At 37.5% G+C, this 280,129-nt stretch overlaps 6 protein-coding genes across 14 annotated transcripts; 5 read left to right on the top strand and 1 right to left on the bottom strand.

Moving 5' to 3' along the window:
- The first annotated feature begins 54,846 nt into the window (after nt 1-54,846).
- BDKRB2 (bradykinin receptor B2) lies at nt 54,847-79,811 on the top strand. Of its 2 annotated transcripts, XM_082762719.1 has the most exons (4): nt 54,876-54,913; nt 69,894-69,960; nt 73,631-73,717; nt 77,033-79,811. In XM_082762719.1, the coding sequence occupies exon 4, from the start codon at nt 77,035-77,037 to the stop codon at nt 78,175-78,177; it is 1,143 nt and encodes a 380-aa protein (XP_082618845.1). In that variant the 5' UTR covers nt 54,876-54,913; nt 69,894-69,960; nt 73,631-73,717; nt 77,033-77,034; the 3' UTR covers nt 78,178-79,811. The 2 variants fall into 2 exon arrangements, with proteins under 2 accessions (XP_082618844.1, XP_082618845.1); XM_082762718.1 differs by lacking the exon at nt 73,631-73,717 and having other exon boundaries at nt 54,847-54,913.
- Nucleotides 79,812-84,379: 4,568 nt separating this feature from the next.
- BDKRB1 (bradykinin receptor B1) lies at nt 84,380-88,952 on the top strand. Of its 2 annotated transcripts, XM_082760580.1 has the most exons (3): nt 84,414-84,495; nt 86,466-86,557; nt 87,230-88,952. In XM_082760580.1, exon 3 carries the CDS (start codon nt 87,241-87,243, stop codon nt 88,309-88,311), a length of 1,071 nt encoding a protein of 356 aa, XP_082616706.1. In that variant the 5' UTR covers nt 84,414-84,495; nt 86,466-86,557; nt 87,230-87,240; the 3' UTR covers nt 88,312-88,952. The 2 variants fall into 2 exon arrangements, with proteins under 2 accessions (XP_082616705.1, XP_082616706.1); XM_082760579.1 differs by lacking the exon at nt 86,466-86,557 and having other exon boundaries at nt 84,380-84,495.
- A 22,912-nt stretch (nt 88,953-111,864) lies between these two features.
- Nucleotides 111,865-156,261, bottom strand: ATG2B (autophagy related 2B). Of its 3 annotated transcripts, XM_082762310.1 has the most exons (42): nt 155,959-156,261; nt 152,237-152,399; nt 150,290-150,442; nt 149,241-149,343; nt 148,192-148,354; nt 147,530-147,709; nt 145,503-145,603; nt 144,449-144,627; nt 143,664-143,818; nt 142,751-142,862; nt 142,331-142,592; nt 141,243-141,393; nt 140,608-140,700; nt 140,247-140,435; nt 139,782-140,055; nt 138,924-139,026; nt 137,695-137,887; nt 137,425-137,567; nt 136,311-136,468; nt 135,893-136,065; nt 135,408-135,558; nt 134,463-134,662; nt 133,515-133,595; nt 132,069-132,175; nt 131,741-131,833; nt 130,727-130,797; nt 129,648-129,724; nt 129,256-129,426; nt 128,527-128,668; nt 127,447-127,649; nt 126,170-126,396; nt 125,415-125,523; nt 123,703-123,897; nt 123,016-123,117; nt 121,474-121,552; nt 120,409-120,613; nt 119,880-119,949; nt 118,823-118,905; nt 118,197-118,318; nt 117,827-117,981; nt 116,819-116,968; nt 111,865-116,363 (listed from the first exon to the last, which is right to left on the bottom strand). In XM_082762310.1, the coding sequence occupies exons 1-42, from the start codon at nt 156,118-156,120 to the stop codon at nt 116,133-116,135; spliced, it is 6,234 nt and encodes a 2,077-aa protein (XP_082618436.1). In that variant the 5' UTR covers nt 156,121-156,261; the 3' UTR covers nt 111,865-116,132. The 3 variants fall into 3 exon arrangements, with proteins under 3 accessions (XP_082618436.1, XP_082618434.1, XP_082618435.1); XM_082762308.1 differs by lacking the exons at nt 145,503-145,603; nt 147,530-147,709; nt 148,192-148,354; ... (2 more) ...; nt 152,237-152,399; nt 155,959-156,261 and having other exon boundaries at nt 125,415-125,520; XM_082762309.1 differs by lacking the exons at nt 145,503-145,603; nt 147,530-147,709; nt 148,192-148,354; ... (2 more) ...; nt 152,237-152,399; nt 155,959-156,261 and having other exon boundaries at nt 125,415-125,511.
- A 291-nt stretch (nt 156,262-156,552) lies between these two features.
- On the top strand, nt 156,553-160,310 carry GSKIP (GSK3B interacting protein). 2 transcript variants are annotated; one of them, XM_082762311.1, is made up of 3 exons: nt 156,553-156,677; nt 157,523-157,781; nt 158,417-160,310. In XM_082762311.1, the coding sequence occupies exons 2-3, from the start codon at nt 157,524-157,526 to the stop codon at nt 158,573-158,575; spliced, it is 417 nt and encodes a 138-aa protein (XP_082618437.1). In that variant the 5' UTR covers nt 156,553-156,677; nt 157,523; the 3' UTR covers nt 158,576-160,310. The 2 variants fall into 2 exon arrangements, with proteins under 2 accessions (XP_082618437.1, XP_082618438.1); XM_082762312.1 differs by lacking the exon at nt 156,553-156,677 and adding an exon at nt 156,749-157,424.
- A 1,463-nt stretch (nt 160,311-161,773) lies between these two features.
- AK7 (adenylate kinase 7) lies at nt 161,774-184,750 on the top strand (the record flags this gene model as incomplete). Its single annotated transcript, XM_082762781.1, has 18 exons — nt 161,774-161,857; nt 162,366-162,545; nt 163,645-163,753; nt 164,749-164,843; nt 165,282-165,392; nt 167,458-167,541; nt 168,336-168,424; nt 168,949-169,039; nt 170,989-171,066; nt 171,653-171,802; nt 173,333-173,461; nt 173,940-174,084; nt 174,982-175,110; nt 176,109-176,177; nt 177,742-177,939; nt 181,505-181,725; nt 183,468-183,626; nt 184,712-184,750. The coding sequence occupies 18 exons, from the start codon at nt 161,774-161,776 to the stop codon at nt 184,748-184,750; spliced, it is 2,160 nt and encodes a 719-aa protein (XP_082618907.1).
- A 1,824-nt stretch (nt 184,751-186,574) lies between these two features.
- Nucleotides 186,575-228,795, top strand: PAPOLA (poly(A) polymerase alpha). 4 transcript variants are annotated; one of them, XR_014317550.1, is made up of 23 exons: nt 186,577-186,882; nt 196,218-196,388; nt 196,991-197,057; nt 198,214-198,295; nt 198,771-198,880; nt 200,710-200,763; nt 202,813-202,924; nt 204,056-204,145; nt 204,241-204,379; nt 205,561-205,633; nt 207,079-207,199; nt 208,117-208,201; nt 212,870-212,923; nt 213,647-213,766; nt 215,355-215,464; nt 216,982-217,103; nt 218,022-218,164; nt 219,523-219,623; nt 221,154-221,374; nt 221,764-221,829; nt 224,460-224,531; nt 224,698-224,799; nt 226,640-228,795. XR_014317550.1 is itself a non-coding variant. In XM_082760873.1 (22 exons), exons 1-22 carry the CDS (start codon nt 186,875-186,877, stop codon nt 226,733-226,735), a joined length of 2,214 nt encoding a protein of 737 aa, XP_082616999.1. In that variant the 5' UTR covers nt 186,576-186,874; the 3' UTR covers nt 226,736-228,795. The 4 variants fall into 4 exon arrangements, 3 of the variants coding, with proteins under 3 accessions (XP_082617000.1, XP_082616999.1, XP_082616998.1); XM_082760873.1 differs by lacking the exon at nt 224,698-224,799 and having other exon boundaries at nt 186,576-186,882; nt 219,526-219,623; XM_082760872.1 differs by lacking the exon at nt 224,698-224,799 and having other exon boundaries at nt 186,579-186,882.
- The last annotated feature ends 51,334 nt before the right edge of the window (nt 228,796-280,129 follow it).

Here is a 280,129-nt window from a genome sequence, read left to right as displayed (position 1 = left end):
ATTATAAGTCACTTTTCCATTGTAACTATTGAGCTCTGGCTCCATATCAGAATTATACAAATCTCAAATCTGTTCATTTTAGAATTCTATAGAATAATTAGAAATGAGAATAATTTAGAAATGGAAGGGAATGTCCTGTTGAGCAGTCAAGGAGGAAAACATCAGCGTTAAGTATGTGTATTCATATCAATAAAACCTGCTCAGAATGTTGGAGCTATATATCTACATAAACACTAAGGTAAATTCTTTTGTAAAACTACTATAGGAGAACCAGTCTTTTAGCCCAAAGAGATCCTGCCCATTATATGGTTTCATCTGCCATATTTTGCTTTGTCAAAAGCTATGTTATGGTTTTATTAAGGCTAAAGAATAATTCATTTGGGAATAAATTTGTGACTTCACTGCAGCACATATACTGCTTTTACTGGGGCTAATGGAGTACATCTGTAAACAGCCTGCTTTCCATTTCATTGCCTGTCGTGATAAAGGAAACATTGCAATCAAATAGGAGCTTGAGTTTTGCTTTGTATATCTTGTAACAGCTTCAACTTGAGCTAAGAAAATCATTCACAAGGTTTGTATTACAGCTTACAAAGCTGCACTTTTTAATTTTCAGTATATTGGATCATCTGGATCTCATTTTTCCTTTACATATTCAGATAATCCATGCGTGTTAAAGGAAAGAAGGATGCTTGTTTTATGAAAAAGTTTATCCTGTAATTTCTATTTTGACTTACAAAGATTTTATGCTTATAAACGCTAGTTGGCTACAAATGCAAGGCTTACTGGTCTTAAGTGGCTCCTTAAAGCATAGGTAAAGTGACCTACTCCCTGGGCCTCCAATGCAGTGAGCAATTTTAAACAGAGCTCTTCTGTTTTCTTGGCAGATCAGCTCTTCTACCAAGCACCTCAGATTTTTTATTATTTTTTTTTAATCTTTCTACTCTATCATTTCCTACTCTGTGCTAATACTCAAACTCTTCTGATCTCTGGCAATATTCATTACTTGAAAAGCAAATGGTTTGGGTAAATATTCCTCAAAGTCCTCTGTGATAATAGCTAATACAAAGAAGGTACTTACTAAGTACTTATTTCTCTCACTTTCTGGGAAATCAAAGTACCCATTAATTCCTTTGAAAGCCTCACACTTTTGTTTGTGTTTCTTTTTTAATGGCCTGTATAACCACACAAGTTTCTTTTAGCCTTTTTAATTTCTATCATCTTTGCAAACTTCCCTTGTAGTTTCTGCTCACTATTTACTAGCTTGGTTTTGTTTCAGATGGGTCCCATCTTCTGAAATACATTTTGACTGAGGTCTCCTAGAGTCAAACTCAGACTTTGACCATATAAGAATTGTCCTTACCTTCCTGCTTCCTTTGTAGAGGAAGGTGTGAGAGCTCATTCTTAAGACTGTTGTCCAAGTTGCCTCTCCTCTGATTGTATGGTACTTGGGACGAAAGCTGATTTTTTTTTCATCTTCCAGTTACAGTCTAGACTTTCTATCCTTCAGGTAGTTTTGGAAAAAAGAAATCCATTCTAAATGTAAACAAAAAACAAACAACAACAACAACAAAAAAAAAAAAAAAAAAAAAAAAAGGAAAGGTCATAATGTTTTGTCCAATTTTAAAATGAAAAAACAATGAATGACAAGTCAAAGCATTTTTTGTATGGTATAACGTGGAAGGGTAATTGTAAACAACTTTAGACTTTCATATTCTAAAACTTGCAGTATACATGTAAACTTGTCATTGAAGCAACTTTTAAATATAACAATAAGCAAACAGCACACTGCATAAAAATCACACTGAAATTTTTCATAATTTAGTGTCTCTTCTGTGAGGAAAATGGGTTATTTTTATTTTTTTTTAAATATTTTAAAGTTCAGGGGTTATGAATGCCTCCCCCAGCAAAGCTGATTTGTGTTAGATGTGAGCCACCCATACTTTATCACTCAACAACCACCCCTGCTTCATTCAATGCTTGTGTCCTTATCATTTGTTAATTCATGCTGAGCAGGCAAGAGCTTCCTCAGAAGCCAACTGTGCAGAGAACAGATGACTTAGGAGTCTAAAAAGCTCTTCTTCAAACTGAAGAATTACTTGAGCACTGCAGGAAGTCATCATGAGCACTGCAGAAAACCGCAGAAGGGCTGCTCTGCTGAGAAACTTGTGCACTTCTGGTGAGAGTGAGCACAGCACTGGGCTGGGACCAAGGATGGCAAATGGGCTGAGTCCCTTCAACATGGGGCAAACACAGCTGACCTGGAAATTATTGCAGAGTAACCACAGCTTGTAGGCTACCTTCGCTTATCTGTGCAGATGAGCCCTATGACTCAGTCCAGGGACATAGGAAGCTCATCCTTCAAATTTGTGTGGTACAGGACCTCCATTGTAACACATCCAACAGGAAAGAATCACTGGAAGAAAATAATGTTAAATCAAGTGTTGAAGCATTGCTTTACAAAAAAGGCAGAGTAAATTTGGCATAGAAGTGAGCATAATGTCCCTCTTAATCTACTCGAGTATTTCCTCTCTGGCATAATACAAGCCAGGGAAAATGCCACCACACCATATTAGCCACATTAGATTTCCGGAATATAAAACCATTCAACAACTGGAAATAAATAAAACCCTAAACGTTCATTTTTCCTGCACTGCAGGTCTCAATTGCCTATTGTATGCACATGCCACATACAAAAGTGTACTGCAATACCAAGATTAAAAAAAAAAAAAAAACAAGCAAACAAAACCAAAAAACAAGTCCAGAGAGGCAAATTTTACCTAGAAGCTTTATTTATTTGTACTTTTTGTGGCCTGCTGGAAAGGCTACAAGTCTCTAGGAGCAATTCTGTGACTGGCACTTCAGTGACAAGAGTGACTGTAGAATAACTTATGCTTGGGATATGGACAGTGGAGTTCACTTTTCATTTCTCATGCACCTCCCTTGTAATGTTGCAAGCTTTTCATGACCAAGGGCTGCAAGACAGGACTTTATTTTCATATACAAAGTAGTATCTTGTCAGTGCAGTCATTTTCTTCTGCCACATTATGTAGTATACTTACAATCATGTTAATTTATTTCTAATGCATTCAGCTCTTGCCAGTGATAAGAACGTACTGAAAAGCTGCCAGAATTCATATCTCAAGTTTCTACTTTTCTGTGAAGAGTTTATAAATAGTCTTCAAAACTCTTCTCCCTCTCTAGAATTTTTAATATTTTATTTTATTCATTCCAAGCACAAGAATCCATAACCCTCAGCATAACATACAGCAATGAAAGGCTCCTTGTCCAACTCCTATGTGAAATCCCTTCTGGCCAAGCCTTGTTTCCATTGCCTAGCATAGATATACAAAGAATGCTTCTGGGCTGAGAAACACGTTACACCCAGGAGACTCCAGGCCCTCACCTGTCCAGATTGGAGAGCTCATTGAAGTACATCACAGTTACTTTTTAGCTTGGATGCCAGAGAACTGTTGGGTTAGGGAGAGAACAGTATGTTTCCTAGTCTTGCTTGACTACATGGTCAGGACTTCATCCTTTCCATCTTGAAACAGAACAGGGGAAGCACTGTTGTGCTTTAACCTGGCAGGTTGCTAAACACCACGAAGTCGTTCACTTACTTCCCCCCCCCCACACACACACCAGTAGGATGGGGGAGAGAAGTGAAAAGAGAAGTGCAAGAACTCATGGGCTGAGATAAGGTCAGTTTAACAGAAGAAGGAGAAGAGAAGAAAAAAAAAATAAAAATAAAAATAAAAAAGATAAAACCAAAACAAACAAGCAAAAACCCCAAAGCAAGTGATGTACAATGCAATTGCTCAGCACCAGCTGACCAAGACCCAGCCAGTTCACAAGCAACAGAGCAGCAGAAGGCTCCCCAGCCAACTCATCCCATTTTTATTCAGAATGACGCCATGTGGCATAGGATATCCCTTCAGCCAGCTTGGGCCAGCTGTCCTGGCTGCATCCCTTCCCAGCTCCTTGTGCACCCTCAGCTCCCTCTCATTGGCAGAGCAGCATAAGCAGTAGAAAAGTCTTTGGCTGTCTGTAACCACTGCTCAGCAACATCTAAAGCATCATTGTGTTTTCAGCATTATTTTCACCCTAAATCCAAAACATGGTTCCAAACCAGCTACTATGGAAGAAAATTAATTTTTGGTTATCCCAACCAAAACCAGGACAAGCACTCAAGGCTGACTATGCAATCCAAGGACTGATTATTACTGTATCACCTTGAAGTTTTCAGATGAGAATTTTGATAACATAACTCATACCCTGAGATTCAGCTAATGACAGGACCCACGTGGTTATCAGTTTGGGTTAAATTATAAATGTAGTCATTTCTGCCTTGCGTCTCAACACTTGATGACAAGGTGAGTCAGCTGGAGGGTTCTGCATATCATATCCGGTCTTATTGGTTCCTACTGTGTCATTTCAGGTTCCTCTTCTCCTAATTGACCTGAAAAATAGTTATTGCTTGTCTCTAGATATTTGAAGTGAATCATCGTTTTCATACAAAAATAAATGTCTCCCTCTTTAAATCTCACTTCAACTCAGGACAAGTGTCTAAAAGGTAGTATCCAGTCCACATCACTGATTGCTATAGGCAAAATTGACTAGAAGTCATAAATGCCTTTGAATTTTTTAGATGCATATTCTTCAGCTGGAAATCTGTGTAGTATTTACTGGGAATTTTGAAACAATTGAACTATGACTGAAAAGCTGCACATTGGTACTTTTCATCTTGTCCTTCTTTTCATCTTGTCCTTCTTAAAGTAGGAGATCATTGATTAGAGGAGCAGTGAAAGATTCAGCTTGTCTTCTCCCATCCGAGTGTCCTAACTGCTAGGCCACTTACATTCACTGTCTCTCACCCAGTTAATATTTAATTAGGACCGAATGCTAAAAAGGGACTACAGCAAATATCATTCCACAGCTTGGTTCATGCAGCTGTCACCTCAGAAGTGCAAGTTCATGGCCACACATGGAGCAGAGGAGCCTGAACTGTTCTCCTCTAGATTTAGGTAAGTGCTCCAATGAACACTGAATATTGAGGGGGAGGAGGAGAAGGAAAGAGTATGAAATTAGTCTATAAATATTAATTATTTCTGTCTAGCGATGCTCTGAACCTCACAGATGAACCTTGTGGTTCATAGAGCATGGGATGCCTTCCTGGGACCAACACACAATTCTTTGGGCAATGCCCCAAAACAAATTTAAGTCATCCCAGATTCTTGGTTAGACAACTTCCATGGCAGAGATACGAGAACTTACTTAAAAAGACGGAAACACTGAGGACGGAATTCAGAAACCTAACATCTTATGGAACCATCCAAGCATAAGTCTCATCTGAATGATGTATGTACTTAAACTTCATTAAAAATCTGTAAAACAACTACAGGATTGGTTTGTTTTCTGTCACTGTCAAGATCTAGCCTCATGTTTGTTCTTTCACATATTTTTTATAACTGGTTATGTGTGTTACCTTCTCCAGCTAGAAGCCTTTCTAATAACCAGATTCAAGAGAGCGTGTTTTTGAAGTAACAGATTTGTGTCTGTTACACAAACCATAGGGTTTGGTTGATTCATTTGGTTTAGTGCAATCTGTTAGGCTGTCAGAAGATGACATCATAGTTTCTTTGTTTGGACTTTCAGGGAAATAAAGGAGATTTCTGAAAGAAAGTTGTTCCAAATAGTTCTCAATATAACAAAATTCTGCTAAGTAATCCTGCTGTAATAGGTAGTCATTCACAAAATACCAGTATGTGTAAACCTTGCACAGCCAGTGCATTAGTTTATCTCCTTTAAGATGTACAAACAACATTTAACTTGGATTTGAGACATTCATAGGTATTAAGAAGTGTTCTTCCCTATGAAATCATTAGCAAAAGCCTTATCTACTTGCATGGAAAAACAGCCTCTAAGCCTCTACTGCTTAAGCTTCCAGCTGTGATGGATATTCCTGTTCTTTTTTCCCCTGACCTACGAATTCACCTCAACACATTACAATATCTGTGAATTTTTATTATATGCTGATTTGTTTCCCTGCCTCTTCTCTCCTACCTTCTTTAAATTATGTCAATGTGCACATGACTACAAGTACCTTGCATTCCTCAGATAATTTGACACTGGAAAAGTACATTGATTTCCTTGAACAGCTGTCAAGTTAAGACACAAGAAAGGTTATGGATGGTTTTTATCATCAATAATACTTCAAAGCTCACATGATAGCCTACAGTGATATTTCTCCTTTCTTGTTTTGGAGATGAGTAGCTCTGACATAACCATAACTATACTATTTTCCTTCCTTTTCCATCAGTAATAAATACTGTTTAATGCAACTTTATAACCCTGAGTTAGAAGTAAAATTCACCACTAGAATGCTAGTTTATCTACAATTAACTAATCATTATATCATATCACCATTACATTGAATGATGAATCCCTTTATTAATAGGTTATAAAAACAAAATTACTCATATTCCACCTGTCCATCAGTATATGAGAAATTCGAAGTAGCCACACAAGTACACACCACTCACTTACTTCTTTCTTTTTCCTAAGTAATAAAGGATACAGTTCTGTTAGTTGCTTAGAGATGAAACACAAAATTAAAACAGATATTAAAATTAAAATGTAGCTCATTTCTTCTCCTAGATATGACTTGCCACATAGTGTAGCTTTGAAAAAATATTCATCCTAAATATACGGAACTCAGTTACAGAAAAGATTCATAAAATGTAGGTGGTGAGAAAGATTGTTTGGAAATTTGTGGCCTCTTTATACACAAGTTCAAGTTAAATAATAGAAGTATCCTTTGGCTTTAGAATCCTTTTAAGAATTCCTGTCAAAGCTTTTTGAAGGTCTATAAAATACCACAACCTTGAAAGTTTCCTTTCTTTCATGCACCTTAATAAATAAATAAATAGAAAGAAACATGTAGGAAAGTTATTTCCAAGCCCTTCTATGTATTTTCACATAAACTGCTGAGAATCCTTGGAAACAAAGGCATTAAAATTTCATTTCCTTTACTTAAATAACATCATAATTTATCAATTTCACTAAATTGAGCAATATTTTCAGTAAACGTCCAAAAGATAATCTTACTCATCTATTTCACACACATTTTAAATGATTCTGCCTAATACAATATTGGCTCCAATAGCTTCCTTCTTGAATTAGACCACTAACGGCAAGCACAGTCAGACTCTATTTCACATATAGCCAAGAAAATGACCAGCAGGATGATGACTAAGTGCAAGCCTGGGAGAAAAACAATACAACAATTTCTAGTCACCCAAGTTACCATGCTTTAGCAAAGCCCAAAGCCAGGGGAGTTTGAAAATTCTAACCCCCCCAGTATTGGCATGATCCTTGTCAATATTTCCATTTGCAGAATGATGATTCAACTTTCCCTTTTTGAACCGGTACATTAAAGGAGTGAATCTCTTCCTCTGCTCCTTCTAGTACTTTTCCTCATTTGCTGTGGGAACCTGCATCCCTGAAGAAAACAAAGGGAAAGTTCCCTGCATAAGGGTATGAGAACTACTGCTTGGCTGATATATAAACATCTATTGTCCTTCTCTGGTTCTGGATTTTTAAAAGCAATACATCCCAGGAGCAGGGAACCTTAAAAATATTTGCTGGTTTTATGTTTCCTGTCACCACCCTTGGTCATTGCTTTTCCATGAGTGATATTGTGTCTCAGCAAGGTATACGTCAACAATAGAATGTTTCCACCTTCTGGTGTTTCACTTTAAAAATAATAATAAAGATAATAGAATACCTAAGTGGACATTCAATCTTTTTTTTTTTTTTTTCCTTTCCTTTTTATTTTGTCCCTAAATTATACATAGTGTTTTTTCTGTGTTGCCTCAAAGTGCAAATGCTTAACTCATCTCCTTGTAAGAAATAAAAGGGAGACAAATAAAATTGGTGGTTTTTTTGTTGTTGTTTATACATATATATATATAATTTAGAGTCCAATGTATATTATAGGATGTCTGCCACTCACCTAAACTGTCACAATTTTTCCCTTATACATGCAAACTTCTTGTTCTGTTCTCTGATAGGATATCTGAATAGGTTCAGCAAAGGGCAACAGGAGAGAGTAAAGAAAGTGCGTGCTTTCAAAAAGAAATCTGATAAAACTAAAGGTCTCTAGTTGAAGATCTGGGAAAAAAAAAAAAAAAGAATAAAAAGACAATTTATATTTGATAGTAAACTATAAAGTTATGACTGGCACAGAGAGATTTAGTAGGGATGAGCTGGTCACCATCTCTTCCAGCACAAAAATTAAGGACCAAAAAATGAAACTAGCGTAAAACAGGTTTCAAACAAATTAAAATACATGATTCTTCACACAGGAGGTGGTCTGCCTGAGGAATGTTGCAAAATCATACTAGTGTTTGGAGCACTCCTTAAGGAACTGAGAGACCAGGTTGAACCTCTACAGTTCCTATAGGTGTCAAACACAGGCACAACTTAGCCCAGGACCAAATCTCCCAGATCTAGAGAACTAGAGTGGTGTATTGGTAAAATAATACTAGTTTGAAAGTTAATGGAGCTATAACTGTTACTCTTCCAAAAAACAAACAAACAAACAAAAGAGTATCTAGAAATGCCCAACAACTGAAGTTTTTATGCATTACAGTATCAGTAGAAGATTGTGGTTAATTGAGCCACAAGATTTGCCTTCTCCCAAGTATTTAAGTCAGGAAAATAGCAGTTAACTAATAACATTCCAAAAAGTACAAGAAGACGGTATATACTTTGCAATCTTGTATGGTGTGTTTTTTTTTTTAAATCTTTTTCATAAAATTTACATAATAGGTCTCCTAAAAAAAGTGACTGTTTCCCTAACATGACCATAAGAATTTCAAGCGATGAGAGGAAAATTACTAATAATTAAATACATAAATAATCAGATTTCACAGAAGACTGTGATTTCTGCCCTCAATTTCTGCATACTTTTAAGGGTGACACAAGCAGAATGGAAGGCAAGTTTCTTCAGATAGACATTGACTGTAAGGAACTTGACTAAGCGGAAACATCTGAGTAAATTATTGTGAAAGAGGCAAAAAACTGTTAGGACAACAAAGCCACATGCTACAGCTCAGAATTAACTAAAAATAAATTAAGTCCACAACATAACAAATTATCAGAAAGACAGATGGCCAACAAGAGGAAAAGCATAATTGTTTCCTCTGGGGATGTATTTCTGAAAGTAAGCACTCAATCTAGTCCCGGCTTTGTAATGGAAAAAGAAATTCAATAGCATGGAGGAAACCCAGGAAAAATCATACAATGGTGTACTACAGTATTTAAAGATTTAGCCATATTAGAGAAAGGACCAGTGACGAAAATTATTCTTTAAGTGCTGAAAACAGACAGAGGAAGTTTGGTCTGCCAGAGGCAAGAATCTGGGTGCTTGGAGAACTTGGTTCTCATCCTGGCCCCCCCATACTACTGGTTCTCCTGTTTATTTGAGCTCTCTGAACAAGACATTGTCTCCCCTTGTTTATATGGTACTTCCAAAAGGATACTTCTGTCTGGGAAGGATCATGGCGTTCATCACCTTCTGAACCAGAAGTTGACAAAATTTTTTTCAAATATTATTACAAGAAGTCAACATAATGTTATAAAAAATTTGCTCTGAGAGACCGTTATAGGGCAATAGTATAGATTGTCGTTATCTATAATGATATAACGATATCGTTATATCGTTAAAGAACATGGTACATCTGTCAGCTTAATTTTTTTTTTTTAACACACCTAAAACATTTAATGAATTCTAAAATTTCATTAAAATCCTGCCTTTTTTTTTCCCAAAAAATTTCCTAGAAAGCCACTGCTCAATTTTCCTATGTTTGTAGAATTGACCTTTGATCAAGTTGATTGAGGGTTTTCCCAAATAAAGGAAATTTTTTGTTGGCATAGATGAGAATTTTCCTGGCAAAGACTCTAGCCCAAGCAATTTTGAGCATGGATAATTATATGATTGGAACTGCCCCAAGGATTAGTTAGGTGCCACACTAGTCTGGAGAAGTCTGTAGGTCTTTCCAAGCAGAAAGAATTTCATCTATGAAAGCTGAGATGCAAACACATTTTCTTAGAAACATCGTTTAAAAGCAGACAAATACCGAAAAAATACTGATGCCAGGAGGAACTAGGCTAAAAAGCATGCTACAGAATTCAAACTCATGCTAGTATTTCTCCATTATTTCCAATGCAAGTTCTGATGCTAATAAAATCTGTTCAGCTTTTCCGAACAATTAAATATTTCCTTAATAAATTGCTTGCCAGAAGTAATAAATTGCTGGCCAGAGTATCACTTAATTAAATTGGCCTCATATCTGGGGACAAATTCTGCTGGCTGTAAATAACTCACAAGCAGCCACATGCCACAGCATGACCCAATCTTATCATCTACGCTAAAGCTGGGCGAGGAAGAAGCAAGGGAGCTGGAAACCTCAACTATGTACCAAAAAGGTCTCTTTCTCAAGCAGAGAATTTCTCATCTGAGCAAATACATCTAGTCTCCACTATCCTTTATTCTTCCTAGATAGCCCAGGGATCTGACTGAGCAACTCTTTGCTCAATCAGATATTGACAGGACAAGGGGGAATGGTTTTAAACTAAAAGAGGGGAGATTTAGATTAGAGGTTAGAAGGAAATTTTTCACTCAGAGGGTGGTAAGGCACTGTAACAGGTTGCTCAGACAGGTTGTGGATGCCCTATCCCTGGAGGTGTTCAAGAACAGGTTAGATGAGATCCTGAGCAACCTGATCTAGTGGGTGCTGTCCCTGCCTATGGTGGGGGAGGTTGGAACTGGAGGACCTTTGAAGTCCCTTCCAACCCAGGCCATTCTATGATTCTGTGATCCCCCTGCTGCAATACCTCTTTTTCCAGAGGAAGTGCCCTGGGGCGGTATAAAAACTTGGGAACATGGGAGGTGGGGTCAGTCATTTCCTCTGCTTTTTGTCTGGCACCACTCATAACCAAGCACTGATATTTCCTGTCAGCAAGGAGAGCTCCGGACTTCATCATACTGGGAGAAACCTTGAGTGTTTGCTTCAGTGATAAATAACATACAGAATACTTGAAAATACAAGCTGATGAGATATTTAATCTCATTAAAATACAAAACCACATTGGGGGAAAACTGTTTTGTGCACTTCCTTGTACGTGCCATAAATACCCCAAGGCTCCTCAGAGCCTGGACAAGCAAGGGGAAGCGCATACCTTTCTCACAAGTGTACATCCCCTGGTCCACCATGCGACAAAACACCCTTCCTGCCAAGCTGTTTGCCTCAGCAGTTGGAATTTATCCCATGCTTTTAATTTGACCATAAACAAAGGCATTAAAATCACCTCTCTCATCTCTGGGTGTTGTTTATACTCCATCAGCTGTAGAGAAGGCTGGCTAGTCCATCTGGATTTCTTTCCCTGCCACTTTGAAGGCTAATTAATATACTCTGCTCTGTTTATTGGTGCCAGTACACACCTCAGAAACAGGGCGTTGTGGTGTACATGTTCATTAGTTCAAATACATGGCAGGGGGAGAGACAACCCCAAACAAACTGACATGCATTCTAGTACCTTTACTAAAGAGTTATAAAACAGCAGTGACTACCAGGAGTATCCAGCACCACCTCTCTGTGAATTCAGCAAGACCAACACAACAGTAAAACACACCCATGTCATTAGCAACGTGTAGGACACTGAAGAGAGCTCAGCTCACATTTAAGCACTTCAGACCAGGTGCTGAAAGCCCTTAGCAGTTCCAATAGAAATAGTTTTGTCTGAACATTTGAGAGGCCTTTGCATCCAGCAAGCTGAGCCATTGCAGAAGCCTGACCGCTTGTCCTGGAGCACTTGGCAGAGGCACAAAAAAGCCTCTTCTATTAGGAAGCTTGTATGAATCCCTGCACATACACAAATGTACATGCCAGGAATTGCTGCAAACAGTCGAACTGTGATACTTCTGAGCTTTATTTTGAGCTTTGTAAGGAGAAACAGAATTCAGCATGCAAATCACTATATTAGTATTAAAAACTGGTCCCACATGCCAGTGGCTGCTCCAAGGCACATCTGCTTCTATTTATTGTTGCAGACAATTTTGCAATAATTGTCATTTTCTAAGCATGAGAGAGCAGGAGAGCACTTTCTCTTTAGGGAATTTAGGAAATTACTTTCTAATTTCCTGGGAGAAATTCCCAAGCAAAGAGCTTTCTATCCACTAATGGACAGAGAGAATCTCCAGATCTCTGGGTAATTTTATATGTCAGAAACTAATCCTAGCACAGTTTAGGTATACTCAAAGACTTCCACAAGAGTACCACTGGCTAATTCATCCCAACAGTCTCTGTAAAAGTGGTTACCACAATACCTTCAGAGCATCCAGGCACAGCTGTACTGCACGTTGTCAGAGACAAACCAGAACTAAGACCACCTTGAGAACTGATCTATAGTATCTACCAATCTAGTACAACAGAGTAGCGTTTATTAAATCTTATTATTGTCGTCACAGAAACCTGCAAGATTATGCACTTGAGTGAAAGGATGTTTTCAAACTCGGCATCTGTTGGAGAGACCAGATGGAAACTACATCACTTCTGGTGCTAGCCTTTACAAAACTATCAACATCCAGTGGGAGCATGCCCACCCACATTGTGCCACAGTCATCGTTGCTTACCCAAATTCTCGTTCTTCATTCTAAAGTACAAAGACTGAGGGGAAGCTTCAAGTGGTGACAACACAGTCCATTGGGATGCAGTCATTTTAGCAGAGGGCTCTGAGGTTAACAATGTGACTTCATAAAAAGTCCCCTATTTCTATTGGGCCCAGATATGCATAACACATGACTTGCTGTTTTAATTTTAAATGGAAAATTTAAACATGGGTGTTTACATATGCAGTCCTCTAGCTGCATCTTGCCTGTTGCTCACTTTTACAAGAGCTTTTTATAATTCACAACATGCTTGAGGCTTTTGATTACTCAGGAATGCTTTCCATTGCAGCTGTCCTCAAGCTCTGTCCATCTGAACAGCTTCAGTAACCCTATGTGGGTTGTTGCTCTTACCCATTCCGTTCCTTGCTTCCTAGTCTGACTATATCCATGCTGCAGAAATAACCTTTAGTTTTCCAAAAGGCACTGGATAGTGTGGTCAAAACAATCTGGCAAGGGTCCTCAAACCAAGCCCCTGAACTGAGATTTCCAGGGTGTTTTCCAGCCCAGTCAGAGGTCACTTAACACCAAAATGCCCAGCACAAAAATATACACTTTCTTTGACAACAGAAAGCAACAGATGAAGCTTAAGAGGAATTGTTTTAGATTTGCCCACATAGAAAATAAAATATTTATCAAAATAAAAATGTTCCTTCTGTAACTTTTGGTTGCAGTAATTGTAAATGAAAAGTAAAAAAAAAGAACCCTAAAACCCTCTAGAGAGTTCTTAGAAACAAATTCAAGTCAAAAATATTTATAAAGTATGATTATTTTTTCCCCAGCTGCCTACTGTATTCATTCATGGGGTTGGATTTATTTGAAGCTATTTAGTAAGATGACACAGATATATAGCCCAATCTAGGAAATCCCTAAACTGCTGAAGTTGGGAAGAATTATCTACACATTTAATGTTTTTATTTTTTTCTCTACTTTAACATCACCAACCACTGCTGCACAAAGAATGAAGGTCTGGACAGACTTTTGATTGGAAGCCACATATCACTTATGCTCACAAGTACATCCCCTGCTCTGGCTGCTCCTGGGCACTCAGAAGCCACCCCAGTTCTGTGGGCACATGGCACCAGCCCTGGCTTCTCAGAAGGCATCAGCAACAATCAGGTACAGATGCTGCTTTTAGGTATCAGAAAGAGTAACATCACAGTGTTATGGGAAAACCTGACTATAGGGGGGTGCAGTCTAACAGCTCAATCAGTTAAACCATCTTAATGAAAACTGGCTTCTTTTCATCTCTCAAAATACCTGTTTATTTTTTTCTAGCAAGTCACCGTTACTAAACTCCATCCATTAATTCTTCTTACTTGGAGAAATCTCAGCTTTCCTTAATTTATGCTGAGATGATCATAAGTTGTCACTGGAACATTCTGGTAGCCAGAAACTGCCAGCTTAGAGGTGCCCTGCCTCGAATTTACATTTACATAAACATTACAGCACATAGGTTCCCTGCGTCTGACATGAATGGGCAGACTATACAGAGAAGACCCTGCAGGTTTTGGAGGATTTTTTTTCCAAATCACTCAGACTGGCTGAACTGCATAACCTTTCTTCACAGACAGAGCAACTTGCACTGGAGAATATCAAAACATTTTTAAAAACTCAAGTCTATAGGAGATGGCCAAGAACCGACAGTGCAAGGGAGTGGTGAGCAACTTTCCATCGCAGAATATCAAAACTGCCCATATGTGAAGTAACACAAGATTATACTGACACTATTAACTCTGAGCACACTCCAGCAACCCTCAGGAAAAATATTCTGTTTGGATGGAAAAGCAAAGAGTGGGAACATGGATCAGCAAAATAAACTAGGAGAATACAGGAGAAGGGAGAAGACAAACTTTGAAAAGCGGAATGGAAAGAAACAGTGCACAGTTTCTTCAACACTTTACTTATTCTACCCTGTTTCTCAGAAGGGACAGCCTTTACCTTCAGGTACTAAACTGAAGCGTAGAGTCATCCCAGGTTTATTAATTTTTATGGGTGGGAAATAGAAGAAAAAAAATGGTGCCTAACAATATCCCTCCAGTAGCAGCAACACTGAGGTGACATTACAAACTTACACATTATATTGAGAGGTCTGAAGTTAGTTAGGGGAACACTGACCTTCATGCTTTAAATCAAGATATCTGCATTGTCAAAGAGAGATGATAAATATTCTTATGATGGAGGGACTCAGTGCATTTAACATAGAATAAATGTACACCTCAGCTTACTGGGCAAACAAACACAGAGATGGATAGAAAAGCATAATAATAATGCTTTTTAAAAGTACCAAAACCACATCAGGAATCCTAATTTTTTGGGGGGGAAACATGGCAGAAGGAAAGACATACTTATTTTCTGATCATTCATAGTAAGACAGCAAAAGTGCCAGAGAAAGCTGTTTGGTTTTGTTTTGTTTGTTTGTTTTATAATCAAAAGGCACAAGTGGAGATGCAGCTACAATGGTAAATGTGCTTCTGATACAAGAATTTAATTTACTCAGACAAAATGATATCATAAAAAAAAAAAATGCTTTTTTGCTCCTGTGAAGTGAGTAAGAGCAGTAAGAGCAATTGCTAGCACAGATCTATTAACCAGTCTTTATTATCAGGCACCCAGCTGCAGATGTAACACAGATTTCTGTTTAGATGCAAAACATTTAGTTTGCTCTTAATCAGATTTTCCTTTAAAGAAAGAAATGAGTAAGTAACAAAAAAAAAAAAAAAAGTTCATGAACTCAAACTAATGGCACAAATGCAAAACCAAATTCACTTGAGCTTTGCTGAACTTCCAGATCTGAAGTTTATTGCATGATTTGTAGCACTGCTGAGTGCAGCCCTGACACTGATAGACCAGAACCAGATGGGTCTCAAGCATTAGCACTGGTGATTGCAAATACATTCAAAGTACAGCTACACACAAAGCAGTTTTTGCGGGAGCAGAAATAGATCTCTAGCGACTGTAATAAACAGGGCTTTGCTTCAGTTTTTCACTTCTAAGATTATTTATCATCTATTCAAAAGGCTACTTCTGCTTTCTGAGAACTGGATGTATATTGATCATATCCCAGATCACAGAGAATTGTTGCCTTAACTAGGTTCACTGAGTGTAACTTGATGTTGCAAGCTTTACAAACAAGCTCTGAAGGGAACCTGAGGCCTGCACACTGAAGTCCTTCCTTTTGCAACCCATAGAGACAAAAAGCTCTATGGTCCAGCCCAAATACACCAGATTTAGATAAAACCAGCAGATAGGAAAACAACTCCCTTGAAAAAGCTGTAACAGGCTCAGGTATCAGTGTAGCACATTTATCCGATACTGAAGTGCCTGAAAAACACTACTTTAAGCTGAAGGATAGATTGAAAATAAAAGGGCTACAACTAGCTAGACTATGCAGAAGGAATTTCCTTTCCCTCAGGCCTAGCTCTAGCATATCTGCAACTGTTATGAACTTTGAAGTTCTTTTCCATATTTTTTTACTGAAATAGGAAAATATTAATGACTTCATAGCTATCGATCGCATGTAGCATGATAAATTATTTCAATAGGGTTGTGTTGGTCTTTCCTGAGCATTGCTTTGGAATCAAATTGCTACACAATCCAAGTGACTGTATGTGATGATGATTCACCCATATAAATTTATATAATAATATATATATAATAAAATATATATGAATTTATATAATAAAGCAGAGAAGTGTTTGAGCTCCTACACCAGCCAGATTCACAGGAAGACACTTTTCTGTCCCTGCAGGCTCTGCAAGTGCTCTTTTTTGAAAATATTCTCTGGGAATTCATGAGAAAAATGGGCACTGGTCTACATCAAAGATGATGACTCCAGTGCAGCAGGTATCACTTGGCCTCCAGTGAGAAAGCCCAAGCAAAAACAACATCAGAAGGATAAGATACTTCTAACAGAAAAGCAACAGAAAGGAGTAACAGTCACAGATAGGACTTTATGCCAAGGATACACCAATACCCAGTATAAAGTTTTTCACTGATAATCTACAACAAAAACAGGTGAATGTGAATTCATCTGTAGCTGTAAACCTGTCCCAGTGTTCATCAGATGGAGCTGAACACATGCTGTGGAAGGATGAATCCTTCAAGGGAGATGGGAACCTGTATCTGCCTCTTGCATGGTGGGCATTCCTGTCACACTGTTAATTCCTACTGGTTACAGCAGGATTGCTGAGCACTATCAGCTCTGTGTGGCATAACACTGGCCATCAGAGAGATTTTTGAAGTGTTAAATTATCTAATGTTTTACCATATGGAAGAGACATAAGGAATATACAGAACACAGATGAACGATGAATGCTCTGCATGCAATTTGCTACCAAGTACAGACAGGGTGCATTGTCAGGATCAATACTTAGAAAACTGAAAGACTTCAGCTAAACTTGCACATTTCTTCCAGAACATGACATCCTCCAGAAAATCCAGCCTTTCCCTGTAGCTGTGCTATATTTACTAGAATATAGTATCCCAAAGCACTATAGAGGAGGTCACAAGTAAGTCTAACAGAATCTCTTCAGACTCTGAGGGTGTATTTGAACAAGATGGTACGGCCAGTTCTCCATGGCTGATGCCAAGATCTGGCCTACATTAACACAAGTTAAGCCAAGTATCCACAAACCAAGTCCTCAGAAAATGGAAGTTCTTCTAGCTGAATGCTGAATGTTACTGAATGCTGCTTTGTTGGCAAACATAACGAAGCAACATTCTGTACAGTAAGCAAATTTAGAAGCTAATAACTCTTTGGGCGGGTAACGGGTAAGGAATGTTTCTGTTCTAACTGTTGCTGATATGAGAAACCTTGCCCTACAGAAGAACTCCTCAGTGCAAAGAACACAAATAATCTTTAGCAATTAATCTAATAATAAATCATTTCATAAATATTCTTGTTCACATAGGAGACTGTTGCCTGAAAAATCTCAGTCAAAGACTGCATGCTTTCCAGTTGATACTGAACTTGTGAAAATAGCGAGTCTGTGGGTATTTATTCAAAGGATCATATTTTAATAATGTTGGAAGAAAACAACACCAGTTAGTTTCATAGTTTGTGTAAGCCACAAGGGCTGCACCAGTCTGGATGAGACTGTTGTTATACACACTTTATCGTGTTTTCATCACCTGTTTATGCCACTCAAAACTTGACACTAACTGTAAAACAAAACAAACATTTTCTGCTCAAGAACACTTTTGAATTGAGGAAAATAGAAAAAAAAAAAAATCACCAGAAGCTCTGGGACAGTTTCTGAACTGAATTGAACACTTTGTTTTTGGTGTTGCCAAACAACAACAAGAAAACTACACAAAGTAAGGTTGAAGAAAGAATCCAAGAAATATTGGTGGCGGGGGTGGTGGGATGGGGAACACATCATAAGACTGCCAAAATTAAAAACTAAATATCAAAATCCAGTTACCCTGAAGCAATATAATTTCAGGTAATCATTAAAAAAAAAAAAAAAAAAAAAAAGAAACTTTAAGGTGCAAGAATCCAAAACAACTTTTAATGTAAGCAGTAACTTAGAATTTTCTAGCATTTTGGAAAATTTCCCCTCCTATTTTTCTTCTTTTGTTCAAAGCAATTAATTCCTTGGAGATTGGATACTAACTTGGTTTTATTTTTAGTAACTTTGGCTTGACACTAAAAACTGCATGCATAGCCAGAATGAAACACAAACTCTTGTCACAGAAAACACAGGAACCCCTCAGATGACAGCAAGTGACCATTTTCATATTAAATAATAAAATATTCTTCCACAGACCAGTAAAGATATAAGCTGCTATAACTCAAAGCCATTATTCTCAAACTGGGAAATATTCCCAAGTGTCATAAGGATCCTCAAGAACATTTTCAAGTACAACTTGATTGAAAAGTGAGTAGAGGAGGAAGAGGAGAGAAAAAGCAAGAGCTGCAAAATATTTAACTACTTTTTTTTTTTCCTCCCCAGAAAATTGTGAGAGAGGAAGGGGCACACAAAAACATTTTTCTTGGTTTCTTTTTTTTTTCTTCCTCTTTTCTGGGATAGCCTAGCTGAAGTGCAGTGCTACAACATTATTATTTTACTTCTAAAGTCTCACATTACTAGCAAAACGTACTACCATGGTCAACACCTTAAAAAAAATAAAATAAAGGAATTCTGACAGATCAAAACTACTGTGATGCAAAAGAAACAACCATGGAGTAAGTTTACTGATGTTATATATACTAAGAAAGCTGTTCACGTTTGCTAGCTCTAAACAAATTAATTAAAAAGTCTGAAAACCTTCATTTAAAGGTTCCATGCTTTTTCCTTGTAAACGGAAAAGAACCAAGGAAGCTGGCATGACCTGTTGCTCAGACTCTTTCTTGAGAGGTTCTTCACCTCACTGATCCTTCTAGAACTTTCTGCTTTATCTGCAAAATTGCTCTGAGAGGACTTCCTAGGAGCATTCCTATAATTCAAAACCACATCCCAGATAAAGCCTGGTGTGCAGCAATGAACACCAAAAATGCGAACAAAGCACACAGCTCTTTCCCATTAGAGAAGGATTCAAGACTGAAATTGAAATCATAGCTCTGGCCTGTCTTTTATTAAGCAATGTTGTTGCAGTATCACCTATGGCATCTGATTTGGGGGATTTCTCCATATAGTGATGCTGAAACATCTGAGGTCTGACAACCAGTGAAGCAGAATATGGTCCATCCAGTTACAAGCTTCCAATACACAGAAGGAGGCACACTCTCAGACATCACTTGCTGCCTCTAGTAGCAGCAGAATTCCTGATGAAGAGCAGAGTTTCTCAAGCAGATAATTACTAGAGTTATATTTAAGCAAGCGTCTGTCCCTGTTGAATGCAGGAGTCCCAGAGCTTCTGGTGTTTATCTAAAGAAGCTTGTCTAGGATGTTCTCAAGGCCTGACAGACCTCCTAAAATGGCAGCCAGTGATCATGCCCACACAGGCTTTCACTCTTTCAATATTTATAATTTTAAAACACATAGACTTTGGCTTAGAAAAAATATTTAAAGGAGAAATTGGTAAGTAGGAAGAAAGGATGGCTTTTGTATCATCTCATTACAAAAAAAAAAAAAAAATAAAATAAAATCAGCTGAGTATTTGGTTCAGCTTTCAGCTTCAGATATAGTTGTAATGTATTTCTACAGATGGAAGACTTTTCATGACTTCAGTTCTTCAGTTGTAATCTATTCCTTTAAGCTTTCTTTTTGCAACAAAATTTACAACATGAAGATTTTTACTTAATATGAAAACAAGATGAGTAAAGCACTTGAAGTCATAAAGCAAAAGCAAACTGAACTTTTTTTTTTTTTTTTTAAATGAGCCAGTTATCTTCAGCTTCTTCACAAGTAACACAGAAGTCTTTGTCTCTCCAATTCTTCATCTTACTTAGATCAGAAAAGCAAGCAAACACCACACTGAACAGAACAAGAAACACTGCTGCATTAAAATAGCTGGAAGCTGATTTTTCAAGGTTGGCAATGAACACAAAATGCAGTTCTCAACTCTTATCAGCCTCCTGCAAGTAGGATCCTGAAACCCAGGTAAAATTTTTAAACGGGGTTACACACCTATTATCCCCAAGTTTCTTATAAACCAGAATGTGTACGTGCAACTAAAATTGACAATATTCTCTGTTCTCTGAGTTCTGTGAGTTCTGTGAGAAAATAGAAACAGATCCAATAGGACAAAAACTCTTCTGGAATTTTAATTTTTTATGAATAATTTTTTTCTATTTAATTTTTGTTCCCCTCCTAAAATCAGAATTAAACATTATCCTGAGATTACTGGAGCAGGGAAGAGATGTACAAAATGAGTGAAGGCTGCCACGAGATTTCTGTGACCTCTGGGTCCCCACCGCTCTACAGTTGTTTCCCCACTCCGTGTCTCAGGGCAGGTGGACCATAAACCATGACAGCTCTTCCTCACCATGTCACCTTACCCAGCAATGCTTCACAATTGTTTGTACTTCACACGTGTTGTGAGATTAAGATTATCTGAGAGATAAAGAGCAAATAAAACCCTATTTCTTTTTCCTTCTCTCTCCCTCATACCAACATACACAAACTCCCTTGGCTCTCTCCCTGCACACACCTTTCAGGGCTTTTAACCATAAATATTTTATATTCATAGGGAATTATAAGTAAAATCTTTTCATGAGGTTGCTAACCATCACTTAAATTCCTTTATGGCTTCATTCTGAAAAACAAATTTGATAAACGTACTGCAGACCACCATTAATTATTTAGAGGTGTGCATTTCCTCAACAAGTATCTTGAATAAACTCACCACCAAACAGGTTTATGAAAAGTTACGTTTCCATGCATAAGTTGTATTTTCTTTATAGTATTATTTACAGAGCAGTGATGGCTATAGACTTTCCATTACTCACTGAAGTAACAGAGTTAAAAGCAAACAAGCAAAACTTTAATGGAAAATACCCCCAATTTTTTTTTTACATCTAGCTCCCATAATATAATACTGGCAGAGAAAGGCAAGGAATCAGGGAGGCCCTGTGAAGAGAATCATGCATCTTTGAAAAGTTGGACTTTAAACACTGATTTTCCTTTGTTTGTGCCCTTGCTGGAAGGCCTACCTGTCCCCCCACTACAGACTCCTTTGAGCTATTTCAATTTTCAAAAATAGGAGAGGTGCCTACATAGGGAACAGTACATCACAAGTAGGGTATGGTCGAATAGAAAAAGGCAAGAAGAGTGGAAGCTGGGAGGGATGGAATTACAGCAGCAGAGGCATCACAGAATACAGAGGGAGGAAATGAGCACAGAACAATAGGACACGGGATGTGAACAGTTTAGAAAAGGAGCGGAGCCCAGGTGAGAAGATCAAGGCTGAGAGGAAAAAGAAAGGAAGTATCCTGTTCATCTTACAAACTATTACTCATGGGTTTTTCCCTTTGGTTTTCACTATGAACACCAATGCAAGAGCAAACAAAATAGTCTAGTTAGCAGTTCTGATTTTGAGTCTCCCTACTATTTTCTTCTTCTTCCCTTTCCTCCCTCTGTGGTTCTGTAGTTAAATCTGACAAACAATCCTGCCAATGCCAACTTCATCTTTGCATCAGCTTTCTGCTTCATTGGTTTCTTATCCCTCTAAAAGTATCACCTCACCAGCTCTTGAAGAAGTTCCCAAGGTGTCATCTTTCCTTTTCTCAGATGACATTCAGTCAGAACCCCTTGAGTTATTACAGTTGATACAGTTGATTTCACAAGAGATTAGAATAAAGATACTACTGCATTAATAGAGGTTTCTTTGCTGCAGTTACTGATGACCGTTGTGGCTGTTGAACACTTGCAATGTTTTATGGGCTTCAGGCATTGTGAAGTACACAGAAACAGGCTGAATTTGTTTCTCCATTAGAAATGAGCATAAGCAGTATTATTTTATCTTTGGGTTTTGAATATTGCTGAGAAGGGAGAAAAAAGATGAAGCAAGTTTCTTGCAGATGGATAGAATAAAATTTCTAAGCTTGGGACTCTTTATTGCTCAACACAACAGTCTGAGCTATGTGGTTATGGAGGTCAATGGACTATTACAAAAACACTGCTTCATGTAGAAGTACTACAAACATGGATGTTTTGCTAGATGAAAAGGACACCAGGGCTTTCATAGGCCACAAGGACTAGCATCTCCCTTTGCCTGTATTAGCGCCCTGTGCTTCCACACATCAGCTTATCCAGAGTAGAAACAGAAAAGTGAAACTTATCTTGAACAATGTCACTACAAGGCCTGAGTGTTACCTAAATTAGTATCAAGGTCCTCTCACCCTCAGCACTCTCTGCTGACCCATATCCTTATTCTGAAGAACAGCATCCTCTCATATCCAGTCCTCACTGGCAACTGAGGCCACCACAAGTGTGGTGCTCTTCTATCCCAGCGAGAGGAATACCATGCTAAGGCCAAATGTCACACTGCAGAGTATAAAAGTAGTATAAATAATATCTCCAATACAGCCCCTAATACACATTACTGGTCATAGTGGTTGAATAGGCAGTCCTGTAAGGACAGCAGCGTAGTGTCCAACATTAGTTATAACATTAGGTTTCAAAGCAACCTGTTACTTTCTTTTGACACAGATTCGCTGTCATGCTCTCTCACAACAGTGAAGTAATAATATTTCTCATTTTTATTTTTTTCATCTTGATCTCACTTGTGTTAGACGTTCAGAGCTCAAAAGACTTCCATAACATCGTCACAGACAGTAATAACAGTTTTGCTATGCACATACAGTAAGCATGGGTTAAATTTGTCTTTTACCCTTCTTAGCTAAAATCCAGGAGCAGGGAATGTTAAGATTTCTTTGGTGGAGACAGTTCTGCAAAGGCTAAACCTCCTTTCTGCTCTTGCTCTTCAGTGACCAGAGAGGCAGAGGGTCTAAATTCTGCATTGTTGCTACCTTTTCTTTTTCTCAGAGGGACACTCACTAGGGAAGTAACACAGAATCACCTATTTCCAACAAAATCCACTGTATGTTTCTCAAAATTAGCCAAGGATAAAGACTCAATTAGTGCAGCAAAGTTTTAAACTGTCAAGCCAGAAGCCATGTGCAAAACAGATTCCACACATTGGTCTTTTACACAGGCAATTCAGGCTGACACATCTATTAGGCTGTGCTGGAGGTGCAGACGTATGCATGGAAACTTAAGAGTTTACTCAAGGTCATCATTCCCTTATTAAAACAACAGAAAAAAGACCCAGCAACAAATTTCTAAATGGTGCCCAGCAGGGGTTTTGAGATGTGCTTCATAAATTATTGATTTCAATCTCTTGAGGAAAAGCAGAAGACAGCTTCATAGCAAAATTCAGAATTTTACTTTCATTTCCTGAATTTATTTCTACATTAAGAGAGAGAAAATGTTTTTTAAATGTACCATTTTTAAAGTTTGTTTGCAAATGCAGAACAGATACCAGATAACAAACAGCTTTGTTCCAGAGCACTCTAAATGCACTTTAAAAGATCACTTGCTATGGTCATCTGTTATTAAATAATGACTTCTGTTTAAGCTTTAAATTTCATCTACTTGAAAGAGCTTATTACTGGCACATGTTACCACAGTCCTTCTTTACTAATCATCTTTTTCCCTCTCATTATCTGATGATCAGTTTCAACCGTCTTTAGTGACAATGAATCATTTTCTAGGCAAGATGAAATGAGGCAGACAAACTTCTTAAAACAAACCACTAACCCAGTAGAATCATAGTTAATCCTCCATGTGACTTCCCACACAGCCCCTTTTGCTAAAACTCGTCGACCAACTATTATGCAAGCACATCACTTCAGGGGGATTTCCCAAGGAAATTCTGCCAAAATTTGAGTGAATAAATATTTTAATAAAAATGATAGTCAGCAACTATTCTGTCTCACATACACACACACTCTCTTTTATTTCCCATTCCCATTTCAAGTGTTGCCCATCTTTCTACAAGTTAACTTCTGGCAAAATGTGGCAATGATATATTTTCCAACCCCATGCCAGTATTTTCAAAATTGGAGAAGCACTGCATAGCTAGGAGATTAGTGTGAAGATTAGGTATACATTTGATTTTACTAGTCTGTAGTCTTACAGCATAAATGGGCTCCAGTGACCTCTGGGAAGCCAGAGAGTAGTGATGTACAGCAGCAAGTGAGCAGTCAGGTATGAGATTTGCATGGCACTATAATTGCCAAAGACTTCTTAATGTAAAGCCACAAAATGAAACAAAGAAAAACAAAGGACTGGAAGAAGTGGGAAAGCAGACAAGAGGATCATCAGTCTTTGCCAGCATTCTTATGACAGTAAGCTGTTAATGCATCATCAGTTCCATACAATAGAAACATGCAAAAGCAGGGAAACAACTGTGATATATTCTGTAAAGTACACTGAAGCCAATTTGATTGAATGTGGTCTACTCCTTTACCTCCTGGTTCTACAATTTGTTTAAATACACAATTTTTCATAATAATAATAATCTACACTTTGAAGACTGATCAATTCATCCCTTACTAACTGTTCTCCAATACAATGGAAAATCTTCGCCCAAAGTTATAACTGTACAGCACACTCTTCATTCAGTAGGCTCTGTGCTTTGAAGCCTGTTCCCTGCACAAGGCATATTGTCTGGTTTGCCTTATCATCCAGCACAGAAAGCCTGACCAGTCTGTAGGACATGACATCTTGTGGAAGTAAAATTCACGAGTTGTTTTAATTTTTTCTCTGGTGTTACAGATGTTTGTGATGCTTGTCCTGGGACTGCAGTCACACCATGTTTACTACCACATAAGCTTGCTGTACTATGAGGTCAATCCCCACCTCTTTTTTATCCTCACATTTGCTGTGGAAAACCTCAAGCCCAACGCTCAGTAGGAAGAAGACATTCCAACACAAGCAGCAGGTTTGTCCATCCCTCCCAGGGACACACACGGCCCTAGTCTGTGCTCACAAACACACAAGTGATCTCTGGTGATCATGGTTTTAGGCCTTATTCCTGTTTCTCATCTGATAGACAGACAGCCCACCCAGCTGAGGAAGAAACTGGTCTGCAGTATGCCTCCTTATTCACCACTGGTCAGATGAAGCCCAGCTCCAGGCACAAAGCAGGCTGTTGCCTAAGGCAGAATAGCGGCGATGCCTCTGACATTTGTTTGCCTCCAGCTGAACTGCAAAAAGACTGAACATTGCTTTTAGAAGCATAAAGAGAAGGATACTTCTAGGAGACCTAGCTCCTCCAGTCAGATTACCAGCTGCCACCCTCCCCTGACCAAGGTCATTGGTACAGCTCTATGTGCACTGCTGAGCCAGTTCTGGGGTCTGTCCATCTCTGAGATGGATACCAAACTTGAGTAGAGTTATACCTGCAAGCATCTGATGGCAGGACTTAATCAGGAACACCTGCTAATAAAAAAAACAGTGTTTGCTGTGGAGCAGAAGGTGTTACTAGGATTGTAACAAAATCCCTGAAAAGCCCAGAGCTGGGGCGTGTACTTCTACTCTACAAAAACAACCCAGTAAGTAGAGAGATAAATCAGCACCAGTAACTGAAAGCATCAGTTTCAGAAGAATGTTAATAACAACAGCCAGGGAGGAAAAAGAAGAAAGGAATGTCATTTGGATTTCTTTTAACTTGGCTCAGTTACTACCTTCTTTCTGGTTCCTCCGTAACTCAGAGAAGCAGCACTCCTCACCCAGCCTGGGAGCACCATCCAGCCTGGCTGGATGCTAACATCCAGGGACACCAAGTTCACAGAGGAACAGGACCCAGGAGGTTTGCAGAAGCTGCTTTCTTCAAATCTAGCCCTGCATCATAATTTCTTCATGCATGAGGTAGGGACAATACTTAACCACTGCATAGATAAGCGAGGAGGATAAATTAAATTGTGCTTACAGAGCTTCCTGGAATAGAAAGTAAGAGAGTGCATACAAATTAAAATATTATACAGTATTTGTTATTGTTTCTCCACTGTATAAATCCTTTTTATGCATTTTTCAAAAACACTCACTTAAAGCATACCAAGAGAATAAAAGGGGTGTTTTTTTTTTTTCTTTGTTTATTTGTTTATTTTTTAAATAAGACTCGATATCTTCCAGAGACAGCTACAGGGTTTTCAGAATAAATAAAGTCAAGGTGGGGGTGGTGGCAAGGCCCACACTGAACTACTTGCAGATAGCTTTTGGGTGAAACATAAGCTGATATTGCCTGAAGAGCAGCTTTACTCATTAACTTTGAGACTGTGTAATAAAATTGAGACATGAAGGGATTTCCAGTGTTTAGAAATATTCCAATTCTTTTGCCAAAACAAAGATAAAAATAATGGAACCAAGAGTCCAGCATATGTAATAAGCCTTAACTTTGCCAGGATCTGTTATTTGAAAAGAAGATCATGACAAGAAGATTACCAAGGCATATGCCAAACTTTCCTTAAGAAAATTAGTGAAGGTCTTTGTTTACATCATAAGTGGACACAGAAATTAAGAGATGAACCGGACCCTTCCCAGAAAGTAAGGGAACGTGCTGTTCTATTGCTTGCTTCCTTTCATCAGATATGAGACATATCATTAGATATGGCTTTCTATGAATCAGAAGTCAGAACACAAACCCCAGGCCTCTTATAATGCATAGTCTGCTGAAGCAAGCTAATGGAATGTCTTACCATATCAGTAATACTGAGTAATATTTTACCCACAATAACGCTAGCAGGCTGCCACCCTTCTTTGATACTATAAATCATGAACAGTAGTGGATTCCTCTTGGCAAAGGCCATGCGATAATTGATTTTGGAAGCAAGCACATTAATAGTCCTTGATCTCTTAGATTCATTAAATGAGCCAAAGCCCAGTTCTGCTCTTTGGTTTCACATAGATCTGAAGCCCCTCTTCTTCTTTTTGATCTGTGCTTTGAAGGCATCAGCCTTTGTCTATCATGCTGCTGGCACCGGAGACAAAAACTCCCATAGTCTTGTGGACGTCACTTCTTTTTCTGAAGAATTTGGATTTCTAATTTTGGATCATCTGATGCAGGCTAACACAAACATTAAAAAAATGGGGCAGGTGGGAGGTTAAGAAAAAATAAAAATCAAGGTGTCAGAACGCTTATTTCTTTGTAACAACATAACTGATATATAGCCTCTAGGGGAAAAAAAAAAAAAGTATTTCTTAGTCATATTTTAATATCTGCATACAGTAAAGTGGACAGAGATCCAATGATCATGTCAGGCAACAACAGATTTGCACAGTAGAGAAAAGGAGATGCACTGGTTTAGAAATGACTGTGGCACTGACTTATGTGCACAAAAAAACCTTCTGGACTCTTACGTAACAGCTTGTGTAAAACTCAGGAGCAAAGAGTGTGTAACTCTCCAGATGCTTTCTGGGAGATGAGGCTTATTTTTACTACTGATATTAATTTTCCAAGTTGCATTAAGTGGCACTGAGAAAAAGATCGCAGACACTTTCAACTTGTTGAAGTATAGTCATCTGCTATTTACATATGCATCTTCTTCTAACAGTAAAATAGCTGAGAAATTAATACATTAATTTATCACTTGTTCTGAAATCTCATTTGTTTTTCAGGACATTTATTTATCTTGCTCACTAAGGAGCAAGCGTTTCTATGTCTTATGGTTGCCCAAATGTAAAAAAGAAATTTCTAGGAATTTTCAGAGATGTCTGTTAACCCACTCTAAAACAAGGTGAAGTAGCAACTAAGGGACCACTAAAAATTAGCATAACCTAGAATTTTTTCCCCAAATGGAAAACAACCACATAACATCCTAAAGCAGTGCATGAACAAAAGTAATCATGCCCTCTGGTCTGTGCTGGCTACAGGGGTGGGAGGAACATTTTACTTTTAAGTTCTCTCAAAAAGCATATAAGTTGGCAGAGATTAACAACCCAGGTGCCCACCCAGGAGACAGGCTAAAAATAACTGGATTTGTGTCCCAAAATATAGCGATTTGGTACAAATGTTTTCTTCTCACTACATCATGGTCTTCAAGAGGGAGGACAACTCCTTGAGCAAATGTTTTCTGTAGGTAAGTTTACAGCACAAAGCTATTTGCCAAAGAGATTTTTTTGCAAGATCCGGGTTTTTCTGTGTTTTCAAGCTATGTCAATAGTTTCTTTATTTGCTGTTCTACGTGTGAAGTAAAAGGGGATGTGGGATGAAAGAAGGAGACTTAAAACCACCCCAAAAAACACCACCATAACTGCATGCTAGAAATGGCCAGTTGTGCCCATAACAAAAGATCAGAGCTGATGTGCCTTCTATCAGCCCAGTGACTTCTGCATTATACTTTAGGAATCTGTTTGCCTTCTCAAATCTGATTCTCTCTTCTAACATATTAGTACTTCCATTACAGTGGGTTTTATAAAAAAGATAAGTAATTAACTGTTTAAAAAAAAAAAAAAAAAAAAAAAAAAAAAAAAAAAAGAGATCCATTAACATTCATGTTTTGTGTTCTTAGAGCATTTTCAAATCAGTTTGCATTTTTGCTGTATTTCCCCTTTGGCCAAAGCCCATATGCAGAAAAACACTGGGACAATGCATTCTCTTTCATTCCAGCAAAGTGAAAAGCTTGTGTGTTTCCTTTATTTATGTGGCAAATTGATTCTCATTTTGCTTTCAGCAAACAAGTTGCTTCAGTAATAGAAAAATAGAAATACACATTTGTTTAGATTTTGAATACACTAGAAAAGGTTTTGTTATATATTTAAAAAAAAAAAAAAAAAACAGGAAAAGTAATGGAAATAAAATACATTTTCCTATCAATCTGTAGCAGGTTTCATGTTCAGAGCTTAAGGCAGCCAGTCTGAGATCCATTCCAAATGACTTCAACAAGCACTGAATTTTCATTTTCTTCAAAAAATTGTGCTCAAGATATGATCTTCATACCTGATAAAAGTGATTCCTGCAAGTGTACAACAGATGCAAAATGACAGACTGAGTTGGGAGTCAGCTTTCCAAGCCTCAAAAACACGTCTGTGGATACTTATACATGGAGAGAATGAATCAAGCCCTCCCACCTACTCTCTAGTGCAGGACCTGTCCGTGTGAGCCACCAGCCTCCAGAAGGACAAGCAACCAGCATACTAGATTCCCCAACCTGAGCTAAGGAACAAGTCTGTCTTTCTCAAATGGCTGAGTTTTTAACAGCTGGGATCTGCAGAAGAACTCTGACACAAGTACTGCTCTTCCTGTATCTTTCACTGATCAAAATATTCCTTAACCTACATCCCTTTCTTGCAAATCCCTGCCTTCTGTGGATGCAAGTTTTACAAGTATTACTTCCCCTTAAATATAACACAATGACAGCTATAACATTATAGCTTATATATTTATATAAATATAGCTCATATTTATATAATATAACACAGTGACAGCTACTATCTACCAAAAGTGGTAGCAGTTTTCATGTCATGACCATTGCCCCTCATAGAAGAAAGATGTTAAGTAGTGCTGGCAAAGAATCCAAGATCTACTCCTTTCCTCCATGTGCCAGTTGGCCCTGTCACAGTGTGGGATTACCACAAGAGCAGTTTCACACTATGGATGTTGAGTATAGCTTCTCTTGCTTATTTTAAGCCTCTTGTATTTGTGACCTTTGGGTAAAACAATGTGTTTCTTAGTAAATCCTAACTGAATTTGTAGCTCAGAAACAGTGAAAATTTGGATGAATTTCAAGCATGTAGAGGCGTGATGAGATATTTATTCAGTGAACGCCAAATGCATATGTGCATGGGACTTTCCTTGTTTACCTGTATTTCAGTTCATTCTACAAATAGCTGCATATTCAACAGCTGTCTTCATCCTCCATGCCATTGCACTGTGCATGGACACAACTCCACAGAAGTTGGCAAAATTATAACACCTCACAATACAAGTCCAAAGGCAGACATTAATTTACTTTACTGCCGTAATTCTAATTTTTAACATTCTTGATCTATTACTTAAAACAACCTTCCACACTACCCTTAGTCAAACATAAGAACATTATCCCCTTAAATTTTTTTCTTTAGTCTATAGGGATCTATTCACCTGCTTTCCTCCCTGCAGTTGTTCTCAACTTAATGGTTATGCCTTTATTCTCTTTATACATTCAACTTTCATCTTCCTCCTTCCCTTGATAAAACAACAAATGTATAAGCCATGAAGCAAAATTTTTGTAACTAACTTCCAATACTAAGTGCTATGTTCAAACAAGTGCCAAGGAGAATTGAACAGTTAGCTGGTCTAATTAAACTCATTTTGGTCCAATTAACTGCAGTTATATTTCGCAGTTGCTCTGCACTCTTTGTTAAACTCCTTTTTCAGGCCTATATCTCTGCTCAGCATAAGAATTTCACTCCATTGATTTCCATTAGGAACAGCTCTCTTTTACCCTCTAGGCTTAATAGTACTCATTGACCTTTCAAATGTGACCAGATCAACTGTAATCCTCTTTCTTGCTTATCCCTGTGCAATACTAAACCTCACATGTTGTCAGATTTGCCAATTGCAGCATTTTCAACTGAAGTACTTGTAATGTGGTAGGACATTTGAAGCTTCCCTTATCTAATAACTAATTATCACAGAAGGAAGAAAGTGGGCAAATGAAGAGAGGCAGAAATTTACACTCACGCTTCAGGTGGTTCTCCCTAGTCACAGAAACTGCATGATGGCTTCTCTCTTCAGAAGGAATTGAGAGTCAGAACCAGCCCAGTACAATGAACAGCCACACTTGCAGCCTTTTTAGTTAAAATAACCTTATATCATTTGCATTAGTGACTGCCCTGTCAGTCCAGCCCTGTTAGTATCAGCTGCCTAAATCACAGTTTTTAAGAACAATTAGGCAGTTAGATTATCTTAATGCAACAATGGCATTATGTAGTAATGAGTATTTAATAACCATAGCAACAAGATCTTCAATTGGTAGACAATTTGATCTTCAGTTTTAATCTTGATAAAATTCATAAACTCATACACAAAGTCACTGTCCTCAGCTGACACATAACTAGATTTCCACTTTTACCATCACAAGAGACTCCGTCAACTTAAATGGAAATCATTCAATCCCCTTTCCCACTGGAAACCCATCTGAGAATAATTCCTCTTGCAGCCCATAACAGGACTCTAGATCAGCTGAGGATGGTCAGCATGAGTCCCATGGGCTAGATCTGGCAAAAGAGGCAGCTAACATCAAGGAACATGAAACAGAACACTTCCTGCTTTAGTCAAAAACAACAGGAAATTAGCCGTATGAAGTCTCATGACTGTATTGTGGAGTTCTCTTGATTAGCAAATCCTGCTAATCATCCCATAGCATGGAGAATTTAGCCAGCTCTTTAAGTTACATAAATAGGAGCAGCAATTTTTGCAACAAGATCTTAAATTGATAGGGAATTTGATCTTCAACATTAATCTTGATAAAATTCATAAACTCATACACAAAGTCATTGTCCTCAGCTGACACAAAACCAGATTTCCACTTTTGCCATCACTAGAGACTCTGTCAACTTAAATGGAAATCATTCAATCTCCTTTCCCACTGGAAATCCATCTGAAAATAATTCCTCTTGCAGCCCATAATAGAACGCTGAACGAATAGTTCAGCTGAGGATGGTCAGCTTGAGTTCCAGGGGCTAGATCTGGCACAAGAGGAGTCCAAAGAATTTGCTAGAAAGTCTCAAACATTTAACAGATGCACCATCATAACAACTGTGTGTGTGTGGGGGGGGACAGTGTTAGAATTAGTTTCTCGCAGTGGGTAGGCATGTCAAGTTCATAAACATTGTGTTTACTGTTTACAGACATAACATTCTCTAAGACTTCAAGATTTATGGAGGCATCCCAAAGCTGCATGGAAGAAAGAAGACTCAACTCAAACTCTTCCTTATATTCCTATTTGTGGTGTTCTCCATTTCTTCATTTTTCACTTAACTTTTCCTTTGTCCAATAAGATGTTAACACTGACTCCCTAAATAGGCTCCTTTCACCTACAGGGAATAACAGATGTATAAGAATCAGAAGGAAACAAGATTATAGATAGCAAGATAAAGCAGCTCATACGGATTTGTAGATGTATTACCTTAGCCGGCTCAGATTTATCATCTTCCCATCAGGTTTTCAAAGGAAAACGATGCATCTAAATTGGTTTCCTGGTGTCACCGTAAAGAGCTCAGAGCCAAGAAAAACATTTGAGGTATGAAGGATATTTACACTGTTGTCTAATTTTAACGTAAACACAGATATCAGCCTTTTTTTTCTTGATCTGAGCAGAGGGTTGGAAGCCAAATTATTACACTTAAGTTTTCTCAGTGACTTCTCTTGTGATCTCACTCTAACTTGGAGCTATTTTTTTTTACAGCTAATATATGAACACCAGAATAGTCACACTACACCCACTGATGCTGAAGGTGCAGCTGGAGTTTCACCATTTGTCCCCCTCCCGCCAGAGGTCAGGGAAACGAAAGCACTTATGCTTGTGTGAAATAATTAAATTCAGCTCATCCATTTCTTGTAATTCTACCTGAGGAAAGATTTCTTGTTGCAGTACCAGAATATTTTCTAAAGCCAAGATCCCAATTTCCCAGTACACAAATCAGAGATTTTGGAAAAAATAAAAAATAAAATAAATTATCTGTTCGGAATTGAAATGGAAACAAAATGTACCAACTTCAAGCTCTAATTTCAGAAGGTAACTGAGGCATTCAACTTCTATGTCTCCAGGCTCCTGTCCAGCCAAGGCTAGCTCAGACTTCTAAAGCAAAATCTTGTAGTCCTTGAAGAGAATTGGGTCTCTCCTTTTGGACTCCAGGACTGCAGAATTTCGCCCACTTCTTTTGCTGAGGTACAGTGGGCTAGTCCTGTGGGCATGTTCTTTGCTTGAAATAAAGCCCAAACAGAATCACAGAATTTCTAGGTTGGAAGAGACCTCAAGATCATCGAGTCCAACCTCTGACTTAACGCTAGCAGTCCCCACTAAACCATATCCTTAAGCTCAACATTTCTGCAAAACCTGAAACTATGGTATTAGTGGTAGAAAGGAGGAAGAGTAGATTCCCCTCCCTACTTCTGCTGGCAACCTGCATCTTTGAGATTTGCATTGAAACTTCAGATAGTCTGTTCCCAGTTCACAGTGTCTAGCCTGAAGCCCATACAGTCAATGAAATGAGAAATACTGGGCTACAATGTTAAATAACTTTAGGCTGATGAAAGTTGTTTTGACCTCTCAGAGAAAGGTTTTCTCACTCCATAGGTTTACTTCTTTCAGATGTACCTAGGCAATATTAAGATGACATTAGAGATCTGGGCTATGTGCTGTCTCTCAGCCATGTCATCACTTCAATCGCACTGCTTATGAAGAGCACGTAGATTCAAGAAATCCCAGCTTGGTTTTTACTCAATTTTAACTTCTTGTTGGTTTAACAACCCTGCATGCACACTTTTTTTTTTTTTTTTTTTTAATTTGTTCAACTATAAACATCTTAGGCTCCAGGCAGCTTCAAGAACTGTCAGCAAACTAAAGAAAAGAAGCCTAAATAAGGAAACACATGTGCTTCACCAATACAACCACAAAAAAATCCAGCAGGGGGAGGAGGAGAAAAATCAACCTTACTATAAATTGAGCAGGATTCCACTTTTCTCCTCCCTAAGGGCTTTAAGTGAGTCATCTTCTGACCAACTTACCATGAAGTAGGTTGACATTTTGTATCATTCTGAGTTATCTTTTTCCCTTTAAATCTTTATTTGTTGGTTTACATGAACATGAGGCTAACTTTGTAGTTCCTTTGCATGTTTAGTTCCTCATTCTGCACTGGTTTCATGATCTTCAAAACAACTCTGGTTCTTACTCACTTTACCAAGAATTATTTGCACCTATTTGGTCCTCAGGAGCTAGAGATTGCCACAGATACATTACAAGGTTTACTGCGAGGTGACTGAAATTCATTTGGCCTCTATCCCCCAGATTTGATAGTAGGCAGACAGCACTACCAGCTGAACAGAACAGAGCATGTCTTGTTTCCAAAGCAATGACTAAATCTTGTCAAGACAACCTTGATCACTGGGATTATCAAGAGGAACCCAAGACTGAATAAAATACAACTTAGTTTATAGACCCTAGAAAAAAAGGTCTCCTTTATAAATCAACAATAAGGAGTTGATAATTTTTTTTTTTTTTTTTTTTTTTTTTTATCTTAAGTTAGGTAGTTTCCTCAAGTCACAATTGGGGAATGGAATAAATACTTAATGTCACTAAAAAAGTCACTTTTTTTTTTTTTTTTGATTTGTTGGAATTTAAAGCAGGTTTATTTTCCTTTCCATTGGCTAAATCAAATTCACAGAGGTCAACTCACATCTGCTGCAAGAAGAGATAATAAAATACAAGTATACATTTACACAAAGCAAATATTTTTCTATGGTTCACTATTACTTTTTAATACAGTTCCCTCTCAGCTCCTCCCTTTCCTCAGAAGTTAAACCAGACAAAAGGAGGGATCTCAGCACTTGGCTCATATTTGCCAGACACACAATTCCACCTGCCCTAGAGTGTATAGAAAAGTCTATGTACCTGGGTGAGTGGGTGTGTTTAAGTGGAAGAAGAACTCAAATACTGCAAGAAGAGCCCTATGGGGAAAGGAGAGAAGAAAGGAAAAAAAAAAAAAAAAAAAGGAAAAAAGCATTTGCACTAGTTTAACGGGTGGTTGTACTGAGAATTCTGGTCTTTTCTGCTGAACCACATGAGAGAGAATTATCAATTACCTACCATTCAAAGTACAAAGATTGTAAACAGGGAGAAAACTGATGCAACTAAAACTGTTACAACAGAACACTTGAGAAATTAAATGCAGTTCTGACCTCTCCCCTTCTTGGCTTATAAAGCAGTTTCTCAAGACCTTGCCTCCGGAAAAGGCATCTTCCAGTTAGAGGCCAAAGCCATAAAGGCAAGTTCACATCCCCAGACATCACGTTGAGCTGGTACTGTCATTGCCTCAGCCTGGCTGAGCACATTCACAGCTGTCCCAAAAAGGCAAATCATACCTAACTACTGCTACTTTGATTCAGTGAAACAGAAGGTAGCTATTTCTACATCACTTTAGCTTTAAAACTTCACATGTTTTTTATTCAAGTTAAATCATTTCTACTGTAACCTATATGGCTAATAGGTAGGTAACTAACATGCCAGATACCCACATTCAAATCTAAGCCATGGTACAGACTTCTTTCACGGTCTTGGGCAAGTTTCCTAATGGGAGATTTGTTTTCTTTACTTGTAAAAATGACAACAGTAAGATTTTCCAGCAACCTTTGATTTTTTTTTTTTTTTAATGTGGATTGTACATCTTTCTGGCTAGGTATAACAAAAAAATATACATATTTATTAAAAAGCCCTTTAAAGTTTATTGTTCCTAAATGCTACCAGTGTGAAATAGAACTATTATTACAGGACTAATTTATGAGAAATGAACATTAGTGTAACTGAAATAACATTTTTTTTTTAATTGGAACCACTATTCTGTGTGTTACGTATCGGAGACATGCTAGTGCCTGCCTGTAGGCTAGCACATATCATTATTCCACATTTTCAATATGCCTCTGAAGACAGAAATTTAGAACGTCGGTATGTTTAATGTTATCCAGATGCATGATCAAGTATACACACACACACACACACCCATCTGTGACTTAACGTGGAGCATGCAAACAGTTTCAGTCACGAAGAAGCTAATTAGGCCTCCTTATAAAATCTACCTTGTGTTTAATCCTGTAATACACAAGCAATAAATTCTTAGATAAATGTTTTGATACAACTGAATGTCTCAGAGTTTTAGCTAAGAAAAAACAGCTGTGGGACAGAATTTATGTATTTTGCTTGCTACAGTTTGTAATTACTCCCATGGAGGTCAGATAGAAAATGCCAAATGATGAAAACCAAGTCATCTACATTTGAAGAGAGATGTCAAGGCAGAATGCAAGCAGCCTTTCTGCTGTTATGCTGATGGGTAACAATTAACATGAGTACTACTGCAGATTTAATTTGGGGTTAGATATTAATGAGAACATGTCACTGAAATTTATTCCAACTTGTGTTACACACATGCCTTTGTTGGACTTATCTCATTCTACAGGGAAATGATCACCCTTTGGCTTCTCTTAATCCTTCAAATTTTCTTCAGCACAACATCTCCATACCACCTCAGTTTTTTCATCCATGAGAATCTGCCAGGTACACCAAGCTCCTTAGTTGAAGCAGTGTATGCTGCAAATTTCAAATGAGGTTTAGGAAGTACAAACACATATCTAGAGAAAAAATATTCTTCAAAACAAAAGGAGATACAATAATTTAATGGATTTCTGATAACTACACTTTATTCTTTGTTACAGCAAGCTGTCTTTTGTGATGCAAGAGCATCAATGTAAGGCCTGTTTCCTAGTGTCTTTGTTCAGACCACTGATGGGCATAAAAATTACTTTAGCAGAACCCTCTCAACAAACGTCATTGATTTATTAATATCCAGTTTCTCAACCAGTGGGGAGAAAGAGTGGTGCTTCTGCCAAGAATAAACAACAGAAACTGGGCTAAAATTGTCAAATGTCCATCCATCACACAGAAGCTGCTTATTTCATTCAACATGCACAGGATGGTCCTATTTGTATTAATGTTATGGTAAGTGGTAAATCTAGCATTTGAGATCCCACCATCAGAATTGGGTAAGAAGTCATCACCCATTTTCTTTTTAGTGCGTTAATTTCTATGTGAGAGATTACTGCTGCCTGCCTCTATCTTCTTTAAAATTGGAGGAGTTAGATGAACATCTGACCACAGTGAATTTATCCTGTAGTCAGCACATTACTAACTCAAGAACTATCAGAATTTTTCTCTTTTTTTCTCCAGCTACTGCCGTAAAGGATTTACAGAGAGAGAAAACTACAGAAAATTGCACTATATTATATGAAATGCATCCTTAACTAACACCTGCAGAAATACTGTGTGAGACTAGCACATTAACATTTCTTGCAGAATTTCAAGCAGAGTCACTATGTATGAATAGTAACATCTGACCCATCCCACATCCCTGCAGTTTATCCTCAGTCACATGGACTTGTCTCTCTGCAAGGAAGATTGGAGGGGGGTGGGAAAAAAAGCTTTAATAGAAAAACTCCTCTTAACGACATATTTAATTCCTTGTTAATTGATGATACTTACTTATTTTCTGCAAGTTAAGTTTCATACCCCTAAGCAGATCTTTGTCCTCCTTTCTTGGACACAGATCACAGTAGCTCAGCCATGAGCATTTTCCAGCTTTGATATTATAATTCATTCAGCTTTAAGACCCTTCCCTTGCACATACTTTTCTCTTGCAACTGTCTAAAATTTGCTTTTAATAAATTACTCTTTTCCATTTAGTTGCACAGTGATTATTAATAAAAGCCAGAGATGTAACAGGAAAATAAAGCAGCCACAGTGCTGTAAGTGGATGATCCAATGAGCTGCACTATTGGAGTAACTAACTGCACTATTGGAGTAATGGGGAGTAGAGGGAAGTGCCAGAAAAAAGTCTTATACTAAATGCCACATTTTCCCCCAAATGTGAGATTAACAATTACCTATACTTTTTCCAGTAGTTAAGGATGAATCTTAGATCCACTGAAATTTAACTTTTATTTAAATGTTAATCTAGGACACAATATAAATTAATTTACTTTCCTCTAAATTAGAACCAAAAGCCCTCAAAGTTAGGGTTCTGAGATAAAGGATGAAAAGACATTCTGAAATTCTCATCTGACCTGATCTAAATTTAAAATGGTAAGAATAACAAAGATTATCTTAACATTTTATTTGTTATCTTCAATTCAAAGGATCCATGGTCACCTAATCATAAACAGAGCATTCTGTTATTTTACCACTGAGTTACATTGTAAATATTAAATTAAATTTGAAGTTAAAAATGAGAATCACAGTGAAATAGTCTGCTCATTTTTTTCCACAGTAATCTTGATTCAGTCAAAGAATTTCAGAGCTGTTGCAAGAGCTAGCTTTTTGAAAGCCACTTCAAATGTGGCTGCCCTGAAGCTTCTCTGGTAGTAGTGTTTTGTCAGGTCAGACCCATGGTTAGCTTTTCACTCAAATGTTTTGTAATACTGACTCACATCATCGAACTTTTCTTTAAGTAGAATATGTGCACAAATGCTTTGTATACTTTGGGCTCTGGTCAACAGGGAAGTCAACAATTTGGGAAAATTAAGGTTACCACATCAGCTATCTGACTGTTCTGAACAGACATACAAGCTGCTGAGTCATCTCTGGAACCACTCAACCTTTTCAGACCCCCATGTTTCCAGACAAAAACATCAACATCTTGGTTTTGCTCAGCCTCCAAAGCTGTGAGCTGCAACAGTTCCAGCTGTGATCAACAAGCAGCCTGGATATCCCTTCAGGATGGGCAGGACAGACCTGAGTCACAACACTATCTTCCCTAACTCAAACTAATTCACCTATTTTCAGAGACCAAGAATGAGTAATAATAGATTTTTCTGTTACTTAACCTCATCTCTTGGTAGAAAAGAGGTGGTTCTGGATTCATTTTTTATTTTGTCTTCTTTCCTCATTATTTAGTTTTGATACAGAAACCAAAAAGTACCTAGTTCTCCATATACAGGGCTAAAATATGTTCCCAGAAGGGAATGGGGGAGAAACACGACAACACAACTAGACACACAGTGAATAAGTGATAGCTTTTTAAATTTGCTTTCACTTTGAAGCATGCAAACACTCTCTGAGGAAAGTTTGAATGACTGCCTCTGCCAAGGGCAACAGAAATCTCTAACTGCAATTCACTGTCTGCATGACAGAAAAGTGGTTGTGGCTTTTCACTTTTGCAAAAAGGGGGTTAGAAAATAACTCCCCACATTCAGGACTTGGACCTGAACTTTTGGTGACCAGTTAGTGCTTTATGGAGAACAGACACCAGCTGCTGTTGCCCTAACCCTCATGTTCCCATTACACCAGAACAGCAGTAGCAGATTAAAGTTTGAAGGAGCTGAAAACCCGTATACATGTACACAAGCCACTCTAATGTTCCCTTTGCATTTCAAGAGAAGGATATGTCATTGGTATAGACATGAGTAATATAAATAAAACAGAAGAAATCTCTTTCAGTCCTTCTCACTCATAAAAACATCAAGCCATCTTCACCCACCTCTGACATTCTTCTCGAGATCATTATAAGGAAGCCAACAGATGTCACTACTCTCGGAGAAAGCCACAATGCAAATACTGCACAGCTAGTACTCCTGACCTCTCAAAGCCACAGAACTTAATGAAGACATGCAGGCAAGCCAGCAGTGCAAATGCAGCAGGGACTGGAAGCTGCATCATCTCTGTTGGGTTATCAAATACAGACTGAAATTAGGTCTCTTTAGCTTTACTCTAGACTTGCCAGCAGACAAAAGGAAGTCTTGAAATTGAGAGTAGAAGTCTTAATTTCCCTTTGAATTCTGTAAAATCTGGAGTCTGATCTGATTCTTAAAAGGTATTTGGGATCACATTCCAGATTTTGTACAAGTCCAAATTAAAGAGCACAGGAATAGAATCAGAATAATGGTTACAACAACACAGTGCTAGGACAAGAAGAATCATGGTGTGTGCATGTTTCTAAATTGTTTCCCAGTGTTTCCCAACTCCATATCTAATCCACACAGAAAACTGCTGAGATACTTCTGCCTACATATATGCACATACACAAATCTGCATACATGAACAAATGCTTTTTAATAAATATATTAACCATACTATACCACAAATTAAATATTCCGATGACAATTCATAACACAATAGCAACACAGAGATTTAGACTACCAAAATTTTAGAGTAGTACTTGCTGTCTTAAAAAAAAAAAAAAAAAAAAAAAAAAAAAAAAAACTTCTTGCAGTTTGACAGTAAATATGTTCATGAGGTGAATAAATCCAGTCAGGGTTCACTCCAAAGCAACACTTACAGGTTATCATTGTCTTGTCATTTGGGACTGTTGGCTCAGCCATCAGAAGTGTTAAAGTGAACTGAGGAGCTTTCTGTTAGCTGTTTGAAACAGGACAGACAGTAGCAGTACATTCTGCACTTGTTGCCAGTAAGGCAGCTGATCCATTTCAAGCTCTTCTAGCCACTTGTACTGATTTTACAGTCCTGATCAACATGTAATCATCTGTCTCTTACATCCCTCCAAGACATATGCAATTAGCTAAATACTCCTTGCTGACTGGAGTGGAGAGTAAGGTCTCCATGGTGCAATACTCCAGGAAAAAGTTTATCTTCCTAAGGCTGTTAGAGTCCCTCAGAAATTGCCTTCAGGGCTATAGTGAAAGCTTTTCTATTCAGGCTTGTTCACCAAAAATGTTTATTTTTTTGTTTTTGTTTTTGTTTTTTCTACCCAGTAGCTGCAATTACAAATGCAAAGCAAAGTTCAGTTTTGCAGACTTTACTGGAAGCATAGTGGCACTACAAACTCCTTTCCCAGCCTCCTTTCCCATTCCTGTTTCCCTGCAGAGGAGGTTCTACCTTCAGTTTAGTTTAAGATTTCTATGTATCTCTGCCTTCAGCACTAGCCTGTTATCACTATAAATCATTCAGAGTTTAATGGTTGTACTAGTTTAATAACTTGAAACCAACAAAAGCCAATAAAATTGTTTATCTTTTTCTCCAGGAAAGTTTTTGGGAGGCTTCAGACATCCCACAGATACTCTGCATTTTTGTAGGAGCAGTTCAGTGACCCATATCCAGGTAGTACAACTACTCTTGCTTATAAGAAGAATTTACTGCCTATCGCTCCAATTCACCATTGTGTTACCAAAAGAGAAGTCTACAAATTGTTGCAAAGACCTAGAAGAACAGAGATGATTTAGTGCAAGCTAACTGGAGGAGAGAGTAAGCTAAGACCAATCTCTTCCTAAGAAAGGCAACACAATCAAACATACAAACCCCACACACAGAGCACCACTGAAGTGAACCACTCAGGAAGACTGATGTACCACTAGCAGAAACTATTAAAGTTGATCTAGTAAATATGCTTCATTGGCAGAACAGCAGCTCAAGAAGCCTGTTCAGTGGTCTCTTTTGCTGAATATTTCAGCTCGCTGAGTTCAAATGAAGTTCAACTAAGCTGCTCTGTTTCTCCAGACTTGCTTCCTTTCAAATATCTATTCAAAGCACACAATCAAACAATAACAAATATATGTGCCTCTACCACTGTACTGTTGTGTGCTGAACTGCCATGTCCATACTAAAGCAGCTTTTTCTCCAAGATTCAATGAAGATCTGTGCAACAGTGAGAAAAGCATACTTTTCACTCTCCTGGAAGTGGGCAGGCAGAGCACTGTGTGCTGAGTGGAGACTTATGAGTCTGCATGGCCAAGTCTGTGTCCAGTTACAAATTTCTTACAGCACCTTTCTTTCATGCATTAGATTACTGGGAGGTGGGAAGCAATCTTCTGAACCACAGGTATACTGACCTGCATTTTATTTGTCATTAAACAGATGCTATTTTTCAGGCACTATTTGTCTCCTACCAATTAGCATACAAAAGGGAGAGAGAAGTGGACTGTGACAGAACTGAAGTTAACAGTAACCTAAACACTTCGTTTGAAATGCAGACACCTTTTGAATACCTCAGTCATAGCAAGTGTCTATTGGAAATGTGTTTTTCACACCTGTTAGTCAACACTGTTGTTGACTAGCCTATAGCCAATGCATACTTGTAAGCTATTTTTCTGTCCCTTATTATTCAATCCCCTGAGATAACCAGGCAGGCTACCAACTGTTACTGTATATTCAATAGACTTTTTCTTTGTCTTTACCAGAACTGTTGTTTTTTCAGGAAGGCCAAGCCTGCATGTTCCATCAGTTCCATCACAATTCTTAACATGTTTGGGAGATATCTCTAAATAAGAATTTCAGAAATTTTTACTAGTATGAAATCCTTTTTATTAAAAAAAAAATAATTAAAAAAAAAAAAGGGGGGGGGGGAGAAGGGGAGAGGGGGAGAAAAGAAAGAAAGAAAAGAAATGTACATTTTTACAAAGCTTGTCATGGCTGCCAAAGCGCCCTAGGTATCCTAGAGTTCAGGTGAATGCAGGAAGCATCATAATGGTGTTTAGACAGACATCATCTAGGAAGCAAACTGTGCAGTCTATTTTCAAAGTAGTCTGTGTTGCTGTTCATTCTCACCTGTTGCGCATGGCAGAAACTGTCAACAACATACTATGAAATCCCATATTAAAAGATAAACACATTACAATAGTCAATCTGGGGGTAAAACAGGTCACAGATATCACAGGTGTAACAGTAATCTGATAGTCCTGCAATCCCCAATGAGAAAACTAATTTTTCTCTAACAGCACAAGATCAAGCCTGCAACATTGCTTGTCTAGTAGCAAGACCACCTCCACAAGATGGCTTTTACTTAATTTGGTAGTTCATTCTTCCATGGCAATTCTCGTATCCTTACAGAATATGGATGATTGCTGGGAATTTATTTATTGATAGAAGAAATCAGGATTAAAATAAATAAATCAATAAGTGAATAGAATACATCTGAGAAAGTGATATCACTGTTTCAGGAAAGAGCAGTGATACTTTAAAATGTTGTCGCTTCTAAGAGCCTCCTTTACCCTTACTGAAACAGAGGCAACGTGTTGAGGTCCCCTTCACAGGTTTAAAAAAAAAAAAAAAAAAAAAAAAAAAAAAAAAAAAAAAAAAAGCTTCCAGATGCCCCCCCATATACATTTTGTATCTAAATGCTTGTGTTTCCCTCAACAGCTGGTACAGCAAGCTGTATTTTATTTTTGCCTTACAGAGAAGTCATCATGCAAGATTATAAGATTTGTGTAGTTAGAAGCGATGCTCATATTCAAACAGTATTGAAGGATACTTGAAAAAATGTATTGCAGTCCTAGTTATTGTCAGACCAGATATCTCAGTCATAGATCAAACTCTGCTAGAACAGACAGCAGTTAAAGTGGGAAATGCAGCATTTCAGCATGAACTTATTTTCTAGTTGAAAGAGGATGCTGAGGAATTCACTTACAGTGCCTTTTAGTCTCTATGTTATAATACAAGTACTGATACATATAGAGAGAGAGATACATACATATATATATAAAAAAGCATACATAGATTATATATATATATATATATCTCTATGTATGCTTTTTTTTTTTTCTTTAAGCAAAGATTGAAATGCAGCTAGTGAGTTTCCAAGTGTCCTCCCTGGCATCTCCAACAATAAAACACATGCTTTATTATTACTACTCTTAATTCCAGCATTTTTAAGCTAATGGAGGTGTCATCCCTGAGCACTCTAGGATCAGCTCAAAATGTTTAGATGATGATTCTGATTTTAGGTCAAGTAGCTTACATCCTTTGCAGTCCTACTGAACTCATAATGAACCAAATGTCCTTGAAGACTGGACAGGACTTCCATAGATCACATAGATAATCCTCTTTCCTCACAACCAATAAGATATACCCACTTCTAAAGCAATGAAGGCTTCCTGCAAGTGCTTCACTTTCTTTTGGATTAGAAAGATTTTTCTGATGTTCAGCCTAGATCACCTTCACTGCAATTTACATCCATGATTTATTGATAGCCTAAAATAGGAATGACCTCCCATGCCTCTTTAAAGCATCCTTTACTTACTTGAGGGCTCAGGCTTCTCCTAAAACTGAAGAACCCCAATTTCTTCATTCTTCCTGTCTAGGGCATTTCTTCATCTCAAATTCAAAGATCTGACAACTCTCATTGCTTTCCTCTTGCTGGTTATTCAGCTGATCTATATTCTTCTTGAAATGGAGCACCCAGAACTAGACTGTACTCCACTTCAAGCTTTACCACTGCATGAATAATGAAATATTTTTTCTGTGCAGGTCTTGCAAGATGTTTTCCTTAGCATAGCCCAGGATACTCACATATTTTCCACACAATGTTGCTGTTCCATGTTTCTTTAATATAACACTATTCTTTTTGTCTTCCTTCCCCCACCCACCCCCCACTCCCACCCTGTCATGAACCTACTGGCTAAATGGGAACATTATTCAGTGAAATCATGTTTTCTTTGTTTTCATGGGCAAATAGGACGCAAAATATAGCCTGAAACTTTATAGTCAAAACATAGGTCTACTCTGCTGAGTTTTCCTGTAAGATGCACTACCTAGTTATAGAGGTAAATAAAATTAATCTAAGACTTTTTATTCTTGATAAATCTTCATGGCCTATTCTCAACAATAGATTATTAAAAAGGTGGTTTTATTAAGCAAACCACATACCAGCTCATAGACAAAGGAGATCTCATTGCCTTCCAGAGAGTCTATTTTCTGAGTGTTTCCTCTTTGTCCCTAATAAAGAATGCCACCTTTCAAACAGGAATAAATCTAACTACCCTACCCCTCAAACAAACAAACAAAAAAACACCAAGTTGAGAAAAACTGCCAACTAGTAAAGTCTAAGTATGGCATTTCACTTTGGAGTGCACTCAGCTGATGCTACTCTTGCAGAATTTACTGGAAATGGAGGATGATAGGTTTACCCTGATTTACACTTATGGGGTTAAAAAAAAAAAAAAAAAAAGCCATAAACAATACTTCCCTGAGCCAATATAAAGGCTTTTAGTTTCTCCTTAATTAAAAATCACACACATTCTACCCACAAGGGGGAGGGGAAAAAAAGGAAAAAAAAAAAAAAAAACACTTTCTCAGTACCCCACAGTTATCAACAGACCTGGTATTCCCACCAATTTCAGTAAATCTTTTACTAGGTTACCAGTAAAGTTATCATATAAGTTTTCAAGAAATATTGTTTCTATTTTTATTTAATAGAATTATGTGAATGTTAAAATAGGTACAAAATAAACAGATGGGAGGAGGAGATATTCAAGAAATGCTGGAAAGCATGAAAATCACCAGGGATAGGTTGAAAAACTAAGTTCTCAGAGATTAACCAGAGAAGCCATCATGCAGAGCTCTAGGAGTCAAACCTCAGAAGGAAACTTAGAACTTGGAACGTGGTAACCATAAAGATAACACCAGAGAAATAAGTAAAGAAGCTGCAACATTTAAAGTTGTGAAAAGTTGAGGTAAATGTTTAAAATATTTTACAATAGTGACATGTGATGGATCAGCTAAAGTTTCTTTAGGCATATAAATTAAGATATTCCTGGTCATGCTCAATATTTGAGGTTTCCGGATGAGGCAATCAATTGACTTAAAAATAAAATTAAAAAGCACAAGCTAAAAGGAATAAACACTGTCACATATAAAAGTATCCTTCCTCTTATTTGTGTATAAGTGTAAACAGGGGAGGCGTACACATATTAGCGTGTCCCAGGACAAAACAGAAAGACCACAGCAAGCACATATTTATTCATTTATTTTAAGGGTATTTCTCACACCACAATTAAAAGGCCTTAACTTCTGAGCTCTATAAAAATCTCTATAAAGAAAGGAGATCTCTTTTTAACACAAATACACGTCTTCCAAATATGGGCTTGTATTCCTTTATCAATTCCATTTCTACTTAAAAATCTAGTTTGGCAAAATGTATCATTTCTATTTATACACCACTTCTGAATACTGCATTTCTTGCAAATACCAGAATTCTCATCACAACCCTCCAAAAATTGCTTCTTGACTGTAAAGGATGCAAAGCTGGGAAAGAGGGGAAAATGTTGTGAGATACAGAAAATGAGGTTGTAACTACTTTTTTTTTTTTCCACTGAACTTTAGAAGAATGACTCATGCCAACACCCTTGAAGAAGAACATACTACTCTATTCCTTAGAAGAAAAATGATAGCTTTTATCCTCAAGAGGATTGTTAGCTTATCAGCATGGCAAACGCTTGGTAAAAAGTAATGGAACAGCTAATTTTTACTAATGATCTTCTTTAGCACAGGTTAAAGGAAAACCAATCTTTCTAAACTAAGAGGCAGAGAAAGGTGTTAGTTTAATTTCTGGAAGAAATTCAGAAGTGGAGTTCTTGGAGGTAATTAATCTGTTCTTATGCAACAGCATTATTAACGGACTCAAATTATACCAAAAAAATACATATGTATATACATGTATATCGGTATGTCACACCTACCATTGCTTAAAGCTAGCTGGCAGATTTCCAGTATTATTGGCAATGAGAACTGTCCACTGGGCATTTATACTTCTGAGGTTTCTTACATAACCTTCAGGTCACTGACCGATAAAAGAAAAAGACTCTTAATAATAGATTTGATTAGAGGGAACAAAAGAGTAATGTAGAAGATGTTTTTCATCTTTTTTGTTACAAGCAGGCCAAAAAAAAAAATAAAAATATGAGCTTACATTGGTCCCAGGTGAAACTATAACAATATGTCAGTTTGATTTTTTAACTACTGTTGGTACTTTTTGAGGGCAGTGATCCATCCAGTTTTTCATGCAGAATGTAGCTCACTGATCTTGTTTGTATCTCCCCAGTTCAGTTACAACAATCAAGAAATTGTATCAAAGGCACTGCTAAGGTCAAGGTAGACAAGATCCACTGCTTTTCCTTCTCCACCCAGCCAGCTATCATTTCATGCGAATTGGCAATCTAGATGATCAGGCATTAATTGCCCTTGGTGTACTATTTATTGTTGACTGTCCCAAACTACCTTCTTGTGTTTCACATGCTTGGAAATTATTTCTGTAAGGACTTGCTCCATAATATCTGCAGGGCAAAAGTGAAACTAAAGAGCTTGCAATTTCTCAGTTTCTGGCTTTCCTCTTCAGTTCTTCTGCTATAGTAAACACAGTTTGATTCTCCAATAAGCGTTTACCTCAAAGCATTTAAAGAAGGTTGTTGAAACAATAAGTTATACAAATCTATTCTTTTGACCTCACATAAGATCTAGGTGAGGACAAATTTTATACACAACATGACTAGAAACAGGTAAATGAGGGCTATGGAAAAAAAAAAAAAAAAAGATATAAACAATACATGATATATTGTTTGACTTTGGGAAAGTTTGATCTCAGCTGCTATGAAATCCAAAAAAAAGAAAAATAAAGAAAAAAGAAAAGACTAAATGATCTTGTTTTAGTCACATGTGAAGAATATGGTTTCAAAGTCCTAACTCTGTTGGTTCAGTCTTACTCTTAAAACAGCCTAGCAATGGAAAGATAGATTTGTAACAGAAATTTTAATGAATGACTGCAGTACAAATGCAAAGATGTTTAGGAAATGAGCAGAAGAAACAGAGCAAGGGTTAAAAGAGTGATGTGCAACAAAAGACAGGGCAAAATTAATAGTCATAAAACTGGTAAACACTGAAGAATGTGCTGTTCATGCCAAGGTCATGGCAGAGATGACTCATTAGCTGAAGGCTAGTTTTCTGATAGCAGACTGATGACAAGAAGTTAACAGCCCAATGCTAGTGCCATTTAACTTCCTGTTATTCAAACCAGGATACAGATTGTAGTCAGAAGGTACACAAAATAAGAAAATAAAAGAAAACGGGCAGAGACCTCACCTTGATTTCTGAAGGGTAAAACTGCAGACTGCGATGGCTGTAAAGAGACATATTCAAACTCGGATTATCATCATCAGGAAGGAACCTATTGATGATGAGTAGCTCAGCAGCTGGTGTTCCACATTTTCCTTGTCATATACAAATAATCCTAATCACACCACTTCCATGTTGGACAAAGCCCTGGGCAATCTGATCCAGTGGGTGGCATGTGCATGGCAGGAGAGTTGGAACTAGATGGTCTTTAAGGTCCCTTCCAACTCAAACCATTCTGTGATTCTATGGTTCTTCTTGTGCACACATATCTAGGTGTTCATGAATATGAAAGGTAGAGTCAACTTACCCAGAATTAATCCTCCTTCTCCATAGTTTCACACAGACTTGTTACAACCCAGTTGGCTTACGCCCCTTTCTGCACCCTCACCCAGAATGCAATGCTTAGAATGAGGGAAGCCAGTCATGTTATTGCAGGAACTATTACTTCACACTGAGAAACTACTGGCATTCAGAAAAAGCAGATAAGGGTTCACAAATATTACCAGTTGTAGTACAAATTAGTTACTGCCAGTCATTTGTCACTATAATAAGGTTTAAAAAAAATATACAGATTTTTCATATTCAAATTACCTGGAGCTATTATTCTTGTATTCAGTTACTGTGATCATCAAATCTTTGCTATCCTTATCTTTAAAAACAGACAGTTTGTTTTTTGCTAAATGATGGTGACCATATCTGCTTAATTGTCAGTGTGCACTTGAAGCCCAGAAAGCCAACCATATCCTGGGCTGCGTCAAAAGCAACGTGGCCAGCAGAGCAAGAGTGATGATTCTCCCCTTCTGCCCTGCTCTCATGAGACCCTGCCTGGAGTGCTGTGTTCAACTCTGGGGCCCTCAGCACAAGGACATGGATATATTAGAAGGACTCCTGAGGAGGGCCACAAAGATAATCAAAGGGCTGGAGCACCTCTACTACCAAGACAGGCTGAGGGAGGTGGGGTTGTTCAGCTTGAAGAAGAGAAGGCTCCAGGGAGACCTTACAGCAGCCTTCCAGTACCTAAAGGGGGGTACAGGAAAGCTGGGGAGGGACTCGTTTTTGGGGGTGTAGAGATAGGACAAGGGGGCTTTAAACTCAAATAAGGTGGATTTAGATTAGACATGATGAAATTCTTTACTCAGAGGGTGGTGAGACATAGGAACAGGTTGCCCAGAGAAGCTGTGGATGCCCCATCCATGGGGGTGTTCAAGGCCAGGCTGGATGGGGCTTTGGGCAGCCTGGTCTAGTGGGAGGCATCCCTGTCCATGGCAGGGGGAACCAGATGGTCTTCAAGTCCCCTTCCCACTAAAACTATTCTTTGATTCTATGAATTTACATTGAATTATTTTAGATGCTTTCTGGGTAAAGTTGTTATTCTCATATTCCCCACAGGCAGCACCCAGGTCAGCCTGTGCAGCTGGAGTCACTGCCCTTGAAACACTTGTCAATCCTGCTGCCAGAAGCAAGCTTTTCTTTCATTTTTCTGGCTTTAGACAACATCCAGTACTTCCATTCTCCAGACTTGATTTTAGGACAAATTTACAGGACAAATTTACAAATACTTATAGGAAAGCACCCTTGAATCCATTTTAAAATTCTTTACTAAACCAGCTGTATTGAAAATGCCATAAAAAAAACACAATTTGTGGTTTGTATACTTGGTAGAAGTGTGGATAAACCCAATACTTACCTCTAGGGGAAATAAACACATACACTGCACATCACCTTTTGTGAAAAAAGAACAGGGGAGAAAGCCAACAGCACATATGGTTCTATAATTTTCTCGATACTTAAAAGAAGAGCCCTTCCTTTTATGCAGGTAGTTCATACGGTCATGAGTTACCCTTTTTCTAAAAAAGTATTGTACCTCTAATTAAAGTAAAACTAAAATAAAAATCTAAGACAAAAATACATACATAATGATAAAAGTAAACCGCAACCAATATAAAGGCACATGCAGAATGTTTTACAAAAACAACTTGCCAGGTGATGTTCTGTGTGTACTGCAGATGCATCAGCAGCCTTTCCAGTACAAATAAGCTTGTGTTATAAAATTTATACCTAAACCTTCTTTTCCTGCCCATGCAGATCTGAAAGGCTATAAATACTGTCCTGGGAATCTGCATTATCTTACTAGGGCTGTAGTTCACCAAATCTGGAAGTCAGTGGAGCTTTCATGTAAAAGATGAAAGACCCAGACATAAACAGAATATATTAATCCCTGAGGTATATGGCTGCCTTTGATTGAAAATCCATTAGCTTTAATAATATGAACAGAACAATAGCCACAGTATCTTAACTGGAATCACAGCATTCTTTGTTTTGGCAGATTTTCACAGGCAATTTTTTTTTTCAGGACTTATTCCATGCTGCCATTTAAGCTTATGGGACATGAACTCTCCCACCCACCCATCAACACCTACAGTGAAGTCACGCTACAGAGAATCATAGCGGATGTGACTCTGTTCTCATCCTTCCCACCTTCATCAAATTCAGTGATAATTGCTCCTGTGCCTTGTTGCTTCAATCTTACCACTTCTTCCAGCAAAAGCAGGTCACACAGCTACCCTATGTTCTTATCTGGGGCACTAATTATGTTTATCAAAACAATTCTCATCAGCTACCTTAAACAGCTATCATTGCTCTACATATACACGCAGCAAACAGACCAGGGTTCCTGTGTTTGCATTACATCTCTGTTAGCAGAACTTAATTGACCAGTACAAAGGAACTCTGTGTGTGTATATATACATGGATATATACATAGGATGTACATGGAGATCAAAAGCCTACTGATTCTCTACATGAAAGTGAAATTATGTTGAAATTCAACAGTTTATTTGGGGATGCTCAATCTACGATAAAGAATATTAGACAAAGGCTATTTTCTTAGCTTGTACAACATGTAGCTTACAATATACCTTTACAGGATTGGATACAGATAGCAGAGTACCTCCTTTGATAAGTTCTGTCAGTGTTTGACAGAAGTGTTGGAGAGGATACAGAGGAACTCATAAGTCTTAAATTTTCTGATAAGAATAAAAAAAGAATTTATTGAGGAGAAACAGCAAGTTTCCTTCCTGAATGGAGGAGCTAAATTTGAGGCACATCTGTAACACAGTTTACAGGAAAGCTTCAGTAATTGCAAGGATAGGCTCACTACCCAGTACTTCAAGGCTGTGGATTTTTTTTCCTTTAATCTTTTTCCTGGTGCTAAGTGATTACCATCAACCCTGCCTAACATCTGCAAAGGAAAGGGGGAAGAACACTTGACACAAGAGTAGAAAAGTATAACCTAAACCATAACATCCTGCTGCACTGTATCTCCAGCTAATCCCATGCACTAGCATGCAGTGGCACTCTCCTGAGAAGCTTGGTCAGGTAGAGCTGTTTGGGAAGCAGTAGAGACATGCAATCTTAATGCTATTTGTTTCCAAGTGTGATAAAAAGCTATAAAATTACTATTCAGTACAAGAGAGATGCCAGGCATTACTGTAGGGATGGATCTACATAACGAGCACTTACTTGGGAAGTCATGAGGGAAGACAGTAGATGCCAGCTCCCTGTGAAGACAATAATCTCCTCTTTGTAGATGCAGCCAAATTATGATCAATGCCAAGGAAGAAGCAGGACCTAGAGTTTCAGTTACCATGATGCTCCATCCAGTACTTACAACACATACAGGTTAAAAACAAACAAACTTCTATATCTTACAGATAAAACTCTCATCCCAATAGTACTGCCTGCTACAGCATGCATAGACTTAACAAGAGACCCTGCTTTTCCACATCCCCAACTTCTCTGTTCATTCTAATGCCATTCACTTGCTATCATCCAATGCAGATTGAAGCCCTGGCTATTCAGCTGAGAGTAATTTTACTGCTAGGAGAGCAACACTACTTCCAGGTCTCTGCATTTTCCTGTACATGCTCGCAAAGGGGTAGGTTGAGATTCATGCCACTGCTTCTAAAGATGAATGCTGCCCCTCTCACGGAACTGAAGAGGTCTGGTTCTGACTGCCTACCTGTACAATACCACACAGAGAATCCAGTTTTGAAACAAAACATTTTTTCCCCTCTGGTAAGTAAGTCACAAATGTTTCGATCATCATCCTTGATTCTCTGCTGATAATCTGTAATCCACCTCTGTCTTGTGATAAGACTTCTGAAACTAAGCCCTTTTTTTACAACCCTCAGCAGTTCACAAAGCTTCTAAATATTGATTGTCAACCCTCTTTATAATACAAAAAAGAAGGAAGTACAATAAATAATTCTTTGATTGTGAAAAGGAAAGATCATTTCTACATGAATTAGAGAAATAAGTTTTTAAACACGTTTTCTTCTGAAAAGCCAAAAATATGCAGAGACAAAAACCTGTTATTATTCCAGAAAGATAAATGACCAAAAGGGGGCGTGGAGTATACCAGAACACATGCCAAGCGGCTGAGATTCAGCAAGATACAAAAACCTCACTGGTGATAGAGAACTATCCAGATACAATTTATCTCTGAGTATCAGACTCAGCTAAGAGCTAGGAAAGGGAAACTGAAGAAGATCCTATGTGGAGAAGGCATCCAAGTCTCTTCAACCACTGATTTTAATCATTAAATCTTGTGCAAGACAGTGAGTTTTTACAGGAAGCAAATACACACAGCTGCAAGAAGAGCTTCTTTGCATGCACGCACAAAGAGTTGTAATAACCACTGAGGCAGATATTGTTCTTTCACACACATGGTCAAGAACACAAGTCCTCTGCTCATCAGGCAACTCCTGCTCAAACTCCAACACTCAAAACCATAACTCCCCATCAAAAAGCAGAGGACTACTGCCCTCTTCCAAACCCAGGAACACAAAGACAGCCATAGTATCAGCAGTAAAGTAGGAAAGAGCAAAACACACTTGGAAAAGGGCAACAAATAATCAGCTAAAATCAAGAGACAAAATGTCCTTCCCCGGAAAACACTAGCAATAATCCTGAACAACTATCAAGGCAAGCAGTACTCCCCTTATATTTATTTACTTACAATTTATTTTCTTGAATTAATAAAGTCCAATATTCAGCTATATTTTCCTTCAACTTCCTAGCAAAATCTTGGCTAAGATTTCCTAACTAAGGAAAAAATGCCCACGTGTAACCAAGTTCAAGCTGATTAAAGTTTTCACAAGTTATGACTCCCAGCTGTGGCGTCTTGCAGCCATTCAGACAGTTGTTCTTTAGAAAACCAGAGAGGGGAGGGTAGGGAAAAGCTCTGTCATCTTTCTGTATTCAAGATATTCTAGTTTTATGCTTACATACTGAAGTTTCTACATGCTATCTCCTGATACTTAAATATGAGGAGAACATTGACTGCAGTGTTCCAATGGCCAAGTAATTTAACTGCAAAGTCAGGGGCATGTGCATTACCTCCCCACTCCCCTGAACCAGTCATGATTCCTCCTTTGCAGAGGTTGGTCTCTCAGAAGCTCTTGAGATGATCAGAGGCATGTTTCCCCTCTCAGAAGCAAGTGTCCATAGCAGGCTAGCTCCTGAAGACTGCAGAACACCCCTCACCTGCTCCTCAAGAGGCTGTCCACATTCCTCAGGCTTAACAGAGCAGATCTCACTACAGCTGGGTTTTATTACACTGCTACAAATGAGCTAGCAGAAGCCCTCCTATGAATACATGTTAAGTTAATGTTTAAACTCTAACCATACCCAACCAAAAAAAGAAACCCCAGTTATAGTTCTAAAATGTTTATATGGATACAGAAGGAACAAAATAAATAAATAAATAAATAAATAGGCTAATTAATTAATTAATTAATTAATTAAAATAAAGTATTGAAAGAAAAATTCAGGATGAAGACCTTGGAGATATGAGTCCTGAAATTACATGATCAAACTAGAACTGTTGCAGAGAAAGTAGGAATGGACCAGGGGAAGGCATTGTTGGTCAAAAAGTTTTACTGGGCTTGCAGCATTAAAGAAAGAAAAATTGTTATTTTCTAGCAGCTATTATAGAAGTTCAGAGAAAGAAAAGGAACATGAGTGGAAAGCAAAACAGTTATTCCTGTTGGGAAAAGTGCAATGAGTGTTGTCTGAGAATTATAAATGGAGAATGAGAGGGGAGTAGGGGCCCAATACTTGTTCTGCTAGATACCTTGATCACAAAAGACCACATACGATACGTATAGCTTTAAGAGTTTTCTTGAATTTATTACTTTCAGAATTAGAAATCTGTGTGAAACAGAATAGACTGATGTATTCTCTGTTCATTTATTCTCAGAATGAAGATGTATCCTCTGTGTGGGATGCTGCAACCACAGCTACCATTTCAGGTTTCAGTTTAATTGCATAAATAGAGGAAAAACAGTTATGCCTGTTATGAATAAGGTAAAATTAGATCTGTTATGATCTCAAATTCAGAATAAAAATCATTGTCATAGGAAAAATGCTCTTCTCTACTCTTTGGGTATAATTCTATTTCTTACAGACGTTTCATCCAAAATTTGAAGAAATTTTGGTCCTATATAAATTTTTAAGTGGTATTTGGAATTTGTCTTCATTCTTAGCACAATGAGTAGCCAGAGATTTCTGCTGAGGAAGGGGAACACACTGTCTTCCAGAGATATAAACACTAAATTTCTTCCCCTGAATGTGAAGGATGTAAGATTGTAAATGAGATATTTGTTCTTTTCTGTTTTAAAGATCCAAGTCTTGCAAGAAGCTAATTTGTGTAACTGTTGATTGTGTCTAACACTGGTAAAAGCAATGCACATGACATCACCCACAATAAAGGTCAGGTTTGTGTATGTGTGCGTACATGCTTATGCACACACATTTCTGGAGACTCTTGTTCAAACACATATAGTTGTTTTATACACACTGTGGCAAATCTTTATTTTAACTTGATTTGAATTGTTTACCACCCATAGTCAAATAAAAGTGGTCTCATGCTGGTTAGAGCAGACAAGCTTTGCTTCTGAAACAAAATATAGCAAGGCAGAAAATCCAGGAATATGACGTCATCAACAGGGGGATGAGTCTATTCTGTTCAGGGAGGGGCAGAAAACCAGAAGTTAGACTCATTCATACAACAGAAGGAGCGTGACTGTTCACTGAGAAGTGTTGCACTCTCTCGTTTGTACCTGTTCAGTGCTGAATTCACAGTCAAGGTATGTGTTTCCGCTTCTTTTTCATACAAAAAGTTGTCATTTAAATTCAATACAGACTACTGCTTTTTGAAACCACTTCTTGAATTCTTAATATGTTTCTGTTTCAATTACAACAGTACTAATGTTATTAGCATTCCAGGAACACGGAGAAGTAAAATATTTATTGCTGATGTGGTTTGGTAACTTTGCAGGTTTCATAGAGGTATAACATTTCCAAAAAAAAAAAAAAGTTTTATTTCAGTGTGCCCAAGATGCCAAAGACACAGGGCTTTTCCCCTGCCACAGGGGCAATCTGGTATGGGCTACCCAAGGGACATGATTTATTCTGTCCAGAAGGCATCTGATTTGCACCATTTGTTACACCTTATAAAAGAACAGAAAGTGCAAACAGTTAATTTTTTTTTTTTTTCAGCTGAAAAATTGCGTAAGTAGTAAGGAAAAAGCAGAGACAATTCTGTATTCCCTGAAACTTATTTTTTTTCTTCTCTGTTTATTGTTTTGATTGTCAACTTTGTGACTCAGGAAATGTGGATGTGTGTATAACTTACACTTCTGACCTGTCTCATCTATACTAACTGGAAAAAAATAGATTTTGAAGTTATTTCTTGTGTAATGTAGGAAGAAAAGTTTCAGTTGACATTTGAACATTATTTGTTTCCTTCTAACATTTGTATTCAAATGAAAAAATACAGTAAGAGCGTGATTTATAAGATGCTGTTAAATATAAATATAGGCTTAGAACTGGAGTTGTGATTAGGATCTTATAACAAAAAGACTAAAGGTTGAAGTATATGCTATTCTTTTAGCTGCTAATTTTCTATTACTTGGTATGTTAAGCAGAGATTTGAGCACAATAACAGTAATAATAAAATAGCCATGCAGCCAAGAGAGTTCAGTTTGTCATTAGAAGCCTTGGGTTTGATACATTATGTGTAATCCCACAGATGCTATCTCCTAAGATTAGAAGATATTCTTGTCTTGAACAGTGCACATATTTTCTTAGAGAATCTTGAACAGAGCTAGAAAAAATAAATAAATACATTTTTACCACAAAATCTGTAAGAATGAAGCATCAGGATATTGTGTAATATCAGTCATATGAGTTCTATCTTGTCTGCTGTTTTCTGGAAACATGCAGCCTTTAAGAAAAGAATGAAGAGAAGCAACTTCACACTTCAGAATCAGTCATAGACTTCTAAATATATCTGTCTTGTTTTCAACATGAATAGTACAAATGCAGAGAGAAGAGATAAATGTCCCTAAGTTAATAAAGACTTCGGAATAGCCAAAGCAGAGTCATCTCCAGAACACTTCTGTCAGTTTTCCACTGAGCCTTGTACATGCTGAAACAGGAGTAAGTGTGTTACTCAGAGTTACCTGAACATTTTGTACTGCCAATCCATAGAAGAAAACTGCCTTTCCTCCTGAGTTAGAGCTTCCTGAATTAAGGATCTCATCACCACACTGGAACGTGGCTTAAAAAAAAAAAAAAAAATCTGAGCTATATTCACAGAGTAAATATTACAACATTCAAAGTCCTTTTCCAGACAGAAAATGAGGAATTTGAGAGAATTTTAGTACATTGGTTATGAAGAGTCTAAAATTCACTGCTTACGAACATTCAATTTTAGATAGTCTGCTTTTCACGGAAAGAAGGAAATAAAAAGCTCTTAAAATAAATAAATAAATAAATAAATAATCCCCCCATTTTCAAAGTCACAGTAGGAAAAAAGTCTAGGGAAACATGTTAGCAAACAGAGCTTTGCTTTCAAAACAAACACACCTTCCCAGTAGCCAAGTCAGCAACAAATGTAAACCTGAAGTCATTAGCAATGCTAATCAATATGAAGTTTAAAAAAAGAGAGAATAAATATTTTCTCTCAAAATGACATTTAGTTAAAACCTTCTTTTTTTTTTTTTTTTTTTTTTTTTTTTTTTTTTTTTTTTTTTTTTTTTAATTTACACATACACCGGGCTTGTTCCCTTGTCACTCATGGTTTTAAAAACTTCCTCTCCACTCTCCATGCTTTTGGGTTTCCCCAGCCTTATCTAAATGTTGGTCTTTCTTCCTCCTTGCGTACTTCAGATTTTACACACGCAAAGATGAAAAGCTGCATTTCTGCCTGGCCGGTGCAGGACTGCAAACACAGTGCCTTGAAGCAGAGGCAGAAGCTTTCCCTTGCAGCTGGCATGGCTCTGGGTGAAGGTGCAGTGCTTGAAGACCAAACGCTGCCTGAAGTCTCCAGCTGCTGACCAACACGCTCAGTTGTCAGTAGGGGAGAGCTCAGCCAGCTTCTCCCCTCGGCTGGATGTCCCTCTCCAAATTTCTGACCCTACTGTGCTCTGTTCAGCCACACCTGATTTTATCTCTTAAGGTGCAAAAGAAGCAACGTGATAACTGCTTCAGCCATTCCTTGCTAGCCCCCAGCATCACTGAGGCTCCATTTCTCAGGGGAACTCAGACTTTAGCAGCAATATGGATGAGCAGAGTTGCCACTCTTCTACTTCCTGCTTCTCCGCCTTGTGCTGCTGCAGTGTTCCTGATCAGAGAAAGTTTAAACGTAAGGTCAAGGGACTTTTGCTTAAAGTGGACCTATTTCCTGAGCTGACATTGCCATATGAGTAGTTTTGAAACTAGCAAAAGTGTCTTATGGCACTTGTGAGACTAGATAGCAGACAAGGGCGACCTCGGCTCCAAGCACAGCTGCAGGAGGGTCCATCCCTTGTGCATGTATCCCTGTCAATAACACTAACCTGACTGAAGAGTAAATATGACACAGGCTCAGGGTACAGTTTCACGCCAAACCCTGTTCAAATACTGCAGCCCCCTTACCCAGCTTTTGATGAGGTCAGGCTCTGATAAGGGAAACAGCGAGATGTCCCAACCAGCGATGGAGAGGGGAAAGGGCATCCCTATAGCATGACTGCCTGGAGATGAGTGGGCACAACCGCAGTGGGGAAACAAGATGAGCAATGCAACAAGAACACTAAACACAGACCGCAGGCTGCTGTCTTCCCATAGACAAAGTTGCACTGGCTGCCAACCACAGTTGATGGTATGATGACATACCATTCACTTAGCAGTAATACTAGCACAATGGGGCTGAGGAACCCTGGTCATGGTCCAGCACACCATTGCAAGCCCCAAATATTGGTGAACAGACACCAATGAGACACAGACCAGAAAACAAACACATGGAGCTTAGTTGCCTGCTGAAAGCATGCTATCTTCAGTCTGATGATAAGCAAGCCCGGAGCACTCTGACATTATGGTAAAGCAACACTGCAAAATATTTCAGAACTATTCAAATTTGCCAGTGGTAGATTTGACTTGCTTTTGCTGCTATGCTATATTTACCTCCCTTGTACATTAACTCCTCAACTCAGTTCAGCAAGGCTGAGCTTTTGTGATCCCTGAAAAAAAAAATAAATAAAATAATAATAATGATCTTATCATTCAGATTTGTAGACCTGTCAGTGCTAAGCCCTGCACACTCAGGTATGTCAGTGCAGTGACAGCATTGGAACAAAGCCAAACCTCAAGCTCTGGCTAATTTCAGAGGATGGAGCTGCCAAAATGCAGAAATCCATTTCTCCCTCTCACATTATCTGAGATAAACTCAGTAATAAGGAGAGCAAGCTATGTTTTGAGGTTGAGCTGATTTTTATATTAATGGCATTTACATGTGCTTGTCTGGAGGCAGAACTGGCCGTAGCTGGTTTTCCTCCTGCAGTGTTCCTGCAAGTTGTCTGGGAGTTGCACCCCTGTGAGCCTGGAAGCGCTTTTTCCTTTTGTCATGGCTGTGTGATCTACCAACTCACTGACTGTCTGAAGCCCTGCCTCTCTGAAGAGCCATGGGGCATAGAAATGGGCAGTACATTCCCTCCAGAAGGGCAGTGTGAGCCATCTGCCCACACACATGCAGAACACCCTGCAGCAATCCCTTACTGATGTGATTGTAAACTGCTTGCAGACAACAAGCAGGCCAGAAAGCTGGGAGCAGTTCATCAGAGTTCCTGAGCCTTTCTACAAAATGTAGCTGCGAAGCTGACATAATTCAAAGGTGGAACCTGATCCTTAAACAAGTGGGAGGACAGAAACATCGAAAATATTGACACGAGGTTTTAGCTCAGGTCTGCATGCACCTCTTATCTTCTCCAGCAGTCTTTCCCAAAAACAGACTATATTCTTCACTCTATTATCATAAAATCATCATAGAACCACAGAATAGCTTGAGTTGGAAGGGACCTTAAAGGCCATCTAGTTCCAACCCCCCTGCCATGGGCATGGACACCTCCCACCAGACCAGGTTGCCCAAAGCCCCATCCAGCCTGGCCTTGAACACTTCCAAGGATGTGCACCTTCATAGTAAAGAATTTCCTCCTAACATCTAATCTAAATCTCCCCTCTTTTACTTTAAAACCATTCCCCCTTGTCCTATAACTACCTGCCCATGTAAAAGACCTTCTATCTTTTTTATAAGCCCCCTTTAAGTAACTGAAAGGCTGCAATGAGGTCTCCCTGGAGGCCTCCCTCTCCAAGCTTTATATCCTCATCTCTCCAAGTCCTTCTTCATAGGAAGGGTGTCCTTCTATTACAACCAAGACCGATAAATTGGTTTATTTCTTCTCCTTTTCTTGGACAAGTATCATTTCTCTAGGATCTCCAAGGATCATCGATCTAGTTAATGCCAAAATTTCCAAGTGGTAAGGATATGGGACTATCCCTCATGGGCAGACAAACAAATAAAAGCAATTATCTTCTCACAAACTTTCCTTCTTTGTTGAGATTTACAAGTAACTGAATCAAGTAATGAAGAAAGAAGACTGTCAGTTTACAAGAACAAGGGCACTGGTTTAAAACTTGACAGCTTTCTAGATGACTCTACTCTTCTTTTTCCCTTGGTGAGCTGCAACTTTATTTTTGAAGTTGTACTATGTCAATCAAAACAGTCCTAATGAATCAGAGAAGGTGGCAATTCATGAATGGCTGGGATATTGTTCACAGGAGATTTTGATTTATGACATCCCCATTAAAAACATATATATTTATATATTGCATAATATATGCATTGTGTTCTCTTAGCTTCTACTTACATCATTCCACTGAGAAACCTTTTTTCATTAAAAATGGCACCTTATGGCCAATTCCAGCTAGTTGGCTCAGCAAAAGGAGCATTTCCCAGAACCAGAAGGAAGGGGAAGTAATAAAGCGGAGTCATTTTTTCAGGGGTGTTTCCTGAAAAATTTTGGAAATATCAGTCTTTTTTTGGAAATGCAAGACAGAAATTTGTTTTCTTCCACAACAGAGTTGGTCTACAAATTGGCATTTGAATAATGATTACAGTACAGAGTAAGACATCTGGAATTTCATTCTGCTACACTTTGTGTTGTGGATTACTACAGAAAGCTTTACTGTTGTATTTTGCATTGCACTTTTGTGCTTGTTTAAAAAAAGGGGGGGAGGGGAAGCGAGAGAGATAGAGTGAATACATTAATAAGTTTTGGCTTGGGATAAAAGAATTATCTGGTCAAACAGCTTTAAAAATTTGAAGAAAGATTTGACTCTAAATACCAGAATCAAACAATTTCAAATTTTGGACTATTCTGAAGTGAAGTAAGAGCAGGATCTAAACTGTGTGAAAGATCTAGGTTTTATAACAATTTGAATGAAATTCCCATATGAAATTCTCATTGAACTTAGTGATATGGTTTAGTGGAGGACTTGTTTGTGTTAGGTCAGAGGTTGGACTCGATGATCTTGAGGTCTCTTCCAACCTAGACAATTCTGTGATTCTGTGATTACTTTGGTATATCTGACTCAGACAGGAATCCTTAGTCATATGTCTTGAAACCCCTTTCCCTTTTGGGAGATTAAACCACACTTTTCTTCCCTCCCTTCCTTCCCTCCAACCTTCCTTCCTCAAAACTATCAGCATTTCTCCTTTGTGTTCTTTAGCAGTGTTATGTTCTCTTCCAGAACTGGCATCCTCTCACTTTCTCTCCACTTGTTCCTGTCCTGACATTCACACACTGTGTGACTGCCCCAACATAGAAGTATCTCTGCATTTGCTAGCTTGGGGTGCAAGAACTCTCCGAAGGAGCTGTGCCATATAATAAGAGAATCTCTCTGACAAAATCCTCACCATATCTTTGTGTTGACACTGGTATTCTGGAAAGAGCAGATAGACAAATCTTCCTGGTAACCACCTGTGCTCAAAACCCATAGATACAGAGTGAAAAACAGATTGTCTGCACCGGGTTCCAGCAAGTCTCTGACATCTCCCATTGCTAGCTAAGTGGAGACAACAAATTAACAGATGGTTTAATTTTGGAACACTGGCAAAGCATGAAAAGGCAAAAGCAAAATCATAATACAAACACTGGATATTGTAAATTGGCGCTGTAAATCACACCACTTCTCAGCTGGAGAAGTATCTTGAGCCTTCCAGACCACTCAGAGTTGAAAGCTGCATGACTGTTTGTACAATTTAGTTTATCACCAAATTCTTATCAACATTTATTTGAATGCTTAATTCTGCCAATAGAAATATGGTACATTTGCACATAAAAATTGTTGTCATGGGTTTTCAGCTGAAAAACTGTTTTGTTTTGTTTTGTTTTGTTTTGGGTGTATAAACCCCAATTTTATCAGCTCTGGACGTCAAAGTAATTGTAATGCAGTCTGAGATTCACTATTGTTCTCTCTCTCTCTCTCTTACCATTTTAAATAGGTATGTACATCTAGTTTTGAACTTTCCTCTGTGATATAGACTGTGGTAATTTTTAACCTGGTATCTGAAAACTGACCTCTTAAAAGTGCAAATGTTTCATTTATTGGCTAAGTCAGGAGCAGAAACATAAAAATAATATGAAATGACTGTCCCATCTGCCCAAGTGACAGCACAGCAGGACATGTTTGACCTAGGAAGGACAAGGCAAAATGGCTTTTTGAAGTTCATCACTGAATTGAAGAAATTCCAGACTTCCTTCTCCTTGAGAAGGAAATTTGCCAGTGCTTGCACTGCCATATTCTGGTTTTAGGAGTTCTTCAGAGAGTATAAAATGGACGGGACGGGACGGGACGGGACGGGACGGGACGGGAAGGGAAGGGAAGGGAAGGGAAAGGAAGGGAAGGGAAGGGAAGGGAAGGGAAGGGAAGGGAAGGGAAGGGAAGGGAAGGGAAGGGAAGGGAAGGGAAGGGAAGGGAAGGGAAGGGAAGGGAAGGGAAGGGAAGGGAAGGGAAGGGAAGGGAAGGGAAGGGAAGGGAAGGGAAGGGAAAGGGGAAAAAACACCAATTATTTTAGTAACGATCGCTTGCTATTTAGACAATTAATATCATGTCATGCTTGTATTACCTTCCATGACACCAATCAGTAATGACGGAGATTGTCCACTGGGATAGAGTATTAGAAAAGTCAGGCTTTTCAAGAGATTGAAACTTTAGTTAATAATTTGGTAATGTGGGTTTGGGGATAGATCTGTAGATGTTGTCAGATGTTCTGAATTAAACTGAGACTGTCTTAAGAAGCACGTGTAGAGGTGCTAACTTAAAAAACCTGGATAAATTTCATCTCCACTATATTCTGCCTGCTTAAAATGAATGCTGTAAGTATAATTGACAATTATATATTTAATCATACTTTCTAGCCTATTCTGTTGTCAGAGCCCGATGTGAACCTGTCTACATATTACTTTGATGGGAGGCATTAAGAGAACCCAAGGCATTCTGTTATAAAGAGGACAGGTTCTGACTGAGATGCCCTCAGAGGGCTGCCTGCACTAAGGAATCCTCTCCTTGCACAGAGCCATCAGTATGTGGCTGAATTATAGAAAACGTAGTACTGACTACAATATTTACAGCTCCTGGTGGGGATAATTATCTGTAGTTGCAGACAAAATATTAGTTTAAAACATCCTTTAGGTTGCTGCACAATGCAACAGAGCCTGAATCAACTCTACAGTAAAATCAATTGCCTGTATGTTAAGAACTAATTAAAGTAGCGTCTGTCCAAGAAATGGCTATTGCATTGTAGAGACTGCAACCAGTCAACCACACATACTTAGTTATGGGAGACAGGATTTTCTAAAAAGCCGTAGCTGTGAAAGTCAGTGGTGAAAACATGCAGGAAACACTGCATTATTGCAAATGCCATTGACAACTCTGTAAACACGTTAGCAATTGGCAGCACCAGAGATGGCAAATCTGTTTTTTTTTTTCCTAAATGGCTGTTAGAACGTTCTCAAGGTGTTAGAAGGAAAGTGCTTTCAGGGCATAGATCCAGTTCATCTGAAAGGCAAATCTCACCATTAAATAGTGCAAAAAGGGAGCAACAGTGGTAAAAACTATTTGGCCATTAGACCCTCACATTTTGTCATGAGAACTTAGTGCTGCTAAACAGGGAAAAGAGCTGTGTTTCAGTTAATAGGAGTGGGGTAAGCAGAGCTGAAGAGGCCTGGTGAAAGCAATGCAACAAACTGCAGGGCTGATGAGGACATCCATGCATTCCTCAGTGAGGGAGCCTTAAGAGGAGTTTTGTACACTGCCGAGCAAATCCTGGGCCCCCACTAAAGCAAAGCAAACAAAGGAGCATCAGTTGCTCCATCTTCTTGGGGAACATAAATGCTTCAGAACTTACAGGTTTTTTCCTTTTATTATTCCACCTCTGTTGTTTTGTTGGTATTGCCCAGTGCTCTCTGCAGGATATTCCCATTGATTTCTGTAGAGAAGATATCAGGCAATTTATGTCACTGGTATGCTTCATCTGCTCTCTCCTATTTTCCAGCCATATAACTAATTAGTTGAATCCCAAGACCAGTTCTAAGGACCTATCTTAGGAACAGTTCCCCCAGCCCACCCCTCAAAAGCTGTCATTATCCAGTTGAAAATTCATGTATGTCTTCCCCAGCATAGCTGTTTTCAGCATGGCACTTGCAATAGTTTTGATCCATCTGGGTTTCAGAAAAAGTTGCTTTCTGAAGCAGGAAATGCTTACTTTAACAAAGAAATATAATCTTGCTGTACAAACTACAAATTCTTGATAAAGTCAGAAGCATTTTTCTTTATCACTGGATATGGATTACCTCAGCTATTCACTGGGCTCATGGTATTGTCTGCCACTTGATAGCTGCATTGTACGGTGTGATACCATCAGACCTGCCATTTCACATGACATCAGACTCCTGCAAGGGATATCAAACAGGTCTCACAACATTAGTGCACCAACATCTTTGTATTTTGCAGTGGTGTGGGGTACAGCAAGCCCTTCTCATACAGCAGAGAATTCCCAAAGCTCCTGCAGTGCTTAGGGAAGGAGATTCAACTTCTTTTGAATCCATTCCAACATGGCAGAACTGTATTTCACTTCATAAAATGAGGAAATTTATAGTCTCTCTCTCTTTTTTTTTTTTCCCCAACTTTCAGTCACAGTTCTCATATGGGAAATACGAAAAAGAACAGAACAAGATACTCTGCCAACTTTGCAGAGTGAGTTTGTGGTCAGTTTTCTTCTGTTTGAATATTTTCTCTCACAGTTGTCAAAATATTTTGAGCAAACACATACAGTGCACACAGAAGTGTAAACGCAGCTGTGACTTGAAAGCATCAGGTAATGTGCCTTTCTGTAAAAGAATCAGAGAGCATCTTGGTTCTCAGAGACACAAAGCTACTCCTGACACCAGTCCTAGAGTGGAGCTGCATTACATCCAGTAGTGCAGGGGTCCATGAGGATTAAGCTTCTGGAGAATTAAAGATTAAAGAGACTTGAGAACTCCTAGGATGTAATTCACTGGTCACAAGGAGAGAGGGAAAGAGTTGCAAAATTGTCATTATAAACCTTTCAGTTGTTGATATTTTCTAGAAACAGAAGAATCAGATTCATGTCCCTGCTTCAAAAATTATTTAGGTACTTATATTAATTTGAAATAGCTTTATCAAGAGGAATAGTCTCAATCAACATTATTCAATGACCTTGTGGTGTCTTAGGATACAGGCATGTAGATCACCTGAGTTGAAGACCTTGTTCCAAGTTTGGCAGAGCAGAGACCTGGATATAGGTCTCCCATCTGCCCAATGACTACAAAGAGGGCATCAAATTGGCGTATGCTTGATTAGCACTTAGATTTAAGAGCATCATACATCATATACTTTGTTCCTACCTAGGCGTATACCATGTTGAGAAAGCTGGGGACAGAAAAAAGAGTAACTTAGTATGTCAGAACAGCTTAAACCTCCTCAGAGATGTTTGAATTTCTCTGCAGCAGACACTGAAATGTGTTCTGGGAGAGAGAGAAAAGAAGCGATCATTTCTGTTCTCAGAGTAGTTTGACAGTTTGTGAATCCATCTTCTTTCTCTGCTCACTAAGTGCTATGGTAAATGTTGCTGAACAAGTACAGAAAGTTCTCCTACTATGTTTGCCAATCAATCATGTACAAAAGAGAAGGAAAAAGCTGCTTGCCGTTAACACAAAGGAAATCTCCAGGAAACAGGAAAACAAAACAGTAAACCATTTATTTGAATCTAAATTTAAACTAGGGAATTGGTTGCTGTGCACACATCTCCATGTACAGGACCTGTATGTACCAAATACTACTTCTTGATGCCCCCACAGTTACAGACCTCACTTAGTTCTTTTGCCAAAGACAATAGTAGTATTTCAAATATTAGCAGAAGTCTTAAGGAGTGGTGGTGCTGAGGGATTTACCATCATATTTTATTCCTTTGTCCAACCTGCACCTTGCCATGACAATTACGCATTTTTGACTATTTATGTGCTTATACCCTTCCCTGTGATTTAGGCTACTTTTTAATTTAACAAAGCTCTGATGCAGCCTTTCTCTGCCAGAGGAAGATTCTGTCATTTTATCATCCATGGCAGTTCTTTTGGGGGATGCTTTCTGAAATCCCATATCCATGAAAGATTTCCATACAAGAGGAATGTACAGCTCCAAAGAACTGCTCCGTAAGCTCATACGTATAGCAAGATCATGACTAAATCTTTACAGCACCTTGTTAGTCACACCTAGCCCTTGTGATCATCACTGACTGGGTATAAGTCATGTAGCCTCACGACAGCTCATCTGAGAACTTTTCACAGAAAAAAAGGATTTCTGAGTAACTGAGTCCACTCACATTTGTAATTTCTCTCAGTGATGTTATTGCTAGTGGACAATACATTAATACATGACATTTATAAATGTTACAAAAGGAGTGATATATCAGAGCTCTGTGGCATTACCTTTCTAACTAAACATGTGTTTTCTCTCCTCCATGCTTCAGGGAAAGAGGACAAAATATTTCTACAAGAGAAATTATAATTTTAAGAGTTATTTCTTGCTGAATATTTCTAGCTTATGTTGTTCTTAATATAGTTATGAAAAGTTAAAATACAGATGGAATTTAACTCAACTCTGAGAAATACAGCATTCTCAGGAATGAGAAAGGTGTTATGAACATGCAGATTTTAAAGAGGTCAGAAAGTCAGCAAAAATAAATGTACTAAGGCAGGTTTGTTTTTTTCTTCTGTTATTTTACTCATAGATAATATCTTTTTTCAGAGGAAAGACATAATATCAGAAACAAAAACCTTTGGCTCTATCTCATTGTCTTCAGCTGTTGCCAAGGTAGCACAACTTTACATAGCATTCCTAATGTCCCAGAAAATAAGGAGCAGCAATATTGCTCAAAACAACATTAAGCCAAGGTCTAATATGCTAAACACCACATCAGACTCTTATTTATTTCAAACACAAATTTTAATATTTTAATATTAATAGTATTTTGAAATATTATTTTAATATTTTTAATATTTAAAAATTTTAAGTATTTTTCCATAACTGAAAAGCATAAACATATTTCATTTTTTTAAATTATTATTATTTTCTGAAACAAATCATCAGCTTCTCTTTTTCAGCTCTTAAAATCTGGACTGTTTTAACAGACTTATTCCCAGGAGACTTTTCTTTATCTTCTTTTGCTGTAATTCTGCATTTCATTTTACAGCCACAATGCTCTATTTTATAGCCCTTGTAACTCCCTATTAAGCCCAAAGATTTGCTAGTTTCACAGCAGAGTTATGTCCTCCACCCTCCAGGCTTTTTGCTAACATCAAAAGGCAAAGGGATCCCAACAGTGTCTGGGGCTCTTTCAGGAACTCCAATGTGTTTCATGTGGCTCCAGAAAAACACAACTTTCAGAGACCTTGTATCATGTACCATCCTCAGGCAGACATCCCAGACACCCTGCACTTTCCAAAATGCCCATATTAAAGCACCCAAATGACCTCACAAACACCTGGCTGCTGCTGTCTCAAAATCACAGATTTTTGTTTTCTCTTATGCATTTCCCTTTCTTCACTAACTTAATGTTAGTGAAAGTCTCTGAGATCTCCCCATCTCTCTCCACCTCTCCCCGTAGCCATCTACAGAGGTAACTGAAGTAACCCAAAGATTAGAAAGGTAAATGCAGCAGTACATATTTTGGTGCTACACAGATAACACACATTTGAAATATGGCTCCAACAGCCCACACATCACACTATAGCCCAGAGCAAAAGATGTAACTGGGCACGTGTCAACCCCCAGCATCACCCATCAGCACCCCAGTGTGCAAGCTTTGCTCCCTAGGCACTCAGGCTCCCCACTGAAACCCCCAGTTAATACAAGTCAGTTTTTCCTCCCTTCTCCAATTTGGACTAGACACTGCTGTGTCCTGATATTAGCAAAAAAAAAAATAGCAAAAGCCAGCTCACATTGTGCTTTCACCAAAATGTCCACAGCTTCCTAAGGACACTCACTTACTCACTGCCAAAATTCTACTTTTGTTTGTGGGCCTGAATCCAACTGGAAGTTTCAACTATTAGTACAAGAAGAACAAATTAAGAATCTTAGGTTGGAAGGGATCTAGAAAGGTCTCTAGTCCAACCTCTTTCTCAAATCTGGTCCAGTGATGGGATAAAATGATCAGACAAACACACAGAATCACAGAATTGTCTAGGTTGGAGGAGACCTCAAGATCATTGAGTCCAACATCTGACCTAACACTAAACCATATCACTAAGTTAACCATATCACAATGCTACTAAGGGCTTTATCCTGTTGGGTCTTTAAAACTTCTGAAGGTGACAAGCTTGAAATTGAATGATTTAATGGCTGAATAAACTTGATGATCTTGCTATTCTGATCCTACATCAGACACTAATGTTAAAAATCACTATTTCTCATTTCAGATTAAATAAAACTATTGTAACAAAAATTTTCTTTCAGAATGGCAGCAACATCAGACTTGTGTGACATTTGTACCATTTTGGAGTGCATTGTTAGTAGTACAGTTTCTAGAATAGATAGCATCAAATCAAAGGATGAACACCATCACTATACTTGGACTAAATACGCAGTGTTCATAGTGATATTGGCCCTTTTCCATTACTGAACCCTGTGTTCAGTAATTCTCACTGATCCGGTTCATATTTTCCTCCTACCAGCTCTCATAGGAGTGTAGCTGTTCTGTTCTGATCTTCATCTCAGCTATAGTTATTTTACCCATAGATAACATATTCTGTCAGAATTATCACAGTTACTGATGTATATATAAAAGTTTAAATAGAAGCTTTGAAAATAAGCTTTACAGAGAAGGAACAGAATTTATAAGAAGCATATCTTGCCTGTGTTTTTGTTGACAACAAATTCCAAGAACAAGGTCCATCACAGAAGATTACGATGATCTTCTAATATGCCTTTGACCTCTTGCTGAGAAAAGCTTCTGCTTAGGTTATCCCATCACATGTTCTTCAGACCTGCTAGACCTGTAGGTGTGCAGTTAAAGGAATATGCATTGAGATTGTTATTTCATAAAACTCCCTTTCCCCTGCAAACAGACATTGTCCTGGAAGGAAAACCTCCAAATGTGAAAAATGAAACCTACCTCTCCCTGGCTGGCAAATATTTGTGACCTGTCAGATGGTCTCAACTGAGGCAGTTAAAAGAAGTTGTGATACCTCTTATTTGCTTGAGTCCATCAATTTTAACGCTATAGGTAGGCTTTTGAGAAAGCAGAAGCAATACTTCCACAGTCAGCAGGAAATAGGCTTTCTTGTAAGCACCATGCTGCAGAGAACCACCCTTACCTATGATATCTTTTAAATTCTTGTTATTTCTCATTTCAGTAATAGCAGATGTGTTGGACAGATACCTCTATATCTTCTTATGCCTCTGGCAGCTCATCTGTTGCTTTTACTATAGTATTTATACCAGCGTGAAGAAGTAAGGCTGTGAAACTAATAGCCACCAGCAAGGGATACTTGGCTGCCCAGGCTGGGCTCAGATATGTTCAGGAGTACAAATCCTCACAAAAATATATAGCATCAAAACAGGCTTGGCTCTTTACAGGGATTTAGAGGGGAGACCATGGCAGGCCTTGGGTGTTTTGCTGTTTCTTTTTGTAGCTGCTCTGTCTTCTAAAAAAGCACCATCTCTAAGCCTCATATGTCAGAAGTGAGCCAATGCCCCTCTCAGTATGCAGCCACTCGCTAAAAGATGTGTTTGTCCTCCCAGCTTTTCCACTCCTCTGTGTCACCATCATCTGAAGCTGTACATATCTGGAAAACCATTTGGTCACTGGCAGCACTTAAATCAGATATCATAAATTATTGTTAAGAATGTTACAGACTTCAGTCTGGAACTCAGCTGAGAGTCATATCTAGCCTTTACAAGGCCCTTGTTCTGAATCTGTATCACTCAAATGGAGTTGTGTGCTGGATACCCATCTCCCAGGCACTACCACCAAATAGGTCTTATGCAATTGTTTCCAGCAGATCTGAGAGCAAGGGACAGTCATTTCGGGGAATAGGTGAGGCATAAACTGACACAATGCAGTCTCACAAGAATTTTAGTTTACATTCAGAGATCATAAAATCTTACCTGAAGTGGCCTACAAGAGTCCCAAGGCTGAATAATCATCAGTATTGTATTATTTTATTTCAGGGAACAGAAACAATCCGGATGCAGAATAATCTTCCGCAATAGCATTTGTCCACAAGCTTATGTCCAGGTAATGTTTGTTTATTTTAATTAAATACCTTTCCTCTGAGTTCATTACATGTATCCAATTAATTTAATACAGGAAGAAAAACGGATATCAGCTGTATCCTGTAAAAACACTGAAATGATTGTAACTGTTATGGTTTCAAAGTAATGATTCCAGAGGCTGGAAGATGCTGACAACAAAATCCTATCCTGGAACATTTGCATTTTAAACAGTCAGAAGAAATAAATCAATGAGCCAGTCTCAACTTCTTACCACTGATGAAGTTATCATGTAGACATACCTCTTTCTTTATGTGATTCAAAGCTAAGAAACAGTAATTTGTGTATAAGATTACTTAATGATGTTTCTTTAAGCAAACAAAGCTACAATAGTAATAATAGTATACATATTTCATCTTTTTCCATTTAAAAATTGTTCTCTGGTATCATGACTTATGCTGATGCTAATAAATAAGACCTAGAATAACTAAGACCTCAAATCCAAGTGCCAGGACACCTCTTGCTGCTGAACAAAGCAGAACAAGCCAGGCAGCAAGGTTTCTGGTGACAAGAGATCTTATTCTATTGTCTTGGCAGAAGGAGTGTTCATGACTCACCTTGAATAAAAGTGAATTACACCTCCCTCCATCCTGGTACAATTTTACTAGTGGATGAGAAGAAGCCTTACACGGCTCAGAGAAGTAGACGTGTCTTAGGAGGCATGGGCACAGTGTGACACAGCAGGAGGTGATGCAGTGGCTCCTTGCATTCATTCCCAAGTGATGTGTCAGTGGTTAGCTGACCCTGATGAGAGAAACTGTGCATAAATGTACATAAATATCTGAGGAACCTAGCCGTTCCCAAGTAGATATGCATGTTTCTCTGTGCAGTGCCACTGTGCATCATCAGAATAAGCAGATGTGCAGGGGTCCCTGCACTGCCTGATCTCTGTGCCTATGGGGCAGGCACAATTTTATATTCCACTAAGCAGCTTCAGCAGCAGTGCTCCTGTGCTCTGGCGAGAGGTTTGGCAACAGATTACACAAGGCCCTGAACCACAAGGCCATAGCCTGTAAGAAAAGCCTGCAAGAAGCCACAGGCAGGATTGTCTGTGTTTCCTGTATGTGATGGGGTTTTGTTTGAATTTATGTTTGTTTGTTTGTTTTTGTTTATTTGTTTGTTTTTGTTTTTTTTTTGTTGTTGTTGTTCTAATTCAGTTTTCCCAGCTGAGAATGCATGAGTTTGTCCTCAGCACACAAACACATGGTGACTGTGACAAAACAGGCAGAATATCTTTGCATATAGAAACCAGTACTCAAAGACCTAAAAACATAGGCTCCCAGTGGTATCCCAGTCCCTAAATATATACTGGAGAAAAAAAACGGAATGGTTGTCTGGACTTCCAGAGTCCAGAAAAATCCTGAGGGAATGAACAAATTTTCAAATTCTTCCCAGACTTTTTTTTATTTTTCCTAAAAATAAGAGAAATCCAGGAATGGAAGCTCCCAGATGCTTTGGATTGACAGCAAAAACTCAGAGCAGGATGGTGATCCCAAAGAGCAAAGGAAACTGGAAATTGTTCTTGTCTCTATGAAATGTGGATTAACTATGTACACTCAGGACATCAGCAGCTAGCAAGTGCTCACACTGAAGACACTTCACTGAACTATAACCACATGGATGCTCAGCCCCTTGTTTTAATTTGAGCTGATTTTACTCTTGCTTGCTCTTGAGCAAGATTTTACTCTTGCTTGAGGGCAAAAGAAGTGTTGTTTGTTGTAGGAAAGCATAAATTAGGGATGGAAACATAGATGCCTGCAGTGACTCATTTCAGCCCTATAATCCTAGCTGATGTAATCAGTAGGCAATTTGACCATACCAGGATGTGGCTATAATTTACAAATAGGAGAGATCATAAACTATCAGAATCTGAAATATTGCGTCATGCTTTTAATTCCAGTACTTTTGTAGTCAGAAGTATTTCCATGGGCAAGACAGCCTCGCCTCAGGGAATTTTTATGCCATTTTTTGCCAGTTAACTCAAACATCTCATCTCTAACTTGGATACCAATAAAAAGTTGTCCCATGAACTATTAAACAAGCACTCAGTTCTCTGGCTCAGCTTAAGCCAAATAGCCCTCTTCCCCCCTTCTTAGTCTCAAATACCCTTGTTTATACCACAGGTTACACTTAACCCAACCTGACCCTGTGGCAACAGGTAGCCGTGAAGGCTGGGGTTATTTGACAACAGTTTCTGCCTGCTGGTCTGTCCCTTGTTCTTTCAGATTATATCTCACTGTATCTTAGCATTGAAACAAATGTTTAACATAGTACAAGAAAGGATTAACACCACTCTCAGAGGTGTTAATAAGTCCATGAATCCAGTAGCTGCAGGGCTTCATCCAAACCCAAAACAGGTTGTGAAAAAATGTTAACTTGACGCATTTCCCCATTTGGGGAGTAAAATGGCTTAGCTTTCCTCAAGCCTATTCGTATCCAGTAACACCATTAACTGAGTTCTGACTTTTTTTCCCCTGTGCTTGTGTTTTTAGCTCACAGCTCATGATCCTTCAAGGGCTTTTTGTTTTGCTTTATCATATTCTGCTTCTCCTCTTTCAGTAAGGATCATCCATAGAGCCCAGCATGTACAGCAGTAGCATGAAGACTTTCCATCCTCACCTGATCCTTATTCCAAGTCTTCTGTACTCTGGGCGTTATCCTTGGCTTGCTGCCTTTATTCTTGCATGCCTTTATTCTAACATGCTTCCCCCCTGGATGGTACATGTAAGTCCATCCTTGATCAGTATGACATCCCACCAGGTTCCAGGCAAAGGCGAGAGGCATTAATGACTGTGCCCAGTCCTCAGAGCTTTCAGGCCATGGCACTTCAGAGCATCACCTTTTGGGGCCCCTCTCCCCTCTCCAGCAGCACAGCAACTGCAGTGTATTACCACCTTTTTCCTAGCTCGTCCGTGAGGGTACATTATCTGCAGCACTGGCAGGATCAGCCCATTGTCCGACATACGACTGTGTCAGCCAACCTCAAAGCCCTTCTCTGTTGCTCAGGTCAGTGTTTGGAGGTGATACAGGGCTGGGTGCCATCTGCACAGGGCAGGACATAGCTGTCTGCAACACAGAGCACCCTGCAGCCTCCTGCTACCAAAATATTGTCATTTATGCCCAGTACTATTAGAAGAAAAAAAAATATTCTAGAACAACATGAAGCAATGTCTGACAATGTTTTTACGTGACTATCAGGCAGGAAGTATCTAGCTGTAGGAGGTGAACTTCAGCAGAGACCAGTTCAACCCACTACAGCAGTCCTTCATAATCTCAGTAATAAGTGGGTTGCTTCAGCTGGGCAGTGTTTATATCAAAATCATTGGATAAAATCTTTTTGAGGATCCCAGCTGAGACATTAAAACTGCCTTGCATTGCACAGAAAGTGTTTATAGAGGTGTGAAGGGATTACATTTATTTTCACTAAATTGCAATAATAAGATAATGGCAAATAGACATAAATTTCTTTTCTAAATTGTGGCTGTGTAAATCATAATTTATTCAGGAAGCACATGGTTTAAATTACTTTCCTGTGCTATAGAGAATAGCTCCAGGCAATCATTTAAATAGGGCATGTAATGATCATTTGTACATTTTGTACTGTTCACACCCACATTTCTACCAATGTTTTACAGAAGTGCTTGAAGTAAGGACCAAGGATGCAGGTCATCCAGGAGCCCCACAGCATGGGAATAGTCCCTGCACACTGTTCTTAGACCATGGTAATGTGATAGAAGTAATTTATTTTAAAGAATGCTAGGGCTTTCCCTTCTAAAGCACAGTCCTCTAAAAGAGATGAATTAAAGGAAAAATATCGATCAATAGGCAATTTTTGAACAGTTATTTGCTGTAGAATTAATTTCTGGTTATTGTTTTTCTATTTGTCATGACTATGATGGACAGCATAGAAATTGCCAGCTACATCATAGCCTTTTTGACTTTGAATCACTAATTAATGTTTTATTAAATATATGTGGATATCCAACCTGAAAACATTTTTATAATACACTTACACTTAATTCTTGCCACCAGTTCACAGCCCGCTACCAGCAGAAGCAACAGCTTCTGCCAGTAGCAATGCCCAAGATCTTCTGTTCCCAGATGACCTTCTGTTGGTCATCCATTAGAATTTCCTATGTGTTTTTACAGCATGAAGTGCCAGGAGAAGGAGCTACAAAGATAGTGAAGGGTCTGGAGGGGAGGATGTATGAGGATAGGCTGAGGTCCCTTGGTTTGTTCAGCCCTGAGCAGAGCAGGCTGAGGGGAGGCCTCATGGCAGCCTGCAGCTCCCTCACGAGGGGAGCAGAGGGGCAGGTGCTGAGCTCTGCTCGCTGGGGCCAGCAACAGGACCCAAGGGAATGGCATGGAGCTGGGACAGGGGAGGGTCAGGCTGGGGGTTAGGGAAAGGTTCTGCACCCAGAGGGTGGTAGGGCACCGGGACAGGCTCCCCAGGGCAGTGGTCATGGCACTGAGCCTGACGGAGTTCAAGAAGCATTTGGACAAAACTCTCAAATATATGGTCTGGGTTTTGGGTGGTCCTGTGTGGAATCAGGAGTTGGACTTAATGATCCTTGTGGGTCCCTTCCAGTTCGGAATATTCTATGATTCTGTGATTCTATGAGACACAGAAAGAGAGACTTGAAGCTACTGTTTGCAGTAGCTGTGTTAGTCCCGTGTGTTAATCACAGCTGTGTTAGCTGAGTTGCTGTGTTAATCTTCTCAGAAAAGATTGTAAACTGATATTTAAGATGACTGATTTGAACAATTTGATAAATGTGATTTGAAAAAAAAAAAAAAATTAAAGATCATATGGAGGCTCTCAAAATGGTAGGGTTTTATATAACCCACCATTTTGGTTTTCCGGAATTAGGAGAGGAAATCTTCATTCTTGTGTCTGTGAGGTCAAGGAGAACGGGGACATTTCAGAAGACCAGAGAGGGTAAAATAAAAAAATACCTGTCATTAAAAGGCACAGAGTGCGGGACCCAGGGACTTACAGACCTGTCATTCTCTTTTAAATTCCTGGAAATAGGTTAATAAATAAATAAATAATCAGAATATCAACAGATAGAGGACAATAAAGAAAATTAAAGTGATAAGGAACTGCCAATATAAGCATGTTGAGAATAAGGTTGTGCCAAAACAATCCAATACAGACTAATGGATAGATCAGAAGCACCAGATCTAGGTTACAGTGAGTCTTTTGGTATTTTCCAACATTCCATTGTACTGAAATATGAATAAATAAAATCACATTAAAAAATGCAATGTATATGCAGATTTCTGAAAGGGCTCAGACAAAAATAAGATTTCTAACCAAAACATTTACAACCTGTGGCAGTTGTTTGCACATGGAAGATGAATAACAAACATAGATGAGAATATTTCCAATGTTGTATAACATGCACTGCATATCGTGTTTGCTTTCAATATAGAACAAATAAATCCATACCCTCAAGACCTAAAAGCTCCATATAATCAGTGTAACCAAAAGCATAGGTCACTGGACAGGTGTCTACAATGTGTAATGACAGATAATAAACTGGGTCCACCAGCCGATTCTCCAGATGCTGGTTGAAAACATTCAGAAATGTAAAGGACATAGGTGTCTCAAGGCTGAGGTGGTTCTAGTAAGGACAAAATGAATGAAGAGTCAGGATACATGCTAGAGGATAGAGATGTGTTCCTGAGGTTAGATATGGGCTTGAAAAGTTTTGGTTTTGGAAAGATAAACTTGGAGGATGAGAATATTTTGTTACTGTCCAGTTTATGCAAATATTGTCCTTTGCTCAAGTTATGAAAGACTGGAAATGTGCATTGCTGTCATTTTGGTTTGCGCTCATTAATCTATTTCTGAACTGCCCTGTATTTCAAAGTTCTCAGTCCCACTTGCCTGTTCTATCCAGTTGATCTGTACTGCCTGACAACTGTGCTATAAATTTTATTAAATTTTATGGTAGAGAGTCTTTGTTGTTGCCTCTAGTGTATATAGTGAAATTCCATCCTGATCTTTGCTTTTGGTTCCCAAGCACTGTGGCACTTAATTCAAAACAAATACACAAAATATGGCCATCATTTCTCAGGAATTCTGCATCTAACAGCCAAATATCTATGTGCATATCCAGCACTGACATTTATCAAACAACAAATGCAGTAACTAGAAAACAAATGAGAACCTCATCCTTCCAGGAATTACAAATGTGTTCCCTTTTCTCTGTCATTTCACCAGATGAATCAGACAAATATTTTAGTTAAAAATACATGTATATCTGAAAAGGTTCCAACCAAACTGTAATATAAACAGTGGTATTTTTAAGACCTGGGATAAGAAAAACAGTATTACTGTCACCTAGTCCAGGGAACTATACATACATACTGGGAAACCAGTCTTGTACTTGAGCATTAATCATCTCGGAAACACAGCAATACAGTTAACATTTTAACGTCACTAAGTGAAACCCGGACACTTAACTACTGTTTGATCCTACTGACATTTAAGCACATACCTGACATTTAGGCCCTTAAATGGCTCCCTGTAAGACCCTAGGCTGTTCTGAATATTTACAGTACAGCACCTGTTTTTCAGACTGTGCTCTTGCACCCAAAATAGCTCACTGTAGTCAGATGGCCACCATCTTTGCGAACCTGCCAACCCACCTACCATGGTAGGAAGGAAGGAAAGGAAGGAAGGAAAAGACACAAGGAAAAATAAAAAAAAAAAAAATGTAGCTCTAGTGAATAAAGGCCAGCCAATGCTCTCTTCCAGCTTCAGTTAACCTGCTTGTTACAATGACAACTGTTGCTTCATCCCTTCTGTTTCACCCCCTTGATTGATCCAAATGCACAGTCCATGGCAGTTTGCTTTTTGAAACCTTCTGCAAGTATGCAGGGTGCATAAAGAAAAACAAGCCAGAGAATTGTGAGCCTGTTCAATACCATGTTTTTAGGACAGTGGTAAAAGCAGAGCCAGTTTTTCTTATTGTGTCTTTTGCTGCAATGATCTCATTGCACCTTTTTTTTTTCCCCTCTCCGCACAGAAATGGTTATCAACACAACTGAAAATGTTACACAACTTTACAAGCTTATGGCCACCAAGGAGCTCACAATCGTTCCAACAGATTTCCACAATGATTCTGAAGTTCATCAGCTGAATGGATATAAATGTCTAAATTCAGATGCATGGCTATGGCTACAGACTTTTCAGCCTGGATTTCTTTGGTTTATATTTATTCTGGGAGCAATAGAAAATGCCTTTGTCCTTATCGTACTGTGTTTCCACAAGGGTCACTGCACAGTGGCTGAAATTTACCTAGCAAACATGGCACTTGCCGACCTACTGCTAGTCTGTTCTTTGCCTTTCTGGGCCATCAACATTTCTAATAATTTTCAGTGGCCTTTTGGGCTGTTCCTCTGTAAAGCCGTCAACACAGTCAGCAAAATGAACCTTTATTCTAGCATTTATTTTCTGACACTAGTGAGCATCGACCGCTATCTGGCCTTGGTGAAAACCATGTCTCTGGGACGGATGCGGCGAACTGTCTGTGCCAAGTGGAATAGCTTTGTAGTCTGGATGTGTGCATTGTTCTTATGCTCACCTACAATGGTCTTCCGAAAATTACAGTATTACAAAGAATACAACATCACAGCCTGCGGTCTTGATTATCCAGCCCCCTACTGGCACCCTGCAAACAACATCCTGCTGAATGCTGTGGGCTTTGTGATCCCGCTCTGTGTAATTACCTATTGCACTACCCAGATCATCAAGGCCTTACGAAGTAGCGAGTTACAAAAAATGAAGTTAATCCAGACAGAAAGGAGAGCCACCATGCTGGTCCTCGCTGTGCTCTTGCTGTTTGTCATTTGCTGGCTCCCATTCCAGATCAGCACATTCATCGATACAATCTGTTACTTGGCAAAAACTTTGAAATGCCTTGAAGAAATCAATGACATTGTGACTCAGATAGCTACCTACTGCGCCTACAGCAACAGCTGCTTGAACCCGATCCTGTACGTTATCGTCGGGAAACACTTCCAGAAGAAGGCTGTGGAATTCTACAAGAACTTGCTCCCACAGAGGTGCAGAAAGTCACAGCCTGTGAAGGTGAACTCCTTGGACACTTTAAGAACTTCCATTTCAAGTGAATGTCCAAGGAAAAAGTCTGTTTTGCCATTACAACGGTAGCACAATTTGTTCACAATGAGGGCAGGTCTACAGAATAAACATGTGGTAGCATTCATCATTTGTGGGAAACAAATGGTTTGATCTTAATGCAAACTTCATACAGAGAACTGTTTCTAATGTTATGGACATTTTTCACAGTTGAATCATTCTTTGTAACGTATTTATGGTTTTCATGGCTGAATTTTATTTCTTGCATGTTCCATTTGAAATGTTTATATTTCCATGGAATCTAAGTGTCTGAATGCACATACAATTGTCTTATTAGAGTCCCAGTATAGAAGCTATTGTCAGAGTTGTGCAACTACTTATGGTACCCATACAGTTTGTTAGACTATTTTTTTATAGAAGGGAATCATATTTATGTAAATTTAAATAAATCCTGTAGGACTATTATTCAAATAGAGTTTTAGGTGTGACCCTCTTTTGGACTTCCTTTCTCTGCTCCAAAGCAATATGGGTTGCTTGATTGACAAGCTGTGCCTTCTTGCAACTGCCCTGCCTCTGCTAGGTGCAGATTTACATCTGCCTGTACACATGGAACATAGCTCAGAAAAGGTAATGCAGATAAGGGAGGAAAACTTCAACCAGCTTAATGAAGGCAGTAGAGGTTTTTTTTGTAGCAGGAGACTCTTTACTCTTTCTTCCACAAGGTAAAAATGTTCACTATGGAGAGCTCTTTTGGGGTGGGTGAATGCTATCTTCATTCATACCTATATGTCAGCTCAGATACTAGTTTTTTAATGTTCACCAAAACATAATTAATATTCATAATGTTATTTAATGGAAGTATAAATGCACAGTACAACTGGTATAATCTCACAAGAAGAAACAAAATATGGAGGAGAGCATCACCTTACTGCCTTAGAAATCTAACTGAAGCTAATAGGAGTTTTGAATATTCAGAGTAATCAAAAATGGTATTTTCAGACTCTAATACTACCTAAATTTTATTTGTAGAGTTAATATGAGTGATTTTAATACAAAATATCAATTCCTAAATTAGACTGAATTAAAAAAAAAAAAATCAAAGGACTTCACATGGAAGAAACTCTGTGTATGTAATTGTCAGTATGCAATTTTACTTATTGGAACCTTGATCTAAAACCAACTTGGAGATGATCAGACTATTAATGCATGGCCTTTAATCATAAGAGCTTGAATGGAGCAATAAAGTTCCATTCAAGCTGGAAAGTCTGTATTAAATCTTCAAATAATTAAACCAAAGAAATGCTCTAGAAGCTTGTGGATGTGCTATTAAAACTATTGTATGTAGATGATTTATTGAAAATTTCTGTGTTTTATTTAATCATCCAGTATAATCCTATATTATAAGTACTTTTATAGTTTGTTCTATATATTGTCCTAGACATCTATGATGAAACACTCCAAGCCTTTCCGTTATTTCCAGTATTATCAACATTGTCTTGTTCATGAGCATATTGTTCACACAACCTTTAAATGAAAGGAACTCCATTCAGAGGTTATTGGGGCAATGAAAGAGAATTTTGGATATGTGGTACTGAGAAGTATGAGTAAAATATGAAAATGTTATGACTTGTCAAGAATACGGTATTAATTTAAAATATGTAAATACATACATGTGTTGTTTTGCTGTTCAGAAAGTATGTACAACAGAAAATAAATGACTCTAAGATATTAAATTTGCTGGCATTTTGTTTTTCCAGCCTGAGTCCTTTTACTCAGGAAAGACTTCTAAGAAGCACAACTGTTACAGACACTTTCCTTCACTTCCTGTTGTACCAACAGAAAGTGAGTTAAAACAAAAGAATTTTAGTTACTTTCAAAGTTTGGGGTCAGCTTTCTATTCAGGGCCCATGTCTGCATGGTGCTGAACACCTTCAATACACTTGGAAGTTAAAATCTGAATTAAGGCAGCTAAGAACATTGAAATAATTTCACTAGCTTTTCTCTGCACTCTGGTAGCCTAAGCTCCCATGAAACAGCAGATACTCCTTTTCTTTGTGAGGACCTGGGGTACACAAGAACCTACAGGTGCCCTCCATAGCTGTCTGTAGGGTGGGCCGTCTGCCTAAAACCTTTGCTCTGCTATCAAAGCAAACTGATATTAGCAACAAAGAAAATTCCTTACACCACGCTCTGCAGATTGTAGAATGCATAATGTTGATTTCCAGGTTGCCACTTTCTAGAGTGATGACACACTGTGTAGCATTGGCATCTATCATTTATGCAGATAACCAAAAAAGAAATAAAAACACCCTAGAAATGAACGTCCAATGTAATGTCCAAGCTATATCTTAACTACTGGCAGTTTATGGTCACACTTGCACACTTTGCTCTGTCCCATTCTCACAGAAACCAGGGAAAATGTGAGGCACGTTCCTGGGAAAACAAGGGCAGACTTTATCCTCAGGACCTCAGAGCTAGGAATATCAAATTGTTACTACTTCACTTTTTACTCTTCTTTACCCTGCCCGCCTCCCACTGTCTGTCTTCCCTCTTACCTGAGGCTGCCAACTCTTTCATTTAGACTTCAGTCATGCAAACAGATAACTCTACATTCAGTCTGATAGAGGTGGCTGGGGACCATTGCCAGAGGAACAGCAGCTATCTCAACACCCCATTGGCGTTTCCGGGATGGAATTGTATGGAATTGTTCAGCTGGGGAAGGGACCTTCAAAGATCATCTGGTCCAGCTGCCTGACCACTGCAGGGCTAACCAAAAGTTCAAGCACATTACTGAGGGCACTGTCCAAATGCCTCTTGAGCACTGACAGGCACAGGGCACCAACAGCCTCCCTAGGAAGCCTGTCCCACTGTCTGACCACGCTCATGGTCAAGGCATGTCTGTCCCTCCCGTGGCACAGCTCTGTGCCATTCCCTACCACACTGTGTGCTGGGAGCAGAGAGTGGTGCCTCCCTCTGCGTTTCCCCTCCTTGGGGATCTGCAGGGAGCAACAACACTCTCAAGGACCATAATATCCTTTTCATATTGCATAGCCCAGAACCACACACAACATACAAAGTAAGGCCACACCAATGCTAAGTATAGCAGGAGAATCACCTCCTTGGAGCAGCTGGCTACACTGGGCTTAACATCCCCCAAAATGCAGGTTGCTCCCTCAGCTGCCAGGGCACACTGCTGGCTCATGCCAGGCTCACTGCAGTCCCTGGCCCCTTTTTGCCAAGCTGCTCACAAACCACTCATCCCCAGCCTGGGCCTAGGTCCAGCACTGCTTCATCCCAGGTATGGGCAAGAATAATTATCGTCTTTTTACTGACCTTTTCAAGTGGATTATTGACTTTACCTGAAAAGAATAATTAACAGTCTTAAAAAGAGTTGGCATAAGCAGATGATGCTTGTTGTGGGTAGGACAAAGTTGCTGTTAAGGAGGCACTTTGTTGAGAAGTCAGGAACTCAGTTCAGCTCTCCCAAATTCTTTAGCTGTTTGTGTTAGCCATCGGATCATCCTTTCCTTCTGTTCCTTGGTCAGTACATTGTAGGTTCCCAGATTGTACTTGCACCTTCCATATTCTGCTGTTTCAGCCTCTGTAAGCTGTACATAGTAGCATAGTAGGGCTTGATTATAACTGTTATGTGATGTTGGCAGGATCAGTTTATTAGTAATTGTAAATCACCATGCCATTAGTTTAAGTGGCTACAAACCACTGTTTGTAGTACACGTAAATAAATCTAGTCAAACTAAACCAAGATCACAAGGTCACATCACAGAACTTCTCTTCTGTTCCAGAATAAATGATCATTCATAGAAGATGACTATATTGATACACAAGCCACTTCAATAAAGAAAATCAAAGTGCTAAACCAAATTGTCCCAAAAAAGATAATCTGTTCAGATAATTAAAGGCTCCAATTGTGCTATGAGGAAGAGGATTTTAATGGCTGAATTGTTGAACCAAGAGCCAGAACCCTGGAGACCTTTTGTACTTCTGCCACTTCTCTACTCTGTAATGTGTGTACTAACTGAGCAACCAGTCTTACCTCTGCCTTCATCAATGTATTTTTTTAATCGTTCTGATCAGAGAGGCCCAATTAGGGATTTTTTGTAGGGAAGTCAGCACAAATGGAATGGCTGAAGATCATATAAGCTTAAAACATAAACTAATGCACCCTGAATATCACAAGTTGAAGGCAACAATAGATTAATATATTTTAATTATGTATACAAATTAATTTTTATTTAATTTTTAATTCTGTATACAGAAACAGATCCTTCATGTTTCTTTCACTTGCAGTCCACTATTTCTGTGTAAAGTGTAAAATGTTACAAAACCATTATATGCTTTTCACGGGTTGAAATGAAGACACAAGTCACAAAGAAATAAAAAATTAAATCCACTCTTTTTGTAAAGATACCACTTATATGGACTTTTTCTAAGATGTTTAAGAATTGAGAGCTGTATTAGAGCCTATTCATTTCACAATTTCCACCAAATGTATAATACTTTGATCCCATTTTGGAATGATGAGTTTAGTAAGACAATGATTTTTATCATTTAGATTTGAGATGCAGCTGCTATTCAGTCTATGAGAAAATTTGAATGTTGGCTGCTTTTATAGAGTTAAGTCCAAGCAAGGCTCAATTCCAGACTTCTTGTTATTGCTCAAATGTTCTTCTTTATGAAAAAAAAATAATCTAAACAAAAATCCACTAGTGTAAGCAAAGAAGAAATTATGGAAAGTCTGTGACGAAGATCTCCTCTTCTATTGCACTTACCTTACTGAGTCAGAATGGGTTGCAATGTTTAAAGACTGATCTCCTGTTGGTTATTAGGGCTCCTTAGGCCAAGTAATTAAAAAAATAAAAAAATAAAAATGTGTTTCAGGTCTTCACCAAAACAAAAGTTTTAATCAAGATGCCTAAAAAAATATTTTGACAGAAGTGAAGTATATAGCTTCATTTGAGATATATTTTTATACTGCTTCATTTATTTAGTAAAATAAATACATGTTGAAATAAGATGCTATTTAAATAAAATATTTATATCCTTTAAATCTTCAAATTATTTTTTTTTTGTGTGTGTGTGTTTGGTTTTTTTTATTTTAGAATTTCCTTCATTGTTATGGTTTTCAATCAGAAAATTGACAGAAAGATTCTGTCAATTTTACCCTAACATTGTATATTCTTAATGAATAAAAAGAGAGTTGGCATCAAAGTATTTTTTATGACGACAGGGAAGTTCATAAGATATCATAGCGCAGCCTTCATGGTCTTTCATTTTAACTCATCAAACAAGAAAGGACACAAAGAGTAAGAATTCAGAGAGATGGTGCATTTGTTAGGTAGATAGCCAATGGGAAGAATGCTTTCATATAAGTAATTAACACTCCAGTGCCCTCATAATTTCTCACTGCTCTTTAAAAAGAAGTTGAAAATACCTATTTTATACACATATGTACTTAAGAGAGATTTTGTATTTAAAAATCTGATACATTGATATACCAATATATATCTTCTTTTTTTCTTGTTGTTTTTTTCATTATTTTTAATATTGCTCTAATCAGAGGACAATTAAAATGAAATGCATAAAAATAAGTTTATAAACAATTAGTCTCAGGCTACAAAGACTGAGGTGATCACACAAAATGCACATTCTATATGGGTACATGCCTGATAAAATATAGCCATCATCATGCACTCCTGAAAAGTAACATTCACAGAAACTCATGTGATAATCAGCAATAGTGGAGTGCAAAGGACATCAGTTTTCAAAAACAGAGGAAAGATTTAGTGGCTTCAAGTTTCAGCATCCTTTCCCGAATACCTCCTCTGCTCTGACCCCAGCTCCTTGGCACAACCCATCACGTATGCAGTGCCACCTTCCCTCCCTGGGGCTGGCCAAAGAAGGAGCTCCCACCACACTGAAAACTTAGTGAAAAGTTTGGCTTTGTTTGTGTTGGCACTGAGAGCGTGGTTTGGAGCTGTTGATAAAATTGCTATTGTTGCAGACATAGTTAATCACACAAAGGAACTTTTAACTGCCACCAGCCTACAGGTCGGTAAAATTTTCATTTATGGTTACATGAACACAAAATCCAAGGCATATGGCTTATGTAGTTTCGCAAGAATGAAATATCTCACATGCCTTGAAAATTACCTCAGCTGACATTTAGGGAAAAAAAAAAATCCTAAGGCTTTCTGCCAAATTTTATCATACACAACATGCTTGGCCAACAAAACACTCAGACAGCACGACAGCACTCAGTCCTGCCTCAGGATGTATCTTTGAATTCTCTCGGTAATCACTGTACTGCTATTTGCCAACTTTTCCTGAATTTGAAGCTTCACCTACACTTCCAAGAAACACAAGGACAAGGTATTTCTATCTGTTTTTAATGTTTTATCTTTACTAAAAGTCTTTCAAATGCTTTTCTATTAAAAAAATATATATATTCTTCTGTGCTCTTGGTTCTGTTATGTCTAGTAAGAGTTCCCCTTTCTCTTTCATTGTGCAGCTAACTTTGAAGGTCCTCCTAAGCTGTAAAAATATATTGTTTCACTCCTTGAATCTCTGTATAGCTGAATATACTTATCTGATTGCAGAATTTTCTCTTTCAAAGTTATCTTTGCTTTTAAAATTGTTTCCAGAACTCAAAGGTTTCCAGAAGACATGATCCTAACTAGGAATTATTTATTAATAGTAATAGTGGTAATATAGTCAAAGAACATGGAAACTAATCTGAAATTAGTTCAAAGTAGAAAAAAAATATGTCATTATTTGCATAAAAGCAGGAATACTGGAATGCATTAAGGCTATAAACTGAAAACCATTCTTGTGGCTACTTGTCAATCAGCTTTAAATCAGCTTTAAATACTTCAAAACACAAAAGAAAATTGCCTTTGAAGAAGAAATTAATTAAGCAATTGCAAATGAATTGCATTTTCTCTCAAGAATAAATCTGGAGCTATAAGTTCATGTGGCTTGTAGCTTGTGGTAGCACTAGGGCTTTAGCTAGTAGACTTTGAAGAAATTTATCCCAGTAACACAAGCTCTACAGAAACTTCATGCACAATTGCTACCTGAACAAGTCAGATTTAGCTGTGGCTAAAATCTCAGTTGCAATGACAAGCAAATATTCCCAAAGTTTTTAATTTAGCCCACCATGGATGAATTTGGGACTCTAGCCCACATGTGCCATATGAAGTGCACAACCTGGCTGACAAACCGACTGATAGCAAGAAAATATCAGGAAATGGGCAAGCAAGGAAAACAAACATGTCTTTCTCCTCTATATTTAGTAATAGTAATAATTCAATTTACAAAAGGAAATGTTTAACTGGTGTCTTTCTACATTGCTCTTGACATGTATTTTTGATATACAATGCTACAGATTTTCTTCTATTACTCTCCCACCATAGTCAGTCTCCTGCTATGACAAAGGTTAGACTTCTGCTTCCTTGATGCTGATCATTCATTCATTTACTCTATGCACCCTCTTTGCAGTTATAGATCCTCACAAATTATCTTAGATTGCATGAGATGGTTGGTGAACTCAGTGAACTCCGACTGCTGTGAGGGAAGGTGTGTAAAGCCATGGAGCTGTGCTAGTTTGAATTGCAGCCCAGCCCCCTGACAAGCCTGCCAGCTTGAGCATGGTTATGAACTCAAATAAAACTTGACTGTGTGCTTAATTCTACAGTAATGAAAAATGGTCTGTGCGTTAGGTACTGATTTGTATGAAGTGGAATATTAGTACTCTTTTAATTCCTTTCTCCACCACAGAGATATGTACTGCAAACTGCTCAGACAGACATCATTGAGGCTGTAGATATATGTAAAAGAGACAAACCCTGACCTTAAACGCTCTTTTCAGAAGCTCTATCCTTAGCTATCTCTTTGGTGTAAAAACTGAAAGAGCAAACACATAGCTGTAAGAGGAAGGTAACATTCAGGGCAACTGATTGCAAAATATTGTGTTGTGTTTTTTTTTTTTAATGGTTCTTTTTTTATGACTGACACACTTGCCTTGCATATGAAATACAGAAATGTAAGATGTCGCCACAGACTCAGTAATCTCTTACCTACTGAAACAATTCTAAGAGTCAATGCCTGTAATAGACAAGATCCAGGTAATTTGGTCGTGCATGACAACACTGGGAGAATAAAGTCCCTGTAGGAGGCAGTGCTGGTAATTTGGTGGAGCTTCACAGGGGTATAATGTTTTATCCATGCTCTCATTCCTGCGCAATCTCACACTGAGTTACCATTACCACAAAGAAGCAGATGTATTTCCAATGTTATGAAACACTAAATGCTTTGGTGTCTGGGGTTGTCTCTCTCTCCAGCTGAATTCAGGTGGAATTTTTTGAACTGGAGCTGCCTCTGTTTAGACAGGAGAAGCACACTGAATTTGGAGCTGCAGAGGCATTCCCTCCAGGTAGGATTTTGAGCACATGGTGTAGGAGAAGTCAGTGTTTTATTATTACAACTGCTGACATTTGAGGGCAAAAAAAAATGTCTAATCTAGCAGTAATTTTAATCCCAAAGTCTGGGATGGAGGAACTGACAGAGAAGAAGAGAATGTAATTTTAACCAAACAAGTTACACACACAGACTGTGATTAGCAGTCCCAGACATGGCAAAACTGGCACCATCCTGCTAAAGTTATACATAGCACACAAAAGAGTATGAGAAAGGGCAGGACAAGTTGCAAGCCTTGCATCATGTCACCAGCATGACTGTCCCTACTCTCAGGGAGCTGGAATTCTGCTATTTCTGTTGCTTTCACCAGCCTGGAGGAGACATACAGAGTTACTTACACTAAACTGGTACATGCCTTCCTCTCTGCAACCTTGAACAGAGGCAACAAAGAGAGGAACTTTCACGGGATGTAGAGGAATTTCCATTGTTATCAATTTGTGAATATTTCTCACCATTGCCCACAAGAATCATGGATTGATCTAGCCTATACAATCAATAAGCACTAATAAAGAATTTCCAGCAGTTAAATGTCTGTTACACAATCAATAGGAGACAACTTTTAGAATGTTATGGCTCTTTTTTGTAGTCCTTTTCTCTTGCTTTAAAGATGTTCTTCTGTTCATTTCAGAATTTTGAAAAATGGCTGAAAGTCAACTGAATGTTTCCTTCTCAAACCAGAGTGAAAACAAGAGCAACTTAACTAGCTGCCCAGACTTGAATGACTGGTGGGAAATCATTTACTACTTAGTACCCAAGTACATCAACGCCATCTGTGTTATCGGAATGCTTGGAAATTTGCTTGTTCTTGTCGTTTACTCACTGTGCAAGGGCCCCCTGAAGACAGCTGATATCTACCTTATGAACCTAGCTGTTGCTGACTTTATCTTCCTCACATGCCTCCCTTTCTGGGCAGAGAATGTCAGAAACAAGTTTAACTGGCCATTTGGCAATTTCTTTTGTCGTAGCACCAGTGCATCCGTTTGCCTAAACATGTATACCAGCATTTACTTGCTAGTGGCAGTCAGCATGGATCGCTATTTGACTTTTGTTCATACCTTGACACACGGAAGGATACGGAACAAAACCATGGCCAAAGGGATCTGCTTGCTTACCTGGTTCTTTGGGATCCTTGTAAGCATCCCAATCTTTACATTTCGGACTGTGAAACACTTTCCCCAGTGGAATATCTCAGCATGCATTTTAGACTTCCCCGACCCATTGTGGGCAACAGCCGAGCGCCTGGTATTCAGCACAGTGGGGTTTGCATTGCCATCTATAGCAATCATCTTCTTCAATTTCTCTACCATTTGCTCCCTACAAGAACACACAAGGGAACGAAGAGCACTCAGGACACAATATTGCAAGAACCACAAAGACACGAAGGCCACCAGGCTGATCTTCTTAGTGGTGCTGATGTTTCTTTTGTGCTGGACTCCATGCCATCTTTTTTCGTTCCTTGATGTATTATTCCAGATGGAAGTGGTCAAAGGCTGTTTCTGGGAAGAACTGCTCAACTTTGGCGAGCAGTTTAGTTCTACTCTGGCTATCACCAACAGTTGCATTAACCCTATAATTTACGTATTTGCTGGGAAATATTTCAGACAAAAGGCCTCAGAAGTTTTTTCACAGTTTTTCCCCTGTGTTTTTTTTTTGAGCTGGGTATCACTCAAAGAGAAGATTTCAACATGTTGCCAGCCAAAATTAGTATAAAATAATGATTTTCAGTTCCATCTTCATTTTGATAATTCAACTTATTTCAAATGGCATTAAAAGTGAACATGAATTGCACTGATCTAGTATTCACAGACTAAGTTAATTATTTATTAAAGTCAATCACTTCACTGATTATTTGCCCCGAGTTTGCTTTTCCTTTTCTGTGTTACCCATCCAAATGTATAACATGTGATACCAGAATTTTATACAAAATGATCTAACCTGTTTCATTAATTACTAGTGACTGGAAAGAAAAGCTCTTTGACAATGTATCAGAAGTCTGGTTTCTTTACAGAACACTATACATTGAAAAATTTACTACATTGTATCTATGATGACAACTATTATACCACCAGTAACACTATGCAAAATATTATAATGTGTATTACAGAGCAAATATGAGCTTAATCTCCAGATGACAACTGCAATTATAGAACAGCTCCCATTATTTTTAACAGTATTTTAAATGGTTTGTATTTTCAATGTAGCATATAGAAAATTTGAATAATTGTTTGTTCATTTCAAATGCATATGGTGCATAAATATTGTATAAGACACTGTACCACAAAGGAAGTGTATATGAGTTGTAATAAAAAGCAAAACAATGTGGTATCATTCTCAAACTCTGACAATTTTTTGGATCCAGTAAAATGTTACACAACCACTCATAAAGTAGGCAAGGATTCTTTTTATTTTCTGTACATGAAAATATCACTGATGAGCATTGACACTCTATTATTTTGGAATAGTTTTCATCTGAGACAAATCCTTAGAGACATACTTGTATTTTTATGAATCAAAAATAGTAAACAGCATAACATCCCATTCCACCATAACCTTCTTTTTTACATTATTTTGTCTTTTGTCTCTTTCCCTATCCCTTTGGGCAAGATCAATATATAGGTCAGTGATTAAAAATCCTTGCTTCTACCATGATATTAACTCTATTAATAGTAGTAGTAATAATAATTATTATTATAATAATGATAACAATATGCCAGACAGGAGATAAAGAAGAAGGATTTTTTTCTGTCACAGCCACAGTTGTAGAATAGACAATGCAGCTGAGATATCTGTTCCCATAACTGCAAAGCAAATATATGTGCAGACACTGGAAGAGGAAGAAAGGAGATGTATTTATAGGGAAGTCCATCCAGCCAGAAGGATACTGAGTGCAGAAATGGGCGTACAACCATAATGTTGTATAATGTTTTACTTACTTATTATAAACTCTATTCAGTCTTGTACTCACTGTAATGGAGTTTCCATTCTGAATACGGAATTAATCTCTTATTGTAGAAATCTACCCATTCAACATGACAATAATATTAGTGCTCATTTTTAATGGTTTCTGGTGAGTTGAAAGTCTACTTCCTGCAATGATGGGTTAAGTGTAAAGGGTGGATTAAGGAGATCAGGGAGAAAAAAATCATTCACAACTTTATTAGCTTCACTCTTTCAGTGACTGGTTGTTTGTTTTTTGTTTTTTTTTTCATATAAATGTTAGACATTAGCAATCACAACAGTATTGTGAAGTCCAGTGAGTCATTTGAGATAAAGAGCCTAATTCCAGTCCATTTTAAAATATTGCTCACACCATTTGTTTCATACAACCCCATCTGAAGCCTTAATTCAAATAAACTCCCAAACAGAGATATAGCCTGAAGGAAATAAATAAATAAATAATGGGGAAAAAAAAAATGAAAAAAAAAGTGCATAAACAGAAGTGCCATTTCCCCAACATGCATGGGAAACCTTAAACAGGAGAAGTATCTTGTATGCACTAACTCTTGTCCATGTTAAGCATTGTACACAAATAAAGGGAGACACACTTCTAGATCACTGTGTTGTTTTTATAGAATGAACTTATAGACTGAAAATCTGACTGAAATCCAAAATTCATGAAAAGTGGTCCATATATTTCCATACAAATGTGACAAGGACCTTTGTGAAAGTGCTGCTTCTATTTTACACATGCACAACCAGAAGAAAAAGCATCTCTAAGTTAAGTACTGCTTTAAACAGTACTGAACAGGGTCTTGCAAATCAATGGATTTACTCTACAACTCAGAAGTAGGCAAAATGGTGGCTTCCTGTGGTGGAGTGACTGCATCAGTTGACAAGGAAAGACTGATTGATGTCATCTACCTGGACTTCCGTAAAGCTTTTGACACAGTCCCAAATGACATCCTGATCTCTAAATTGGAAATATAAGGATTTGACAGGTGGATGGATGGCCACAGCCAAGACAAGAATCAGGCTGGAAAAAGGGGGCTGTGGATGGTGTTTAATGGTGAACAGAGAAATATCTCTGGGGCTGGGAGTCAGGAAATGAAGAAAAAGACTGAAGTGGGGAGAAGGCAACTAGCAGCATCTCCTTCAGTCACTTCCTGATGTATGGAGGAGAACAGAGGTGACGGTGACCAAAAGAAAGCACTGAGGGAGGACAGGAGACAGGGACTGGCTGTATCCAGATACACAGCAGGAATCAGCATGTGTACAAAGGGGAAATGGCTTTGACAAGGAACTGGGAAAGAGCTGGGACCTGCTAGGCAAGACAGAAAAGGATAGGCAGATGGGACAGATGGGCCTCAGGATGGGCCTTCAGATATTTTGTTCTCTTCAACACACACACACAAAAGCCTGCTGATGAAACTAAAAAAGTAACTGCATTAAAATAAAATTAAATTTATCAAATTATGAATTTAAGGGCCAGGAAATGTTTAACCGAAGACCATCCCTAGAATCTCAGTGTGGCCTCCCTCAGTGTATGAGTTATAATACAGTTTCATGACTAAGCTTTGACTTTCCAACATTGCAACTTAGCCACTTCTGATTTAGCTTTGTGTCACTCTGCCCTATGTGGGAGAGAAACACACTTACAGAAAACAAACAGTGCCCTCAAGAAACTAAACCGTCTTGTCTTGTATACTAAACACAAACTATAGTATTGGCAACATACATCTTGCCATGAATTTTACTGAAAGAAATCTTTGAAACAACATATAATTAAATTGAAGAATCTGCTGCCATGAGATTGTATGGAGACAAAGAAGTTTAATAATCAGAACTGGAATGGTTAGATGAAGTTCTAAAATAACAGCAATTAGGAAGAACATTGTCAGCAGTGCAAATATACAATATAACATTCCCCTTTGTAGCACAGTAGGAAGCCTGACAAACAGTAGAAACCACCCTCAGTCACTGGCAAAGAGAAGTCAAAACAACTTCATCACAGAAGAGTAAGACAGGGTTTTGGGTCCAGCATGAGGGCAGAAAGAGGGCAGAAGAACCAGGGTTTCCAAAAAAGTCCTACTCTGTCAGCTCAGTATACATAGAGAAAAGCTGGAAACACAGAGCCCCAGGCTGGACAAAGCAACAACAATTCATTTTGCTCTACGTGAATTTGAAACTTGAAGGCAAAACCAGCTCACCTGAGGAGAATGTCAGCTTATCTCAGTTATTCTTTTGTGTTAACTGATTTGTTCTTTGAGTTTTCAGTAGTTACTGTTTGTTGCTGAGCCTTTTTCACACATACCTGAGGGTCAAATCCTGAGTATCTGAGCCTACTAGAGGAGGGACCTGCCCTCCTAGCACCGTTCCACAGACAGCCCTTACAACCAGTATGATTCTCCTTGGTGCAGAATGGATCCATTTAGTCACAGGTGTCATGCCCTACTTTAATTCTCTCCAGAACACACTGCCTTACAAATAGCCATCACACTGAGCAACAGAAAATGTTAGCAAAGCTCTGCTCCAGTGCAGGAGGGAGCATCTCCTCCGTTCTTTCCTTGTTTTGTTGCTGTCACAAAAAAAACAGGGGGGGGGGGGGGGGGGACATAGTCTTGCTGGATGAATTCACTCTGCTGGTGCTCAGAAAGAGCCAATCTTTGACCGATTCTTGAGTTTCACCTTGGTAACTAAGCATGACTTGAAGAGGTCCAACTGCCTTTCAGGGTTACATACCCATGGGCAGCAGTGGTAAAAAGGGACAAGTCTGCTTTCGAGTTTTGCTTCTCAATTTCAGACAGAGCAATAGAATCCGATCCACACAAACTACTTTGGCTATGCTGTTATCACAAATACAAGAAACCCCTTGGGCCACCAAGCAGTAGACATGGGAGGTTGTTAAATGATATAACAAAAAACAGCAAAAAAGGCTTAATTAATTCAAAACTTTCTACCTTGAAAGCAGAAGTGTAGCTGGTTGCAATTAGTAGTACAGGAAAACATCTTAAGAAGCAACTGCTCAAGAAGTCTTCTGCCATCTTAATATTGTGCACTCTGGGTTTATTCCAGCAAAATCTTCCCTGTCTACTAGCTGTATTTTCTTACAGGAGATGAGGCTTATTCTCCATCATCACTCTAATCTACAGCTACAGCTGGGAGAGATATTTTCCTCTGGGAAGTAATTCACACATAGAAAAGTTCACATTTGTTTTCAAGCATTGCTATTTATCTGTTTCAACTTCTACACAGCAAATCCCCAGCCACACATTAAGAATAAAGCCAGCCACCATCACTCCCCACAGGATGAGATGGGATAAGTCTCATATCTATCACACAAGGCTAACTCAACAGATTAACTACAAGGTCCAAACCTTGAAAAAACTCTTCAAATTGTCACTGTACCTTTTTGCTGTCTGGACAAATGTACATGTCAGGTAGCTATGGAGTGAGAAATGCTTATCATTTAGCACTGAGAGAAGGATAAAAAGCAATATTTAATCTGTACACTCAAGCGCTCCTTATCTGGGCAACAATTTTTTTCTATGACATTAGAGGCCAAAACCTCACTTGAGGTACTTCACAGTAAATTTAAATTAATGGAGCAGTCCTGACCAGAGATAGCAACTTCGAGTCTGTATATCAGTACACCACTATAAAGTTATAATAATTTTTCCGAAGTGAAAAAATATATAATAGGTGAGACACTTTGTCTCTGTGCATTTTAGTTTTTCTGCTATGCTTTTTAGCCATAAAGCTTCTGACAAAAACCTTTCTCACATGGTAAAACTGTTGGTATATACTATAGAAGTTATGTGGAGTGGTGGGGATTTGATTTTTTGCATCACAGACCATGATGAAGTGAGATGCTCATTAAACACCATTTTGAAAAAGATACATAACTTGCAAAAGAAAATCAAGATTTGATATTAAGTCTAATAAATGGAAAGGCAGCTGAGACATTTAAAAAAAAAAAAAAAGGAAAAGCAAGAAAAAATATAAAGATCAGTCTGCCTATTTTACAAAACTTTAGTTAGTCTTCACAAGAAGCACTGAGCTTCTGAGTGAGGCTTCTTGCCAATTTTTCTTAACACTTATCTGCTGGTTGCATGCCAGCTTCCCGGCATGGATGCCAGTAATTCACACACAGCAAGAACATAAAATCTCTCTGACGTGGCAAGTAGTAGTCAGACAATGGGTAACAATGAGTCTGATGGGAATTAACGCCCTAGAAGTATCCTTATGTTTTGGGCATTATTGTAGAAAAATGGGAATATACTGGAAGAACCCAAATTATTTGTGAGAGGATGTTATGATGGTTAGCACAGTTTTGGCTCATTCTGTCTTGCTTCAAACATTAGGATCAGAAGGGCTGAAAAAAAAAAAGAGATCTGCAACTACAGAAAAACTGCTTTGTGTAGTGCCATCAAATACATAACCAGGCAAACTTTCTTCTTGCTAGGGTTATGGGAGAAAAGGAATACCCTGGTTTATTTTTTAACAGCTATTTCACAGCTGCTAAGCAATAAACCATCACAATCAGGCAGCAACCTATCATGAAAGAGGCTATCTTTGCAAGGGGGAATTAACCATAGCAGAAGATTAATGTGACAAAATGAATAGCAGATATATGGGAACATATGTAGAGCGTCATTTGTCAACGGTAGCAAAATCCCTACAACCAGTCCTAGGGGTACTCTTCATGTCTTGATAATAAAGGAGAGAGAAGTAAATTCAAGCTAATGGGAAAATACCTACCAGAAGCAAGTTCCAGAAAAGAAAGTTTCTCTTTTATAAAGTGACTTTTAGATGTGCATACTAGAACTGAAGCTTTGCACATCCTAAAGCTCAAGGCAATTCCTTGCTAAATTGTCACTGCAGATCAAGGGTAACATTCAGGTGCTCACTGATGCGTTAAAGACACACTCTCCTTGTACACATGACCTTGTTCACACCAAGGCTTGGTATCATTTCTCAGGCCTACCCGATACACGCACTTTAGTAGCCCACGGGAAGAGGCTAGTGGTCTAACCACCAACTGTACAACATGCTCTCAACTTCCCAAAACCACAGAGCTCCAGCTCAGATCCCAGCTATCCCTCCTCAGCCCTTTGGCCTTCTGCAACAGCTGTACCAGCACCACTCTGTCTCAAAAAAATCCACACTTGTGCCTTAGTCATCTGAATACCTTTGACCAAAGCATTATTACTGAGAGGAAGCCTTCATGATAAAAAAATAACAGTTTTCATCTCAGCTATAGACCTTTTTATTTATTTATGTATTATTGGAGAAATCCTTACTTTCCATAATTATTTCTAAAATAACCTTTCCAAACTGGATATCTGAATGCTCTGGTTTCCAGAGGCCTTTCAGGAACCAGCACCTCTCAGGTGGAAATAATTCACCTTACCTGCTGCATTATCTCTCATTAATATCCCCTTTGCCCTGAGGACCAGTGGCATCAGAAGGACTCAGGGGAGCCTGCAAGAAATAGCATCAGGCAGAAAAGAGAGCCAGGTCCTCACTGTGGGTGCAGATGTGGTAGCCTGATACCTGGGATAAAACTGCAGCATTGTAGGCTGCTGTAATCTCTACATGCAGCCTGTGTTTGCCCCTAAGGTTATCAGCAGTTACCCCAGAGTGACCCTAGACAAAACACTATAGCCAAAGAGGTACTATTGTTTTGGTGCTGCTGCAATCAGCACTGTACACAGTAGGGTCACTGCTGCCAACAAGTTTGAGGTCATCTTTAATAAAATGAGGTTTAAAAATTTCACAGGTGTCCTGTGACACCTAAAAATACAATAAGCATATGCTATCCAGATGCTGTAATAACAGAGGTTATCGAGTACTTCATATAGACATGAAAGCCAAAACCTCACCTGTTGCCTATGGGTATATAGCACTTACTTCAAGCGTGTTCCCCACAATATGTGTCTTGCTGGTTGCTGCCTCCTCAGAGGTAGCTGCATTGCAGTTCTTCTCCTCCCCATGTACAGTATGCACAGCATCTATAGGTTTGCATTTATTAGAAAAATATTAGACAAATAAAAGAAGCATTCATATGTTTTACAATTAAAATAACCATTTACTTGGATAAGAAGCTCAAAAACCTAGTTATTTTAAAATCAAAATCATCTCTTCTTTCACACTATGGCAAAAATCAAATATCCTTTGAGTATACTGAACATTATCTTAATAATAACAAGTGCAGTAAACAGCACATGATTTCCCTGAGAAAGTGCACAAAAGTAGTACTGATCACTTTAGAAGGGGCAATCTGTAGAGTACACATGTAAACCAAGGGCTTATTTTCAGTAAAATAAAATTAGATGTGTGAGTTTGGATCTGCACAATTCTTCCTGCCTAGCTCTACTCCCCCCAGCTCCGCTTCACTTCCAGGTATTCTGCAGAGCCCATCCTGTTTATTCTGATGAGTCGCAAAAGGTCTTGACGAGTTATTTTGGGATAGTGTCCTAGACTTTAGGGTTACTGATGTGAAATACAACTCCCTTCATACATCAGATTCTTTGACTGTTCTTATTTCAAATTCTAACTATTCAAAATATTTTTAGTAGAGTGACCGTGTGCCCCAATTTTAGTGAAGCACTTCATTTTCCATTTCAATATATTCTTCTCTGGTATGTTGGACAATACTGTGTTCAGCTGAGCCTGGATACAGTAGCTAGGAACAGTGCAAGAGAGGTACTTGCAGTCCCTGGTCACTAAGGCAGATAGCATGCAGCAGTAGATGATGGCAGATGACACCATTCAGCAGGGCACCTTAGTCCTACCCCACTGCTGGGAGACCTGCAAACAGCCAGGAGCATTTAGCACAAGCTGGCCCAGAGCAGGAGAGGCACTGCAACACTGTAGTGAGGTACCAGTCCAGGGGCAGAGAGCTGGGGGGCAGGAGCCAACTGTGCAGGGCAAATATCACAGACTAGACAAATCACCTTTCTTTTTGGAAAAATTAGTATGTTCCCAAAATGTTTTGTTGTTTGTTGCTTAGGCTGGTGTTTTGTTTGTTTGTTTGTTTGTTTTTGTCACAAAAGTCAGCTGGGGAATTTCTTTGTTTGCCTCAGGTTATGGCTACATGAATAGATGCTTTCTGTACATCTTTCAGGAGCAAACAAGAGAATGCGAGCTGCATTCAGTTCTGTGAGCTTTAAAAGGTGTGAGGAGAAAGACTGAAAGGCGCTGATGCTGTTAGTCCCGCTTACAGTAAGGTTAATAACACTGAGCATTAGCAACAAACTCATTTCATTGCACTATGCTAAAGAAAAAATATCAGCTATTCTGAGAAATATGAGTGTGCGTTATCAGAAGTTGTTAGCAAAAATATAGAGAGACAGTTTCACAGAATCATTTCTTGCTGTGTTTTATTGTAAGTTATATCTGATTTGCATCTTATACCTTAATAATGCACACTACACTTTAAAGAGTCAAGTAATTGCTTTGCTTTTCCTAGACTAATTCTCTTATTTGTACACTTTTAAGTATTATTAATGAGAAAGGTTGGTTTTGAGAAATACATTTTAGTATGCAGCTTACCTAAGTTCACTTAGAATCATAGAATCATAGAATATCTGAACAAACTATGACATTAGAAAGCATTCTCTGGCACAGAAAGGAAGTTATGTCCAGAGGTACATCCAAAAATAATACAATAGTACAGATACAGAACATATTAATGAAATTCTTTATCATATGCTGCCAACACACATGTGATCCAAAAGTTGAGTATCTTTTAAGTCAAGCACTTAGAAAGGTCATATTTGTTAATTACAGCAATGGTGAGGGACAGCAAAGAAGTTCAATGTTTGGCACACGATGCATGTATTGTGCAAGGGACAGTTGTGCCAGTCAACTGAATCATAGCTTGACTGCGAGACCAGGGGCTAGTAGGAGTGGGCAAATCACTCCTGTCAGTATGGGCTGCTCCATTTGACATTAGATCAACAACTATGTCTTCTGGGTGAAAGAAGCTAGGGAAGGAAACAGCGAATCAGAAAACTAGTGGAGATAGTATCTCTTATCAATCTAGGCACTGAGAGACAGCAGGAAACAGACTGAGTGGCCATAACTATATACAGGCATGTAATCAAAAATGCCCCTCACATCACAAACCCATTAAGAAAGGAGAATGAAGGTGAAGCAGACAGTGGAGTCTGTTGTATTTGCTTGCTTTCTGTCATCTGACTTACCAGTGTTAGTTGCATTATTTTTCTATAAGTAGTTTCTGTATATATGTATACACATGGAACTAAAACTAAGATACTTCTTGGTGTTCAATAAACCATTTCTTCTTCTAAAAGAAATCAGGGAGAAGCTACAGTACTATTTAAGACAAATATTTTCTAATTACTATGGTTTGAAAACATCAAATTACTGTTTTCAATATTCTAGTGCATTAACTCTTCCTCCCTCCACATACACATTACAACAAATGCACTAATTTCTCTTCTGGCAAATTTGCTTGCAGTAACTACTAACATCACCGAATGCAATTACTGTCTGGTACTGAGTTATAACAAGACTGAACAGTTTGATTAGAGTTGGATTTAACAGTTTCTAGACAAGTATTTTATTTGAAGAATACAGTCACTTTTTAATTCAACAACTATCTACACAGGAACATGCTTTATTTTCTTTAAATGCTCATTGTCTAAAATTATCTAGCAAATGGTACATACTGCATCATACTAAAGAATTCGTATCACCCAATTGGATGGCCTTCTTTGAGCAGAAAAAGAAATATCTATTAGTGAAAATGATTGGTAAAGCAATATAGAGCTCCATGAATAGTTAATTTCTCTATATCATTCTAAATTGCAGTTGTAATTCATATAATAATAATTATACAGCTGTAATTTATAACATATGTAACAGAATTTCAAAATATATCACAAGAAGTCTTTTGTGATGGAGCCTGGACCATTGCTGCAGAACTCTGTGGAAAGAGCGTTGTTCCAAATCAGTTTTGACCTATGTGAACTGACAAGCTAGAGGCATACCTTGGGCACAGCCACTGTGGGCATGTTCTTACTGGGGATGTTATGGGAGCTGTTTCATGCTTCTTCCCCCTGCCCAGACCTCCTAATCATTAGCACTGACCAGTTCAACATGTATTCACTGAACTAAAGGGTGCAGCACTGTTGGCATAGCCTCCTTGTCCCATCCCAATTCCTTGCACACCTTCATACAAAGCACAACATACAGGTTGTCATGGCAGCATCTTAGATTAGATGCTACTATTAACTACTAAATGCATACTAACAGGCAAACCAGGTCCCCAGCTGCTATGTATGCACTAATGAAAACCATCACCTGAAAGAACTACCTATCTCAGCTGTGGAACCACCAACAGATTGTATACGGAAGATGCCACTGGAGTTAATGCACCTGAAGAAATATAAAGGGAAAATGCACTTAAAGAGCAGAATAAAGGGACCAGAAGCAGGATTCCATAATGGCTGGATGAAGTTGAAACTCCCTGACTCATTCCAACAATTGAAATGCTTCACTCTCCTTGATGACCTCTATTAGGAAAAAACACTGAAGCATCAAACAGCTCCTAACATGACCTACTTTGTTAGGCGGCCATTGTCAGAGAGGTCAACAAACCCCACTCATTTTCTCATCCTTCATTTGGTTAGAGGGAGAATTGAAGAGCAAGACAAAGTTCTCCTGAAAGGTTAAAGTAAAAAGGCACTTGTTGGAGATACATAGAAGTATATCAGGGAAGTACAGCATTCATATTTTTCCTTTAAGAGTAGACAAAAACTCTTACTCCATCTTTTCTCTGGCTACTGCAATTACTTTCCTGTTCAAACCTATTTTGGTTGCTTTTATTGTTCTGGAGGACTCAACCAAGTAGGCAAGGCAGTAAACACCTGCACTCCATCTCTGTCCTTGGAAAAACATCTGTATTGACCCATTCTTTAATTTGCTGTCTTCTTCCTGAGATACTACTGGCCCATGAATAGACAGAAGAGCTCTGTTAAAACACAGAAATTAAAATTCAAATAAGCTTGTGATTGCAAGTGAAGCGCACCATCTCAGAGGTACATATTTACTAGCCCTTTCCTTTACAATGGCATACTAGTGCTTCTACCTATTACAGACTGCCCCCCAAAAAACACTTACCTAAGATTTGTGGTTATCTAGAGATCCTCAGCATGCCTATTTCTTTCCATGGATGCAGCAGGCAATGTGACACTGCCCTGTGCCAACATGGTGTTGTTCCACGTTATTCTGAAATCCAAACAACTGGTGCAAAATGAGTTGAAAATGCCAAGTAGCTGAGGATATTATTGCCTTCCCAAGGGTGAAGAGACAGTGTTGTCAACTCCTCTGAAAAGGAGTACATATTATTAATCAGCAACATTTGAGATGCTTCAGGGACAGCATCAGCATACCACAAATGAACCACAGTGGACAGCCAGTCTTTTAAATGAGAAGTGCATCTGAGGCCTCAAGAGATGGGACAGAGAGAAGTAGAAAGCATGTGCATGAGTGCACATGAGAGAGGATCCAGAGGGACTGAGATATACGCTACCTCACATGGTAACAAGAAAGGATTAATGTCCTTTCTGCAGATGCACACTCAGAAATGCTATTGCCAAATGAGAGAGAGAAGAAGAAGATCTGTCAACAGTTGAACAGGCTCCTAAGGATGCTTACACAGAATTTTGTGGTAACCTAAACTGTTTTGCATGACTATTGCTAACTGCATATTTTATATGAGGTAAATACATCAAATTGTTTATTCTGAATATTTCAAAAGTATTTTCTCCCTGTTCACAGATAAAAGAAGAAAATGCACTGCTAAATGCAATGTTAGTAATCTTTTGAGGTCTCAGCATCCTCCCTTATGAAAATTTTTTAACCAAACGCAGACTGCTTCCAAACACTGTGTACTAAGGAGTAAAGCTCACATTTACAGAATCACTAATTTGGAAGAAACCTCCTGAGATCACCTAGTCCAATGTCCCAGCTCAAGCAGAGTCAGCTAGAGTAGGTTGCCCAGGATGAAAACTCCAGAACATTTCTGGGTAACCTCCTCCATTGTTTCACCACACCTCCAGTGAATAAAAATAAAAATAAAAAATAATTTATTTTTTTTTTTTTACATCCAGATGGAATTTCAAATATTTTAATTTGTGTCCACTGCCTCTTGTTCTGCCACTGGGCACTACTGAGAAGAGCCTGGCTCTCTCATCTTCTTTCCCTCCTATCAGGTATGTGTATAAACTAACTGGCAACACCTCCCTGAGCCATCTCTGCTCCATGCTGAACAGTCCCAGCTTTCCCAGCCTTTAAGTTATAGTTGAAGAATTCTTGCTGCCTTCTCCTTTTGTATCCTACATTTTTAATACATATTACCTTTGTTGCTTGGTTACTCTCAAACCTTCCATTGCAGGTTTTTAAAATACATTTATTGTCTTCCCCTGCAGTCTCTACACAGAAGGAAGCAATCAAGGAAGCAGTGTTTGGCCACACAGAGCTGGATGGCAGCTGTTTCATATACCATGCAGAGTTCACTGACCAGTTCATCACTCCTCAAGCCTTTGGCTGCCCTATCTCGTATGTAAGAACAACAGACTTACGGCAGAGCTGGCTCTGTCTTGCCTAAAACTGTCCCAGAATTATTTCAAAGTGTGCCTGATGATTAAACGTCACAGTTATGCTTTCAGAATTGCCAGTGTTTACGCAAATAGACACATAAATTGTGGAGCAGAGCTCTTGAATTAAACACTATGACTCAGTGACAATGCAAAACTAACAAATCACTTTCTGACTTTCTGTTCCTTTTCCTCTGTAAATTGCTGACAACCCCTCCAAATGGAAACATATATGAAAAAGCACATATATGAAAATGATTCTAATACCTGTGCCAAATTCACAGCTCCAAGATGGATGTGAAACATCAATTTACTTGGAATGAAACTTAATTCAATAAGTATTTCACTTTGTGAGAAGGAGGGTGGTTGTAGCTATATGACTGAGTGCCTTTCATGTGAACCAAGTATGTTCAGGAGCTGTTCCTGGACATGCATCCTGCCTGATTTTCACATCTACATGACACTGGTCAAACTGCAAGCCCTGACCCAAATTCTGACCTGGTATTTTTGGGTGAGCAGAAGCTGAGTAACAAACCCACATTTTAAGAGAGTTGGAAGCATTTATAGGTGACTTAAAGGTTAAGGCACCATTTGGAATTGGAGAGGAAAGCTATTGGGAGAGGAAAGCTGTTGTGTAGACATCATCTCATCTCAGCAGCTGAAGGGAAGTGAGAGATTTCTTCAGTCTCACCTTTAGCACACAAAGGATGAGCCCATAAGCAAAAGGACTTATTTTCTGTGAGGAACATTTGAGAGTAAAAATTTGAAGCTCACGCTTCTGTACTATGTATTTGTCTTGATTCATGTGGATGTGATCATGAAGAGAATAAAAAAAAAAAAAAAAACGGGGGAAAAAAAAAAATCTTACAAGTAAAGAGCAATCTAGCCTGAAAAGAAAAGGCCCATCTGACTGAAAAAAAAAAAAAAAATCACAACGGGGGCTACAGTTATAAAAGGGAATGTAAAAGGATGAAAGCTACACCATTTTTCTGTTACATCAGAGAATGATGCACTTTGTATGCTCAGGAGTTTTGAAGCCAGCCCACCCCAGATCCCCAGTGGCACAATAGAATTGTTTTCACTAGCATGTTCTTCTGGTTTGCATTTATTAAAACCATCAAATGAATGTCTGAATGAATGTCTCATTTATAACTCATGCCATGCAGACACCCAGGACTCCTCTACCTTATATGCTTTTTCAGTGTCAATCAAAAACATCTTTCAAAAGTGTTTTTATAAGGTTAATAGCTTGGGCAGACTCCCTCATTCTGTGTGTGGATGAACAGCAGCCGCTAAACTAACATGCACTCAGAGCTGGGGATTGTTACTGCTCTTTTTATCTGATGTTTCATCACATCTGACTCAGCCACGCAGAATGTAACTCAATGCTCAGTCACAAGTCTTATTGGTGGCCTTGACCAGACAGTCAGCCCCAAAATGGCTGCTGCCATCCGCTCTGGGCCAACCCACCCTGGGCATAGGCACTGCCCTTGGGCTGCTGCTACCTGATTGAGGCCTCGGCACAGAGACACAGACCAGGGTCACCCATGGGCACCACAGAGGTGACTGTAAATGAGTAGGGACTGTTGCAGGGTAGGATGAGAAGATCTGGAGAGCCCAGCTCTGAGCCACAAGACACGGCTCACCAAGTGGCACATGCTTTGTCTTGTGACAAAAAGCGGTGCTGATATCCTGGCCCTTCTCCCTAGCTCTCCCACAAAAGCCCATGGCCTCTCTTCTCCCTTTGCCTTGAGCAGAGGCGAGACCACCACAGCCTGACCTGAAACCCAGCTTTCCCAGCTCCTGTTAGTACGCCAGGAGCTGTGTCCTGCCCCAGTTGAGCAGACACCTCAAAGGGAGCTGTGCCTGGCTGCCCATGACCACAAAACAAAGAGTACCTGGAACACATTACCCAGGATAATTGTATGAGAAGAGCAAAATTATTCTGCCCTGAAGACCACTGAAGTACCTGGATAAAGCTGATGCTCTATCTACTCCACCCATATATCAGGGAATCTGCTTCCCAGTGGCTGAGGAAATAAATGTGCTTACCTTGTGAGGAGTCAGGAGGGCAGGACTGTGTTTCAAGAGGAAAGCAAGCTCTGGTCCTTGTGTAGAACTGGGTAGGGAAAAGTGACACAGGATTTTTCTGAAGGATTTCTCTGTGATGGGGGAGAAAAAAATGTACAGCATGCCCTGCCCATGGTGGGCAGACTCCTTTGCTGGATGGCCTTGTGAGCTATATGTTGGTAAATCCTCAGTGATCCTCTCCACACTGAGTGCTCCTCTTTTCTCCATAGATACTTCTGCCCATAATGTGTTGGGTGCTGCCAAGGAATTGTACCAGAGGAGACACAGCAGGAGACTAAGCACAGAGTTATTGCTCCTCTTGAAGGGTGCTGAATTGTTTCTGGCTCTGTTCACCACAGCAGAGAGCATGTAAGATATGTAAAACCTCAGTTGAAATCAGGCCCCTATTACACCCGTCTTTTTCCATATTTAGAGGAAAGAAGGTAGGACTGTTTCAAGAGTTTACAGTTTAGGATAGGTAGTACAGAAAAGGAGAAGAAAAACAAAAAAATGCCTTAGGGGATTATCTGCAACAAGAGAGGCCAAGTAACTGTATTCCGCTGCTGCAAACTTCTGGCACGATCTTGATCTAATTACTTAAAATCATCTATAAAACTCCTGCTCAAGCACTCTCTGCACAGGAATTTTTGCAGTAGAAATGTATTTAAATATTCTGACTTCAGATAGAGCCAGATTTGCTTGAAATTGGAATAGACTGACAATTGGTTCAAATCTGTTTCTAGTCTACCATTTTCCAAACCAGCCTCAGTACAGGTCATTATCTGGCATACACCCTAACATATGGACACAAAACATGACAAAAGAGGACTTTTTATCCAAAAGTGCAATTCTTAGAATACTCACGTTCTCTTATCCATGTCAAAACTGCAAGCCATTCATTATTATAGTAACAAGAGCCATAATGGTGTGAAAAGATTTGTATTATTGCTATATTCTGAGTATTATTATCTTGTTGAAAAAATAATATGGAAAAAATTATTTTATTAGTGAGTTTTATTGTTATTTAGCTAGATGGAAGCTGAGGCACAGAGACGCAAAGAACTAAATCCTTCAAGCTTCTCAGGCCCAATACCACTAAGTGAAAGACTTCCCTGAGGCTGGGGTTTCAGAGCCTCACAAGAGGCCTGGGGAGAGCATGCATACACACATACATGCATAAAGGGGAAGGAACCTTTCACACAAACTGACTGAAATTAGGGGGGCACATACAAGCATGTGAGCTGTAGCCCAGTGAGATTTTCTTTCCTGGCATGGCTGTAAGGACAAGAAACAGCTGCTGAGCAGCCTCTCCTGGTAGAAATGAATTACTGCTCTTCTAGGAGAAAGGTTTAGTAATTCACTCCTGCTGCAGTCACTACAACAGCCTTTTTATCACTTTACCATGTTGACAGTGAAAATCTTAATGGATTTACAAATGCCATCAAACGACTCATCAATTAAGTTGAATTTTGGCTAAAATCTAAGAGTTACTTTGCATAAAATCAGATATATGAGAAGATGAATCAACCTGTTGCTTTAAGTAGTCCATGTGTTGTACTCCACACACTTCTGTGAAATTTCTGCTCTTTTTATAGAATTTGAAATCCCTTTTCAAGCAAGTGCTTAAGCACATTATCCATTCTTATAAAAAAACCCTAAAGTATGTGTTTTAGAAACTTAAATTCACCTTTGTTTAATTGTTCTGCTGAATCTAATCATCATGCAAGATTATTCAGTCAAGCCTTGCAGACACTTAAAAGTGTGATTTTTTTAATCCTGTAGAAATAACAAACAAAATGCACTTTTAAAATTATGTTTGGTGTAATCAAAGCAAATTAAAACCACCTCAGTATGTGTTTTAATGTTAAAGAGTCTTTGCTTGTCTCCAAACTATCCTTTCAATATTTTTAAAATCTACCATTTGGACCACTTACAGTATTATTACAAGTAGCATAAAAACTGCACCAGTATCATCTCACTAACACAGTACAGTATTAGTTATCCCAGCACAAATGGAGATGCTGGTGGAATAGAAAGCATTGCTGAGCAACAAGTCCTGTCTTAGTATGACAGACAGATAACTTTTATGAGTGCTCCTCAGCAGTCTGCTTACAGGAAGGTGAATTCTCAAATTCCTCGTGAAGATTGCATGATGAGACAAACGTGACTGATCTTGCTGAGGCCAGTTTCCCAAATATTCATTTCAGGGACTCTGCTGGTTTGTCCTGCCCAGCCTGACCTGTCTTTCCCTCTTGTTTGTTCTTACTCCTCTAGCTGAGTCAGGATGGCTATGTGTGATGAACTGAATTAGGAAAGTGACTAAAATTCAGCAAACTATTAATTATCCAGTTCCTGTTCTAATTCACTAGGCATGCACAAAGCCAGCTAACCTGGCACAGCTTGGGAGGCATAGCAGAGCATGGACAGAATAGCTGCTGGGCAGATGGGTGAAGGACAGCTTCAAACACTGTGACCAAAATGTAAGTGCATGGGGGGGGAGGAGTCTGTATAATTTCATAGGAAATACAAAGACACAAGGAGTTTTTTATTCCAGGTAAATCCATAAATCCTCGCTTTTCATCGGAGATATTTTTTCTGGAAATAACCATTGTATCTTCAATTCCTTATATTTCCATATCTCATTAAGACCATTAACAGGTGTTTGCAGGTTATTGAGATGAGGAAGAATATTTGATTTTGGTGGAACAGCATCTCAACAAAACCATCATATTTGTCAAACTACTTTAAAAAAAATTGTTCAATTACCGAGTAAATGGGAACCACAACATTTTCCAGATTAGAAACTGAAAAAAATATGTCCAGAGAAAGTTTAAAGTTGATGTAACATTGCCATTTAGGGTAGGCATTGCTCTGCAGGACTCCTTTGACAGCAGGTTATCCTAGGCAGACAGTAAAGCACAGACTGTTCTTTGGCTAGACTGAAAGCTGGTAAGCAAGAGAAACCTTTCCTCAGCCAATTACCACCATCTTCCCTGACTGTCCTCTTCAGTGAACAGAATTTATTAAGGGAAACCATGCCCTGAACTGCCCAAATGGCACACATGCTTTTTAGCAGCATCGCAGCATCTGGGAGCTGTGCAACTAAAATGCACCATGCTGATGTGTTCCATTAATGGACAGAATAACATCTCCTAAAGTTAATATGACACTGCATTGTCACCATTCAAGGCTGTTGTGTATTTTTTTTAATATTTTCCAATATTCTTAATGCAGTTTACAGACTCTCTTTATTATAAAGAATGTATATAACTATTTTTAGCATTGCAATACAAAGCAATTATCACTGTGCTTTGAGAGGCCATGTTGATGCATATGCCATTTCTAAATAAGCCTTTAATTTTTTCTGCATTGAAAGATGAGCTAATGTATCGGTGGTGGTTAATGTGGTCTTTGCCATATGAAGATGCATCACTTCAGCTGTGGGTGACTTAGAAAAGAGCACTACTTAATTTACTGTGACATTCCGTGGCCTCTGTGAATGACTGTAGATGATACCATGACACATTATTTTCTTCTATTGCAGGCACATTTTGTTTGCTGTATTTCCTACCCATATGATTAGTTTCTTCTGAGGGCTTAACTCGAGCATTTCATTATGAAGAACAGAGAAACTTCCCCCTTGAACATGAGAAAACTTGAGAAAATTACTGCTAACCTTCATGAAACATTTTCCTTAATCAATGCAGAAAACACAATGTCTATCAGTCTTTCCCACAGACCTTAACTTGTTGTGACTATCATCATGACAGGTACAGTCCACGTAAGGGTATAAATTTGCCCCACAAAAGGTGCACACGGTAGTTTCTAAGATTGCACTTAGCATCACCTATCAATCTTGACAATGATTGTCCAGCACCTTCTGTCCTGTGCCAGAACAGCTTTTGCACTGTCCTCTACACAGGCAGTTCCTATGTTACACCTGGGATTAAGTATAATGTATAGATGAAAATAGAGTTGCTGTTTCCTATGTAAACGAGCTATTCTGAAAACACATTTCAATCATTCTCACATTGCAGTGGTAGCTGACACTTCTGAAAACACTGCAAAGAAATTCGGGATTTTGAAATGTCTTAAAAAAGTCATGTCTTGCTGCTTGAATTCTAACACAGCGGACTCAAACAGAAAAGCAATCTGAAGAAGGAAACAGCTTTCAGCAAAGCAAATGCAGATTCAGTCATGTGGAAGTTCCCCTGGAGACTAGCCACAGTCTGTCAAGTGCTCCCAGTTTGTTGCCTTACTCTAAGCAGGTTCTTCAATTTTCCAACAGTAAAGAATTTGAAGGAGTCTTCTCTTTTAGTTCTCCTCAAACTCTCACTTTACCCTTTTTATAAATGGGAAATAGTTTTGTGTTTTTTTTCTTCCATTTCTGCAGCAGACTTCTTGCTGGCCTGCCACCCCCCTGGTGCACGTTACAGACATGCCTCTTGTGGTTCTCAGGGCACAATACCTGCGCTTGAAGCCAACCCTCAGCATGCACTACCCAGCAGGGCATCACCAGGCTGCTGTGGCTCAGGAACCAGTCACACAGCGCCAGAGCTGCATTCCTCCTGCATCCATCCCCATACTCATCCATCCCAGTGCTTGGTGGCCCTGGCCTGGGACCCCAGGAGGGAAGAATGCTTACACTCATAGCTTTCCTCTTCAGCTCAGGTGTCTTTGTAAGTGCAGATGAACTACCCTTTCTCTATATTAACTGTGCTGCATGAATGTTCTGTGCGAGTTCTGTGCGAGCAACAAGTACAAAGAACTGTCACTAACAGGGCTCCTGTGGACCTGTTTAAATATCTGCTCCTAAATTGTGTGAGAAAACAAACTATTTTTTCCAAGTCTTCAATGTTAATATGAATAATCTGCTCTTCCTTTCTTTCTTTTGCATGGTAAGTCCGAATTCAAGCAACTGCCCTTAGGATACCTATATTGACCAAATAATTCAGACGACATGAGCACTGATCAGCAAAGCTCAGGGGTGGCAGAAATAAAAATACTGCTCATCTTTATTCATCAGCCTTACTGGCCTTTTCTGCATCTTCCCAAGTATCTGTTTAAAACTCTTCCTAGGGCTTCACACTTAATAGGAAGTAGCAACAGGAAAAAAAAAATCAGACTGAGGACAACAAAGAAAGATGGTATTGATGAAAATCATAGTTGAAAACCTTCTCTCTCAATGTCATTGTGGATCTTTGCATTAAATGATACAAGAGGCTTAAGGCAATGGTGTAGAGGCATTAGTGGTTAATGTAGTGGGACACGCTCCTTGTAATTGCCTCCTGTTATTTCTCCAGCATCCATGGGGTATTTCAAAGAGACAGGGCCCGGTTTGTAATTCTATGTCAACACATCTCAAACTTGAACATCATTTTTTTGAATGAATTGTCAAACTACATTGTGTTAATAAAGAATTCACCTGGAGGCACATCACCTCTGGTCTGATGAAAGAAAAAAAAAGGGTTACCTGGTACTAAATTGCAGCTCTTAGGAAAGAAAAAACTTAGGAAAGGAAAACGCTACAAATACAAAGCAGTGCCCTGCGACAGAACTTTTGGCTGGTTTGAATGACATTCAGACAATGAAGTAAGAGGGGTTTCTCCAATTAACTTGATATAATTGCTACCCCCTTGCTTACCTGTGCTGAATTTGGCCTGCTCAATATTCCGAGCAAAGTGCTCAGGAAGCAGAAATGAAATGGAAAAGAACTAAAAGAGTATTTGTCATTACAAGGAAGTACTAAATAGCTCTGAAAGGCCAAGAGAAAATGCAACTCAAGAGCATCTCTGAAGGTCTCATGCTTAAAATAAATACCTTTAGTGCTCTCGAAGATACTTCTGGCACCAAATACACAGAGACATGCCATAATAACTGTGAAGCATTCTATTTTATTGAGTAATTCCAGGAAACACTTCAGATCTGTTAAACATTACTGAAAAGATAGATGATGCCAGGAACTTTATTTCCTAATAACTTGGATTCCTATAAAGGACCTGTTTATACAATTGAGCACTACTTCTTCCATCTTCCTGTATTGCTATTTTGCTTTTCTCTTAGCCTTCTGCCCCCAGTACCAAGTGTTCGTACAAACATCTGACACATACACATACTCACCCACATCTATCATTGCCAGGTCCATGTGCTCTCTGGCTTTCTGTCAGCTGCAGTGGATCCAGATCTGTAAAATATTGGTCACATCAAAATGTAAACTCAGCAATACCTATGCCATCACCTTGCAAACGCTCTCAGCGCACTCTGCAGTGTTTTTCCTTGATTGTTCAGCATCCTCTTCAGCACACCATGCCTGCACCTTTCAACTCTCTTGACCTGTCATTTGCCCAATGACTGCAAGAGTTAGAATAAATAGCATGGCACTGTCAAACTTCCTCAAGCTCACAGCTCTTTTCACTTAAAAAAAGCCATAAACCTTCCTCAGGCCACGTTGTACAAAACACAGGAAGCATTTTCAGCCTCTGCTGACAGAAGAGATGAATGGGAAGAATTGAAAGAAGTGCTCTAAGATCAGTGGAGCTGATGGACTCACCAGCAAATTTCCAGTATCAAAGAACTGCCAAGTGCTAAGGCCTACAATGAAGTCAAAGCCCTCCTCTTGAGGTATCTGAGACCTGCTGAGCGTGTTCGCATATTTACCTTTGTGCCCACGAGCTACAATAGACCAGGTCCTCATTCTGCTGAGTTCTACTGTGAGGGACATGAGGCAGACCATATCCCCAAAACTTTTTTCCTCCCTGAAGGTACCTAATCTTGGCCCATAAAAGCCAAATTTGAAACTCAAGCTCTTACCAAAGAATGAAATCTACTTTGGGGGAAATAATCACATAAAAATGAGTCAGTTATATGCAGTGTCATTCTGTTACCTATCTCAGAAACAACTAAGGAGCTTGAACCATTTCCCTGCCTGTAGGGCAGTAAATACTTCCTTGCTGCCCCTCAGCAGATTGCATTCACCTGATCACTCTGTTTCAGAACAAAACAGCTCTGAAACCTGAATTTATCTGCAACAGAAAGGCCACTCTATGCAGCCTTCGGTAACGTATCATAATACTGGATAATTTTAAACACTATTTGCTAGAAATATGAATTGTCAGGGAAAAAAAAGGCAGTTTAAAAAACAAACTTTCAAATGTGTTATGAATAAAATCACTATCAGTAAAGTAATTAAAGCACACAATAAAGCACACTTCAGCCTGGCTCATCCTCAATTAGCAATGCAGTTCAAGGACAACAGCTAACAGTGGTCCTGGTTGATGTGTCATACTGGTGGTTTCCCCTAAATTCTCAGCTGGTTGAAGAGTCACAGGCTGTGGAGTCAGTCTCCTCTGCTCTTAGGACTAACTTGGAGATGTCAGGAGACCGCCTTGGTATCAGGAAGAATAGACCTTTGTCATTTTCCTTGAGTTGCAATTCCAGGTGTGCCAATCTGGATGGTCTCCCTACAGCATGTACAAGCAAAATGAAGTCTTGATTCTGCCAAGGAGGGTGCAAGCTTTGCAGACACAAACTTAAATTACAGCAGGCTTAAATTCAGAGAAGCACAAATACTTACTAGTAGTTTTCATATAATTGCTTCCTTACAAGTGACACATAAGCCCCAAAAATCTTGGGAAGTACTGATTGCAAATCACTTTGTAACTTCATTGCTTTTGATCCACGAAAGAAATTGGGTACAAATGAAAAAAAAAACTTTTCATTTTTCATACCCTCAGGACGATCAATAACTAATTCCAAGATATTCCCTATTTCTCCTCTACAGTCCATACTTCTCCTCTGCAAAGCATTTATAAAATAGCTTTGATCACTTGTATGAGAAAAGTTTAGAAAAGCAGAGAAGATTCTTGTCCACCAGGCTTGCAAACAACACCAAAATCCCTCTTTCCTTACCATCAGGTTATCTAGAACTTCCTTAAATTAAAACAAAATTAACAGCTTTTATACCAAGATAATTCAGTTGGAAGTAACAAAAAGGGTGGGAAGGAGCTGCATGGGATAGAAGTCAACTTTCTTCTTACTATTTGACCAAATAATTTTTCAGGCATTATATAGAGGGCTTCTGTTTTCATTATTTTTTTAGGCTACAAAAACATGACAAAAACACAGTAAGAACGCAGCACTGCCACCAGTATTTAATACTAACCACCACTCAACCTAAGATCTTTCAGATGCTTTTAACTAAGTACCTATGAAGCAGGCATCATACTGGGATCCTGAATGAATGAATGATTTTGCCTTTTCCACAGTGTTTGGAAGCTAATAAAGCTCTAAAATCTCTTCTGAATACAGGGATAAGGAATACAAATTGATTAAAGAAACCTGGGAAAGAACATGCGATGCCAGAGTTAAAGAGCAGTTCGTTGATATGAAATAAGGGTGGATTAAAGCTGTATTAGCTAAGCCCATTTATTTCCCAGCTTTTGTCTTTGTCCTTGCTTTCTCTATGCAATTTTGAAGATTCACGTTTTCTGGTTTGGTGTTGCGTTTTTGTTTGTTTGTTTTAAGTACAGAACTGTGTTTCATAGGTAAAAAGCTTTGAAAGGTAACTTCTGATATTTGAGGAGAATGATTTCTGTATTATTTATATTCAAAAGTAGAGAAAACCAACTCAAGGAACAAATTAAGGTATTTATTTATATATTGTTACAAAGTTGTGTGTTTTTGTGTTTTTTTTTTTTCCCTCAATTAAACATATTTAACAGGACAACTTATTTGCATTCAGGCCTTTCAGCACTTTAATGAGCTAAAATATACACAGAGTCCCATATAAATTATGATCTAAAAATAATTCTCAATTATTTTCAAAACCTATTGAGGGGACAAGGCTTTAAGCAAAATAACTCAAGTTGAACGTGTCAGATCCCTTCGACAGTGGTTTCTATTTAATGAGGTTATATCCTTTACACTTTCAAATTATATACAAACAATACCACAAAACTACTATAAACACAAAAATGTAAAAAATGTACACAAACATACGCAAACCACTGTTTCTGTCTGAGCTAACTCACTATTAAGAAATCCAGTATAAATGCATGATTTGTATTTACGTACTTAATTTGTAGGGGGTTGTTTTGTTGTTGGTTTTTTTTTTCAATTGTAAACAAGATTTCAGCAGGTACAGCAACTTAAAACAGTTGTCAGAAGCTTAAATCACAAGGGCTGGACACTGAAAGAACTACGTGCAGTATGGATCCAAACTGACTTCAACACCCACATCTTTTCTGAAAGTGTTTCTATTGCTGTGAGATTTAGGGTACTTCAAAGTATGTAACTGTTCTAAACAAATTTTTGGACTTCACTGCTTTACAAAAACATATGTTCCAATATTTAAAGTAAAATCAGCATCACATTCACAGGTACACAGATCATGTTCAGTAAAAATGTCTTGTTCATAGCCACTTAAGAGCTTTTTGGTTTACTAAAACCTTTCTTGCAAGCTCAAAAACCTGTAAATGAAAATGAGCAAAAGATGACCACAATTAACCACTTAGTGAGAGAATAAAAACATGTGCATCCATTAAACACATATGAACTCGCTGGTGACTGACCCAATGCATATCAATATGCAAGTTAGCACAGGGTATATTGGATTGCTAAAAAGCTGTGGTATTTACAAACAACCAATTGATATTGGAAAGAAAATGGAAGCTGCCTTTGCATGAAAGTGATGATTCATTGCTCTCTGTCATTGTTAAGATACTTATGAAGCAGGGTTTTTTTTGTCTGTTTCAAACAGCTGTCTTTCATGTAGTTCTTGGGCACTCATGACCATGTTATCTGAAGTGCCAGGATGCATAAGAAAATCCAGGTTGACAGTTCTGAGCCTGTTTATCTGGAGAGTATCAGGCTAAGCAATAGTAGTAGCAGTAGTAGTGTTAGTCAGTTCAACGTTACCGAATTCACTTCTTAAACATGGTCTGTACCTGTTTATACCCACTAAAACTATGAGAAGGAGTAGTATCTGCTGTAGCAGTTGATTCCAGTAGAAACTTCGAGTATAACAATTTTTTTTTTTTTGAAGATCCCATGCTAACAAAACCATAGCAATCTATAGGCTTCCATTTCCAGAAAATATGTCCAGAGTCAAACTGTATTTTGTGTATTCAATGCCTCAGAAGTCTTACTGTATTGAGCAGAACTCTTGATGAATCCCTTTTCGTGAACAATATGTATCTTTTGATTTAAAGCACAAGCCTCTCCCCTATACAATACATTTTGAAATGTAAAGGTTAGTCTGGGGAGGTCTGAGTTTTTTGGTTTTGTTTTTTTAGTATTTCCAACACTACAGGACGATGTTACAAATGAAAAACAATGCTGAATATACATCCAAAGATTAAGAAACTATTAAGAAACTGCTTGCAAAAATAAAAAGGGGGGAAAAAAAAAAGACATTTCTCTGAATAGGCTCAATAAAATGCAAGAAGTAAATGCAGGAGTTTAAATGGTGAAAAGTTTAATAATTTGTACAATCTGTATTGCCAACAGTGACAGACACTATAAAATGTTTTACCTTGACAGCATGCGCTCATATAAAAATATATCCTAACTGCATTGCTGTACAATCAGATGATGACAGACAGAATGGAAAATGAAATGAACACTGAAATGCCACTGCTTCTTTTCAGCAATGTCAAAAAAGAAAAAAAAGCATGCAGATTTATACTATTACAGTATACTCCAATTAACTGGATGAACCAAACCAGCAGAAGTGATGTAGTATGGTAACTGTAAATGAAGATGATTCATTGCTACTTACTTGCATTGACTCATCACCACTTCTTGAGAAGGCAGTCAGGTGCCAAACTGCAAACATGGAACTCAATCCTGTGCAAAACGCTCAGCTTTGAGCTCTTACTGAAGTAGTCAGCAAATAATTACTGAAGAAAGTATGATCTGCAGCAAGTATTTTTACATCAGAAAGTATTTCAAGTTGCTCAATGTGCAGGTATTTGTCCCCTCAGAAACATTCTCCTGCTTACAAGTCATTTAACCAAAATACCCAGGTCTTCAAAGAAGATTCCAGTAAATGAAAGCCAACTTTGTAATACCACTTGCCACCCAATGCAAGAACTTGTTTGTAAATGGATTTTTGTGTTATTAAAAATAATAAAGCAAACTGTAGTAGTCTTTCCAGCAGGGGGGACATTTTTAAAATCATTTACCCTCCAGACAGATTCTTTGGTGTCCAGAAACAGCTGGTATAATATCAAGATGAATATGCAATAACTATTTTCCTTTGTATGCTCCTATGTGTCCTGTAATACCCACCAGCAAAGTTTTTGCTAGCGGCGGGTATTAAAAAAAGAGAAGGAGGCTACCTCCTGATTACCAGTAGAGATTCAACTCAGACCAAAAGCATCTGATGTCCCTCTTTCAGCAGACATTTGCCCATAGCATTTATGTAGGAGAAGCACAGGATTAGTACAAACTAACGTTCCAGTTGGTCACCCAAAAATTTAAAATTCAAAACGAGTAGTTTTCTATTCAAAAAAGTCTTTTTACTTTTTATCCTCCAGTTTTTGCTGCTATAAGGAATAAAGGTTTATCCTGGCATAGCTAGTGTCTAGCCTTTAAATTTCCCAGAAATGGCGCAATGTCAGTTGCTTAATAAAACACTATGGAGACCCTGGTCCCCTATTAAACTGTAAATATCAGTATCCACTTTGATTTTTTGAAGATTTTTTTTTTTTTTTAAATCCTCTCACCTATCCCCAGTTCAAATGAAATGACACCAAATGCTCATTGACAAATAACTGATGACGCACAATTTAAATTAAAAATATCTTGTGAGAGCAGCAATTTTGCAATAATATGATTTTTAAATAAAAGCAGATTGTTACAAGTTTGTACATAATTTTAACTATGAATTTATGATTTTTTTTATTATTATTATTATTTTTAACTTTGCTTAGGATCCCTCATTCTTAGAAAGACATTTTGGCTACAACTCACAACACAACTGCTGTTTTTCTGAAGAACAGTTATTTTTAGCATTGTTGTTAGTGTAACAGAAGACAAAAGTGTTTTCACATATAACAAGTAGTTCAAACAAAGTTAAGACACTTTTCTTTCTGTAGAATCATCAAATGATGCTCTTGTCAATAATTTGTGTAAGCTTCTAAACCACATAAAGGATAATGCACATTACATTTTATTCACACTATAAAAAAAGCACAATATACAGGCCATATCCTTTAAAGTGCAACACAACAGAACATTTCTGCAACATTCAGTTTCTTCAGAGACCCACAAAAGTAGGTATTTAATATTTAGGAACAAATCCTGTTCATAGGTGTATCAACACTGAATCTAAATTCTGAATGGTTATCAAGCTTGCTCTTTTAAGTGCCACGCTAAAAGCACTGCTTATGACCACTACATGGTATCCTCTTATATACTTCCATATTATATAGCCTTCATGTCTCCCATCCAAAATGAAAGCTTTTACCTTTCAGTCAGTGAAGAGCATCTACAGAGCCCTTTATTGAAGACAGTTCCTTGACTATGCTCAAAAACCATCTCTGAAGAATGCTTAGTTTTGCCATACAGGCCACTGCTTCAGATGGTGTATCTACCAAAAAAAACATGGTAAACAGGATAGAGCAAGCATGTCTCTGAGTTGGCAGCGCATGCTTTGCTATGTTTGGCACTATCTACCAAATGTATTGGTAACACACAGCGTAAGCAAGTACCAATTTGCTTTTCACTTCATAAATATTTTTGGTTGGATGTTTTGCTAATAATAGGTGAAAACCTTGTTTGTTCCTGAGATGAGCATAAAAAACAATTGAGCTTCATCCAAGGCTGCCAATGGGAAAATCCTCTGCATTTCTAGCCTTACTACCCGGCTGCTGAGCCAGATTTTTTTTAATCTCAGTCTTCCCCAAGGCGCCATTTCTGAGACTCCTCTTGACGCACATCTGGCCTGATCTGGTTTCTCATTCCACCTAAAACATTTGAGGTTGCCTCTGTTGCAACAATGAAGGGTTTTACCACAGTTGGTGGAATTTGGCGGAGGACTCCTCCTACTGCTCCAGTTACTCCTCTGTTTTCATGCTCACGAGCAGCAGTCTCATAGATGGTTTGAGCTGTGTCCGTAATTCCCTTTTAGAAATTAATACAAATTAGTTACAGTGAAAAAAGACAAAGCAACCTCTCCTAATTTTAAGTTCAACTTAAAACTGCACAGCATTTATCACTTTTGTATTATAATTGTAATACAGCTATATTTTGACAAATCTGATTTAATTCTTCTGATGAGGCTTAGAATAACACTATTATGAGCTTACAGATGACTATTTCATTTAACTTCTGGTTGCATCCTCACAACTGAAGAACTCTGAAGTCTTGTTCATGATTAACTGTATAACATCTTAATTTGTTTCTCTAATTTTTCTATGCAAGGTTTCTGTTGGTTTAGAACTACTGTTGAAGACAGTCTTGCTAAAAATTAAAACCCATTCATCAGATGGTTAGTTTAAGCTAACATCTGACATTTTATTTGCTTTGTCTTCACATAGTTCTTAAATTATGTTAAGGATGGTTATATTTGCACTCACCTCTTTTACTACACTGTATGCTTTGGCAACACCTTCCCGTAAGTCTACTGGCTGATGAGCCAAACGATGGCGAGGGAATCGTTTTATCTTTTTTGTTTCAATAAAGGTAGGCCCTGGTGATACCATGTCATATGCAGTTTCTGCAGCTGCCTGATGATCGGGAGCAAATGAAAGATAAGCATGAAGTCTTATTTTAACATCCCATATTTAAACTACTTATAAGGTAACATAATTGAAATAAAATGTTTTTTAATGTTACAAACAATAGTCAATTACATCAGGCTAAGGTTTTGCACAAGAACTTCTATATATTGTTACAGCTGCACCAATTACAGAAGTTCCATTATGAAACACTGAATACTGTAGATTTTGGTACTCCCCTCAACCCAGTCCTCCAATTCATGTTACTTCAAAAGCATCCTCCAATATGTAGAAAATGTTTGAGATAAAAACTTGAAACGTTTGAACAATAATGTTTTCTTATACACACACACACACACAGAGATACTTAATTCCACTCATAAATAATATTTTTTCGTTATGCATGTTCATACTTTGGCACTTATACCATGTTTGCAAAATTAGGTGGTAAAAGTGTATTGTCATTAGGTATTTGACATTAAGGAACATAACATTGTTACCACTTTGAACCACGACTAGGGTTACTACTATTCTCCCCTCCTACCACCCCCCCCTTCAATAACTAAGCACAGAAAACATGACATTTTCAAAAAATTTTGAACACTTCTTATAATGTCTTTCATGTATTACAATGCAACACGTGCAGCCTGAGTGCTGGGCAATATTTTAACACAATACATGTTGCATCTGATGCTACCATTCTCACCTCACAGACTGCCATAACCTTTGCCCATTCTCTGCTTTGTTTGTACAGCATTCATTTACTCTTATTTTTACACATACTCCCATAGCATTAAGACTTCACATAAAGCACTTGCTAGTGACACTTCTGATTTTCTGTCTAACTCCAGAAGCAATACACTATACCTGTATCGTCTGAACCATTCTGTTTGTCAGCTCCAGTGCTGCCATTGCAGTTGAAGTACCAAAAGATGCTGCTCCTCTTTGAAAGCCTCTTACAATACGGCCATCCTTTCGGTACTGTTCAATTGGTAACCACACCAAGTCTTTCAGACCTTGAACTGAAATGAAGACAGAACATCGCAGTTAGCAAGTTCTCCAAGTTCTCCGTTTGCCTGGAGGGGAAGTAAAAACAAGAGTTAACAGTGTCTTTTTTGTTTATTTTTGTATTTTTTTTTTCTTTAGGAAAACAAACCACAAAAAGAAGCAGAAAAACAAAATAACATCAAAAACACAGTGCCATTGTGTGCCTGAATATAAACAAGAATTAGCTTACCTAACTGTACTAGCGAGTGCATAGGCCCTACTCCTCCCAAAATTCCTGGCAGCTGGTTTTTCTTTATATCATTAAGCCATTCACTGATTGCATAGGAGAACAATTTATCCAAACCTAATAAGCTGAAGCAAGTAAAATCATTAATATTTTTGAAAAACAAAGAATTTCTGATAAAAGAAATGTATTATTCATGGCAGTATGCAAATGTCATTTAAACAAAAGGGAAACTGATTTCAAGTGTCATGTGTTGTTGCACTTGGCTAAACCAAGAGTTTAATGTTTATAATCATATCCAATTCAAGAGGAAGCAAATGTAAAAAAAAGAGTTTAGCATCAAAAATAGCACATGTATTAGATACCATCCTAAAAACAGATATTCTTCTTGAACTACACCCATTTACAAATATTTATTGATAATAGCTTTTGTGAAATTCAGAAAAAGTTATCGTAAATTATATTAGGCCTACTGAAAATGAAATACTCATTATAAATATTATTAGAAAGTGTCTTGGATTTTAGAAATGTGTCTTATTGGATAATTTGCTTTCTGATTGCTGTATTCAGTTATTCACTGTAAACACGTTCTATCTGTAATACAGATGCTAGCTACGATTTGATTAACTTACCCATGTCTGTAACAAAGTCTCTTCAGCTTTAATTCTGAACAGTTTAATTGAGCAAGACCAATAAGAATCCCAGCTAGCGTCCCCTGTAAGTGAAATGTTTTGTTATCATAACAACTCAGCAGCACAATTTGTATATGAGAGACAATTTCATCATCTTGACTCCTATTGGAGATATGTCTGTCTTAACTGATTCTCCACCCCCCATCACTAGTTACAATGCTGTGAATTCCATGTTCAATTAATTTGCAAGTTTTTACATGACTTGCAAAAGATAGAGTAGCTGATTAAGCCAAATTCCAAGGAAAACGTGTAAATAACAAATGATGTAAGCACAGCTCTGGCGTTACTGTTTTCCAGGAGCTCTAGAGCTGCTATTTCACGTTACAATTTCTTTGGTGGTAATGCCAGTTCAAGAAATTGCTGCTTCTACTTGTTTATGTTTTCTTACTGATTTGCCAAGACAGACTACAAATCTGATTCTGCAAACAGTTTTTTATTGTTTGTTTGTTTTTGTCTTGAAATTTGCTCAGTAAACCCAATATGATAACACATAAAACCAACATGATTAACTAATAATTATTTTTAAAAGAGCTTTTTTTAAAAAATAAAAATAAAAAAAAATTGTACAAGGTTCCAACATTGCCAGTGAAGCCCGTATGTTACTAGACCACAAGGGATGGAAATCAAAAGGAAAAAAGGTAACATTGTTCTGGCATTAATGAGATAGAAAATGAAATGCTCAATTCTAGCATCAGACAGTGGTATCAACCTTTGAGGGACACCACAGCTGTGCAGAAAGACTTCCAGCCTGTCACAAAGCTGATAAATATGACTTTCAAGTTTCATTCTGTATTAATCATACCCAGAAGAATCATATCCCTCAATTTTCAGATTACAGATGGAACAAGATTAAGTTTTATTGAAAGTATAAGACAAAAGTGCTCTACAATTCGCAAAACCACATTAATAGTGAGTAGGAAGCATAAAATAGAGTCCAACTCTTAGGAAAAGAGAACTAAATAAACATTGTTTTACAGCATCAATGCTATATACAAACCTGATCCATTGATACATGTTTGCCGTGGTAATCAAGCCGTATCGGAACTTCTGATGTAAAACGAAATTCTCTGAAGATACACAAAGGAATTTTTACAGTAAGAAACAAATCAGAAATAAGATTATTCTTTCAAAATCCTCTAGATACCATGCTAGTGCTTAAGCACTTGAGAATAATCAGACAAAATACAATTGCAAATTTAGCTTTTCTTGGTTTATTAAAATCTAATCAAAGGTAATATTTACAGGAAAATTAACGATCCTGCTCTTTTTAAAATCTTTGTATTATTGGTGCTGTACATGGCACAGCTTTAATTAATTGTATTTTCTTGTGCACAGTATTGTACAAAACTCAGTAATAAATTCATTAATTACCTTCCCATGATAGAAACAAATATATTTGATCTCTATTATCGGTGAATAAACAACTACATTTTGTCTATAAGGTGTGATTAGTTTATCATTACCCTTTCTTAAATCAATCAGCAGAACAGTCGTGTGTCTCTGGAAATTGTGTAACAAAAATTTACCTGAAAAATACTGGCTGATCACTGTATGACGTCACTTCTTGTGAGAAATGATGATCATCTCCATTAGCCACATCCATAGGATCAATGGTACCATTTTCAGTTGTTTGCTTGTGTGATGAGAAAGAAATGACAGGACTCGGGTCCTTAAGGCTGCTGACATGCCTGGGCAAACTACATGTAACTTCAGCACCAGGAGATTTTTTAACTGTGATAATAAGAGATTACACAAATTAAACAGACTAATTTTTCCATAGTGATTACAAAAAATCTGTACTTATGCCTTATTTATACCTTAACCTTAGTTAAGCGCTAATACTAATTTGTAATAATTACTAGCGAGACAATATTTGAATTCTCTTAGATATCATTAGAAATCATTACAAGAATCTTTAGTTGAGATTTATGTATCAGCAAAAATAATTCATCCAATTTTAATAGCAACATTGCATAGCACTTCATTATCTATGCATTTCAGTATGATCTCTCAACAGAAATAGGGAAAGGATAGCTGATAAAATAAACTCACAGATATAGACGAAATGTGTATTTAATAATAGAGGAAATGTGTATTTCAATATATATGGGTTTTGAAGTGTCACTTCAAAAAACTGAAGTATCACTTTACACACTTACATTGCATTGCCTATTTGTAAACTTGAGCTCTGTTTCTTCTCAATGGGTTATACAACTTCAGGCAATTAGACAAATATATTCCTTTATGCAAGAGGCATGAAATAATGCATTTGTTTTATCTAACAAGAACTCCTAATTATATATACATTCCCCAATTCTTCAGAAGTTCTTATTTAATATACTCCAATTTCAGTGCAGCATGTTATACAGCAGAGCTCCTAAACATTCAGAAAATTTGTTGGTGTTCAAATCAAAAATACCCCAAGTATCTTTTTTAAAAAATAATAATAAAAAAAATTAATTACTAATACTGGGTTTTGGTCACTGTCATAACTACTTCTATACATGAGATTCACATGTACATTTATAGATACATATACATACTAAAAGAGAAAGAAGAAACATTTTCACGTGAGATATTTTAAAGTGTACCTTCAGGATCGGGAGTAACTAAGAGTTCTACTTCTGTAGACAGGCTTGTGAAAAAGTCTTTCAAGAAAAACAAGGCATCCTAGTGTCAAAAATAAAAATACAATACAAAATAAAATACAATAAGGTTAAAAAAATTAATTAAGAGAACAGAAAAATATCCATTTCTCTAAAAAATATTACCTACAATTCCAGGTCTTCTATCTCCATAGAGATACGAAAAAAACACATTCCCTTATTTTAATCCTTAAGCAGAAGCCACTTTGAAATCTAGGTCATAAACTGTGGAGGCCCTCTTGGTCCTTGCCCCCTGCTACATATAATAGGATTGCATTATGTATATAATTCTGTTTTAAAATGCCAGGGTTGTTTTCATCATCTCTACACTCATTTTGAAGCCTGTACCAGAATTCAAGTGTTTTAAAGGCTATAAATATTCCTTTGATTTCCAGTAAAAGGGTATTCAAGCCTAGTTATATTCATTTATACTAATACCGTCAATTTCAGACAAATAATTTCAGATCAGATGTCAATATTACTTCCTTAAAAGGCATTAATAACTCTGTGGTTGCTAAATGTTTTGTTAATGTCTTCATGTTATAACATCTAATTTTCTTTTTTGACAGATGGTGCCTTATTCATCCTATGATTAATGACATATGGGCATTATTCTCTTTCCTTTTTTTGTTTCTAACTTATCAGCAGACAGCCTAAGAAATAACAAGAATTTCTGACATGATTGCATACAGCCTTGTGCTTCTGGGAAAGCTGTGGTTTATTTTGCAGAAGTTGTAAAGGTGAATTCAGTTATGGTACAAAACAGAAGAGTTACAAAGAAGGTATGTATTTCCTCACTAGATGGCAGTATTTCTGTACTATTTTTCTCTATGAAATTATTACAAACAATACAGAGTAGAATTCTTCTATGAATAAAAGGAAAATCTGGTCTCTAACATGTACTGAAGGCTCGCTAAAGAATGTCAAACAATTTCTCTTGATTCTGTTCTCCATGCCACTGCAGTTGATAAGGAGAGCAAACACTTCACAGTAGAGAAGCGAGTCCTCAAGTGTTGACTGCCCTTGACTAAAATAGTGTGAACAACTTCTAGGTTAATGATTAATTTTTTTTTTCAGTTAAAAACAACTAAACTACCTCATTAGCAAACAAAGCAAGATTGTCCACATATAACATATGCTTTTAAGTCGTCACCATTTCAAGACACAGAGACCACCAGAAATCTCAGAAGATGAACTGGTAGTCTCATGAAAAAACCTATATAGATATTTTTAGTTTCTAAACGTAAAAAGTCTAGCCTCTATAATAGCTGGAAAACAAGGCAAGTTCCAACACAGATATAAACAGAGAAGCAGAGATCTAAAGATATCTGTGATCATAAATGAAAATGTACCAAACTGAGAATTAATTCCATAGAAACCAGTGTGATGGTCACAAGTATTTGGGGGAAAGCACAACACCATCAAATGTGTGTGTGTATATTATATATATATAAATATATAAAAGTGTATTTCATTATCACAACCAACCTGGTCAATGTTGAGGCGAAGTGGCATTAGTGAAACGCGTAAACAACATTCCTGTGGGGATCTGCCAGACTCTGGACGGACATGCAATGCTTTAACTGTTAACTGAGGAACAGCAACAAGATAAGTAAGTAGTAACATTCACAATTATTAAATTTCAGAACACTCGCTAGGACAAATATTTACTGCAAAAGTTCTGTACTGATCTGATTTCACTTGCCAAAGTGAAATCTTTTGCTAAAGCCAATATAGAATAAGTAGCTTATTTTAATTTCACTTTTACACCAATAATAAGGAAACTCTAAAAAATTAAATTCATAAATTACAGAAGCAGTAAGACTATAAAATTCTGCATGTGCTGCGAAATCTAAGAATACACACACAAGCAATGTTTGTTCAAAACCAAAATCTGAAAGCTGTTGAAGTAGTCCTGCACATATACCTTCTAAAAATGACAGAACCTTAAGAAAATTAGTATCTCACATACTAATATTCAAGTTGACTTTTCCATTAGTTTTAATATTCAAAGGAGACAAGAAAATAACTACCAAAATAAGTTATATCACTTCATTGTTCCACGATCTCGTGCTTCATGCCCCTTCTTCTGCAATATTAAGAGTATTATGCATCTTCCACAATGACAGTCCAACCACTATAATTATAGCGAATTAAAATTTTCCATAAACATACCATGTTTGAATGCGCTTTTCTGGGCATCTCCTTACTACAGTAGAGGTAAAGAAATTTATTCATCTGTGATGTAGCTAAGCGGTCTCTAATCTCCAGGTCTTGAACAATAAAAACCTGACGTGACACTGGCTGTTCCAACAGATTGGATTCGCCTTCTGCACCACCTGGAGGGTATACCTCATGCTGGAATTTCACCTTTTAATACATTAAGAAAAACAACATAATCAGCTTCAGTGATAGCAAAGTTTTAACAACAGAATAGTACTTGAACAGCAAACAAACAAAAAAACAAACTTTAAAGCTCAGTCTGTTTTAAATTTGCAGTAGTAACAGGTCTTCTGAAAACCACTCAGATTTTTCAATACCTAACATTAGAAATCTTTCAATTCCTATTTGTGCACATATTCATATTTTAGTATGTCAATTCAAACCACAACAAAGAGTCAGTGGTGTTAAATGAAGTGCAAGTTTTGCTTTTCATTTTAATATGGACTCTGCTTTTTCCTCTCAATCCTGTAGCTGCATCTCCTTTCTTACAAATCATGCCTTGTCTTAACTCCCATAGCATGCTTGTCTGCAAGTTGTCTGGGGTAGGCCAGAACAGTGGCTTTTACTGGCCAGATACCAAGATTTTACACTGTGCCCTGTAATCCACATAAATGTGATACCATTGTAAGTGTTGACAAGATTAGTTGATCATAAATACTGTTAATAAACTTCCCAATTTTTACAGCATTTTCTTCTCTTTGAGTTCTTGTTTAAATATAGTTATTATTATACAGCCTTGCACAACATTAAGAAGTATGAAAAAACTTTAAACCTCAGTACTAACACTAAATACCTACTCATTAAATACCTGCAAATTAAGAAACATTATATTTCCATATATTAAATTTTCCACATGGAATATTAAACTCTTCCTGTTTACCTCTTTTTTATTGCAATGCCATGCTTTGCCAAAAAGAATAAAATAAGATTTCCCAAAAATATTTGATACTAATCGTATCAAAGTGCTAATGTCATCACATGAATTTTAAACTCCAGAAGAACACACAGATTATAAAAGGCATTCAGTTTTATGTAGTACCTTTTCACGTTTATGAAAGTGTTTGAGAAAACTTTATTTTAAAATGTTCTGTTATTGATCCCTTTAACATAAGATTTGGTTAACTCCTTGCCAATATTCTTCATAGCACCTGAATCATGCACCTAGTTTCTACTAGTTTCTAATCAGGCTTCAAAACAATAGCAACATAATTATTCCTGAAGGGTGGTAAATAATGTTATATCATGATATCGTTGCTGTGTTTCCCATAAGTGGATGTTGTTTAATAACCAGTTGTCAAATGGTACACCGAATGTTTCAACAGATCTACATCCCAATTATTTTGCTAAACGTTGAATTTCATAATAGGTGTATTAATTCAGAGTAGAACTGAAGACAGAAAAATAGAACAGCAGCTGTACAACATGGTGAAAACAAACTTTCAGAGTATTATAATAGGTTTCCTCCATGTTTGGAAACAGGTTCAGTTAGCAACCAAGCAATACTCTGCTAGAACAAATATATTTATTGTTAAACACATCTACCACTTTCAATGTGCTTGCTTAGATGTAAATAGAATTGCGTATGCTTTCTTCCACTGGCATCTAGTGGAAAGCTGATATTAAACCAATATAATATGTGAACATATTCACACACAGTCGTTCACCTTGCTCAATTGTATTTCCATTAGGAAATCTGGGTTTCTTCCTCTTCCCCCAGATGCTGTACTCCTTCCATGCCTTGTTGGTGTATGAGAAGGAGAACTATGGGGACTTCTGCGGAAATAAAAGAAAAAGAAAGTACACTTTCCTAGTCTGAGTTTAAAGCCATCTCACTGTAAGTCCAACTCTAAGAATGTGCATGTTTCACTAGTATTTTGTGGGTTACAAGACAAAAAAGAAACTGAAAGTTGTTTTACTGTTTACCAAAACAAAATCCTTTCTTCTTAATTGCTCAAGTAATGCATACTTAAAGTGCTAGGTGTATGTTTCCTATCAAATTCACTTTAATAAAACATTTCCTTAATTCTGGCCATGAAAGTATTAATTCCTCTTTAGCATATGTGACATCGGTAAGATCAGACTCCAGCCATCACAGTCTCTTACACTCACTGCTTAAATACCAAACTGCTTAGGAAAATTAAAGTTTTCAAGTAACCCTTAAAAGCAAACCCATCCCTCCACCCTCAAAAAAGAAAAACGAACAAAAAAATGACACACAAAAAAAAAACAAACAAACCAGCTTGCTTGGGTTAAGACATGGAAAAAATACAACAAGCTAAACCAAATAACAACATTCCTTAATGTGAAGGAAGCAAAGGAACAAGGGAGGTAAACTTGAGGTTAATCTCACTATAAAATCTCAAAGGGAAATAAAGTACTTTAAAATGTTCTAATGTACAAAACCACGTCAAACACTTACATGAAACTTTTAGCTGGAGATGTTGGTGGTGCAGTCCCAAAATCCCTTCCACCATAAAGATGCCAAATAAGAGAGATTTCCTTCACAACATAGCGTACCAGAGGAACGGGAAAATGAAGGGGAGCTTTGCTTGTATCTGTTTTTTTCATAGGTTGGCTGAAATGATTTTCCCTTATAATAATTGCATCATCAACCATTTTTTTTATTACTGGTTCTTCTTCTTTGTCCTAAAAAAAGAACATAATATTGAGAAGGTGAAATTCACGTTCTTTATTGACATGTCTAATTCTTTCCTTTGAAGAGAAAAAAAGACGATTCTGTACTGTTTTCTGAAGCTTACACAACACGGCTTTGTTTAGGAATGATTCTTACAGAGTAACATAGATACACATAAGAATAACATAGAAGCTGAGAAGTTTAAAATAATAACTCCTCATCCAAACTAAAATCAAAATAAAACATTTTGAGGTGAAACAAACAAGCAAAGAAACATATATATACACACACACACACACCATATGCACATGGAAGAGTTCAGACTACTGTGCTAGCTCAAAGACAATATGTCAAATACATCTTCTATTCAGGAATCCAAAACTACTTCTATTAAGCAGAATACAACCAGACGTGATACAAAGAACATGAACACAAGCTGCTTTCAAAGAGTTCGAATACAGTTTCTTAAAACTTTTAATGCAGTGGGCAGGTAGTAGCGTGAAGTGACAGACAAGCTTTTCTTTGAGGTTTGTAGAACTTTATGCCCGTTAAAGCACTGAAAGCTTAGACTACAACAAAAATGAATAAAATGTTAAAGACTTGGGAAGATATTATTTTGATAAGTATAGTAATTTTTTACAACTTTTTTTTTAAACTATGCTATTATTGTAAAGCCAAAATAGCAATAATAAATCATAAATAAAATGTAGAAGAACTACCAATATACTTTGACATAATACTCAGATCACAGAACGATTATATATTGCTGATATTGAAAAATTATATATGTATTTGGAAATAGCTGCGTTTATTCCCAACAGTACGTGAGGTCCTTGCACACAAAAATTTCTGTGATACTGTGTCCACTAATATATAAAATACTCACTTCTCAATGAGAAAGCCACCAACAAAAATCAACCAAAAAGCCCCCCCAAAAAACACTATGAAGTCTAATTTCTCCTTGTCTTATATAAGCTTTCCTCTGACCCCGTTTACTTTAAAAAAAAAAAAAAAAAAAAAAAAAAAAAAAAAATCCTTAAGTAATTCTTAAAACTTCTTACAGCAACAGCGACTTTGGGGGCGAAAAGAATGCAGAAGTCATCACTTTCTGCAGGGACATCTCCCACAGCTTCATTTATCAAGTGATGAGTGAATGAAGCATAAGTGGGGCTTGAATCTTGTGAAGCATTTCCACTTTCATCTGGAAACAGGAAGAGATCTGAGCAAGATGGCTCCTGAGTTTGTGACCTGTCATCCAAAACACCTGGGAGGTGAAGAACAGTAGAAAAAACATGTTTCAATGGAAAAAGCTTTATAAAATATGAAAATATGAACAAAGTAACTTAACACTTAAAACTCACTCCATCATCAAGAGAAATTGCTTATATATTTATAATAGGAATTGATTCAAGATAATTTTCAAAAATTAACCTACTGTACAATTGAAACAATTACAATTTAATCATATCTAGTTACTAGTAGAGATGTACTAACAAAATAAAAAAAAAAGACACAGGTCTTAATATCAGTAACTTTCAGTATCACACTGATTCCTCACATTTCACCACCAAAACAAGAACAGACATTGTGGAAATAAATATTACCACTATTTGCAATACAAAATCCTTAGTCAATTTAAACCTGGATTTAGAGCTAACCAGAATGTAGAAGTTATAATCTTGCAATTAAATCGATGATCTTGTTCTGTCTGCTAATTAAAAAATTGCCTCATACCTTCAAATTCTTTCTGTGTCTCGGAACTGTACTATCCTCCTGAACTACCTTTGTATACAAAATGGAAGTCTGTGATTCCTCCGTATCACAGTATGCCATACAAACTTACACCTGTGCTAACATACTTCTAGAATATTTGAGGTCTTTTATAGTGTCCTATAAAGCCAGATTCCTTCCTTGCTGTCTTCACTATCTCGCTAATGTGTAACTATCCAGAACATTAAATTACTTTTGCATTACTGTTACTAACAGTGAGAATCTGGTACTCAATAGTTAGATGACTTCAGACATTAAAGGCACATTCTCATTATTGCTGCAGCATCTCAATATACATGAAACTTTCAATCCCACTTTCCACTCACAAAGGTCGTTCTTTATGTGTACTTATGCCTCCAGAGGATTCTTACCATTAGACTCCGGCCTGATGGCAGACGCAGTCTGATGAGTCTCAATTTCCTCCATAGCATCACTCATCAAATCCCTTAAAATCTGTTGTTCTGATTCAGCAAGGGCTGGTCCATGTGAAGAGGGTTGGCTAAAAGTCTCTACCTATAGGAGATGAACTATACAGTCATACCTTAAAAAGTAACTGCGACATCACAGTAAACAAGATTTTGCTATATGTCTTGAAATATGGCTGTTAAACTAAGATAACCAACCTAACTGTTAGGGTTAGGGTAACCTAGCAGTTAGATAACCTAACCCACAGTTTCATCAGGTGAGCTGAAACTACCAGCTAGACAATTCATAAAATAGATTAGAAAATTATGATTCAGGATATTTCACAGAATCATGGAATCATTTAGGTTGAAAAATGCTATTGCAACTTTTGGGTCATCAGAGAACTTGGACAGCTCATATGTATCCTGGAATTTGTTTAGGAGGGATATGAATAAAGTACAATAGGTAAACAGCACATAATATTTAAGCTATCAGGTAGTGATCAAAGTGGGGGGGGGAAGGGAAGGGGAAGGGAGGTAGTATTTTACTCTCAAACTTTTTTTTTTTATTTAGATAAAATAAGTTAATTTCTTGTTAACTTAAGAATTTCTCATATTCTTTGGAAACAGGACATGGATATCAAAACTAAAACATATTACCAGGAAGTGTAGAGTTAAGTCAGTGTTACTTTATACCTTCATTTTCGGCTTGCTAACTCCGCATTTAATCTCTGTCTTAGTGGGAGGATGTAAATCACCGTAACTTGCAATGTATTGTATAAGATTCATTAGTGCAGCACATGAATCAGAGCAGGTGCGAATATGGATTACATCACTGGAACAATGCAGCTCAAAACGTGGTTTAGTCTAGATAAGAAACACGTAAGAATATTCTTAAAACCATTCTAAGGTTGCATAAAAATAGCTTCTATACACAGATTTTTTAAATTAGTTGAACTAGTCAAAATGGACTTAAAAAATAGTACATGTAAGCTGAAAAAAACAGATTCTAAGTGTAATAAAGTAATTTTCAAATCACATACCTGTCCTGCAGACTTTTTTTTTTAAAGTTGTGATTAACTACTTACTCTTTCCCCCTCAGAATCAGATTTTACTGTTGTAATAGTTAGTTCCAGCAATCCCATATCCATAACACGAACATAATCTGAAAGACAATGTGTTTAAAAAAGAAAGTACTATACTTAAACATTTCCTTACTATGCATTTTTGGTTATTAAACAATTAGAAATAGTATAAGCATAAAAAAAAGGATCTTTTTGCCAAAATCTTTTATATTTCTGTATTTCCTTCAAATATGAAAAGTCACGAGTTCAAGTATCAGCTATGCAAAATGAGAATTCAAAAATTTTCAGTCCAATGCATAACCCCCACAGCCACCATCTGTGCGCAATTTAATCTCTAAGATATTTATCCTCATCCCACCCATAAGAGTTAGAGATAGAGGCACACAGAAGCTGGGTGACTTAGCATCTCAGGAGTTTTTTAGCCGAAGTAGGAGAGAGAGCACATTTTAATACTGCAGTAATCCTTCAGTACCACAAATAACTTATTTCCCCTCTTTCATGTTTAAACACAGTAAGCACACCTTTATTCCATCCTTCATTAGGGACCTCTTACCTAAACTAAATACACCCATTTGTGCACACAGGGCTTCATTATTTTTGCAATTTATTTTTAAATATTGCTGTAAGCTACTCAGTCCTAATGGTTGTTACTGTATGAATGAGAGTAAAATAGTCGATATCTTTCTGAAAAGACTACCTAGAATTCCACACCATAAAGCACCTTTCAAGTACAGCTATTGAGAATGTATAACTCATTTTAAGAGCTTCTTTTTCCTATTTCTTTCTGTGCTAACTTCAGATTTTCACAAAATATGCTTTTTTCAAATACCTAATACGCAGCTGTAACAAGAACAAGAGGACTTTCAAGTTTCTGTTCTCTGACATGCTTCTGCAACTACAAATCCAAACAAGAACACTCATTTTCATCAACACCACATTACTCATTCATATTCAACTTGCTGCTCCTTATCTTCTCAGATCTTCTTCAGTAACTCATATATGCTGAATATTCCTGTAATTTTATTTCTTTATGTACTATCAGAAATTGAGCAATTGATTACAGTTGTTAGAAAGGTCCTTACCTCTATGGAGGTTCACCATAACAGTGTTGCATTTGTCAGACAGATGCAAAGCAGCTTCATCTAAAATTATTCTAAGAGAGAAAAAAAAAAAAAAAAAAAAAAAAAAAAAACAGAAATTAAACACAATAAAGAAATGTTGTGCAATTCACCAGAAACAGTATTAAGTTAGTATACAAAAATGTTTTAAAATACAAATATATCTCAGATATCGTAAATCCAAAAATTCTTCACTTCAACATTTCATCATTTCCAAATCCATCAGGTAACTGCGTAACATGGATCTAACAACTGTAACGTTCATTCACCATCACTAAGATACTATTGGCTTTTCAATTTATAAACTTGGGCCTTTCTAGAATAAAAAAATAATCTGTTTTGGCATGCTAAATTATTAAACAAATACTTCTAGTTTTTTTGTTGTATTGTTTTTGTGTTTTGTGTTGTGGTTGTTTTTTTTAGGAAGTAAAAAGACACATTTTTTTGAAAGGTTATTTATAAGGTTGTATCAATAGAAACAAACAACTTGACAGGTAGCTCACATCAGAGAACCCATCAGGGAGCACGTGCTTACAGTTACTTAAATGTACATTCTGATGTGGATGTGCACAGAATATATATTCAACTTTGAATAAATAGAATAATCCCTATATAATATTCAACTTTGAATAAATAAATAATCCCTATATAATTTGTTAAGTAATTACTTGTCTACATATAAGATTTTTTAAGGATTTGCTAAAGTGCTCCTAATTAAGAAAATACAATTTCAACTTTCAACTGGCTTTATTAAAAATTGCAGAATTGCTAGTAGAACAGAAGTACAGAAGTAATCCAACTATATAATTTATTTAACCTAATAAACAGAATAATTACATCTAATCAGAGTATATTTCAATGGTATATTTTACCAGTGCAAACATTTACACAATATGAGTGCTTCATAGATCAAATAGTAAACAGGCATTACAAATTTCACAGAAGCTTCCACGTTTCACTAAGCACTTCAACTTATACCTGAGGGTAGAAGAGGATTTATCTACTGCAACACTGCTGGAAATGCTGAAAGTTTCAACAGTAAGTAGTGATCTGACCGGCAAAAACAAAGGCCTAACAAGAAACAGAAAAATAAATATATATTAATACTCCATACACGCTTAAAAGTAACTAAGTCTTCCAATTTTCAGACAAATATTTATCCTACTTTAGACTGCTTACACTATTAAGCATTTTTTCCAAACAAGCCTAAATACATGTTCTTAACAACATGCAAACCAGAACATCCCTAAAGAATAAATATGTAGCTGCAGTGCCACCAAGTGACATACACTGGCATTTTATTTACCTGTAATCAAGTGCACAACTCCACAGATGTACGTGAAAAGTTGTAACTGTAGCTGGAGGATTATATCCCAAAACAGGCTCATCAGAAATATTCAAAAAATATAAAATCTGAAAATCACAAACATATTATTATAATATTTCAATATCTGCTAATTTAACAAACAATAATACATTAGAAGAGAGAAAATGTGTAATTGGTATGATAGTAAAATGCTTGATTAGTGCAAGGACCAGGAAGTGAAAGAAGCTCAGATATTTAAAGGTGCTCACCCAGTATATGAATACAGAAAAGCACTGAATGTATATACAGCTAAAGATACAATATCCAAACTTGCAGACAAACGTATGAAAAGACCAATCCACAGACACCTAACTGGCTACTTGTCCAACACCTCCCAATTAATTTCTAAAGCATTTCCCAAATACAACCCCACTCATCTTTCTGCGTCTTTGCTATAAATGTTAGTATTTGCTTTCATATACTGCGGTATCTGTAGTAAGGTAGCCTAAAATGCTTAAAATAGATCCTATCCTCCTCCTTGAGACCTGTCATACTTCTCTCTGTTACACTCTATAAATTCCTCCTTAAAATAATTTCAAGCAGCATGCATACCAGCACAGCTTGGCTTTTTATCATTTTCCCTACCTACTCCATTGGCCAATTTCACTGCCCTCACAGCAATAACTGAGCTCAATAACTAAGCAATATTCACTCGATAACTAAGCGACATCATGTAAAGCAGGCTACAAAAACACGTAAGAGCACTATGTGGAAATAATAGTAACAGATCTGTGTGCAAAGCAACAAATGCAGCTCCATGCAGTTATATAAATAAAAATGAACATAAAAATACACCCACCATATTGAAGAATAAGCATTGTAAGCTTAAACAACAAGGTTTACCATCTGTAATTCGGTATGGCATCCACGCAAATAGATGCAACTAGACTGCTACTCTAGTGATGGCACATCTTTGTTTATGCATGTTTACACACAGCTTCACATTCTGGGCTCTCTAGTCTTAACTGCTGTGCTATATATCTGTAACTGATCAATCCAGGCCCTCTGATTCAGAAATATGAATTACTAGCATTTACATAGTCAGCTGCTTACTGCTTCCCCAAATTATTTTCCATCACTGTTATTCAAACAATGCAAAACAGGAAACAGAAGGAATGATGCAAAAGGAATGAGCAAGAGCGAAAAAAATGCAAAAATGGTTTCAGTGCTAGTAGTGGGATTTTTGTTGGGTTGTGGGGTTTTTGTTTGTTTTGATTACTTAAATTGCGTAAGTTGGTAAAATAATAAGACAAAATCTCACACACAAAAAAAAAACATTGAGGTTTAGTTTGATATTTAAAGCAATTCTATTAAAAAGTAAGGTATTATGTTGAAGTAATGAAACTGAAATTGAAGATGCAGTTGAAACAACTGTAGCAATCTGACCTGTTCATGCCAGCTTAAGCCTGAAGGCAACACTCTGTGCTGAAGGGTGGCTCCTCTTAGTCCAACAGCAACTAGAAATTCCTGTACAAGAAAGCTGCACGAGTCAATTTACATGAAATGCATGCAACTACTTGAGATTTAGATTGTGAAACAGCCATCCTTCTACTCCTAGAATTGAACACAAGTTGTCCAGACAGAATTGTCCAGATTGGCTAGGATTAAAAATTCAATTCCCAAAACAGAAACCCTGTTTAATACAGTCTAATACTTGTTGCAACAGGACAGTTTGGAAACTACAATCAGTTTTGTGGTGGCGGTGGTTGGAAGGCTATCAGTTCATTTATTCTGGGATCCCCCAGGAACTACCAGGAGCACAAACCCAATGCAGTCCCTTATTATGCTGTTTAAACCTGAGTCAACTGAGCCACAATGACATTGTGCTGGTCTGCAGATTCCTTCTTCCCTAGATAACCCTATCAGCTTGTCATCATTATGCAAGTTAACAGGTCATCTTTTAGCCATGCTAATGAATGCTAGTGTTGAAGCCAAATGTACCACTCATTTACCAGAGTGTTGTTCCAAAAAGGTAAGCAAAAGGCTGCCTATTAGATGACACTGCTAGTAAGCTGAACAGAAAAGCTTTTAAATATTTGTTTTTGCCGTGTTTTTCACTGGATTAAAACTCAACAAGAAAAAGATCAACTGGATAATAAACATATTCTGTAAACAGTGTGTCGTGAAAAGTGAAGCATTGGAAGAATTATTAAATTGTGCTGATGTGTAAACTTTATAAGCTACCCAAAAGACTCTAATTTTAACAGAGAATTAAAGTGGCTCAGGATTCATGGTTTCTTCATTTATAACCTTTGCAATCTGAAACCTAAAGGCTCCCATATACACTGACATAACTCAAGTAATTTCTAAAAGCAGAAATTTGAAAAAACAAACCTTTGTATTGCTCTCTATTTTATCTGATTGGATTTTGACTGCAACCGTCAACATATTTGGACAGTCCACTCCCACACCATCTGAAGTAGTCCTACTAAGACCATCTTCTTCCGAAAAACAAATAGTAGGTTCTAACCAATGGGGACGTATTGTGCTGGGCAGTCGTACTTCAGATGAAGGGACGACCCCATCCACCATACCTGCAGAGAGATTTTGTCACAAGTTATCTCGTGGTTCAAAGCTGTTACTGATAGTTAAGGAACATTCTTCTTATTCTTAATACCTTTAAAATCTTTTTCATTACCACCAAATAAAGTTAGTCATGCACACTTAAAACTGCAAATTGTGGAAGTGTGGTTGAACATTATGTAATATTTAAAACCATGGTTTTAGCTAACATTTTAAAACATGGTTCTCCTGTGGGTTACATGGAGTCAGGGGTATGTCTCTGGGAAAAACCTGAGAAGTTTATTTACATGCGGGTTATCAGACACAAACTACATAGCTTAAAATTATTCATTTGTTGACTACAATTAGCTACCCAAGAAGACAGAGCAACCTGAATTGCACTGGTAACCTGTACTTTTTTAAAAATCAAGTAACTACTACCATGTAGGAGGTGTTCACTTTCAGAATAAAGAACAGACTGGTTAGCTAATGCTTACAAGAGGACCACAAAATCTTTAAAGATCAGAAGTTGCCAAACAAAGCTTGAACTAAACCAATAACTAGACAAATACAGTTATAATGCAGTTGTATTACTGTAGCACTCTAGGAGCATTAACAACAAATTATAGCCAAATCACATACTATCTGAGGAAAGAAAACGGGGGGGGGGGGGAGGGAGGAGGAGGATAGTGTAGGGCAACAGCATTTCTCCTACAGAACTACAAGCATATCTTGTTTCAAATTTAGCCCCCACAGCCACCTTAATCCCACCCCTACCTTGGTGATATAAATTGAGGCTGCTAGAATGGAGGCAAACATAGTGTCTGTCTTCAAAGCCTTCATATTTAGTCACACTAAAAAGTGAACCGCTGTTGAATTCAAACCAGAATTCGCCGTATTTTCCTTCCAGTATATTTCCATCTTCCTGCTGAAGGAAGAGCAGAAACATGAATTATTGACTGCTGAGCTTGCTGCAGTTGGATAGTCCAAACTATCTTTATACTTGCTACTAACAAATATTTTTCTGCTTGCATTTAGTTCGTCTGTTATACTCATGTTGAACTAAGCAAAATAAATAAATAAATAGCTAAAAATATTATGTCACATTACAGTACAGTAGTATGAAGCTTACAGAATTGTTATACACATTTGTTCCTTCCACAAAACAAAATAGAGTATAAGCGGTCCCATAGCCAAAACAACAGAACTTTTTACACACCATATTTGATTTTACATATTGTTTTCCAGATACAGTGCCTTACCTTTACATCTGTAAATATTGACACTAATCCATGTGTCACATTTAGCAGAACAGACAGAAAGCTTTGTGAGTTCTTATTCTGAGAGTCAAGCTTTTTCCTTCTGCGTGAGCGATAGTTTGGATCAACAGCAGAATAGTATTGTAGTGTTTCCTCCTCTGATCCACTCTCATCATCTAACAGATAAAATGAAAAACAATTAACTTTCTAGCTACTACACATTCTACCAATAACTCATTTTCCCAACAGTAATGTAATTCAACTTCACACTTTACTTAATTAAAAAGTAATTTACTTTTTTCCTTTCTTAAGTAAAGACTTTCTTACAAATTTGCACATTCTTTCCAATATCATCTTAATCACTTCAGCCAATTATGCTTTTGTATCACTATAGTTCTAAAGGATTTATGAAATGTATTACCATAATGAACTGCAGATTTAAACTGACTAAAGCTGTCTTTACTGAAAGTGTTGATGAGCTGGCTGGCCACAGATAATCCAACACCATAAGAAAGGTTTTCAAATGTTTCTACAGGAGATGGAGCTGTTGGCTCCCACAGCAGTAAATCATTGCTGATCCTACAAAGAAATACGTTGTTATTATTATATAAAACACATTGCTGTATTTGCACTTAGTATAAGGTAAAACAAGCAGTATCTCCTTCACAGATTTCACGTAACAAACTTCATAAGCAAGGAAGAGGAAAAAGTTAAAGAGAACAAAAAGGAGTAACATATTCAAGAATAAAAACAATAAATAAGAAAATGTTTTCCCTCCATAATCATAGCATGCATTTATCAAAATCTAGCATTTGACAGTGACACCAAGGCCTCTATTAATAAAATGCATCTTGGATAAATAGGTTGAGGGGTAAGGAGGGGCAAATACCATTTTGACCACATCAATTTTTAAGCAAAGTTGCAAGAAACATTAGTTAATTTTAAGCAACTCTGTATCTAAAGATCTGTGACATTCAGTACAGAAGTACAGTAACAGAACCTGTACACTCAATAACCTGAACATTCAACAAAAGTTTCAGCTTTTCCACTTTGGAAGTAAAATAACAGCTATTCTAAACTAAAACAGATCAGTATGTCTCTTCATGTAGCTAATATGTAGCATAATGCTTACATGCTTATTTTTTTAATTGATTAAATCTAGTTGTTTTGTTTTTCTGCAGATTAGGAACAACTAACAGAAACACAGACTGGGATTCACTATTTCAGAAAGATTAGAGCAAAACTAGAAACTGTGAACAAAGATCTAAAAACATTTTTCACCAAAATCACGGGACTTAATTATGTTCACAAAATCTGCCAAATACTTTTTCAGCAGCTGACTGCTATGGCACTGATCAGGTATATGATAGTGTCCTTAATACTTGGAAGAGTATTTACAGAGCACTTTATATTCTTAGAAAACCACACAAATAAATACCCACTATAGCCATTTGTTCAATTGCTTTCACGAACAATAAACACAGAACTAAAAGTACAAGTAACAATAACTAAGCAAAAACAATTATCACACTTGCCTGTTGTAAAGTTTTTCGTAAAAGCTTTTGTTAGGTAACGTTAAGTGAATGTTTGGTAACATGAGTTCCAGTACATAATGAGAATTGTTAATTGTTTTATCTTGAAACTCTGTCATTTCAACTATATCTCCTGGCATCACCATCTGAAAGAAAAAAAAAAAAAAAACAGAGTCAGAAAAGGCATACAAAGTAGGAGATTGATTTTGATTTTTTAATTTTTTTTTTTTTAATCTACTGTAAGAACAACGCAGTAACAATATTTTATAGTACCTCTTCATTTTCAAACATGACCCTACGAGAAGAAAAAGGAGAAGGCTCTGGTCTTCTAATATCACAGACATCCTTCAAAGAATGAGGCCCTCCTTCTTCTTCCTCTTGAAAATTACCATCTCCTTCTTCCTCCTCAGCTGCTATCCTTTCCAGAATGGAGTGCACAGCCAGAGGGTTTATTTTCAATACAATCCTGATATTGGAGAAGTTATGCAAAACAAGCCATTAGAGATGCTCAGAATTTTTATATTGGTACCACAGTCATGTGTCCTACTCTACTAGCTAGCCAGTAAATACACATGGACTAAGCAGGTCAAAGATCAAAGATCTTTTATTAGACAGGAACATCTGTTAGGGGGAGTGATTCTATTGAGAAAGATCACCAAACTTAGAGGCACAAGGTAATATAAAAAAAGAACCATTGCACCAAAAGGTTCAGGTCTGCTATTCTCAACTCTACCAAGTGACCATTAGATGACCAAAGAAAAAAGTTAACGCTCTCCTAAAATAATGCTTATACTATTAGACCACCAGCAGCTGTTAAAAAAAAAAAAAAAAAGCTCTGCATGCTCTTTGCACACTGTATGTACACTGTTATAAAAAAAAATTACTTGTACACAAGAAAACCATAGTGAAAATAATTCCATACTAAAATAATGTCCAAAAAGACACTGATTTTTGTGACAAAAATGTATGTGGCAAATTCTAAAACAACCTCTTTCAACAGCTTATTACTTGTCACAGCTGTTAGGTGATTCTGTTTGGTAACTGTAAGGTATTGAATTGCCCTACATGTGATATAGGCTGCAGTAATACAGTCATAATGCAAGTCTCTTTATTGTTCTTACAACTTTGTACCATCTTATTAGTATTTTAAGACAAAATGCAACTGAAATCTTTTTGTTGGTTGTCTGTATTCAGTCTTCACTGTAAAAGTAGGAGAAAATGTAAACCGATAAATAAGAATGGATAAAGTTTCAAGTCTCCAATCATCCACATTTCACTGAAATTTACTCAAATCTACCCAGAAACTTTTCTACTTTAAAATCAACTTGATTATAAATGCAGAAGTTTTAGAAGCTCTTTGGTTCTTTTCAAGAGTTATATGTTCTTACTTTGCAATTAATTTTAAAGCATTTGCCACATAGATGGTCTGCATTAAAATTCAAAAAACAACAGTTCTTCAAAAATCCAACCAACCCACACAGAAAAATAAAACATTATTTTACCGAGGCCAGTCGAAGTTATCTGATGATGTCATATCTCCATCTACACCACCAGACACTTGAAAAAATTTTATTGGTGGTTGTGCTTTATCTTCTTCAAATGAACCTGAAGAGAAAAAAATTACAAAAAAAAAAAAAAAAAAAAAAAAAAAAGAAATTAACACACGAATAACAACTGCTAACTTTAGGTTGCTCACTCCTCAGGTTGGGGTCGAACAAGGCGCCTTTGAAACCAAAATGCTTTCACATTATCTTCTAGCTATCAGAAGTTTGAAAAACAGATGCTTCTAATGTATAGGTACCTGTATTTACATAGCATCACTAGATTTATGACAGCCCCTTAGAAGTTGCAAGGAATGACAAATCAGCAGAGAAGGCTGTAAATATAAAACAGTCTCAAGGACTTACTACTTTCAAAGATATTAGAGGCATAAAAGTACTACAGTTTTCTCAATGGCAATTATTTAGGACATAATCAATCACTTTGTTTCCAGACTAGAATTGAGATTCCTCACTCATTTTGGGACAGAGATCCCAAAGATGTCCTAAAATGAAACAAATTGGTATGACAATATGACTGAAAATAACAGAAATAGTAGCTCAGGTCTCAAAAACAAGAAAGCAAACACTACACACACATCCATTACTCTCATCTCCCAACAGTATTACTTTGACTTATGCAGATATTTAGTACAGAACACAAGACTGCCACAGAGATATCTGCTTCAAAATGCAGATGGAAAGGCATTCCTTCAAGAGGAAAAAAAGTCATGATTAATCCATAAAAAACTACCTTTGTCTCAACTGCATAATTTCTGGGAAAATATATAAAAAAAGAATACTTAAACGTAATATTCTTACCAGTTAGCTCTTTAAATGTAAGTTCTAATTTAACTTGTTCTGGAGTTGATCCTCCTATAAACTCAGTTTTAAATTCCATATCTGCAAATTCAAGATGAAGAATCTCCTTCTGAAGTGATTTCTTAAACCATGGTCCTCTTTCCTGATCTGACCGCAGGTCAGGTATTGGGAAGCGAACAGACAGATTTAATGCGGGGGCAGTGACTTGAACCGAAACTCTACAGTTTGCAGGAGTATGTGAATCATCCAGAAAAACTTCAGTAAATGCTTTATGCTAAAACAAAGTAAACAGAAAAAGTAAAAGAACTTACCACTGACTTCAGGTTTGTTATCAAGCATACAATCACTAAAATGAGATAGCCACTGTTCTTTATCAGAAGTTAAAAACAAAAATAAACAAAAAATAGACTATCCTGTCTTCCTGCTGAAAAAAAAAAAAAAAAAAAAAAAAAAAAATCAACTTACCAGGTTTATGTGCTTGTTGTAAGAAGTGTACATGTGAGATGCCATCATCTCCACTGTAGTTAGTTTTTGTGGTTGAAGTAAAGAATTTAATCTATCTACAATACTAATATCCAGCTCACAAAACACCGGACTTAACTTTATTTGTAACTCTGCTTTCTGTGGAATAGAACTGAGTCTCCCTTGACTACCCTGAAAAGAAAGAGAAAAAGCACTAAAATCCTTAAAAACGACATACTGAAACAAATTATAATAGCTGAGAGTTGAGGACTCTCAGTTGCACAAGGTACCTTTCTGTTAAAATGAACAGAATTAGACAAATGCTATTATGCAGAAACTTGGTGTTTGTAATCTCCCTCCTTACCTGAGGTCCTCTGTTATCTGAATGCTTATAATGAAGCTGAAGACAAGGCAGAGCATGAGAATCTTTTTCTTCTTCAGAATGAAACGTCAGCAGCTTTAGAATAAAAGAGTCAAAAATAATTAGTGGATAAGGAGGCCATAGGAAAATATATTTATGACATTTTACCTAGAACAGATAGCATGCAATCCTGGATTCAAGTCAGTGAACAGAGCCCTGGTCCATCCACTTACTCAATCCATTTGTTCAGTTACTTCTAATGATGCCCCTCATCATTAAAGAGCAACAAGCATCACCTAAAGAAGCCTTCCTATTGCGTAACTCCACAGGTTAGTTTTTGAAACAAAATCTTACTCTAATTCCCAAATTACATTAAGACTATTTTAAAGAGAGGTAAACTACCGAAATGTGGCTACTGAATACTGTTTTTGTCAGGAATGACAGCAGTCTGGTTTACCATTTGAGCTTACAATTAAAATATGAGATGCGTCTTAAAACCATAGCATTTATAAAACTTATAACTTAATAATTGTAACTAAGTTAAAATCTAACATTTTAAATCATACATTCCAAATTTCTTCTGGGGGTACTCCCTGCCTTTTTTTTTTTTTTTTTTTTTTTAAATAAAAAAAGCATACCTCTGTATAGTGAGGCTGAATGGAATGAGAGTCAGTAGAGAAAAGGCATTCCAGTAACTCCATATCCCCAATGGATAAATCAGTACTGAAACTTCGAGAAGCAGACCTTTGTCTCTGTTCATATGACACTTTGATGCCAGTACCTATAAATCTGAATTATGAAAATTATGAATTACAGAAAGTAGCATGAAATAATAAAATTATGAAAAGTCAATCTTTAAACATATAAATGTTAAAAAAAAAAAAGGATCACTACAAGCCTTTTAAAAAAATTGTTAAAACTGACAATTTTTTCTTTAAAAAGACGTTTCTCATTGTAGCTTTAGCAACAAAGATAAAGGATTTCACTTGTCATATGTGCAACAATGGTCAGTGTGGAGAAATTAATGAAGACCACTTCAGACATCTAACTTAAGGTATAATTCACATAAAGATGGGAATCCTTATATAAACAAGGAAAAAGTCAGGTGCCTAAGGAAGTCTAGCTTATATGCACAAGGTAAGAAAACACGTTTACACCCTTAAACATTCTGTATCACACACTGTACTGGGACAGTAAAAACTTCCAGGAAAAAAATTACTACCTGACTAACTGTAGGGTTTTTGTTAACTTTTTTTTTTTTTTTCCACATTTCTTATCCCTACTAATACTATACTATTTAGCATTAAGTAAAAACCGAAGAAACAGAAATCCAAACAGAAATATCCAAACAGAAATTTCCAAACAGAAATCCCTCTATTGCAGTAAAGACGGTATTAAAAATACATCTGTTTCTAAAGAAATATTTTACTTAATGATCCTGATTCTGTAGCTTTCTTCAGTAAACTTTACCTAGATTAACTGATCAATCATAGAAAGGTGCTAGGTTTACTTTAGTGTTTATATTTTTGCTTCTTTTTTTATATTAAAAATACACCTTGGACAACAGGTGTCAAAATACAAGGCTATTTCGAAGTTAACAAACAAGTCCAATGCAATTCAATTAAGTGGCATTTCCAATGGAAATAAACTTCTTTATTTTATTCAAGTTTACTTAAGAGATAAATATATTTACTTAAATTAGATTTATTAACAAGCAAAGTTATACCTAAGGTGATCATGAGAACAAGCTTCTGCAAACACTTCTCGGAAAGACAGAAAATCTTCTGTTGCAAATTTAGCTGGCTCAATCTTTTCTATTCGGGCAAAGAAATCCCGAGCCATTGGTGTCAATGGGTTATGGTTCAGTGAACTTTCAGGTGGGGGTAAAGGGTCAATATGAAGTACAGACACTGAGAAAGTTCCCACTGCCAGTCTAAAAAGAAGCTCAGGTCTGGATTCATCCACAGAAACAGATCTGGATGGAATAGCTGAAATACAAAAGTTTGTCGATATAATTTTTCAGCAATAAAACATTCATAACATCATCTTTCTTTTGATTTTCATTTCTTTTTACCAAGTTGCTCCATTAACAATTTCTTTCCAGAACTATCTGGAGAGTAGAATGTAAGACAGCATTTTTACTCACATGTCCTTCTTAAGGAAGTCTGGTGAACCACATTGGCTGTAAGCGAAGAACCCCTTGGAGGTTGTAGCTCTTGTCTGTTACGGTCAAGAAAGTCACCCCAAGTTGGTTGAAGCTAAAACAAAAATATGCTACATCGTAAGTTTGCTAAATAGATGTTTGTATACTTATTTATTAGATAACATATAAACAGTAAGGCAAAGGAACATGGAGACATGCATAAACAATCAACAGCATGCTATTTCATGGCATTTTAACACTCAACTGCATGATGTAGATATGCTTTAGGCTACGTTTTTTAATTCTATAGTAGTCTTTATCCACGCATTTATAAAGCTGGATAAAGCTGCTCTCTCAATGAACATCTATTATCTTGTTTCTCTGTAAAAAGCATACATTGTCCATAGCTTTAATTAAGTAAAACGCTAGGCACCTAATATCTCCATCTTCCCCAAATCTGTTAACAGCGTAGCTTTTGTTCTCTAGGAAATGAGTATAATGATTTTGTATTTTCATTGTCATTGCCAGCATAGTCCATGTTAAAACAAGACTCAGATATCAAATAGACAGTTGTGAAAAATCAAAGGGTCTTTCACAGATGACCATTGTTAATTTCTGAGGAATTTCAAAACAAGTACTTTCCATTTCCTGTCCTGGTAGCCAAACAAAAAAAACAACTTTCCAATACAGCTTCCATAGCTGACAAGGAATACTATCAGCTCTAAATAACTTCATGCCTCAAGACAGCTCTTAAACAATTTCAGGTCTATACACAGACAGAAGGATGCAAAATTGCGGTAACAGGAAGTGTTGACTAGTAACAGTTCTTGATATTGCAAAGAATATTTATCCAACCGTTTCACAGAAAAAATGTTGATTTCAAAGAGATTTTAAATGCAGTTAATACTATACATACCACTGTAGTGCTCAGCGGAGATCCTGCTGGTGTCGTTGTGTATGTACTAGTTAAAGACAAGTCTAGGTCCATAGTAGGAGGGTCTCCAAGAGGTGGAAGAGAGGAAAGGCTGTGAGACATGTCCATGTCAGCCATCGAGAAAAAAACTTCTTCTTCTAGTAAGAAACAAGGATAATAAAGAGTTACTTTCTGAAGTAAAAAACTAACTTTATTTTTAATGGGAATGTATTTCTAAGTTCAGAAATCCAATGGCAAGGCAAAATAACCAGCTAAATATATTGTTCACAGAAGCTCCAGCTTCTCCTGACACTAAAACAAGTAGTACATACAGACAGAAATTAAAAAAAAAAAATGCAAGAAAAATAAAATGTTAACCGTTCTGTTTTTACATTCAAATTGGCATAGTTTCTATAATTTCACACCTTTTTACAAATCAAAGTTTTCATTTTCATATTCTTACTGTTTTTTAATATTTAAACAAATAAAAATATTAGTGCAATGCAACTATTACTTTTCTCAACCATATTTTGAAAAGATACTACAGTTCACATGTATTTACAATGTTGCAAAATAACATATAGATTACTGAACACTTTTAAAGAAACACTGAATGAAATCCAGCCTAATACTGTGAGTTCATTTTTAGCAGTACAATTAGTAGCACTGAATAGTAGTATGTCAAAGTTCTTTTGATACTAAAATTACTAAGATTAAAAGATCAACACTCAATGTATGTAATTTTCACAACAGGTTATTTGCTACACTGCATCATCTTTTATACTTGCCACGACTAGAAGGAGTTCTGGCAGTCTCTGTCTCATAGAAGCTTTGTTCAGATGAGGCTCCTGCAGATAAAGACTCTTTTCTTAAATAACGTTTCAACTCCATCTGGATTCGATACTCATCTTCCTGCTTCATCGGTCGGTTCTTCCTATCTTTATTTGACAATTCTATCCTGCTTAGGCTCTCTAAATTAAGAAGACACAAAACTCACTGTTACTTCCTCACCAGTATCCCAAAGAAAATTAAAATCTGAATCTGAAAATTAACCAATTGTCATTGTTGTGTAGATTTATATGCATGTCTATCTGTAGATGCACACTCATCTGTTGTGTATCAGATGTATATATACACATTGGTTTGGGGATTTTATGCTTCCAAGATGGATTATTCTCTCTTTAGCATTACTTTCAAGTCTGAAGTAACTGTTTTAAGATCATATATGCAGATATGTTCACATATGGTATCACTGTATATTTCTGGGTCAGCTTTAGAGACTAATGGACACAATCCCTTGAAGATTTTACTATTAAGGAATTATTAAAATTTCAGGTTTGAAGATGATACAAATCAGAAACTATTTGTAATGTTTTTCCAGTTATCCAAAACCAATTAACAAGTCTAGTACAACAAAAATGCCAGCATCGTTAGAAGAGTATCAAGCATCTACCCAGTATTAAGTGTTTTCCGTGCCTGTCTCTAAAGCATAGGACACAGAACAAACTGGAACGCTTCAACCTAAACCCTCTGGTCAAACAGAAGCTGTAAGAACCAGAAATGTTCTGGCCTCCTGACTTTCTCCAACTTCCATTTCCCAATCTCTAGTCTTTAAAAATATATATATAAAAATAAAAAAATAATTACCTGCATTTTCATTACCAACAATCTGCAACTGAATAAAAATCGCATTATAGTAATACGCAGAGCATTTTGCTAAAAACGGATGAAAATTATTAATCTACCACCACAAACATTTTTTCCACTGAAGAAACTTGTTTATCTTACAAATTTTCATTCCCGTCAACCTAAATACACATTTAACATTTACGGAACGCTCACTTGCCTGGTCCTGCAATAGCTGCTACCATGTCCAACAGAAGATGCACCTGCCTTGGTGACATAAACAGATGTACAGAGTCTATCTGTCCATCTACATCCAACTGCAAAAAAAAAAGGACAAAAATTAATGAACACAATTTTTCTTGCGAAGTCTTGACTCAAATATTTTGATGATACATTTTGATGCTGTGAAGAATACAGCCATCCCAGCAACACTTTCGTCGTCCAACAGCTAGAACTTTAACAGTGTATTGCTTCTGATCTGTAGCTTGGCAAGATGAACAGACCTGTCTCACTGTTTAGTTGATTAAATTAAATACAGAATCACCTAGCAGGAAAATTCAAGAATACCATTTACATGCTAGTAGTTTTGCTTCTTTAATAATTTTAGAAGCAACCAGAAGTATACATTTAGTTTTTATGTACTAATTACAAAATACTGAAATCAGCTCCTTCTGAAGTAGATCTTGAAAACTGCAAAGGTTCTCTCTAGAATTTCTCTTCAGTGTACAGATTAACAGATTTAAATACTTTATTCCAAAAGAGCAGGATGATTTTAAAAGTCTAATTGTTTTAACATGGTATACCACAGAGTAAGCCACGTATCTTGTGAGAACAGCTCAAGCTAAATTTACATTAAGAACTGCTATAGATTTATTTTTCAGTTCTAGAATCCTATATTCATTATATTGGGTGTAGGTGGCAAAGCGTTGGTAGCAGGGTGTGCTGTAGGAATGGCCTCTGTGAGAAGAGGTCACGGGCTGTCCTGTGCTGGGCAGGGCTGGTTATAGCCAGCCCTGCACCAGACTCTCCTCAGGACACAGCTGAGCTCATCAGCGAAGCAGGTTTTCACCCCTGCAACAACATATTTAAGAAACAGCAAAATGCTATGTAGGCTGCAAGGAAAAAAAACAGCTGTGAGAAACAATCCTGCAACACCGAAGGTCAGAGAAGAAGGACAGGGAGAAGGTGCTCCAGACACTGGAGCCAAGATGCCTTTGCAGCCCATGGAAGAAAACTCTAGTAGAACAGAATTTCCCTGCAATGGTTAATAGATTATTTTAAAATTGGAGACAAGGGGCATCTATTTATACAAATTTACTCATCTATTCACACCTTTAAAGAAAAGAAAAAAGAAAAAAAAAAAAAAAACTTTATGTTCAACTGCTTTGTTTCCTGTATTTTTAGGTCAAAGTCAAAATATTATTTTAACTACTAGCATTTAAATATAGCATTATTATGTTATTGCTATAAATTTTAACATAAAATCTCAAAAGTAGAAACATTCACATGTTTTACAGTGCTGCAACCTAAGTAAGAATTTAAGGACTACTTGTAATTCTAGAGGTAATTATATCCTTTTACAGTGTTTTTAATCAGCCATTTCAACATTCCATGCATACATAGGCAAAGTTAGTCATAGTGCTACAAGAAAAAGGATAAATGAATAGCAGCAGGAGTTTCATGAAAACAAAACAATTTCCTCAGGACTCAATGCCATACATAAATTCATTCCATCTCCAAGATACAAGAACCCTCCTTTAAGAGATTTCAATGCATTTCTTGTACTTCCAAATGTAATTTTAATTAACTGTCCTCCTGCAGTTCCTTCTACTGTTTGCTTTGCACAGAAATAGCAGGAGAATATCTAAGTAGTTAACGTGTTTACTTAAGAAAAAACAAGAGACCCACAAACCCACACTTATTTATAAGTTTAAAAACTGTATAATTGTTAGGGGATTTTTTTTTTTTTTTAACAGATAACATAAATATTTTTTTTCTTTTTTTTTTTATATTTATATTTTCCTTTTCTTTTTTCCTGTATTTTATGATATGTCCTGGGAAAATATCAGATATCCATTGTAAAGATGTTTTATTAGACATACACATTGGCTGCATTCAATACCAATCTAAAACAAAACCTAAGCTGATTCTTTTGAATGGTGAAAATCTCACCATTTTTATGTACAGTTAAAAAAAAGTCCTACATAACCAATAATTTTAAAGACCAGGAAAGCTTGACTAACCTTAGCTCCAGGAAGTACTTCATTTTGCTTTAATGTTAGGCTCAGCTCCATTCTACCAATCAGCTTACTGATCTGTACAGGGTCAGAAGGAGTAATTTCTGGCAAGTTTCTTGTTAATTGCGGATGTGGCTCATAAGTGATTTTTGGGTTCCAGCTAGGTGAAAGCTTTGGCTCAGTTGCCTTAAAATGTTACAGAGATAGGAATTAGAATATATGGCATTTCTTATCAAGAGATGTAAACATGCACTTCAGATAAGCTTATCACACAAATGATAATTTCACACAAATATAAATTTGATAGTGGTATTAAAAAAACACTTATTAATAACCATGAAGAAACAAGGCACATGAAAATCTGAAACATTAGGCCATCACAAAAAAATGGAGCAAATTTCCACAGAATAGCAAGTTATAGAGGACTTCCACACATTAAACTTGCAAACCGATTCCAGTACAATACATTCTGAATTTTACTCAGTAATAAAGTCTCTATTTCCTTCCCCCTTGTCAAAAATCAACAGAAGTGTTTATGAACGTTAGCAAATACAGATGCAAGTAAAAGTTCAATTTCTATATCCTTTAGAATGAATCTAATACATCAGTGTAACAATATATTCTATGCTTCATCACTTTACATTCTTACATAATGCATTTTATTTTACCAGCTGTGTAGCTGAACACACTGGGGAGGACTTTGTTGATGCGGGAAACTCATCCCAGAAGAAAGAGACACCTGAGAGCTGAAGTAACTTGTGAGCAAAAGCTGTGGGCTGATGTACATTAATTCCAGAGCACTCATCAGCAGTTTCATCACAGTACATAGTTCTGGGAGACAAAAGCAAGGAAATAAAGATGGTAGGAGCATGCAAATTTTTACCTTTATTGTGCCATTTAGCCTCTAAGTTTGTACATGCTCTCTCCCTCTTCAGACTATTTACAATGCCGTAGACTGTCCTGAAAGGAGAAACCACCACTCTCTGGGAATGGGTGGAAACCTTCAACTTCCTACAGGACAATTGCAACATGCTTCTAGTGTAAATATATCCTGGTGTATTACCCTTGTACTTATGTCTAATCTGACTGTAAAATGAAGGAGTCTGCCCATCACTGTTTCCACTCGGACATATGTAACTCTTGCTTCAGAATCCTGTTTTTTGGAAAATATATCATCTAATATTTTTATGTTGTCTACAAGCACTATTTGAAAGTAATATTCAGTGTCAGTATTAAATTTGAATATTGAGAAAATGTATTCCAGTCCCATAAATTTTTGGTGCAAGTCTCCACATAAGAGAATCTGCAGTGGAAAAATACATCTGACTTTCCATAAATAAGATGTATCAAATATCAAAACAGCATGCTATTTATCCCTTTTGAGTAAGAGGTGGCCTGATTTGCCAGTAATATCAAATGACTTTGGAGCTTCTGAGAGACAATTTTCATTAATTGTGGAAGCGGTCGTTACCTTGTCTTTCGAAAAGTCTAGATCTCTTCTAATTTGATGATTAAATATTGTGCAGTTATAGTTCAGTGGAGAAACTGCTCCCTGGCTCCATAAAAGAGGTAGTCTTAACGGGGCTACTCGAGATCTAGTGTCTAACTGTATATAAATATGCGTTTATGTGCACATGGTAAAATACTTTGTACAAGATGCAGCAAAAAAGTCTTGAAAAAAATATAACTACAGATAGATTTTTCTAAAAGTCTTTACCTTTCAATTCGAATTTCAAGTGCAGTTCCACTTTTAGAGTTTTCTGGCACATGTTCAACTCGCAAAACAGTATCTAAAAAGGTAACTTTCACTCTTCGTAGAACTTAAATGAGAAAATTAAAAGACAGCAAGCACTTAAGTCACTTTACTCAGTAACAACTTTTATAAACCAAATGAAAGGCCATTTTCAATTGGCAAAGTTCTCAATATTTATTTCAGTGAAAACAAATTGCCATTAAGTTTAATAAAGTAACAAGATGTCAAGTGATGATATGAAGTACTACTAAATGTCTAATATGTACAACCACACCATGAAATGGACTGTAATGGACTTGAGCAAACAGCAACTCAAACCAAGTTGTTCTATGGCTCAACGTGGATGACCCTTAAAACATCTGCTGCATTGCACACCATGTCTCAACTCCTAAACATTGCTATAAGGCACCATGGGTCTTTATCTGTATACTTCTATTTCTAGATCTGATTTTAAATGTTTCCCTTAGCTCAGACATTCCAGCACAAGGCTCTCTATTCCATCACGTGGTCATAAACACTTATTTTCTTCCACTTCAACAACAGCAAGCATAGTTTCTAAAGTATATCTAGCAACATGGTGTGATCCTTGACATACACATCCTAACAAATCAGCTTTGTGTAAAACGAGTTGAAAAAACATTCTGATTTTCTTCAAAAGCATCAACACTTAGAACAGTAAGTTTGCATGATGTACTAAAACTGGTACCTCCGCAAGTAAGGCACCTCACCAATCATTCACGCACAGATTTACCTCAGTTTGTTCTGGTGTAAACAATGGCCAATTTGGCCCCGAAGAAGGGCTCATTCTATCGACTGAAGTATGCATACACACATTTTTAAGCATATTCCCCACACACACACCTTGAATACAGGAGCTATTGTCCTGTCAGCCTGTTTACAAGTATAAAGTGAAGATTTGCGAGGAAAGTTAGGGCAAACGAGATGCCATTTTGCAGAACTGACATACAACAAAAACTGCGATGTTCACTCAGACCTCAATAATGAATTCATACCTGTTTCAATAGTTTCTGCAAATTTCTCAAGTCCTTCAAAAGGTTGGGATCCTTCTCCTTGTTCATCTGTCAATTTTTGGCTAAGACACTCTTTTGCAAGCTGCATACTACTGGTCATAAAACTTGACCAATACATAGGTTCAGACCCCGATGCTGTAAAGTAAGAGAAGTCTTAATAAATTTGTCTGTGAACATTTTGAAACAATGAAGACAAAATGAAATAAGTAATACACTTTGGACAACAATAAAATAGTTTCAACAACTTGGTAAGAAGTCATACCTAAAAACAAATTTAGTCATGATCTGTCTTTATGAGATACACTATTTTTAAATTACTTTAATCTGTTTAAACTGCACTGGTGAGATTCTGGTATTTGAAAGGATGAAAGCACTGTTCAAATTAACCAATCTTCAGCATTGCTTTAAGTAAATAATTTCACTCTAAAGTTTAATACACTGGTATGATTTTGCAGGCATAATCAGCAAAATGAAATAAGAGAAATAACTTTGTTTTTAAGAATTATTTTTGGGTTTCCTACTCCATTTGAAACACACCCTGGATGATGGAAGACTTAACAAGGTTTAAAATGTTATCTTAGCATGTTAATTTAAACATGTTTAAATGTCTAATGCAGACCTGACCTAGTAACTATAAAATAATAAAACAGCATTCCAAGAGCACAGCATGTGTTAAACTGAACCATTTTTTTAGCAGATAGATTAACTTAATTGAAACTCTATCAGCTAACACCAAGCCTTTTGTGAGCAAACACTATAAATCTAGATTAGAAAAGGTAATAAACTTCAAACATAACACTCCAGTACAGGAAACAAACAGTACAACAAGCACAAATGCAAACATATTAAATGGACAAAATATTCCAGCTTAGCAATCAAATAAAACCAGCACTGTTGATCAAATAGAAATAAATGAATGAAAGTGAACAAATAAACCTTTCTCCTTATACTACCATTCTTTCAAAGAAATAATCTTAACTGGGAAAGTAAGACTGCTCAAAATTTAGTTCCAGTCAAACAAACAAGAATGAAATGGAGAAAATGTGTTACTTAAAGTAACCTGTGAAAGATGGAGAATAGATTTATGCATTTTTCCATTTATGAAAAGAAATATAGAATAATCAAGGAAAAAATATTGGAAGAAAATATTTTTTTTCCATCTTCTTTACACTATAAAAAGGAAAACAAATTAAAATCCTTCAAACATTCATGCTTTAATTTCCACAAATTAAAAATGCACAGGGATGTCCCACACATGCTATAATAGTAAGTGTTAACAGATTTTCTGGGAGTTTCAGAGTCACTAAAAATTTATCACCAGAATAATCAAAACTAGATCATCTAGATTTGTATGAATGTAGACAAACCAGAAGAGCTCAAACAATGCTCTCAGAATTATAACCAAAGCTAATAAGTATTTACAGTAATTATTTCAGACTGTGATAGCAATTAAAATGTATCTGTTATCCAAATATACACACTACATGCAGATTCTGCTATGAAGTTGCTGAAGAAAGCCAGTACCTCACTGAACCCCCTCCTCATAGTCTCACACTGTTGTGTTCTTCTCCTGCCACGTAACAGCCAAGGTCCACATCTACTAATGCTGACTAACAGCACTTGGCACACAATAACCAAAAAAACTAGCTAACAGAAACTCCCTACCGTGCTGCACTGTTTCATTTCAAATATGCCTGAAGCTGTTTGGAAGAAAAGATACATCAGTATTATAAACATTGTAAGTTATTTAATACAACAAACAATTAGGAAACACTTGACAGTTTCTTTACAACATTCCCTATTGTTAATGTATGTAAATTAAAATAACACTTTAAATAATGCTAAGAACTGACTAAAGCAGGTGCAGCCTTTTTCCCTCTGAAAAACTGTGAAGTCTCCTTTTCAAAAATGAAAAAATAACAAGCCTACCAAGCCTTGGTCTTGGCCTGAAGACCATCTCTAATCCTTTTACTTCCAACGCACAGTTATCCTGTAGCAACGATCCCCATGGAACAGATAAAGAAATTGACTGGATAAAACCATCTGTGACTTCCAGAGGTGCATCTGCAGACTCCAGGATCTCATTAAGACACTAGGAGAGAATCAAGAAAAAAAAAAATCAGCATAATAACAACAATAATGCATATATATGCGTGTGTATGTAAGAAAACGTTGATCTATTAGAAAAGGAATTAGAGAAACAATAAACCAGCTGTTTCCAAGTATTTTGATTCCATCATAATTTGTTTCCATTCACTACTGAGCTTTCAACATAATACAGTTTTATCTGTGGCTAGCTATGTAACCTGTATTTTTACACCATATCAACAACTTCTGCTATCCTACTGTTATAAATACCACAATACTGATACAGGTTCATCTGTTCTTTTTCTACCAATACTGGAAGACCAATTTCTAGCAATATTAAGACTAAAAACACAGTAAGTACCTGGTTTCTGTGGCAAGCCTATTTCACAAGACAAATTTTAATGTAACACTCATTTGACCCTTCCCTGCAACAATGGAACAACACAACCAAGTAATCATCTCTTGCTTCATACCATACTTGCCATTTCTAAATTAGATTTTATTGTGTTCAAAGTCATGTTCAGCACTAATTTAAAATTACAAAAATTGAAACTCAGTTGACAATCCAATATTCAACAGAAACTGTTTCATTAATTGAGTCCTTTATAATGACATTATAAACAAAACTCCAGTCAATCAAGTTCCCATAAGTATCACAAAGAGTGAAATTGATGACAGAAATGGAAGTCAGCTCTGAAGCAGTAATTAAGGATTTTGAAGTTTTCTGTAATCCTCAGAAAGGTCGTTTTGCACCATAGTGATTTCATTACAACTATACAGTCCAAAAAAGCCCTTTTTCAAACCAAACACATTTTCCCCATCTATACAAAGAAGGCAGCCCCCTGTTTGCACTAATTCAAATGTTCAGTAATTCCAATTTTCACTAAATAAGAACTATCTAGGCTGCTCTAATAAAATAAACACAATCTCTCACATCAAACTTGGTGAGTGTAACTTTCTGCTGTACCCAAGACACTACTGAAGACTGCAGCTGTAGTATTACGAAATAGCATTCTACAGACAAACGTGTGGTTTCAACCTTCCTATCTTGAACACAAACTTTGATTTTACCTCAAAAAAGTATAAATTCAATATGTTAAAAAGATAAGGAATTAAAAGATGCTTTCAGTTTTTATTTATTTTTAAAATGCTGTTCTATCATCTCTATAGGATGATTTAAAATTAAACTGAACAAAAACTTCGGAAAATTAGTTTTTTTTCATTCATAAGTCTCCAGTTGTAACTGTCACTTTGTGTTAACTTGTTCTATACTCTCAGTAAATTTGCTTTTAGAATTTTGTCTACTTGTATGCTTTTCTAGTTCCTGTTCCAAAGTCCACTCAAGCAGTAGAAAAAGACACCAACTTAAAAACAGAACTTGAAACAGTTCTGTCAGGAAAGTTTTTAATAATCAAATAATGAAGATTCAAAGACATTAAAATGTTATTTTGAATTAAATGTAATATTTATAGATGTGGCAGTAGCATAAGATAAAGCAAGAAGTAATTATTTGGTATGAAAAAAGAATCAGTGTTATTTTCAAATCAGGTTAAATTACTTGAACCTTTACAAATTAATTTGCTATAAAAGGAAGTAAGCTAGTTATTAAAATGAATTTTGAATAAATCTGACCTCAAAACTTTTTGCTAGCAAGATACACTACAACAAAAATTATTAAATACATTCCTTATTACTTTGAAATAGAAATTTACTATCTAAAAGACAAGAAAAATCAGGCATTTTTATACCTGTTGTGCCTAGAAAGCACTACTTAGAGCATTCTAAGCAAGATTTTAAAACTGAAGCACAGTCTTCGCATCAGGACTTTTTCCCATGTTTGACTGAAAGTATGCAGCTGGAATCACAGCAATACTACCTGCTAAAATACTATTCAGTATGCACTAACATTCAACCACAAATAACGTGGGATACATTCTGATTTTTCTCAACAGTCCAGGCAGCAAGGGTGTTACGGCAATAGCCCCAGGTATTTCTATCTGTAGAAATTGTAAACACATGTACATCTTACTGCATATTAAGATGAACAAATGTATCCACAAAAATGGATGAGATAATATGCAAAACTACAGTCATCCTGGTGATTCGCTGAGAACAAGCTTACAACAACTAGAGGAAAAAAAGGGGCTGTAGTACTTCCGTGACATCTGTTTTGCAATCTGTCATACACGAGAGTCACGTGCAGAGAACCTCAAACATGTCATTCATTGTTTACAAGTCAGAAAGAAAAATGTTGATCTACAAATGCGAAAGATAACCTAAGCCTTAGTGTACAGACACTTAATCACTCTGTATCCATAATTAAGTATTCATTTACTATTGTCTATAACTGCCTCTATTTCAAAATACTTGTATTTCAAATAATGTCACTTTGACTAGTGAGGACTGCCGTGACACCCACTAGAGGGCATAATAACTCAAAGCCTAACAGCCTTACTGCCAGCCACAGAAAACAAGATGTGGGCAACACTGAAAAGGAAGAAAACAACAACTCCCAACACTAAAACCCTGGTAATTTTGAGCATTTCTACAAATGTCTGTCCCCTGCCACTTTCCAACATACTTGTACATAAACAACAGGAAAATCATTATCTGAAAATATCATTCACAAGCATTTTAAAATGAACCCAGAGCACAGTATTGTAAAAACGTGTTTTGTCAGTAGCTTGTAAAGCATTAAGCCTGCATAGTTAATCATCCATGCTACCTTTAAAGTCAGTGACTGACCCACAGAAGCACTTAAAGCTCCTCATGACACTCATTTGACTGGCAGGTGGAATGCAGTGCCATTGGTAATTAACCCAAGAAACTTTACAAAACACTACATGGACACAGACTTCTGAATAACTACAGTAGGGTACAAGTGTTTGTATGTGTACAGACACATACATACGTATATATAAATATCTACAGAACAGGGCTGAAAAAAACTTCTGTTGGTTCAAAGCAACGCAGCCCACCTGCTAACTCAGCTAAAAGCAGCTTCCCATTTCTTGTCAACACATACTGTCATCATTTCCAAGCCTAGGCTGTGGAGATCCCTAAGAACAGTCCCTGAAGTCCAGCACAACACTGCCAGAAAGAACTAAGGGCCTCCCTGCTGAAGACAAAGCAGAGATAGAACAGGGATCACTATGTGTTTTTATCGTCTCGAGCAGTAGTCAGTAAACAGGATTCTCAGGAACTACAGCAACAATTTCCAATGGTCTGGGCAGCACTGGCTCCTTCTCCCTGAGAAGTCAGCAACTCCTGCCTTCTTTCACTTAAACTGCAAACACCTCTTTTCTCATCCATAATCAAAACCAAACAACAAAACCAAGCCATAGCCAGAAAAATATATCCGTAATAAATGCCCAGATTATTTTTTTTTCAAGTGTTCGCACATCAGAGGAGAGCTCCCTGGATGAGACGCTAATTATGGCTCTAACTTTTTACATAAGGAGGCCGGGTACTGAAAACGAAGTGGGTGGCAGCCGGGGGCAGGCGATCAGCTGGTCCCTCAGCCGCAGCAGGAGCCGAGGGGGCGAAGCGCCGGCATCTCTTACCCACTTATCCAGGGGGACCTGCGTCAGGGAGCCGGTGCCCTGGTAGAGATCCAGGCTGAGCTGCTCCAGACTGAGCTTCTCCTGCAAGAAGTGGCCCAGGTACCTCTGCAGCAGGTACCTGCAGGCCCTCTTCTTGATGGACTCCGAGAAAGGCCACGGCATGGCGGCGGCGCGCTGGGGGCCGGGCAGCGGGACGGGGCGGCCGGATACAGAGAAGGGGGCGAGCGGCAGCCGCCGGGCCCGGCCTCGCCCCTCAGCGCTGGCTCCCGCCGGGGCTCCCCGCGGCCAGGCACGGCCGGAGGGGCGGCACCGCCTGCCCTCAGGCAGGTAGCTCCATCCTCACGCCGCCGCCGCCATCTTCTCGGCGCCCCGCGAGCGGCGCAGGGGGGGGACGGCGGCGCCGCGGGGTGCGGCGAGGGAAAGGGCTGGGGGGGCGCCCCCTGTCAGCTCTCCGCTGCCGTGCCGAGCCGGGCCGTGCCGGGCCGATGCGGGCTGTTTGTTTGTCGCCTTCCTTCCCGCTTCGCCCCCCCCCCCGCTCCGCCGAGCGCTGTGCCCGGCCCCCTGACGTCCGCGAGGAAATGGCGTCCCCGGCGGAGGAGGCGGGGGCGGAAGCGGCCGAGGGAGGCGGTGGAGCCGGGGCCGGGGCCGGCTCTGGCTCTGCGGGGAGCGGCCCCGGGGCGAGCGGGGCGAGCGCTCTTCGGTGCCGGGCACCCGCGCCGGTAGGTGGGTGGGTGGGTGGGTGGGCTGCCTGCCGGGAGGCGGCTGCCCGCTCCTCTCCGTGCGACGCGAACCTGCCCTGAGCGGCCCTCCCTCGGAGCCGCCGGGCTTCGGGGGCTGCCTAAGCCTGGGCTGGGTCCGCGTGCGGGCGCCGGGTGGGTTTGTGAGGCAGCGACGGAGGTGGTGGGGTGCTGCGAGGGGTTTGTTCCTGCTGGGGCTGCGCTGCAGGGCTCGGGCAGGTTCCCCGGGGTGTGGGGTAGCGCCGGGGCCGGCTCTTTGTGGTAGCAGGCCGGCTGTGTGTGTCGTACTGGCTTTTACTGCGTAAAAAACAAGGGAATGGCGGTTTAGTGCAGCAAAACAAAAACCTTGTTCTTAATCTGTCCTCATAACCTTTGATAACCCATTTAGTTCACAGACGCTTGGAAATCTGTATTAAATTCATCAATAACAGTGATGAATTATTCACTAATAGACTACGTTCACCAATTTTCAGCAGCTGTTAATTGCAGTTTTTGCTGGCATCACTTGGCTTTCTTAGTGCATTCTGGATCAGCGAAGTGCAGAGCTAGCTGCTGCTGAATCATAACAGAGCCTTACACAACTCACTGCCAACTGCCTGTCTGTGAAGCAGCAGCTCCTGTGGTAGCTCCTGGGTGCTGGCAGGAACAAAACAGCAAGGTTTGGAGTTCTCTGGGCTGTCTTGAGTTGCCAAATTCACTGAGTCTCCTCTTTTACTTTTTCGGACAGTGGTAAATATGCCTGCTTAAGATACTCCTTTAGTTTTGTGTTATTAATGTCATACATTGAGTGTAGCGGTATAATCTAAAATGCATGTTTCCATATGCAGAATGGAGACTGACTGCAATCCTATGGAGTCTCCCAGTAATACAGGATTTGAAGAGGATTCTGATTATACAGACTTTGAAGGAACAGATGTGAAAGATATGAGACTAGAAGCCGAAGCTGTTGTGAATGATGTTCTTTTTGCTGTCAGCAACATGTTTGTCTCAAAAACACTTCCATGTGCAGAGGATGTGGCGTATATCAATGTGGAAACCAGGGAAAGGAACAGGTACTGCCTGGAGCTCACTGAAGCAGGACTCAGGGTAAACTAATTTGTTTATAATTTCTTATGCCTCTTTGTTTTGAGTAATGATCTTGTTCAAAACGTGCCTAGAGAGATACTTCAGTGGCACCAAAATAACACACACATTTATCTTGTACTTTTATGAAAACCTGTTTTACATGTTTCCCTAGAAAGGGGAACTTCAGTTACTTCAAACAAAGCGAGAAGATAACTTGATGGAAAAACAGGCATTTTTGTATAGACATCTACAAAATGATGAAGACTGAATTAGCCAATGGACATATTTATTATAGGCATAACACTCTGGGTTTCTCAGGTACCCAGATAAATCATTAACACAATATGTATACAACTCCATTTTGTACCATTTATAGTGTTTGTGAGAATCTTACATAGATGTAAGACTTCTTTTCAAAAGTGACAGTGACAGTTTTTACTAATATTTTGAGTTTTGGAACAAAGTATTTGAAACAGCCTAAATACTGTATTACCGGTAAGCCCCGCAGTAGAAAGCACAGACTGCAATTTAAATCAAGTATCTTGTTTGCATATTACTGTACAGCCTGACTGGAAAACTTAAACTTTGTGGTATCTATTTCCCATTGCAAAGTGATCCTAATCACAAAAAATTAACCAATGATTTCTTTGTTACAGATAGTAGCTTATGATTTTGATCAGACTGATGACAGTTTGCAGACACCGTACCACGAAACTGTCTACTCCTTATTGGACTCTCTCAGCCCTGCATATCGAGAGGTGTTTGGAAATGCATTACTACAAAGACTAGAAGCTTTGAAGAAAGATCAGTCATGATTTACCCTGAAGTGAAGAAGATCTAATACTAGAAGGAATTCTTAGTGTGAGGCACTGCAATCTTTCATACAAACACAGCCACAAACATCTTAAGCTCAATTTCTTGCATTAACATCTGCTATATACTAGTACTGATCTATAGCATTTTGCTTCAGAGAATTTGTGCATATCACAGTGCTATTGATAAACTGTAAAACTACTAAACTTATTTTTTCTTTTTGCTGAAGGTGAGCAAATAACTTGCTTCTCACAACATTTAAAAAAATTTGTTCTCTTCAAAATGTTACTATCCAAAACGCTTGAAAATACGTAGAGACTGAATATTACAGAGGCAAGTAGTAATCTCTTTTTGGCGTATGCTTACTGATCATTGTCATATATGCTTTTTAAAATAGAAGTTAACTGTCTAATTAACATCTAGTCATTGCAATTGATTGGGTAGAACAGGCAATTATTTTCAGTTTAAAACAGATCTTTTTTGCATAGAATAGAATTTCAGCTTGATTTGCTGTGCATAAATCTGAAAATTCTAAGCTTCAGTAGCAAGAAAGATGACTTTTGAACAGTTGAGTGTTGATTATATAATAACAGCACCTGAGTTAAAAGGAAAGCTCGGTATTGTTTGATCTGTCTGTGTCTGTGTCAACTAACACACTCCAAAGAGTGAATGAGATGTACTGCTACTATATGAATGTATTGTCTGAATTGCAAATGAGCTAAGCACAGAAGTAAATTCAGATGTAACAGGCTACATTCCCTAAAGACGGTGTTATATATGATATATATGTATGTATGCTATATTGTAACTGGTTGGAAGGTTTGAAAGACATTTTAGCCTGTTTACTGTTCTGAATGTCTGTTTACATGATGTACAGGATATACCCAAGAGTATTTTTGCTTCAGCCTTTACTTTCTATAATACAGTACTTTGGTACTCCTGTTTTTCAACTTTTCTCCCTCGATTGTACAGCATCCTCTCCTAATGAATGAGTAAGCACTGTAATGTTACTTGCATTGTATTGGTTTGAAACCAAAGGTTGTATGAAATTTGCTAAGGCTAATACAAGCTGGAAGGTGTAACTTGTATTTTCTACTTTAAAAATGATATAAATCTCTTTATAAATCTATTGTATTGCTGTAACTTTTCAAGTACGTATTGAATGGTAGACTTTTTTTAAAAAGATACTGTTGGCTAGAAATACTAGAACTTCTAATCTAGCATTTTGTGACTGTCATACTTTTTGTATTCTTGTATTACTCAGTATTTGTGCATCTTAATTTATTCTGCCATGTTTAGGTGCTAAGTATATGCAGTAGCTTTCTTGGAGTCACACTTAACAAATACATCAGTTCCAGTGATTTCAGTAGACCTATATTGGCTTACACCTGCTGAAGAATAATCTAATTAGAGAGGCCGCATAGAGCTTTTATAGTAGCTTTGGGGTAGTGATGTTATAACTATGACTGATGAGACAACTGCAGTCAGTGCTTCTGTTTTCTAGAGCTTGATTTCTTTATCTTGTTAGGTTGACACTTGGGATGTTAATCCTTTGCTCCAGGGTATGAATCTATGCTCTAAAAATTGTTCATAGGCTCTCTTTTGCACACAGGTCTGTGGCACGTGGTTAGTCCTCTGTGAGGAGAATGTACTTTACCGAATTTATATTTGAATATTTTCCCTTGCAATTAATTTACTTGTTCTATTTAAACGAGTAAAGCATTAAACAAATGCAAACACCAATGTGTTGTAGCTTTCTTGGGAGGGGAGAGGGGATGTGAACAACCAAAGTTATTCTTTCCTTAAACACTTGTTAACAATCTAATATTTAAGAACTATTTCCAAAATACCTCTGGCTTCAAACTTGTATCCACTGAACCTGTCATGCAAAGATATGGTAGGTGACTGTAGAGGGACTTGGAAAGGAGGCATGACAAATACAAGTGGAAAAAAATGACAAAGATAATGTTACATTGCCAAGAACTTTTTCATAGACATATTTAAAATGCTTTGTCATTTCAAGTGCTTATTATAAACCTAAGCTGAGAAATACTTCTAAAACATATGGTTTGTAGGTGTTACCAGAATAAATTTATATTATTTCTTGTACTGAACTATTAACTTCAAAAGGGGAGAACTATGTTATTCCACAATTTCTTATTCTGGGTTTATGAGTAACGCGCTCTCTGGTCCTTATACTTAAAATTGTTGCTTGAAGGGAGCTTATTTGAAGCATTCACAGTGAACAATTTTAATAGGTCTCCTTAGACCAGTTCATTGTAATTTTTTGAAACTGAATAAATGCTGCTCGGCCTAGTACACCTTTCCAGAACATTTAAGATTATGCGTTATCATTGGAAGAACGATCATTGAAAGGTAGTGTTGGTTGCTAACAAATTACCAGCGATTAATTACCTAAAAAGCCTCAAAGGCTGCTTACTATCCAAAGGATGTCTAATACTATAGCTTTAACATAGCTTTAAAACTTTTTTTTTTTTTTTTCTTACAGAAATGCTAGATTTTGTCTTCATCAGTGTCAAGAAGTTGTGAATAAACTCCCTCCTTTATTGACCGCAGGTTTTCATGTTTGTTGTAGGATAGATTGAATTAGGTATGAAAAAAAGTATATGTACATACTAAGTGCCTGATTATATTTGTGATAGTCCTTGAGTTCCTCAGCAGAGCTCTGAAAAGCAACTCCCCAGATGAAATGTTTGCGTGAGGACTGCTGTGGGTACGGCCTCTGGAGATGGCCATGTTGAACTCTGTGAGGAAGTGGCCTTACAGAGCTGCTCATTACTCGTTGCTCCCTGCACGTTACTGCCTTGCCTTCCTGACTCATTCTCGATTGATCTTGATTCACCTGAGGAAGATGATGGAGGCAGAGATGAGAAAGGCACACTTCCACTCCATGATCAGGCAGGCAGGCAGGTTCACAGGTAAAACACCCGAGGCAAGGCTACGCCAAGGCTTAGGCTACACCAAAAGTCCCCATAGGCGGCCACCTGCTGAAACTCCCAGGCCAGCAGCAGCCGGCTGGAGGGCAGGATGCCGGTGTGCGGTCCCGCAGCCTTCAGCCCGTGTCCGCAGCGCCCCGCGCCGGCTATGAGGGCGATGCGGCAGCGCCCGGCCCCGCCTGGCTCGGCGCAGCCGCTGCCCGCCCTTAGCAACGGGCCGCGTCGCTGGCTGGGGCTGCGGCCATGGAAGCGGGGCTCGGAGCCGCTCGGAGCCGGCGGATCTTCCTCAACCACCTCGACTCCTTCTGCGGCCGCAATATCGGCGAGGTGACGGCGTGGCGGCCCCCGGCTGCTCTCCTGGCCGCCGGGCGGGTGTCCGGCCGTGGTCACCTAAAATGGCTGCTGCGGAGGGGGACTGGGGGCAACGGGGTGAAGACAGGAGGGAATGAGAGCAGGAGGTGGAGGTGTGCGTAGAGCAGGTCGGGACTGGGGCGGCAGCTGCGGGCTGTGGTGAAAGATAATGCTTGGAGATAACATCTCCCTGAGGTAACGCCTTCTGGAGAGGAGTCAGGTTGAGGAGAAGAGGCGTCTGGGGACACAGCAACACCTTCACCTCTGAGGCTTAGGGCAAGCGGCAAGATAAAATGTCGCTGCCGAGTTCGTGCAGTCCATACCATTTCCCTGCTTACCCAAGTCGTATTCTGAGCTACACTGCCTGCAACAGCATCTAAGCTAGTCAGCAGCATTGGTGTCTTCCCAAGACTATGAGAAGCTGCGTAGTGCAGTCCCAATGCGATACATGTTTGCATACAAATGTGTGTCTTGTATATTGCAGTATTTATCCAAATGTGTTGTTGGAGCATCACTAGAAAGCATAGAGGAAGAGGAGGAGGAGGATGAAAAGAACTCAGCTGCTGAAGTTTCTACTAGGCCAAAGGAGGGAGTCTACCAAATAGTTGGTACCCTTTCTAAGCCAGGAGGTACTAAACCATGTTTTGCAGAGGAAACATATGCAGTAAGTAATAATCTTATTTCAGGTCATTGTTAGGTAACGTTAGGAATATTGCAAGTCACATAAAATGACCAACCGACGTTAATAAAGTGTTCTCTTGCTGCTGGAAATTGTATGCGTATTTTACTCCCTATGCTTCCTGCACACTTGTCTCCACCCTGCTAGTTCTCATACAGAAAAAGCTGAAAGAATCCAGTCTTAAAATATATATATATATATATATTTAATGGACAGGATGTTATCAATCCTGATAATCCACAGGTCTGTTTTCTTTTTCTTTCAAAGCACACTCTCTTGTGTCTCCTGTATCTTTTATCAGCTTAGGTAGTAGTACTGGAATCAAAGTCAGTGTCCTCCCGTCTTAATTTTTCACTGAAATCACAGCTTTCGCTAGCAGCTAATTGTTCTGAATACCTGCATCTTTGTATATGTGTCCAGAGTTTGGTTAACTGAAGGAGGCTTGTTTTAAAGAATGTAATTGCTTAATGTTTTCTGAAACTAAAATTGACTCTGTCTCAAGCTGCTTATTATCCAGAATCTCTTCAAAATTTTGAAAGTTTTGTTCTGAACTTCTATCAAGATGAGCTGTTTAATCTGAAAATTATGGTTAGCTATATTTAATCTCGCCCACTGCTGTCACGCAGAATGTTTGTTGGATTTGTTCAAGTGTTGCAGACAATCCACATTTAACAAAGACGGGATGTTGTTTTGCAAGGAAACTGACATTTTGCTATGTCTTGTCCATTCTGCCAGCTGATCCTTGCTTAAAATACCTGTAAAAGTCATAGATTTTTTTTTGTGATACTAATAATTATACTGAAAACACAAATCCTAAAATAGCACTTAAAATTGTACATACTTCTGAACTATATTAATGTCTACTTCAAATCAGAAGCTTCAGCATTTAATTTTCATTTCATCATCTTACTTTTATCTGACAGATTTAGTTTGATATCAGTCATATGAATTATTCTAGCATCCTTTTCAGAAATCTATGTGCAAGAAAACTGCATTCTATCTATCAGAAAAATAATTTTGAATAGATTTTCCCCCCTTCTTTCCTGTGTTTTCTAACAAGAAGTTTTAACTATTTTTCCCACAGGTCTCTTCTCAGAAAGAGCTCTTAAGTTATTTGCTTGAATGTGAGATTATTTTATATAACATCACTGAGGATGCAAATCAAATTGAAGAAGCTAAATGGGCTGCTTCTGGTTAGTATAGCCATCGACTGAACAGAAAATTGTTTGCGATATAGCCACCAAAGTTTACGAGAAATGTGTAATGAAATGACCTCGGATTTATAGTTTACTGTAATATAAAACTGTCATCCTTGATAGGGAAATGCTGCATGAATTGTTCAATTAATTAGCAAGGGACCATTGATTGCATTTTAGCATTCATAAGCTAGAGAAGCTGTCATAGAATGGTCCGACACTTTAAATGACATATCTGTGTAGGCAGCTATTTCCATAAATAACTGTCCACAGCCATCTTATTTATTTGTGTTTGAAGGTAGGCAGAAAACTTGCTCCTTTGGTATTCAAATAATGTTTAATATTTTATATAATTATTTTAAGTTTTGGCTTAAAACTGCAATGAAAAATACTATTTGGTCTTTCTGCAGTTTCTTCCTGATTGATACAACCAAATTCTAATGGGTATATGGAATCTTCTTATGCCGACAATGCAAAATTGCTCTTTTTATGATAGTTAACCTAAACTATACATTTCCGTGTATTGTCTAAATACTTAAGTAACATTGTAAGTTCAAGGACTTAACAAAGTATCATCCACATGTAATTATTTTGTTCTATATAAAATTCAAAGAAAAAAATCTTATTTTTGTAGATTTGTTGTTTCAATTATAAAACACTTTTATTTCAGTATCTTTGTAGTCAATAAAGATAAATAATTTTCTAGTATAGATTGTTTCTTTTTTTCTTTTTCCACAATATTTGTTTCTATAGAGATTATATTCATTAGTGGTAACGTGATCCTTTCTTCCCATTATTTTTCTATTTGTTTTATTATTCATTATTGGTTTATTTTTATTTTATACCAAGCAAAATAAAGAGCATTTGCTTCAAACTACATAACACAGAACACTATAGCATAAATGTCTGTACAGGACCTCTACAGAGAAACAAATATATGGCTTCAGTAGAACAGTTTACAACAAATTACATCCTTTGCTTTTGTTTACCAGCCCTACATACAGAAATAGAGCATTTTGCGACACCAAAGGTATTCATCCTCATTTCAACAGTAATGACCTGGGCAAAAAGCAAACCCCCTGACCCAGTAAGTAATAAGAAAATATTCTTCTTTTAAGTGAATACTTCCATTTAATGGAAAATATTCATTTAATTTAATTAAAGTATTTCAGTATGTACTTCCTTACTAGCAGATACGGTTAGTGTCAGCAAGTATATTTTTTTCTCACGATCCTTTCATATGAAATCTTGCTTTCTGTCGGAATTGTTAAATCTATTCCACTGGATAGAGAGGTTTAGATGTTGAGCTACAATGATAAGGAGATATACAGGAAGATATTAGGACTGTGTATACATGCTAACTATCCAGTGAAACTTAGAAGTTTCATGAATTTCAAATGAAAACAAAATAGATGTTTTGTAACGTTTTTAAAAACTTGTTTTATCCATCTAGGCCTTTGACATTTGTTTTGGTTTAAAGCATGTATAACAGTTCCTTTTTTTTTTTTTTTTTTTTACTTCCTAGGATGATTCTGAGATTCCTTTTACTGAGGAAGATTATCGCAGAAGAAAATCTCATCCTAACTTTATGGATCACATAAATGCTGAAAAACTTATTCTCAAGCTTGGGAAAACTGTACGTAAAGATCTTTGTGGGGAGAGAAGAGAAAAAGTTTGGTCATCTTAGAGCATTATCTTAATGTTAGAAGTTAACAACAATTTGAATAAATTTTGAGTGTTTTTTTTTTTTTTTTTATAAATGTGAATAGCAACGCTTATTAATAAAATATCAAGAAGGCTACGTTTTTGAAATAAAACATATACAGTATACATAATAACATACACAATACAGATTCCTAATTTCCTCTCTCTCTTTATTTATTTATTTATTTATTTATTAGATAGTGGATGAATCATGCTTTTCTCATTTGATGCAATACATTGTTTCATTGGTTGTATGAGAGTGAAGTAAAGCTGGAGACTGTGAGGGAAAATCTCAAGGATGATTTTAGACCTATCCCCCACTTAAAACGTTTTATTCAAATAAAACAAACCAACCAAACAAGCCCAGAGCTGATTCTACTAGCTAAAATGTGACATCTAGTGGTTTTAATGAATATTACACAGGAACTTGAAGGTCTTTACCAGTGACTGTATAAATGGAGCTTGCCTGATCATTTGTGGTGTGTTTTTTTGTTGATGATGTTTGTTTGTTTCTATTAAGTATATCGAAGTCATCTCAAGTAGTACCTTCTCATATGTGTGATTTGTGACACTAAATATGTATTTTTAGAGAATTTTGACTTCTTTTGGAGGTTTGTATTTCACTGGGTGCCAAAGTATTGTTGCTTTCCCACACAGAAGCTACTGCGAGTTAAATGATAGAAGATCCAATTAGTTACCTGCTCCTTAGTGTAGATGAGAAATGGCTCCTCCTTTGCTTTCATGAGAGGCAAGATTTTCCTGGTGGGAGACAGAAATTACTATGTGCCTTCTGGGGCATGCGTGCAGTCTGTCCAAAGCAAACTTGGGAACTGCTGCTCTTAGGTTAAAAACAGTTTCTTTCTCTCTTAGTACTACACAAGCAAACTTAATACGGGAGCTTTTGTGCTCTCTGCAATGTCTGATTTTAATATTCCATGTGATTACTAACAAGCTGTTGTATTCAATTGAGTTGAGATGGTTTTTATTACAAAGATAGAAACACATTGCATGGATAACATACAGTGATGTATTATTATTTTCTGGCATCCCTGTATATGATGCTTTGCTTATGCAATCAAAGATTGACTAACAGTGTTGTTGGTTTTATATTTCTGAAATAGTATAAAAAATGTAGCAAACTATGTTTTTTTGCCACACACAAAAAAGTTGATCTCAAGTCCTAGCATTTATAGCCTCTGCTGGTAAAAGCAGGTTCTGTTATGTAGATGTATAATGTCTAAGATCTTTACAATATCAGAATTATTTAATACTTTTGTTTAGAGTTAAAAATGTCTAAGCGACTGGTCTTAATTTAAAAGATTTGCTTGAAATTTCCCTCCTTAAGATGGTTTAAGTATGGGTTATTCACTGTGTGAAACCATCCTCAACACTGATCCAATCAGTTTCATTTTATGTAAACAGTCATCAAGAACAGGCAAACATATGACCAGGTTTGCATAATGGTCAGCAAAAAATATGAGGGTCAATTGTGATGTATCATTAGAAAAACACTTTATAGTCCACTGATTTTGTTTGAAATTTTATATCAAAATGAAAGCAGAGTGATTATAAAAGTATTGAACCTGCATTTCCCACTTCTTTAGACAATCAAATGCAAGTATAATGCAAATAGGGGAAAAAAAAAGCTTCAATGAATTTCATTGTTACATTTCTTGTAAAAAGAAAGTTGAGGCATAAATTATGCAGATCATTTCATTATTATAAGTAACTTCCGATTTCTTAACTTTTAAAAGATTTTTGAGAATTTCAGTTCAAATGAAGACAGGTCAATTCTGAGTAATGTTTTTTGTTGTTGTTGTTTTAAGGAAATATTAACAATATGTCTTACAAAACTACAAGCTATGCAACAATTGGTCTAATTCCAAATTTAAGTGATATAACTTGAGAAATTACATACTAAATATATAAAGTTTCAGTGTAAACCATTAGGAGTACAATAATTTTATAAATACTTTCTTGTTGTTTTTACTTCACAGAATAAACATGTATTTTCAACTTATGTTGTTGCTTCAGGACTTCAGTATGGAGCTGGGGAAGGTGCCTTACACTACTTTTTTAAGGTAGATATCTAAGCATTTTGGGGGGGTTATTTAATATCTAATGGCAAATTGCAATGGAATTAAATGCATTTCTAATAGCTTTGGTATCATAAGTGTAATGTTCTTGTGAACAGAATTCATTATTTGATCCCTTAGAAAAATATTTTAGCTACAATTGAAGTAATTTCCACTTTATTTTTTGGATCTGCTTTTGTTTGTTTGCTTTGTTTTATTTTCATAATTTTAGAACAGTATCTACAAGTGCACTTTATAATGAGAATGACTATCAGATCAATGGAACCAAGAAAAATGTCTTTCTTTTCAACATTGCATTCCTTTTTTTTTTCCCAAGCTTTTTTTTTTTTTTTTTGGGAGGGGATACGAAGTAATAAAAACATTTGTCAATACCAAAGAGGTATTTTTTGAGGCATTGGAACAGGCTGCCCAGGGAAGTGGTGGAGTCACCATCCCTGGAAGTCTTCAAAAGACGCTTAGATGTAGAGCTTAGGGATATGGTTTAGTGGAGGGCTGTTAGCGTTAGGTTGGAGGTTGGACTCGATGACCTTGAGGTCTCTTCCAACCTAGAAAAATTCTGTGATTCTGTGATTCTGTGAAGAGTATCCTTTTAAAAAATAATAAATTTTTTTTTTTTTTTTTTGGCTGCCAGTATTTCTCAAAATTGTTTACTACAGTTTCATCAGTCATTCAGTAAATGGAATTTTATAATCCTAAATATATAGATTTGCCACTACACAAATATACCATATTAAATCTAACCATTTACTTCTAACTTTGTTGTCAATTTGTAATTTCAGATAGGTTGGCTCAGTGAGGCTACTGCAATTCCTGTTTTTGGACATGGAAACAATTTTATTCCAACCATTCATGTTCTTGATTTAGCAGCGTAAGTTTCACTTGGACAGTGATTGATAGTTAGCTAAGTAACAAACCCAATAGCAGAATATTGAGCTTTTTAAACTGGGGCAGAGAGGGTTTAAGAATACTATTTGGCCCATCTTATTGAGGCAGGCAGAGACTTCAGTATCTTTGGTACTAGATATTCCTACGGGAAACCTGGGTCTATTGTACAGGTTCTGTGCTTTTAAGAAATTACTGGCAAGGCTGGATATAACGAGTAGTATCACTTAACTTGCACAGAACTAGAAATGCATCACGGACTCTACAGCTTAAATTAATACGTTGTACAGGTGTTGCTTTTTATCCTTTGAACTTCTTTACAAATAAAATATCTATCTTTATTGAAGGTAATATCTTCTTTATTGAAGGTAATATGCATGAAAATATTGTGCTCTGAGTTTTCCAAAATTAAATGTAGTCATTGTATTTGGAGAGCTTCTGAATTGCATCTAACGCGAAAAGTCCCAGTATGCTCCTATACTGACCAGCCTTGACGTTCCTATGTTTCAGAGTGTTACAGAATGTAGCAGACCACAAGCCAAGGTTTAACTATATACTTGCAGTAGATGAGTCTATGCACACTCTTCAAGAATTAATAAAGGTAAGAGATTTTATTCCTTTTCCTTTTCTTTTTTTTTTTTTTCCAGATATTTATAAGATTTTTCAAACTGTACATTTTCATTGAAGTAGATGTCCCTAAGTCTTCCTGAATTATCTTGTGTAATAAATAATAAACAAAATAATTTTGAAATCTACCAAGACTTTTGTCCTTTAGACAAAATGTATTACTTTGACCTCTTTCTGCAGAATTAACTTTGAAAGTATTATCATTAACTTAAACTGAAATTTTACTTAAAACTGTGCTGAGGTGTTATGGGATTCACAGTACTATAGTCAGATACACAGAAGTCTTTAGAATATTTTTTCTTTTGTTTGTATGAAGATATTTTGTTTTTCCAAGCATTTTGAAATGAACTCTAGAAATAGTCTGGATGACACTATTGAACTGTAATTTACAGTGAGACTCAAGAGTTGAGAGAAGCAGCTAATACAGTGTAACAAGAGATTTTCCCATGTAGATTGAACAAATGTTACATAAGAACAGCGCATTCTTTTTCAGTGTCAAAGAATATTTCATGGAACTGCCTTGTAGGAAGGTCACAACAAGATGTATCCCTTGTTTTGGTTCAGGCTTAAAGGGTCTCACTGAAAAGTTAATAGTTGAAAAGTCCACCTTGTATAAGTGACCATAATTCAACATTCATGTGGAAAAAGCAAAGGTCAAAATAATCTTTATAGCTGTGGCCAACTATAGGAAAGAGCATTATATAAAAATGAGCATAAAAGACATTAAAAATATTAAATATTTAGAGAAGAAATGTAGAAGCTATTGAAACTCACATTATTAGATGTATAAGGCCATTGCATGCTACTTACTAAGAAAAGATTGGGAAAGATAAAATGATAATTGGCATGGCTGAGGGAAGCAGGATGGCAGACTTCAAAAAGTTAGTTATGTCCTGAAGAAGAAAAATCGTAAAAATCTGGCTGGATAAGAGAAACAAAACAAAACAGACTTAAAACAATATTAAAGGTCAATTATCAGAAAAGACCTAAAATTAATATCCTTCTTTTTTTTTCAAGCCTTTGAAGAACAAAAAGCTTGCCGGGAAATCTGTAAGGCCAATCAATAGTATAAAAGGGTCACTTACAAAAGCCTAAGCTGTAGCAGAGATATTTTGCATTTAGTGAGTATAGGTAAGAATTATGAGAAATACCTTGAGAATTACTTTAAACATACCACAGCTGTTTCTAATTTAGGAAGACTCTGAGCTGAAAATAGTCAAAGATTAGGAGAGCATTTGGAAGAAGTATCATGCATGCTTTTCCTACTCTTACTTTCATTTAGGTGTCCACTAGCTGAAGCTGTTTGAGACAGAATACTGGATATATTTGGTCTAGTGCTCTATAGCTTTTTCTGTTATAATTTTACGGAATCTAGCGTGTGTGGTTTTTTTGTTTGTTTGTTTTGTTTTTTTTTAACCTTTTTTTAAAGGACTGCAGGAGTGATTAACTTCTGGCTAATGATGAAATGAAACTGAAGAGTTAATGCTGGCATTCCATTGATCTGAAAATCTTTCCTGAATGTTAACAGAATTAAATACTTATAAAATCTGAAGTGAGAATGCTAAGAAATAAGATAGGTCTTCAATTTGATCTTAAGCAGTAGGAATTTATAGACTTAAGAGCTTTGAAGCACTTGGCTATTTTTTGTTGTTGTTTGGTTGGTTGGTTTTGTTTTGTTTTATTGCAGCTACTAAAAAGGAAGTGATATATAGCAAAACAGAGATGTTTAATACTAACATTAAAGTTAATGTTCTTTGATCTGTAATTCCCATCAGTGTACTGATTTTTTCAGGTATAGTGTAACATAACATTTAGAGCACAGATTTTTATCTCCAGAAATCCTGTTGTTTTTTGTTTGTTTGTTTGTTTCCTAAGAATCTGATTTGATATGTGCCTTACCTTATTTTTTCTTCTTCTTTATAGTGTATCAGTAAAAATGTTGGACCAGGAAAAATTGAGAAGATTCCAAGAGAAAATGCATTCTTGAGTAAAGAGTTAACTGTTAGTAGTTTTATTTTATTACTTTTCCTTTTATTACTTAAGGAAAGGATCTAAACCTAAAGAAAATAATGTGAAGTATTATATTATGAAATGTAATTTATTTTTTGTATTTTATTATTAAAATGTATTTTATTTTTTTACCTCAATTAATATTGAGGTACTACTAAGGCTGACAAACACAACATATGTAAATGATCATCTTCATCTATTTATGTGGAATGAACTGTTCATAGGAGAAATACATAAATTAAAAACCTCCTAGTTTTAAGGTGTAAAATGAATTTATGAAAGAAGTTTTTTTCTCCTGCAATAATGAGACCTCTGTATAGTACCAAATAACTGCTTAATGGTTAATAATTTGATAATTCTCAAGAATACTTAAATATATATTAAAAATGTATTTTTAAAAAAAGCTTAAAAAGTATATTTTGCACTTCATGCAAACATGCTTTCCCTGTGCTTACATTCTTTCTACACGCCCCCCCCCCCCCCCATTCTAGTCTTTAGTTTAAGCCAACAGTGTTATTTTAACATCCTAACATCCATAGATTGCATCTTTAAAGTAAATGTAGTTTTCCTCCCTCAGCAAACACATTTGGATATTTTGCTTGTGAACTTACGAATGGAAGCTGTATTTCTGAAAGAGACTTTCAACATTAAGTGGGTTGCTCAGACAGGATTGGTGGAGAACATTGAAAGGATTGTTAAGGAATACAAGCAAAGTCGAGGACTTCTGGTAATGGCTTGGTGTATGCTGTTTTAAAGTGCTCTATTTTTTCAAATATAAATAGCTATATAAACACAAGCTTTATCTTTTTAAGTAAAAATGAACAGAAGACTGACAGATGAAAAATAAGTGAACATAAAATCTGAAAATTCAATTGAAGAAATTAATTAGACGAGATAGAATATTAATTAAGGTAATCACCTAATGTTTTCTGTTATGCCTAAAATTGCAATCACGTAAGTGAAAACAAGCTTCGTGATGGAGAAGCTGCTGCTTTGAAATTAGTTTCTGTAGGCAATATATGGCATTCCTGGTATATTAGACTTCAAGAAAGCAGTAACTGTGTATTTTATTTAAGATTTTTATGTCAGAGTCAGTAGCTAGGTGAACATTTTGTGTCCTTCATTATACTTAGTAAGTCAATATACTTAACTGCAATGTGGCTTTCATTTTACTCCACTCTGTTGTATAATGTAATGAGCAACTTTGCTGTTTCCTATGTTAGCTAAATATTTAGCATTTCCATATTCAAATGTATAAGGAAGTAGTTATTTAAAGGTGCATGAAAATGCTTGCATTCATTCAAGTATTGATTGTCTTTAGTATGATAAAGCTATTCAGCACGTCTGTATCATGTTCAAACTATGATAGGTTCAGGAAGTGTAAAACAAAATATAACTAACATAATTTGTTCAAAGTTTTTTCTTTGAAAGTCCCTGCATACATCCAAAAGGATTATCAGATCTGTGCTTGTGTTAAACTACTGCATCTGTGTAGGTATGCCTGCAATTCAAAAAGTTTCATGTATAATAAAGGCATACCATGTGGTAAGTAGAAGAGGGAAGGCTAGCTAGACCTCTGTGCCAGTCACAACTCTGAAAAAATTCATTTGCCAGGTTTTGTTAGAAATTATGTTAGAGATTATGTTAGAAATTAATGAATTCATTAGGTTTATATTAAAAATACTGTCAGGTTTACTGAATTGGGATATGAACTTAATGATGTATGGTTTTGAGTTTATTGCATGATATTTATTAAATGTATTTTGTAACTTAGTGATTCAACCATCGGCAAGATAGGCTGAAATGAAAAATTATTAACTTAAGATGGTGATGAATCTGAAATTTTTGAGGTCAGAATAACTATGGTGATGACAGCAACTCTACCTCAGCTGGAAAATAAAGTGATTGCATTTATATAGTAGAATATCTGCCACCTATCTCCAAAATCCACTGCCTATAAGATTGTGTTATGTCTCTTTTAACCATTTAACCTCTAATAGTGCCACTGTAAGTTGGTCTGTTAGGCTGCTAAGTAGAAATATACCTTTTTCTCCAAAGCTGAAGTTGTACCATTGAGTTAACTGCATTACTCAAAAGCAGTGGATGATATAGACCATGCTCGGTGTAAATAAATCTAAAATACATTTTAAGTTTTAATTATAATAGTTATTTCCTATTAGTTATACTGAAAATATTGTACCTTTTAAATAAAAATTTCAGTGATGTTTGATTGATGTTACATCTTTTTTTTCCCCAGCCTCTCAAAGTTTACATCCACGGTCCGCCTGGGATTGGCAAATCTACCATCGCTGAAAAGCTCTGCAAACACTACAAGCTACATCACATTAAGATAAAAGATGTGATTTCTGAAACAATAGCAAATCTGGTGTGTTACTAGCTGTTTTTTAGTATTGCTATTATTTTAGTTTCTGTGACTTTAAAATGTTTGCCATTGTTTTAAAATGAATTAAACTCCATAATTTAGTACTTTAAGAGTTACCAAAGGAAATAATCATATTCCAACAAAATGTTTTGAAAAATAATAATATATTGATTGCTTTTTAAGTCCACCTATAACTGTTGGTATTATTTACTTTCTTGCTTTCTTTTCTGATGTGAAAAAATACATTACCAAAACAATTTTAGATTTTAAAGTGGAAATAGCTTTCAACATACTGATCATCTCTGGGGATGCACTGAACTCTTTTTTAAAGATTTAAGGTTGCTCAGTCTCTCATAGTCCAGGAGCATATGTGAAATTCATTGTTTTTTTTTTTTTTTTCCCCCCATTTATTACATCTGTGTAGAAGAAAAGTTGTCCGTAGAATTTCCGAGCCTATTCACATTTCTGATCTTGTCTTCAGGAGAAAATTGTGGCTCCTAAAGAAGTGGACTATGACAGTGTGGGTGAGGAGGGAGAAGATGAAGAAGACGAAGAAGAGGGTACAAATGTAGAAGAAGCACATGAATTGTTGGCTGGAATTAAAGAAAGCATGGAGCAGAATGCAGGTAGGAAATATGAAGTAATAAAAGGGGACCATCTTTCTATTTCTTTATACATTTTATATAATTATTTTTAACCCCATAAGTTTATATGTATGTGACTGAATGTTCAGAATCTTTAGATTCTTAGCCAGATTTTTTTTTCTATCAAGTTTTCTTCTTGGAACAGAGAGCATAATTTAAATAATATAAAGTAAAAAGTGAAGTATGTAATTAGCAAATTTGCAACGAAAACTATTTCAGCAAGAAAAATAATGGCAGTTTTCTGCATTCTTTGTTTTGTTTAAAATAATAATGCCTTTTAAGATGTAATATTTTAATGATATCAATAGATTCTAATTTTGCCTCAGCTTTTAGAAGTCTTAAATATAAAAAAAGAAGCTGGAGTCAATCATTGCAAGACAAAAAAAATCAGGTCAAAACAAACTTTACTGCCATACATTTGCTCCACAACGTATGCTAAGTTAATAAGTCACTTTATATCTCAGTCTATTAATCTGAAAATGAAACTTGCAAAACCTATTTCACATTTGTTTTTGCAAGAATTTGTCTCATGGTTAATTGTAAATAGAAAATGATTGCTTTGTAACATGCTTTTTTCTATTCTATTTCTTTTCATATCAAGATCTGACTGCGTTATTCTAAAATGCCTAATTTCATGTTTAGTAGCCTTAAAGTTCTAATACTTATAACATTGTAAACACAGGTGTCATTTTATTTCATAGCTACACTTATATTCTATAAATCTCTTAACAGCATGTAGTACACACAATGACATAATTTTTTTGGAGTTCAGAAAGTGTCTCTGATGCTCTTTGCTAATATGTGTGAACATGTTAGTAAATAATTTCAGGTATTTCTTTTCCATAAACTAGGTTCCTATTAACCTTCTTTGTGTTTTAGGTTGTTTAGATGATCAGTATGCTGTTAAACTCATTAAAGATAAGCTCAAATCTATGCCTTGTAGGAATCAGGGATATGTTTTAGATGGGTTCCCAGAGACCTATGACCAGGCAAAAGAGCTTTTTAACTGTAAGTACTGCTGCTTTTGTTTTTATTGCTGTTAATATTATCATTATTTTTCTCAGTGCCATATCACTTGAAGTGCATCAACACTGTTTTGACAGCAGAGCAAGGCACAAAACAGTTGTTTTCACATGCTGCTTAAAATTTAAGGATTGTAATGAATTGTTATGCACCTTAAACAAGACAGTTTTCAGATGATCTTGGCTGGCAATGTCCTAAATAAATGACCGAATACAGAGGATACTTTCTGTGTTGATATACTGTGTGCGAGAAAGCTGTAAGGCAGACTTTCTTCATAATATTAAAGGGCTGCTTAACAGGGGGATCCAGACAGCTCACCAATACATATTGTGTAAACCAAATTAGAGTGGGTATATTAGATGAGCTTCACTGGATATGACTTCTGTGGAGCTCTGCAACATACATCTCAAGTTGTGAGCTAGCACTGTCTATGCATTAAGACCAAGAACCATCTCCATAAATTAAAGGATATGATTTTAAGGAAAACAAAATTCAGTCTTATTCATTTTACTATGCTGGGCTGTAAATCATCTAGTTTAGCTGATGCTCAAGTAGTTGAGCAGACTATCCATATCAAGAATAGCAGACAATTAACAGCAGAAACCATTTTAACCATACCATAGCAAACCATTTCTACTAACTAAGCTCTGTCACTGGCAGAAGGAAATATGGAACAGCAGGAGAAGCCAGGGTAAAGTAGTATGGACATATTTTGAAACTGTGTATGAAAGTGCATGCTCTGCTGTATAGGTAAAAAACTGTTAGTGTCCCATGGTAGAATCTGTGGCAGGCAACAGCATAGATTACTTACTGACTACTCTAAACTGGTGTCCAGGTTAGATTAATTTCCAACAGTTAGGCTACAATTTGAATATTAAAAAAAAAAAAAAAAAAAAAGTGTTTGTATGGGGCATGTTATTAGTAAATATAAAAATATTTTTGCTTCAAATGATAATGTCAATCATTTATTGCTTTTGTTTTAGTGGAAGATGAAGATGAAGAAGAAGAAATCAAAGGCAAAATACCTAAATGTGATAAATTAATCACACCTGGTAAGTTTGACTTTTTAAATAAACAGAGGAGTTTTCAAATATTGCTGCCACCAACTAGAAGTTTAAAATATCACTCCATCTGTTCATATTCAATTTAAAAGAAATATCCACGTAATGCTGCTACCCTGTTGTTTAAAAGTGAACAGTTAATCTATAGGAGGGTTTGGGTTTGTTTTGTGGGTGTATTTTCTTTTTTTTTCTTTTTTCTTTTTTTGTTTTCTTTTGTGAAAATGCCATCAGCTGTTTTTACCAAGAGCAGTGGCTGCCTTTGTTATGATCCATCTATTAATACCATCTATTGGTATTCCATCTACCAATGGAATAAATGTGAGCTCCTGAACATGGAATATTCATATATATATATATATATATATAAGTTTAGGCCTTGGTAGCGTTCTTTGCAGTACTTAGCATTGTATCTTGAATGATACTACCAAATTCATTTTATTGCATCAGCAAGTTATACAGGTAGTATAAAAGCTGAATACCTAAAGCGTTCAGTGTTTTTTTTTGCAGCCTGATAACTCACTAGCTTCAATGGAAGTGGAGAAGATTCAGAACGTCCTGAAAAAATTACTTCCTTTTTGCACTTAAATGAAGGGGAGAAAGAGTTGATTTAAAAGTAGGCTTTTACCTGGTTTCATTTAGGAACTGCTGATTTCTGAAGTAAAAAAGGAAAGTGTGTTCTTTATAAACAAAAACACTTTCAGTTACAATAGCAGAAAGAGGAAATGTGAATTACAATGGGCTGGAGAAGTACCAGCTCATCAAATGTGTTTAAAGGTAACTCCAATGTAATTTAAATGTGTGAATTATGATGGACTGGAGAAGTCCTAATTTCTCTCCCAAAACAAGGACTTCAGGCAAGGGATCTGTTTTAGAAACACCTTATTAGCCTTGGAGAAAACTTGTTTTAGAGAACTGAATGAAAATGGTGTTCTTGTTCTTTCTGGTGTTCTTGTCTATGAAAGTACTACAAATAACATTGACACCAAATTTGATGGCATCTGGTACCATAGTATGTTTAATCCACTGTTGTTGTTTTTTTTTGTTACTTTTTCCTAATTTACTTTATTTAGGAAAATACAGATTTATTTGTGAGATGAGAAATTGCAATACACTGTGATGACTCTTGAAGACTTGACAAACAAATGAATTGTTAAATTTTCCAGTGTTACTTCCTAATTCAGCTGCAGTATTCACATTTGTTTATTTCTCTTCCTATACCAATTACATGTGTTGGTTCTTCTCTGTTAGCTTTCTCAGAAAAATTGGACTATGTTTGTTTCTTCTTTCAAGAATAGTCTTGTTGATAATGCTAAGAAAGAACTTGGTAGAATTAGAACATGTTGCTTCTTTAATGCCTCCTCTTCATTTTGTTGGATTGCTCTAACTGGAGAAGTTGCATATCAGCATTTCTTAATTAAAGTATCTATAAGGAAATATTTATATGCATATGTGTGAATTTATGTTCATTTGTCATTTAAAATGTATTATTAACAGAAGGCAGATATGAGGGAGGAAAAATCATATATGGACACTGATAATGTGTTCTTCTTCACAGAATTTGTTGTATCTTTGACTGCATCTGATGAATTTCTTAAAAACAGAATAATAAATCTACCAGAAAGTGTTGTTGCTGGAACTCATTATACTCAGGACCGGTTTCTGCAGTCTTTAAGTCTCTTCAGAGAGATAAACACAGAAGACGAGACTGTTCTCAACTATTTTGATGAACTTGAAATACATCCTCAGTTTATTGGTATGAAATAATAAAATTCTTAGCTAAAATATCAATAAAAATTCCTATTGTTACAAATGTAACACTTGTGAAGATTGTACAGTAAATATATAAATATTTTACCTAACATATCAGAATAAATATACAGCAGGCATCTAACTATATACCTGTGGAAATATTTATACGCTCATAAAGATTCTGAATTGTGCTGATTAGATTGTACAGTTAACATATCTTTAAAATTAGTGTTTTTATTAATCATTTGGTTTTGTAGGCTAAATAACCAAGATACATGTAGTTTTCTGATATAGTTTACAGATCTCTGCACTTGGCATCCTTCTGGACTACTACTAATATATTTTCATGGACTTTAAATATTATAGCTGCTCATATATTTTTTCTTTAGATTTAACCTCAGATGTGGTGAAAATATATGGGTATTCTGTAAGTATGAAAGAATATGATTAGAGATTAAAGGTGGAAGGCTAGTAATACGTCCTTCTTGTTTCATACCTATGGGTGAGAAAAAATTTCTTCCCTATGCACTCCTAGAACATCGTGATCACTGGGAAATCTTGAGAAGATTGCTATAATCTGATAATACAAAAACAATAAGTACAGGATGACAGCATTCTTAATAAAACTGGTTTTAGATTGTGGAAGGGAGATGGAAAGAAAAGAGTAGAAGAGAAAGAACGCAGGGAAAACCTTGCAACTACAGTAAAACTGCTGATATGTGGATTGTCCATCTAAATGAGTTACAGGAAGTGATTTGTTGAGCAAACTTAAAAAAATAAAAAATAGGAAGTCAATTGATTAATGTCAGTCTTGGAGATTATCATGAAAATAATACCATATTTGAGTTGTTAGGAAATGTTGCAGTGGAAAAAAATAACATGAATATAATCATTTTAGATTTAGAATTATTTCTAAGCTACGCTCACATCTTTACCCTTTTAAGTATCCAGGTACTGAGTGATTTTTGTATTATGTACTGATTATTTTCTCACACGGTTTTCCACTAAAATCTATTTTACCATTTTCCAATTCATAAAAGAAAGGAGGTGATAAGATAAATATATTTGGCTCTGTTGTCTTCAGTTGATGCCTCTGTCTTTCTTAATCAGATCCAAATGATAAAGATGATTGTCTTAGTCCTGGGAGGCTTGAAATGCAGGTTAGCTAGCACTTTCATTTAATTAAGTCTGAAGTAACTCTAATGCAGAAAGTAAATGTAAGAAATAATAAATATTAAGAAGGTGTGATGTCATTAATTGGTCATATTTTAATCTTATAAACTTTGGGATATACAAGTAATAGCAAGACATTGTTTTATCTTGGTGAGGACTTTAAAGTGTATGGTCTACAACAGCATATTTCAGTGTTTTATGCTAAGAATTATGTCCAAAGATTACTCTAAAAATCTAGTTAATTCTAAATTAGGAAAGTCACTGGTCTACTAGCTGATTAACTATTGAGGTATCACAATACTCACTGGTTAACGATTGAGGTATCACAGCTGTGGGGCTTAGTGACTTCCAGATGAATTTCACCTTCAGTTTATAGTGTTGATTTCCATCTTAAAAGCAGAAGCATCTTTAGAGCCTGTTTATGTCAGGAACTGCTCCTTTCCCTATATTCCCTAAAATTAAAAGGTCAGATTGCAAAGATAATTTCACTGGGGAATCTTCAGCTTTGCATTCTAGCTGATATTCCTGTTGGTTTATCAGAACCACTGAATTAATATCAACAAATTTAAACAGGGAAGTGACTGTTACATTGGTCAGAAGAAAGAAAAGTTACCTAGGTTTACCTTAGTGGAGAACTGTTGAAGAATTGTGCTTGATTCATTAAATACTGACTCAAATTAATCAATATTTTCTTCCACCTTAATTTTAGAAAATCTTAACATATGGCCTTACAAATTGCTTTTATGATTACTTTTTTTTTTAACTGAGTCTGAAATATGATTAGTACAAAGGAGTGGGCTTCAAGATTCTGGAAACGCTGCTCTGCTACAGTGACTCACTTCATGAAGTCTGCAAGTCTGTGTCTTGTTTTCTTCATCTGCAAATTGGAGATGATGACACAGGCACATTAGATCATCTACAAAAACAAATGTTAAAACAGAATTTTTCATTTTTTGGTGATCTTTACTCCCTGTTAGGGACAGTGATAATTTTTTTTTTTTTTTTCATTTAAAAACAATATTTTTTAGGACATTTTAGCATGTAATTATGATTGCTCTAATATTTGTGTTGTAATCTTGCTTCATCATCTGAGAAAAGACTGTAGTCTTTGAGACCTCAAATTCAATGCCAAGAATGTTCTTAGCAATAATTTAAATGACTAGAAAATTGTCTTGCACTGTAATTTGTATATCCAGGTACAGCAAAAGCTGTATAATTAATGAACTCCTTGGCATAAAAAATAAAATCATTGTAGTTTGGAATACTTCAGGAATGTAATTCCTGATTTTTGGAAAGAAGAGGCTCTGAAAGAAATGTCATCATGCGTCATGTAGAATTATGTTAGCTTTCTACCTTGTTTCATTAGCAGATTTTGGACTTCAGGTCTAAATCACAAAGACACAAATTCTTGAAATAATGGTATGAGTAATGCTTCTGTTTGAATTAGTGAAGAAATGAGAAGCATGCTTTGCCAATAGCTTTCAACATAACTTCATAAAGCAGAGGAATGTGGAGTAGGGACTAATGAGCTTTAGACTAAATTCTGTTTTTCAGTTGTTCTGTATACCCCAAATCCTCACTTTTCCTCTTTTCCATGTATGTTACTAGACCCTTTCTTTCAGATATCTCCAGCACTTTCTGGGCTCCATATGCATTCAGTGCCAGGAGTCTTTTCCTTCTCCTGTCTTTTCCCCATTTTTCCATTCTCTTATTTTTTCACTTTTTTTTTTTTTCTTTTTCTTTTTTTCTTTTTCTGCAGGTTCAGTCCCCAAATAGTCTTCAGCAGTTAAAAGGGAGAAGGAGTGAAAGGAAAGATTTCCGTGGTCTCTGTGCTTCTACATGAAGCCACAGATTAGTTTTGTAGGCATAATGTAATAAGAGTTCAACCAGAGATAGGTCTGTGTAAAACACTGCGTGAGTGAAAATTTTGGAGTTTCTTGCCAAATTCTAACCACCTGTTGTGGAACCTGCATGAAGATACAGGGTCAGAAGCTGATGGTTTGATACCTGTAGATAAGCTGGCATAAGAGTGTCAAAGAGAAGTATCTCTGATACTGGAATAACCTTGTATGAAAGTTTCAAAACTTAGAAATGCTGCAACTGCTGAATGGAATAGTTGTAAAAATTAACTATTTTCTCCCTAGCACCACATTAAAAAGACAAACTATTTTAGCTGAAACTAACAAAGAAAATTAGAGATAAAAAAAAAATCTGCTTTGTATAGGAAAAAAAAAAAAGAAGACATTAATGACATTTATAAGACACTCCAAAAAAAAACATACTTGAAAATTCAAGCAACACAAACACTGTATATATTTAGGTCTTGCAGTTATTCACTAATGACTATTGATAATTGAGAAAAGCCTTGCAAAGTTCTCTCTTGTATTGTTTTAAAGATGTAGCCAAATTTGAAGATCCTGAGAACAGATTTATTGTAAAAGAGATTGTCAAAGAAATTGGGGAACCTCGAAATTATGGTTTGACAGATGAAGAAAAGGAGAGTTTGGAACGGAAAGCAGCTGAGGAACGCCTTGCCAGAGAAGCTAAAGAAGAAGCTGAACGAGAGCGTAGAGAAGCTGAGGAAAGGGCTGAAAGGATGGCAAAGTGGGAAGAGTGGGTATGTTAATTTGCATTTTTGTGGAAGCCATTATTATTTATGTGTCTTAGAAAGCTGAAGCAATAGCATTTCCAGCAATCTGTTATGTAAATATACTTGGAAAGTGTGGGATAAATTCTCTAGTTTCTTATATCATACTTTAGATCTTTCTCAGAATATCTTCACAGTGCATTTTGAGGCTCAAACTAAAGAACAAAGAATTGATCGATATCCCAGGCTGCATTGCTGAAAGGTTTCTGAGCTTGCAAGAGAGACATGGTTGAGACATCAGTCCTCACTTCAGTGCAGCCTCCCTGAGGCAGTCTGAAGGATGCTTTTTATTTGGTAATACTTTAATAAGTACCTAGTATTTAGGGTGCCTGACCTCACAGGTTTTGCACATGGTACTTCTCCCTTATTTATTTCGCCACACCTAAGAAATTTTAGGTAAATAACCTGAAATACATAGTATAGGAAATTGCTTGTTCACACCTAAAGTAATTTTTTTTTCTTTTCTTTTTTTTTTTTCCCCTCACCAGTAGGTAGTTCTTCTACTGCCTCCATTTAGAGTTATTCAAAAACAAATTGATCATTGCACAGATAATTTTTTTTACCTTTGAAAGGCCATACATATGCTTTTAAAGAAGCATTTATATTGCTCTGATGCTAGCTTGTAAATAAGAATCATCTTTGTTATCTCTATGCTTATTTTCAAGGAAGTGAACTGCATTATACGGAGCTAAAGTAGGTGTTTAAATAAAATGTGTAAGTTTATCCTTTTAAATATCCTTTTAAAATCTATGCATCTATTCGGTTGCCCTTGAGATTGTAGATTAGCTGCACTCTGCGTAAAAAGACCTAAGACTACTTGCAGGATTTATTGAGTAACACTCCTGGATTCAGTAAATCAGGTAAACATAGTTTTCAGTTGCTGGTCTCTTAGTTTTATCTGAACATTGATTTTGTGTTATACCTTGAGTATAGGAAAGCAATATTCAGGGTATCTTCATTTTATAGTTTTATATACATGTAGGACTAAGGCTACTTATGAATAAAGTGCGAGAAGAGAGGACAATAAACATGTTTTTGAGTAATCTTCTGGCTAAAACAGGATGCAAGTGTGCATCCTATTAAGTGCTATTGAATGTGAGAAAGGAAAACTCCAAGTGGATTTATTTCCCTCTTTCCCTCTTGTACAAGGATTATACTCAAACGAATTGCTTTAACCTGAAATCAAGAATAAATTCAGCTGAACTGACATAAATGAAAGAAAAAAAAAAAAAAAAGATTTAAAAAGACATATTTTGAAGTTATTTAATGAGTTAGGCATCTCTCCTGTGTAAAAATATTCTCCTTTTCCCCAGTTCAAGGAACCCCCAAGAAACCATCTACATTTGCAGTAGTATTAAGTTTTGAAGCGGTGCAGTGTTTACAACCATTTTGCCAAATACCTTTGGAAATAGAAACACTGGAAAACTTCAGAATAAATCTCCTTTTAGGTGTTAGGGAGAGAGAAGTAAAATGATTTTGCTGGGAGGGTTATTTCCGTTTTCTTCATGCTTAGTTTGCCATCCTTGGTGTGCCATGTCCTTTAAGATTAATAAGCAGTTCATTGTTGTTCTGTTAAGTGTGAGTTTTAAAGTTGTGTACATGATTTCTAGCACTATTCTCCTTTTTTCCCATAGGTCACCACCATTAGTTAGTAAAGTACTGGTAAAGTACTTATAGGTGTTCTTCTTTGTTGTTTGGTTAATTATTTGTAGAGTAAACAACTGGAGGAAGTCAAAAGACAAGAACAAGAGTTACTGGAGGCCCAATGTATTCCACTACGAAACTATTTAATGAAGCATGTCATGCCAACACTTATTCAAGGGTTAAATGAATGCTGTAAGATCAGGCCAGATGATCCTGTTGATTTTCTGGTAAGGTGATTACATCTCTTTTTAATGAAATATGTTTGTAAAAGCTTAATGAAAATATTCACATGACTCTATAGAATCTCATTTAACATAAGGACTTGAATTCTTTTTCCGTACTTCATGATAACAATTAATTACCTGCAATTCAGGTAAGCGGGAAGTATAGTGAAAGCTGAAGTACCCAGTAACTATATTGGGATCATTTGACACATCAATCCAGTTTTGCTTTAGAGTAACAGGAAAAGAATTAGTACCAGAATCAGTTACACTTTGGTGAGTGTTCTCTCACTCTGCACTTACATACCCTGCCCATTCTGCTGTGACATAGAGACCTGCAGAAAGAGAGGCATCACTCTAACATATCACTCTAGGCACAATGATGCATGTTATTGTAATGTCTTCAATAACCCCTTCACGATACATATAAATTCACGAGTGAATCCAGACAGACATTCATGGAATAATTCCAGTTCCAAAACACCTCAAGAAGATATTTAGTTCAACTTTCTGCTGAAAGTCGAGACAACATTGAATTCAGACAGGAATTCAGATGCCATAAAGCTATAGTTGTATATATAAAACTTTCACTTATCACTGTATAAGTAACTTTCCTAGCAAATGGAGTAAGAAAAGCAGTGCAAGCAATCACTGTTTTAATGAAGAAAAACAAACAAACAAACAAGTAAAAGCTTAGAATGAACATTAAGTGTAGCTGTAGCAACATGAGATCTTTCCTACTAATCACGTAACATTGTATGATCTGAATTATTTACTCTTTTAGGTCCAGAAATCAGGCCCTAGGGTACTCCCTAGGATTTTTCATGGAGTAACAAATACTGTCATAATATATGACTCCTTCTCTTGCCCAAGATACTGATGGGGTCAATGCTACAAAGAGGCAGAACAAGGTGTGTGGTATATACAAATAAAAGGTTTCTCTGACATACTGGGCAGAGATTAAGTTTTAAAGCCACTTAACACTTTCTGTGATTTTGTTTAAAGCTGTGTTATCCACTACATTGTTGTTGTTTGGTGTAAATTTTAAAGTTGGAGACTTGAAAATAACTTTGGAAATCTTATTTTTATAGGCAGAATATCTCTTCAGGAACAATCCTGATACACAATGAGGTAACATTAAATCCTAACAGCTGTAGAAACTGTTACATGGAAAGGAAGAACATCGCTAATGTATTTTACAATAAAAATACTTAGTTTTTGAACAAAAATAATCATGGTTTTGTTTAGGTTCATTATCTAATCTAAATTTTTATTTCTCATACTCTACTAGTATGTTGCATTGGGTTTTTAATATTCCTTCTGTAAAAGTATCATACACTACACATTAATTAATACATTTGTGTATCTGTATTTCATGTATCTACTTCAAAGTCTGAACAACATGAATCTGTTCTTTCTCCAAAACTTTCCTCTTGGATTTTTTTCAGTTGTGCATCATATTTAAGCAATATATTGTTGTGATCTGGAAAGGATAGCCTGAGGAAAATCTTTTATTTAAAAAAAGAAAAAAAAAAAAAAAAGAGGGAGAGAAGAAATGGCATCTTCACTCAAAACAGAAATAATAGAAGCAACGAGCACTCATATTTTCTCCATTACCTATCAAGAGGCCAAAACACTTGCAACACAGCCCTCTTGTTGTGCTCTAGTGACTGACCAGTTAAACAATTTCCCAGTATAGGTATGTCATAAAACCATTTTTTTTTCCTCTTTTCTTTCTTCTTTGGTACAATACAAATTGGTGTACGTAGGTGTAAATCTCATCACTGATACTTGATAAATGTTTTGAAGAATGAGGAGTTTCCAGGCTGTTGATGTAATTCTTTTCTCTCCACTGATTTTCTATGCCTTTCAGAGAACCTGTCAATGTCTGTGCTGAGTGAGCTGACACTTGTATCAAATTTGGTGTAAAACAAATGCAAGATTTTGTCAAAACAAAAAGACAAGGACTGGTTGGGAGAAAGAGGAAAAAAGGAGAAAGAACTGAAAGTAGTGATAACAAATTGCACCTCTTTTACCAGTTAGTTTTAGTATTTAAATTTTAGATGTATTAATTTCCGAGGTGCTTATTCAGATATATTACTATTTTTACAAAGAAACAGTCCCCTTTTGGCTGTTTTCGACCAGTCACACAGTCAAGGCAGTGATGATAGCCTGAAGAGAGTTCAGGACTACTATCTCCTACCCTAAAGGAACATTTCTTGGGCATGTGAAGTTCTTGTATGCTGCCAGTCCATGTTACCACTTATCACGTGAGGCAACTAAAGATGAAATAACTGGTAATTTTAGAGAAATTTGTAGGTTGAATGCTACTTTTTCAGACCAAAGATGAAAATCGGACACTAAAAAAGGAGGTAAAATAGGCCTTTAGTGTAGTTGCTGTTAATATATGTATTTTTCTAAGAAGAAACTTTTCTGAGTAGATATGTGAAGTGTGAGAATTTTTAAGTTTTTGAAATCGGCGTGGTCTCCTTGTGGCAGAGCTTTCGAAACACCTATTAGAAAACAAACTCCCAGCTCTGCGAAGGGCCAAAAAAAAAAAAAAAAAAAAAAAAGCCTGCTGCGGCTGACCACGACCCACATTCCCCCAGGCCGCGGGGCTGCCCCTGGGACCCCAAGCGGCCCCCACATGCCCGGGTCCGCTCCCGCCGCCCCCGTTTCCATGGCGACCGCAGGCCGCGCTCTGCCCCCCTCCCCTCGGGGCCCGTGTCCGCCGCCAGCAGCGCGAACCGCCGGCCCCGCCCCTTCCCGCCGCGCGCACGCGCCCCCTCAGAGCCGTTAGCGCTTTGTTTTCAAACCCCCGCGCGGCGCCACGCGGCGGAACTACGACTCCCGGTACGCTCCGCGGCGCCGCGGCTTCTTGCGCAGGCGCGGACGAGTCAGCGTGCGCGGCGTGCGGGGGTGGCCGCGGCGCTGCGTGGGGCCCCCCCCCGTTCTAGAACGTCGCTGTGGTAGCGCCCGGGCGCCATGTTAGAAGGCCGGAGGGGAAGAGGAAAGTGAAGCGGCGGCGGCCGGGCCCAGCAGCGGCTCTGCGCTCCCGGCCGGCCCGCGGCCCGGCCCTGCCATGCTCGCGGCTCCCGCTGCCCGGCGGGACGAGTGAGCGGCCCCCAGGCGGCGGCGGCGGCGGCCTCGGCGGTGGGGGAGGACGAGGAGCAAGAGGAGGAGGCAGAAGGGGAAGACGCGGCGGTGGTGGTGGCGGCGGCGGCGGAGGAGGAGGAGGAGGAGCCGGAGAGACGATGCCGTTGTAAGTCGGGCGCCGGCCGGGCGCCTCGCCTCAGCCTGCCCCGCGGCCCCGTTACCCCTTCCCGCCCCCGTCGGGTGCCGCAGTGCGAGGCCGCACGGCCCCGGGGCCCCCCTCCTCCCCTGCGGGTGCCGGACCCGGGGGGGTGCCGAGGCGGCCCCCGCCTTGTGGCGGCCCCCTCACGGTGGGGCCGGCTGCGGGGCGCCCCTCAGAGAGCGCAAGGCGCGCGGTTCGCCCCGGCCGCCAGGCGCGGACCTTGTTTTATTGCACACACATCTTTTTCCCTCCCAAACCTGCCGGCGCAGCCTCCCCCATGTGAGCGCGTTTCCTCAGGCGCCGGCAGTGAGGCGGTCCCGGCCGAGCCCGCTGCCCTTGCCAGCCCCCCCCCCCCCCCCCGGTGCCGGGTGACTCCGAAACGCCCGGGCACCTCGCCGCCAGGCCGCCGGCCGGCAGCGCCCCCTGGCCGGCAGCGCCCAGCCCGGCCGCCGTGCCCCCTGCGAGCGGCCGCTCCGCCGCCGGGGCTGCCCCCCCAAGGCAGGGGCCTGCCGCCCGCCTGCGGGAACGCGGGGAGACGCAGCCCCGGCCTGGCTTCTGCGCCGGTTTCCTTTCCCCCACCTCTTCCTGTTTTTATTTTTTCTCGCGGACGTTCTGACGGCTCCGGGTGGATTATAGAAAACTCCTTAGTTCCGTAGTCCACGATGGTAATATTTCGTTTATACCTCAGTAAGTCGAGGGAAGCAGCTATGGGTAATGGGTTAAGTAGGCTTTAGGAATCAGGTATGTTTACGCTCTGAGCTTTTTGGGGGGAGGAGGGAGAAGGCAGCATGGGGACATTGAAAGAGAAATACAAAGAACTTGGAATTATTACATGCGCTGTTGGTTTACATATGCAGACGTCATGTGAAGAATAGCCCAGTTTGCCTGGTGCGCTTGTTTTATTAAATCTAAAATACTGCTATATTAGTCGCAGTGCAGATAATGTGGGACAAGCTTAAGAGTTTGTGGCAAAAACAACACAGTAGGTGAATGTCATAAGGAAAATGGTTATGCCAAGTAGTTTCCAAGGCTTTTGTAACAAGAATTGAATGTATTTATAAATAAACTTTGCACATGTTCATTATGGCAATGAAAAATTGCCAGAAACTATGGCAGTGAAAATTTACCAGAAATGGACTTTGAAGTTAGCTGCTTTTTTTTTGGCTTCAGGAAAATGGGAGGGTACTTATTCTGTCTGCTTTCATTTGTAGTTTATTGTGTTGTGTCTACATAAGTTCCAAATGCTTCATAACAGCATTCAAAGTTTGTGCTACTTCTGATGAATAAATTGTGTTCCTCGTCATAATTGTCTTCAACTTTGAAAAGTTTGGAATGATTTATTATTCTTAAAGTAGCTAGGTGTTTATGATAACTTAACTAGAAACTCTTAAGTAACATTGTGTAGTTGTAGCTGCAGTGATGCATTACTATTTTCACCATAAACATTACTTAGCAACTGTACTAATACAAAAAGGTTTATTTTAGCTAGAAAAACAGAAGCTTTCTTGGGTTTTTCATTTGTTTTGTCATCTGTATGTTTGTGGAACAACCGGCTTCATATTATTCAGTCAAGACTTCAAAACAAATGCTGTAATGCTAGTAAGCTGTAATGCTGGTAATGTTAGTTCTAGAGTTTCTGAAGAGATACTTCTGACTTAAATTAAGAGTATTGGATGTTTAGAGTATTTTTAAAAAAAAAAGGGGGGGGGGGGGGTCATAGGAAGTTACTTGTTTGCGTAATTCTTTCCAGGATCTTTTTCTGCTTGATGCTTGTATACTTCTGTATGATAACCTTCTGAATAAGGGTAGAACAACCAACCCTGGTCCCATTATCACTGCCATGCTTTCAGGGTGGCAAGCAACTTAAGGGATGTCTTGAAAGACATTTTCTTTTAGGGGTGGTGTGTGCTATTGACAGGCCAAGTCAGAGCTGACCTCCCACACAACCAGCAACTGTCATCAGTCTGTACTTCAAAAGCTTTCAGAGTTCTCAAGAGGTGTACAACAGTGGTCGTGCTGAGCTGTCTGTGTATAAATATTCTCTTAGCAGTATGGTACAAAACAGTAAAAACAAGCAAATTATTTATATACAAGGCACTTGAGTAGTAAGAAAGCAAACTCAGGCTCTGGTGATGCTGATAACTAGTGTTTTGGAAAAGTCCTTTTGTGATTAATAAAAATACTAAGTATATACCAGAAACTTACATGAGTGCTTATCATGGTTCTCATTAATCTGCATGATGAGATAGCTGCATCAAGAAAAACTCTTTAACTTTATATAACTTCATATTAAAAAAACAACAAACTTTTTGGAAACAAAATGAGTATTTCTTCTGTTGTAGAGAGATATTTTAGTGAACTGTTAGATACAGAGTACTTGTTCTTGAGCATTATTAAACCAAGCTGCTAGGGAGGAGCAAAGCTCACTAAGGTGTTGATGTGCTTCATGTAGGGCTAGATCTGCAGAAAGGCTACTGACTCTGTGAAGCAGTAGCTATGCTTTTGTGAATGAATGGTGCAGCCTCTTTATGTAACCTGGGCCTCTCTGACCCTCCAAGCAGAGGAATAGCAGTATGAATCTGTTTCTTGTTAAACTGCTGATGGTAGTGCACTTGCTTCTCTGCTGAACTTCTGCATCTGCTGAAATCTCTGCTGAAGACTTTTTTTAACCAGAAGTGAAAAAGTTCAGAGTCAGATACCTGAATGTTGAAGTTCCATACGTGCTATGAAAGTTTTAAAGTTTTGGTGGTATTGGTAACTGCCATACAACAGGTTTGGAATGTCGTTAGTGGTCCCCCTTTTTTTTTTTTTTTTCCTCTCAGTCTATTGTAGGCAGCCAAACTTAAAAGAAATCTTCAGAAGTGAAAATGTTTTCTTTTGCTGACCTTTGGGTTAATGCAAAATCATTGTTTTGCTGACTTAAGTGACTGTCAGTTTTATGCCAGAAGAAGTATGAGACCATTTAAAATGATTTTCAGTGATTGGGGTTAGATAAACGGTGTGTTTCTCAACAAAGCTAAGATTTTTATAGGCTGTATTTTGGAAGGAATTAAGTTATTACTAACTACAGAGCACTGGACTTACTTCAGAGGAACAGTTGCCATAATTGACAGTGATAGCTTTATTAATCAAGAATAAATTAATGTAATAACCTCTACTGAAGATGAGTTTGATGTAGTAGAGAGGGAAATGTGGCAAATATACAAGGTATTGTGATAGCTTTCAGTCTTCTACTGTCACTCCAAAAAAGTCTGAGTTCTCGTTTGGGGACCTGCTGGAAACCCAGCTGCTTTGGGCTGAGCAAATTTCACCTAGGAGGCAAGTTTCACATGGGTGGCAATTTTCACCTCTTAACATTGAAACATTTCATCCAACTTGTAGGTCTTTGCTTGGTACTTCCTGTTATCTTCTGATTCAACCTTACTGAATTTCTTAAATGACTACCTCTGGAGTATTTTGTTCCCAGAACAGCAATCAATCTTGGTTTTGGTTCAAGTGCTGCCTGCAGAGTTCAGTAAAAGTTTCTTCTGTTTAAACTTGGGAAACTTCTGAAATTGTTGTTAGTAAGAATGCAGTGGATGGGTGTGTGTCTGGACATGCTGTTTCTACTATTCTTCTGTACAAAGACTGTCCCAAACAGAAGAGCCAGAGGGGACTTAGGAATGAGTCAAAGGTTAGCAGAAATTGAATACTCTTCCTTTTGCCACAGTTGCCATCTCTTCCATAGTTCTGTTGCTTGTCATTTCTCCAAAACACATGGTCAGGTCTGTTTCAGGTGACTTGAACATACCACGCCAGCAATTTTGACACTTTTTTTTGCTAGATATTAAAATCCTACCCAGGAAGGGCAGCTGTCTTAACTGAAAATGCAACTTCACACGTAACCAATTTGTACAGACTTCGTTCAGAGTTTTCCTTTACTTCTGGAATTGTGTGTAGTGATTATTACGTTAGCATTAAGCCAGAAACTTTCATCTGAACTTGCCATTTAGCCCTTGATGGAGAAGACTTCAAAATAGACAAAACCCTCAAAACACTCTGAAACCTAACACAGCAGAGCTTGAGCTTTGTGAATTTCCCTTCAGTTGCTTGACCAGATGGTGGGATGGCCAGTATTGCTCCAGAAATCTGGTGTAGGTGTCACCATGGCATTTGACTGGTGTGGTCAGTAGAGGCAAATAGAGAGGACAGTTACTGAGATTCTGTAAGTTGTGTGTTTATATCAGGAGGAAAGGCTGAATGAGGCAGAGGTCCTGACTGAAGTTAGATGTTTAAAGTTAGCATCCTGTGGGCTCTCGACACTATTTTAAGAAAGAGAAACCATAGGCTTTTTAAATGTCTTCATCAGTGCTGGCTTACTGCACGTGTCAGTCTGGACAAACTTCATCCATAGCTTAGATTTAGTAATATATGCAGTGGAAGGGATTTTTGTGTGAATGATTTACTTAGCACACATTTACGTGAGTTAAGTCTTGGGTGATTTTGATCTATTTAAGGATAGATTACAGTTCTGTTACAATTTGTTAAAAATTGGGCATTGTTTTTTAAGATTCCAGTTGTTCTTGTTGCCTTTTATTTCCATTGAGGATTCCAAATTGCAAGAGTGATGTTTGGGTAATGTGATGCTGATCGCAGCTATGTTCTCTTTGCAGTAAGAAGCGTGCAGTCTCAATTCAGATAATGCGTTACCAGTAGAAATGTGGTAGAATACTGGTAGTAAAGAGGAAGAAGTGCTTAAAAAAAAAAAAAGTTTGCTCAAACTTGACGAAAGCGGTGTTGAGATTATTCCAGCAGTTGAGATAAAATGCAAAGAACACCCTCATTTAAATCTTTTTCTTTTATTTTTGGAGGGAAGCATGCTTGAAAAAATTTAGTGATTCTTATTTGTTCTGTGGTATATGGAGTAAGGTTCTAGTATTGCTAAAGATGATGTAATAGCATAGTAATGAAAAATGCTGACCTCTTAGTTAATGTGTGGTACGGTGTTTTATGTATGTATAGATGCACACACCTGTCTGCTCTATTTTCAGGTAACATGGATGTGTTTTCATGGTGTCGCCCGATCTTTCAAAAGATATAAAGTCTCTTACACCCTTATTTTTTCTTCCACTCCTTCAATCTGTTGTACAATGGCTTAAGCAGTGGCCATATTACCAGGATCTGTTCTTTTTAATTAAGTAGTTATCAGTAACTACATACGAAGATTCAACCCACCAAAGCTTTGGGTTCTGAAGGAGGTAAAAAAAAAAAGTCTTTTAGGTATGCAGCTGTAAACTTAGTAGAGACTATAATATAACTGTGTGTGTGTGAGGGCACTTAGTGTGGGGAAAAAAACACATCACAGGTACATTTCCCGGAGAGTTTGAGACTAATTCATGTTTACCATGAGGTGTTGCATCACAGCACTTGAAAACCACTGTAGCTGGTGTTGAGTTTACTGATGTTTAATCTGTCTGAAGAGCGGGCACTCTTCAGACATTCAGGTCAAAACAAAGCAAGAACAATAGCGTGCTAAATTTACCTCAAAGACCTTTTCTACAACTTTGTTTTGTATTGAGCTCTTGGCAGGTAGTTTACATTTATAGTAATGTAAAAGCAAGGTCTGTGCGTGTTTATGGGGTTAACTAGATACAAAGCCTCAAGCTAACTGTATATTATTCTTCTCGATGATCTTAAAAGTTTTGTCTCCTTAAAATAAGTGAGTACAGTTCTAAGCATGGTTTGATCTCTCTGATTTACCCCGCTTTTGTTAGGACTGAGTAGTTGGGATGGGACTTTCTGTTGTATTTCAGTACTCTTTGCTTTTTGTTAATGCTTAACTTCAATGACTAGCAGATTTGACTAGCCTTCCCACCCCCATCCGAGGGACTTAACTTCCCTAATCCTCTCAGCTAGGAGGATAGCAGTGATGCGTGCTTACCTGTCCGTTAATTCAGTAGTTTAAACCAGGAGATTCTGAAAGTGATACTTCATAATACAGCACAGGTGAAAACTGGAATGTACTTCTGTCTTTCTGTCTTTTCAAGGGGGAAGATATTAGAATAATCTTCTTTTTTTTTTAAAGCAACTCTAAGACCATTAGCGGTTATGGGCATGTAGCATGTAAATGCAACATTAAAGTTAGAAAAAAGCAGTTGATTCTGATGTCTGTTTTTCTATTATAATTATTTTTTCATCTATAAAGCTGCTAGTAAAATGCTTTATTTGAAATTTCTTGGTTTCATGAGTGGCTATGCCTTTAAATCTTGTCTTGTAATTCTGAAGATTTGCTGCTGTTTAAACGGATAAATACGGATTGCATAGGACAGGTTACCTTACTGTATTAAAATCACTTCAGGATACAAACTTCCTAAGTTGAATACTATTCATATGTACTTTAAAAAAAAAAAAAAAAAAAAAAGGCATTTGGTATGTTTGGGAAAAGGTAGAATAGCCTTAACTTCGGTAGGTGTAAATGGAGGGCTCGGTCAGCATTAGTGATTTCAGGAATCTACTTTATTGGTTCAATATCAAGAGTGATTTTTTTTTAATCTAGGAATAGTTTTTGCTAGGCTAGGTTTTGTCAGCCTTTTCAATGAAGTCTAGTATACAATTATGGATGGGTGAAATGTGGTGAGTCTATCAGGGAATAGTTATGCAAATAAAACTAAAATACTATTGCTTTAGCTTACTGGTTTACAAACATTAAATTAACTTAGTTTTCAAATGTTGTAGTTGATTATTTTTTTTCAAATTAACAATTGGCAAAAGAGGGGAGAAATTGTAGTTCAAATACACCTGACTGCTTTGTAATACAGTTAAAAGATTCATAATGTGTAAGGGATGTTCAGGTATTGAAAACTTTTTTTTTTCATGACTGCTTTTCTTGTAGCAACCTAGTGACTGAAGGTACTGTTCTTGTTGACATCCTTGAAAAGATTATTTCAAAAAAGAGAGAAATTTGTACTGGGTTCCCTTGTCCTTACTATGGTTTACTCTTTTATATAACTCATCTTAACATTTTTTTTTTAAATTTTATTTTTTTATTTTATTTTTTTCAAAAATGGTTCACGCAAGGTCCTAAAGTCTATATGATTTGTTCAGCTGCTACTAAGTTCTTCACTAGGTGATTAAAGCTTCTTAGCTGAAGGAAGCCTTGTCAAATAATGTTCTCAGACATGATTTCTTGGGATTTGACTTACGTACAGTTTCTAGTATTTTTTTTCCTGCTTTGCCTTTTTATTCTTTTACTAACAGACAGTTGTACTGGGCAAATCATATTAGGAACTGCTTGGCGAGAAACTTGTTGTAAATGATAATGTAAGATCAAATACTAAAACTTAGAACAATTTTTAAGTGAGCTTAACTTGTGGAAAAACACCTTACATTTTGTTGATTTTGGTTAATTTTATTAGTTAAGATGCTCTTATGAATATTCAGGAACGAGGAATAAGGTCCTAAGCAGATGATGACCACAGATCATTATGGAAGTGAAAATGAAGTTGTGCGCTAAAAAAAATTGTAGTGTCATAGAAACAGTCCTTCTGTGTAAGAATAAAGGACTGATAATACAGTAATGTACTGGGAATGGGGTATTTGCTGAGGATAAAACTTTGACAGAAGTGGTCAGCCTCCATTGCTGAACACAGAGCAATCTTTTTAGGCTTCATGAAGATTGAAAGAGACCAAATCGATAGATAATACAGCTTTTACCTAAGTAGAATGAATAATTGAATTTGGGGGAAAATGTATCAAATGTCTAATCTGAATTAAAATTATTACAGTGTTAACTTGTACATTTGGTATTAAATGCAAGCTTTATACTGTTGAGAGTGAGCTTGTGTAGCAAGAGTATAACATGTACTGGAGATGAAACACAAGCATTACTTTAACTTGAAGGTAGTGCTTTAGTTGTTGAAAAGGCTTTTTAATAGCTGTTGATATAATGGTTATGTTTCTTGTGATGTACTTTGAAGGGGTTATAATGTTGGTCTCCTAAGAACTGATTAAGAAACAAGTCTGTTTCGTATTCTTTTAATGAGAAAGTTCTTTTCAGTACACTTAAACAGTGATTTGTTACTTTCAAGAATAACAGGTGGGGGAATAATACATATAATTTGGAGGAAAGTTGTCAATATATCAATATAAAAATAGTATTTATTGCTGCAAGTAACCTTTGGAGCCATTTTAATACAGATTTAGGTAGTATATTCTACATCTGAAGTATATAAGCGGGAAGATTACTGAGTGTTCTTACAGATAAAATTTGGCTATTAGAGACGATAAGATTATTTCTGCAATATTAAGAACAGTTCTTAAACAGCTTTTTTTGCAAGTCTTTTAACATGGTGCTTAGGGATATGGTTTAGTGGGTGATGCTGGTGGGGGGAGGGGGGGAATGGTTGGACCAGATGATCATGGAGGTCTTTTCAAACCTTTATGATTCTACGACTATTGATTCAGAAAGTTCTAACTATGTGAGTGTAGCATGTAATAATCAGAATCTAAACACTGATGTTCCAGAGAAGCAAGTTCCGTTTTGAAATATTCAGAATTACTAGCTTTAAAGCTCCACTGCTCTGAAAATTAGGCTGTATTTAACTGTGATTGTCACAAACTAATCTATAGCCATTATGAAAAACTGTGTGGCTGTTTGGGTGCCCAGGATGCTGATCTAGGAAAGCTGTTCCTAGATTTTATAGCAAGATGATACCCTCACTTCCATGTTTATGTTGAAGCTCTTCTGCTTGTGCTCTTGTGCCCTCTCACAACCTTGAAATATGAGGAGTTGAATTGAGAGTGCTGCCTTTCTGCTTGAGGTTTGGCTCATAACTCTTTGCATAGCTTGAAAAGATGGTCTTCAGAGGTCCCTTCCAGCCCAAAACACACAATGATTCAATGAATTGAGGATGTATCTTGTGTTGTAACAAAATTGAGACGTCATAAATTCCTCTAAATCATCCTGTAATGTAATGATAGCCAGATGAGAAGTCAGCTTAAAAGTAGCTTATTCTAGTACTTCTAGTATGATGCTCTTGCTCAAAATATGTTAGAGCCTCCTTAGGTGAATATTTGCTGTGTGAAGTCAGCTGATATAGATCATGTTTCATAGCAACTTGTGACCCTGTAATCAGTATTCAGAGTTGGAGAAAAGTAACAGTCCTTAATAACACCTATTTAACACAGATTGGTCTGGGATGTGGCTGCTAACAGGAGGTTTAACTTTTTTTTCCCCCCTTTATTATGTGTGTCTTGTTTGCTACTTGGATGAGAATAAATTTATTTGTTCCTGATAGTAACTTTTATCTAATTGCCTTTATTAGTCCCGTTACAACCCAGGGATCACAAACACAGCAACTACAGAAGCATTATGGCATTACCTCACCTATCAGTTTAGCTGCCCCCAAGGAGTTTGACTGCATGCTTACCCAGAAATTAATCGAAACCCTAAAGCCCTATGGTGTATTTGAAGAGGAAGAAGAACTGCAACGCAGGTGAGTAAATGCTCTATAAGTGGTTTTCTCATACCTCTGCATTCATGCAGCTAACTACTGAACCCTGAGCATGTTTGTGTTCTTTCAGGTGCTTTTTTAGAAAGCTTGGTGAAATACTAAGCTTCTTCCCTTAAGAGGAGTACCTCAGTACATAGTCATTAAAATAGCCCTTAATTTTAGGAGTTTGGCTTGCCATTTTTTTAAAATTGTTTTAGTGGCCCTTGCTCTTGATTTTTGTTATTTTTAAGCTTTCTAGAGCTTTTTGCTGTCAGTACTGCTGCTTACTGTTCTTTTAGTTTCATGTATTGAATCAATTGAGGTTTTGTTTTGAAAGTGAATAGAAGCCATTTACCTGAAATATATGTAGGCCTTGCATGCTTTCATTTCTTCTCAGCTTAAATTTCTTCAATGCCTTTGAAGAGGAAAAAATAGTCTGAATGTTGTGAGTGACTTTGTTTCAGTGTATATATAGAGACAAGATCTGTAATTAGATCTGCAATGTTGTTCAACTTGATTCATTGTGTGATGATGATCAGTGTCTTAAAAATAATGTTAGTTTGCTCTTAAGTTCATAGTTTATGATTCTGCTGTTTTATCAATAGGATTCTAATTTTGGGAAAACTAAATAACCTGGTAAAGGAGTGGATACGGGAAATCAGTGAAAGCAAGGTATGGATGTATTTTACATGACATTGCTCAGATTAAGATTGCTGTAGGAAGTTAATTTCGGTTCATGTTCCTGGTATAAATGTGATGAATCATAGGTTTGGAGATCAAATTAGGAAAACAAGTACAACCTTTGGTTCCAGGCAACATTGTAACTTTAAAGTAAATCTTAGTCAAAGAGAAACTTTGAGAAGAGGAGTGAGAAAATAGCATGAAAGTTCATGGTAGTTGTAACAGTAATTTTCAGTTGTTCTCTCCTCCACTTAGGTAGAAGTACAACTCAACTTTGTCAAAATTTGTTTACTACTATGTCAATTACATGCTTACGTGGCTTGCTTTTGTGAATTAATCCTAGATCTTAAAATGAATTTATTGCGAATTTATGGTACTTGGCCCTTTTTCTTTAACATCAATTTTAGAAGTTCTTTTCCTGTAATGCTATTTTATTTTACTGAAATAATGATTACAGTAAATTTAAAGTTTCACTGAAAGCAAGCCGGATTAGTCTTTTCCTTCCCATTTTTGTAACCAATATAGACTTCCTGTTCTGAAATGCTAATTGTCTTTGGCCACAGTGCTATGATGACAAGAGTTCTTTAAAGGTGCAAATCCAGGAACTTAAGTATCTTTATGCTAGTAAATATAACTAAATATTTTTATCACAAAATAAACACCTCTCCTCAAAACAACCTTTAAAGAAGAATGTAGGATCTTACAGATGGCTCTGAGAGTAATTTAATAAACGTTGATACAGAAAATAGCATGTTTCTGCTGCTCCAAATTAGAATCTATCATCAATTTCAAAGTCAGCATAAAGTGTGCGAGTGTTAAGAAGAATCTGTTCAACATTCATATCTTAAATCTTCTGCTCCTAAAGTGTAGAACTACTCAAAGTTACTGAGATTGAAGTGATAGTAGTTCCCAAATGGCAAAACTACTTCTGTCTTTACTAAGATTATTTCAGTAATCACTGTACCTTAAAGGCTATGAATCAGAAACAATATATGTAAGGAGTGAATTGCTACTCAAAACAGCGTTAATCTTTAAAAACATAAATTGAAAGAAAGGAAAAGAAAGGAATATCTTTTTGTATATAAAGTTGTGTGTGTCACTATAATCTGCTAAGAGAAAAATAACGAATTTTATCTGCTCCATCTAGAATCTTCCACAGTCTGTAATAGAAAATGTTGGAGGAAAAATTTTTACATTTGGATCCTATAGATTAGGGGTTCATACAAAAGGTAAAATTTACTTTTATTATAAAAATGGTTGTGCCAAGCTAATACATCTAAATGTCATGCTTAAGTAACAAAACTTACTGTATTTTTGTGGTGGTATTAGAGTTTTGTCAGCTATCGCTAGTCTTCATTCTAAATAAAATAAATCGGTTCTTGTTGGGGGTGGGAAGCAGACAAGAAAGTTGGAAGTTATTTTTTTTTTTTTTAAAGTTGCATACTTGGCTTCTTGTGGTTTGTTCTTTGAAAGTTACTACAAATGAAAAATTGAAGGATGTATGCATGCATTCAGTGTGTTTAATGGCATGAACATTTTTCTTTAATTTGTTTTCATTTAGTGTCTTCTTAGGAGCTGCTACAGGAAGAGAAATGAAATGTTCTGTTTTTGTTTAAAAAATAAATACATAAAAATTCTGGCTATTGCTGGCATTTTGTGTGTGTAAAGTGTAAGTAACCTGCTTGTGTTAATAAACGCTTCCAGGTGCTGATATTGATGCCCTATGTGTTGCACCAAGACATGTTGAAAGAAGTGATTTTTTCACATCGTTTTATGAAAAACTGAAACAACAAGAAGAAGTAAAAGATTTGAGGGTATGTGAATGGCCTGATACAACCAGCTGGAGTGAGGATGCTGAAAAGTTAAAAGTGCAAGATGATTCCTGAAATAAGTAACTTTGCTGTTAAGGCTTGCAGTGGATATTTAGTTAACTTGTAACAAAACCTATCAACATAGTTGAAATAAGTAGAGATTCTTCCAAATTTTCTGTGTCCTATTACTTGATACAGTTGTTTGAAAATCTGGATCGCAGAATAATCTGGTAGCACTGTATTAGTGTTGCAAAATTTCTGTTTGTACTATGTAGCAGGAGGCAGGTGCAAACATGTTTGGTCCCGATCCCTTTCAGGCTAAGTTTTGTTGAAGTTTTTAAAAACAGTAGCACAACAATACACTTCATAATTTCTTCCTTATATAAATCACCACTGTGATTGATACTAACCAGATCTATATTGGCTGTCAGCTGTCCACCTGAACATGGAGGTTACATTTTTTAGATGCTTGTGCAAGATTTTCATCAGGTGGAAAGATGAAGATTTTTTCTCTTGTGTTCATGAATGACAAGCCTCCGTAGATTAGTTTAAATCTTAGTAGTGTTAATTTAGAATAAAATTTCTCATTTGGAATTTGTTCTTCTTAAATGAAGATAATTGCTGGTAAATACTAAACATTTTTTGGTTTAGTCCTGCCGTGTCCTGAAATTGAGGTGCCTCTGCAGCATTGTCTCAATGCATCCCATAGTAACTCTTTCTAGTGTAAACATCTGGTGGCAATACTATATGTACTGAAACTACTGTTCGGAATATTTTATTATCTGAACGCTTTTTTAGTAATCTTTAAATCCACATGCTATAATCAAGAGGATTCTGCCTTTCAGATTTCCTATTAACTTTGCTATAAACTCTTAATAATGATTCAATGTAATGTAGCTGACTTAGCAGCAAGGGAGATCAGAACATGTTTGCTATTCAGTGTGGCTCTGCATTGATGTCAATAACTTTTAGGTCAGTCTTAACACTTTAAATTAGTCCAGCTAAGTCTTAAAAAGTTTTCTTTGTGGAACCTTGACTTTATTACTGGTTGCTCTAGTGAGTGAGTCTAAGAGACTTACAAACTTTTAATTGTTAGGATGTATCCTGCCAACTAGTAGACTAAGATTGTAGAGTGGAGTTGTCTTTTCCGTTTAAGAACTGGAACGTTCTCTTAGAACTGTGCTAGCCTCTGGAAGTTCCTAATGTTTGTTATTGGAAGTAAGCAATGTACTTTGATTTTACAAAAGCAGTGCTCTGCAGATTTGCATCTAGTTCAGGTGCTCAGTTTGGGAAGGTGGTATTCCTAGCTGATTACAGAACAGTTACCAAGTTCCATAGTTTTATCACAGATACTGTTGGTTCAACTAAACTTTGTTAATGACTGCAAGAAAAGATGATTGTTTATCAGGTGAATATGGTTGTCTTCTTGTCATTTCTTGTAAAATACTGACAGCAGAAACAATACAAATAAGATGCCTGTTAGAATAAGAATTCCCATAGGTTAGCTTTAGAATATGTAGAGATGCTGTGGGGTGGAAAAAGAGTCCTACCAGTGTAGTGAGGAAAAAAATTTGGTCTTGAGGTAACACCGTCGCAACTGGCTGGTAGGAGTTTTGTTTATAATTTTTATCTAGGAAGCTGTGGTACATAGTAGGTCAGTGTTTACTGCGTAAATCCTCATTGGTAGAAAAAGACAGCTGACAAATCAAACTGAAAGCAGAGGAAAAACATCTATGTAAATAGTGTTTCATAATGATTGTTCAGATCTCCTATCTATTGCTTGTAAATGTTCTTCTCTATACTGAAAATAAAATACAACTTTTTTTCCCCAGGCTGTTGAAGAAGCTTTTGTCCCAGTTATTAAACTTTGTTTTGATGGAATAGAGGTAAAGATCTTTTATGTTTTATTTTATTTTGTTAGACTGTGGTTAAAACAACGATTTCAGGATTTCCATAATTAATATTTATGAATACAAATGCTATTAAAGTGACAATCCTAAATTCACATTCAAGTGATTGACAGCAGTCCTTGGCTGTGTGAGACTTTGAGACTAAAGTAAGTCTTTCATGCAGCTTTAAGCAGATCAAGAACATCTACCTGTTCTTTCTTTTACCCTCTTGTATTGATGAGTTTACTGACATGTAGAGTACAGCATTAGCACTATTGAAGACTTAATATTTAATAGAAATGACGTATAAATGTGGCTTCAGTAATTTTTTGGCTATTAACGGTTAACTGCCCAAACCTTAAATTCAGATTCGCTTTAATATGTTGTACTGTAGGCGGATCTCACAAATGTACCGCTGAAGGGAAGTTAGGTAGCCACTTCACCCTATTTCTTCATGCTTATGTTAACACATGACCAAAATTATTGTTTCTGTCCAATTTGTCTGTAGCCTGACGGATTTATTTGTTTGGAATGATAATCATGCTTAACATTTTTACTACTTTGGGACAAGTTACTAAGAAAACAGGAACATTTCTTTCAAAAAATACTCCATAAATCTTTTTCAGACCATCTTACAGTCAACATGTCATCTTGGTGACAAGACCAAAAAAAAAAAAGAACTGTTCATGTACATGGTTATGTACTATATTAACCACTAGCTGGTGGGTATACGAAGGAAACTTCCCAGTGGGAAAGAAGTCCTGTGTTAGCTATCTGATACAGACAATTTGAAAAGTAGTTATACGTAGGTGTAGCATTGTACACAAGACTGGAGAGCTCCTTCTCTCCCAGTCTCAGTTGGATCTCAGCCTTGCAATTATAATGATCCTTAGGGTATTGGTAATTTCTGAGTCTCAGGAAGATGATGAACCACCTCCTTCACCCTGATCATTCCTGCTTATTTGTATTTTCACTAACATTTGTGTAAGATGACACTTAGCCAGAGAGATGTACTTACTCTCAAATTAGAGAGATGCACAGAGATACGTGATAGCATGCAGTAAGCTAGCCTGTGACTTTTAATTTGTCAGCTACTTTATTGCTGTCTGTGTATTAGGTTTGTGTTGTATATTAGGAACTTTTTTTTTTTTCCTGGAGAATTTGTTTTCTGTTTACCTATCTTAGTTATTCATAATAAATACTGAAAGTTGTCATAGGCGTTCTTTGGTATGTCTGTTATTTGCATGTTTTTTAATCATTTACATTTAAGCCAGTCTTCTCTTGTTTTCCCTTTCCCTGAAATTCAAAATACAAGCTGAAATAGGGGAATGAAAGGATTATCTCCTATAAGACTTAGTAGTATTTTGCTCCATTGTAGTAATTCATAAACGATGGGCTGTGATGGCTTAGGTTTATGACTCAAGACTTAATCCATATTGCTGACAGTGCATTAAATAATTCTTTTGTCTTGAACAAATTTATGATAAGGGTTCTTTTTGTATGCAAGTGTTGTTAGGCCACAGTTTCTGATGTTTGTGTTGGAAGATTGTTTTTCTTTTGTAATCCAGGCAAAAGATACCAAGAGTTATTCCCTTTTGTAAAGAAAACCTAAGATCTCAGGAAAAAAAGGTTTTAGTCATGTGGTGATCCTGTCAGATAAATTACAGATTTTTCTGCTGATGCTAGTAGTAATATATGCATTGAAGTTTTTGATTTTCTTTTTTGCATTCCTGAGCTAGAAGTGATGCTTTTTCCTAAAAGATTTTTATTTACATTAACAAGGGGCATAGTTCTTATGTGCTGGTTCTGTATTGATCTTGATAAGTATTTTATCATCTTGGAATAGGAGTCGTAAGATAAATGAAGTGTCTAAAAGTGATTCTTTAACATCTGTGAGTGGTATTCGTGTGTATTGTTTAAAGAGATTAGTTGTACTAGAAAGTGCATTGTTCTTACTATTAGTAAACTTGATGAAAATGAACTACAAAACTAACTTTACAGAAAAAAATGGGTTTATCTCATGTTTTATTTCTTTTTTTTTTTAAGATTGATATTTTGTTCGCAAGATTAGCACTGCAAACTATACCTGAGGACTTAGACCTCCGAGATGATAGCCTACTTAAAAATTTAGACATTAGATGCATACGAAGTCTTAATGGTATGTATTTGTGTATAAATTTTGTCAAAACTTTTAATAAGTATCCTAGATTATTTGATGTAGCAGTTGAGATGTGTACTTGACTGAAAATACCGTGACTCTGTGTTGGAGTTTATATCGTTTTGTACAGGAGAGTTGTTTGTATGGACTGATTTTTATAAAGCCTAACTTTTTAATTGGGTAATAAATGGTGTTCCCTAGAAACTAACGGGACTGCGAGATTTTAGTGTGGGGCACTACATATTTCTATAAAGAAAGAAAATTGATACAAATTTTGTTATATATGTTATAAAATTTGTATGTATTTTAGTATGCATAGATGTGTACAGAATTGCTTTGAGGATACAGAATTAACTAGGGATTCAAAATACTGTCAACTTGAGGTCAGATCTCTAGTAGTTTACAAACTTGAGTAACTTTTTTCTATGATACAAAGCTTAAAAATTGCTATTTTTGTGGGCAAGGGTAGGGGCTCCAGCCTATGTGCAGCTTGCTGGGGAGGAGAGAGGAACCCATGTTATATATCACTGGTTTCAGTACAAAGTTGAAAACTTGATAATCTCAAGTAAATGAAAACTGCACATTCTTGGCAACTGGGTGGTAAGATAACAGCAGCTCCTGTTGTTTTGTGAAATTCATCTTTGTGCAGTCTCTAGAATTCATGTTTGCCGTTTCACTTTGCAGGGAACTCCTATTCCTATATAAGAGTATTTTCTTGCAGTCAGCTCTCTGCGACTATTAACTGTTAACAACTATTTATTCTTGGTTTTAAAAAATGACTAAAGGAAGTAATATAGTCACCTACGATGTTATTCTTAAGCTTGAAAACTTTCTGTTGAAGTCAATACAATTTAGGTCCAAAAACTGTTCCATTTGGCCCGTTTTCATACACTCAAGCAAAGCTATGACTTTAAACTTCCAAGATTTCTGTGCTGAAGTAAAATGAGGGGGGGAAAGATGATGAAATGACAATATGTTTTCAGATTCAAAACAACAGTGATCAAAATACCAAATAAGAAAGCTTCTAGTATGGTGATTTAAAGTTTGATAGCTTTGAAGGTGGGAGAGGATAAACCAGCAAAAAAAAACACCCTTGAGACAGGCAATGTAACAGATTCTTTCTTTTGGCAGGTTGCCGGGTAACCGATGAAATTCTGCATCTAGTACCAAACATTGACAACTTCAGGTTAACACTGAGAGCTATCAAACTGTGGGCAAAACGTAAGCAGTTTTATTCCAAAATTCGCAAAACTTTCATTTACTCTTATGGTTGCTGATAACTCTCTCCTTTTGTCTTTTTCCTTCTCGATTCACAGGCCACAACATCTATTCCAATATACTAGGTTTCCTTGGCGGTGTTTCCTGGGCTATGCTAGTAGCAAGAACTTGCCAGCTTTATCCAAATGCAATAGCATCAACTCTTGTACATAAATTTTTCTTGGTATTTTCTAAATGGTATGTTTTTTTAAATTTAGATTCCGCTAAAATAAAATTGTTTTGTAGACACTAAATTTTAGTCCTGTTTTTATGGTACCTTTTTCAGCTGTTACCAGATTAAGTTAATAGTTACAAGCATTGTTCTTGCTGCCAGAAAGTTGCTAGCTTGGGTTTTTCAATAAAAGTCATCCAACATGTCTTGTTCTTAAAGTATCCAAAACAAAAAATCTTAGTTTTAAATTGCTCTTTTAAATTATTTATTGTGACACAGTGTTGCTCTCCAGATAAGATTCTTATATAGTTCTAGATAAGAACAAGCACCCAAAAATACGAAGTCTTTTAACATTCAGATATTGGAATGCTGGGGAAGGGAGGTGTATCAGCAGCAGGTTTAGGCATGTATTCCTCATGAGACTTCATGAGACATGGATTTTTAGAATCATTGTACCAAATTGTGGCTTTATTTCAAGTACAGTGTTTTTTTCCTTCTTACTGTGAAGATAATTTCCACCGTTTCACTATTCATAGGTTTTATAGCCTTTTTGAGAGTCCTAGCATTGAGTAATATCTTGCCATGCTAAGCTGATAAAGAGAAACTGGTTGCATTGGAAGCATTAATGTACAAATACCAACAGGTGGATTAACTTCTGCTCTTCATAAGAAAGGTGGTTTAATTCATGGCAGTAGAGAACAAAAGTATTACCTTTTTTGTTGGTTTTAGCGTGTCATTCAGCATGGTTTATTTATTTTACAATCTGGTTTGGAAATTGCTTTCTTATTTTATTCTGAACTCTTTGTAATGTTCCTAAAACACTATGATCATGCTAGCTGTTTTTGTAGTTTGTCCATGAAATGGCTTGCATGAAAATTGACCCAATATCAATCTTTATTGAGGAATTTATTTAGGTATTCCTATAGGAATTTATAGGAGTCGATGTTAGTTACCTAAGCCACTGGTTGCAAAGCTCAGAACGAAAGAAAGTTCATTGCTCTAATGTCCTAGAGAAGTTAGTTACAGCTGTTTTGTCCTTCAGCACTACGTTATTTAAAGAACTATAGTTAGACCAGCTTAGTCTTGAGGAAATGATGCTTTACCATGAGAACAGAGTTAAGAAGGGTCACATTCAAAAAATATTGTTGTTTGAACATACGTGGTTGTATCCAGTAGTCTTATTCAGTGCTACAATCTTTTTGAACAGGGAATGGCCAAATCCAGTGCTATTGAAACAGCCAGAAGAATGCAATCTTAATTTGCCTGTATGGGACCCAAGGGTTAGTGTATTATTTTTTCCCCTATAAGTCACATGTACAGTAAATTCAGTTGCTTAAAGAGTACTAGGTGAGCTTCATTTTAGTTTATTTATATTTTGGTTTTATGTCATTATAGTAGCCTCTAATTCTTCTGAGTATGGAACAAAGCTTTATTTTGTAAACTGACCACTTGAAGCACACTTGCTAAACAGTGTACTTTTTAATTCAACTTCTTCAGTAGGTGATCTTAAGTATTCAGCACTAGATAAATGCCTTAACAGCAATGCGTTTTCGAAAAGTCGCTTACCTTGAAGCTGTTTGCTGTCATAGTTAAAACCTATTAATAGTTAAAACCTATTACTTTTGCAAGTATACTGAATTAACTTAAGTGCAACAGTCACAGTTGGATAGGTTCACTTCTACGTAATAAATGTAATGCCTTTTTCGTTTTGGACCCAAGAAGATGGTAACTTGAAGTCTTCAGTTGTTTTTAATGCTATTTATAATATTCATCTCTATCATTATAGCACCTATATTAAGGACACTGTATATTAATATCTTCAGGTAGTCAAAGGAATATCTTGCTACAGACATACAGTTAATATTTTGACATTTCAGTTGGGCAATAGTGTGGAGGTATTTAGTGCTGTTTTACCAATTATGCAATAATTGGTGTTCAGTTTACCTTTTTGGGGGAAATGGTGTAAGCACCAGAGGTTGAGTTGCATATGACCTTTAGTCCTTTCCATCTGCTATTCTGGTTGACAGAAGTCCACATTTAAATAATGTGAGACGAAGATGAAAAACTGTTCTTAATTCGAACTGTTACTGCTGGGTTTGAGGTCAGTGTGTGATGTTACAGAACTGTCTGTGTAGTTAAAGTGGGACAAGTCATCAATGGGGCTTTATCTTTAATTTGCCATCTACAAGATTACTACCCTAACACTATTTTAAATGTATTTTGTGTGTGTTGTCCCCCCCTTTTTTTTTTTGTTTCCCACGTGCTGTTTAATAAAATACATTAATGCAAGTCTTGCTTCTCTCAGGATGCCTAGAGCCTCTCTTCTTAGGCTGGCTCTCTATTTTCCATAGTCTTAAAGAAATAAAGTATAGAATACATTTCACAAAGTCTGAAAAGAGTCATTCCTCTGAAGGTATTTGTGTGGTGATAAGGTTTCCTTGTTTTGACATGATCACAAGGTGGTTTCTATTAAAGAGAGAGAAGTGGTTCTGTTAAGTTGGTATTTCTTGACTTGATGTGCTTACAGGTTATGGTCCTCCCACAACACCTGTGTGAAAGCATTGTCCTTGTATTCTAAACTTTCTCTGAACTATTCGTAAATTTGCTTGGTCTACAAACTAAGGTGTCTTAGAACTTAAGACTCGATTTTAGCAAAGGGAGAAATCCAAATTTGTTAACTCATGTGTATGCTTGAAGAAAACTGATTGGCTGTTGTTATATGTAGGTAAACCCCAGTGATAGGTACCATCTTATGCCTATAATTACACCAGCATACCCACAGCAGAACTCTACCTACAATGTGTCCGTTTCCACACGGATGGTCATGGTTGAGGAATTTAAACAAGGTAAGTATTATCTTATGCTCTCTATATAAATGTATTCAAAAAGATATAAAATAGTTCCATTGTGGGTATGCTTGAGGGTGGGGGAGGAAGGATATTAAATAACCTCTTAACATGAGAATTTTTTTGAGAGAGGTAGAATTTAGTCTTATGCCTATGTGGCTTAAAGTTCTAAATTCTGTGGAGGGAGTTCTACAGATCTTTCACTTTTAGAAACTGAGGGTAATTAATTAGTGCCTTGTGCTCTGAAACTCATAATTACAGTCCAATGTCTTTTGTTTTTTAGATTTATTTTAGTGGCTTTAGGTTGTGTCCTGCCACATAGAAGATAAATGTAATAATCCCACTTAATGACAGTTACTAATCTTAATATAAGACAATATACTTGCTCAGAATCCCCTAGTTTATTTTAGTAATCTACTTTGATAATTATAGTAGATAAAAGACGATGTAGTCAAAGCAAGGAGTAGACTTGATGCAGAGGGTGACTCCCAGTATCTCCTGCAGACTGTGCAGTGGCTTGTCTTCTCATTGTTTCTTTGCCCCATTGTACAACATTTCTGTGAGAGTATATTGAGTACTGCAAGGAAAAAATTGCAACCTTTTTTTTGGATTGAGACACATAAGATTAAAGATAAAGATAAAGAGATATGGAGAATAAAGATAAGATAAAGAGCTGTGTACCCTACAAAGGAAAAATGTCTGTATTCTTCAGTCTGATCAGTGAATATTACATTTCTGAATGTATTTTACGGAGTTTAAAAAAAAAAAAAAAAAAGACTTATTGATAAATTAGTTTGAATTGAAGGGGGAAAATTATCTATAATAGTATTTGTTAATAAACTGTTTTTATATGGGTATAAAACTGCCTTTTTTTTTTTTTTTTTTTAAAGAAACTTAAATGTGTTTTTATAATTTAGGTCTTGCTATCACAGATGAAATTTTGCTGAGTAAGGCAGAGTGGTCCAAACTTTTTGAAGCTCCAAACTTCTTTCAAAAGTACAAGTATGTATTTTATGGCATGGCAGAATATTAAGTTTTATCAGTTACAATATGTAATGATGCTCTGTAGCACAGGATCTTAAATATACATACAAATGACTTCCAAAAAGTGTTTTGTTAGACTATATAGAGGAGTGAACGTGCTATTCTTCTATTACAAAATGACTAATTTAATCAAATAACTTTTCTGTCTTCAGTGTGTAATTCAGAATCCTATTAGTCCATGACGAGATATTTAGAATTTCACTAGTTAACTATAGGATTGGTATGCTACCAGTAAAAATGAAGATATATTAACTGGTTTGACCAGCAGAAGAGTTACTTTAATGCTTTCAGTAAGTATTCTAAAAAAGGGTCTTGGCTCCCAGGAAACAAGATCTTAAAAGAACTAATTCTGGAGGTCAATGTGTAAGGTGAATACATACTTGAAACTGTGTGTTTTCTTCTGTCAATACAGACAACAGTTCACTCTTATAATAAAGATTTTTGCAATTGTGTTGACTAACTGCCAGATGTACTAGTTATTACTAGACTTTTTTCGTTAAAGCGTAAGGCTTTTGGCTCATATTAATACACTTTCACATCTAGCTTCTCTAATTTTGTCATGTTTCTACAATAAGGGGAATACTGAAGTTCACACCACATTTTTAGGGTTTCTAGTAATATGCTTGTGGGGCAGAAGCTTGTTAAATGTATATTGACTTGCTGAAAGCTGTATTTTTTATAATAAATTTGAATTATTAAAATATGGACTACATCTTCTTTGCCCTCAGTTGAAATTGGAGACCCATTTTTCTTGACTCAAGATCAAATATATTTTACAGTTGTTTCTGTGTTGGGTGGTTGGTTATGTACTAATCTAAAAAAAGATTGAAATATACAGTTCCCCCATTAAAAGAGACTGATGACCTTCATAATGTGTCTGTGTTTTGTTTCTGTACTTTTTGCATGATAAAAGCTTTAAAACATTTGGATGGATTTTATTTTGTACCTTGAAGGTTAAGTTTGAAAATGCTTAAAAGGGCACTGTAAAGTTATTTTTAGAAGTTAGAAATGGGCTGCAGACAAGTCAGTTTGTGCTAAAGACACTGCTAATATGTTCCCTACTACATTTTTTTTTAATTTCAAAACTAGGAAAAAATAGGAAACAGTGTTATTTGACATAATCTCCATTTTAATAGAGTTTGTGTACAAGCTGTTGCAGCCATTTTATCAGAGCAATAAAAGTTTTTTTGCCCACATTGATTATCCAGGTTTTGTATGTTTTGCTCAAAGTATCTTTGCTTTTTTCCCCGTTTTTCTTTTTTAAAACTGTGAATGGTATTAAGGAGTCTGCTTTAATTTAAATTACTCAAGATTTCCTGTTACATCATAGTAAGTTAATTTAAAGAGTAGACTAATTAAAAAAATAGTTGTATGCAGTTGACAATGTGCATTAAATATGGCTTTATTGGTCAAACCTCCATCAGAAAGCTAGATGTTTTGTGTTTTTTTCTATCCCCCTTCACCTCTCTTCCTATTTAAATTGTATATATCATTGACTTGTTCCTGCTGAAATTCAAAGCAGTGTGTAGTGTTCTGCTGGATAAGAGAAGACCTCAACCTTGCATTAACATAACTTCTTAAAGTGTTTATTTCCTTAAAGCTTAGATTTAGTAGTCTCAGTGTCAGTTAGTTGCTAAACATCTATGTTGACTGTAAATAATTTTGTTTTATTGGCCCTGTTTAAAATAAGCAAACTTGAAGGATGTGTGTGGCTAAGGAAATCCGGAGGCTACTGCATATCTGCATTGAAAGAATTTATTGTAGATTAGGAAAACCTTTTTCATTTTTTTTAATGTCAACAATTACTTGGAGTTAGGAAGTTGTAATGTATTATCTCCCCTTTATCGGGTTTAAAATCTGCAGATGGTGGTAAAACAATGACAACATATACTTGCATTTTTACAGGGAAATGACAGGAATGATTTCAGACAAAATACTGCTAAAGAAAAGTTACAGGAAAATGAAGTGATTAGAAATTAAAACCAAGAGGACAGTGTGATGATGAGAGAAATAACATTCGTTTAATGAGCTCTAGCCTATTGTTTCTCTGTTAAAAAGACATGTCCTTCTAAATAGATGAATATAAACATACCTTTAAAAAGGTACTTAGAATATTTGCCTTGATAGGACTTAAATTATCCAGTGCTTTAGTGAAGGTGTAAATCCTGGGAACCTTAATGCAGATAAACTTGAATAAACAAGATCGTGTGCCCTCAGGCTTTTCAGAACAGAGTATGACTTAAAATATGCATTTTTGTAGGTCCAGGTGTTTTATAAGACAATTACATAATATCTACATTTGTTTTTTCATAAAACAATGCTAACAGGGAGATGGTGGGAGGGAAGAAGCAGCAGTTTCTTTTAAAAACGAATACTTCAAAATAATACTACGTATACTGATGTAATTTAAACACCGTTCAGATGGAAACTCAGCTTCAAAATAGTTTTTTCTTTATCATGAAGTAATGGATACTTCTGTGTTAGACATACTTTTTGTGATAAAATTGGAAATGAAGAACTGATAACTAATCTTGCCTTTGTAAAATTTACCAATGAGACCTTGAGCCCTTGTTTAATACAAGCCTTTATGCACCTTTATGGACCTTGAAGTATGTATTCAAAGTACAAGCTGCTTTAAAGTTGCCTTACTGGAAGTGGAAGTAACAGATTTCCAGTGATTAATTCCCCCTCAGCACAGTTAAACAAATCTGTGTTTGCTGTGCTGGAGGTGGGAATTAAATATTATTATTTTTCAATTAAATATTACAGCCAGCATTACCTGAGCAAAAATATAAAATAATTACTCTCATAATTAAGGCTTAGTTTATTATTTATTTTTTTTTAAGGAGCTTACCAGCTAGTTGAGACTTAAACACCAAATCCATGCAATGTTTTTTGAAGTTTTTTAGTAGTTTGTTTTTAAGTGCAGTTTTTGGTAATTATATGGAAAAATTAGGTCCTTCTAATACTTGCAGATTTGTCTGTTTCAGTTCATACGTGGTGAAAAACAACGAAAACCTTCAGTTGTCTTTTCCACTAAATGCATTATGCAAGTGTGTGTGTTTCTATGTGGTAGGTATGATGCAGAAATCTTACATGGATGATAGTTGCCTATCTATAGTGCTCCCTAAAAAGAAACTCATAGACATGAGTAACTTGCACAAAAATTGAGAAAAGGCCACTATTCTCATTTCTTTTTAAAGTGTTTCTGCAACATTGCTGAATTCCAGTTGAGTTGGCAGAATTTGTTTTCTCAGATTTAACATTCTGGGAAATATCTGTTGTGTTTTTCTTACCTTTTTTAAAGCAATAATTCAAAGTTTTTAGGAATATGAATAATTGAGGTGTGCTATCTTAACAAGTAATTGAAAGGAGGATGTTTGCAGTAAAATAAATTGAAGAACTCCTTAACATTTTTATTTTAAGAGGTAAATACTGCTGAAATGCAAAAATAAATAGATGAACCATGCTATTTAAAAGAGGATAAGTCTCTTTAGATCCTTCCTTTTGAATCCTCAGAGTTTACTGACATTTGCTGACTGAATTTAAATGACTAGCTTTTATAAAGGTCTTTCCACCATATTCCGCATATATGTATAAATATGGAAATATGTAGGTACCAGTTTGGTCTTTTGGTTTCGATTTACTGTTACGGTTTGAAGGCCTATAGCATCAGAGGACTGCACCATATTTTTTCACCAGCACTGACTTTGCTTTATATGAGGTAAAAGTACTAGGGTATAATCATTTATGTTACTACTGATCTTTAAATCCTGCTCAGAAAATAACCTAAAAAGACCGTATCAGTATAGTGAGTAAAGGCAAGTTGGTGATCTAGCTGGGAAGTCAACTTTAACATCCTAAACTTTGGAAAAAACTGATTGTAGACATGAAAGTTTTCTACCAGCCCCACAATTGCGAGCTTGATTTGAAAGATTTGTATTGAAGTTCACAGTAGTCATCTCACCTTCTACCATCCCTGAGTTTCACTGATTTAAAATAGCATTCTTGTTTTATATACTGTTTTTATGAAACTTACGGAGGGTATCCACGGTTATCCTGGAATGTAATTGGGAGCTTAGAAATTATCATTAGAGGAAAGTTTGTGAAGTGGCAGATAAGTATCTTTAGACAGCTCTGAAATGAGGATATTAAACTTGTAAACCACAGTCATAATTTTACTTCTGACTTTGACAAATGAATATATGCTAACCACTCATCTAACTATTCAGAATATTGTAACACAACAGATGTATGTACCAATAATTGTGAACAATTGTTTTTACTTGAAAAGATTCAATAGTAGTAGATTAAATCCTTGTTCTCATTAGGTATTGAAGCTTCTGTACTGTTTTTCAACTGGTTCTTTCCACGTTGCTAGCCTTTATTAAGGTTACTGATATTAAAGTGTAGTTTCAAGTGTCCCTAAAAGCTGAAATGTTTTGAGAAATGTTATTCGTGTGCTTGGGAGCATAGCCCCTTTCTCTACTTTTTATTATAGGGTATGTATTTAAACTAACAATCCGTAGTTTACAATATAGAATTTATTGAGAAATTTAATAATAAAACTTGAATGTCTAGTTTTAGAAGCATAAATAGAATAGCGTATTGTCTTTATCTCCAAAGGCATTATATTGTACTTCTAGCAAGCGCACCGACAGAAAAACAGCGACTAGAATGGTGAGTATAATGCTTGCTATTTTAAAGCAACAACAAAAAAACAACAAACAAACTGTCATACTTGGATTCAAAGGGAAATTTAGCCTATCTTTTAATGAAAATGTGAAACTTCACTGTTACATACCAACTTCATTTAGTTTTATTTCTGAAAAACAATAAGATGAACTAGGGAGTAAATTGGCTGAATTTTGCTTCTTTACAACACTGCCAGGTTCACTTTACAAATCCTATTTTCTTAAGCCTTATGCATTTTAATTAACAGTGTGACTAGGTCTGTTTCCAGTCTCTAGAAATGAAGTTTCCTCAAATCAAATATATCTCCCCCCTTTCTGTTCTTCTTTTTTATTAAAGAAGATTTAACATTCAGGTATTGGAAACTTCCTCATCTCTTAAATTCAACATCTAAAGCCAAAAGAATATTGGAGAAATACCTGGGAGTTTCTTGCTGCCTGCTTGTTACTGATGTGTTACCTGTTGCTATTTAACTCCATTTGTAAAAAGGAGGCCATATGCTTCAGGGCTTTCTTAAGGCTGCTTTGCATTATTTTTATAACATGCTTTTTTGGCTTATTGATTTGAATTAATCTGTCATCTATAAGTGTGTTAATCTATTTGTAGTTTCAAATACTTCAGTAAACAGTGCTGAGGATTTTTGCTTGATATAAAGTTAGATGCTTCTATTTCATATTAATGAGAACTTGCTAATAAGTAACATTTATGCAGGGTGGGATTGGTGGAATCAAAAATCCGTATTCTAGTTGGAAACCTGGAGAAGAATGAATTCATTACACTGGCTCATGTGAATCCACAGTCATTCCCAGCACCCAAGGAGAATCCTGACAAGTAAGCAAAACTGTTTTCTCATGTAACGGTGAGGAGCTTGCTTTGCTAAAATGACAATACATTAATCAATAAACAAACTTTTTTTAGTCTTCAGTGGTTTAGTTTTCAGGGAGAGCATCTAATGTCATAGAGTATAAGATGTTCTGAAGGACTCTTTGTAAAATCAGATGTTCTTCTGTGTAAGAATGTTTCTAACCCAGAAAATAATTTTAAGGAAATAATGTTATTTTTCTGATAACTGTATTAATTGCATAATTGCTAATAATACTAACTCCTTGTTAGCTACTGCTACTTAACTGCTGCTGTTTGAGCGTCTCATATTGGTTGGTATGACAGTTCTAATTACAAGGCAGTGCTGAAAATCGAGTAGAACATCAGGCATAGTAGAAGTGAATCTTGAATAAGTAGGTATGATGTTATTAAATTTAGCAGTTTAGATGCATTTAAACTTGGTAATTGCTGATGCTAGAATTCTTACAAATTTGGGAACAGTGTAGAGGATACCAAGCACTTCAGATTGTTTAGAATTGTATTTGTTTTTCCACTCATTTCCCCTTTAGCCCCAAAACCTGTGATCACTGTTATGAGTGGGAGGAGCAGCAGAACACTCCTTTTTAAGACTATTTTCCATCTAGTGTTGTAATTATCTTATAAGGATTCACATTCTTTTATGTGAAGTGTGAGAGTGGGGAAGTAGGGAATATCTGAAAAGCCTTCTTTACCATCTACATTTTTTCTCCAGAGATAAAATGCTTGATATGACAGTATGCTGCTACCTTATAAATAAATAAATAAAAACATAAGTTAAATTTGTTCCAAGTGCAAATCAGCAAAAGCAGGTAGTAAATCTTCAGCACCATTTTAATGGGTAAATAAATGCTGTATGCATAATCAGACTTTGTAGCTCCGGAGGGCTTGATGTGTGCAAGCCTTTTAGGAAAGGTTATTTTCCCAATATCAATAATTATATTTTTTTTACCTGCCTTTCTAAATTTGTTCATTAATTGATTGGGAAGTGGGATAGTTCTGAAATAGACTTACAGGGAAAATATGTGTAACTAAAACATAAAATGTCTTCAGCTGTTCATTTTCCATGTATACTATGTGAAGGTGAGCTGTCAAAATGAAGTGCTTCTTACCTGAAAACTGCACTTTGCAGTCAGTTACAGCTGAGAAACTTGAAGAGGAGTTTAGGTGGCAATATTGCAATTGTTTAGTTGGGAAATGCATAAGTATTTTGACTTCAGGATAAGATACTGAAAAGCTGCTATTTCCTGTACAGTTACAGTGGCTAGTTGGAACTCCTGTAAATGAGAGAATCAATCTGCAGAAGCACAATTAAATGAAATCATTTACTGATAATTTTAGTTCATTAAGTTTGGGAAATAGATATGTCTTTTTTTGTGACTTTTCTGCATTGCAAATGAAAAGGCGAGGTCATCAAGTTAACTTCTGTTTCTTGCCTTTTTATGCCTGGTTTCCCAGTGCTAATGGAGCAAAAATACAAAACTAGCTATTGAAGCAAATAACTGCTAGTTTATTCAATTATTCTGTCAGAACTATGACTGTTTAATATAAATTTTCACAGGGAAGAATACCGTACAATGTGGGTGATCGGGTTGGTGTTTAAGAAAACCGAAAATTCTGAAAACTTAAGCGTTGATCTTACTTACGACATTCAGTCTTTTACAGACACAGGTGAGTTTTGTATTCTAGATGTTTGGTTATTAAGCTTGTTTAATGCTGTTGGTTTTGTTTCATAATCTAGTCTTTCAGTAGTAGAACTGTATCTAGACAGAGAAAAAGATTCAGGTAAGGAGTTAAGGTGTTACTTAATGAAACACATGTTTGATAATTTTTAATACTTCTAGACACTTCAGACTACTAATTTTTCTATTTGTTTTAATTAAAATTGATTAAAGTGAACACAAATCTTTCAGATCTCAGTAAAATGGTAAATTATACTGTGATTTTTGTTAAGCAGACAATTTGATATCATATGGAATCAACTGAACCTAACCTAATTTTGACTATATGTATAGTTTAGGTGTTTTTATATTTGGTGAAACTGAATTTAACAGTGGGTTAAAACTAGTTATCTAGTAGACTCTAGAGTAAAATGGCTTTTATTCCATGATATTTCATACTAGCTAGTTGGTTCCATAGGTTTTAGTTTTGAGTCTTAACACTCAGTGTAAGAAATATTTTGACGATTTTTTTATGTTAAATTTTTGATTCATGAAAAATCACTTAAAATGTATGTAAGAAATTTGTAAGGCATTTGTAAGGAGTGAATTGGTAACAACTGAAGAGTGTGGCTCTACAGAGAATAACTAAGGAACACTGCCTTAGACAGATTTATCTCTTTAAACAAACTGCAATTAAGATCCAAATATTATGTGTTTACAGAGTTAAAAGAGTAGGTTCAAGTACTACATAAATGCAAGCTATCATCTGGATTTCTGAGACTTGGTGAGACTGGAAATGAGGAAACGTGTAGTTGAGGATGTGCTTTACTCCCAACTTAGATTATCTTGACATAGTCCTGGACTTCTTAAAGCATTTTCCTAACGTCAACCCAATCATTTTCTGTTAAGTTTTCCAGCAGTTGATGGAAAGTGAAGAATATCCAGTGAAGAATATTCTGTAGTCCTCTTTACAAGCTGTTTAATGTGAGATTTTTATATCCTGTCTGCTGACATAACTTCTACTGGGTGTAAATTCAGTAATTTGGATTGTGACAACTTTGTATTTTATATTTCTTCCCTTAGAAGGAAGGAAAAATGTTTTCAAGAGCAGACATAAATCAGATGTTTGTGTTGCATCTGATCTAACTTAACCAAGATATATTTAAGATCTGTATACAGAAGAAAAGTAGGTTTCTATGAGGATGTCTTATTTTCTATCTGCAGTCCAGTTGAGATGAAATGAGGAATTGTCTTATGATCTGTCACTGTTAAAAACTATTTAAAAATACAGTATAGAGAACCACATTTGTCTTTTTTTTTTTTTTTTTTTTTAAAGCAAGTCATATGTTATTTGTGCTGTCAGTGCTGCCATAGTAGATGGTTTACTTTTCTGCTCCAGAACAAGGAAACAGTATGCTTGTTCCTGAGGGTGACAAATATTCTGTAACACAAACTGTTTCTTCCTGGGCAGATAAGTGGACTTTGCAAAATGCTTCAATACATATTGATGTTATTCTAATTCTGCAGTTTATAGGCAAGCAATAAACAGCAAGATGTTTGAGATGGATATGAAGATTGCTGCAAGGCATGTGAAACGTAAGCAACTTCATCAACTGCTACCTAATCACGTGCTTCAGAAAAAGAAAAAGGTAAACTTGATTAATACTTGAGAACAGCGAAGAAGAGAAGCCATTGGGAAATGATTCCCAGCTTTTCAGATTTACTAACCAAAGAGCTTAAGTCATGTTTTGAAAGCTTAGTTTTACTTTTATGAGCAATATGATCTTGTTGACTCTTAGCAGTGTTACTGGATGCACTAAACGTTACACTAGATTTCCCAGAATGTCAACACTATGGATAGTATCTTTGGCTCTGTTTATACAAACGGATTTGTATTTTGTTTTAGTACGTTTCAGGTGACAAAACATTAAGTAAAGCATCTCTTAAAGTAATGCATCATGAGAGGGTTTTTGTCCTTCACTGATGTTCAGCACTGATCTTCCAACTGTCTTAAGTTCAAATCAGTCTCTAACTTCTTTGTATTCATTATGTTCTTTCAAAAATCTAATTTGTGGGGTACATTGCTATCAATTTTGAAGTTAGTGAAAGCAGTATCTGTAAGCCCAGAAGAAAAAAACTTGAAATAAAGCCAAAATTACAGTCACTAAATATAGTAACAGTTTATCTTCTATTTTTGAACATCATTGGTTAAGTAGAATCTTTACCTGAATTGTAAACATAGAAAACATAAATGCTTATAGCGATGTGATGGAGGGTTATTTACATACAAAAGGATTTGAGAATTGTCCCTTTGAGTCTTGCATTTTTTAATGCTCATATTTTCAGGTTTCTTCTAAAAAATGTACTTGCACAACTACGTTCAGTGCACACATAGATGCTTACTTCATGGTGGAAGTTCACCCTGTTAAATCACCTCTCATTTATTTTTTCTTCACAAAAGTAATGGATAGTAAGTTTGCATAACTGAAATATTGTGTCATTTTAATCTCAGTTGATTTTTTAAGTGTTTAGACTAACGTGATTTTCTTTCATCTTGTGGATGGCAGCATTCAACAGAAGGGGTCAGATTGACAGCTCTGAATGACAGCAGCCTAGACTTGTCTATGGATAGTGATAACAGCACGTCTGTGCCTTCACCTACTAGTGCTATGAAGACGAGTCCATTGAACAGTTCTGGAAGTTCTCAGGGGTAATGAAAGCTTTCAATCTTGACTCAACTTTTTTTCCTGAATTGTATTAAAAGCATAGCAAATACTGCATGCATGAGATACTGCTGTTATTTCAAGGTGTAAATGTTCCAAATTGGAACCTTCAGGCATCTGTCTTTCCAGTTTGAATGCTAGAGTAGGACTAAATTTGTGGCATGGGGAGCATAGCATTAGACTTCAGTTGGGGAGTAGTTTTAGGGTTGGGTAAATGAGTGTAGAAAAGGTGAAATAAAAACTTGGGGGCAGTTTAGTAACAAGGCGGTGAGAAGTAGTGAGCACGAAATTGAGGTGTAAGAATGAGGAAGATCTACTTGAGTTGTTGATCAAAACGTCAAACAGTAGTGAAGCACAGGCTTTCTGTCTGGGAAATGAGTAGTGCTAATTCTATTACTGATGGTATTAATGCAAATCAAGCTTAGGAATAAAATTTACCCCTGTATTTTCCAAAATGTGCGTGCTAATGTTTTTAAACCAAAATTTTATGTTTTAAGTCTTTAAATTAAACTTAGGATCCCATTCAGTTGTGCAAATCTGCCTTTGAAAATTCTCAAGTTTGTCTACTTGATGCTCAGAAGTTAATAACATTGATTTCCTACAGTTGTGCAGTATTAAGTGTATATTATTGGATATTTTGAAGGGTAAAATACTTCAGTGGACTTGCTCCTTTTTGCAAGTGCTCTTTTAGTTGGACTTTCTTGGTAAATTATTTTCATTACTTGATGCCGTTGACTATGCTATTAGAGCAAGTCTGTATAATTTCCAAGCATGATATAAGGTATCATATTCAAAGTAAAACTTGCCCCATATTGTTTTTTAAACACATACTGCTACCCTATTTCATGAAAAAGAAATAAAAATTACTTTATCATTTGTAATCCTGAGGCTTTGCTCAGGATGTCCATATTATAGTCATAACTGAATGGGTAGATTGAAAACAGGCTTTCTATTCTAGTCCTTCTACATTATTCTTGTTCCATTCTTTGGGGAAAATAATTGTAATATTTCTCCCTGTACCTTATCTAGTCAGACATTGTCTTAATTTTAGCCTTTTTTGTTTTTAATGCTACTTCTTACTCAGTTAAAAAGCTGTCTCTGAAGTGATTCCAATTAAATATCTGAAATAGTTTCTGTTGCTTAAGTTTGATACTAAGTTGACAACTTACTGCTTAAGTTGACAACACTAGTTTCTGTCTTCATACTATGACATAGTTTTGTGTTGTGCTCTGTATATGCATAAAATTTTGTCAGCTGTTGTTACTGGCCACGCATATCATGAAAAGCAGATGTCACCATAGGCATGCTTTACTTATGTTCAGTGTTCTGTCTTTTTCTCTTTTAGCAGAAGCAGTCCTGCGCCAGCTGTAACGGCAGCATCTGTGACCAACATACAGGCTTCTGAAGTCACTGTGCCACAAACAAATTCCAGTGAAAGCTCAGGGGGTAAGGCAAATGTCATAGTATGCTGTTTCTGTTGATTTTTTTTTTTTTTGTAATATGCTGTAATGCGTTTTCCTTGATATACAGATTAACTAATATTTTTAAGACTCAGAAAATCATGGTGGAAGATTTTATGTAGCAATACTTGTTTATTCTTACAGATCTGTTTGCCATTCACACTAACAATAAAGTTTTCCATTGACCTAATGCAGAGGATGTTTACAGGTCAGTTAGTCTAATGAGGAAAAAATATCCCATATCTAAGTCTACAAGAGCAATTTTTGCATTTATTTTTAATCCATTTTATAGTTAAATCCAAGAGGTGTTTCTTTATTTCCTGTAAATAATTCTCCTGTATTTCTCCTCCTGCTTCATGAAATGGATTCAGGGAGTGAAAAGGCTTCAGATATAAGCAGAGCACGTGCTCTTTAGTGATATCTTCTTAAATATGTCTGACTGTGCATGCTGCTTTATTCTCCATATTTTCTACAAGGAAAATAAAACTTACACTTGTGAAAAGAATAGACCTTTTAGTGACATAACAAAGGTATCTGGTGAAAACTTTTACTAACAAAGTAGCTGACTTGCTGGAATTTTAGCTGTATACATGGCATAAGTCAGAAATAGATGCAGAAGGGGACAGACCAGTTAGCCTTTCAAGATGAAGTCTCTCCTACCTCAGTCTCAGACATGTAGGATGTCTTGTTCTTTTCAATCTTTTTATCCTGTCCCAGGTGTATCAATATGAGTAAATGTTTTCATGAGCACTAAATGTAGTTCAAGTGACATGAATGTTTTTGGATTTGGAAGCAGAAGCTGTTCTTGCATTTTGATTAATAAAAAGCAATCACATGATGGTGGTTAGTGGGGTGAAAAAAAATTGCAGTGTAACTTTCTTTTTTTCTCATCCTGGGGTTGAGAAAAACAACCTATGTGCACTTACTGGTCTCAGGTAGGCCTCAATTGATGGGGTATAGCTTTGTCATATGGAACATTTTTCAAAAGGGTCTAGAGAATGTCAGATGTTTCTTGTGCTCCCTGATGACTTGATATCCATAATTGCATGCTCTGAGCCTGAGCAATGATAAGGTTTGTGTAAAAAAAAAAAATAAAATAAATAAAAATAAAATTAAAAACAAAAAAACAGATTCCTCTTGGATTTGATAAGGCACTCGCAGTGAATTAATTACAGAAATAATAAAACTTTTTTTGGGTACCAAGAATAATATAGCTATATTAGCACAAAGCTCCATCTGGGCTACCATATACTCTGCTGTTTAGCAGGGCTGATTAAACCTAGCAGAATGTCACTGACATGGCTATCCTGTGTCTGGTGCATGAATTCTCTTTCAGAATGAAATTGAAATTAAACCGTGCTGTTCTAAATGGGATGCTTTTACTACTAATTGTATCACTTCCTTGAAGCCTACTTGATAACAGTGGTTTTGAATAGCAACCCGAAACATCAGTGATTGAATTGAAATGTTTGTCAAACATAATCTTGCTGAAGCTTTTAAAATTATTTACCCATAGGTACTTCAAGTGAAAGCATTCCTCAAACTGCCACACAACCAGCCATTTCTCCACCACCAAAGCCTACCATCTCTAGAGTTGTTTCCTCAGCACATTCAATAAATCCATCACCCAGAACTTCAGGAAATCTTGCAACAAAAACACCTAGCCCTGTCACAGCAGTGAAAAGGACATCTTCTCCTCATAAAGAAGAGTCTCCCAAGAAAATAAAAATTGAAGAGGTATTTGAGGTTTTAAGATTGTAACATAGCAGTGTCCAAAATTTTGAATATTCATTTCCGCTGCAGAGTGCTGATTCTCATATTTCAGGTTTGAAATATTTTGTTAAGTTGTGTGTGTGCATTTCCTATCAGATTGCATAGCTTCTTTATGTATTCAGCTTGCTTAGGTGTTAGTGTTGTTTTTATTATGCTGATACTCTTAATGTGACACATTTGCTGCATTAGCACAAATATATGCTAAATTCTTATCCTAAAAGCAATTTTTTGAGTATAACATGTTAATTCTTATAATTAATTCAGTCTGAAAACCCTTCGACCTCTTATTTTCTTGCTTTTCTTTTTTACTTATGTTTTTGTTTCTTAATAGTTTCTTTTTGCTTACATTTCAGCAGGATGAAATAAGTGAAGATTCTAGCTGTATAGATGTGAATGAGCATGAAAAAATGGAAACTAAGGTATGTATGGCCAGACCATATAATTTTGTCTATATTAATTTGTACTCCTTGTGAAAGTTACTGTGTTTTTCCCCTATTTATCAGGAATGATTGTGTTTGTAGATATAGTATAGACTCTCCACTAAAGACATCAAAATTACATGTTCCTTTTCAAAGTGTATGTTAATGAATTGCAGTACATTACTTGCCATCAGGCTAACCTGAGCCCAAGTCCATGGTTACAAAAGATAATGATTTCTTTGGTCATTCACACCATACCACAGCAAAAAAAAAAGTTTTCGTTCATTTTTTTTAGGTCAGAAATATGTCTATATGTCTTGCTTTGCCTGCAGTCCAAATTCTATGTATGTTACTCAGTTAAAGAACATGCCCTGTGCATTTGGGATTTTTGCACTTAAGGCTGAGAGTCCGGAAGCCAGGTGCTAACTTGTTCACTTCTTAATTTTTGGGGAAAAAAAAATAAATGGTAGTATATAAAGTCTTCTACAATATAGAAATTATTTAATGCAGTTATATCAAAGCCTTTGGGGACTTCCAGAGAACCAACCATGCGCCTCCAGTATATTGTAATTTAGTAGCCAATATTTTTGCTTGCTGGTAAGTGAAAAGGGTAATGGTGTGTTCTTAGCCTTATTCAGCATTTACAGGACAACCAGGTGATCAGGTCCAGTCATGTTTATCCAAGGCAGGTCCTGCTTTACAAACCTGGTCTCTTTCTATGACAATGTGACATACTCAGTGGATGAGGGGAAGGTTGTGGATGTTGTCTACCTAGACTGCAGTAAGGCTTTTGATACCCTTTCCCACAGTATTCTCCCGTAGAAACTGGCTGCTCAAGGCCTGGGTGGGTCAATGCTTCGTTGAGTTAAAAACTGGCTGGGTGGTCAGGTGTCTTGAATGGATTTAAGTTCATTTGGAGGCTGGTCACTAGTGGTGTCCCCCAGGGTTCAGTAATGGCCAGTTGTCTTCAATAGCTTTATTTAGCCTGGATAAAAGGAGGCTCAGGGGAGACCTCATGATTGGGCTCTTCTAAGCACCAACAAGGGGAAGACAAGGGAAACTGGCCTCAAATTGTGCCAGGGGAGGTTTAGGAGAAATCTCTTTACTGAAAGAGTTGTGAGGCATTGGAAGAGGCTGCCCATGGAAGTGACTGAGTCTCACCATCCCTGGAGATCTTCAAGAAATGTGTAGAAGTAGAACTTAGTAGCATAGTTCTGTGGTGGACTTCAGTGCTAGGTTCAAGGTTGGACCAGGTCTTTTCCAACCTGAATGATTCTATGATTCTATAGAAGCTTATACTGTTTTTACTGGGCATGTTGTGTTACTTTTGGAATACTGCGGAAAATATGCCACAAAATTAAAATATTTTGTAATGCTTAACTGCTTTGGTTCAGTTTCCCTGTGCTTCAGTGAGAAATCTTATGTAGTCACCTTGAAATCTCTTTGATCTCAAGACAGGTTAAGGAAGAAATGCACATAAGAATTTAATCCTAATGTCCAAAATAGATTCTCTGGGTACAGATCACTATAAAAGATATAGGTAATCCTGTTAGCTTTTATTGTAGTCTCTTCTAAATCTTATGTCCTTGAACATGTATGATAGGATGTGGACAAATGAACTTCTTAATGAACACAAACATACATTTAATGGAGAAAAACCGTATGTGTGGTTGATTCTGTGGTATAATTTTAACAGGTTGTTTTTGTTAAAAGGAGAAGGCCCCACTGTCCTGTTCTAGCCATTAAGACCTACTGTTTTACCTGAAAAACTGTCTCTGACAATCATCTGGTTATCCAGAAAGCTGATCCAACCCACTAAAGTAGCAGGAAAACTATTCTGGCAGAACAGTGAATTTAGCCTTATACTCCTTGTCAATTTGCACAGTAACAAATGCAAGCCATGTGAATCTAAAACCACAGTATTTGTTTGCAAATCTTCTTCCCTCCCCCCCCCCCAGAAAAAAAAAATAAAAAAAATTGTAATGTCCATAATCCTTCTAGTTGAACACTAGAAGCAAGGACAGGAAGATGATGTTCTGTGTAGGGACTTAAGGTAATTGGGCACCTATTTGGTCTGTACAGCTCAGTATGTGTGAAGAGTTGCTGCTCCAAAATTACTGAGTGATGAAGTTGATGTTCATTTTTTGAAACGAGATGGTTTGTCCTGATCTTCAGCTGTTTATGAACGTAGTTCAGAGACTTAAGCTTAGTTCCAAACCACTGAAGGAGTTTACTTAATTCAAAGGAATGGAAAAGCGGTTGAATTTGCAAGAAATTCAGTAATGTTTCACGTGGTTGTCTTTGATACTACAACTTTAATGAGTTGAATGACATGTAATGGTCTTCCTGTAAGATTCTGTATAAAAGGGATAGGTGGTTAAACAAGCAACAAATGAGAAGTGATGTATCTTGTGTTGATACTGAGTTCCTAGTGGGCAAAACATTTAGTGTGGTGATTTCTGTATTATAATAAAAGTGTGGATATCAACGTAGCAAGCACTGATACTTGCCTTTTTTCCTTATGTTGTGTATATATACAACTTAAGGCATTCTAGTTAATTAAGTTCAGCGTATGTAGCTTTAGAAGTACAAATGGTGTAATTGTGATGCTTTTTTTTTTTTTTTTTTAGGAGCAACTCGAGACCGAAGTGAATGTTAATTCCCAAACAGAAACTCTTCAGACAACTTTACAAGCTCCTCAGGTACTGGTTTTAAAACCTATGCATCTGTTTCTATTGCTCATCTGTGCTGAAAATATAGAAGTTAAAATGAGTCCAGATGTTAAAAACAAAGAATGTATAATTTTTTAATATAAACCAATTGTATGGAAAGTTGCTTGTTGTTACTGTCACAATTTTTGTGTTTTAGATGGTCATTGATCTTATTGAATGTGCATTGTAGCTAAACATGTATGGCTTGCCATACAAACTGACCGAAGCTGGATTCGCTCTTCTGAATTGTGCCTTCAAAGTAAGGGGCTCAGTTTATTCCTTTGTGCTTTGCACATCACAGAATAATCTTTCTAGCAAAGAAACAAATGCTTTAAATAGCTGCTGCTCAGATATCCTGGTAGAGGCTGAGAATTGTCTGAGATGTTAACTTCAGATCCTGATATTTGGTATGAAGGGTGAGAGAGAGGTTCTAACCTGATGACCCAGCTGTGTTGATTCACTGTACGTGTTAGGAGTGTAAGGAGCATTCTGTGACATTCTCTTAAACTTACATCCCTAATATTGTAATCACTTCTAGAGAACATGTATTTACTGGCATTTTTAAGCTTCTGTTATTGTCCTGCCCATTAAAAGTTCATTGTCACAAAGCATTATACGCATGCTTCACTCATTACACGATGTGTAGTAAAGGTATTGATTGAAAATGGAGGTGTATTGCAATAGTACTAATTGTATTTGTTGTTAAGCTTTTTGAACTACATGAGCAGTACTAGATAAAGCTACCAAAATTGTTTAATGGAAACTGTGGATGTGATGGTGGGCACTTTAAATTAGTTCAGGAAGATTAATTTCTTTAAAAGATCGTGTATTATTTTGCATATTGTTGAGGGATAATTATTATATAAAGTTAAAAAGCTTTTATGAATTGAGTAGTTATTACTGTAGCAAAGGTAATCTGGAAACTACAGAAGTATAGTGGACCTTTTCTGTCACTTTTCCACTATTTTCATTGGCTTTTAGAGCACTGCTCATGGTGCAGGAGATGCTGACAATGTAGGTCAGCATGAACCAGACAGTGGGCTCCAGGGTACAGGGGGGTAGGTGGGGAAGGAGGGATATCAAAGCTATTTTGCTCTGAATCTTTTTGTTGCATTGTGCTTTGCTGTCATATCAGTCAGTGCGTATTCAGCTAACTCCTTAATGAAACAATTAAGAGCGGTCATTTTAATGCAATTTTTCCCATGTGTAAAATTTACTTAATACTAATTTTGAACATCTATGACATAAAACACTTTCTGATAAATCATGGGAAGTAATGCATAATAACCGGATTATTGTGATGCCAACATGCAGGAGTGGAGGATAAATACTTAAAACTTAAAAACAAAACAAACGGAAAAAAAAAAAAACGTGAAAATAGAGGCTTCCTAATCCTATGAGAAATTAATGAATTGAATATTGTATTCCTTTTCTGTGTTTTCCTTTATTTGTCAAACAGGATTTAATTCTTTCAAGTGAGACAAAAGTGTTCAGATTATTTTTTTCAGTGTGAAATTCTTATCCCTGTCATAAAGTAGTTTTAGAGTTCATCATACCTTTTCTTTGTTAATCTAAATCATCATGAAAAGTTAGAAGTCTAGTCATTAAGAGTTTTTAAACAGGCACATTTTTTAAAAGATGCGTTTTGTGTAGGGAACAGCTTTTCGTCATTCATCTGTAAAGTGGTGGGGTTTAACACTAAATTACTCAAAGCAGTCTTTAAATATTGAACATATACTATCTGATGGACATGTCATCAGTTAAGTACTCTTATTATGTGGGTTTAGTTTTTATTATAATAGAGGTTTTTAGTAGGCTCAACTTTATCCACAGCACTTCCCAATTTCTTGCAGTTGTGGAAAAAGGAAATGTACACTATGAAAGAAAATTACATATTTTTTTTTTTAAATGGCTGTGTTGGTAAAGGAAATATCCTGCTTCTGTATTTATATTTTATAATTATTCTTATTTTGGTGCATTCTGAATTACTGTTTTAAAGATTTATTTTGTTTTGAAAGTTAGTGCCAATTTCTACAACATTTTCCTTTGTATATTTACAAAGTTAAAATACAACCAAACTTTTTTTCTTTTCATTTCAGAAAACACCCAGTACAGACCTTTCAGATATCCCTGCTCTCCCTGCAAATCCTATTCCTGTTATCAAGAATTCAATAAAATTGAGATTGAACCGGTAAAAACAACCTCAGGGGTCCATAAACAATATCTGCCAACTCAACCTGTTGTCTTCTAATGCTAGAAAAAAAGGAGAACAGAGGGTGCAAGACTAGAACATGATCGGAAATGGATTTAGGTATATTTTGTGCACTTCCCTTTCTGGGCTAAAATCACCACTTGATTGGAAGTCCAGGTTAGTATGTGAAGCCAGGAGTACTATTAATGTGTTAGCAACAGTTGCATTAAATATTTCAAAGGATTACTGCCTTTAAAAACATGAACACTATTTGTAGCCATATTTGACATTCTGATTGAATTTGTTTGATGCATTGTTTCAAAATTGAGATAAAACTGGCATAAGAATCCCTTGAATGCACTTTTATGTACTTTTTTATTGGAGTATGACTAATTTTAGATCTTCAGCTGATATGCTTTCGTTTTATTGAAGAATCTCTTCAGTACTAGTAATCTGCAAATTGGGCGACGTTCTATGATATACTGTACATTGACAACAAAGTGTATAGTATAACTAGTTCAACTGCCATCAAGCAGCAGTAAGCCTTTAAAGAGAGGAATGTCCAATCTTGAGGTAATAAGACATACATCGAGAAAGTAATTGGGAAGTTTTCAGTATTGGTGGGATATGATTAAGATGTGGTTTACTTTTATTTATAGGATTGTTTTAAGGTGCATACAGATCATCAATCAAACAGCAAATAAACTTTTCTTTGAGCTAATCAAACTCCTTATTTCCTTTTTGAACCCTTTATTGTATTTCTTGGGAAAAGCTTTTGCATTTAGTGTTGGGGTTTTTATTGCAGCTTGTATGCACCATATAGGACAATAGTTATACAAAATAAGAACAAGCCAGACCCTAATATTGCGTTTTTCCCCCCGTACGTAATCACAATACCTTGTGGCCTGTAGGCACAAATTCAGAAGTTTGTCCCATCACTAAAGTGTTTAAGTAAATGTGTGCCTGTGAAATATAACACCTGTCTTGATGGCCTTTGAATCACTAAATATAAGATGATTTTTGTACACTCCATAAAAGTTCTGTATGCGTGAAAAAGGTTCAAATTTTAAATAAAAGCAAAAAGTTTTTTCCCAGAGGATTTTAACCTTTTTATTTTTAGATGGCTCATCAAAAATGGTTTTACATATTGAACAACATTGAATTTTTAAAAATCATATTTCTAGTAAGCACTTGACATCTAGTAAGCTCTCTTACTCCTAATTTTTGTTCTGTAGTCGTATCAAAAAGATAAGTAACTACTTTTTCTTTTGAACGAACTGAATCTCTCATGGCAAAGAACAACAGTATTTGAGGAACATGAGGGATATCAGCAGTAATACCAGATGTAGATAACAAACTTCATGTTACTATTTCTTAGTCTGAAATATGTGGGATGTCAAATCATATTTCCCATACTTTGATTAGCATGTTTTATGAATTCCCTTCTCTCATTGTGCTCATCCTATTTACACGTGCATCTTTCATGTTAAAATTAAATTACTTACACTCTTCCCCTTATCCTTCTAAATTAATTCTCCAAAGTCAGAGTGTAGCTTATCTTTTACTTAGGCTGTGCAGTAACTGAAGGGTTTTTTTTGCCATTTGTCTAAGATGTCTAGTATACAATACTTCTCTTTTCCTTGCCCTGTGCAGCCTGCTGTCGTCCACCCCAAAAAGAAGGTTATATTAACAGTTGAAGTGTACAAGGTGTCTGTGTATTTTGTGTAGCTATGGAGTTTAGATCGAAATTGCCAGGCACAAATTTAGTCTTGTCATTTTGTTTACACATCAGAAAGTCTTTTTCATTTTATTAAACGTTTCATGTAACTGCACCCAAGTTTTGCCAAGCTGGAAACTTGGAACCTTTCTGTATAGTGACTTTTTAATTCTAGTTTTCATAACCTGGAGATCAGACTGTTGCTTTCGCATGATGTACGTAGTGTCTCATGACTGGAGTTTGCTTTGTTTTATAGTATCTGTACTCCTTGTATTTTTCAAGAGCTATTTTGTAAACAGATGATGTATTTCTCCATTGAAAACACAATAAAAAACAGCACAATCCCATTGTTGCCTGACTTTTCTGAATGTACAGAACTGGTTTCACTATGAATTTATACTTGGCTCTTAAGTTTTCTGCTAATACAAAATACAGTATGGCCTAGGAAAGTCCATAAATTTTGTAAATAAGCATGATGTTAGATGTAGGAAGTAACACTTAGCAGGATGTTGAATTCTAGCCTGTGAAAGGGAAAGGTTGTGGATTGTGCAGTGGGCTGGAGGTTGGAGGGGCAGAGTTTATTGCCAAAACACTTTAACAGCACCCCTTCCTTACTTTCTGATTCGGACTTTCTCTTAACCTGATAATATGAGAAGAAATGTGCATACAATCTTGAGCTGTATTTATTTTCCTTAGAATTTTGAACTGTTTTTAAATAACTTCAACGGTCTTGGTATCTTACACTTGCTTTTCTTGCAAGTGACTATTTATGTCAGCAGATGGCAGTATTTCTCTTCTTGTCAAACAGTTTAAGCTTGCCTTGAAATAAAAGTAAAAAATAACAAATAACTGTGCATCACTTGATTGATCTTTGTATCAGCATGAGCCCAATCCTCCAAATGCTTGATGTGAGTAACTTTAAGTAGCCCCCTTTTGACTAAAATTTCTTTAACTGCTAAAACCACTGATGATTACGGTCCTCATATTATAATTACCCTGCCTAAAACAATAGACCTTTGTGTTGTGTATATTTTTCACAGCATGCAATTGCTTGTCTTGTTTCAAACAGATTCATCATCTTTATATCTTGCCCATCCTTTCTCCCTTTCATCACAGCTGATGTTATTTATGGCTTTAATTCCTCTTCTATTTTTTCCAACCAATAAAAATCTGAAAGTAGATGTACAGATTGCTGTTCAGTGCTTCTCGGGGTACTGGCAATGGGCTTCTGTAAGTTTGTTCTGAGTTACCTGTCATGAACCTACAAGAGGTGGAGTAAGTACATGAATTCATGAAGATCTCCAAATAAGACATTGACAATTACTGTTGTAGCCGAAATAATTAACATTAATAAGCCATGGTTCTAACAGATGGCTTTAGACATGCTGATTTGAATCAGACTTCTAAATTGATGAGTATCAGCTGAAATTGTGCTTCCTTGCTGTAGGTAGTGTCTTGGTGCGTTGTTTTTCTTTATTTGAAGGTAAATTTTTGACACTGGTAGTATATGTGGGTAGTAACTGAGTAGTGGTGACTATCAACTGATGTTAACCATATCTTGGTAAACTTAGAGATTATCTCCTTAGAGAACCAATTTTAATCAATGATATAAAGTTAAAACTGAGTTTCTCGGCTTCTAGAATAGTGGAAAATTAAGAGTATTGCAAGAATATGCTAGATATTACTGAAGCCACGATCTATGCCTAAGTGCTAGAAAAACCTCCGGCGGTAAATGGGAGGCAGAATATTATTTTTGTTGTTTTTGAAAGTTGCATGTGTTGTTATAAAAGACAGTTCACATGTTAAAGTGATCCTGGTTGGCTTATGTAACTTTACAGACACACTAGTCAAGTAGCTTGGTCCCTGGCAGCATTGTTGCTGGACAAAACTGTCACTTAAAAATGTGCAGGTCTTGACAGTACATTCATGAATGTCTATGCACAGAATGTTAATTATGTACTTGATGGATTTAATTTTTAAAGATTCCAATGTTCAAACTGGAAAAACATCAGTAATAAACCATTTTTTACTTTACTTGAAACATCTTAGTGGAATTAAGGATCTGTTTAATAGAAATATAGCATCTTGCATTTGTTGATAGAGGCAGATGCAGTTTGATACGTCTACAAAGTTCAAACTAATAATTTGAAATATCTACAAACATCAAACATCTGCTACTACTATCACCAAAAGAATGCAAACTTTGATATCAAACTTCAGAGGGCACATTTTATTATGAAAAAGATAATAGAATGAACCACTGCTGCATGTCCCATCTGTTTTTTGGATATTTAAGCTCTAATGATTTTTTTTTTTTTTTTTTTTTTTTTAATTTAAGAAAGCTTTGGCATATTTCTATTGTTCTGACTAAATTCTGGAATGCTATATTTAGCAGTGGTGTTTCTTTTCCTTCCACGCTTAGTAACTGGTTGATTTATTATTCAACATGCCTTTTTTTCAATGACCTCAGTTATGACTTCTGTATTGTAGTGGAATGTTTATTAAACCATTAATGCGACTGTCCTGCATACTTTATTCAATTTTTACCTCGCAAGCTGTAATGGTACTGAGTTTAGAAAAGTCAAATATAACAGGTTCCTAATAGCTGGAGGAGGAAGAAAAAGACTTAATGGTATATGCAGATATATTATCAAGCTTGGTTTTGAGGTCGATTTCTGTCTTTAAATAAGAACTTGAATGTAGGCAAGTAATAGGAAAGGATAAAGAGAAAAATTACTATTGATGCATGGTTATAAAAACTCCAACTTGTTGGCTAAATAAAGCTGCATTTATTTATTTAACTTGAGAAAATAGCCAATGCATTTAAACTGCCCAATAATAACTATGGCCCACACGGATACTGGACAGCTTACAAGTTCAAATGTCTCGTATGTCTTTCTTGCAAGCTAGCATATCTTTAGGAGTATGTTTTATGTTCATCTTTTCAAAAGCAAATTTCTTAAATAAGGTTATTTAAGTAAATGCTTTACATGCTTAAAAATCTACACTTAGATGAACTGAAAAGTTCAAATTTAAGATTATTTCTGTGATGTTTGCTTCCTTTAATGATAATATACTAACCCGGAGTGGATAAAATTAAAGTTGAATGGAATGTCTGGTCACATACCCTTCATTGATAAAAACATTTCAAATGGTGTAAAATAGGACTGGGAGGGGGGAGCTTGATGGTTCAGAAATATTTTGTCTTTTTTTCCACCCTTCCTACCTTACCCAATAGAGAAACTTGATTGTTGTTTTTTTTTTTTTTTTTTTTTTTAATTTATTTTAAAGTAAATACAATAAACATGATGCTTCTTGAAACAGCATGTGAGAGTTTTGAGCTGCAGCTTCTGCTTCAGATTTACTGAAACCTTGCCCTGCGTGGTGTCTGGTGCTGTGTGCCTTCCAGAAATCTGGCATGCGCATTGTCCTTGTTTGCGTTCTCAGTCTGCAGTGGAGCTGTTAATAAAGAGATTGATGATAAAGTTGTCGAAAAGAGACAGTTGGACAGGACTGCTCGCCATGAGTGACAGAGGGCATGCTCTGCCTTCACAGCCAAGAACGTTGCCCCCAGCAGAGAGCTGGCCATGCCTGGACGCTGTGCCAAGACTGTTCAGTGCGTGGCGAGAGGAGTCTGCAGTTTATACGAAGAATTTCTATTAGATTTTCAGCTTGCACTCTTAAAGTAAGATTTCCTTTATTTAGGATCTTCAGACAATTTCTTTTTTAAATTATGGCATTGAGAAGAAATGCAGCTTCAACAGTGGTATAAAGGATAATGCAGCTAAGTTGAAATTTTTGTGAATAATCTGTTAGTAGGGCTTTTGAAATGTTTCATTGTGGACTGGTTCAATGATGTGAAATAGAGATCCCTTGTTCTTAAAAACAGTTTTTTTTTTTGTTTTTTTTTTAATGGGGAATAAATGCATTATTCATGTACTTGATCTAGATATTAGTTTTTGTAGGAATCTCCCTGCCAAGATGTCATAAACTTGATTCAACTCAGTCACATGGCTGGAATAAGAGAAGACCAGAATGATGGATGGAAGCATTCATTGTCTCGGCGACAGTTTATCATGTATAATTTTTATCCATCACAATGTAAGAAACAGTAAGACCGACAAAACACTTGATAGTTTGGGCCATCTGCTCATGCAAGATATTAAAGTTATTAGTGATTATTCCTACTGTTTATCTTTGTCTAGAACGGTGTGTGGATTTTCTATACACTAATGACCACTCTGACCACCGAATATAATTTCTCATCGAGGAGTATTTTTTTTCCCCTCACACTATCTAGTCTGTATGTAGTGAGACAGATTTTTACAGCTCTGAACAAGAGCAATGACTTAAAAATCAGTTTCAATAGCCCACTTTTTTGTTTTGCTTTTGAATGTATTTACAAAAGGAAGATTAATCATTTCCATCTGATGACATTTTAAGTGGTGGTAGATCATTTTCTGTGGATAAATTTTGCAGAGCTATTCCCTCGGGACATTTTGTTAACTGTGTTTTTTTTAATTATTTTTTTAACTGGATTGAAATATGTAGTGGTTTACCAATTAATCTACAAACTCTTTATATATATTGACATTCTTAGAAAAAATTTTAAAAATCATTTTCTGTAATTCTTTGATGCTACCTGGATATAAAACTGTATTATAGTAATTGCTGGGAATAACCAAATGATGAATTGTCTAATGTGCTTCCAGTAGTTGATGCAAGTACAAGGAGTTTCTTAAGTTTTACATTTTGCATCTTGCCAGATCTTTTACTTTTGTTCTTTTTAATAAAATCACAAATTTTAGGTTTGTTTTATGAAACTGCAGGTTTAATTCTGGAGAATCTCAACTGTGTCACTTTTTTTTTTTTTTTTTTTTTTTTTTTTTAATGTAGGGGATATAAGCTAACTCTTGCATTGGTTTGCTTTGAAGGTATAAGAACTGATTCGTAGTCTCAGTAGTGCTGCTCTGAATAGGACCTGTCTAGCCAGAAGCACACCAGATGTTCTGTCTTTGCAGATGAAGTCAAAACAGCAAGTTTGATCTAGTACCATTAGGACTTTTTTTTTTTTTTTTTTTTTTTTTAGCATGAAGAATACTTTTACATTTGGTTTACTGTAGGCTGTATTTTTAAAAATGCATGGATGTCACCAAAAAGAGTTGCTTTTTCTTTACGGCCCATTAGTTTTTCAAAGATGTTAAGAACATCCATTATAAAAGTAGGCTTCTAGTTTTGTTTGTAATAGGGATAACTTTACATTTTATTACTATTTGATGTTCTGGTATGCTAAATTTTTAGATGACTTCAAATTATTCATTTTTATTTTTACTTTCAGCAGGAACAATTGTGTACAACTGAATCCAGCATCACTAGCCTTAATGAAAATAAAAACATTTTGAACAACTGTGGGAGTGTTATCTATGTTTGTGCGTTCCACCAGCATTGCAAGGCATCAGGCTCTCTTCAGCTGTAACAAGTTATTTGGGTGCTGTAGGAAGTGTCTTGTTCTTACAAAATAATGTTTTGCTCCCCTTCAAAGTTAAAGGAATCATAGTCATATTATTTCCAAAGTTGCTTTAATGTGCATATATAAGAAAAAATAATAGATAACATGTAAGCAGACAAACCCCACTATAACTTGTCACTGTGATACTGAGCAGTTTGTTAGAATGGCTGGCTCGCAGCAAGGTCAGGCCTGAATTCTAATCTTGACTTGCTTGTGCATACATGACCTTGACTGGGCTATTGACTCTTTGCTTCAACCTTCTTGTGTACGAAATGAGATTAGTGATTATCAGACGTTTCACAAATACTGGTTGTTAACATTGGAGAGTTTGAGAATGTCTTGGAATTCTCATATAGAAGACACTTTAAAATTATTCCACTAAATTTTACTGTAAGCATGAATCACACACCACTTGAAACTCATATGCTAGTTTTCCAATCTTGGGTTTGTATCAGATATATCATCTTTATATCCAGCTGTAAATTAGTTCTAAGGGCATCATATGAAAGAGGAAGATACCTATACATGCTGTTAGAACAGTCTTCCAGTAGAGGAAAACAACAGCATTAGGCAATTTGATGCTTTCTTTATTTAGAAATAAGTCTATCTTAATAATTTAGAAGTAGGTTTATCTATAATCTTTCTTTGGAAATATTTAGTCTTATTTTAATATATAATTTTATATAAACATGCAAACAAGCATGTGGTAGTTCTCCCCCTGTGAAAAAGATCCTAAAAACTGTGAACCTGTTTTCTACCATATCAGCTATTTAATCCTGTCTTCCTATTTCTATTTGCTTATATATGGTCCACAAACGTTGATGTTCACTGACATGTTGGTACAGTGCATCTTTTTTTGGTGTGGCATATTATACTTAATATCTGAAAAGAAGTTTTGAGTTTCTGGTGCTGCAAACTAATGTTGCAGATTTGTGGTCTATCACACCTCGTTTAAAAAAAAGGGGGTTGGGGCAGGGGATGTGATGAATATGTCTTTGGAAGACTGGCTTCTTTTTTATTATTTCCAATTTTTTTTCCAGTTCTCCAATCTCCAGTTGTTTTCATATGGAAGCTTGGGGAAGACACAGTTGCACAAGTGAGGCTGTTCAGGGTTTGCATTTGGGTTCTTCGTAACAGTAAGGTTAAAGGGGCTTAATGGAAAAAAAAAAAATACTTTTGAAGTTCAATTTACATAGTAAATGGAAAAAAAAAATAAACTTCTAATTTTCTCTTGACATAAAATCCTTTTTTCATGTAATATGTATGAGAACTCTAGATACATTTAAAAAATATATATATATTTTTTTGTTTTACAAGGTAGCAGAAGAGTGCCTTGTTCCTCCTGTGCTAACTTGGTTTATAGAAGATAGTCTAAGCAAATTGTGGGATCTCAAATGTATTACCTTTTGAGGGTCAGCCTATCCAACATGACAGAATAAAGACTGAAGTAACATGGACCCTCTAACTGTGATTTTGACAATTACTTTTAGACTGACTTATTTCATATAAAAGCAAATGTCTGTGCTCCTATACCAGGGAACAGGATATGCCCTATGGTGATCCCAATTGCCCTAAGATCTTCTCAATACCTTTCAATTTTTTTCTAGTTTAATTCTAATACTCTTCTAAGAAATCCTGTTATTTTAAAATAACTCTTCCTACTTCCTTCTACCTGAAGGAGTGAACTGAAGCAGCGAAAACTAAACCTAAGTGGCAGAATGTTATGTTAATGTCTGCTATGCTGAGTGCTTGTCAGTAATGCTTTAATTGCTATCCACAGCTGTTACCTAAGCATGTCTCTCTCAAAGGCTCCTCGAAGTTTTTAAGGTTTGGCATCATGTCGTTTACTTTAGCTGTTTTTTTTGTTGGACATGATCAATGGGTTCAGTACTTTCCCCTCCTACATATGCACGCTTAAAACTCTCATCTCTGAGAGACAGGTTGTACTGAAAGACCAAAGTGTGTGTTAGACTTGTTGGAGACAAGCAGGGGATATGACGTAGTATCAAGCAAATCCATCTTCAGCTGGCCTGGTCCTGTCTGAAAGCTGAGGCTACTCATCACCAGGCTGGGAGGAAAATAATGAGAACAGTGTCTTCTTATGGGCATCCCATCAGTGAAGGAATAGAGTTTACTGGGGATTTGGAGTTATTCCTAATTCCTTAGTGAAGAGGTTAATAATAGTGACCTAGATGCTATAGCACTAAGATCCCTAGGGAGAGGAGAGTTTCTTATTTATTTAGGCACTGGTTATGTGCTTGCAGATATTAAATTCAAGCTCTTCCTCATAAAACAGTCAAAGGAAGATGCTTCCCAGTGCCCATTGATCAAAAAATTACAGTATATAAAAATGTTAACTCAAACCCTATGTATATGCTGCTTACTGCCACTGGGAATTTTTCTATAGTATATTGAAGCACTCTGGAGGAAGGACTTTTTTGTTTGTTGAACTCCAAGCATAATAATACACATCTTCCCAATAGTTTCTCTAAACCTTCTTAACTGTTTTCAGATCTGTCAGCTGTGGTGACTGGTTCTGTACGCAGTGGAATATGCATGAGACCTTATTTAAACAGCCGGGTATATTTCAACTGATAAAACTAGGAATTGAAATATGGACAATGCTGATAGGAGAAGCCATTTGTCCAATTGACTCTCCTGGCACCCATCCATTTTTTCCTCATCGACTCTGTAATATTTTGGACTTGCATGAGAACCTTTCATCTGATGACCTCAAAGCTTTTTGCAAACATTAATTAAGCCTCCTGATGCCCCTGTGAGCTAAATACACACAATAGTCCCATTTCAGATGGGTAAACGAAGATCCAAAGTAGTTGTCTTGCCCAAGGTCACCCAGTAATTCAAAATTAGAGGGAGATCTCCAAGAATTTACAAATTAAATTCTGCAGAAGTAATATTTTATATGCACTGTAGTGGTCTGGAAATAAGCACCTCTCGTTCTGACAATGCAAGTGACAAAGTACTTTGTGGCAAGCATTTTGTAGTCTGCTGCAAGGAGAAGGGTGATGAGGGAAAATGTGCGAACACAGCCCAGTTTAACAACTATTTTTATTTCCAGGTTGATGATTCTCTTGCTGTTTCTGCCTATTGTATTCTGCCTATTTCTGGTGTAGGAAGGATGTAGCTTAAGTTTGGAGTTGGCAAATGGAAGACAGATGATTACTTTTTCAAAAAACTGATCACAAATAGAGTTCTACCTTCATGTATATTAATTTTCTTGAAGGTTTGGTTAGGAGGTAAGAAATAATATTGTACGCATGCTTGTCCTATCATATCTATATTGTGTCTATTGCTTTCACTTTCTTTTTACATTTGGCAAAATATGTAGATTGATACCCCATTAAATGCAGCTGTTTCCAGTCTAGCATTCAGATGGAACATGGAACACAGCACACTAATGATAAAAAAAATCATCAGCTCAATAATATCCTGATCAAACGCTGTCTGATTTGACCTTATACTACCTTGCTTACCTCAGAAGCACACCATGAGACTCTGGTGCCCTTGTTTAACTGAGAAAAAGAATTAATCCAAATCAGAACCAGAGAGCACATCTCAGGAACCATCTTACAGAGTGGAGAAAAGTTGAACAAGTTGAATGCAAGAAGGTTGTAATAATTTTTTTTTTAATCAAGTTCTTAGCTGATTTCCTATTTTTTTTTTTTCCTACCATGCAAATATAATGTTTATCAACCTAATTTTTAAAATTCCCATTTGAAGTTCTAAGTATCTGCACAAATGTCTGTGAAATATATCTAATGTTCATTGTCTGTATCTCATTTAGAAATCTTATAATTAGAAGTGCATGTTTAGTCAACCCTACGTGAAAGAAAAATCTTTATAAAGATATCTCACGTATGTTATTCTAATTTGTTTGGGAAAATCCTGAAAAAGAGATGAGTTTTGCATCATGTTATGAATTTCAATGCACGCAGATCCTGTCAGATTTGAGTGTTAGACAAATCAACTTAAGATGAGGGATGACTTCAGTAGCCTGCCTCCCATCCAAACCACTGAGATACGCTGCAACTTTCGGAAGAATTCCCACCACTTGCGAAGTGCCTGGGTGTCTTTAATTAGTGTGCCCAGCACCCTGACAGCCACAGTGAGCCTAACTCTGAGAACCACCAGGCCTGGAACGAGCTTTGCTGGTTGTGTCCACAGCAACACTATGTGGGCTCTACGATGTGTGTAATATACTGGGTTAGGTCTCATTCTGTGGACAGGACCAGGATGTGTGCAGTGCATCTGAGCGCATATCTCCTCCTTTGTAACAGCTCCATTCACAGCCAGCACTGACGTGCGCTCCCTCCTTCACCGCGTTGCATCTCATTAGCAGTCTCTTTCCGTGGAGTGTAAGAAACTCCTTTTGACCGGGGCATGTTGTTTACTTCCAAACCTGTGTACAGCTGGCATAAATCCCTCCAGGCTGTGGTCAGAGCTGGAAGTTGGCCATTAATACAGGCTTCTTCTTTGTCATGATATAGACTTAAAGAAAAGAAAGCAGGTGCCCTCCTGGCATTTTATAAAGAGTCATTCATGAATACAAGATACTGCATTTTGCATATTAGTGTGAGTGCCAATATAAACCCAGCTGTGTGCAAAATAAAGTGAAATATGTATTTCAAAAACTAGGCCACAGCTTTTCTATGGTGCAATCTGAAAGCATTTGAATCAACTTTGCATATGCATAGCCTTTTCTTTTAAAATTATATTTTTCCTTTTTATTTTTTTTTTTAAACGTGGTGATTTTGTAACACTTTTCCCAAGGTGATAAGACAATAACATGAACACAAGCTGAGGAAAACACAGGCAGATGCCACAAAATGCATCTTAAAAATGTACCTCTGCAGCAACTTTTCATTCTCTTCTCTGGTCCCAGTCTGTAGTCCTCTTCTTGCTTTGAGCTGGGATTGTCTTCCACATGCAGCTGTTTTGGAGAAGGCCGTCAATAATTTTTCTTGGGATTTTAGTACACATTAGATCAATCTCCACGAAGCTAAAAGTTCTTTAGTACTGTTCTTTGATCAAACAGGTTGTAACATGTGGATTTGACAATTAACAGTATAACACCCCTAGTACTGGGTGGTCATCTTCGTGCGTAGAGGACAAAGAGGGGACATGGGGGTATGGGGACAGCAGGTGAGAACCCTTGGGTCTATGGTGGAGTTACTCAGCATAGCAGCTGGCACCCACCAGTCTGATAACACCAGCAGGCCTTTGTGTGGGGCCTAGGTGTCTTTTTTTTTTTTTTTTTTTTTTTTTTTTTGCCTGTTGGTGATTAAATTCAATGCAGTGAAGGAAATGCTCATTTCCCAGTAACTACAGGAGGCGTGTTGTTGTGAGATATTACAAGTCTTTACCTCATGCCAAGTTTTGGGGCATTTTCCACAAATAAACTGGCTTCTCATTGCTCAGGTCCTGCGATACCCTGCTCCAATGCCAATAAAAACAGGTGAAATGAGGAACATAGAGAAGGAAAATTTCTCCTTTCGTCTGTTAGGCCTGGAGTTTGCTCATAGATAAACCCGGGGAGCTGGAAGAGGTCATTTATGTAGGGAACTCAGGGCTGCGCTGCCCAGGCCCTGCTGTGGGACCTGCAGGCTCAGGACTGTCTTGACCCACACGTAGCTCCATGGACACGTGTCCATGGATGGGGGTCTGTGGGCAGGCACCACCTCCTACAGGAGAGCTGTGCCAAGGTCAGCTGAGAGACAAAATGGGTATTTTCCCAGCCTGTCACCTGCCTTCTCCAAACAGGCCAGGGACAGAGGGGCCATTGCTGAGGCCAGGCCTCAGCAGAGCCTGGCCGTGATGCAGACTGAGAGTGCTCTCCCTTCCTACAGGCAGCTCCCCGGGGGGCTGGGTGCTGTGCCCCAGTGTCGCAGAGGGATTTGGTGGTGCAGCAGGAACCTCGGTGCCACATGCTGGCTTTCCCGTTCTGTAATCCAACCGGCAGGTGACACTACCTTCTTTTTTGTGCGTGTCTCTTAAACCCCGTGATGGATCCATCTGCCTTTGCATGCAGTTAAAAAGGCTGATCTGGTGACAACTCACTTTTCTGCAGCGACTTGACTGACAGCCTGTGGCACTGACACAACCAGGAGTTTAAAACCATGTATGGGCTTGTGAGAGGAAGGTGGGGGGGGTTCAAGATGCACCGATAACAGACATTAACTAATGTAGGGCTCTATCTGATTAAGTTTGATCTAGGGTGAGCAGTGCTTTGTTTTGGCAGGATTCTTTGTTTTTCTGCTAACAGGTGCTTGGCTTTAACAATATTCTTTTGCTGTTTGGTTCTGGTAGATTTAATAGCATAGTTGCTAAATTGAGTTTAGATAGCTTATCCTGTGTATATTTAGAGATAAGAAGTTCATTTAGGGATTAGGGAATGCTTCTTGTATATGCACCATTAAGCATACCACATCTGCTACTCAACTAGCTATCAGCAGAATATTGACAAAAGTTATAAAGAAATCTTTTTGTTCATTAGAACAAATTTATACACAAGGTTCTAGATGTTTACCTGACAGAAGAAGTAGCTCCAAGAGCCATAAAGTAAATCCAAATTCATATCGGGCTTGGGTGAAATACGGGTACTGACCTCAGTTAGAATAGGTTGTGGTGGAAGTAGGTCAAAATAATAGATGATTAAAAGAAAAAAAAAAAAAAAAAGAAAAGAAAAAAGAATATAGTGAAGTAACAGATTTACTTTTTATCTGTATTTTCTGCTTTTGAAAGAGAAAGAGAGGAGCTTGTCTTTTAGCATATGGGAGGAAGCAGAACAAACAGTAAGTTGTGAGAAAAAAAGAAAAGGAAAAACTAAAATATAGATTTTCAGATATTATCTTAGCCGGAGAGTCAGGCTTCTCAATGTAGCTCTCAGAGCAATAATCAAAACACAACACTTTTTCTTTAGCGAAGAAAAAAAAAAGGGGGGGGGGGAACAAAATAATTCCTGGACCGTCTGGGAGAGAAAGGGAACAGTGACCATGTTACTGACACTCACCAGCTGGTAACCAAAAACAAGGAGGGAGCAGTGAGAACGAAGGGGAGTCATCAAGATTGTCGGGTTATCTAGTCCTTATTCATACCAAATGTAACACTTTATATTGCAATTAAGGGAAAAGTGATTAAATCTTTGAAACGTGGAGATGAGCCTTTCAGACACGCAGGTGGTTCTTCTGAAATGCCTGTTTGTGGAGGAGAGATCTGTGTGTATGTATATGCATGGGCAGCTAGACTCCCACCAAGCAGCTTAAGGAAGCTTTTCTGGGCTATTTATATACTTTATGGCAGGCTGTTTGCTTTATATGAAGAAAAGCTGATTCGTGCTGGTGTGGAAGCTGATTGTGCTGCCAATGGGAGAGGCAAATTTTAGGTACACGAGGATAATTAAGCAGGAGATATGTATGGCTGGAACAACACGATTCAAAAATATGGAAGTATTTTTCTAAATGAGATGTTTGCATGTTAGTGTGTGGGTCTCGACTGCAGGTGTCACTGTTAGATCTAAAATAATGGTTTCTTTCTGACTACTGCTGTCACAATAGACTCTTATTTCCTACGAAAGTCACACTTCTGATAGTAATGTAAAATCCAGGAAATGTGTAGTAAAATATAATCAATTCAAATATGTGTGTGCATCTGTGTGCATGCATGTGCTTATATCTGTACTGGAGGTGCACATATATTTTAGGTGTGTATCTCAGCATGCATTTGCCCCATCAAGAATTAGCTCAGCACCTTTACAATAAACTCAAACACCTTCACATATTAGGCTTGCAACTTTTACTCTGAATGTTTTGAAATCCTCCCTTGCTTTGGGATGGGTATTTAACTTCCACTGACCCTCATCAAAGTGGTGATGCAATCTTTAATACAGCTGTAGAAAGTATAAGCGTTAACATGGGGATTTGATAGTGAGTATCTGAAATTGTTTACAGTGATTTGCAATAGCCCAGTAATTCCATTCCATTCTCTGTAAATGACTTTGCTTGGCTTTTTTTGTTGTTGTTGTTTATTTTGTTTTTGGTTTTGGTTGGTTGGTTGTTGTTTTTAAATAGTCTCTGGCTTTTACTTAGGCAAACAGACCTGATTTTTCCATGGTAGTTATTCAGATGAGTAAAGTGCTGCCAGTTTACTCTCTCTCTCTCCCCCCTTTTCTTTTTTCCTTTTTCTTCCTTTCAAAGATGAGAGGATGAGAAGGAACTGAAAAATGGGATTTAAAAAATCTTACACAAATTTTCCCCTGTGCCTTATTTGAAACTACAACACACTGTTTAGCAGGTAAAGAAAGAAAATGAATCGGAGTGTATTTTGGAGTAGCTCCTCAACAGCTCTTTCAGAGGAGAAATTTTAAGGGAAAGGCAACATTCTCATTAAATACCAATCTTCACAGCCCGTTCTACCCCACCTGGATACTCTGCCTTCAAAGCTGCTAGTCTCGTATATGACTCTGATTAGCTCACTATATTAACATTTTTGATGCTTTGTGGCTTTTCTCTTGGTAGTAGCGTTTCGTAAGAATTTATGCAATTTTATGAAGTACATGTATATCCCTGATCTAGATTCCTTTATTTCTATTTCTCCAGTCCCAATGTTCACTTTTTAAAAATGTTATGCTATGCACCTATGTAGATTTGTTTTCTTTTGTTTCTTCTCAAGTCCTGTCAACTGCTTCTGGTGAAAACAATCCATGAGACTGAAAAATAGTATTTCCTCAAATCAGACAATGGAGTTTTTCCCTTGCACAAATTAATGTATATGTCTCAGGATAAGCTCACTCTGATTGATTCCTGAATGTTCTGGAGGGATTTATCCATCCTTTTTTAATTTTTCTCAAAACAAAACCTAGAAATGAGAAAATATTTTGAGGTAGGAAGGAAAGGGAGGGGGAAGAGAAAAATAAAGCAAATAAATTTTTGAATAAGAATGACCCATGTACTGTGACCGGAGGGCAAATGCAAATGTCTGTTTTCAAACACAGACTCGTGAATTCTTATTAGGGGTTCGTGACTGTGCCTCCAAGCACATCATTACATATTCATAAGTGTGAGGAAAATAGACTCCTTCCACATTCAGGTGTGTTCAACTAAATGCTGCCCCTTTAATCTTAAAGAACAGCTCATTTGGTCTATTTTCTTCAGTTCACAAAGTGTTAAGGGAATATGAGATAAAAGATGCACACACACAAAAAGAAAAAGAAGCAGCAATATTCCACAAAGATCTTTTTAGTGTCAACTTAAATGCACACAAATAGCAGATGATGATCTCTTTTATTGGACTAACATTTATCCAGTAATATCCACACACTTTTAAAACCATTGAGACCTCCTCTTCAGGTGTTCATTTGAATAGAAATAGCTGAATGAGTGTTTTTATAATTGATCCCCTGAGTACTGAATGTCTAGTGCTGCATAACCAACATTTTCCCATTGCTGATTTTTTTTTCCAAATTGCTACTCTGCAAAATTAGGATTTTGTATAGTTTTGATAAGAAAATTAACCTTCCAAATGCCAGATCCCCTTAATGTTACTTAGGAAGTGGTGTGAAGGTATGATTGGAACTCTTGTTCTCAGATGGCTTATTTTATCTACATGAGCAAGAAAAATATTTTCTTCCACAACATTATGCAGAAATCGGAGCTTCCACTCCCCCCAAAAAAGGATAAAAGTTGTTTGTTTTGGTTGAGTTTCTTATCCCTATCCTTTAGATAAGAAGCTGTCAACTTTAGAGCGTGCTTAATGAAATGCTTTTGCTTTCAACAGCAACACAGAAACTTTGTAATACTTGTTTGCTATTGTTTGATTTTTACACTGGATGAAAAATCTGTTGTATTTTCAACTTTTCTTTTTATCTTTAAAGTCACCTTTAGAAGATTTTTGCTTGAAACTTATATTGTGTGTCAGAAGGGCTAAATTTTCCACAGGCATTTCCAGGAACAGTGTATATATCTAGATTCTTATTTATTTATTTATTTATTTATTTATTTATTTTAATAGGAAAAGATACCCAGATAGTACTTGCAATTCTGGACATGGAGTTTAAAAAAAACGATCTTGTTGTGAAGATACGGAGCAGCTGAAGTTTAACAGCATGCATTACAGGTGGCTGTTCCTTCAGTAGCCCCTTGAAGGAAATGGAATTCCTAATTGATATGAAATCATTTTGCAGCAGCAACACCTGAGTAGTAGAGAGAAAGGAAAGAAGATATGATAATGACTGTGTGATAAAACCGGTTAGCATTTGTGTGCCATAGTAAACACTCATGAGTATAAAGAAAATACTAGCTAGCCACTAGAGATATCCACTTATGTTCATGATACAACCACTACAAACTCTAGTTCTATCAAACTAGCATCAAGCACAAGATCCATCTTTAATTAATTTAATCCTGTAGAGCTGAGACTCATTTTATTTGTGACTGTGCAGAGAGAAATTACACTTCCATACTTGCCTTGAACTTCAACCTTATCCTTTCCTATCAGTCATATTGAATAACACAAAAGCACATGCTCTGAAATTCATGTCCTGTTTTTTCCTTTTTTTTCTTTTCCCACAGATTATTCAGATCTTCCTACACATGACTCACTCAATAAAAAGCATGGAAAATGCCTCCCCCCGCTCCTCCTTGTTCAGGAGAAAAAGTGATTTCTTTTGCAGAGGGGAAACAGTTTTTTGAATCAAGTCTTTCTCATAATGAGTGAGAAGCATGTAAATTCTGTACCAAAGCAAAATAATTTCTTTTCTGTCTGTAGTGCAGGAATGAACAAACCATGCCCTACTGAGGGCAATACCTACTGGACATAGGATAGTGTATTTTGCCTTTTTTCTCCTATTTAAAGATGTGCTTTGTGGAAATGACCTGTTCTGCATGTGCATCTACAGTATGGCTACTCTCCATCGCAGTAACCCATTCCAGATGCTGTGTAGATGCCACAGTATCACTCCCAACCAAAGAAGCCACAGTGCACAGTCCTGTAATCAGCCCTGCTGGTGAGGGGCCTCACAACTGATGCATTGCCCAAACTCAGCTCTTCCCCATTAAGGGAAAAAAAAATAAAATTAAAAAAAACGACAACAGTTCTTTCATTGTTTTTTTTTTTCTCTCCAGAGAAACAAGGTGAGAACTATAACCCAACCCAGGGAAAGCAGCAGGAGGCGAGTGCTTCTTGAACCTTTAAAACAGCACACAAGGCTGCTTCTCACCTTGGATGACCAGAGCCAGTGAGAAGTTGAGGTATCACTGCATAAGGCATATATTAAAGCTTGCAGCATCTTTGATGTGGCCACAAATACACATGGATTGGAGAAAACCCTGTGTGCTTTGTGGTGGCTTGTCTTTAAGATGCAAAAAGCTCCAGCTTTCATGTGAGCCTCTAATTATAAGCCCCAGCTGTGGTCCCCATATACAGGGAGGGGTGCAGGGAGGAAAGTTCCTTGCCTGACATTTAAAAAACAAACATTCTCTCTTGCTTTCTCCTTGCAAAAATCAGGAAAAGCTAAAGGAGTGTAAGAGCTAACTTCTAAGATCTAAAGGAAAATATCATTGGGTTTCCCTTTGCCAGCAGGCTTCTGGAAGACGATCTGTGCCTTTGCTCTAAAACAGGCCTCTTGCTTTGGGATGTGACCCAGGTAAGGCTGGCTTTCTCCCACATGCTTAAGGCCAGAGCCCTGTGTGCAGGAGGAATAACAGTATTTGCAAGTCAATTAAATATGTAGGGAAAAAAAAAAAAAAAGCAAAACAAAAAGCAAATTTTTTTTTTAAGTCATATTCTCAAAAAAGCAACTTTAAGGATTTAGTTAGGTTTAACATGAGAAATGTGTAGCAAAATAAGGATGCAGAAAAATCTAGTTCTGATGTCTATGTGGAAGAGAACTTGTAGCCTCCCAGCACTCTCCTATCCCAACAGTTTTTGCAGATAAGTGGCCTGCCTCACCATGGCCAGCCTCGTTTCCTGTTTTGGTAGAAAAACTTCAGTAATAACATAGTTTATTTTGATTTACAGGCTAAACACTGGCAAGCTTTGTAGAAAGCAGTTATCATCTCTCTAGATTTCCTCTTATCCTTATGGTCATCTGTCAATCTCAAAGCCTCCTGGTTTGTTATGCTTGATGGTGATGCTGATCTTAAAAAAAATCATGATTTGTATATTTGAGAATTTCTGCATTTAAAAATAATAATATCACCAGTAATTTGCAGGCATGCTGTAACTTTGTATTTATACTTAAAGTATTTTGCATCAGTTAAATTCCATATTGAACCTGGAACTATCTCCAGTTTACTGACAGGGAAGTGCAGAGAATATGGGCAATGTCTTCAGATCAACCTAACTATTTTATGAAAATTTTCTTAACCTCCAAAATCAGAGGCAAAAATGTCTCAGTGCAAGACACAAAAAACAAGACAGCTCTCAGATAGTTTAATCCATGGTTCTTCCTTTCAGTCTTGCCCACATTAGCTCCTGCCTTCTTTGGATGATTACTGTTATGTCTGCTTCCTATTTTCTCCCTTCAGTATTTCTGTTTTCTCTCACACTTAAGAGGAGAGAATAAGAGAATTAAATGTCAAGAATTATCTCATTTTGCTATGTGGGATTTCTGTGATCTGAGCCTGCTGCCAGACTCCCATTCAGCACAGCCAAGTTCCTGTGTTTTATCACTAGCTTTATCAACAAGGCCTTTGCTAATTCTTCACCGTCTACAAACACAGTCTTTATTATTGTTTTTCCTATCCCAAGCCAGCCTAATAGTTCAGTTCACTGAAAGAGCATTGCTTTGGCCCTGGGTTGCAAAGGTGCAGCATCTTGTCTTTCACCATTCCTGGTTTGCATTAACTCATTCTGCTGCCTTTTGACTCACTTTATTTCCCTTTTATAAATTTTACTCTGTTGCTTGGGTTCCTGTCTCACATTTGTATGCCTTTTTCTCTGGTGTAGAAGAAAGGATGGGTCTCCTACACGAGTATTTCCTGTGCCAGGCTGTCTTCCTCTGGTAATAGAATTGCCGCTTGCTGTGCCTGAACAAGGGAGTTATTTTCCACCCTCCTCCCTATTACAGAGTCACTTCTGGCCCTGAATTCCACTTTCCCCTGCTTCTATCCTGGATTATGTTTCTTATGGGCTAATAATAATAATACTTACCTGCCTCTCAGGGGTGTTGTGAAGATTAATTAGTTAATGAGCTCTGAAGATGAAAAGTGCTGCATCATTGCTAAATATTATTGTTGTTCGTATCCTGTATAGATTGAACTCATCAATATCAGTATTTCAATTATAAATCTCACCCTACCATTTTTCAATTAAGCCCACTAGATCACGTTATCCATCACTCATTTCTTGTTCCTCTGGCTTCTTTCTACTTTCTGCTTTTCAGAATAGACACACAATAACCATGTGTTCCTGTAAATAAAAGATTTGCCTTTTGTTTCATGTCCCCTTCTTCTTTTTAGTATTAAAAATTAGAGTCCAGAGAGGACTCTGAGCAAAGTGATAGTTTCTGCTCCTTTATCTGAAGTAAAATCTCCTTCAAAGTCTGTGGCACTACCTCCTCAAAACAGTATCCTCAGTAGAAAGATGGTAGGAATTAAAATAATAAAAAACCACACCTCATCTTCAATACCTCTCTCATATTGAATCATCATTCTGAGCTATATCTTCTGCCTCCCTTTAGCAGCTATCAGAGTTATCTTTAAGTCCATGAAATCACTCTTTGCTTCCACACACTGCAGCGGACCTGCTGGGTGAAACAAAGAGCAGGGATTCCCCAGCACTCCTCAGCTCCCCCAGAAACACTTCATGCAGTGCTGCTGTTGTGGAAGTCAGGATGTACCATGCCTCATTTCTTCCTTTAGCACACGGAGATGTGCTTGGCTGTCCTCTTTGCAGATCAATCATCAGCCAACATCACTGCTTTTTTATTTGTCTGTTTACCTTTCTTCCTTTCACCCAAGGCTCAGTCTCTGGATGCTGCTCAGACTCCTGTTCTCTCATGCTGAAAGAATATCTGGGGAATGTCACCTGGCCCATCTTTTCATCTGTTCCTGTCTCTTGCTAATCTACACCAATCTGTTTGAAAAATGTGGTGACTGTTGCTTAAAAAAATGATCCTTTACCTCACCTCCCACAAGTTACCTTGGTACAGATAACAACACCTGAAGCAAGGGCCAGTGTGGTGCAAATGTGGCAGGGAGGCTGGAGGTGCTCTGCTTCAGGGGTTTCCCTCTGCCTCCATGTGGGGTTCCTAGTGCAGCCGGCAAAGACTGCTCGGGAATCACTCCAAGATTTTAATTTCTGCACTAAGGCAAATCTGCATCTCTCTGGAAATGTGTAAAAGCAAAATCGTTCCCACCACCCTGTACACTTGTGTGGGAGGGGACACAAATTTGGAACAACCAGGGGCAGGCTGGCTGTTTACATCCCAGGCAGGCTCCTCAGCCCGGGACCGCCGTCAGTCTCAGCCGCTCTCTCATTCTCATCGGAGCTGTTCCACTTTGTGCAAATAATTAAATAGTCATTGGGCCTGAGAGAGGGAGGTGTCTACAACACTGCTTGTGGTAAGGGAAGGACACGATCAACCCAAACAGCTTGCAAAAGAGCCTCTAAATTCAACAAACCCTGCAAGACATCTTAACTCTTCTGTCTCCTGTCTAGACCTTGGGAAGCATAATCTTTCTTTGGAGAGGCGTTGTCAGATCAAGCAGAAATAATGCTGGCTGAGCTCAAATAACAACCATATTTGATATTTTCTGCTGATTGAGCTGTCCAGTTGACTGGAAAGGGCTGACAGCAGAGAGAGCCCTGGTCTGAGCAGAGCAGCTCCCAGGCCAGCTGGCGAGGGAATGGGTCTGCGCCAGGTAATTATTGCCTAGTGCAGAGGTCGAAAGCCTCAGAGAGGCTGATGTACTAATGAAACACAAATGGGACATCTGTGTTCAGGAGTTCAGCAAAGCACAGAAAACAGGGCTTTGCCAGGAATATATGTACTACTGAAAGCAAGCTCACTTCCTCGAGCTAAGGGAAGTCCTCTGAAGAGTAAAGGCACGAGCAAGCCTTTTGCAATGGGTTTTTTGTTTGCAGGATGACTTAAAGGCTTCCAGAGATTGCTGTGGGCTTTGTAGCATTATGGAGAGGAAATGGGTGCATCCAAATAGCATGATGTAAGGTAGCATGAGGAGGCTAAGGAGGGTGGAGAGAGGTAGTAAAAGAAAAGTTGATGTAAATGAAGTTACTGGGAGTCATTACTGACGTGGCTGGTGTTAGGTCTGAAAAAACTGTGTGGTACCAGGGACAGCTGGGTGAGCTGTTACTGCTAAATGGCTCTAGTTACAGACACAAGAGTTAGTGTATGATATTTTTTTCCTATGAATTCTGATCTTTTTGTAGCTCACGTAGCTATGTCATTAGAGATGTGTTTCGAAAGTGTTTTTTTTTTTTTTAACACTGGGGTGAGATGGACTTGTTATATATATATACTCACATGTCTGTAAATATATAGGAGAGCACTCTCTGCAGAATAACTACCAGAAGGCTCAGGGTACTGGCATTACTGAAATCACACGGTCATAGTCACATTTAAGTGGAGACTTAAGCACTGTATTGGGTAAAAGATTTTAACCTAAACCCTGCATGTTGAGGACAAGCCTCACAGAGCAGCAGGGTATTTCAGGACTGATTTGTAAGTTCCTTGGGGCATCCTAACCAACCTAAGTTTAGTCCTGTTAGGGGATGCTAGTTACCCCTTCTGGAGGTGCGGGATAGTTGGGTGAAGTGGGAGAGGATCTGAGGCAGCTGAATTTCACTTTTTTGACTGGGAAATGGAGTTTAATTGTGGTACCCTTGAAGCTCAGTGAGCTTTGTCAAAGCTGGGAGGGTAGGAGGTGTGCTGAGGTCTGTGCAGGTGCATCCATGTCCATGGTGCAGCCAAGATGTGTGGGTACCTGTCCAGCTACTCCCTACTGTGCCTGGGCTGGGTGGGAAGCACGGGGCCCTGGTCAGACACACTCTCCAAGAGAGAGACAAGGCCCCAGGTGCTGCTTGGGCTCAGCAGCAGCTAGGTGAAGGGAACCAGCTGGGTTCCAAGCACTGGTACCCCTGCTCAGCAGGGAGGGAAAACCAGGCTTATCCCTGCACTTTTTTAGCTTCCTCCTTGTCTGCTAAGCAGTGAAGAAGGAAATAATTTAGCTCATCTGGAGCTGCTTGTACCTGCATGTCTCCTTGTTGTGTCCTCCTACCCAATGTTGGCAAGGTGCCTTCAGAGCAGCAGGCCTTGGAATTAGCTGTCCTTTTCTGGGGAGGAATGGCCAATATTTCTTGTGTTGGGAGGTTTAGTGTGCCCTCAGGCTGTCCCTATGAAGGTGAGTACAACGCTTCTCCAGTACTGCTGTGTCAGAGCTGGGTGTGAGCCCATGTTCGATGAGAGGTGTATCTAGGACCTTCTGGCTGGGAGGTGAGAGCACAAAGGCTGGCACAGAGGTCCTGACTATGAAATGTCATCAACAGACTGTCAGAAGTGGTCTGTCAAGTGAAATAACTGCAAGAATGGGGCAGGGGATTCTTTTACACCTTCAAGTTGCTGGTTCTGAAGAGTTTCATTTTGTCCATTTTGACATTTGCTGTGTTCTCCTACTAACCACTGGGCTAGGTAATTATGTTCTGCATACCTAAAACTTTCTCCTAGTGGCACATAGTATTCCTTGTCTTCTATGCTATGTTGCTATGTCATGCTAATTTTCCTTGTCTGAGTGTTGCAGGTCTTCAATGGCATTAGTGACTTCATTTTGTTGATGGGTGAAATAGATGTATTTAAAATTAAAACTCAGTTTACTAAACATGGTTTTGGGAAAAAACACAACACATAAAAACAGGAAAAAAAACCACCCACCAACAGTTAGACAATGTAATGGGGCAAGTAGCGCAGTGTTCTGCCACTGCTTTTACACTCTGATTGGATTCCTTTCCATGTTTCTTGTATTACAAGCTGTAATTCAAGACTTCAGGAGACGATCACTTATTCTGAGCGATGAATTTTAATCAGCTGCACTGGCTTGCTTCTTGCACACAGTGATCACTGATCACTGTAGCAAACTTTTGGTTATTACATTTACGTCTGTTTGCATATAGCTGTGACTTGTCTGGAGAGGCGGCTGATAGGGATGAGCCAGTGGCTACTGGACCGACTGGGAGCTTATCCAAGGGAACACTGGATTAATTACTAAATCTGAGAAAAAAGCATCTGGGGGAGGAGAAAGTGAACTCATTTTTATTTATGAGAAGCAACTTCATTTTTGCTTCTGGCTCTAGAGTAAACCTTCAGGAGTAGATACATAAAATATATTCGCTGTTGCTGGGATTAGATCTTAACCCACTTCTTTGAACTACCTGTGTGGAAAAGAAGTGGTTCCTTTGTGGATTTACCCCAGCCTTGGCAAAAAAATGCCTGCCCTTTGCGGTGGTAGGACAGAGAAATCCAGGTGGGGGAGCCCTGAGTAGTAATGCCCCAAGTGAGGGGGAGAGCTGGACATGTAGCGTTATGCAGCAGAGTTCTGGAGCCAGGCACTGGTGGATATAAAATCCAACCACCTTAAAACAAACTCCTCTAAAAACCATGAAATATCCAGCCTAGCTGAGAAAGAAAGCAATGGTTTTTTTTGTTTGTTTGTTTGTTTTGTTTTTTCCTCCTAATTTGCTATTTTATTAATGCAATAAAAGGTGGGAATCTGAAGATGAGTTGGGTTCAGCTTCCTTAGCACTATGAGAAGTGCTGCCCTGTAGCACAAGAATGGCACTGGATTATTTTGTTCATTCAAATACTGTTCCTCATGTCCTTCCTTCTTCCTGATGACTTGGCTTCTGGTTGCCTGGCTCTAAATCAAATTCCTGACACAGCCAGGACAGTCGGTGCCTACACACTCATACAAACAGCTACTGTCTAGGGATTAATTCCTCCCTTTTAAATTTGCGGGTCTCTGTAGATGCAAGCAAGAGGATAGAGCAAAGTGTGCTCTGTAGTGAGGGACTGTGAAGGTTCCTTGGCCAAGACAGGGGCTGGCTGGACATGGCAAGGTGTACTAGTGAGGTGAAATGTAGGCTGACCACCAGGAAAAAGCTACAGCAGACATATGGACCTGGGATGCATGCTGGAGCCCTGGCAAAGGTGATTGCAGCTATCATGCAGGTGTAGCAAGAGACCTACTGCTCTGGAGATTGCATGTGTTATATTTACACGGGCTCCTGACCTTTAAAAAGTGGTAATTTTGAGATCTGCTACTTACTGAGTACTGTGGAGTGTATTTCACCATTAGTCAGGGTTTATACTGCTAAATGTTTTCTCAGTTCAGTCTAAAACTGATAATAGAGACCACCAGTTAGAAGATAAAATAGCCACTTAACCAATCTTATATGTTGCCATTCCGTCTCCATACTGTATTCTAGATTCATCATTTTCTTATGTTTTCCTTCTGTCACTCTATTTATTATATATATATATATATATATATTCCTGAAGAGAAAAGGAAACATGTCAGCCAGTCCTTGGGAGCCAGAATTATCCTAATTCTGTTCATCCAGATCTCAGTCCAAATCCTTTTGAATTCTTCAGAATAAATGGTCAGCTTGAAAAATATGGAGTACTGCACTATATCTCCAGCTGGGTGGCTTTGTTTAATCCACTCAGTGACTGTACAACACAAATTATCTCATTTAATATGAGGGAATGTAGATGGAGCTGGAATCATTTTCTCTATCAGCTTTGGGGAAGATTATCAAAAGGAGCTAGAACTGGAGCCTAGAGAGAAGAAAGGGAAAGCTGTGCAAGTTGTTTAGATTGTAACCTTCAGTGGAGATTATAGACAATGATAACCAGGTAGGAGGTTTCCCTTTAGAAAAAATGGGTTGGGAAGTGGTGTCCCTTCTTTGGACCATGCATTTAATTACAGTTTCTGCTGTGCCAGAAAAACGATGTGTTAAGGATGAAAATCTATGGCCTAGCAAGCAAAAGATGTCTACAATGCAATCTGTAAAGGGTGATTTGGGAGCTCAGTTTGTAGAGAGGGTAACTTTCCACAGGCATTCAGACAACAGTTTCACTGCTGAGTAGGAAGGTATATTTGTTTTTTACGGCAAGGGCTTGGTTGCAGGGTGGCCTCTGTGAGAAGAGTCCTGAACATTAGACGTCTTATCTACCCTACGTTAGATAAGAGCCAGTTTCAGCCAGAAAAAGATTTGGCCTAAGCTTTGTACATCATCCAACTGTTTAGTGCCCTCTGCTTGGTACCACAGAAAAGTCAGATCTGTATTCTTGAGAAAAGCACAACAGGTGACTGTTGGAAGCCACCAAAATCCATGGCTACTTGTGTCCTCAGGCCATTCTCAGAATGGCTTCTGTATTGGACTCACAAGCAGTTTGCCAAAGGTTTTTGTTTGTTTTCACAGCGTTGTGTGGAGCACAGAGACTCCACCCACAGCTCAGAGTAAAACAGGCCACGGACAATCATGTTTTTAGGGTCAGCTGTAAGTTTTACGAAGAGGCCTATCCAGTGGGCCTCCTCCTCCATGATCTCCACCTGTCTATCAGACCGGTCTCAGTCTGTCTGAGCTCCTTGCTTCACCTTACAGGAGTGGGGCCCCAGCTCTTAGGGCTGCCTAAGAGCTGGGGAGGACAGGAACTGGGAGATCCCACTAGGTGGCATGGAGCTGTGCCACTGTGCAGTGGAAGTGGTCAAGGTTGACACTGAGCCCCACGAGCTGACAAATGCCTTAGTTTTCCTCTGAATGGCCACATGTGGTAGTGCACGGCTGCTGTTGAAAGCCATGAGTGATGAAACACTGGGAGTTCTGCTTCCTGGTGAGGGCAGCCCTCCTGGACACAGCAGAGAGGCCCAGCAGAGCCCTCAGAGAAGAGCAGAGAGGACACATTTAGTGTGTCAGATGTTTTTGGCTTTATTCAGTTGAAGTTTTTTTTGCAGCGCTGTGTGGAGCACAGAGGCCTGGCACACTCTTCAAATGAGTGCAATAAGGAATTAACTACTGAGGAGGAGGAAAAAGTGGATTTCAGTGGATTGGGCACAAGCTTGGCACTCTGATACCCAGTTTCTTGACTTTGCTGCTGAGCTGATGAAGGACTTAGAGTAAATCACAGCACATTTCTACTCAGCCTGGAATAAATGTGCATAACAACAATTTTGTGCAAAATAACAATTTTGTGCATGTACAAAATCTTTTGCAGTCTGTGAGTAAGAAATGTTGTAGTCAAGTATTAAAGCCAGAGACAAGCAGAGACCCCTCCATTGTTTCTATTCATACGTTTTCTGCCAGTCAACTTTGTGATGAGGTCTTCAGCTTTCCTTCTGGTTACACCAAATGATGACAGAGCAGAAAGGGTATTGTTGCTAGTGTCCAGACTCCTAAATACTGCACTCAGCCTGTCCAGGTCCTGTGTGATCTTGTGTACCTCTGGCAATAATTGATGGATGTCAGGAAAGTCATTTTGGTGTCTGAAGCATCTTTCCTCCACAAGTGCCATCATTCTTGCCTTCGCCCTTTAACCACAGGGCTGCCCAGGCATTTGGGGATTTCCTAAAGAACAGGACTAGTGGAAGTACTAGTGATGCCAGCAACCATATGCCTGTTTCATAAATGCCTGTAGATGTAGGTATGATCAGATTATCCAGAGTGCTTCACTTGCCTTGAATAATCAATTTTGCACCAAGGTGGGAGGTGCTGAGCTCTGAAACTCTGGCTACAAATGTCACTGTGGGCACAGCAGGACTCCTGGTGCTCTCAAAAACCTAAACCTGAAGGATGTAAGTGGGACTGGAGTACCGATGATAACCAATGATAGAAAGTCTGATGTGGCTCTGGGTGCTGAAACCTTGAAAAAGTGACTCAGAGCTGTACTGCAGCCTTGACTCAGAGCTGTGAAAATGGGTATCAAAGAACACTGTCCTGTCTGAGCTGTCTTTCACACACTCATCACACTGGCACAAGTGATCACTTAACATGGAACACAAGGGAGAGGTGGGGTGATATCACGTGAACACAGCCAGGGGCCAGGGTGAGTGGTGACAGATGTCGAGAGTGCTAAGAATAAAGAAAACACCACCTAAACCCAGTTTTGTGCTTCCAGTAGATAGTATGATACAAAAGAGGCACAAAATCATGCTCTAGTCTTAGAATAAATTCTATGCTTTAACTTAAAAGAAAAGCAGAAACAAACAAACAAACAAAAATCCCCAAATAGGCTTTTAATCTTCATAAGTGCAGATGATCTGTACATTCCACAAAAAAGAGATGTAGGAAACACACACACACCTTTTAACTAGTGAGCAATTTAAAGACTAATAGGATTCATCCATAATTACATAGTTAAGTAAAATTTATGTATGAAAGAATTAACTGATTTCCCTGAGGGCAATATAAACCATAGAGACAGTGCTCTCATTTAAAAGTACCATCTCAATGTTAAAATACTTTGTCATTCTTCTGTAGTGATGGTTAGGTGCTGTGAGAGCCACATGGAAGTTTATTTACTGATCCGCAGACAACTGATAACAGATCTCTGCTTTGTTTGGAATAGAAAACTTGAACAGCTTGTCTGCACCTCTCCACTCGGACATTAAATCAACATGGCTCTATTAGTGGCCCTAGGATGCCAGCTGAGCCATCTCTAAGCCTGTCACCGTGATGTCTTCATCTGTAACCAGAGCAGACGTGAGCTCCTGGCAGCTTCGGGAGGTGACAACAAATCCAATTAGCTCCTCTCCATGGCGCCACAATACTACTGTGAAACGGCCTGACAGGGAGGGTGGCTGCAATACCCCGCACAGTGGGCCATATCCTTCGTATTAAAAAAAAAATAATCTACCAACACTTAATTGCTGGAGTGACTTTCCAGGTGGCTGCTGGAACCTTGTGCACAATCTGGTCAGAAATGTGAGCTGTCCTGGAGGGCTGGATTGTGCACAGCTTGGGGAGGGCTTTGTGAAAGGGTAAAATGCTCCAAGAGGATAACTCTGTGCCAGCACTGTTGTCCCCCTTCCTCACAAGGAAAAATTGGTCTGGAAATCATGTAGAAGCCAGCCCCTTCCTGCTCCAGTCCCACATTGCACAGAGATGGGGACTTTTGGTGCCCGGAGGTGGTGTGTGCTCCGTACTGTCTGTTTTGGCTATGTTGTAAGCCAAAAGATGGAAGCAAACTTCCTGCTCCAGACTTCATCTGCTGGAAGGAAAGTGGGGGGGGGGGGGGGGGGGGGGGGGGGGAGGCTGTTCAGCGGGTGTAGGATTTGGAAGTAGACAATCTAACAAAGTCTTCTAGCATTGAATAGAAGGGGTTGATGACACTGCTCAGAAGCTGAGGCTAGCCTGACTGAACATGGGCAGTTATATTTAAACCAAGCTTCCTTCCTCCCAAACTAGTTAGCTACTGGGAAGAAATATTTTGCATGCTAATTTAAAATCGATGATATCCCGTGAGACATAACATGTCATTTCATTTGTTTAGACACCAGTAATGTGATATTTTTGCCTTTCTGACTTGTATCTAACAATGTGAGGTGACATAGGCTGGGGAACAAGAGACACTGAATTTAGGGTCCTTTTGAGTGAGCAACTGAATCAGTTTCTTCCACTTCATTCTTGAGGTCGTGGTCCAATAGAGGCCTTCAGAGAAACCTGAGCATCCTGGCTGCTGAGGTGTAGTATATCTGAGATGCAAAAACGCTTCCCGGAGCTGGTGCTTAGGTGGTCTCCAACCCCATTTATGCCGTCAAATTCTGGCTATTCCAGTGTTGGAAGCTACTGGGAATCATTGTAACCATACACTGCTCTTAGAGAGGTGACAGAAGTCAGTACATGTAACTAGCTTGATTTCTCTGCTTTCAACAGTGTTAGGCTGGAGTTACATCAGAGTAAGGAGTGCAGCCACTAGGCTACATCAGACAGCTCTAACAGTATATATTCTCTTTTCCAAGTAGAGAAGATGTTTTTTGCACATCATGGGGCTGTGTGAATGTGTAATGTTAACGGAACTGGCTTACAGGTGACTATGAAACTAAAGGGAAGGAAGGGACCAGCCACACAACAGTAAACTGTTGCACTGCTGCATGTCTGCAGACTTGTTTGAAGGGAGAATCTTCATTCCTCCAAGGAGAGTGTGTCTTAAATCCAGGCAGAAGACAACAGTAATCTGGAGCCAGGTTTTGCCTTGTCTGCACTTTTACTGGTGGTGGGGGTGATGAGAGAAAAACAACTCAAAAAACTCCAGAAATGGTGTTGGGAGGAAGTATTGCTATTTCCAACAGCTTAAATGCAGATTCTTTAACTGCTTCCCCTGATGCTCAGCTTCTGTGCTTTAAAAGTACAGTGAGATCTGGGAACATTTCAGCACTAGTCATGATTTCTGAGGATGGATTTCTCTGGGGAGAGCATATTGCAGCAGCATTTGCCTCCCAGAGCCAAGCGCACACTCCAGTCAATGGGTAGCAGTTGGCAGGCCACCTCTCTCTTGTCAAGAAGCCAGTTGTACTGTTGTCTCCTGCCACATCCCTGAGGAATACCTGTGGGCACTGGCAGCCACACGGCTGATGAGAGAAAAGGAAAGAGGTGTAGCTGGGATGAAATAGTAGATTTTAAAATATATTTTTTTCTTCTTTCCTTTTCTTTCCTCTAACAGAAGCAGCTTGTTGCAAATATACATTGTTAAATCAAACTCATTCCAGATTAATTGGGCACAGTATCTAGGCATGTGGCTGGTTTACAGAGCAACCAAACACTCAGTGAGCCTTGGAACTAATGGACTGGTTTTGGAAACCAATTGAGTGCTGCCAGGCCCAATTATTTTCAGCAACATCTTTCTGCTACCAAAATGTGGCACTGTGGACTTTGGCCTGCCTGGTAAGTGCTCCTCACTGATGGGCACAATCCAGACTGCAGGCCCTCAAATGAGTCTGCAGAGCACGGAGAAAAAGGATGTGCTGGTTATCCACAGGAGGTTTTGTCTTAACCAGCAATTAGAAGCCTGAATTTTATTTTAAACTAACTACATGCATGTTGTGTGCAACAGTGCAGTGTGCAGTTGAAGGAAATTTCTTGCATTTTGCCATGATGAAGATATGAACAGGTGACAGGAGTTAAGGTCTTAGTTACCCCCATCACAGTAACTGTGGATGCACAGGGACTTGCATCTGTATAGCAAAGAGAAAATTCTAGGGAACAATAGTTTCAAAATTTTCAGCATCTGGGAGAAGTGTCAATACCCATACTACAGTGCAGAGGCTCAGAGCAGTATGAGAGACCATAGAGCTGATTTGTTGGGGAAATATTCCCCGTACATCCCAGTGATGACCAGTTTGTAGTCTTATTTGACCACAAACTTCATAGTCAGGCTTGCTTCACCAAGACAGTTCTGTCTCTTGCGGATACTTTGCTTTGAGCCTCGTTGATGCAGACGGCTGAGAATTTGCATTATCCAGTGGCTTTAAGGCATGAATTTGTGTGGCTTTGCTGGTGACAACTGAGTTTTGCTTTGCCATTTTAGGGAGACTGAAAGTTGAAGATTGCTACTGCAGTACTGGGCATCACAGAAGCATTTAATGAGCCTTCATCCCCACCCTTGCCAAAGTAACACACTCCTAATGTGCTCCTAAAACACACAGCAGTGCCCCAAGCACTCGGACTTGGTGCCCCAGCACACAAGGAGAGCTTGCTGTCACACATTGGCAATGGGCAGAAGAACATGTTTCTCTGCTGAACTATTAGTCTGTCTTCTCCCAAAGTTCAACTTTTACAAAGATTGCAATAAAAGGCTGGGCATAAAATCCAGGAAGTTTTAAGAGTCTTGCTAAGGTGACTGGACACTGAAATGGCACTGAAATTACAGGGACTTGAAATACAGGGACAAGAGGAAGCTCACATATCATCTGTGCGGGAAGAAGAGAAGACATTGGTAGAGTGACAGCAGAAAGATTTAAAGAGCAGGATGGAACTGGAGAAGTACTTTGAGTGTGCTTGGAATGGGGGAGATATCCCATTTGGCAACTGAAGGTGATAAAAGCACATGAGGAAGAGGGGAAGGAGGAAGCATAAGACAGTTTGCTCTAAGGCAGGTACATCAGGGAAGCACAAATGTGTTTTCTTTCCTGGAGTTTTTGTGCCAGCTAATAGTATTGGCTATGTGGAGCCTTCCAACCTGCTTCTCTAGCAGACCATCCCAAACTGAATGCACATGCTAAAAACTCTAACTTTTTGCTATTCTCTGCTTAACAGTGAATACTGGCTACAACTATTATTCCTGCCAAATCTTTTAATTCAACAGAACTGGTGTCAAAGCAAAACATATGGCTTCAGTTACTGGGAAGTTTGGGGGAAAATTACCTGTTTGTATTATCACAGGAGCTGAAAAACGCTAAAAAGGAATCTTTGTGAGAAATGGTACGTTTAATTAGATGACTGAAGGTCTGTTATCCTCTGGAGGTCTCTCAGATTCTGCTCTACAAGATCTGATAACACAACTATTTTTTTTTTCTCAGAAAATCTTCATCAGCTCTCATGTATTCAACACAAAATTTGCCCCATCCTGGAGGAAGAGTTCCTAAATACAGTTATTCCCTTCCTCTTTGTAGGATGTGGCCAGCTGTGACTGTGACTTTCTTACTGAAATCATTGAGACACACAGTGGATGAGGACATTTGCATCATCAAGCCTCTATTGTAATTGCAAAGCTGCTCATCAGAACAGTATGTCTGCTGAGCTTTTCCAACCCATTTAAAGGTTGGAGAAGCATCTCACAAGAGCTGGCATTACTCAAACAGCTCCCTCGGTATACAGAGGGCCTGTTCTGATAGCCTTAGGGAGTCTTTAGTTTAAATCAAATGTTTTTTGTTGACTTACTCTCTTTGCATGAAGTTTTTAAATATGTCAGTGGTGTCTGCCTCTGTTGGAAGCAGAGGGTGGTACACACAGTCATGTCATCAGACCTACATCCCACTGCGTGATTTCCTCTCTTTAACTTGAATAGAAGTCAACAGTTTAGGAGCTACAGTTTTGCAGTCTCTTGGGTTGTCCCGTGTCGTTGGCTCCTGGTAACACTAGAGTCTAAGCTCTTTAAAAAACCTGTTCTGAAATGGGACTCTTGGAAAAGTATAATGTCATGAAGGAAATAGCTAGCAAAGATGGTGGCAGAGCCAAGACAATTTCCCCCTGTTTTTTGGCCAAACCCTCTAGTGCTTAGGTAGATGCCATCTGCCTTTTTACTCTATGGTATTGCAACTCCTCATAGGCTGTAGGGCTCCTCTAGGCAATGAAACCTAATTGCACCAAAAAACATTATTTGAATCACACATTAGATTTTACTTGGGACAATAACTTCACAAAATTCTCATTTTTCCTTCTCTCTCCTATTCTCATGCTTGTTTTTATCCACCTACGTGCCATGTTTCCCTGGCTTGTAATACTGCTGTTGAGGACTTGCATTACTGTAGTGCTTAGGAGTCCCTGTCATGGACTTAACTGTTTAAGGGGCTAATCACAACATTAAGGCTAGTTTTCCTTAGCCAGCTAGCAAATAGAGAAAGGAGAATGTTGCTCAGTAATCCTTTTCCTAGTGTTAGGGCTTATTGAAACTGATGTCCAAGACAAATTCCCACTCAGAAAACCCTTTGCCTGTCTAATGATGGAGTTAGAATATTCTTGCAAGGTTATTTAAGGTGCATGAATGGAGCAATGGGGAGAACTTAATCTTCTCGAGGCCTTGGCACTGATTTAGATGTTCCTGCTTCCTCCCTAGCCTTGGCTCAAAAAACTGGACACATGGCACAGCTTCTTCAGAAGAGGGGAAGTGCCCCTGCATTGAGCCTCATTGCCTTCCTGTTTCCCGAAGGAACATACTGATAAAATGTGGTGAAAATATCCCATCTTCCCACCCCCCGGTCCCTCTAAGGGGCCTGGTGCTATGAGGTGATGCAGCTCAGTGCAGTGTGGCCATACCAACCCATGAGCAAAAAGAAAAGCATACGGTGTTCACATGGCAGCATTGCATGGGAGGAAATAAGCCCTGTCCCTCTTCCAGACTAATGAGACTTTCTGCGTCTTCTGAAACCGGGAGGTATTAGCAGTGACTGCTGGGGAAGGGGGGTAAGTTGTGTGTCAAAACTCTGTTAGCTGGGTTTAGGGAGCCTTTCTTCCCACCTTGGGGGACTCACAGCTCCTGGCAGCTTTGGAAATGAGCTCAGTCAGGACTCAGATCCAGGCCTCTCACCTGGGGCTATGCAGAATCACTTCCAGACTGATGAGCCATTTTGTAGGTGACTTCTAAACATGCAAAGAAAATTAAACAATTCCTTCGAACATCCTTAGCCAGAAGAACAGCTCAGAGGGTTGTTGATTTTATTTTATTTTTTTAGATGTACAGTTCCTGTTTCTTTGAATGCTGCATCAAAGCTGAGGGAAAAGCCATGGTGCCTTTGATTGGGTTGGTGTTTCCTGCACCAGTATTGGCCAAAGGCAGCCCGTCCTCTCGCAGGCTCCTGCACGTGACCCAACGGGGAATCGGGGTGGGGAAAAACCTGACAGACAAGCAGACAGATCAAACACGACACTTCAAAGAGAAGAAAAAATGCAAGAATGGAGCGATCCAGCCCTACAGTCCCTCAATGCTATGAAACAAAGCAGACAACCTCTCTATACATGGCCATTCCTGCCGTCCAGAGACTGAGGCTGTATACATGAGATCTTACCAAAAGCACTAGGGAGTGGTCTCTAGTGACTACATGACCAGTTATTGCACTATCCGTGCTCAGACACTCTGAGGGGCTAATTAGTGCTTTTAATATGTAAATCAGAGCCTGAACAGATTAAATCTAGGGGAAAAAAATAACCCAGCTGGTGAATATGTTGTTTTAATTATTACTCTAAAGAAAATATGGATGTGGCTGAAGATGATGGGAAAGAAGACCGTCTAACACTAGCTTAACAAAATTGTCCCTGTTCGTAGAAAACTAATAGGAGAAACTTGGTGCTGAGTGGGAGCAAAGGAGGAGCAGCAGGAGCACATGCGGTGGTGGCAGAGCCCTGCCAAGAGCATGCACCCTTCTAGCCTTTGTCCTCCAACCCAACCAACAGATTTCAAAATTGTCTTAGTTTTACTTCTAAGTATGCATATGTCCAAAGGTTCGGTCAGGATTTCATCTTGCTGGGTACAGAGAGAGGGAGAAACAACAATGATAGGTAGGAAATAGAGATTAAGAAAAATTGAAAGAGAGAATGAGGAAGTCTCTCTGGGAAGGGGCAGATTGGATGATTACCTGTGTTTGATACAAAAAACTATGAGCAGGAAAGAGGCTATTAAATTATTTTGAGCTGTGCCTACCAATACTGGAATAAAATAATTTGCACAGCAAGCCTGGACTCCAATCCTCTCTGCCAAGCATGAGTTGGGAGGAGGAAGTTTGCTTTCCAAGAAAAACTTTTCAGAAAGGAGGGCATCTGTATGCCTCAAAGGCCTCTTGCGTTATTCAAGTCAGAGCTGCCTTCCAACCCGCCTGAAGGAATTCAGAACAACTTTCCTCTGTCTGTTGCTGAGGCTCTTTTGCAGCCTCTAGTGAAGTGAACATTTTTCTATGGATCAATTTTTAGCTTCTGTCAGTATTGAAACTCTGAACTTTTTTCCATAGAGCAAGGGAATAACAGGTAATTATGTTCCCTTTGAACATACATGCCCTTTTATCTGTGCCCTTCTGCCTGTCTGTCTGTCTCCCTATTTATCTGTGTATTGTAATTAAGAATTGGGAGTTGCAGGAGAGGCAAGTTCCTTTTCCCATTCTTTTCCTTTCTCTCCCTGCTTGAAACAGATAATTTGAAATGTCTTCTGTTCTCCCAATATACATCTAGAGATACATGCACATATATATCCCTTTATAAGATTGAACAAAACTGGATCTGTTAAGTCACATAACAGCTCCTTCAGTGAAAGAAATCATCAAGTGCTCCTTAAGAATTAGGTTGACTGATCTGACTTGCCTGTGATGTAGATACTCCTTCCTCATAATTTTTGCAATGCTGTTTTGAAAGAGCACAATTTACTCTTCTCTACTTTCACTCTTTCGTCCTGTTCTTTGCTTCTTGTCATCCCTGCTGCTGCTCTGTGGATGCCCTAGAAGGCAAATGCGACTCTCCTAAAAATCTTCTTTCCTTCCTGAGACTTTAAGTCATATAATGCAGAATGACTGAGGGATGTGATCTTGATAGCCCCTCCTTTGTAGTCCAGAATGTCTTTAATGGAGCACATCTGAATGCACATCACCCCACATTAACCTCTCTGGTTAAATTCTTGAACTTCTTGGAGTGACAGAAAAATTAAACATAGGAGGAGACTAAGGAAATCTGTATCTCCTATTCTGGCTCTGCCACTTTTCTCCTCCATGCCTGTGGAGAAGCCCTTTGAGTCACATCAATGCCATGCAATGACATGGGGTGCCGCTGTCTCCAGGTATGGTCCTGTGTGCACACTGTGAAGTGCAGAACCTTCTGAAAGGCTTCCTATGGAAAAGTGTGAGTGCTAGAAATTTGAATGCCGTGTTTCATTGATAGTGTTATTCCTGTCCTCTTAGCTCTGATATGGATTTCTCCAAGTGTGCCCACCACTTCCTAGAGAGACCAAAGACAAGATGGCTGCCCTGAGGAGCCTTTGCTCTGGGTGTCATACGGCTGCCTTAACACATGTGACAAGACACCAGGCAAGCATGAGGCTTAAAACAAAGGAGGCTCCTTGTTTCCTCAGTGAGTTTGTCACATTTTTAGGATTACTAACAGTGGCTTTGTCATAAACACAGGCACACTGCTGTGGGTAGTGGGCATCAGGAGACAGTAGACAAGATATTCAAGCCTTGGAAAAAGATTTTCTTTCTGATGCAGAAAGTGGGAATGTCAAGGAATAGGCATGAATAAGAGAAGAGGAATAAATGAATTTGTAGAAGATGGGCAGGATGAATGTGGCAGCAGTGCCCCTGTGTATTTGCTACTGACAGTCACTGCAGTAATGCCCAGGCAGTGAGAGCACGCGATGTAGAGGTTTTGCTGGTTCCAGGCAGTTAAAAAAAAAAGGCTGAAATTTGTCTTAGAACAAATAATTACGTTGACATGTATTTAAATAACACTCTGTCCAGACCCAGCATGCAGGGCACAAGGTGCCTGGCATTGCCATTACATGCCAAAGAGAGGTGAAGCCATGGATGCTTGATGTATCATGCTTAATATCATGACCTGCCATTCTGCAGCAGAAAAGTTGCCTATGATTCAGTCTGCACTTTGCCCTCCCCACCAACTTCTACCTTCTGCCTTTTCTTCAGAGGGATGAATGCAGTCTAATTAATTGTAAAAGGAATTTTAAAGCAGTTTTTAGTAACACATGTGGGAGTCAAATGTCTTGTCACTGTGCTCTAGAGCCTTGCAGCAGAGCTTCCTATCATGGGGACCAATCTTTCAATTCTAATGAGAACAAAACCACTCATGTTTTATTTTCTTTCAGTGACTTCCTCAGCAAAGCTAATGCTTTTATCTGAGCTTTAGGAATTGCCTGCTAAAGTCAGCTGCTTTAGCTCCTGCGCAAGTCTATAGGTTTTCCTGTTTCCACAAATACAAGACTTCTAATTGCAGTGTTCAGTAATGGTTAAAGCAAGAAAAACAAAAAATCAAAAACCTCACTACAGCTGACCTAGTAAGATACAAACAAAATACACCAACAGGGTAGTGTGTGTCTTCCTCCTAATTTACAACTTAGGTAAAAATAGTAGATTTTGTTGTTACTTTGCCTGGGAAATTGCCAAGATGGACCTTGCTGGTGCCATGTTTGTTGGGTGACCCTTTAGTGAGCATTTATGCTCCCACATCAATATACTGGTACTCCCAGTACACCTGAAATCCTCAGGTGCTATGTAGACTCTTATTTGTCTTGAGCTGAAAGTTACCAAGGGAACACAATTCCCATCTTTGCAGTGCAGGTGTATAGTATAATCACCAAAGCCTGTTCTTTCTTCAAGGAGAGCTAGAAATACCGGTGAAAGTGGCTCCTTGGTTCAGGCTGAACTTCTTGAGACTTCGGAGTGACAGTAGCCATGTGATGAGCTAGGATCTAGCTTTTGGAAAATCACTGGGATTAATTTCTCTGGCTGAAGCCATAGCCTTTTAGATCCCATCTCTTCAGTGTCACTATTAGTATAGTGATTGATTATCTCCACATGAGTCTGCTTTGAGCTTTAGGTAGTATTTTCCTTCCAGCAAAATCAACATCTCTGTTTGATCAGGCTGTTTTTCTTGCTAGGTGTTGCAGATTGGGACAGTTCCTAATTTTTCTAACCATTAAGCAAGACAGAGATTCCCCATCAGCTTGTTATTTTGTGTTTTCCTGCAGCAGCAGAGCAGACCAGAATTCGGCAGATGCATTCATTGTGGCTGATTTTTGTCAGGTTTCTTGTGGACTAAGTCCGAGTGGAGAATTAATGGCCAGTTCTGCAGGAGATTGTCCTGAGATGCATGTTGCCATGAAAGAAATCTCAATTGTTTTTGTCAAATTTTTGCATTCTTGTAATTAATAAACAGATACAAGCTGCTGAGGCAGCCAGTCCTCTGTCATTTACCTGTAGCTTAAAATAATTGCTAGAAATGATATTTTGCTGATATTTCAAATCCACAAATGCAACCGAATTAATTTGCTCTAGACATTTTCCATTTCAGTGTCTGTATACATATATATAAAATATAACCACATCCATATTTATAAGTATGAAAATGAATATATTTTGTACCTAGAAATATTCCCATGTACCTCTTGACTTGTCATAGGGAAATACACACAGGACTCAACAGCAAGCAATAAAAGCAGCAGAGGTGATATCCCAGGGTTTGCTACCCCCACAGATCATTATGTGGTGGAGGAGAGCCCTGACAGGGTGCATGTCCTTGAGTTGTGCAGCTCAGGTTGTTGGCCATGCTAAAGGGCAGTCCTTCTCCTGAACAAATGCCTGCCTGAGCACATGAGGATGCTGTTCCCATCCTACCTGACACGGACAACCCATACCCATAGCCAGGCCAACTCTGATAAACCATCAGGGTTCATTCAGGGAGCTGCTTGACTCTCAGGATCTGCTCACATAAAAATAATTAAGCACATGCCTAACTTTAGGTGTGTAAGTCTTACTGTCTCAAAGCCACATTGCCCAGTGTCTGAGCAAGTGGTCTGAGCAAGTGTGCCTGCTCTGTGATTTATGGTGCCCCTCCTCTTCTCCTGCAGGAAAAATGAACACCTCGCTGAAATTATGCCCCAAATAAAAGTGTAGTCTGTTGAAAACCATGAACATTCTAGCAAATAATACTATGACAGAAAAATTGTGTCTGAGCATTCGCTTTCTTCCTTAAAATGTTTTCACTACAAAGCTAGTCATTTTGTTATATGTAAACATAATTTTAATGAATGAGCAAATGCATTCAACTGTCTAGGGCAGTGTGATGTATATCTATATATTTGGATGAATCTACATGCACACACACTCTCTGATAAGATGAGTCTTTTCTCTTACACTGAGGGATGTACAATACTTCCTGGGATTTTTTTTTTTTTTTTTCTTCTTGCATTACAAAACTATAGAAAGCATTACTGTATCTCTAACTGAGGGCTATTTCATGCTCTAGCATAGCCACGTGTCTGCAAGCAGAGATAAGCAATGATTTCCCATTTTCCTCTACAAAATTAGTGATCTAAAAGTACAATAACACCATCACCTTGTGTCACCAGTGGGGACAGTGGGAAGCGTTTAGCTAAGAAATAGTAAAATAACAAGTATTAATGGGGAGAAAAAAAAATGAATAATGTGTGTGGGGGGATCTCTGCATTCTTTTTTTTTTTTTTTTTTTTTTTTTGTAACTTGAAAATAGCTTTGAGAGAAAAAGAAATGTCTGAAACTCTGGAAGGATTTGCAGAAAATTAATTCAGTGAAAAAAGGGATGGCCAGTAGCCAACAACAATTTGAAGTTGATATTTGCAAGAAAACTGGAAAAAAAAAACAAAAAAACAAAAAACAAACAAACAAACCTAGTTTAGGGGAATCTCTCAGGTCCTTTTAATTGAATATTTTTAGATCTCTTTTTCCTGTCTGCAAAAAATACACTTGGTAACAGGACTCATTTGCAGGTAATAATTTACACAGGTTCTCTTGGTGCTGTTTTTCAGTTAAACTGATTTTAATGCAAAAGCATAACCAGTTAAATGGTTATCTTTTTTTCCTTTTATGCAAATGTTATATATATTTCTTCTAAAGCCCAGAACAAAACTGCTCTTCTCCCCTGGTGTTGAGTTTTGAGGGCCAGCTCAGGGAGGAACCCCCTTCTGCCGCCACGAGGAGGTAAATGTGGAGCTCCACCCCTGTTTCAGAGCTGTTTAGAGGCTCAACACGCTCCTAACTTTGCACAAAGCCCGGCCCAAGGAACAAAGCCGCGGCCCACCACCGGGAAGTGGTATTAGCCCTCTCCGCAGCCTTCCCACTGTGGATGCATGCACAATTCCCGGATAAATGCACCTTTTAAACTATATTAATGTAAAAGTTTTATTTGAAAGATGCCAGCTGTGGTCCTAGCCCAGGTTTATTCATGTGGGACATTTACTGGGTCAACTTAATACTTGACTACTGCTTATTATCCCATCAGTCTTCGGGGACAACCCATGATCTAATTGCCCGGCATTTATGTTGCCCTGGCAACTATAAATACCGAGTAATAATCCTTAAAGGGGCAGTGTAGAATTTCATGCCCCTGCAGTGAAGTACACTTCATTTCCCAGAGCACCCTGTGTTTTTTAATTCAGTGAATAAAAATGTGTAATGAATAATTAATTATGTGCTTGGAGGCACAATAGCTGCCTACTTTTGAATATTCATCAGTGACATTATTAATTCACTAGAAATCCCAAGGAGCAGTGGGATAGGCTTTTAGCCTAGCTGGAGGACTTACAGATAATACTCTGCAACACGAACAAACTTTTTTAAGCAGACTTTTCTTTTGGAGAGGTTTTTTTTTTTTTAATTTAATTTACATCTTAATAAAATAATAATCAAAAAAAGCTCCATGCTGGCGCTGGCCAGGTGGCAGCAAGAAATAGCAGACCACAACCAGGCCCCAGTGCCAGGCCAGGCCCCTGCCGCAGGGCCATGAGCCCCGAGGGCTCCATGAGCAGGGCTGAGGAGAAAAGGCAGGTGGCCAGTCGGCGTTTCTCGTGCCATGTCAGGTGCTCTGACGAAACACCGTCTTATTTGTCTGTCAGAAAGTAAACATCAGAAATCCTGCCCTGGGTGAATGATGTGCCATCAGGGTACAAGAGGGTTATCCTGACACTGAGTAAACCCGGGAGTCTTTGAGTCTTTTCTGGAGATAGGAGTGCAACTTTCCACGTCATCACGCTAAGTTAATGATGCCATTCCATTTAAAGCAGGGGGTTTATGCTGGATGAAAGCTGATGCTGGAGTGCAGAGACAAACCCCATCAGTTTCTTGGCAGAGGAGAAGTGGAGCGATTAGAAAGAAATCTAAGGCCTTTTTGTGAAGTTTTCCTTCTTTCCCTGTCTGATTTGCAATGCCAATGCAGTTGCAATGCAGTCTCTTTTCACCACTGATACCTAAGGCCAGATTCTGTGCTGACACGATTTCTTTGACTTGAGAGAGAATTTGATCTTCAGCGCTTTGGGCCAAACCTCACAGAGCCCTCTTCCCACAAATAGCCCACCTTAGGGTCTTGTTGAGAATTTTGCTTCTGAGGAATTTTTAGATGAAAATGTTGTTTCTGCAAAGATCAAAATTCATGGTTACAGTCACCTAAAGTTCTATAAAGCACTGCACTATCAGAAGAAAATGTAGTTTAATCCTTGAGCGAGTCCAACAAACTGAAATATCTGTAAAAATCTTGCCTTTTCTCTAAAGGTTGTTTCTCAGCTATGGTTCCTGTTGGGATATTTGCAGGCCTGGCTCTTTGTTTGTAAAAGAATAAAACTTTTAAATCCTTCAAAAGGCAGTTGGACTTGGCTGCTAAATCACAGAGACATCTTTAAAAAAATGAGACCTGTAATCCAAAGAGGTTTTTAACGGGAAGAAATCATTATTCCTAATTAAATTGAAAGTAGCTCAATTTGTGCAAGGCTGGCAAAAATAGAACTCACTTGGAGCATATGCTTGCAATAAGTTATATCTAAACTACCTGTGGTGTAATAGCGTCTTCCCCATATAAGTATGAAGCCTAATGCTTGATTCCTTTCAAAGCCTCTTTCCCTCTTCTTCCTTTGTCTTGGTCCTGATGGCATGTGATGAGCTGCGCCTGCTCTGCCACCCTGAAATTCAGTAGCTTCCTTATCCTTTCTTCTATTCCAACAGAGACTTCCAGCAGCATCAGCAGCCAGAACAATGAACCCAGTTTGGATCAATCTTGATTCTTCTCTGTAGAACTTGTTAACCATGTAGTGATGGGATGCAGCAATTATGCATGCTGGCTTATGCCAGCTGAATCACAACTTTACTTGCTTTCCTGTAGGTAAAAACGATCTTCTTTTATTATTATTATTACTATTATTTCTTTCAGCCAAAATACTATTTAGCAACAATTTCAGCTGAAATATTTTTTTTCCTTTCTTTCTTCCTTTCTTCCTTTCTTTCTTTCTTTCTTTCTTTCTTTCTTTCTTTCTTTCTTTCTTTCTTTCTTTCTTTCTTTCTTTCTTTCTTTCTTTCTTTCTTTCTTTCTTTCTTTCTTTCTTTCTTTCTTTCTTTCTTTCTTTCTTTCTTTCTTTCTTTCTTTCTTTCTTTCTTTCTTTCTTTCTTTCTTTCTATTTTTCTCTGTACAGTCATGGTGTGTACACCTTTAACAACAGAACAGATACCATCCAGGTTGGTCACAGGTTAAACAACAGTCATTTTGCTCAGCAATTCAAACTTTCATTACAATTTGTAATGCAGTAGAGCACTTGGGCTATGTAGTCATTTATTGCAGTGATTTGCATTAAAGAGGGTGTCATTGTATTACCTCTTAGCTTTGGTTGAGATTAGAAGTAATATCTACATTTATCTTTCACTCCTAGGAGTATAAAATTGTGCTAATAATAACAATAATAAAGCTAGTTCCTAAAAGCAAGTGAACTCTACACAGCTTTTTCCCTCTTTATTTTTTTTTTTCATCTGCTCAAGTGGGGGAGTAGAAGAATCATGAATAATAAATATGGAGATAAGAGAACTGAAACTGGGAAATCAATTTACTGCAAAATATTTGCATATTTTATTAAAAGAAACTGTGCATAAACCCCACAACAGGGTGGAATGATTTATATTTTGATTTGATTTGTATACATTATACCTCTGGGAGAACTGATGCAACTTAGTCATCCCTGCAGGACTTTTTTGGGTAGGGTTTGTGTTGTTGTTGTTGTTGTTTTGTTACAAATATCTTAGATAAGGGAGTAGTAACTCCCTAATGGAAATTTTAAGTCAGTTTGATGCTACACAGTATTTTTGGAATCTCACACATTCAGTATCTGAGAGTGCTCTTAGCAAATGCCCTACTCCCTTGGGGGTCTGTCTGTATCCAGACTAACTTCAGGGTTTCTCAAAACAGTGGTTCAAGTCAGAAGATGTTCAGCTCTCACTTTGTAAGAAAGCTATCTCAGTCCACCCAGGTAATACTTATAGAGTCTATGATTATAAATGAAAATCATTAGCATGTAGGAGAGTGTCTATAGTCTGGTTAGCAAAATCTGAGTTGTTGAGCAACCTGTCCAATATCTCAACATCTGACTGTTCAAGGTGTCCTGTTGAGAGTGTGTTGGGAGCAAAATCAAGTTACGGGCTAATGGAAGAGCTGTATGGCTTGGGGTGTTGTGACTTTGATGCACAAAGGGAGGTCAGGTGTCTTATCAATGATTTCTGGCCTTAAAATTGGCAAGCCCACCAGTCAAAACAATTATATTTTTACATAAGTAACATTTATTAATTCTCTTACATGACAGGTATATGCTTCAGACATAACAGTGTCCATGTGTTTGTTTGGATGTCTGGCTATTAAGCTTTTGAGATCAGACAGCATAAAACTTTCCCAATAAGTACAGAAAGCCTATGTTACAACTGGCTTTCCAACAACAGCATTGTCAGTGTGACATATTTTCAGGGCCTGAAATTTGACCTGAGGGGGATGCTGCTGTTCCATTTCATTTTCTGCCCGGGGAAAGCACCTGTACAATTTCTAGGAACTGCCATGTCTCAGCACATACTGAAATATTTTATGTGGACATTTTAGTATTTGATAAAGGAGACAGAAAAGCCTCACCATGCTGAATTTTTGCCAAAAAAAGTACAAGTTTTTCCCATACTAATTGAAGTATCTCCTTATATGTACATATATATGGATATGCTTTTCAAGCATGTCTCGGATAGAAGTTTCAAAAAGCAGCTTAAATGCACACAGCCAAATTCCATTTGTGTCCATGAAGTCAGGGAGTTCACATCAGGAAATGAGTGGTAATATTTCAAGAGCAGCTTGAGGTCTTCTCATGTTTCTGTACCAGCAGTGACAATATTTCTAGCAGCTTCCAGGGGGTCGGAATTGAGACCAGTGAGAACATGAAAATAATTCCAGGCTAATTTTTACTCTTTATTGCTCAGACTTTGCTGCTTAAAGGGCTCCATAAAGTTTGTATGTGTGCTCTTAGAAGTTACTTAACTGCATATTGGATGTTTCACTCTTGGAGATCAGAGTAGCTCTATGTGCTTCCTGTATCGGTGAAAAGTGATGTGTTTGTCAAATATGAAAATACACTTTATCAAACACCTCATGAGTGTATGAGCAGTGAAATTCAGAAAAGCTCCGTAATTAATCCTTGCCATACATCCAGTTTATTTGGCTTACTTCAGTTGGCTCCTGAATGTAATTTGCATTGTCTGAAAGTTGTCTGTGAAGTACCTCTGTAAATAGGCACAGATGGTTTGGTGAGGTGCATTTCATAAGTACATAATATAATCATTACTATCATTATATATTTGAAAAAACAAATTATATGTATGTCTGTTTGGTAAGCTATGTAATTCATCATTTTCCTCAACCCTGTTGCATTCTATAGTACCCCTTGTTTCAGTTGGACCTTTAAAGGTTAATACAGCCTTCTCCCCTGCATTGTAATAGGATTAATTTAATGATTTACTAAACCACTCAGTCTGTATTCATCTGTGTGTTTTCAGATCTTTCTCTCTTTACCTGCTTCATACTCATTCTGTGTACAAATGACAGGAAAGTATCCAAGGCCCTGGGCAGTAGAGGGGGCTGCTTTTGCTTTAGTGAGATCATATCAGCTCACCTAAGACTTGAGTGTTTTTTTGTTTGTTTGTTTGTTTGTTTGTTTGTTTTTTGAACTGCCAGTGAAACAAGCTAATGGGACACAAGTTTTAACTGAAGCTTCTCCACCAAAGCTGGTATTTTTGTTACTTAGGCAATTTTGCTTGAATCTGGCCAGAAAGTTCCGATGTTACAAGGAGGAACTAGTACATGTACACAAATTTGGAGAACACAGTAAGTCACATTTTGCTGGCAAATCAGACTGAAATAAAACATGTGAAGCCATAACCCCAGATGCCAAAGGTATGCTGGGGTTTAATAACAGAGCTTAGGGCATCAACACAATCCTGTAGTCGGGGGCCTCCCTGAAATTTCTGGTACATCCTACTCAAAGTCATCTGAGGCTGTCATATGCTTTCCTTGGGTTACATTAGCATTTCTAATTCTATTCTGAAAGCAAAGAACGGTAAATTGAGTAGAAATTAAAAATAAGGTACTGAGCATTTTCTTTTTTGGGTTGATTCATTTAAATGCATCTGAGGGTAGGACAGCAAAATTCCTTAATCCTGTCACCCCTGCTTTCAGTGTGATACAGGAGGGGAAGCAGCACACTGACAAGTCCTAACCTTGAAAGAAGTAGGGTCCATATCTACGTGGATGAGCTTTGCTTTGTGTTTCTTGCTGTCTGGATGCAAACAACCTGCAGTTCCAAAATGGCATGGCTCTCTTGCTAAGACAGAGTGCTCAAGGGATAATATGCTGTTCCTCTCAGCTAATGCTCAGGTGAGCTTACTAACATGGACACCGTGTCTTATGTGGCCAATAACCGTATGGACTTTGGCTTATATTTGACAGCTTGGACTGGGCAGGATGAAGTGTGATCTGCCTGTACCCTTCTACTCAAACCAGAATCCTAAGCCCTCTTTTAGAACAAATTCAAACATGTGAACCAAAATGTAACAGAAATCCATTATTTATTTTTTTTTTCCTGCATACAGAGCACAAGATGTGTTTTTACCTTGAGTTTACAAACAGCCTGCATCAGTAGGGACTCTTGTATATGAGTCAAAAGATGATTCTTTACCATTAAGAGTGTTTTGGACATCCAGCTGGAGTCTACTTCAAACTTTGACAGCATTCATTTCAAATGGATTTTCACATCAAGTCTGTGAAACTCGTGACATACATTAATACAAACCCTCCTGTATTGGCAGGTGTGGACTCCTGTGACGTTCCTGTGCAGTGATCAAATATTAATGGGTCAGTCAGGCTTAAGTTTTCTGCCTATTAGGACAAAAGTTGCATAGGATCATGGATATCTGGGGCAGTCTTACACTCAAGGAAATGGTGTTTTCAGTCCCTGCTAACCACAGAAATGTAATGCAGAATTGCTTTTCCTTTGTGCCTATGCAGCTCCTCTCTCCTGCAGAGAGTGTCAGGCCCAGCTCTGCTGGTTAAAGAACATTTTGCTGCCTCTGCTATTTGCTCCTTTCAGCAGCTATTGTGGGCTGAACTCTCAACTCCTTTCACAGAGGAGTCGTGATGCCAGAGTACATGGTTCCCAGGGTGGTATGGATAAGAGCAGCAGGTTTCTTTCTTATGGCCTGAGTTTGGCTAACATGCCCTTATTCTAGCAATAGTTATTTTTGATACATCCAGCACAATGTGGAAAGTGAGTAACTTGAGAAAGGACAGTGAAAGGGAGTGAGATATAAGAGTCAGAAAAATAATCCTGAAAAATCAGGATAACGCTGTTGCCTAAAAATATTTGAACCCTATAGCTCTACCCTCCAGCTGCTTAATCTGCCCCAAAGAACAACAATTTTGGATTTAGGGGGTCTGAGTTTCAATTCTAAGGAAAAAGTTAGAACATTGGTGATGCCAGCACAAAAAAAAATATTCTATCATTTAGAATCTGTTCTTGGAGTCATAGTAACAAGTTCCATATTTTCACTTCTGATTTGGTGCCTTGCAGCAGCACATCCATTTTCTGCTATTAATGAGTTGACGGCTTGAAAACTTACTCTCAGTTACAGTGCAGCCTTTGATTTCACAAAACTCCTCCAAATGCCTCCAGCTAATTGTGCTTTCAATAATAAATTGTTGAAGAAATCTTGGCTTAGCTGAATTTGCTTCAATTTGATTTAATTAATGTGTTTTAAAAGCACTATCCTGAGCAGCTTGGACTACAGGATTGCTTATGTTATTTGCAGGACACTGCAGAGAGGACTGACCTAGAATTTACAGCCTTCTTCCACAGCATCTATCACTTTGCAATGCCATTATTTAAAATAATGGCATCTTCTTGCCTCATACAAAATGATTTTTGCAGCTGTGAAGACTCTAACTAATAGGGAGTTTTTTATCATATAAAAAGCAGAACTGAACATTGCTGGCATGTTTGCAAGCTCGACTGATTTACAGAGGTCAGCCTCTAGTACAGGTAGATTACAAAGCACCCGAGCCACTTCCCCCTTCTCAGTCACAGGAATCTTTAAAGTAGTTTGTACCAATATTGCCTATTCCTTGCACTCACGTGTTCTGCTTTGTATCGTGTTTATACTCCTTGAATTTACCCATTCTTGCTTTTGTTATTGAAGAACCTGATGCCACCACAGCCAATCTTTTTTGCCTTTCCCTACCTTTGTACCCAGCCCTTCTACATTAAGTAATGCTGGTAAGAGATAAAATAACTGTTGAGTTTTTGCAGTAAATCATGTATGGTCTGTAATTCACCACCAGGGCTGCAAGGCACAGAGATGTCATAATGTGGAATTCACAGATTAGTGTTATCTGATAATGTATGTGATCTGCTGGACAATGTGGTATCACACTTTAGAGAAATGAAATTTGCTTGATAGGAGTTAAAAAAAAAAAAAAAAAAAAAAAGCCTTCAGTTTGGGGCACGGAGCTGATATTTATAGCCTAATTTTAAACAGGGAAGCACTGTTGTCAGTTTTCTGAATTACCAACAGTTGCAGAAATCTTAGCACAACAGTTTTTCTAAGACTACCCAGATGTTTGATATTAAACAAACATCTGTTTTGAATAGAAGATATTTCACTCCCCTCTGCACCTCCTCTTTAACATACCAGAGAATGGCTGGAAAGAGCTGTCACGGCTATAGTTTTATTTAGTACTCTGAACACTGCTGTCCATAGTGTCAAAAACGCACCAAAAAATAACCCTTGGAAAGGTTAATAGTGGCCTTTCCAGTGTCATATTCTACACTTTATGTGTTGTGGTAATTATTATCATTATAGCTGTAAGGATGTCTAGTTATCTTTCTTAATCACATACTATAAAAAGTGCTTCTGAACACATATCTATTATTTAATCAAAATTTCACAGTTATTGGCATTTATGCTCTGGAAGGGCTGTGTTTATTTTCTGTTTGCAAAGGGGAACAGTGCCTCCCAGAAGAAAGGGAGACCTCCATCCATGCCCACTTTAATCACTGTCATATCATGTGACAATCTGTACTATTAATATCAGAGACTGCTAATACATGTTATTATGTCCTGTTGCCTTGTACTTTTTGCACCCTAGGAAAGCACTTTCATTAACGGACTAAAAAAATTGTGTGAGAACTGAACTGTCTTCTCAAGGCAGAGCTGAGTACAAGAGCTCTCCTGCTCAGGACAGTGTGAGATGGTTTCAGGAATGCATCTAGTAAGGTCAGTCATATATGTACACCTCAGGTGGCATCTATCCTCTCACCACTGTATTTTTTCTCTGCCCCCCTGCAATAGACTGTTAAACCTGTTCTCCCGTTCTTGTGTCAGGGCCTAATCCTGCGTCCTAACCCCGCGTCCTAACCCCGAGATTCAGCTTCCCTTGGTATTTGCTGCTCCTCTGTTAGATCATTTCCAATGATTGTCTCTGACAAGACTGTCCATGCTGCCACTTCAGCATTCACCAAAAAGGCCTGAGCGGCCACCATTGTTCCCCATCACACCAAAAGTCATCTCAGAATTTCACAACATCTTGCATATAAAAATTGTATCCTCTGTGTCACAGCACTGATGGGACACCACTTCCCATGGTGTTCCCCTGTGAGAGCTTTGTGGTTCTCAGCCTAAAGGCAAGGATCATCATGCACACTCTTTGCTCTGACAGGTCACTCTGCATGTTGGCATTCATATCAGCTGTGGCAGATGTGTGTGCATGATGATTCTGTCTTCAGCGTCTCTTGTGTACATGAATACCCTTCTCCCTCTGTGTCACTGACATCCATGGTGTCGGACAAACTGCACATACCATTGCCAGTGGTGCTTGCTACCTGCTGCTACCTAAGCTAACCGTGAGGTGTAGCCCATACTTTTCCAAAGAATCACTGCCTTATAAGAAAGCTGAAAAAGAAGAGAAAGCATTGAGGTAACAGTGGAAAGCATCCACTCTTATTTGCATCTCTTCATATTAGGCACTGGTCTGACATACATGTATCAGAAAGAGCTTGCCTACTAAGCCCATCTGGAGACCTCTTGCCTTTTAAAATATAACATGAAATGAAATATGAAATGCAGCTGGGAGTCCTTTTATGTTATATCCTTGGTCTAGTTACTCAGAGACCAGATAGGCCATGGTCTTGCCTGGCCTTAATGACTATTTAGGCACTGTTGAAGCCAGGCTGTTGAAGGCATGGATGCAGATGACCCATGTCTGCACACTAAGTGGCATAAAGAATGCCTGCTTGTGCAGTGGACTCAACATATCTTGCTGAAGGACTGCTCCCACACTAGTCCTTGGATATGGATGTTGTGACCCATGTGCTGGCATGTGGCACACTGTCCTTTTCCTTGGCCTGAGAGCCTTGGAGATCTCATGGACAGGCATGGAGGGGATTGCTAGACTGGGACATGAGATAAACTGATGTGGCCATCCATCCTTCATGGCCTTCGTTGCCACAGACTGGTAGTGTTTTGAAGTAGAACCTGAGGAGAAACATGCCTTCATTTTGTATATTACATTCCCATGGTAAACTTTAGCCAGGATTAACAGGAGAGTAGTTTGTTTATTGATAGGACTGTTTTATTCTTCAGCCTTTAATCTGAACAATTTCATCTAAGTCCTCAATTATTATAGTAAACTTGCACATTTGTGCCTAAGGTAGAAAATGTTAACTTGAGTCACTGTAAATGTTTGTTTGGTAGGAATAGAATGAAATTAGTGATTTTCTGATTCAATTATCTATAGTTTATTTACAATCACCCCAAAGTCAAGAATTACTTGTGACTGGGAGAAACTTTTTCTTGTATTAGGACTCATGGAAATGCATATGCCTGTGAGCCAATTTAGTGTGCTTAAACCACCACCAACAAAGAAATATAATCTCTAATGCAAAACCCAATAGCAGTGTATGTGACACATCAGTGCTACTATCAATTCCATTTTGCTTAATATATCTCACCATGTGATTATTCTTAATTTGAAAATAGCCATCCAGTACATTTTTCTATAATGAAAATGCACTTGCATCTTGTAGATATGCTAATAAATTTAACACAGAGGTGCAGTCATTGATTATTCAACAACAAGATGAGCATATCTGCTGTAAAATTTATTTTTAAAGGTAATCTCTAATAGCCATTTCATAGCAGCTAGGCTTTGCACTAATATGCTTGTCTAATGTCCCATTTAGATTCTTATATCCCAAATTAGTGATAAATCATGGGTGAAAATTTGTATTTTATATTCCTAAAGCATCGAAATAAAGTGTGACTTCAGCTGTATTGGACCAGAAATGACTAGTGCTGGTTACAGGAAACACTTATGTGAACATCTCAGGAGACCATCTTTTGCCATAAACCTTTAGCAAAAGTGTCCAGTTTTTATGGGAGTTGGTAAAAGGATGTGAACACTGTTCAACTGAAGCCAAACAGCAAACAAAAAGCATGTTTAATACTAATTCTAAATCCACCAGGAAAAGTGAATAAACCTTCCTGAAGACACATAGACACTGATGCACTTAGGGTGTCCTGCCTCCACTGTGAGATGGGAGTCTGACATCCCCACCTAAACCAGCTGGTGGAGATATATTGATATAGTTGTATTGATATAGTTGTATAGTATTGATGTATGTGGAGAGCTAGGTATTTCTTTATAATCAGTGCAGTTGTGGAGCCCTGGATTTTTGTTGTTAAGGTTGCTGTCCCCTCCTTGTCCTATGGAAAGTTTTAGAGGTACTTTAGGTGAGTCGTTACAACTCACCTGGATGCACTATAGCCAGATATTTGATAGAAAGAAAGGCGGAGAAAATACAAATATGACAAAAAAAAAAAAAAAAAAAAAAAAAAAAGGAAAGAAAGTAGGTTCTGCATGACACCCCTTGGAGAACTATGGGACCAGCTCACCCTTCTCAGAAATTCAGAAACTGTGTTTGGAACTTGAATTTCCCTTCATGTGTTTGTAGCATTCACGTATAATTGCGTCTATGCTTGTAAAGTTACTAAAGAATGAAAACATGTAACTTTCTTGCTGCCTTTGTCTTTGGGGCAGTTGCCTAGGCAAATACTCAAGTTCAACTTCGTATTCCAAAAGTATTGACGTACATGTAGTACATATAGGAGTCGTGGGATATTCTCGGCACTTACAAGGCTATCTTACGCAGTAGCAAAGGCCGTGGTGTAAGTGCTCTGGTCAACTGTGAGCACAATGCATCAGATTAGATATATCGGCAACATCAGCGCTGCTGTGCAAACAAACCAGGGAGCCCTTACCCAGAATAACCACATCCCTAGAAACACCACCATTTCCAGAGAAGCCAGAAGGGGTTCCCCAGACAGCCACATGCATTTCTAGCTTGTCCAGAAAAGCAAAAGGACATCACTATTAATCAGCCGTAGATGGGCATGTTGCATTTATTTACAACTAGAAAAAGAGAGAGAGAAGAAAGCAGGAGAACAGTTTTTCCCCCCTCTGATTCAGTAATCTGGGCGGAAAGTGGAGAAGCCGTGTGATACATCCATGCCATCGGTTCCCTCTGTTAGTCCCTGTGCCAGGCTTGGAACAACAGAAAACACTCAGCCCTCTCATTGCTTTCTGCACTGCTCTCTGGCTGTCCTCTCACCTCTCTTCTCCTGGTGTTTGAAACTATGCTTCTTGACTGTCAAAGTTGGAATTTCTTAATGATGCAACCTGAGGTTACTATAGCAACTAATGCCATTGTCTAGGTGGTGGGGATCATATAATGTGCATTGCCATCAGATTTTAAAATTATTTGCCAAAGACCTAGGTAGGCCACACAGAAGGTTGTACAGTACCCCAGCCAATCCCCTGGAAAAATAAAATAATAATAAAAAAAACCCTTAGTAGGCATCACATAAAAAGTTCTTAGAACATGGATTTGTACCTCATTAATGTATGGGATTAAATTTTTGCCTCTGAAGAAGTTCGTATATTAGGTGTTTGTTTAGTGTTATCAGTGTACTTTCGGGGAAGACAATTCTTTTTTCTGTCTGATGAAATATCCTCCAGCTGCTCTATTTATATTATGTATCCTCCAATTACATAAAAATGCAGTTTTGTTCCCTATATTAATCCTCATTAATCACAAGGAGAGCTACCAAATTCTGATGACCTCACTCCTATTTCACTCAGGCAGTCCTCCTGATAAACTGTTGGTTCCTTTTGGAGTGATGGTTGGAAGTCAGCACTTTTGCTGGTGATTTCTAGCTTGTAACTCCGCTAGCAAAGTGCTCAGACATCCTTGTGATGGGCACAGCATTTGAAGCTGGATGCACAGGGATTAAATTCTTTATGTTAGTTAAATTTCACTATAATAAATGATCTAATAAATCAGTGAATGTCAA

This window comes from Aythya marila (genome assembly GCF_965140915.1).
Source record: "Aythya marila genome assembly, chromosome: 5".
Classification (NCBI taxonomy): Eukaryota; Metazoa; Chordata; class Aves; order Anseriformes; family Anatidae; genus Aythya; species Aythya marila.
The sequence above is the reverse complement of the archived record's forward strand: the minus strand, read 5'-3'. Positions and strand labels throughout refer to the sequence as shown.

Excerpts from the sequence above, each read along its gene's own strand:
- BDKRB1 (XM_082760579.1), top strand. The coding sequence starts at position 87,241 with ATGGCTGAAAGTCAACTGAATGTTTCCTTCTCAAACCAGAGTGAAAAC.
- GSKIP (XM_082762311.1), top strand. The coding sequence starts at position 157,524 with ATGGAGACTGACTGCAATCCTATGGAGTCTCCCAGTAATACAGGATTT. Across the intron at positions 157,782-158,416 it reads TCACTGAAGCAGGACTCAGG|ATAGTAGCTTATGATTTTGA; the intron begins GTAAACTAATTT and ends TCTTTGTTACAG.
- PAPOLA (XM_082760872.1), top strand. Across the intron at positions 197,058-198,213 it reads GGGAAATCAGTGAAAGCAAG|AATCTTCCACAGTCTGTAAT; the intron begins GTATGGATGTAT and ends TGCTCCATCTAG. Across the intron at positions 205,634-207,078 it reads TGCCTGTATGGGACCCAAGG|GTAAACCCCAGTGATAGGTA; the intron begins GTTAGTGTATTA and ends TGTTATATGTAG.
- BDKRB2 (XM_082762718.1), top strand. The coding sequence starts at position 77,035 with ATGGTTATCAACACAACTGAAAATGTTACACAACTTTACAAGCTTATG.
- ATG2B (XM_082762310.1), bottom strand. The coding sequence starts at position 156,120 with ATGCCGTGGCCTTTCTCGGAGTCCATCAAGAAGAGGGCCTGCAGGTAC. Across the intron at positions 130,798-131,740 it reads AAATCCTCTTCTACCCTCAG|AATAATTTTAGATGAAGCTG; the intron begins GTATAAGTTGAA and ends TTTCTCTCTTAG. Across the intron at positions 127,650-128,526 it reads CATCAGGCCGGAGTCTAATG|GTGTTTTGGATGACAGGTCA; the intron begins GTAAGAATCCTC and ends TTCACCTCCCAG.